Source organism: Pongo abelii, chromosome 13 (assembly GCF_028885655.2).
Source record: "Pongo abelii isolate AG06213 chromosome 13, NHGRI_mPonAbe1-v2.0_pri, whole genome shotgun sequence".
In the NCBI taxonomy this organism is placed as follows: Eukaryota; Metazoa; Chordata; class Mammalia; order Primates; family Hominidae; genus Pongo; species Pongo abelii.
Genome location: NC_071998.2, coordinates 102,691,122 through 102,979,479, shown reverse-complemented (window position 1 = coordinate 102,979,479; position 288,358 = coordinate 102,691,122). Strand labels below are relative to the sequence as shown.

Genomic DNA, 288,358 nt, shown 5'->3' with positions numbered 1-288,358 from the left:
TCAGCTGAGGAAAAGAAATGCAAAAATGTATCATTGTAATGCAATGAGTGTTGATATAGAGGTATGAGAAAAATTGGGAGTTGGGAGTGATTACTTTTATTCCAGAAAGTCTAAAAAGACTTCATGGAAAAGGTCATCTGGGTCCTGAAGAAAGGCTATGACATTGCCAAGAGTGAGGAAAGTGCAGCTGGGCGCCTATAAACCCCAGCATTTTGGGAGGCTGAAGGCGGCAGGTCACTTGAGGCCAGGAGTTCAAGGCCAGGAGTTCAAGATCAGCCTGGCCAACAGGGCAAAAACCCGTCTCTACTAAAAATACAAAAATTAGCTGGGCATAATGGCAGGAGCCTGTAATCCCAGCTACTCGGGAGGCTGAGTCAGGAGAATCGCTTGAACCCAGGAGGCAGAGGTTGCAGTGAGCCGAGATCGCGCCATTGCACTCCAGCCTGGGTGACAGAGCTAGACTCCATCTCAAACAAACAAACAAAACTTGGATGGCCTTGAGAAACAGTTGACCTGGGTTAACTAATAAATTCATTGATCTGTAACTGAAAATCCAGTTATGGGGAGTATGACCTATGAATGACCATCTAAAGCAGAACTCGTTTGAGAAAGGAGACACTATTAACAATCAGGCTAGGAGAAACTGAGGCTGTCACAGAGTCACACCCTATATAAAGCAAACAAGAGTCAGGCACAGTTAAAAAATGGAGTTCTTGCTCTATTTTTCTGAGATAGTCTTGGCTTGCCCCTCCTCTATGTGTCAGTATTTTACTTTACTTTACTTTACTTTACATTTTATTTCATTTTATTTTATTTTTTATTTATTTTTGAGAGAGAGTCTCATTCTGCCTTCCAGGCTGGAGTTCAGTGGCAAGATCTTGGCTCACCGCAACCTCTGCCTCCTGGGTTCAGTGATTCTCATGCTTCAAGCCCCTCGAGTAGCTGGGATTACAGGCGTGTGCCACCACACCCAGCTAATTTTTGTATTTCTAGTAGATACAGGGTTTCACCGTGTTCACCAGGGTGGTCTCAAACTCCTGACCTCAAGTGATCTGCCTGCCTTGGCTTCCCAAAGTGCCAAACTTTGCTTCCCAAAGCAGTTTTGTCTTTAAGCTGACCTCTCTCATGGTTGTAAGACAGCTGCCAACAATGATCAGTACTTCACATCCAGGAAGAGAGAGCAAGTGTTAGTTGTGACCAAACAAAAATCTTAAGCCTTTTTATTTTTCTAATGGTTACCCTTGAATACCATTTGTTAGGCTATGGCAAGGCAGACTAGAATAGTCAAATTAGAATTTATTGAAGCTGGTAATAAGGATAATCCCATCCAAACTGCAAGGTGACTATGTAATGAATGGGGGAGGAATAGAATTGGAAAGATAAACACAATAGCCACCACACTGAGTTTTTCCAAAATAGAAAATTTCTAGAAAGTCTTAAATATGAAAGATTCCCGGTTAGTTCTTCCAGCTTGTTCTTTTTCTAAATAATAGCTTTATTGAGATATAGTCACCGTAACATTCACTCCTTTAAAGCATACAACTCAGTGATTTTTAGTATCTTCACAGAGTTGTGCAACCATCACTACCCAACTTTAGAACATTTTCTCACTGCAAAAAGAAACTCGATACTCATTAGCAGTCATTCCCCATTTCCCCTCCCCCCAGCTCCTGGTAACTACTAATTTAATTTTTTTTCTATATAGATTTGCCAATCTTGACTATTTCATAAAAATAGAATTGATGGGCCGGGCACGGTGGCTCACGCCTGTAATCCCAGCGCTTTGGGAGGCCAAGGCAGGCGAATCACCTGAGGTCGGGAGTTTGAGACCAGCCTGACCAACATAGAGAAACCCCATCTCTACTAAAAATACAAAATTAGCTGGGCGTGCTGGCACATGCCTGTAATCCCAGCTACTCGGGAGGCTGAGGCAGAAGAATTGATTGAACCCAGGAGGTGGAGGTTGCAGTGAGTGGAGATCACGCCATGGCACTCCAGCCTGCGCAACAAGAGTGAAACTCTGTCTCAAAAAAAAAAAAAAAAAAAAGAATTAACATATTATGCAGGCTTTTATGACTACCTTCTTTCACAGCATGATATTTTCAAGGTTTATTCATGTCATAGTACATATCAGTACTTCATTTCTTTTTATAGCCAAATAATATTCCATTTTATGGATATTGTTTCTCCATTCATTAATCAAGTTGGATTTGGGTTGTTTCCATGTTTTGGCTATTATGAATAAAGCTGTTATGAATATTCATATGCAGGTTTTTGTGTAGGCACGTATTTTTTATTTCTCTTGGGTATATACCTAAGAGTGCTGAGTTGTATGGTAACTTTATGTTTAACTTTTGGAGTTACTGCCAGACTCTTCTAAAGTGACTGTACCATTTTACAATCCCACCAGCAATATATGCAAGTTCCCATTTCTTCACATCCTCACCAAAATTTGTCATAACTGTCTTAGTAAGTGTGAAGTGATTTCTCATTGTGGTATTGATTCGTATTTCCTTAATGGCTAATGATGTTGAGCATATTTTAATGTTCTTATTGACCATTTGTGTATATTCTCTGAAGGAATATCTATTAAAATCCCTTCTGATTTTTACAATTGTGGTTTTATCTTTTTATTATTTAGTTGTAAGAGTACTTTATGGGCTGCTCACGGTGGCTCATGCCTGTAATCCCAGCACTCTGGGAAGCCGAGACGGGTGGATTACTTTAGCCCAGGAATTCGAGTCCAGCCTGCCACATGGTAAAACTCCATCTCTACAGAAAATACAAAAATTTGCTGGGTGAGATGGCGCACACCTGGAGTCCCAAGTACTCAAGAGGCTGAGGTTCGAGGATCACTTGAGCCTAGGAAGTCAAAGCTCAAGTGAGCCATGAGTGTGCTATTGCACTCCAGCCTGGATTACGGACAGCACAAGACTCTGTCTCAAACAAAAACAAAAACAAAAAACAAAAAACCCAGAGTGTTTTATGTATTGTAGGTACAAGCTGCTTATCAGGTATATGATTAGCAATTACTGCACCTCATTCTGTGGATTTTCTTTTCCCTTCCTTGATGGTGTCATTTGAAGGACAATTTTTTTTTTTTCTTTAGATGGAGTTTTGCTCTTGTTGCCCAGGCTGGATTGCAGTGGCGGGATCTTGGCTCACCGCAACATCCGCCTCCTGGGTTCAAGTGAGTCTCCTGCCTCAGCCTCCCAAGCAGCTGGGATTACAGGCATGCACCACCACACCCAGCTAATTTTGTATCTTTAGTAGAGACAGGTTTCCTCCATGTTGGTCAGGCTGGTCTCGAACTCGCGACCTCAGGTGATCCGCCCACCTCGGCCTCCCAAAGTAAAGCATACAATTTTGTATTTTGATGGTCCAGTTTATCTATTTTTTGTTTTGTCACTTGTTTTTTGGAATCATGTCAAAAATGCCACTGGCTAACTCAGGTCACAAGGTTTATGCCCATGTTTTCTTCTAAGAATTGTATAGTTTTAGCTCCTGTATTTAAGTCTTTGATCCAGTTTGAGTTAAGTCTTGTATATCATGTAAGATAGGTGTCCATCTTCATTCTTTTGCATGTGAATATCCTGTTGTCCTAGCACCACTTATTGAAAAGATGATTCTTTTGACAATGGTGCTGAGAACATTGAATGATGTCAACATCATTGTCAAAAATTGACTACAGACGTATAGATTTATTTCTGGACTCTCATTCATTCATCTGCATGTCTATCCTTATGCCAGTACCATATGGTCTTGATTATTGTCAATTTGTAGTAACTTTGTAACCTTGAAACTTGGAAGCGTGAGAACTTTGTTCTTTTTCAAGATTGTTTTTGATTTTTCTGTTTTTTTTTTTTTTTTTTTTTTCCTAAGGCAGAGTCTCGCTCTGTTACCCAGGCTGGAGTGCAGTGGTACAATCTCGGCTCACGCAACCTCTGCCTCCCAGGTTCAAGCGATTCTCCTGCCTCAGCCTCCTGAGTAGCTAGAATTACAGGCATGCGCCACCATGCCCAGCTAATTTTTGTATTTTTAGTAGAGACAGGGTTTTTTTTTTTTTTTTTTTTTTTGTAAAGAAAGTTTTATTGGAACAAAAAAAAATCCATGTATTTACATATCATCTATGGCTGCTTTCCTGCTGTAACAGCAGACTTGAGTAGTTGTCACAAAGACCGCGTGATTTACAAAGCATAAATATTTACTATCTGGCCCTTTACAGAAAAATAATTGCTGGTTCCTACCCTAGAACAAGGTTTCTCAAACATTAGCCTGCATCAGAATCACCTGAAGGACTTATTAAACAGATGTAGCTGAGCCCGAGACCCAGAATTCTGATTGGGTAGGTCTGGAGTGGGACTCAAGAATTGCACTTCTAACAAATTCCCAGGTAGATGCCAATGCACTGGTCTAAGGACCACACTTTAAGAACCACTGCCCTACAACAGTGGTTCTCAACTCTGGCTATCTATTAGAATCACCTGGAGAGCTCTAGTGCTGAGCCCTGGGGTATATCAGTAATTGCTGAAAAGCTGGCTGGTCACAGTGGCTCATGCCTGTAATCCCAGCACTTTGGAAGGCCAAGACAGGCGGATCACGAGGTCAGGAGATCGAGACATCCTGACCAACATGGTGAAACCCCGAGAGACAGGGTTTCATCATGTTGGTCAGTCTGGTCTTGAACTCCTGAACTCGTGATCAGTCTGCCTTGGCCTCTCAAAGTGTTGGGATTACAGGCGTGAGCCACCGCGCCCAGCCCATCTGTGTCTCTTGAGTTTCAATATGAATTTCATGGTCAGCTTATTAATTTCTGAAAAAGAAAAGCTGAGATTTTGATAGAGGTTGCATTAAATCTGTAGATCAATTTGGTTGCTATTGCCATCTTTTTTTTTTTGAGACAGAGTCTCACTCTGTCGCCCAGGCTGGAGTGCAGTGGTGCAATCTCAGCTCACTGCAGCCTCTGCCTCCCAGGTTCAAGCAATTCCCCTGCCTCAGTGTCCCAAGTAGCTGGGACTACAGGAACCCACCACCATGCCCAGCTAATTTTTGTATTTTTAATAGAGACAGTGTTTCACAATGTCAGCCAGGCTAGTCTCGAACTCTTGACCTCAAATGATCTGCCCACCTTGGTCTCCCAATGTGCTGGGATTACAGGTGTGAGCCACCATACCCAGCAAGTATTACCATCTTAACAATACTAAGTCTTCTGACCCATGAACATGGGAAGGCTTCCCATATATTTATGTCTTTAATTTCAGTTAGCAATGCTTTCTAGTTTTCAGTGTACAGATCTTGAAGTTCTTTTCTTAAATTTATTTCCAGGTATTTTATTCTCTTTTATGCTGTTGTGGGCTTTTGTTTGTTTTTGTTTTTGAGAGCAGAGTCTCATTCTGTCACCAAGGCTGGAGTGCAGTGGTGTTACCATGACTCACTGCAGCCTCAATTTCCCTGGCTCAAGTGATTCTCCCGCCTTAGCCTGCCAAGTAGCAGGCACTACAGGCATGCACCACCATGTTTGGCTAATTTTTTTTTTATTTTTTGTAGAGATGGGTCTTGCTGTGTTGCCTAGGCTGGTCTTGAACTCCTGGACCCAAGCAATCTCCTCACCTTGGCTTCCCAAAGTAATGGGATTACATGCATGAGCCATTGCACCCGGCCTCTTTGATGCTATTGTAAATTAAATTATCTTCTTAATTTTATCTTTGGATTGTTCATTGCAAATGTATAGAAATACAATTGAATTTTGTATATTGATCTTGTATCCTACAGCCTTGCTGACTTGCTTATTCTAATAGCTTGTGTGTGTGTGTGTGTGTGTGTGTGTGTGTATTCATTAGGATTTTCTGTGTATAAGATCATGTTATCTTTAAATATAAGTAGTTTTACTTCTCTCCTTCCAATCTGGGTGTTTTTATTTATTTTCCTTACCCAACTGCCCCCAGCTAGAACTTCCAGTATAATGTAAATAGAAGTGGTAAGAGTGGACATCATTGACCTGTTCCAGCTTATACAGGGGAAAGCTTTCAATCTTTCACCATTAATTATGTTGTTGGCTATGCGTTTTTCATAGATGCCCTTTATCAGTTTGAGGAAGTTCCCTTATATTCCTCAATTGTTGAGTGTTTTTATCATAAAAGGGTGTTAAATTTTGTCACAAGATTTTTCTATGTCTATTGAGATGATCATACAGTTTCTTATTCTACTAATACAGTGTATTCTATTGCTTGATTTTCAGATGCTAAATCAATCTTGCATTCCTGGAACAAATCCCACCTGGTCATATTGTATAATTCTTTTTATATGTTGCTGGATTCAGTTTGCTAATATTCATTGAAGATTTTTGCACCTACATTTATAAGAGATGTTGGTCTATAGTTTTATTTTCTTGCAATGTCTTCAGTTTTGGTATCAGGGTAATAATAGCTTTATAGAATAGTTGAGAAATGTTCCCTTTTCTTCTAGTTTTTAGAAAGTTTTTGAAGAATTTGTATTAATTCTTCTATTTTTAAATGCTTGGTAGAATTCAATACGGAAGGCATCTGGGCTTGGGCTTTTCTTTTGGGTAAATTTCTTTTTTAACACTATTTCAATGTCTTGACTTATTATAGGTCTATTCAGGTATTCTGTTTCTTCTTGAACCGGTTTCAGTAGTTTGTGTCTTTCTAGGAAGTGATCCATTTCATGGAAGTTATCTAATTTGTGGACAAACAGTTGTCATAGTATCCCCTTGTAATTCCTTTCATTTCCATTTGGTCATAATGTTTCCTCTTTCATTGCTGATTTTAGTTATTTTATTCTTCTCTTTTTTTCTTTTGGTCAGTCTAACTAAATATTTATCTTGTTGATATTTTCAAAGAACAAACTTTTGGTTACATTGATTTTCTGTATTGTTTTTCTCTTTTCTATTTCATTTATTTCTACTTTAATTTTTATTATTTTCCTACTGCTGCTTATGCTGAGCTTAGCTTGCTCTTTTGCTCCAGTTTTTTAAGGTGGAAGTTTAATTTATTAATTTGATATTTTTTCTTCTTTAAAATATAGGTGTTTATAGCTATAAATTTCCTTCTGCACTGATTTAACTATATACCATGAATTTTGGTAAACTGTAGTTTTGTTTCCATCTACTTCAAAGTATGGAAATAGGGCACATGGAAATTCCACAAAGCTCACTGTTTTTACCTAGATGCAACCATTTTCTTTTTCTTTTTTTTCTTTTTCTTTTTCTTTTTCTTTTTTTTTTTTTTTTTGAGATGGAGTCTCACTCTGTTGCCCAAGCTGGAGTGCAGTGGCGCAACCTCGGCTCACTGCAACCTCTGCCTCCCGGGTTCAATCGATTCTCCTGCCTCACCCTCCAGAGTAGCTGGGATTACAAGTGCCCACCACCATGCCCAGCTAATTTTTATATTTTTAGTAGAGATAGGGTTTCACCATATTGGTCAGGCTGGTCTCCAACTCCTGACCTCAGGTGATCCACCCTCCTTGGCCTCCCAAAGTACTGGGATTACAGGTGTGAGCCACTGTGCCCAGCCTCAACCATTTTTCTTGAATAAAAGCTTCTCAGATAGTTGTAGATCTTTTGTTAACTTCCAGAGTTCTGAGAAAAGTTAATTTTGATAATTTTTGCAAAGTGTTCACATTGCTTATATGGAGGAGAGGATTTTCAGAATTTCTTCGTCTGCCATTCATTCTCAAGTGCTGCCTTCCAGCTTTTGTTTGCCATAAAGTGTTTTTATCCTCCCTAGAATTTACTGGCAGTTCTGTTAAACTAGGCATAAGGTGGGGACAAATTGTAGATAAAGAGAGTTGAAAATGGTTAAAATACAAATGGTTCAAAATGATTAGTCATCCATTGATAAGAAATGAGGACAAGCTTTTTCCTTGAGACACCTGAGTTTTTTAAAGTCCTTGGAAGCCATCATCAATTAAGTTTAAAATCTGCTCGGTTTATTTTTACTTTTGTCAGCCCTTTAGTCTCACCATTTCCATGCTGAGGATGAATGGGCCTTTGGAAAGTTATCCTAAGGGTTAAAAATAATGGTGATGATGATTTTCTACTTGTTCGAAGCCACTATGCTAAAGGAAGAGGAACTAGTTCTTATATGACCTAGGATGCTAGTCCTTTGGTACATTAGTGATTTCCACCAAATTTATTCTATATGCAAGAATTAAGCATAATTAATACATTTGTTGAGCAATTTTCCAGTTAGATTACCTATTTCTAGAGCTTTGTTCCAAGGGAGGCAAACGTCTCATTCCTCACAGCTAGAAGCAGGGCCCTGTTGGAACCATCATTAGTCTGAGTATTTACTCCCCAGTAATTTGTTAGCTTTACAATAGGGTAGATCAAATACATAAAAATTCAAATGAACTGTATGACCACTTGACGGGGCAGTACAAGAAGAGGAGGATTACGAATAATTCATAGAGTCAGCAGTTAGAGTTTTTTGGATACCTTAGTGACAGCAGAGCCATATTAATGAAGCATAGGGGAGTTAAATAATTTATCCAAGGTCAAATGGCTAGTAAGTGGACCTAAACCCTTCCTTTTTGGAATCTGGAAAGTGAGAGTAGAAAGGAGAGTCTTATCTCAATAATTTGCCCTACTACTGAGACTGAGACAACTTTGGAATTCACTTTGGCTCCTCAATCCTCATTACCACTGCTCTAGGCCAGAGACTCTCAAACTTTATTGTGTATGTGAATCAGTTGGGAATCTTGTCAAAATGTAGATTCCAATTCAGTGCATCTGGGGTGGAGCCTGATATTCCACATTTTTAATAAGCACCCAGGCAATGCCCATGCTGATGTACAGATCTCACTTTGAGTGCCAAGGCTCTGGCCATCACAGCATCCATATCTGGATTAGCAGCAATATCTCTCCTTTTTTTTTTTTTTTTTTTTGAGATGGAGTCTTGCTCTGTCACCAGGCTGGAGTGCAGTGGTGTGATCTCGGCTCACTGCAACCTCCACCTCCCGGGTTCAAGCGATTCCCCTGCCTCAGCCTCCTGAGTAGCTGGGACTACAGGCGCACACCACCATGCCTGGCTAATTTTTTGTATTTTAGTAGAGATGGGGTTTCACCATTTTGGCCATGATGGTCTTAATCTCCTGACCTCATGATCCACCCGCCTCGGCCTCCTAAAGTGCTGGGATTACAGGCGTGAGCCACCACTCCCAGCCAGCAGCAGTATCTTTCTAAATGTTCTTACTGCCCTCCAGGCAGGTAGCAGAATTTTGCATGAATTTTTCTGTTTGTTTTTTTACTTTCTCAGAGTTGTTACCAGTGCTCCACTTATTCCTACACTAGTACATATTCTTTATCCCTCCATCCTTCATCCCTCCTGTAGCTATGGCACGTTAGCATTCCAAAAAGGCAGAATTTAGGCTGGGTGTGGTGGCTCAGGCCTGTAATCCCAGCACTTTGGGAGGCTGAGGTGGGTGGATCTCTTCAGGTCAGGAGCTCGAGACCAGCCTGGCCAACATGGTGAAATCCTGTCTCTACCAAAAATATAAACATTAGCCAGGCATGATGGCATGTGCCTGTAATCTCAGCTACTTGGGAGGCTGAGGCAGGAGAATTACTTGAAACCGGGAGGCAGCAGTTGCAGTGAGCCTAGATCGTGCCACTGCACTCCAGCCTGGGTGACAAAATGAGACTGTCTCAAAAAAAAAAAAAGAAAGATAGAACTTAATATTTTTATGTTAACTCGAGATATTTTATTGACCACTTAGCCTATGTGGTACAATTGGAAGCAGGCTATGTCCTAACTTAAGACTAACTAAAAAAGGGAAACATTCACTAGCATTTATAAGCTCCTATCTTACAGTGCCTTTCCTAATCTCTTCTCACTTTTATGCCCTTCCATCACCTTGGGCAATTTATCTGGTACATGGGTCTTGATTTACTCTATGATTTATATCATTAACTAGCCTTTGCTAGGTACACACATTTATCAGTAGAACTGATTCCTGTCAGAAGGCTATAAAATGTATATGCAAGAAAGAGGTAGGAAATAACCTAATATTCTAAAGAAGGAATAAAAATAAAGTACTTGCATTGTTCAGCAATTCACAGCTATTCCAAGAGGGACTATTATTAGATCCCTCAGAGAGAATGAATGAGAGGCAGATTCAAAAACTGTATGCATTCCTTTGATTTGCAATTGAACCACATCATGATTAATATTGGTGAAGTTGCTGTTCCACACTGAACCAAATTACCGCCAAGGTTTTAGTAAACATCCTCTTTTGGCTCCTAGTGTTGGAGCACCCAATAGGTAGACTAAACACATTTATTCATTTATTCAACAAACATTTATTGAACACCTATTATGTGATAGGCACTGTTTTGAGGGATGGGGAAATAGTAAATAAGTTTCTGCTTTCTTGGAACTTATATTCTAATGCAGCGGGCAGGTATTAAAAAAATAAATGTATAGGATAGTGTGATAGAGGGGATACAGAGTAAATGTGGCCTGGATGTAGTGGCTCACACCTGTAATCCTAGCCCTTTTGGAGGCCAAGGTGGGAGGATCACTTGAACTCAGGATTTCAAGACCATCCTGGGCAACATGGTGAGACTCTGTCTGTATAAACATTTAAAAAATTAGCTAGACATGGTGGCGTGTGCCTGTTGTCCTGGCTACTTGGAAAGCTGAGGTGGGAGGCTTGCTTAAGCCCAGCAGGTCGAGGCTACAGTGAGCCATAAGCATGCCACTGCACTCCAGCCTGGGAGACAGAGGGAGACCTTGTCTCAAAAAAAAAAAGAGTAAATATGGGTGCTGCAGTGATAAACAGGGCTTCTCTAAATAAATGACATTTGAACAAAGACCTCAGTGAAATAGGGGAGTAAGCGACACAAATATTTATGGAAGGGGCATTCCGTGTAGTGAGAAGTGCCAAGTGCAACGGCCTTGTGGAAGAGCACATTTGGCTTCTTTGAGGAAGAACAGATAAGCCAGTGGGGCTGGGCTGGAGTGAATGAAGGCAAGAAAGGTAGGAAATAAGGTCAGAATAGTGGCCAGGATTTAGATATTATTAAGTTATGAAAGTCCTAGTAAGAATTTTGGATTCTACTTTGAGATATGAAGCCACTGGAACATTTTAAGCACGTTGATGACATGATTTGACTTACATTTAAAAGGATCTCTTGGAAGAGGAAGGCGAGTGGCTCACTTAAGCCCAGGAATTTGAGACCAGCCTGGGCAACGTGACGACAGGGCAGCTTGTAAATATACCTAAAACTCTTGCATTTTTGGAATTTGGAAAGTGAGAGTGGAAAGCGAAGGGGTAGCCTGCCCCTCCACACCTGTGGATGTTTCTCGTCAGGTGGAACGAGAGACTTGAGAAAAGAAAGAGACACAGAGACAAAGTATAGAGAAAGGAAAGTGGGCCCAGGGGATGGGCGCTCAGCATATGGAGGACCCGTGCTGGCATCAGTCTCTGAGTTCCCTCAATATTTATTGATCATTATCTCTACCATCTTGGAGAAGGGGATGTGGCAGGACAATAGGGTAATAGTGGGGAGAGGGTCAGCAGGAAAACATGTGAACAAATGTCTCTGCATTATAAACAAGGCAAAGAAAAAAGTGCTGTGCTTTTGATGTGCATATACGTAAACATCTCAATGCCTTAAAGAGCAGTATTGCCACCAGCATGTCTCACCTCCAGCCTAAGGTGGTTTTCTCCTATCTCAGTAGATGGAATATACAATCGGGTTTTACACCAAGGCATTCCATTGCCCAGGGATGAGCAGGAGACAGATGCCTTCCTCTTACCTCAACTGCAAAGAGGCCTTCCTCTTTTACTAATCCTCCTCAGCACAGACCCTTTATGGGTGTCGGGCTGGGGGACGGTCAGGTCTTTTCCCTTCCCATGAGGCCATGTTTCAGACTATCACATGGGGAGAAACCTTGGACAATACCTGGCTTTCCTAGGCAGAGGTCCCTGTGGCCTTGGCCTTCTGCAGTGTTTTGTGTCCCTGGGTAATTGAGAGTAGGGAGTGGTGATGACTTTTAGCAAGCATGCTGCCTTCAAGCATTTGTTTAACAAAGCACATTCTGCATAGCCCTAAATCCATTGAACCTTGACTTGACACAGCACATGTCTCTGCGAGCACAGGATTGAGGGTAGGGTTACAAATTAACAGCATCTCAAGGCAAAAGAATTTTTCTTAGTACAGAACAAAATGGAGTCTCTTATGTCTACTTCTTTCTACATAGATACAGTAACAGTCTGATCTCTCTTTTCCCCACAGAAAAGAGGGTCTTATTTCAATAATTTGCCCTATCACTGGGATAGCTTTGGAATTCACTTTGGCTCTTCAATCCTCATTACCACTGCTCTAGGCCAGAGACCTACAAACCCTGTCTCTACAAAAAATACAAAAATAAGCTGGGTTTGGTGGCACATGTCTGTAGTCCCAGCTACTCAGGAGGCTGATGTGGGAGGATTGCCTGAGCCTGGGGAGATTGAGGCTGCAGTGAGCTGTGATCACACCACTGTACTCCAGCCTGGGCAACAAAGCAAGTCCCTGTCTCAAAAATAAATAAATAAATAAATAAATAAATAAATGGATCTCTGAAGCTGTTGTGTGGAGGAGTCATGTGGACAAGAGTGGTAGCTGATAATCCAGTTGAGAAACTATGAAAGTAGTCCAGGAAAAAAATAATTGGCGGATCATACTAGGGTGATAGCAATAGAGGTAGAGAGAGTGAGCAGTCAGATTGAGGATGTATTTTCAAGGTGGTGCCAACAGGATTTGCTAATGAATAGAATGTAGAGTATGGAACTAAGAGGACAGTCGTGGATGACTCCCAGAATTGGGGCCTGAGCAATCAGTCCAATTTACTGGGAGGGTGATCACCAGAAAGGAGCAGGTGTAGAGAGGAAATTGAGAGTTTTGTTTGGACATGTTACAAATGAGATACCTATTAGGCATCTGTGGTAGATTAAAGATGGCCATAGAGCTTTGTTTCCCTTCCCTTTGAGAGGTGGTGTCTAATTTCCCTTCTCTTGAATCTGGGTTGATTTAATGACTTGCTTGACCTACAAACAGGGGTAAAAATGACGATCTGGGACACCTAGGGTTAGGCCATGAGAAGCCTTGCTGTTTCTACCCAGGCCTCTTGGAACACTCTGGGTGCCCTGAGCTCCCACATAAGAAATCTTACCTCTCAGCTGGGCGTGGTGGCTCACATCTATAATCCCAGCACTTTGGGAGGCCAAGGCGGGCAGATTACGAGGTCAGGAGTTCGAGATCAGCCTGGCCAACATAGTGAAACCCTGTCTCTAGTAAAAATACAAAAAATTAGCTGGGCATGGTGGCAGGCACCTGTAATCCCAGCTATTCAGGAGGTTGCAGTGAGCCGAGATCTCGTCATTACACTCAAGCCCGGGCGACAGTGCGAGACTCTGTCTCGGAAGGAAAAAAAAGAAAAGAAAAAAAAAAAGAAGTCTTACCTCTCTGAGATCACCATGCTGGAGAGGATCCATAGGTATTTCAGTCAATTGTCCCAGATAAACCCAGCTTTCTAGCCATCACTGCCAGGGTGCCAGATGTGGGAGGGAAGCTGTCCAAGCCTCCCCAGTCATGCTTCCTGTATAGCCTGCAGAACCATGAGCCAATTAAACCTCTTTTCTTTATAAATTACCCAGATTAGGTATTTCTTTATAGCAGTGCAAGAACGGACTGGTACAAAAAGGAAGTCAATTATATTGAAATACCATTCTATCCATAGACCCAAAAGATTAAAAAGCCATCAGCACCAATACAGTGTGGATAAAAAACAGATTGTTAAAGCCGTCAGTGTTGATAAAGAAGAGGTCTCAGGCTGAACGCTAAGGCACTTAAACGCAGCTGTTTAGAAACTAACAAAATGAATTAACGTAGGAAATTGAGATGGAATAAATAACCAGTGCCATGGGAGGAAAACCAGAAGACTTTAGAGTCATGGAAGCCAAGAGAAAAACGGAGTAAAAGGGAAGGACATGACTAATTATATCGAATTTTGGTGAGAGGTGCAATAAAATAAGTCCTGAGAATTATAATTAGACTTGGCAACAAGGAGGCCATTAACGACCTTGAACAAGTGGTTTCACCTTTTGTGGAGTGGATATAGATAACATTTTTGAGTGCTCTGATGGGGAACAGATAAACAAGGAGCTATACAAAAAGGGCATAGAGTCCAGGAAGATTTTTGTTTTCTTTCAAGAAATGAGATACTATATTAGTCTGTTTTCACACTGTTACGAAGATACTACCGAGGCTGGGTAATTTATAAACAAAGGAGGTTTATTTGACTCATAGATCTGCATGGCTGCGGAGGTCTCAGGAAACTTACAATCATGGTGGAAGGGGAAGCAGTCACCTTCTTCACAATTTGGCAGAAGAGAGAGTGCAAAGGGAGAAGAGCCCCTTATAAAATCATCATATCTCGTGAGAACTCACTCACTATCACCGGAACAGCATGGGGGAACCTCCCACGTGATCCAATCACCTTTCTCCCTTGACACATGGGGATTACAGGTTGAGATAAGATTTGAGTTGGGACACAGAGCCAAACCATATCAAATACTAAGCAAGTTTTCTGACTAATGTAAATGATTCAGTACGGAGGAGTGCGGGTGATTATGGAAGGAAAGTACTAAAGTAGAAGTGAATGAATGAGATCCAGTTGACAAATGGCAGAATTGACCTTAATCAATGCTGAGAACTCAAGCAAAATGGGATCACCCAAAACAAGAAAATTTAAACTATTTTATTTTTAATATTTCTTTAAAATCTCAATATAGTCATCCTGAGGGAACATCTAAGATTTACTACACTTCTTTAGATATAATTCATGGCTTGGGATTTTTTTCTTATTTTGAATTGCATTTGGTAAGGACAGAGGAACCTTGCTTCTAATGTTTAGGGCTTCCAAATATCTTAATTAAACTCTGGGTGCTCCCCAAATCTGAGACTAAGGAGTAATACAGGTAATTCAGTATTTATTTCTAGGATAGCGCTCATTGCCTGAACTTTGCTTTCAACGTTTCCAGCAAACTTTTGTTTCATTATGATATTGTGTAAGCAGCAAAGGTAGATGTCCCAAACTGTAAGTGATTATTTAAAATTAAGTTAATTCTCACTAGAGCAAGTCCATCTAGTATATTTGTAGTGACAGGGTATGTTCTGCATAGGGAAAATAGAACAGAAGTCTCCTAAAAGTAAGAGGAGTCACTGTGTCACTCTAAGAGCAGAACAGAATGACACAGTGATCCTCCAGGTCACACATGGTAAACTCTGGTGATGTAGACACTTTGTCCCCGTAGATTTTTTACTTATGACATTTGATTTTCAGTAAAATTGTACAAGAAAGAAATATAAGGTGTATTGTTTGCTAGACACTGACCGGGTTAATGAACAACAGAATTTATATCCCCATCCAAAGAGAGACTATTTGTGTGTGTAGAAGGGTGTTACTTTCCATGTAAGAAAATAATTTCATTGTGTGCTTATACGCAGAATACATGATCTTTAATTCAGTGAAATTATTTTTCTGATTATAGCAGTGATACAACATACAAAGTTTGCATAGCGCTTGAAGTAGGAGTTTTTTACCTCCTTTTTTATTGTTTGAATCTCAGCCTAAATACCACCTCCTCAGACCATCAGTTATCACTCAGTTTTCATTTTCTGGCAAGTATTTATTATGCCTGATTTTTAAAAACATATTAATTTATCTCTTTATTTACTGACTCTCTCAATTCAGAATTGTTGCAGATAGTGCTATCTGGGGCTGGTGGCACAGGCAGTAAAAAGAATTTACCAAGACAGTTGTAGGTAAAGAAAGACAGATCTGTTAGAGAAAATACATCGCAAGAGAGCAATGGGCAAATCAGCAAGAGAGGAGCTGACTGCAAGGAGGCAAAGGCTTGCTGGGGATTTCATAGGATGGTGCTTGTGCTGGAGAGGGCTCCGTGCAGTTCTGATAGCGCCAATGTTGCAGGAGCTAACTTGCATTTCCCTATCAGCCGGGGGTCTGCTGATAGCTGGCACAGGAAGACTGTGAGTTATTTGTGCAGGGAGGGCTATGTGTCCTAGACCATGAACAAAGGCAGACTTATAGCTTATCTGATTTTTCTTTTTGCTTTCCCCTGGTCCTGGCAGCCTGACTCCTTCTCCCTAGTTAGGACTCCACAAGAATGAAAGCTCTACTCCATGGCTGTAGGCACCTCGTCTTTCTTATTTACTGCTGTAGCCTGTCTCAGTCCACCCAGGCTGCTGTAACAAAATACCATGGACTGGGTGGCTTACAAACAACAGAAATTTATTTCTCACAGTTCTAGAGGCTGAGAAGTCTAAAGTCAAACAACTGTAGATTTGGTGGCTGGTGAGACTCCATTCCCTGCTTCATAGAGGGCATTTTGCTGTGTCCTCACATAGTGGAAGGAGTGAATAAGCTCCCTTGAGCCTGTTTTATAAGGGCACTGTGTGTGGGGCGGGGGGAAGAGTTCTATCCTCTCACTCTACAACAACAATCAACACAGACTTCTGTGACCAAATGTGTGGGGGTTCCCCCACCCCAACAGCACACAAGCAATCAATTCTGCAGCAAACATCAGCTGAGTGTCCTCCAAGTCAATTCAATTCTGACCTTATCTAGATGAAGAGAGCCTCAGAAACCACAAGTTCAGGGCTCAGTCCCACAAGACCACCCCCTCCTTCCCACCAGTCCCAAGTCTAGGCCTCCAGAACATCTGACCAACTGGTTTCAATTTGAGGTTTCCACAACCTCCTCTTTGAGTTGATTAAGGGCTCAGAGAAACACTTATGTTTACTGGTTTATTACAAAGGATATATTAAAGGATACAAACAAACAGCCAGATGAAGAGATACATAGAAGTTCTGGAAGGATCCTGAGCCCAGGAGCTTCTGTCTTTGCAGAGTTGAGGTGCACCACCCTCCTGGCATGTGGATGAGTTCTTGTTCACCTTTCTGTAAGCCTCTATGTGTTCAGCTATTGGGAAGCTCTCCAAATCCTATCCTTTTGGGGTTTTATGGAGGCTTCATTATGTAGGCAAGGTTGATTAAATCACTGGCCATTGGTGATCAACTTAACCTTCAGCCCCTCCTTGGAGACTGAGGGATGGGGTGAAAGTCCCAAACCTCTAACCTTGCCTTGGTCTTTCTGGTGACCAGCCTCCATCCTGAAACTGCCTGGGGGCTGCCAGCCATCAGTCAATCATTAGCATAAGAAAAGACATCACTTTGGAGATTTGAAGGATTTTAGGAGTTGTGTGGCAGAAAATGGGTTGAAGACCAAATAGATATTTCACACTATCACAGGCACTAATCCAGTTCATGAGGGCTCCACCCTCATAACCTAATCACCTCCCAAAAGCCCCACCTCAAAAAACCTCACATTGGGGATTAGGTTTGAGCTTATACATTTTGGAGAAACACAAACACTCAGATCATAGCGGCCCCCAAACCTAAAATTATGCCTAACATGACATAAAGATTTATTGACTAAGTAAATAGATGAATTAATGAATGACTATTGAAAAAAATTGGTAAACTTCCCATTTTGTTAAATAAACCTAACATAATCCTCAGACCCAAACCAGAGTTAGCACATACAAAAAGAATACTAGCCAAACCAAACTTATTGATGAAAATAGATATGAAAATTCTAGGTGGGGCATGGTGGCTCATGCCTGTAATCCCAGCACTTTGGGACACTGAGGCAGATGGATCACTTGAGGTCAGGAATTCAAGACCAGCCTGGCCAACATGGCGAAATCCTGTCTCTACTAAGTATACAAAAATTAGCTGGGGGTAGTGGTACGAGCCTGTAATGTCAGCTACTTAGGAGGCTGAGGCACGAGAATTGCTTGAACCCGGGACAGGGAGGTTGCAGTGAGCCGAGATGGCACCACTGCACTCCAGCCTGGGCAACAGAGTGAGGCTGTCTTGAAAGAAAAAAAAAGAAAAGAAAGAAAAAGAAAAAGAAAGATGTGAAAATTCTAAATAAAATGCTAGAATAACAAATACAGCCACAAATTAATGGAATTACTCACCATGACAAAGTAGGGTTTCTTTCAGGGTTTCAATATTTTCCTTTACTTTTATTTCTTTAAAAATTATCACAGTAACACAGGAATATGATTTACAAATTTTTAAAAATGGGACAGAGCACAGAAAATTAAAAGTGTATGTCTTGAGCCCCCTCCCTACCCCCCACTTTTCCTTCTTTTAAAAAAAAATCTTTTATAGATTCTTACTTCTAACCCTAGTTCTACTTTCTATATTTCCTCCATTTTCTCTTCCCTTCCACATCCCAACTTTGGCCAGGTACATTGATACTGAAGTGGCATCCTTGTCTGGGATAAATACCCGCGATTCATTGTCTCACGGCTATAGAAAACTAGGATGCAGACACACCAGAGTAAGGTTAAGAGTGGAAGTTTAATAGGCAAAAGAAAGAGAAAAGCTCTCTCCTGCAGAGATGGGGGGTCCCAAGCAGGTCTTCTGGTCTGCGGTGAAGGGCAGGAGGTTTTATAGATGAGCTTAAGGAGGCGGTGTCTGATTTACATAGGGCACGAAAGATTGGTCAGACCAGGTGTGTCATTTGCATAGTGCGTGAAGAACTGGTCAGGACTAGGTGTGCCATTTGCATAGCGCTTGAAGAAGCTGGCCTCCCCACACTAGTCTTTTATTATGCAGAGGAGTTATCTACCTGGCTGGCACCATGTTGCCTGCTTTTTTACTGTACATGTGGTAACAAAGAAAAGGGAAGATGGAGCCTCCAAGTTGAACATGCCTGGCCCTCAGGTAGCCAGCATTCACCTGTGCAGGCTTCCAGCTTGCTTATCTATGTCTGCAGCTCAATTTTTCAGGCTGCTCTTTATTAGAAAAGAAATGATTTGGGGGCTGCTTTTTGTTAAAAGGGAAATTCTGCTGAGGATTCTGTTGCCCTTACAATCTGCCTAAATAATTTCTATCATCTGTATCAATATTACCAAGGTTAATATCATTTCATCCCCTTAATTTGTCATAAATAATACTGCTGTGATCTGTGGCAGAAGGGAATATTGGTACAATATGAAATTAGAGTGATAGTGGTCAAATAATTTAGGGCTTAAATAACTTTTAGTCTACATTTTAATATAGATCTGAAAGTTCTAGTCAATATTGCAAGATGCAAAATAGAAATAAGAAGTGTAACTCTAAAAAGAGATCAGAGAAATGTATAATTATTTGTAAATAAATGTATTATTTATAAAAATAATAAAATACATATTAGGGTACAAATTATATTCTCATTAGTTTACTCATATTTATTTTATCCAAATTCTCAAATCCAATTTATTTTTATCTTGTATAGACTGAATGTCAATGTCTTTACAAAATTCATATGTTGAAATTGTCACCCCCAGTGTGATGTTATTAGGAGGTAAGGCCTTTGGTGGGTGATTAGGTCTGAGTGCAGAGCCCTCATAAATGAGATTAGTGTCCATATAAAAAGAGACTCCTGAGGGCACCCTCATGTCTGCTGTCTTTTCAAACAGTGAAAAGACAGCCATTTATGATCCAGGAATTGTCCTTCGCAAGACACCAGATCTGCCAGTGCTTTGATTTTGGACTTCCCATCCTCCAGAACTACAAGAAATAAATTTCTGTTATTTATAAGCCATCCAGTCTAAAATATTCTATTATAGCAGCACAAATGTACTAGAACACTGTCTGCTTAATGTTACTAACTGATGGTGTTGAATTGCGATTTCTATTACACCGTTTGTTTCTTGACATTTTGTTTTGTATTCCTAATAGTTTTTATTTACATATTTTGTACAGTTACATAGGACATGAAGTTCTAAAGTCCAAGTTCAATACAAACATAACATATGACTTGATTTTATCATACTGTATAGCAATGTATCTTGGAGATACTTTCACATCATCTAATTCAATTTTTAATCAGTCAGTTACATAGTTTTCTAGTTGCCCACCATCACGTGTATATATCAGATGTTTGCACTCCTTCCCTTTGCCTGGAATGCTCTTCTCTCAGATATTTGCATGGATGACTCACTTCCTTCAGGTTTCTCGTCAGATATCATTTCATTAGAGACATGTTTCCTGACTGCTGAGCACTAACATTAGTGAGCATGCATGCACATGTGTGGACACACATACACTCTCACACACTAGTACTCTTCATTTCCTTTTTCATACATACAAAGATACATATACACAGAGGGGAAGACATCCTTTTATCTAATGAAGTCAAGACAATCAGTTGGTTGGTTAATCAAAAAGTTAGTAAAAGCAACCCCAGGAAATCCTTTAAAATGATACATTTTTGAATGTAACAATTTAATTTTAATTTAAAACCTTTTCTTTGGGTATAAATTTATTGATTAGTTTCATATTCTCTTTCTTACATAAACAATACATAAAATGCATCTTTATGATTTTTTTTTTTTTTTTTTTTTTGAGATAGAGTCTCACTCTGTCGTCCAGGGTAGAGTGCAGTGGCACAATCTAGGCTCACTGCAGCCTCCACCTCCCAGGTTCAAGTGATTCTCCTGTCTCAGCCTCCCAAGTAACTGGGATTATAGGCACCTGCCACCATGCCTGGCTAATTTTTGTATTTTTAGTAGTGACGGGGTTTTGCCATGTTGGCCAGACTGGTCTCGAACTCCCGACCTCAGGTGATCCGCCCATCTCAGCCTCCCAAAATGTTGGGATTACAGGCATGAGCCACCGTACCTGGCCCTAAGCTTTCCATTTAAAGTAACACTCTAATTTTAATAATATTATTTGTGATTTTCCAAGTAGAATGAAGACTTAAACAACCTTAAAGTAATACAGCATAAACTTCTTGATTTTTCAGTTTTCCCCCAAATAATTTGTAGTTGTTTCTTCCACAGCTAATTTCACACACTTTTTGAAAGAACTCACCTTTAGCAAGTCTTTCCAAAACACTTCGTACAAACAATGGTTTCTTTTGCACTCATTTTCATCAGGCTGTGTAACATTTCATTGAATTACTTGAATATCATAATAAACACAGTTGGCATAATGGGCTTAGAATAAACACACTGACTTTTTTTTTTTTTTTTTTTTTGCGACAGGGTCTTACTCTGTCACTCAGGCTGGAGTGTGGTGGCAAGATCACAGCACACTGCAACGTCGACCTCCCAGACTCAGAAGATCCTCCCACCTCAGTCTCCTGAGTAGCTGAGACTATAGGCATGTGCCACCATGTCTGGCTAATTTTTGTATTTTTTGTACAGACAGGGTTTCATCATGTTGCCCTGGCTGGTCTTGAACTCCTGGGCTCAAACAATTACCCATCTTGGCCTCCCAAAGTGGTTGGAATACAGGTGTGAGCCACCACACCTAGCCAACATACTCACCTGGTAGAAGCAGATGTATGGATACCATAGTTATTCATTGTGTGTTTTACAGAGAAAGCGAAGAGTGTTGGTGAATCCTATAAGTTAGTTAAGTGGAGGTTTGATTAAGAAAGCATCTATTTCAAGTAGAGGTATGTGTTTGCGTGTGTGTGTGTTGTACATGCAGAGATGCTTTCTGGTTAGATATTCCAGAAACCGCTAACAATGGTTGCCTCTGAGGATAATGACTGGAGTATGATTTGGGAGGAAGAATTGTTTCTCACTGTAGGCTCCTTTTATACTGTTTGAATTTTTTGCCATGTACATATGTTGCTTTTTTCATTAAAAAATAGTTTTATAAAACATCTGTATTTATACCATTAGGTGACTATTTTTGTTTATTAGACAATTTTTTTAGCCCCTTTCTCTGGTAAGAGATCCCAAATCTCCTGACCCCATCCCAGGTCAGGTCAATCATAGAACCATCTTCTGTGAGGACTGATTGGTGCGGGAAAGAGCATGTGATGAAGGCCAAGTGTGACTAGGCCAATCAGATTCTTATCTGGGGGCTTTTCCTAATTGAAGCATCCTTTTGGTGAAGAAGCTATAGGAGAGAGTTCTGTTTCCACTTAGAATGCAGAAAGCCTCAAGGGAACACAGCTCCCACTATAACAACACAAAAAAGCCAGAAAATCTATAAAATTGTGACCTTTCTTGAGCCTGTCACAGATCTAAGATCATAAGGCAACCAGGCAAACTAAATTCCAAAGAGTGACAAGCTACTCCAAAGAGAGGTGGGACATATAAACTCTTTTTTTTTAAATTAATTTTGTTTTATTTCCATACGTTATTGGGGAACAGGTGGTTTTTGGTTACATGAGTGAGTTCTTTAGTGGTGATTCGTGAGATTTTGGTGCATGCATCACCCGAGCAGTATACACTGCACCCAATTTGTAGGATTTCATCCCTCACTCCCTTCCCACCCTTTCCCCCTGAGTCCCCAACATCCATTGAGGACACATAAACTTTTTCACTTTTGACAGATCATGAGAGAAAGAGGTTACTGCCATAAAAACACGTAGGAAAAAATTAGCTAAAATGTTAACAATTCTTAAAGGCCAAGTGTGATCTAGTGTGCTAATTTGTTGTGGTGGGCTTTTTCGGGGGGGAGTGTTAGTTTTTTTCTTGTTTTTGAGACAGGGTCTTGGCTCTGTCACCTAGGCTGGAGTCAGTGGCACAATCATGGCTCACTGCAGCCTTGACCTCCTGGGCTCAGACAATCCTCCCACCTCAGCCTCTTGAGTAGTGGCACCACAGGTGTGCGCCACCACACATGGCTAATAATTTTTTTGTAGAGACAAGGTCTCACTACATTGTCTAGTCTAGTCTTGAGCTCCTGGGCTAAAGTGATCCCCCCACTTCGCCCTCCCAAAGTGCTGGAATTATAGGCATGAGCCACCATGCCTGGCCTCATGCATGAACTTGGAATGACTAGAAGCCCCAGATACAAGGGAAGTTTGCACTCAGTGCCAAACTCTATTCCATGGCCTCCACTGGGTACTCATAAGAAAGATGAAAACAGGAGAGGATACTCAATGGGAGCCCCACCCTTGGGGGTGTATGCATGAAGAAGGAGAGGTGATCAGCTGCTTGTAGGAAACAGACACAAAAGCCAACCCAATTCCCCAGACCCTTCTCTCAAAGGAAACAAAAGCCTTAAGCCACTGGAGAGGGACAGTAAATCTTTCCACTCTCAGGGTCAGGCAAAATTCCATTCCTTTGGGAGAGGAGTGGAGGCAAAATTGGTTACTTCTGCAGTGGCAGAAGGAACTCTTAACCTCTCTGACAAAGGAAAAGACCTATTGCTGCTGGGGGAAGTATAGAAACAAAAATCCTTTGCCCTTGAGGAAGGAATAGGAAACTTTTTGAGGGCCCAGAATTCTGCACCAAAACCAAGTAGAGGTCACCTGCCCTAAAGGAAGTGTAAGAAACTCTCACGGCCAAGACCAACCACAAATACAGGGCAGAGTTTAACTGACACAGGAAGCTGATGCAGAAATAGGAGGAGAAGGCAGGCATGCTGAGACATCCAAACTTTGAGCACAGGGCCTGCCTAAGACTTAGGCTGAATCAGGATGACAAAGAACCCTCTTGATTCTGTAAGCCTAGTACCAAGTAACAAGCAACAGCAGTCTACTACTTGGAGAGGTATAAGGGCACGGAGAGAGACTCTTTTTGTGGCACAGGCATATAGGAACTCCTGAAAGTTGAGAGAGGAGCAAGAAAATAGAGAGAAATTTTCTAGCACCCTAGGCCCCCCTATAAGCATAAGGTAACAACAGCTAATGCTGGAGGGTATAAAGCCTGTGGTGCACTAAAGGTAAAAACAACAAAATCCAAATCCAGCTCAATTTATAACTAGGTTGACTCAATCCCCCACCGTATTTGCCTGACCATAGAAAGCTATACCTATTTCTGGCCATAAACACTATTAACTCGCACTTTTCTGTTTTTCTATGCACAGTGTCTAACATTCAATAAAAAAATTTGATTATACAGAAATCAAAGCCCAGAGATAAAGTACTCAACAAAACCAGATAGAGACGAGCCAGATGTTGACACTATCAGATAGGGACTTTCAAACAACTATGATTAATGTGTTCAAAGATCTAGTGAAAATGGTAGACAATATGCATGAGCAGATGGTAAATTTCATTAAAAAACTAAATAATATAAAGAGTCAAATGGAAATGCTAAGAAAAAAATGAAAGAAATGAAGAATTCCTTCAACAGTCAGTAGCAGACTGGATACGCCAAAGGAAAGAATGAGAATTGAAGATAAGTCAGTAGAAATTGTCCAAATTGAAACCTTACAGAAAAAAGTGAAAAATACAGAAGAGAGTATTCAAAATATGATATCAAAAGTCTAATATATGTGTAATTAGAGGAACAGAAGGAGAAGAGAGAACAAGGCAGAAGGAATGCTTGAAGAGATTATAGCCAAGAATTTTCTAAAATTAATGAAAAACCATAAGATATAAACCCACAAAAACCAGAAAAATTGCAAGCAGGGTAAAACAAAACAAAACAAAACAAAAACAACAACAAACACAAAAACAAAATCACCCGAATTTGATTGACCCATAGTCAACTGTTTCTGAGAATAAAAGTTTAAAGAGCAAATCTTGAATGCAGCCAGATAAAAAATTGCATTCAGAGTCAAAAATAAGAATTACAACAACAAAAATTATTTATTTAAGTTACTATTATTATTATTATTTTTGAGATGGAGTCTCACTCTGTCACCCAGGCTGGAGTTCAGTGGCGCAATCTCAGCTCACTGCAACTTCTGCCTCCTGGGTTCAGGCAATTCTCCTGCCTCAGCCTCCAGAGTAGCTGGGATTACAGGTGCCTGCCACCACGGCTGGCTAATTTTTGTATTTTTAGTAGATACAGGGTTTCACCATGTTGGTCAGGCTAGTCTCAAACTCCTGACCTCGGGTAATCCACCCACCTTGGCCTCCCAAGGTATGAGCCTTGGGATTACAGCTATGAGCCACCGTGCCCAGACTATTTATTTATTTTTAAAAACATTTTCAGACAGGGTCTCACTCTATCACCCAGGCTGGGGTGCAATGGTGTGATCATGACTCACTGCAGCCTTGACCTCCTGGGCTCAGATGATCCTCCCAATTCAGCCTCCCGAGTAGCTAAGACTACAGGTGCAAGCCATCACACCCAGCTAACTTTTTTTTTTTTTTTTTTTTTTTTTGTAGAGATGGGGTTTTGCCATGTTGCCCAAGTTGGTTTCGAAATCCTGGACTCAAGTGATCCTCCTGCCTTGGCCTCCCAAAGTGCTGGGATTACAGGCATGAACCACTGTGCCCAGCTTTTTATTTTATTTTATTTTATTTTATTTTATTTTATTTTATTTGAGACAGGGTCTTGCTGTTGCTCTGGAGTACAGTGGTGCAATCACAGCTCACTGAACCTTAACCCCCCTGGGCTCAGGTGATTCTCCCAACTCAGCCTCCCCAGTAGCTGGGACCACAGGTGTGTCACCATGCCCAGCTAATTAAAATAAAATTTTTTTGTGTGTGAAGACAGGTCTCCCTAAGAGCCCAGGCTGATCTTGAACTCCTGGACTCAAGCAATTCTCCTGCTTTGGCCTCCAAAAGTGCTGGGATTACAGGTGTAAGCCACTGCAGCTGTCCCCAAAATATTTTTAAATTACTGTTTGAAAAACAAAGTTGTAGGCATCACAATTCTGGATTCAATATTATGTTACAAAACAATAGTAATTAAAACAGCATGCTCTGGCAGAAAAACAGGTACATAAACCAGTGGAACAGAATAGAGAGCCCAGAAATAAATCCAAACATATGGTCAACTGATTTTTGAGAAGGGTAACAAGAGGACATAATGGGGGAAAGGATAGTCTCTTTAATAAATGGTGCTGGGAAAACTGCATTTCCACATACAAAAGAATGAAATCGGACTCTTATTTTACATCATACAAAAAAAAAAAACTCAAAATGGATACAATACCTGCATTTAAGACCTGAAACTATGAAACTCCAAGAAGAGAATATAGGAAAAATCTCCTGGACTTGGCCTTGGCATGATTTTTTTGATGATTCACATCAAAAGTTCAGGCTACAAAAGCAAAAATCAATGACCAGGACTACATCAAATTAAAAAGCTCCTGGATTACAAAGAAAATAATCAACAATATAGCCTATAGATTAAGGACAACTAATTTGTAAGTCATGTATCTGATAACAATTTAGGGTTCAAAAGTTGTAAAGAACTCATACAACTTAATAGCAGAGAAACAAATAACTTGATTTAAAAATTGGCAAAGGACTTGAATAGACATTTCTCCAAAGATGACATAAAAATGGCCAACAGTTACATGAAAAGATGATCAACATTAATAACCATCAGGGAAGTGCAAATCAAACCACTGTGAGATATCACCTCCATACCCATTAGGATGGCTATTACCAAAAAGTGAAAAGACAACTAATGCTGGAAAAAATGGTGTGGAGAAAAGGGAACTCTTGGACCCTCTTGGTAGGAATGTTGATTGGTGCAGCCATTATGAAAACCAGTGTGGCGGTTTCTAAAGAAATTAAAAATAGAACTGCAATATGACCCAACAATCCCTCTTCTGGGCACATACCCAAACGAAATGAAATCACCACCTCATAAAGATATCTGCACTTTCATGTTTATTGCAGTGTTATTTACAATTTTTTAATGGGATATGTTTGGGAGTATATTCCATTAAAAGCCAAGATATGGAAACAACCTAAGTGTTCATTGATGGATGAATGGATAAAGATAATGTTACACACACAGAGAAATATTACTCAGCCTTAAAAAAAGAAGGGGATCCTGCCATTTGCCACATCATGGATGAATCTGGAGGACATTATGCTAAGTGAAATAAACCAGACATGGAAAGAAATATATTGCGTGATCTCACTGATATGTGGAATCTAAAAAAAAGAAAGTCAAATATACAGAGATGGAGAATAAACAGTGGCTACTAGGGTCAGGGAATGGGGAGTGAGGAGAGGAAATGAAGATGTAGTTCAGAGGATTCAAAGTTGCAAATATGTAAGATGAAAAAGTCTAGAGATCTAATGTACAACATAAGGATTATAGGTCATAAAATTGTACTGTATTTGGGATTCCTGTTAAATGAATAAATTTTAACTGCTCTTGCCATAAAAAACAAAAAAAAAGGTAACAATGTGAGATGATGGATATGTTAATTTGCTTCATTATAGTAACCATTTTACTATCTATATGTATTCCATTACATCATATTGTATACCTTAAATACACACAATAAAATCATTTTTTAAAATAGAATAGAAATGAAGAATAATCACAATATCTTTCTCCTTAGAAACTGTGCAAGCCAGAAGACAATAGGGTGGGATCTTTAAGGAAGTGAAATAATAATAAAAAGGCTGGGTGCAGTGGCTCACGCCTGTAATCTCAGCACTTTGGGAGGCCGAGGCAGGTGGATCACCTGAGGTCAGGAGTTCAAGACCAGCCTGGCCAACATGGTGAAACCCCGTCTCTACTAATAATACAAAAATTAGCCGGGCATGGTGGTGCGTGCCTGTAATCCCAGCTACTCAAGAGGCTGAGGCAGGAGGATTGCTTGAACCTGGGAGGTGGAGGTTGCAGTGAGCCAAGATCATGCCATTGCACTCCAGCCTAGGCAACAAGAGCAAAATCTGTCTCCAAAAATAAAAAATAAAAAATAATTTTAAAAAGCTGTGAGCCCAGAATTTTATACTCATCCAAAATATTTTTCAAAAATAAACTAAAGATTTTTTCAGATAAGCAAAATCTGAAATAATTTATTGCCAGAAGTCCTACACATTAAGAATTGCTAATGGAAGTTCTTCAGGCAGGAGTATGATATCAGATGGAAATCTGGAGCTATATAAAGAAATGAATAACGAAAATGAGAAAAAAGACTAAATGAAAGAGACATATATATATGTATTTAACTTTTTTTTTTCTTTTTTGAGATGAGGTCTCACTATATTGCCCAGGCTGGTCTTGAGCAATCCTCTCACCTTGGCCTCCCAAAATACTGGGATTACAGACATAAGCCACTGTGCCCAGTCTAAAAATATTTTTAATACAAGAAGCTAAAAAGCCGTAAGACCACAAGTGCTGTTCAGCTTCACTGGAGAAGCTTGAAAAAATAAAGTCAGTAAAGAGTAAAGGAGTGAGATGAGAGATGGGACAGGAGAGTGTACTAAAAGCATTCAACTGCTTTGTTCCAGGGACCCTTAAGACAAACATCATTCTTTTTTTTTTTTTTTTTTGAGACGGAGTCTTGCTCTGTTGCCAGGCTGGAGTGCAGTGGTGCAATCTCTGCTCACTGCAACCTCTGCCTCCTGGGTTCAAATGATTCTCTTGCCTCAGCCTCCCGAGTAGCTGGGACTACAGGCACTCACCACCACGCCCAGTTAATTTTTGTATTTTTAGTAGAGATGGAGTTTCACCATGTTAGCCAGGATGGTCTCAATCTCTTGACCTCGTGATCCACCCGCCTCGGCCTCCCAAAGTGTTGGGATTACAGGCGTGAGCCACCGCACTCAGCCTCATTATTCTTCTCTTTACCATGGTTTTATTACATGAGCTTACAAATTCTCCTTTTCTGCTTAGGCTAGCATAAGTCATATTTCTGTCACTTTTAACCAAAGATTGTCCAATTTTCCACCTTCTTTCATATACATTTGTAACAAAGTCTGAGACTGGACCCTAAAAGTTTGAATAGTCAATAAAAAGAGACTGAAAAGGAACCAAGCTGAGTTTTACATAGACTCAGAGATGACCCAGATGTTGAAACTATCAGACTCAACCTAAACTGGACATTGATTGCCTAATTATGACATTTTATACAAGATTTAGAGAGTGTTTGATTATAGATATTGTGCGCTGGTGCCTTGTTGGTTCCATAGAACCAGATCACATGCCTAAGGGTTAATTTCTCTGCAAGTAATGTACATCCCACCAACAATTATCTTGGGAAAAAAGATATCTTTTTGAACCAAAAAACAAAACAAAACAAAACAAAAAAATGGAGAACATGGAGGACTTATAAGGGTTTTAGAATAAAGTAGGAGGAAAAAACAACACTTCTTTCTGAGGGCTGAGGGCCAGTTTAGCCTGAACTCTGGGATGTAGAGGTACCAGCCATGATTCCAGAGACAGGGTTTGAACTGACCCTCCTACCATGGAGGCAGTACATGAGGAGCCAAGAATTGGCCTTGTCAGGAAGAAACCCCAGGACAGATTTGGACTTGTATGATGATTATAATCATTATTGTGTGACCCTGCCATGATCCTCAAACCATTAGTCATATCCCATTAAAATTTATACACAGATCTCCTTTGAGCCATGGTAAATCACACAGTTTCCAAAATGTGTTTCCATTTTGGAAGAGTGTCCCTTACCTTGAAGGTCTACTGAGGGTAGCAGGTGTGTAATCTCTAAGAGAGAACCCTGCTGTCAGTGGCTCAGCCAGAATCTAATGAGAGTTGTAGGTAGCAGTCTGCAGGGTGAGAAGTTCAGGGGGTGACTGCATGCAAGATCTTGAAGATCCTGTTCCTGAACACACATGAAGCAATACCCTGGGGAATCCTCAGGAATTAACGAGGAATATACTTCCCTTCACTGAGTGTCCCTGAAGGCAGAAATTAAGACGGAGAAATGGATACAGGTAATTTATTTGGGAGATGATCCCAGGGAGCAAGAGGCAGGCAGAAGGTAGAATGAGACAGAGCAGGTTCCTGTGTATAGCAGAGTAAAATTTGATTTGAAACAATGTTGTTTTTTCTTTCTTTCTTTTCTTTTCTTTTTTTTTTTGAGACAGTCTCGCTGTGTCACTCAGGCTGGATTGTAATGGCGTGATCTGGGCTCACTGCAACCTCTGCCTCATGGGTTCAAGCGATTCTCCTGCCTCAGCTTCCCAAGTAGCTGGGACTACAGACGCATGCCACCATGCCTGGCTAATTTTTGTATTTTTAGTAAAGACGGGGTTTCACCATGTTGGCCAGACTGGTCTCAAATGATCCGCCCGCCACTGCCTCCCAAAGTGCCGAAGGATTACAGGCATGAGCCACCGTGCCTGGCCGGTTTTTTTTTCTTTGTTTTGCTCAGATCATTCTCCCCACTATCCAAGAACAGTAAAAGATTTTTGTATACGCACACACATACACATGAGTTGAATTTTTGCATTTTGAGCCTTCAAGTAGACTTTTGTAAGAGACAATAATCTTGAAAGTCATGGTTTTCAACTTCACAAGCCTGATGCCTAAGAGAAACAAGAATAAACACTGGGCTTTAAAAAAATAAGGGCAAAGTTGGCCGGGCGCGGTGGCTCACGCCTGTAATCCCAGCACTTTGGGAGGCCAAGGTGGGCGGATCACAAGGTCAGGAGATCGAGACCATGGTGGCTAACACGGTGAAACCCCGTCTCTACTAAAAATACAAAAATTAGCCAGGCATGGGAGCCTGTAGTCCCAGCTACTCGGGAGGCTGAGGCAGGAGAATGGCGTGAACCCGGGAGGCGGAGCATGCAGTGAGCCGAGATTGTGCCACTGCACTCCAGCCTTGGCGACGGAGCGAGACTCCGTCTCAAATAAATAAATAAACAAATAAATAAATAAATAAGGGCAAAGTTCAGGGACTCAGAGCACAGAATTTTGCCATAAAACTTTTGGATCGGCCCCCAGGCGCAGTGGCTCACGCCTGTAATCCCAGCACTTTGGGAACCTGAGGCAGGCGGATCTCTTGAGCCCAGGAGCTCCAGACCAGTTTGGGCAACATGGCAAAACCGAAACCTCGTCTCTACAAAAAATACAAAAATTAGTTGGGAGTGGTGGCATGTGCCTATAATCCCAGCTATTTGGGAGGCTGAAGTGGAAGGATCACTTGGGTCCTGGAGGTTGACGTTGCAGTGAGCAGTGACTGTGCCACTGCACTACAGCCTGGGTGATAGAGCGAGATCCTTGTCTGAAAACAAAATTTAAAAACCCCACAATTTTTGGATCAATTTGAGATCAGTGAAGGTTAATATAAGAGCTATTTTTCTACCCAAAGAGAATAAGAATTTGACTAACTAACATAGAAGGAAAAAGGGCACTCAGCTACTACCTGAGTCCCTGGGAAGTTTCCTAAAATGATACCTGCTTGTGATGGGATAAGAGGAGGCTCAGGGAAAGAAACCTGTGACAGTGAGACCCAGGAACCTGGAAGATGCAACCCTCATAAAAAAGCCAAGCGTCCAGTGTGGGATGTAAGAGGCAGTTGAATGGGAGGATGAGCCTGAGGGCATCAGCCTCATCTGAACCCTATCCTCCCCAGTGTACTGGGAAAATTAGGTGAGAGGTCCTGAGTATTCAAGGGTATGGCACCTGGAAGTGTTGAATTTGGGTCATTGTTCTAAAAAGGGCTTGGAGTTAGCATAAGAGACTGCAGAATGAGTGAACGTCCTCATCCAGGGTTATGCTCCCTTCCTAGGGCAACCCATATCCAATGGCTGATCAATATGGGGCTATAAAGACCCAGTCCTCTCACCCCAATTTGAGATGATTCTGATGGGTCATCCCAGTTTCAGATGGGGATATGAAGGCAGCTGAGGCCTCCACTGAGACTATATTATAGTTCAACTTCTTTCTCTATTCCATCCTGCTTCATTCCTCTCATCTTCACAGTGTGACACCAAGAAGACTCCCTAAGAAACCTCCTCCATGCTAGTCTCCATCTGAGTCTGCTTCCTGGGGAACTCAACCTGCAACAGTCTTTCAGCCTGCTTTGGGAATACAAGACTTTGTAAATCAGACTTTGTACATGTAAGAATTTGGACTGCATTCTGAGGGCAATATGGAGTCATTGAAGGGTTTTAAGTAGGATGGGATGAGATCAGCTTTGGGTATTAGATCCTCTGGCTACGGTGCAAAGAATGGATCCAAAAAGACTAGATTGGAGGCAGGAACACCACATGTGTGGCAACTGACTTACACAATCGAAGATGATAATGTCATGAATTTGGAGATGTGACAATGGAGATGGAGATAAGCTGAAAAATTCTAGGAATGTTTAGGAGGTTCAGTCAAAAGAACTAATTGATTATACGTGGGAGTGAAGGAGTAGGAAGAACCAGAGATGATGTCCGGGTTTCTGGATTGAGCAACTAGTGGTGCCATAATTGGCCTCAATTCAAGTAATGGCTCTTCAAAAACTGAAAGAGGACGCTTCCTACTTGCTATAGCATTTAAGCAGCACTGTAAGTCGGTAAGCATCCTAATAGTTTCCTGGATTCTGTATATGGCAACTTTCTCCCACTCCTGATAGGATGTGTAGCCAGGTATCCAACTTCTACTGCCCCAGTTTCACCAGTTTCACCCAGTTCAAAAGTGGGAGAACTGGGCCCAACTATTTAAGCCTCCAAAGCACACATACAATTATTTATGCCCAGAAGAGAAAGCAAATGAGACATATGGGGAGCTCGTGGAGAGGCAATATAGTGTAGAAGTTAAAAGCGTGCACTCTGGAGTTCGACTATCTGAATTCAAATTCTGGTTCTACTAGTTATAATTTGTATCAATTTGGGCAAATTAATTTCTCTGTGTCTCAGTTCCCCTTATCTGCAAAATATGGGTAATGATGGTACCTATCCCAAAGGATTATTGCAAATATCAAATAAATTAATACAAATAAAATTCTTTTCTTTTTTTTTTTGAGACGGAGAGTCTCGCTGTGTCACCCAGGCTGGAGTGCAGTGGTGCAATCTTGGCTCACTGCAACCTCCACCTCCTGAGTTCACATGATTCTCCTGTCTCAGTCTCCCGAGTAGCTGGGATTACAGGCACCTGCCACCACACCTAGCTAATTTTTGTATTTTTAGTAGAAACGGGGTTTCACCATGTTGGCCAGGCTGGTCTCAAACTCCTGACCTCAAGTGATCCACTCACCTCAGCCTCCCAAAGTGCTAAGATTACAGGCATGAGTCACTGTGCCCAGCCCTTTTCTTTTCCTTTTTTTTTTTTTTTTTTTTTGAGACAGGGTCTCACTCTGTCACCCAGCCTGAAGTGCAGTGGCACAATCATAGCTTACAGCAGCCTTGAACTCCTGGGCTCAAGCAATCCTCCTGCTTCAGTCTCCCAAAGAGCTAGGACCTCAGGTGCAGGCTACCATCCCAGGTAATTTTTTAAATTTTTTGTAGAGATGGAGTCTTAGTATGTTACCCAGGCTGGTCTCAAACTCCTTGCCTCAAGTGATCCTCCTGCCTCAGCCTCCCAAAGTGCTGCGACTACAAACATAAGCCACTGTGTCGTGCCAGAAGTAAAATTCTTAAAACCCTGCCTAGCATAGAATAGTCACTCAATAAATGCTATCTATTATTATTTCAGTAGAATGTAAGCTCTATAAAGATAAGAATTTGTCTTTTTTTTCTTGATGAAACCTCAATATCTGGAATAGGGGTTGGTGCTAAATAAGTTATATAATACATACTTGTTGGATGAATAAAACCCTTGAGAAGAGAGTACTAGTTGCCTACCTCAACACAGATTCTTTACTCTTTCCTTAGTAACAGAATCTGGATTTTTGTCTGGGCATCTTACCATCTGGAATTATGTTTTCCAACTTTCCTTGCAGCCAGTTTTGGTCAATGAAATGTGATGTGGTCAAGGAAGTGTTTTGTAGAACTTTCATAAAAACCATGCAAAGAAAACTGCCTTATCTGGAAGTACCCTTATTGCTCTTCTGCCTTTTCTCTTCCTTCTGGCTTGCAACTAAGATGAGATGGGTAAAGCTGCAGCTGCCATCTTGAACCACGAGGTACCTTGAGGTTGGAAACCATGGGCTTAGATGGTGGATAGAAATAGAGTAGCTTAAGTCCCTTCTGTTACCACAGAGCTGCCAAGCCAAGCCAGGAATACTTACTTCTTTATTTCTTTTACTTGAAAGACAAATACATTTCTGTATTTTTGAGCCACTATTGTTTTAGGGCTTTTGATTAAACGCTGCCAAACTAATCCTAACTAATACATTTGCCAATGGATGATTTTAAACTACTAGCAATAAAGCCCTTTATTCAATCTGTGGGTTCCATACAGCAACTCTTCGGAAAAAAAAAAAAAGGGATATTTTTTCCTTTCTTTATTCCATTTTTTTTTTTTTGAGACGATCTCGCTCTGTCGCCAGGCTGGAACGCAGTGGTGTGATCTGTGATCTCGGCTCACTGCAAGCTCCGCTTCCCTGGTTGAAGCAATTCTCCTGCCTCAGCCTCCCAAGTAGCTGGGACCACAGGCATGCGCCACTGCTCCCAGCTAATTTTTGTATTTTTAGCAGAGTCAGGGTTTCACCATGTTGACCAGGATGGTCTCGATCTCTTGACCTCGTGATCCACCTGCCTCTGCCTCCCAAAGTGCTGGGATTACAGGCGTGAGCCACCACACCTGGCCTGTTCCTTATTTTTTTAACTTTTATTTTAGATTCAAGGGGTATATGTGCAGGTTTGTTACCTGGGTATACTGCATGATCCTTGCAGCAATTTTTAACCGTGTTTTAGTGAGAGAAAGATGAGAGATCAGAGATGGAATAGACAAGATAAAGAGATTTCCCATAGCTTTTAAGGATTGCTTCTTTTGTACCATGCATTACAGGAAGACAATGATTATTTATGCAATTAGTCAGGAAAGGTTGCAAAATAGGATTTTGAAAACCAATTAACAGAAGGTACAGTGGTATTTGGTAAAGTATTCCAAGAAGGCCATTTTACGCTTTATGACTGATTATATGACTTTCACAGGGGAGGCACACTTTGTGGGAAGGGAAAACCATATATTGAATACCCATAATGAATTAATTTCTTCCACATCACACCTGAAAGGTGGGTATTATTTGCTATATTTTACAAATAAAGAAATGGTGACTACAGACATTTGACTGACTTTCCCTCATTCATAATGTAAATAAGTACTGGGACAGGATTTGAACCCGTGTCTGTGGGGCCCCGGAGCCCTTGCTTTTCCCCAATACTCCTCATTCCACACAACCACATAAATGCATTCTCCAAGGCCCAAGATCTGTGTTCCTCATCACGTGGCTGAAGACGGTCAGCATACTTATTTCCTCTGGCATAATCTGCCTTTACTTTTCCATTTCCCAGCATTTAGGATACTTGAGGGCCATTGCTTTAAATCCATTTTTATTTTTCACAACTTTGTTTTCAAACCACAGATTATCATTCACAAGGTGACAGTGGTTCCTTAATACTTCCCCCAGCCACTCTGACTGGCTGGAGCCTGTCCTTCCAGTGCCAATAAAATGCAGGTTACTCAAATTGAGATTATGAACAGCTCATTAGCCCAGGGGGAGAGAGTGGATGGTCCATGTGGCCACACCCAGTTCTTCCCCTTCCCGGAGTTTTTCTCAGTTACCGAATATGACCTCTAGCTTGCTCCACCTGCTGTGTTCCCCATCTCAGTGCATGTCCTCCTCTACCATCCCCCCCCCCGCTCCCCCCCCGCCACCCCCGCCAATTGCCTAAGCCGGAATCCTCTGAAACACTCTTAACCCTTCCCTCTCCCTCATCTACCACACACAGGAAATACCAAGTTTCCTTTTATTTACCCTTTATGTGCAAAATTCTCCCACCCCTTATTTTAGGCCCCACTGTCTCTTACTGAGATAAATGCTAATTTTTCTCATCACTTCCAGTCTGTTCTACAACTAGAGTGGTCACTCTAAAATGTAATACTCCCCCTTTTATTTGAACTTGTATTGAGGTATAACTTACACAGAGTAAAGTGTCTAAATCTTAAATATATGGTTTGATGTATTTTTAGATATATACATCAGATCCAGATGTAGAACATTTCTGGCACTGCAGAAAGCTCCCTCATGCCCCCATTTGAGTCATATTCTGTCCTCAAGGTGACTACAAGTCTGAACTCTGTCACTAGAAACTAAAGATCTATGACTTTAAACATTTATGTAAGTGGAATCATACAGTATATTCTTTTGTGTACGATCTTTTCACTCTACATTATGTCTGTAGGCTGGGTGCAGTGGCTTATGCCTGTAATCCCAGCACTTTGGGAGGCCAAAGTGGGCAGATTGCTTGAGTCCAGGAGTTCAAGACCAGCCTGGGCAACATGGTGAAACCCTGTCTCTATAAAAAATATGAAAAGTTAGCTGAGTGTGGTGGCATGTGCCTGTAGTCCCAGCTACTCAGGAGGCTGAGGTGGAGGATCACCTGAGCCTGGGAGGCAGAGGTTTCAGTGAGCCAAGATCACACCCCTGCACTCCAGCGTGGGCAACAGGGCAAGACCTTTTCTCAATAATAATAATAATAATGATAATGATATCTGTAACATTCATCCAGTATGTGGCATGTAGAAGTAGCTCATTTTTAAAAATTGTTATGTAATATTTCATTCTATGAATACATCTCAATTTTTTAATGCTTTTGACCATTGGTGGCTATTTGGGTCACTTCTAGATTTTTAGATATTATGAACAAACCTATCACACACATTTTTGTGTACATCTTTTGGTTGACACAAGCACTTATTCTGCTCAACATAGAACCTTAAAGAAGAATTGCTGCATCATACAGCATTTGTAGGTATTGTATATCAGAATTCCAGTTTACTCTACATCTTCATCAACTCTTTGTGTTGTCAGTCTTCTTAATTTTAACCATTTTGGTGACTTTTAAAATCTTTCAGTGATACCCTACCTGGATAAAGTCCAAACTCCGTAATGTGATATATAGGGCCCTTCAAAATCAAACTTGTGCTTACCTGTCCAGCCTCATATCTAATCACTACCCACCTTGAATTTTAAGCTATAGTCATACGAAAGTACTTATAGATCCTTGAGTATTTTTTGTTTGGTTTTGTTCTGTGGTTTTCTCTTGGCCTTTGCACTTAGAATTCTCTTGTGTCTTATCTTCATTTGGATTAGTCCTTCTCATCCACTGAGTCTCAGCTTAGACACTTTCTAACACTTTCACAACCACCAAGATTCAGTTAAATGCCCTTCAGTGTGCCTTCAGAGTGCTTGCTTACTTCTTCCTTAACTTGCAACACAGTATATTGTAATTGTCCGTTGCCTTGTCAATTTTTCCTGAGGTCAGGGACTATCTTGTCCATTTTTGCATCCCCAGTGCTTAGAACAGTATGGGCACACAATAGGTACTAATCATATGTTTATTTAATGAACAAATAAATAAATGAAATTACTGAGTCTCAGTGGAGTAATTTATTATTATTTTATTTTTAGGAACTAAGTTATCAGGATACTTTGGGATTAATAAGTTAATTTCTAAATTTGCATTCCTTAGGTTGTGCTTTGATGGAAAGGGGAAAACAGAGTATTAAATGCAAATAATGAAAGGCAAGAAACCCAAGGGATAAGCAAAGTAAATTCTCCCAACACTGCTTCCTGTTTTGTCCACATCATGTCCCTCCAGGGAAAACTACTTTATTGCTTAATTTCTGCCTTTTCCTCTTACATATACACTTTGAAGCTTTTTTTTTCTTATAGCTGTAAAGAAACAAAAGAAAATACTACCCCAGAAACCTGTATTCAAAAAGAAACAAAAATGACCATGTGAAATTTGCTTCTGTCCAAACATTTCACCCGAGTGTAGGGGGTGTGTGTGTGTGTGTGTGTGTGTGTGTAGCCACTCATTCATCTTTTTATATGGGGTTGTTGTCTCTTATTTTTTTTATTTTTTATTTCTTTATGAGACAGAGTCTTGCTCTGTCACCCAGGCTAGAGTGCAGTGGTGTGATCTCGGCTCACTGCAACCTCCGCCTCCCGGGTTCAAACAATTTTCTGCCTCAGCCTCCCGAGTAGCTGGGATTACAGGAGCACCCGCCACCACGCCCAGCTAACTTTTTGTAGTTTTAGTAGAGACAGGGTTTCACCATGTTGGACAGGATGGTCTCAATCTCTTGACCTCGTGATCCACCCACATTGGCCTCCCAAAGTGTTGAGATTACAGGCATGAGCCACCAAGCCCAGCCTGTTGTCTCTTATTTTGGTCTGTTTTGGTCCCTTCCTTCATGGGCTTGTGCTCGTGATTCTGAATGTTTGACTCTAACCACAAGTGAAACTTTCTCCTGGTGACTTGAATAAAAGTATGATTTTTACCTGTGGAAAACACTTTTAAAATAAAAAATAATGAATTATTCAATCCATAGAATTAGACCATCTTAACTCTTACTTTAGTAAACAAATCTGAACTGGTAGGAGGAGATAAGGATTTTCCAAAACACACATGCCTCCAATGATTCAGATTCTGCAATTCTCAACTGAATTAGAACATTAGAATAACCTGGGTGCTTTTAAAAAATACTTATGCCAGCCATGTGCGGTGGCTGATGCCTATAATCCCAGCACTTTGGGAGGCCAAGGTGGGCGGATCACCTGAGGTCAGGAGTTCGAGACCAGCCTGGCCAACGTGATGAAAACCCATCACTACTAAAAATACAAAAATTCTCTGGGCATACTGGCATTCCCATGTAGTCCCACCTACTCAGGAGGCTAAGGCAGGAGAATTGCTTTAACCTGACAGCGAAGGATGAAAGTGAGCCGAGATTGAGCCACTGTGCTCCAGCCCGGCTGAAGGAGTGAAACTGTCTCAAAAAACAAAAAACAAACAAAAAACCTGTATGCCAAGACCTACCTTTAGAGTTTCTGATTTGAGCTGGAATGAGTGTTTTCGAGGGTTGCTCAAAGTAAAACGAATATAAGGTATGACCAGAAAGTTTTGGGAATAAAAGTGATTATTGACATGAAGTAAGGATTGAAAAACCAGTAAACAGTTACATGGCATCCTATGAAACTATAAAATCTATTTTGGTTCACATTAAACTATCATTTCCCAATGGGAAATCTTTTTTTTTTTTTTTGAGATGGAGTCTCGCTCTGTCGCCCAGGCTGGAGTACAGTGGTGTGATCTCGGCTCACTGCAACCTCCACCTCCCGGGTTCAAGCGATTCTCCAGCCTCAGCCTCCCGAGTAGCTGGGACTACAAGGGCACACCACCACGCCCGGCTAATTTTTGTATTTTTAGTAGGGACGGGGTTTCACCATCTTGGCCAGGATGATCTCAATCTCTTGACCTCGTGATCCGCCTGCCTTGGCCTCCCAAAGTGCTGGGATTACAGGCGTGAGCCACTGCGCCCGGCCCCAATGGGAAATCTTTAATGTGGGATCAGGTGGAAAGAAGAGACTCACATATACAAGGTAAAATGGCAAACATCTACTCTTACATTGGAACATCTGTTATCAAAGTAAGAAATTTATCTATCTAGCTCAGATATTCAACTTGATATAGGTTTTAATTTCCTGAGTGTGACATATTTGAAATATGTCAAATAACAAAGTTAGATATGGGCCTCAGAGAATTGGACTCCCAAGCATTTGGACGAGTCTGTTGAAGCAATAGTTGGTATCAATCCAACTTATTCTTCCTTCCTCCAACTGCCCCTTTAGATAGAAATGGAATGTCCTGGCAGGATTCTCCGCCTCTCCTCCATGGGGATCATGAAAACCTTCTAAACAGGATTTATATCTACTCTTAACCTGGATCTCAGATACGGCCTCTTTGATCCTTGAGAGCTAGAGATATAATGGCCTCAACCCTCCTAATTCCACGGCTGGCAGGAGTCCAGAGCCCACTGTTAGGTTTCCGGACGGTCCGGGGGGCTCACATCTCAGAGCCTCTTCTGCGTCCTGAGCTTCTGCTTCCTCCGTTCCATTTTCCATGCTGAGCAGGCCAATCGACACATGAAACTCAGCCCCTCCGCTGGCTTCCACACAAATGGCCGCCCATACACATAGTCTTCATTTAAAGAGCAGGGAGTTATTGGAAGAGATTACACCGCACAGGACACATAAAACAAGGTTTAAAAGCCACTTCAGATATTCCTGCTTTAAAATGTCTTTGTGGGTCGGGCGTGGCGGCTCATGTCTGTAATCCCAGCACTTTGGGAGGCCAAGGTGGGCGGATCACTTGAGGTCGGGAGTTGGAGACCAGCCTGGTCAACGTATTGAAACCTCGTCTCTACTAACCTCGGCATGGTGGCGGGTGCCTGTAATCCCAGCTACTCGGGAGGCTGAGGCAGGAGAATGACTTGAACCCGGGAGGCGGAGGTTGCAGTGAGCTGAGATCATGCCACTGCCCTCCAGCCTGGGCAAAAGAGCGAGACTCTGTCTCAGAAAAAACAAACAAACAAACAAACTACAAGAAGGAAACAGAATGTATGTTCTTTTTCTCTCACTGTATGTGGTCCCTTCTTTTTCCTTCTCACACTTTTCTCAAGCAGTATTTGTGGTCCTGAGATCTGGAATCTGGTGTCCTTGGGTTTGGGTAGATTCTGGCTTGATCCTTACTTTCATTAACATTTTGACGTTTATCATGATTTTTTATATTAGCTTTTAAATGATAGCTTTATTGAGATACAATTCACATATAAATTCATCTCTTTAAAGTGTCCAATTCAGTGGTTTTTAGTATATTCATATAGTTGTGCAACCATTTCCACTATCTAATTTTAGAACATGTTCATCACCCAAAGCATTAATTTTTATTTTTAAAAATATTACATTAAATATTTCTCTTGATTACTAATTTCTTTGATAGCTCCTTAAATTCTGTGCCTCACTCATCTCATCCTATTCGTGGTCCTTCTGGGTTCCCCTGGCAGATGAAGTTCAGGTGTTTTCTGCCTTCATTGACTCTACTGGACAAATGGTACTTGTCAGCATAACAGGTAGAGGTAAAAGCATCTGTTGAAGAGGGAAATGGGGCACATATTTGCCTATGGCCTGCTCTGGGTCATACATTTAGTATATATATACTATTTAATTTATATATATAGTAGTCAGTATTGTACTGTTTTTTTTTTTTTTTTTTTGAGATGGAGTCTCGCTCTGTCGCCCAGGCTGAAGTGCAGTGGCGCAATCTCGGCTCACTGCAACCTCCGCCTCCCAGGTTCAAGCGATTCTCCTGTCTCAGCCTCCCGAATAGCTGGGACTACAGGCACGCACCACCATGCCCAGCTAATTTTTGTACTTTTAGTAAAGATGGGGTTTCACCATGTTGGCCAAGATGGTCTCGATCTCATGACCTCGTGATCCACCCACCTCAGCCTCCCAAAGTGCTGGAATTACAGGTGTGAGCCACCACGCCCGGCCCTGTACTGTTTTATAGATTGGAAAGCTGAGACTCTGAGAGGTTAAGCAATTTTTCCAGGGTCATACAGTAAGAGATGGAGCCAAGATTTAAAGAGAGATCTCTTTGATTCTGAATTATGAGTTCTTAGAAAGACAAACATCACATGTTCTCACTCATTTGTGGAATCTAAAAGTCAAAATAATTGAACTCATGGACATAAAAAGTAAAAGGACGGTTACCAGAGGCTGGGAAAGGTAGTACAGGTGAGGTGGGGATGATTAATGGGCACCAAAAAATTTAGGAAAGAATAAATAAGACCTACTATTTGATAGCACAACAAGGTGACTATAATCAATAATAACTTAACTGTATATTTTAAAATAACAGAGTATATTTGGATTGTTTGTATAATTGGATTGTTTGTAACTCAATGGATGAATGCTTAGGGGATGGAAACCCCATTCTTCATTATATGCTTATTTCACATTGCATGCCTGTATCAAAACATCTCATGTACCTTAGAAATACATACACCTACTATGTACCCACAAAAATTAAAAATTAAAAAAATTAAATCAATAAAACATAAATTATGGATTCTTTTTTATTGCTCTACTTTTTAAGCAGTAAGAGGAAAAACCTTGGGATCAAAGAAAAGGGAAAAGGAAATGACAGATTTGTTAAAAGCCTCAGTAAGTTATTTTCTCTAAGTTCTCTAGTTAAATCTGAAGGCCAATGTAAGGAATGAAGGCAAATTGAGGAGGCAAATAGGGTGGAAGATTTCCTATTTCTTTCTTTCTTTTTTTTTTTTTTTTGAGACAGGAGTTTCTCTTGTCACCCAGGTTGGAGTACAATGGCACGATTTCGGCTCACTATAACCTCCGCCTCCTGGGTTCAAGCGATTCTCCTGCCTCAACCTCCTGAGTAGCTGGGATTACAGGTGCCGGCCACCACACCCAGCTAATTTGTTGTATTTTTAGTAGAGATGGGGTTTCACCGTGTTGGTCAGGCTGGTCTTAAACTCCTGACCACAAGTGATCCACCCACCTTGGCTTCCCAAAGTGCTGGGATTACAGGCGTGAGCCACCACGCCTGGCAGATTTCCTATTTCTTAAGCATACAGCTTTATAATTTGAGAAGACCAGAGTCTCTTCTTAAGACACACATTGATGCATTAAAACGTTTTTCTATACCGGTTGATATTTTTAGTCCATTATCTATTATAAAATTATTCTCTTATAAATGTGTATTTCACAGTGCCTAGTAAAGGTCACGATTGCTCATCTTTCAGTTTTCACTGAAACTCAGGTGGCATATTTATGATTTCCCCTATTACCTTGTTTAAAGCTCCCTAGAATTTGAACCACCCTGGTCATCCCCACTTTCAATCAAACTCTCAGATTCTGTTACAGCCACTGTCCTTTCCCCCATTATCCCAAATGAGAACCACTAGCTAGAGCACCTCTGAGGGTCTTTCCAGATCTAACATTCTATAGATCTACAAATTTCTGGGACAGAAGTGAATGAAATATTAATACCACATATAAGCAAAGAGGCCTGTGTGTCACGTGGCTGGGACTCGGCAATGCTGAGAGGATGATGGCACAAAGCCCTGAGGGTGGATACATCCTGGGTGTACCCTTTTCCCCTGGGCTCTCAGAGAGCACATGGAAGGCCATGCCCAGGGCATAGCTGAGGAAGCACTGTGTTGGCACCTCACTGCCTTCTTGTCTTTTAAGCATGACTAATCCATAGGGAGGAGACTAAAGGTCTTCTTTTATTCACAATCAGCTTGCTCTGAACCTGTGCTTAGTATACCTTCCTGGTCTCTGGAGACAATGGAAACAGGATAAGCAGGTCAGACAGAAAAACTGCAAACGGTGACTTGGCTTTCCTTTTTCTGGGTCTCACTCACCGTTACCATGGGGCCTACACCGCACACACATTTGCCAAACAAGCACACTTGCTACAAACATGTATGCATTGATCTACCACTGGACAACACACTAGGGCTCCATCCGCTACTTGAATACTCTGACCTAACACTCTCATGCACACGTGTGCATTCACGTACACACTTTCTCTGTCACACTTTGTTCAAACATAAACATATAACCTGTCCATACACAAATGACTCTTCAAAAACATACCCCATCCATAGATAAGCACAAATTTCCCAAAGCTACCTCCCTCCCTCTCGCTCTCTGTCCCTCTCTCTCTCTCTCTCACACACACATGCTCTGTTCACTTCTGTACACACTCGTACACACACTACAGCCAATCCTCATTCCCACAATACCCTGTTATATACATTTACAGACTTTGTCCCCACCACTTTTATCCATACCTCACATTTAGCTGCCACCAACAGTTTCTTTCATACACAAAAACACAAATGCACTTGTGCTCAGTTCTTTCACATAGACTTATTCCTCTTCTATAAAACTCAAACTTGTCTTACTCAAAACACAGTTTAGAGTAACATAAGATTTCCCCCACGGACATGTAGTCAGTTACCATACTTCCCACCTTCACCCTCATATAAACCCTGACCAATTACACATATATACACTCTGCCTACCATCCTACCCACAACGCACACTTGGTTTCCATCAACCATCTTTATCCTTACTGCACATGCATGGATACACTCATGCATGTGTGCACACACACTTGCACACACACAGTCCGTGACAGCTGCCTCCACTCAGCCTTCACAGGCACACAACATGCTGAGCTATCATAAACTCCCCACCATAGCCCCGTGGACATCACACATCTTGTCCCCTCCCCACGATACCTTTCTATCTCCCTACCCCCACCTCATACACAGCATATGCTGCTCAAATATGCACAATTACTTCACCCCGAATATCTCTCCCTTTCCCTCACATATTACAACATTAAAAGAATGGTGAGGCCGGGCGTGGTGGCTCATGCCTGTAATCCCAGCACTTTGGGAGGCCGAGGTGGGCGGATCTCTTGAGGTCAGGAGTTCCAGACCAGCCTGGCCAACATGGTGCAACCCCGTCTTTACTAAAAGTACAAAAATTAGCTGGGCATGCTGACAGGTCCCTGTAATCCCAGCTACTCGGGAGGCTGAGGCAGGAGAATCACTTGAACCTGGGAGGCGGAGGTTGCAGTGAGCTGAGATCTCGCCACCGTACTCCAGCCTGGGTGACAGAGCGAGACTCTGCCTCAAAAAAAAAAAAAAAAAAAAAAAAAAGAATGGTAAGATATATAAGAATTCCAGGGTTATTGGGGGAATGGTTGTGCTTACCTTCACACCTACAAATAGCTTTTTTTCTCTCATGTTGAAGGACTAACACAGGTTGTTCATTAGCAACTGTGTTTTGAGTAACATAAGATTTCCCCCCATGGACATGTAGTCAGTTACCACACATTTTCAGTGGTTATGCCAGTTCCTTTTGAAAAGGCCAAGGAGAGCCTAGCCACACACAAACACAGAAACATAAATCAAAGATAAACTGAAAAATTAAGGGCTTTTTACTCTCCATTACTAGAAATGACCTCTTTGTCTTTATGCTCTATAAGGCTTGAAACAAAAGGGAGTTGGCACATCATTAACGTGTGCATGCATCTGTTATATGTCCTTGTTCTCAGAAGAGCAGAATTCAATAACAAGTGCAACTTCTAAGCTGAAAAAATAAAAGTGTGTGTGTGGAGAGGGTGCATTAACGTTCTTGATTCTTAGGTTCGGAAGTAGTTTAACAATTAATTCTCACTGCCCCTAGTCCAGAAATTCTGTTTGTGACAGCAGTGCCATAGTGGTGGATATTAGACCTCCTTCTGAACATTGCCAGGGGTAGGAAGGTCTTGACTTCTCGACACCACCACTTTGATCTCTGGAGCTAAGAAAAGTTTCCAGATGTCGAAGTCAAAATGATTTCCCTAAGTGTTCACGCTATTGGCCCTGGTCCTTCCGTCTGGAATAAAATAGAACACTCTGTTCTATCTGTTCCAACAAAAAAACCTATAGGGAATATACTCTTTAATTAACGAATTCAATCACCTAACAGACATTTATTGAATCTACTGTATACCATGCAATACAGTGGCTACTGTAGATATATGGATGAGAAAACCGGTCAACATCTCTATTGCAAAATCCAGTGACAGTTACTTTTCTGGGGTTACTTGGAAATAGAATTATGAAAGAGAACTTGAGTAAATGGGAAGAATTGTTCAGGTAAATTGAGAAAGAGGCATGATTGTTCAATAAACCCAGGATTCGTTAGTAATTTCTGCTCTCTTGTTGAAGTGGGAATTTGAGAGGCGGCAGAAGCTGCAGGAGCAGAGAATTTGACATCAGATGAAACCGAGAGAGTTTTGGTCCCAAGAAAACTGAAGACATGCCAATGGCCTCCAAGGAGGTTAGATAGTAGGCATCTCCTGTATGTTCAGGGCAGCCCATGATCCATGGGTGCCCATGATGACAGGGTCCCAAGGTAAAATGCAGAACATTCAATTAAATTTTTTGTTTTTGAGATGGAATTTTGCTCTTGTTGCCCAAGCTGGAGTGCAATGGCATGATCTCAGCTCACTGCAATCTCCGCCTCCCAGGTTCAAACATTTCTCCTGCCTCAGCCTCCCATGTAGCTGGGATTACAGGCGCCTTCCACCACACCTGGCTAATTTTTTGTATTTTTAGTAGATATGGGGTTTCACCATGTTAGCCAGGCTGGCCTCAAACTCCTGACCTCAGGTAATCCTCCTGCCTCGGTCTCCCAAAGTGCTGGGATTACAGGCGTGAGCCACTGCACCCGGCCGAACATTCAATTAAATTTGAATTTAAGCTAGATAAATAATTTTTTACTATAAGTACATGCCATGCAATATATGGAACATATACTAAAAACGTATCCATTGTTTGTCTAAAATTCAAATGTAACTGTGGGTCCTGCATTTTAATTAGCTAAACCTGGCAAGCTTATATTTTGCTAATAATAAGTAAGCAAGCCAGGGTTCTCCAGTTTGCATAACAAACTGACCTTTTCAATTGGCTAGAAAACAGATATGAAGTAAATGGAGCCAAACTGAAGAAGCCAGAGACCCGGAGATCTGAAATGGGTAGAAAGAACAGAAGGAAAGGGTCAGAAATGGGACTAGCCAGTGATGATGGAGCTAGGGCCAGTGACCTAGGGTCTATTCCTAGCACAGCCAGAATCCTACAGATACTACAGTTTGGTTTTGTTGCCAAACAAAATCCATCCCAGATCATGTGCATTCTTAATTTAACATTTTAGGCAGCTACAAACGAAGTGGAAAGGAGCCAAACGCTATGGACTATCTCTACTGTGCTAATTGCATTTTTGCCTTGGTGCTAGTTCACTTTGGGATTCACCTGTAATCTGAAATTTTATTTTTGCTAACTTTTGGTGTAGCCAACTTGTTTGTTTGCTACCTCATTTTCATAGAAAAACTTCCTTTTGGAAAACTTCAACTGCTCAGAGAAGAAAAGGATGTTTCCTGTACCGAAGACTGGCTACATAATTTGTGGGGCTCAGTGCAAAATGAAAATGCCAGACTCTTTATTCAAGAGTTGTTAAAGCCAGGCACGGGGGCTTGCATCTGTAATCCCAGCTACATAAGAGGCTGAGGCAGGAGGATTGCTTGAGTCCAGGAATTCAAGACCAGCCTGGGCAACATAGTAAGACTCTTTGTCTCTAAAAAAAATATTTAAAAATTGTTAAGAATTTCAAGAAGTTTCAAGAGATCTATTGCACAACATGATGACTATCATTAACAATAGTGTATTGCATACTTGAAAAATGGCCAAGAGAGTAGATTTGTAGTGTCCTCACCACAAAAAAATTATTAGCATGTGAAGTAATGAATATGTTAATTAGCTTGATTTAACCATTCCATAATGTATACATATATGAAAGCATCATTTTGTACATGATAAATATGTATAATTTTTATTTGCCAATTAAAATTACTTTTAACTTTTTAAAAAATTTTATTTATTATAAATAAAAATATGAAATGCTTCATGAATTTGTGTGTCATGCTTGCTCAGGGACAATGCTAATCTTCTCTGTATTGTTCCAATTTTAGTGTGTATGCTGCCAAAGTGAGCACAAAGAAAAGAAAAGAAGAATTTCCAGAAGGAGACATTAAACTGAGTATGGGGTGCTTTTAAGTGCAGGACTCTGTGCAGCAACACGGATTGTACACTCATAAAGCCAACTCTGTCCACACCTCAGTCATGATAGAGAGATAAATCTGTATACTTAGAGAGAGGGACTGTGATGGGAGAAGTTTGGACTCATTTCAGAACTCACAAGGTCAGAAGGACATGGGCAGAGAGGGGAACACAGGTAGGAGGGAGATGAGGTCAACTGAAACTATTGCTATAATTCTGAGATGTAGCAGGTCTCCTTCTTTTTTTTTTGAGAGAGTCTCGCTGTGTCGTCCAAGCAGGAGTGCAGTGACGCAATCTCGGCTCACTGTAACTTCAGCATCCTGGGTTCAAGCAATTCTCCTCCCTCAGCCTGCTGAGTAGCTGGGATTACAGGCATGTGCCACGACACCCAGCTAACTTTTGTATTTTTAGTAGAGACGGGGTTTCACCATGTTGGCCAGCCTGGTCTTGAACTCCTGACCTCAAATGATTCGCCGGCCTTGGCCTCCCAAAGTGCTGGGATTACAGGCGTGAGCCACCACACCTGGGCTTTACATCTGATATAAATTTTGTCTTATTGATTTCATACCAGCATTCCAGCCAATTGAGATCATTTTGGATATAGAGTCTGTAATTTACGATCTTAGCTTTGAGTCACCAGCTGATCTGGTAATTCTGCCACGCATGTCTTCATACACATTTCTGTTAAAACTATCTCACAGGGCAGGGCCAGGGGAGACTGAATCCTCCGCAAGACTTGCATCTGAGTGACGCAAAGACAATAATCCTACCGTTTCAGGTGTGGCTCTGTCAAACATAGGAGTGTGTAAGAAGTCATAAAAGGAGCCTATTTGACAATCCTTGGGAAGTGAATGATCTGAAGAGTTACTTGAAATATTTTTTAGGGAAAATGTTATAAATACAACTATCACCATTAGAAATATTAAACTACCTAGGGAAACACTGGTAGGCATAAGATATAAATTAAGAAAAAAAACAGGGGGCCAAAAAAGAAAAGAATAGGCAAAGAGGAAGGAAGCAGATCAAAAAGAAGGATAGAAAGATAAGAGAGAGACTCTCATTGACATCAGTTCTAAAAGTCCTGTGTCCTTGTTTTAAGATTTATCATTTCCTGTCCCTGAATGTAAAATGAGGCTAATAGCCAGTCTTTGAAGAGCCTTTTTTGTGAGTACAATCATTGGACTTACGGGCCACATCAAATAAAAGTCAGGATTTCCTGAGACTGATCCAAACTAACTTGGAACTCTTTGAGGTTTCGTTTCTTCTTGACACAGATGGTCATGCCCCCCTATCTTATGAAAAATGGAATTAACATTCTTCTGATTTGAATGAAATACTGCCAAGAAATCAGCCGAGAATAATCGAGAAATTATTCCTTGACTATTCCTATTAACAACCATTGCCCTCAGCAAATAATAACTACTAAGAAAGAATTGAATGGATGAAAATTTTCCTTTGAGTTTCCTCTCCTCGTATTTGGTTCTGATTAAATGACATAGAATAAGATTTTATTCTTCTCAGCTTTTTAAGAATTCTACCAAAGAAGAGGGTTAAAAATAAGAGCTAATTTTACTGTACTTAAATGTCATCATCAGCAGGGAGGACGAGGACTCTCCTGTATCCACATTCACACAATTTGCTCAAGTCATGCCACCTGTACAATTTCACCATGTGCTCTCAGTTTTCCATGATGTTACTCATAATATCTCTTCTGCTTGGAATGCCCTTTTCCCCTTGCCTGCTTCCCCTACCTCTACTTGTCTTTTAAAGAATGAGTTCAAGCATCACCTCCATAAAAATATTGCCTGATCATCCAGTGGAGTTAAGAAACATAGATATCCCACCTGGGTTTCTGGATGTAGTAACATTCTCTCTTTCCTCTAAACAGAATATTAAAGGCAGAAACTCAGCTGGGCGCGGTGGCTCACTACTGTAATCCCAGCACTTTGGGAGGCCGAGGTGGGCGGATCACCTGAGGTCAGGAGTTCAAGACCAGCCTGGCCAACTCGTGATCTCTTTTCACCATCAAGAGATGGTGAAACCCCATCTCTACTAAAAATAAAAATAAAGAAATTAGCTAGGCGTGGTGGCAGGCGCCTGTAGTTCCAGCTACTCAGGAGGCTGGGGCAGGAGAATTGCTTGAACCCGGGAGGTGGAGGTTGCAGTGAGCTGAGATCACACCACTGCATTCCAGCCTGGGCGACAGAGTGAGACTCTGTCTCAAAACCAAACCAAACCAAAACAAAAATAAACAAATAAAGGCAGAAACTGATTATAGTTCATTACTATATCATTCATACTTAACATAGCACCTGGCATGTTATGAGTGCTCAGGAAATGTTTTGTGTAAAGAGAAGGAAAAGGAAGAAGAGAAGAGAGGAAAGAAGAAAGGGAAAGAGACAGGAATGGATTATAAAATATTATCCTTTGAAATGGCTTTTATAGTTTAGTGTCTGAAAAAGAGTAGGCAATCTTTAAAAGACTTCTCTAGTCTTATAATTCTCATCTATCTTTTTATTTGCAGGTTTTCATCTACCTGTATAACGACCCATGATTCAAAGAGAAGACAGATGACCATTTGGCAGAGCTGCTTTGCAGTTATTCAATGAATACCATCCTGATAGTTAAATGAAATCTGATGAATGCCATCCTAATGAATGCCGTCCTCATAGTTTAACAAAATCTTCAAGTTTCTGATGAATGTTCAAGTGCGCTTTGCAATGATATTTATAACCAGTGTGTTATCATGAAAAAGAGTGTGCTGATTTTGGTAGTTCAGAACAACATAAGGTAATTTTTAAAATATACGATGAAGAAATTGAGATTGACAAATCAATTATTCATCAGAGGGAATTTGGAATATAATAACCTTCCAAGGAGTAGTTTCAACCAAAGGCCAAAGGCATGCTAGCCAAGAAATCAGCATTTCTTAGCCTCTCCTGCTCCCTGCTCTCATTGTAGCATGCACTATGTTAGAAGGTGGTGCTCAAAAGGGGAGGTGGAAGCATCTTTAGAATAGTTTGCTGTGACTCCCAGAGAAAGAGCAAAGTTATTCTCTAACAAGAGTTTTGGGAACCTTTTTAAAAACATGGCTGCACATTTTCCCTAAATGTTTCTCCAATGGTGTAAAAATATAGGAATTCCTAATGAGGACCCAGGGTGACACTGTCTTTCATTTCCTGTTCAATCATAAGACCAGAGAATTTTTTTCTGGATTCCACACGTGGAGGTTGGGATAAAATTCAGTTGTAACATCTGTGCCTTCAACGTCATGGAAATGCCTTTAAAATAAATGTGTTTATATGCTGAAAACTTAAGGGCCCTTTGGGAAAAACTCCAGGAAATGAAACAGCCAGGGACACTTCCCCATTCCAGTTAATACCTAAGTACATGCCTTTGATGTCTCAGAGAAGGGAAGACAGTGTATGTCCGGGATTAATCTCTCTCCTAAAGATAACATGTGCATTTATAAACTTCCCACCTGACATTTCTGCTGGAATGGCCCATCAAACCCTGTACTTAGAAAAAGTAAAGTCCCAAGACCAGGCACAGTGGCTCACACCTGTAATCCCAGCACTTCGGGAGGCCAAAGCAGGAGGATGGCTTGAGCCCAGGAGTTCGAGACCAGCTTGGGCGACATGGCAAAACCCCACCTATACAAAAAAAAAAAAAAAAAAAAAAAAAGGCCTGGTGTGGTGTCTAATGCCTGCAGTCCCAGGTATTTGGGAGGCTGAGGTGGGAAGATCTCCTGAACCCAGGAGATCGAGGCTGCAGTGAGCTGTGATTGTGCCATCACACTCCAGCCTGAGTGAGAAAGTAAGACCCTGTCTCAAAAAAAAAGTAAAGTCCCAATTCCAAATTCTCATTCCTAAAAATCATTCACCTTTTCTGGCTTTCTTCCTTCTGTCAATGGTGCTCCTGAAGAAATGGTCAAAGAGGGTATTCCCCAGGCCTGGGGAAGGCCCAGTGAGCAGGGGCTCACTTGGGGCAGAAGTTTCTGAGATGCAAGTAGAGACAGAGACACTAATGACACCAGAGAGTTAACTGATGGAATCAGGCCCATGATGAGGTAGACGGGGTAAAATTCAGAGTACAGGTGGCTCTAGTTTTAGATTAGCTTTAGGTAAGAGGATTAGCTTTAGATGAGAGGAAAGAGAAAAAGATATGGACAGATGAAGGTAATTTTGCATAATGGAGTTGAGGAACAGAGACTTAAGGTAATTACTCTTCAATACTTTTTATTTCCTTTGTAAGGTATTAAATGAGGCCATCTTATAAGAAGAGGTAGAATGGGATACAGAGGAACTAGGGAGTTGAAAGAGAATGAAGGAGTTCATTGCTATGGGGGAATAGGAGAGAGAAATGACCAGGGATCTGCTTCATGGAAGGCCCAGCTGTTTTTCCAGTTGGGTTAGATGAAAGTTGAGGGGACAAAAAAACAGACAGTTTTGTCAACACAGTAATTGAGTTAAAGAGCCAAGAATTTAGGTTGGATAGGGGAGAGACACATAGGCTGGAAGAAAATGGAAAAATCAAAGGAAGGTCTTGTTAAGATCAAAGAGTAAGTCTAGAAGCAGAAATGAGTGAGAGGAATGGAAAGTTGAAGAGGATAGGATACTAGAATTTAAGCTTCTGGAGGTGGAGTAATTTGAGGCAATCAATGAGACCCAAGATTCGTCCAACAATGGGGGTGACTAAAGTTACATGGAGGTCACAGGGTTGAGAAGGTCAAGGAGCTGTTGGATGGGTTATGTACATGGACATCGTGGTCACTCATGGTGATTGTGGGACCCCAGGTGGATCAGGGCCAGTACAATGGTAGTAGGTCAAGGAAGAGGGCTGTGGTTTCATGTGGCAGGCTGAAATTCAATAGAAGAAGGGTTTTTACTTGAGGGCATAGAAGCAAGGGTCTGTAGAAGGCATTGGGATGTAAGATGAATGCTCATCTTATTTCTGGTCCTGTGGTAGATGGAGTACAGAAAGGACTGTGGGAGAAATGTCTTCAGGAGAGAAACTGCATCAGTTATGTCAGGAAAAAGAGGCTGAAGATATAGAGGACTTCAAGTATCACAGAATGAATGGTTCAAAAGTGGGAAGCTAGCCAGGTGTGGTGGGTCACACCTGTAATCCCAGCACTTTGGGAGGCTGAGGCTGGCAGATCACCTGAGGTCAGGAGTTCGAGACCTGCCTGGCCAATATGACAAAACCTCATCTCTACTAAAAATACAAAAATTAGCTGGGCATGGGGGTGTGTGCCTGTAATCCCAGCTAGCTACCCAGGAGGCTGAGGCAGGAGAATCGCTGGAACCCAGGAGGTGGAGGCTGCAGTGAGCCGAGGTCACACCACTGAACTACAGCCTCGGTGACAGAGTGAGAGACTCACTCAAAAAAAAAAAAAAAAAAAAAAAGTGGGACGCTGCTCTTAGAAGTGGACAGAGGGTATGTGGACCACTTCCTCTAGGGAACTTTTCCCAACCAATCCCGTCTTTATCTATCGCTTATCCTCTACACTAGTAAAAATTAATGTCTTTACATGCAGAAGGCAAAGGGCATCCCTCAGTATTCAGGTTGCTTGAGTCATTGTAGAATGCAGCCATCCACGCATCCTTCTAGATTCTGATGAGGTTATGAAACTCCCTGACTTCAGACCTTGTGAATACCCTAGCTTTCCTCAGCTGGTCCAGCAAGTTCAAGCTAATCAGGAGTGGGCAGTGATTGCATGCCCTGACTGCTAAGAAGCCTTTGTAATCCTAACACAACCTGATTCTTGCTTATTATTATTATTATTTTTTTTTTTTTTTTGGTTTTTTGGCATGGCAGAATAAACCAAAGCCAGAGGAATCCTTACCAACAGGTTCTGTGCTGTACTGTTTCTGAGCATTCAGGCCTTTGGCAACCAGAAGCAAGTATACTCTTAGGATTTAGATATGAGGTCAAAGTCGGGGCAGCCCTTTGGCCTTTTCCTCCAAGAAATCCTCTCCATCAGGTACCCCAAGTCCTGGCAGAGCCAAGTGATCACGGATACAAGTTTCATATACTGTTCACAGCAGCAGACTGAGCTAAAGGCTGTGATACAGAAGTTCCAGGGGATGGCGGGGTCATGATCATCAAGACAATGATGCAAAGATGGTCAGGAATTCCATCATTCCACCCATTCTGATCTTACTGTTCTCAGGTGGCCCACCTGGCAGGAAGTGGGACGTGGGCTCCCTTATACCATGAAGCAAGAAATTAGGCCAGGCACAGTGGCTCACACCTGTAATCCTAGCATTTTGGGAGGCTGAGGCGGGAGGATCACATGAGCTCAGAGGTTCCAGACCAGCCTGGGCAACAGAGTAAGACTTCATCTCTATTTATTTTTAAAACATTTTTAAAGAAAAATAAATAAATAGGACGGGTGTGGTGGCTCACAGCTGTAATCCCAACACTTTGAGAGGTCAAGGCAGGGTGGATCACCTGAGACCAGAAGTTCGAGACCAGCCTGGTCAACATGGTGAAACACTGTCTCTACTAAAAACACCAAAAATTAGCTAGGCATGGTGGCACATGCCTGTAATCCCAGCTACTCAGGAGGCTGAGGCAGGAGAATCACTTGAACACAGGAGGTGTAGGTTACAGTGAACTGAGACTGTGCCACTGCACTTCAGCCTGGGAGACAGAGTGAGTGAGACTCTACCTTGAAAATAAAAATAAAAAAAAAAAAAAAAAGGAAAAAGAAAAATAGACCTGGCATGGTGGCTCATGCCTATAATCCCAGCATTTTGAAAGGCTGAGGTTGGTGGATCACTTGAGTTCAGGAGTTCAAGACCATCCTGGCCAACATGGTGAAACCCTGTCTCTACTAAAAATACAGAAATTAGCCAGGAATGGTGGCACATACCTGTGGTCCCAGCTACTTGGGGAGGCTGAGGAATGACAATCACTTAAATCAGAGAGGCGGAGGCTGCAGTGAGCTGAGATTGCACCACTGCACTCCAGCCTGAGTGATAGAGCAAGACTGCCTCAAAAAATAAGAAACATAAATAAATAAATGAGATTAATAGGCAGAATGCCACCCTTCATATGGAATAGTCATATCTTTCATCTGCTTCCATCAAGGAGGCCATTGGGTCTCCTTCCAGTTACAATGATGTGTCTCACAATAAGGTTTCTAGGACCAGTAGCTGGGTATATTTCTGAAATTGCTCATTCAAGTTCTAGGTACTGGCTCCTCTCTACCGACCCTATTCTATTGTAGTTAACTGCACCATTCTTGACTTTGTTCTAAGATATGACTACTTAGGTGGAGAAGAGATCATCACCATTATTAATAATTATTTATGAGAACTTATTATGTGCCAGACACTTTATATATATTGAGTCATTTAATCTTCACAACAAATTTATCAGGTTGACCTCATTTTTTTTAGATGAGGAAACTGGAGTTAACTAGTTTACTCAAGGTCACAAAGCTAGTAAACAGCTGAACCACTCTAAGTATGGACTTAACCAATCTATATTATACCCACTCTCCTGTTTTATACAGATAGAGACAGTATATGGTTGTTGCAGCTTGTATATTTCACTAAAAGAAACAGATGGGACAGCATAGTTGGGCTTCAAATCACAAATGAATGGTGGGAGAAAAATCAATTTATCAGAGAGCCTCAGGTTGAAACTTCAGGGAACTTCTCAATGCCATTTGAGCAGACCCGTTGGATGCTAAGCTCTTCCAAGCACACACATAGGACAATTATATCTAATGTAACTGGAGGCACCCAGCACTTGAAAGGGAAAAACATATTTTTGTCATTCTAGTAAGACCTCTCTTCAAATGAAACTCATAATGAAAAAATGTCAGGAGTGAGATTTTTCAAGCCACAAACAGCCAAGTGCATATCTATTTCATGCCTGAGCTTGTGTCATTAGCCAGTCAATCCACTCCTCTAGGGTGCAAACTTATAATACTTTTTACTGACATGGGTGGGTATACACTGGATGAGGGAACAACAGAGGTGGGGAGTGGAGCGGGGGAAAGGAAGTTAACGTGGATCAGCCAGGTCCTGTTTGGTATGGATTTTATATAGAATCTAATTTCCTCCTTACAGCAACTCCATGACATAAGCATTATTATCTCTACCTTACAGATTACGAAACTGGGAATCAGTCACCTAACTAATAAGGGGTGGAACCGGGACTTCAAAACACCTGATGTTTTACTGTAGCATCCTGCATACCCACGTAAAGGTGGGAGGCATGGCAACTTCCACATGGGCTTAAGGAACAAAAGGAGAAGCTCTAGGTGAAGTAAGAACAGTCATATTTAGTATGCCAAGGCTAATTATATCCTTGATCCTCTTGGCATGAACTGCATAGGGAAAGAGGAACAGGGCTCCTGTGCCTTGGTAGCTCAGCCATGAGCTCTCCCAATCACACCTTCCTTCTTATCCTAGATGCAGGGTCCAGGGGGCTACAAGCAGGGCTTGCTGCCAACTTGATTTTGTGCTTCCAACCTCTGGCAGCCAAAAGATATAACCATGACCTCCCAGAACAAGAAAGGCCCAATCCTCTTATCTTACCGATCAAGACAGTGGAGCCCACAGAAATCTAAAGACTTATTCAAGAGCAGGTACAGAGTTAGGATCACAACCACAAGTGGGACCCAGCTCTTTTTTCCAGGCAGGTTTTTTAGGAGACAATGAGGCTGGTCTTGGGAAATCAGCATTTCTATGCCTCATCTCATAAATTCCTAGAGTTTAAGTCTAGTTGGCTCTTTCTGGGGAATGCTCTAGAAGTTTCCCGTATGAAAATGTTAGGATGAAGCGTACACATTGACATTTAGGAGATATGTTTATTTGGGAAATAAAAATCAATACGACTGGCCTGGTGCAGTGGCTTATGCCTGTAATCCCAGCACTTTGGGAGGCTGAGGTGGGCGGATCACCTGAGGTCAGGAGTTTGAGACCAGCCTGACCAACATGATGAAACTCTGTCTGTACTAAAAATACAAAAAATTACCCAGTGTGGTGGCGCATGCCTGTTATCCCAGCTACTTGGGAGGCTGAGGCAGGAGAATCGTTTGAACCCAGGAGGTGGAGGTTGCAGTGACCAGAGGTCACACCACTGCACTCCAGCCTGGGCAACAAAAGTGAAACTGTCTCAAAAAAAAAAAAAAAAATCAATAAGACTAATGTAAAGAGTGATTGGGTAGAAAACAGAAGAACCACTGTGAAGTCTGGATCACAAGTTAGAAATGTGTCAGGACTTTGAAATGTATATCCAGAAAAATCCTGGCCCCAGGCTGTTTCAAAATAGGGAACCTGATGTGGATGGTGATGTCCACCCTGTACCTTGCCCTGTAAAGCTTGGGTCTCTCTGCAGTGGGTTTTGACTCTGATTTGTAAACTTCCTGACCTTCCCACCAGAGAATTATAATCAGAGAACACAGGTCTGCTTCCTAGAACATACAGTACCTCTGTGGAAATAAGAAAAAGGCGCCCTGTGCTCTGGGTCCTTAGCCTCATAGCTCAGCGAGCAGAGCAGGTGCTAGGTTTCTGCCATGACTTACCTTCTCCAGGCATCTCTTTGCATGGCCCAACTTGCACAACCACACAGGGCATCAACCCTTTCTATTCCTCCTTCCAAGAACTCAGAGGAAGCAGTGGAATCTTTCCATCTGTCACACTTATGATTGCCCACAGAATCCCACCAACCAAATCAGGTATGGCTACAGGAGAGGGAGTTACTCAAGCAGATGCAACTCTTATGAGAATTGCTCAGTTTCTCTTTTTTCTGAAACAGAGTCGCACTCTGTCGCCCAGGCTAGAGTGCAGTGGTGCGATCTCGGTTTACTGCAACCTCCGCCTCCTGGGTTCAAGAGATTCTCCTGCTTCAGCCTCCCAAGTAGCTGGGATTACAGGCATGTGCCACCATACCCAGCTAATTTTTTGTATTTTTAGTAGAGATGGAGTTTCACCATGTTGGCCAGGTTGGTCTCGAACTCCTGGCCTCAAGTGATCTGCCCACCTTGGCCTCCCAAAGTGCTGGGATTACAGGCGTGAGCCATCGCGCTTAGCCAAATTGCTCAGTTTCAAATGGAGTTTGTTCCACTTGTTTCTAGGATAGAGTCTGAAAAAACCCCACCTCATCTCCTGATGTTAGCATCTTTCAGACTTTCCTTAATTTAAAGTTGGCATAGGATTCTTGACACCTTCTTATTAGAGGAGTGTCTGGCACACATAGCTCAAAGGATGTCTGGTGAGTGAAGGGAAGATAAGGGGAAGAGGGGAGGAAGAGAGGGAGGGAGGGAAGGAGGGAGGGAGGAGCAGGGATGATGACTCCTCTGTGACAAAGATCAAGTCTATGCAATGAGGTATATGGAACTTCAGCGTCTGCCTTGGGCCAGGCAGCATTCGGACAGCTGATGTGTGGTTAATTGGGCTAAGTGGTTTGTCTATGTGGCAATGATTTTCATATGTCTCTCCCCACAATCCCTGTCTGCAGGTCTGCAATTGTCAGACAATGCTTTAGTGGACGTGCTTGGCACCTGAGAGATACGAACACACCATTTAATAACATGCTTTCCGTGCATGATGCTTGACTAGTGAGCATTTATGGTTCACTGAAAGGTAGGTTCTTCCCAAATACATGTGTTATTCTCAACCACAGCATCCGACAATGAGTGGAGAAAATTCCTAGAGTCAGGGCTACCAAATCCGGTGATGAAGGACAGAATGATCTTCTGAGAGAGTAGAGAGAAGAAACTCTTGAGAGCAAGTGGAGCCATGTCAAGAACAGGGCCAGCCTTCAGGGAAGTTGGCAGTGGCATTACCGACATGCCATTCTGGGGCAATCAGGGTGTTCACTCTTCACAAAGCTTCAGTGCTTTGGGTTGTGCTGTGGGGTGATGCAATGGGTTGCTGTTTATCATTGGCACTCTCATAATTATTATCTGCAATAACACTGCCAACGTCATTAACAATTTGTTGGGTTTTTTCCCTGTAAAATTGTCAACAGGATCTCTGGGCTTAGGCTCCAAAAGGCTGGCTCTTCTTAAAAGTCCTTGCAGAGAGAGCCTGAAAAACTTAATAATATACCAATTCAGCATTTAGAGATTAAAGTAGGTATGTTTTTATAGACCTTTTGAATAAAAAAATAAAATCCATGCCTCAAATGTGAAAGGTACCAAAGTGTACACTGAGATAAGTAAGTCCTCCTCTTACCCTGTCACCTAGCCTTCCAAAAGGTATTCACTCCTTATGGAAAATTGTATCTGAAAGGAAGAGAAGGGTTCTAGCTGAATAATCAGAACCTCAGTCAAAATCTTTGCAAGGCTACGCATCCTTTTCTGGCCAGGCTTCTTTATATTCAGGAAGAAATACTAATAATTGTCGATTGCTGCCCCCGGCAGGAAAGCAGAAATTCAGATATGCCATTCAAGGCACGAAGGACTACAATACCAATGACCTCAATGTTAGTGGATGTGAGAATTTATGGTTGTTAATCGACAATGGTAGAACCAAAATTCCGGTATCAAAGCTAATGCCAAGAAAAGTCACAGAAATCCCACTGAGATATAGCTCCTTTCAAGCCACACACTCAGTGGCTCTGGTTTACATCCCCAGTAATTTGTTCAGGCTGCATGTTTTTTTGTTTGTTTGTTTGTTTTTTTAATAAATCTTTTGACACAGGATCTGGCTCTGTCACCTAGGCTGGAGTGCAGTGGTGAGATCTTGCTCACTGTAAACTCTGCCTCCTGGGCTCAAACTATCCTCTCACCTCAGACTTCCAAGTAGCTGGAACTACAGATGTGCACCACCATGCCTGGCTAATTTTTTGCATTTTTCGTAGAGCCAGGGTTTTGCCATTTTGCCCAGGCTGGTCTTGAACTCTTGAAGTTAAGCAATCCTCCTGCCTCAGCTTCCCAAAGTGTTGGGATTACAGGCATGAGCCTCCGTGTTCGGCCTTAAACTTTCAATTTCTTATTCCATCAGCTTTTGACAGGGCCTCTTGACTCCCACTCTATATAAGAATATTAACTCTTGTACACTATATTAATTCTTGTACTTTCTTCCTCCTTCCATGTGCCATTAATCTCTAATGTCTGCATACTTTCATTTTTACTTTGTCAAGGTGGTAACATATTCATTCTGCCTGCCAAGACATCCGTGGTTTTTCCGAGATGACTCTAAAAGTTGCAAACCAAACAACATTTCCATTAGTATGACCATGTAAATATTGTCCAATGCTGGGCCAGGTAGCATATTAGGACTACATTTTCTTCTTCAATGTCATTATGCCTAGACTATATAAAAGAAATTGTTCCTAACATCAAGGTCAGATGGCATCTATTTCTTACACTATCAGCCAATTAAAATTATGCCACATTTTAGTTTGTTTGCCTTAAATAATATTTGTCTTATATTAATATTGCTAACCCAGCTTTTGCAGTGGTAATATTTAAAGTACCTGTCTCTTTCCATCCATTTATTTCTAACTTTTCTGTGTTTTTTGTTGTTTTTTTGAGACAGAGTTTTGCTCTGTCGCCCAGGCTACAGTGCAGTAGCACGATCTCGGCTCACTGCAACCTCTGCCTCCTGGGTTCAAGCGATTCTCCTGCCTCAGCCTCCTGAGTAGTTGGGATTACAGGCGCCTGCCACCATGCCCAGATAATTTTTGTATTTTTAGTAGAGACAGGGTTTTGCCATGTTGACGAGGCTGGTCTTGAACTCCTGACCTCAGGTGATTCACCCACCTCGGCCTCCAAAAGTGCTGGGATTACAGGCATGAACCACCACACCTGGCCTGGGTAGTTTTGTTTTAGATGTGTATCCCAGACATATAGAGCTAGAATTTTTACAAACTCAATTTGGTAATTTTGTTTTTATATAATAGGGGAATTTAATTTGTTTATATATTTTGTAATTGAAATATTTTAACCTAATTCTACCACTTAATTTGTGTTTTCTGTTTACTATAATTTTTCTTTTCTTTTTTTTTTCCTACTTGATACTTGATAAAATTTCTGGTATTTGTTGTTTTTTCCCCTTAATTAAGTAATTATTATAGTTTTTTTTTTTTTTGAGATGGAGTCTCCCTCTGTTGCCAGGCTGGAGTGCAGTGGCGCCATCTCGGCTCACTGCAACCTCCGCCTCCTGGGTTCAAGTGATCCTCCTGCCTCAGCCTTCCGAGTAGCTGGGACTACAGGTGGGTGCCACTACGCACAGCTAATTTTTTTGTATTTTTAGTAGAGATGGGGTTTCACCATGTTGGCCAGGATGGTCTCAATCTCTCAACCTCGTGATCTGCCCACCTTAGCCTCCCAAAGTGCTGGGATTACAGGCGTGAGCCACCGTGTCCGGCTGATATTTCTATTTTTAAATTAAACTTGTATATACATCATGAATTATACATATTTCTTATTAGTTTATAATAATTCAGTATTTATATTATGCTCTTAACCCAAACACAGGTCTTAGGATGCTTAACAGCCCATTAAATACTAGCTCTGTCTTCTTACTGTAATATAGCTTTAATTCTATTTTTTCTTTTCTTTCTTTTTTCCCCCTAAAATTACTGGGCTTCAATCTATTTGAAAGACACAGAAATTAGTATTTTTAAAACAGGAAATAAACTTACTGACATTTTATTTATTGTTTGTTGTATTCCATGTCTTCTTTCTGTTTGTTTTTTTTTTTCTTGCTAAAGGACATCTTTAATGGTTCTTCTTTTTTTTTTTTTTTTGAGACAGGGTATTGCTTTGTCACCCAGGTTAGAGTGCAGGAGCACAATCACTGCTCATTGCAACTTCTGCCTCCCAGGCACAAGCAATCATCAGCCTCTCAAGTTGCTGGGACTATAGGCCTGTGCCACCACACCTAGCTAATGTTCTAATTTTTTGTTGAGATGGGGTTTTACCATGTTGCCCAAGCTGGTCTTGAACCCGTGGACTCAGGCAATCCTCCCACCTCAGCCTCCCAAAGTGCTGTGATTACAGGCATGAGCCACCATGCCTGGCCTCTTAATGAAGCTCTATGAATGGTGAGTTATTTTGGTTTTTTGCATATCTGGACATATTTTCCCCCCACCCCCATTAATGAATCATAGTATATCTGGGTAAAAAAAATTCTGTGCACGTGGTTATTTCTCATCACTATCATTACTGTTTTCTGACGTCCATTATTGCTGATATTCAATTTGCTGTTGATCTGTCATTACTCTGCAGATAATCATTCATTTGTCTCTGGGAGATTTTAAGATTATATCTTGAATCTTTAAGATTTAATCTTTAAGACATAATCTTAAAATCTCCTTAAAGCTTTGCAGTTTTATTATTATGTACCTTGGTATTTTTATTTATCCTGCTTGGCACTGAAAATGCACATCTAATTTGTTCACTAAGTTCAGTTCCCAGTGCCTGGCACAAAACAGACACCTGATGAATATTTCATAAATAAATTAGTCTTTCTTCCGTTTTTTAGAAATCCTTAGCAATCTCCACTTAAAATGTTGCTTCTCTAAACAACTTCCATTCTCTTTCTCTGGAACTTTTATTAGATAATTGTTGGAGCCTCAAAATCTATTCTCTGTGTCTTTTAATGCTCTATCATGTTTAATCTCATGTTCTCTCTGCATGGCATACTGAGAGTTCCCCAGTGATGTCTTCAATTCCTCATTTTGAACTATGTCCAGTTTAGAGTGTATCCTTAACTATAACACTTTTTTATTCCAATGATAATATAATTCTTAATAACTTCATTGAAATGTAATTTATGGTTTTGTTTTTTTTTTTGAGACAGAATTTCACTCTTGTTGCCCCGGCTGGAGTGCAATGGCGTGATCTCGGCTCACCACAACCTCTGCCTCCTGGGTTCAAGCGATTCTCCTGCTTCAGCCTCCCAAGTAGCTGGGATTACAGGCATATGCGCCACCATGCCCAGCTAATTTTGTATTTTTAGTAGAGACGGGGTTTCTCCATGTTGGTCATGCTGGTCTCGAACTCCCGATCTCAGGTGATCCACCCACCTCGGCCTCCCAAAGTGCTGGGATTACAGGCGTGAGCCACCGTGCCCGGCCAAGATTTAATTTATATACCATAAAATTCACCCATTTAAAGTGTTTAATTTGAATATTTTTAGTAAACTTATAGAGTTGTGGCTCCCTCAACACAATTCAGTTTTAGAACATTTCCAGCACCCCAAAAAGATTATTATTTTTTTGAGATGGAGTCTCACTCTGTTGCCCAGGCTGGAGTGCAGTGGCACGATCTCGGCTCACTGCATCCTCCACCTTCTGGGTTCAAGTTATTCTCCTGCCTCATCCTCTCAAGTAGCTGGAACTAGAGGTGCCCACCACCATGCTCAGCTAATTTTTGTATTTTTAGTAGAGATGGGGTTTCACCATGTTGACCAGGCTGGTCTCAAACTCCTGACCTCAGGTGATCTTCCCGCCTCCGCCTCCCAAATTATTGAGATTACAGGTGTGAGCCCCTGTGCCCGGCCGGTCTTTTGCATCTAGCTACTTTCATTTAGTATAATGTTTCTGAGGTTCATCTATGTTGTATGTATGAGTGGTTCATTCCTTTTTCAAACGGTTGTTATTTTTGATTTCCATATTTTGAATTGGTTCTTTTAGATACCCATCTAAAAGAGTTTCATTTTTTTCCCATTTTGTTTTAGGGAAGTTATATCTTAATTTATATATTTTTTTACATCCTCAACATACTTATGTTTAAGGCTTTGTCATACCATTGTGTAAAGCATTCAGCTGGATTGGATTACTATTCCAATTATTGATTTTATTGGCTATCTTTATTAGCAATATATTTGTTTTGGGATTTTGGTGTATGGGTTTATTTTTAGTGAAAATATATTGTTTTCTTTCTTTCCTTCCCTTCCTTCCTTCCTTCCCTCCCTCCTTTCTTCCTTCCTCTCTTTCTTTCTTTCTTTTTTCTTTCTCCCTTTCTCTTTCTTTCTTCTTTCTCCTTCCTTCCTTGCTTCCTTCCTTCCTTCCTTTCCTCCCTCCCTCCCTACTTTCCCTTCCCTTCCCTTCTCTTCCCTTTTCTTTCCTTCCTTCCTTCCTTCCTTTCTCTCTTTCTTTCTTTCTTTCTCTCTCTTTCTTTTCTTTCTTTCTTTCTCTCTCTCTCTCTTTCCTTCCTTCCTTTCTTTCTTTCTTTCTTTCTTTCTTTCTTTCTTTCTTTCCTGACAGAATCTTACTCTGCCCAGCCTCTTTTTCTGTCTTTCTCAACCCCTCTCCTTACCTTCCCTTGCCCATCATTTTTATTGCTTCTATTCCACAGTCTGGGTCTCTAAATCAGAACACAGTCTAATAGCAGTGAATCAAAGAAGATATTAAGAGCAGGGCAGATCTAGTCATAACCATTGGGTGTTTGACTTATCTCTTGGTTGCAAGGCTATGGCCTTGTAAACCTTAGGCCTACAGCTCACTAGAACTTACAGTCCCAAGCAGCAGTTAGGAGCAGCTCATTTTCATTCTCTCTTCATAATATTGAGGGTGCCCCACCACTGTTCAGGTCTTTGAGCTTGTGCCTGGCTCCAGTCTCCCATCTCCTATGAAGCATTTTCAATCCCTTTTGCCCTACAAAAGCCAAACTACCAGCTACCCAGCTTCAGTCCTTTTCACTGTTTACAGTTTCCATTGCTCTCTGGATTTTGGATATCTTTATCTGGTATTTGAGCCTAACTATATCTTTAGTTTTCTTTTTCTTTTCCTTTTTTGTTATTATAATTATTATTTTTTGACAGAGTCTTATTCTGTCTCCCAGGCTGGAGTGTAGTGGCGTAATCATAGCCCACTGCAGACTCAATCTCCTGGGCTCAAGTGATCCTTCCACTTCAGCCTCCTAAGTAGCTGAGACTACAGGCACATGCCACCATGCCCAGCTAATTGTTTAATTTTTTGTACAGATAGCGTCTTGCTATTTTGTCCAGGTTGGTCTTGAACTCCTGGACTCAAGCAATCCTGTCTCGGCCTCCCAAAATGCTAGGATTATGGGCATGAGCCACTGTGCCCAAGCCTTTGTTTTTGTTTTGTTTTATTTTTTATTAATTTATCTTTTTGAGATGGAGTTTCACTCTTGTCACCCAGGCTGGAGTGCAATGCTGCGATCTCAGCTCACTGCAACCTCCACCTCCTGGGTTCAAGTAACTCTCCTGCCTCAGCATCTCAAGTACCTGGGATTACAGGCACTCACCACCACACCCAGCTATTTTTTTTTGTATTTTTAGTAGAGACGGGGTTTTGCCATATTGGCCAGGCTGGCCTTGATTTCCTGACGTCAGGTGATCTGCCCGACTCTGTGTCCCAAAGCGCTGGGATTATAGGCATGAGCCACTGTGCCTGGCTGTTTTTATTTTTATGATTGCTATGTGTGGGGAGAAAAGTGAGTTGTTAGTGTTATAAACACACTGTACCATCATCATCTGAAAGTTTGTTTGCTTCATATTTGGGTGGTGACTTTTGTTTTTTTGGTTTTTTTTTTGAGATGGAGTTTTGCTCTTGTTACCCATGCTGGAGTGCAGTGGTGCGATCTCAGCTTACTGCAACCTCCACCTCTCCAGTTCAAGCGATTCTCCTGCTCAGCCTCCCGAGTAGCTGGGATTACAGGCATGTGCCACCACACCTGGCTAATCTTTGTATTTTTAGTAGAGGCAGGGTTTCTCCATGTTGGCCAGGCTGGCCTCGAACTCCTGACCTCAGGTGATCCGCCCAACTTGGCCTCCTAAACTGCTGGGATTATAGGCGTGAGCTACCACACCCAGCCCCGTGACTTTCTTCTATATTTCTTAATTCTTTTCCCAGAATTTCTAATGGCTTTTATTCCTTCTCGATTCATCTGCATTTAAATTTTCCTCCAATTTTCTAGACTTTATTTGGAGGAACACATTCTGGAAGATGTCCCAGGGGCATTCAGGATCAGAAATAGGTGAGCAGATCCTTAGGCTCAGCAGAACCTTTGTGGGTCTGTCTTTATATCTGGTTCAGGTGTCATTGGTATGTGCACAGTGGAAAGTGACATGTAAGGCTAGCAAAAGTCTCTCTATGTGGAGTGGTCAAGGTTTTGGATAGCCTGAAGAGGTTAGCTAGGTTCATTTTAGGACAAAGATAAAGTGCCTGGATATGGGTTTCTCTGGCCTGGATTTAATTGGCTGCTCCTGGTTAGAACAGTTCCCCTCTGAATCCCGCATTCCCTTGGGCTGGCTGGGGGATGATTTGTGGGGGGACAGTCATAATGGAGCTCAGATGCAGAACATCTGCTGCATACCTCCTGTACCAGACAGTGCCAGTCTGCTCTAACTGGGGCTAGATAGCCGAAATATTTTAGGGCAGAGATAATGAGGAACAGAGAAATGTTCATACTTTTAGTTCCCTTGTTTGTGAAGTAAAATATCACCTATCTGTCTGCCCACTGCCTACAGGGTAGAGACAAAGAAGCTGGGTCTTCTTGTATCATATGAGGCAAGTTTCTAGGACTGAGTTGCTTCAAGATCATCCCCTGAGGTTTAACCTTCACCTTTCTTGGGCAGTCTTTCAAGTTTTTGTTTTGTTTTGTTTTGTTTTTTTGAGATGGCATCTTGCTCTGTCGCCAGGCTGGAGTACAGTGGTGCGATCTCAGCTAACTGCAACCTCTGCCTTCCGGATTCAAGCAATTCTCCTTGCCTCAGCCTCCCGAGTAGCTGGGACTACAGACGTGCGCCACCATGCCCAGCTAATTTTTGTATTTTTGGTAGAGACAGAGTCTCACCATGTGGGTCAGGATGGTCTTGACCAAGGGATCTGCCTGCCTCAGCCTCCCAAAGTGCTGGGATTACAGGTGTGAGCCACCGCGCCCGGCCGTCTTTCAAGTTATTAACTCTCACTCCCACATGAGGCTATTGTGGAAGTCACTGTTGTCTGGCTCCTCCAGGAGTAAGATATTCCCTAATATCACAGGGATAGAAGTAAAGCTTCCAATGATATGGGGAAGTAGAGAGGGCTTGAAAGGCAAGCTATTTTTCATAGCTTGATGATGCAGCCTGGCAATGCATAATATGTTCTCCTTTATGAGGTGGTCTGGATAGAATTGGAAAGATGAATTATCCATAAGACTAGTAAATCTCAAGATACACTGAATGCTTTCCACAATTTTAAGAAAGTCCTACTGGGTATCATGCAGAAGCCCTGCTTGTGTATGTGGACCAGTAATGAATCTGTGAATCCTCAAACACAGATCTAGAGGTTAAGCCAGTTCTTAGCAATACTACATCCAGGAATATTTATGTTGGTGAACTAGATTTTTAGAGTAGATCAGGAGGATGTCCCAGTAACAATACTCAATGTAATGCCATCATTAGCACTCGAGCTGGGAAGTCAGGTTTTTAGATTCCTCCTAGCTGTGCTGCTTATCAGTAGTGTCTTCTTGAGCAAGTTATTTGCCTTCACTAAACTTCAGTTTGCTTTTCTGCCAAATGCAATTAATAGTAATACTTACCTCAGAGATTTGTTGTGAGGACTAAATGAGATAATCATGTAAAGTACTCAACACAGTGTGAGCATTAAGTATATAATACATGTTTACAATTATTAATAGCTACTAGCTCAGGAGGCCCTTCTTGATCCTTATCGTTAACCACTGGAAGATGTTGGTAGGAGGGTTATCCAAACAGTATAAAGATGTTCTCGGGACCAGGCGCGGGGGCTCACGCCTGTAATCCCAGCACTTCAGGAGGCTGAGGCGGGCTGTATCACGAGGTCAGGAGCTCGGGACCGTCCTGGCTAACACGGTGAAACCCCATCTCTACTAAAAATAGAAAAAATTAGCCAGGCGTGGTGGCGGGCGCCTGTAGTCCCAGCTACTCAGGAGGCTGAGGCAAGAGAATTGCTTGAACCTGGGAGGCAGAGCTTGCAGTGAGCCGAGATCGCGCCACTGCACTCCAGCCTGGGTGACAGAGCGAGACTGTCTCAAAAAAAAAAAAAAAAAGATGTTCTCAAAGGCCTAGGTGCCACATGGGACCTGAAGAGCCATGTTTGTTCATTGTTTTAATTGTAGGTACCCCAAAGATCCAGCTTCATAAATTCCCATGTTCTGGGGTTGGTCTAGAAGTGACCACCAATATGACTATGTGGTTGCATCAGATGGTGAGTGCAAAGAAGATGCAATAATCTTGAACCGAGAACTCCCTGTTCCACACCAAAGTGCCCCATTATTGCCACAGATTTGAGAAACACCTTAGTTTTAGGTTTAGAAAAGTTATATAACAACACAATGGAAATACATTTCACAGTCACATTCATGTGTGCAAAATGGAAATGATTTCCTTATAACTCATTTTAGCTCATGGGTTATTTCACTGATGATGGAAAACCTAACTTTGTAATCGAAAGTAATCTCAGTTACTTGCAGTTTAAACTCAATCTTTTTTGGTTAAATAGTCAAATTAGGATTTTCTCCTTTTACTTCCTTCTCTCCCTTCTTGGGGAGTAACATCTAGGTTCTGAATGATCCAAGTCCTCTTGGGTGGTCTATCATCCTGACTTTGGGAAAGAAGAACATGGTTTATGGGCTTCAGCAAACCACCTAGTTGGCTCTTCTAAGATGAATAATCTGTTTCTTTTGTATTGGTTGCCTATCCCTGCTATAACAGTGCTGAAATGTCTGTGCCCACTTGGCTCATCAGTCCCCAGGACCTCACAAGTCACTCTAAGTCTTCCTCATCCTGACCTCTCCAGGTCCACTGGCCTCACTTTCAGTCATTTTTGTCCTTCTTTAGTTTTTTTAATTAGATTTTTTAAAACTATGGTAAAATATATATAAGAATTTTCATTTCAATCATTTTAAAGTGTACATTTCAGTGGCATTCTTGTTCATCTTTATATTGTTGAGCCACCATCATCACTATCCATCTCCACAATACTTTCATCACCCCAAACTGAAGCTCAGTACCTATTAAAGAATAGCTCTGTATTCTCCCCTCCCTCCAGCCCCTGGTAACCACTATTCTACTTTCTGTCTGTATGAATTTGACCGTTCTAAATATTTCACATAAGTGGAATCCTACAGGATTTGTCCTTTTGCATCTAGCTCATTTCACTTAGCACAATTTTTTTTTTTTTTTGAGGCGTAGTCTCGCTCTGTCACCCAGGCTGGAGTGCAGTGGCGCGATCTTAGCTCACTGCAATCTCTGCTCCCTGGGTTCAAAGCGATTCTCCTGCATCAGCCTCCAGAGTAGCTGAGACTACAGGCACATGCCACCATGCCTGGCTAATTTTTTGTATTTTTAGTAGTGACGGGGTTTCACCATGTTAGCCAAGGATGGTCCTGATCTCCTGACCTTGTGATCCATCTGCCTCAGCCTCCCAAAGTGCTGGGATTACAAGTGTGAGCCACCATGCCTAGCCTCACTTAGCATAATGTTTTATAGGTTCATCCATGTTTAGCATGTTTCAGAATTTCACTCCTTTCAAAGGCTGCATCCATTGTAAGGATACATCACATTTTATTTATCCATTTATCTGTTGATAGGCATTTGGATTGTTCCCAGCTGTTGGCTATTGTGAATAAAGCTGCCGTGAACATGATGTACAAATACCTGAGTCCCTGCTTTCAATTCTTTTGGGTAGATATCTAGAAGTGAAATTGCTGGATCATATGATAACTCTATTTTCATTTTATGAGGAGTCGCCATACTGGGAACTTTTGAAGTTTTTCCTGAAACCACCTTTGCAAAAAGTATAACTGAGAAAATTATTACGGTGAAAAAGATCTGACCTAACCGACTCCATCTTGCTTCTAACCTCCAAGGTGTCCTTGTTCATTCCAGGGTGGAGGCCAAACTAACTTTGAGAGGAATTCAGTTTATAGTTTAACTTTGAAACAAAGAAGATAACAGCCCTTTCCCAAAACAAACTCCCTTTCTGACTAGAGATTAGACTGGTTTTGTAGGACTAATAAATTAGCCACAAGATTAGAAATTATGGTTTAGGAGTCCTGTGGCTGGAGGCTGCAAGATTCTGAACCTCTCAAATTTCTCCTGAGAATAACATCACTATTATAAAACCTAAGATCAGTGTTTGAGATATTTTCCAGACCTTGCACTCAGTGGATCAGCTGGCACCAACTAGATCGATAAATTGGCTAATCTGGTCTTGTGGTCCCTACCCAGGAACCGGCTCAGTGCAAGGGGACAGCTTTGACTCCTTATGATTTCACCTCTGACTCGACCAATCAGCACTCTCCACTTTCCAACCACCTACCCACCAAATTATCCTGAAAAACCCTGGTCTCTGGTTTTCAGGGAGACTGATTTGTTTGAGTAATAATACAACTCTAGTCTCCCATACAGTTGGCTCTGCATGAATTATACTTTTCCTCCATTGAAATTTCTTGATAAGTCAGCTCTGTCTAGGCAGCGGGCCTAGACAGTATTCCTGGATAAGTTGGCTCTGTCTAGGCAGTGGGCAAGGAGAACCCATTGGGCAGTTATGTTCCCACATTGTTCAGAGGTGTGCAGCCCTCTTAGAAGCTGCCCTGAGGCCCGTCTACCTGGACAGCACATTTAGTCATTTCTCCTCCTCAGATCAGGTGCCCTGCTATAGACAGGCTTCACTGCCAAATGTGCCATCATACCAAGCAACACCTGGGGAGCTTGATGATGATTTTCCTGCTCTGAGAGCCCCCCTAATCCTCAGCAGAATAGCTGATGTGTTTCCCCTTCTCCTTCTTAGGACTCAGCTTGAAGTGTGTAAAGGAGAGAAACTACATCCATGAGGCCAAGTTCCTTCATGTGCTCTCCAATTCTTTCTCCTGCCAAGTGGTAGAAATTTTACTTCCTTTTGGCTAGGAAAACTGCTTGTGCATCATCTTATATTCTTCCAGAGTCTGATAATTATGGTCTAAAGTTTATATTTGGACTCTGACTCTTGATTTTCAAAGCCGAGCTTCTGAACTTAAAAATACCTTCTCTTTCAAACAGCCCAACTCTCACAATTTAGAAATCTCTGCTTTCCAGTCTATTGTCTCTGCTATGAATTTCAAGAGTCTACTTTAGAACTCAAAGCCAAGAATTTGACTTTTGGAGGCCAGGCACAGTGGCTCAAGCCTGTAATGCCAGCACTTGTGGAGGCCGAGGCAGGCAGATCGCTTGAGGTCAGGAGTTCAAGACCAGCCTGGCCAACATGGTGAAACCCTGTCTCTACTAAAATACAAAAATTAGCTGGGCGTGGTAGCACATGCCTGTAATCCCAGCTACTCAGGAGACTGAGGCAGGAGAATCACTTGACCCCAGAAGGCAAAGTTTGCAGTGAGCCGAGATGATGCCTCTGCACTCCAACCTGGGCAACAGAGTGAGACTGCCTCTCAAAAAAAAAAAAAAGAATATGACTTTTTGTTCTTGGCTGTATAGGGAATACCTTTAGAAACCATTGCTGCCACCCCACTGACCTGGAGGGGGTAGCTTGATCCAGAAAGCACAACAGGAAAAAAGCTCTCTATGTCTCAAAATGAAACCACTCCCACAGGGTTGACAAGAATTGCATGCCAGGTTCAGGACAGAAATATAGTTATAATTAAGCATTAATCAGGCTGCACTTTGGTCCACTTCCTTGTTGCTAAAAGTCATGCAGCACTAGATGCTGACCATCTGCATCCCCATTGTTCCTACAGATAGGGTCTCTGACATTAGGGTCATAAGACTGTTCAAGACTCATTGGCATCCCCATTGTTCCTACAGATAGGATCTCCGACATTATAATAATAAGGCTTTTGTTTAAGGATTACTTTTGATCTTTCTCAGACCCCGAATTCTAGAGACCAGTTTGAAGACCCCCACAGAAGAACAGGATCAGCGTAAGAATACAGCTTCTTCATCTCCTTGTCCCACGACTTCACCCTGCACTCTTCAACCAATCAATCTCCACTCTTTGGCCCACTCCAAAAGCCTTAAAAAAACTCTAGCCCCAAACTTCTCGGGGAGACAGATTAGTTTCCTTCCATCTCCTCGTTCGGTGGCGCTATGATTAAACCTCTTTCTCGGCAACACACAACCTATTGTCTCAGTGTATTGACTTGCTGTGTACATTGGCAATGAACCTATTATGGTTACAAAAATATTATATAGCTGCTAGCTTGGGTGTAACCCAGATCATGAATATAAACTATGTTATTTATTATTAGTAGGAATATGAGACCAGTCAGCCAGAGAAGGGACTTAAGTAATTTCTTGTAATCACAGTATAGTCTGAGAGTATCAAAGAGCTCAAGGAACTGAGCTCAAATTACAGGATCTTTATGCAGGAGGGAAGGAGATCACAGGCAAATGTCAAGATCCTAGGCAAATACTAGCATTAAGAACTGGTACTTGGCCAGGGCGATGGCTCACTCACGCCTGTAATCTCAACACTTTGGGAGGCCGAGGCAGGTGGATCACTTGAGGTTGGGAATTGACAAGACCAGCCTGGCCAACATGGTGAAACCCGTCTCTACTAAAAATACAAAAATTAGCTGGGTGTGGTGGTGCATGCCTGTAATCCCAGCTACTTGGGAGGCTGAGGTACGAGAATTGCTTGAACCCGGGAGGCAGAGGTTGCAGTGAGCTGAGATTGCACCACTGCGCTCCAGCCTGGGCAACAGAGCAAGACTTTGTCTAAAAAAAAAAAATAGCTGGTACTAGTGGCTGGCTTTAACATGATTGGGCTGGCTGAATTGAAAGAGCCAGGAATAGCATCACACAGCATGGAAGTAAACCATTTTACATTTAAAGTGTTCTAGCACCCCTTCATACAGTATCTAAGCCTGCAAGTCCTCCCCGCAACCCAGAGGCACTGATCCTTTGTACTTTGTACACTGATCCTAAAAGTAATTATTAGTAGGCCACTGTTTAAGAAGGAATTTTCTCAATAGATTTTTACATGTATGTGCATATTTATGTATAAAAGTGTGTTTATTTTTAAATACAATTTGCTTTTGTTTATTTATTTTGCCAAGGAATAACAATAACAAAATCCAGTTTTGAATCCCACAAGTACAACCACAGGAAAGCACCTAAAATTGCTGAAGGTTGACAAAAGCTGATGAACAGGCATTGTAATTTAGGATTCAGGATTCATCAATTCTAGTATTTATCCTTGTCCTTTACTAGCTGTAGCTTTGGCTAGGTCCCATAGTCTTTTTCTGTGCTCATGTTCCTTCCTTCACTTACAAAATGAGGTTAATTACAAGGACCAGCCTCATTCCCAAAGCAGTTTTGTGGTTGTTGACTATTTAATTAGCAAGTCTTTTAGTACTAATAATTAGCAACATAAACTATCTACTCTCTTTATTCATAATGGGTGGAGCTGCAAATATTGTGTATCTGAAGTTTTCCACAAGAGGAAACTATGTAAGGGGTACTTTATTTTTATTTATGCATTTATTTATTTATTTATTTGGAGACAGTCTCTCTCTGTTGCCCGGGATGGAGTGCAGTGGCACCATCTTGGCCCACTGTAATCTCCGCTCCTAGATTCAAGTGATTCTCCTGCCTCAGCCTTTCAAGTAGCTGGGATTACAGGCACACCTGTCACACTCGGGAAATTTTTGAAGTTTTAGTAAAGATGAAGTTTCACCATGTGGGCCGGGCTGGTCTCGCACTCCTGGCCTCAAGTGATCCACCCACCTCAGCCTCCCAAAGTGTTGGGATTACAGGCCTGAGACACCACACCTAGCTGGGGGCACTCTACTTTAATGAGCACCAGTTCACAAGAAATAAACATTTCTGGCTCGGTGTGGTGGCTCATGCCTATAAATCCAGCACTTTGGGAGGCCAAGACAGGCAGATCACTTGAGGCCAGGAGTTCGAGACCAACCTGGCCCACATGGCGAAACTCTGTCTCTACTAAAACTACAAAAATTAGTCAGGCGCGATGGTGGGTGCCTGTAATCCTAGCTACTCTGGAGGCTGAGGCAGGAGAATCCCTTGAACGTGGGTTGTGGAGGTTGCAGTGAGCTGAGATGGCGCCACTGTACTCCAGCCTGGATGACAGAGGGAGACTCCGTCTCAAAAAAAGAGAAATAAACATTTCTGATGAGGTAGTGCAGACATTTAGTACCTTTCCATGAATACCCTTCTGGGGAAAAAATCTGAAATCTCGCGCCCTGAAGGGAAATGCAAATTAATTCCATCACTTTCATGATACTATCTTTGCCATTCTTGCTATATCTTCTTTGGTTTTGATGAATCCTATTGGGCTCTTTCCTCCCACACTTCTCAATGTTTGTAGAAAATAGGTCATAAAAATGAGTTTTTCCCAAGCAGAAAGAGGCACACAATCTTCTCAAAGTCAATGGGCACTAATGTGAATGTTCCACACCATGTGATATTAGAATGATTAACTACTCAATGACCTTCAGACAATGTTCCCCAAACACCCAAGTTTTGTCATCTGAAGGCTTGCAGTGTCCAACACAAGAGGAAACGGATCCTATTGGTGCTTGTGCATACCTGATCTAATCTGTTTCCACAACAACCCTAAGAGTATTTTATATTTGAAGAAACTTAATATTAAAGAAGTTTAAGAAACTTCTTCCTCATGACCACATAGCTAAAAAGTGACAGAACCAGGACTCAGACTTAGGCCTGCATGACTCTAAGCCCAGGTTTTCTTGAGATAATACAGAAAAAGTACTCAAGACAGTCCCTGATTCATAGTAAGTTCCAGGTAAGTATTGGCTATTCTTTATCATAACTTATTTATTTATAATTCTGTCATTATTATTACATTGCAACGTCTGTCAAAAGGGTGGCTCCCTCTTTTTTCTGACGATGATTCCCATGTGCCTGAGACACATCTGGAGACACATTGAAGACAACTTCATTAACAGACCCTGTTCACATAGAAGCTTGAGAGCTGGTATTTGTCTAAGTTGTAAGTAAAGACACGCTTTTTCCCACTTTATTTAAAAGCCAGTTTTCAAAAGTTTTTTGAGAGCACATCTTCTTCCCATCGTTGCTCTACCTCTGACTTTTCTGTTGCTGACATTTTCTTCAAAGGGTGACATCTTATTCAAAGAGTGAGTCTGCTGCATTTCCTTTGGGATTTCTTGAAGTCCCTAGGGGTCACTGGGCCAGCCATCATAGGTTTACCTCTTTCTCTAACTTTGTGAAGACATGATTGCCTTGTGACATGTGTGGCGTGTGCATCTTAGGCATTCAGCACAAATACTGTGAATAAGGCAGATTGTTCTCCTTTTGCTTGGGGGAGATATGAGAATCCACGTGAGTGCCACACAGATAAGATAGAATCAGGTCAAGTTTGTTGATCTACAAGCTAGTCTGCATGAAACTTTATTCAACTTCTAATTAACCTGCTAATACTGTTGCTTTTTTACATGCCAGAAAGGGGGTATGAAGTTTCTTCTCTAAAGAAAAATAGGATATACAGATGTATCTTTTACATTAATGCTGTACCATCTGCAGCCACACTGGTAGCCACTCTTGAGTTTCCTAAAAATTACACCTGTTTTGTTGCAAAGGATAGTCAGCCACTGAAGTTCAAGTATATGTGAAACTAGATGTTTTTTTTTTTGTCTTTTCTTTTTTTTTTTTTTTTTTTTTTTTGAGATGGAGTTTCGCTCTGTTGCCCAGGCTGGAGTGCAGTGACATGATCTCGGCTGACTGCAACCTCCGCCTCCCAGATTCAGGCCTCAGCCTCCTGAGTAGCTGGGACTACAGGCGCGGGCCACCATGCCTGCCTAATTTTTGTATTCTTGGTAGAGACAGGGTTTCGCCATGTTGATCACACTGGTCTTGAATTCCTGACCTCAGGTGATCTGCCCCTCTCTACATCCCAAAGTGCTGGGATTACAGGCGTGAGCCACAGTGCCTGGCTGTGAAACTAGTTTTGATGCTTCATTTTTATGTCAAATTCAGCTCACATTCTAGTGAATAAAGATGAGAAAAAGTAGCTGAGGATGTTGGAGGAGACATTAGGGAACTCTAGGGAAATGAGGAAGGGAAATGAGAAAGTAGATCCAGGGAAAAAAATCTCTCCAGCATCCCTTCTCCTACCACATGGGAAATTCTGAATACGTTCTCACAAAATGTGGCTTATAATTAGAGTGACTGAACTTCCTGACTTGACTGCAACAGCCTCAGTTTTTTCCCATTGCCCTGGCATGATTATTAATTTGCTTTTTTCATTCTCAAAAGTGTAAGATTTAAACAATAAGTTTAAAAAGCCACCTTATTCATAATCTAGTCCTCCAAAGTCTGGCTTCGTGTTAATGTTTATGTAAAAAAAAATCAATGAATCTTTTTAACCATCAAAGATTACATTTTAGCAAATCAAAATTCTGATTTCTGCCTAAACTTTCTCATATACAAGTGAGTATAGAAATGTTGTTGGCACCACTCTAAGAAGGTTCTGACAAGCATTCTCAAATTAGTTGAATTAGAGAAATTAGCTTCAGTAGGATTTTTGAAATCATATATCATTTTATCATATAAAATGCTATTTTCTTAGTTGAAATCCAAAATCAGATTGTGTAAGGGTTATTTAAACTTTCTTCTTCTGCTTCTATTTTTTTTCTTTTGGTCACATGTTCTGCCTTCACAACTCATTGGTAGAGGTAGGATGGTCTGAGTTGAGAATAGTCCTATTATGTAAAACAGATACCTCTGTTTGAATAGAGGAGGCACTGGATAGAAGCCCAACCAGACAGCTGAGCTCAGCAGCAAAAAAGTGGGTAGTAGTATAATCGCCCAGTGGGTTCACCTTGCCCACTGCCTAGACAGAGTCGATTTATCAAGGCAAGGGAATTGCAATAAAGAGTAATTCACACAGATGTGGCTGTGCTGGAGACCAGAGTTTTATTATTACTCAAATCAGTCTCTCTGAGCATGGAATGGGGAGGTCAGAGTTTTTAAAGATAATTTGATAGGTAGTGGCTCAGGAAGTGGCGAGTGCTGATTGGTCAGGTTGGAGATGGAATCACAGGGGATCAAGTGAGGTTTTCTTGCTGTGCTCTGTTCCTGGATGGGATCACAGAACTGGTTGAGCCAGATTGCCAGTCTAGGTGGTATCAGCTGATCCATCAAGTGCAGGGTCTGCAAAATATCTCAAGCACTAATTTCAGGTTTTGCAATAGTGATGTTATCCCTAGAAGCAATAGGGGAGGTTCCCACTCTTGTAGCCAGAGGCTGCATGACCCCTAAACCATAATTTCTAATCTTGTAGCTAATTTGTTAGTCCTACAAAGGCAGACTGGTCCCCAGGCAAGAAGGAGGTCTTTTGGGGAAAGCGCTATTATCAATTTTGTTTCAGAGTCAAACCATGAACTGAATTCCTTCCCAAGGCTAGTTCAGCCTACAGCTAGGAATAAACAAGGATGGCTTAAAGGTTAGAAGCAGGATGGAGTGGATTAGGTGTGACCTCTTTCACTGCCATAATGTCCTCATTTATAATTTTTGCAAAGGAGGTTTCAGTAGTAAGCAGGCTGGTTCAACAATTCTTACAGGACAAGCCTACCCACATGGCATCAGCTTCTTCTTAATGTTAGGTAGTTCTCTCAAGGCAGTTAAATCTTCCAGCATTCAGACTTGAACCATTTAGCAAATAGCCAGGTCAAATTACTTTCAGCTAAGAAGAACCTTGGCATGTATCAGAAAGCATGGGGTGATTATACTGTTAATGCAGTGCCCCTTAAATTTCCTCAATTTTGGATTTAGTGGAAGTCTACAGAGTCATAGGAATTCAGCAGGCCATCTGAAGCCAGTGGAAGCAATATTTTCTGAGTTTTTTCCTAAGCAGGGTTTTTGAGTATTTACTTGGAAATTATTAAAAGGATGAGTCTGCTGCATATCCTTTGGGATATTTTGTATATATTTCCTTTGGGAAGAGCTATACTCTTCTCAACTTCCTCTCATCTCAGCCATCATGATATGTATTGGCAAATCAATGAATTTTTTCATCACATTTTTCAATACATTCCCTAGACTTTCAGATGTCTCTGCCTTGTTACTGCAGATCATTTCCCTTTGCCCAAACTCTCACCTGCTACTCCAGTTAGAAGCAACCCATCATTTGTGTTAAATAAATACAGAAATATTTAATTTATTTAATATCAAATATTAATATTTAGCTGGGACTACAGGCATGCACCACCACACTCAGCTAATTTTTGTATTTTTTGTAGAGATGGGATTTCACCATGTTGCCCAGGCTGGTCTCAAACTCCTGGACTCAAGTGATCCACCCACTTCGGCCTCCCAAAGTGCTGGGATTGTAGGCATAAGCCACTGCACCTGGCAAGGGCATAGTTTTAAGTAATCACACCTTGGTGATCACTAGGTCTGCATATCCAGTGTTTTGAAATCTATTTCTAGCCTGCCTTTTGGATTTGATGACATTTTAAGCCCCTCAAACTTATCCACATTGGCTCTTCACTCTACTGTTGGCTTTTTATGCTTCCTTGATATCCACATTATTGTAAGTCTTTGGTAAGAGGTTCTTCCCATTGGCATAGATCTACAGAATGCTCACTAGCTAGATTATGCCCTCAGCCCTCTCCAAGGACAAGGATTTTATACAATACAACTAGGACTAGAGATTATTAGAGGCCCTCTGCTCATCGTAGAGTTGTCTGTATAGCTAAAGGTTCTATTAGCAGAGATAGGGAGGCAGCTGTACACTTGCAAAGAGATTGAGTTGCTGGCAACTCACACCACTGCTGGAAAAGTTTTTAAATATGGCCCTAAAGGCAGAAACTATAAGAAAGAGAATGAAAAATTTGGCTACGTAAAAATGAAAAACAAAAGATGAAAAAATTATTTCCTCAATTTTCTTACTAGCTAGTGATTTTAAATGAAATATAAAAACTTGTTTGTTAAAGGTGTGTAACACTGGTGTTCTTATGTGGAGAATACAGACCTCAACATAATGTTGCCTAAGATATTTTATCAGAATGGGAGGGTTGTTTTCCTTCTGCGTAAGTGAACAATAAATATTATGTGTGAGAATGAGTCATATCCTCAAATACTTTTATTTTTGGTGACCAATAAATCTCTCATGATTCTCATGAAAGAATCTTAACAGACATTTACTCATACATTTACCACGGTATCGAGATAGGATATACATGGGGAAACAAAACTCGGATGTCATCAGTAGGGTAGTAGAAATAACTTTCAACTGGAGACAGAACTTTCCAGTTGGAGCTTGTGTCATCCTGGAACATTTATGCCCTTGGGCAGGTCACTTAACATCTCTGAGCTTTAGTTTCCTTACTATTAGTAAAGCATAATAATACCTTGGAGAGTTGCTATGAAGATTAGAACCAAATAAACATTTACTGAGCTCCGACTCTTTGCCACATTCTTGACACATGTGAAAGAGTGTTTGTAAAATGCTACAAAAAATGTTACTATCACATAACAAATTCCCTGCTCTAAAGGAGGCCTGAGTAGAAGAAGGACAAAACAGCATACATACAATTAATGATAACAAAATTTGAAAGTGAGAAAAGCTCTACCAGTAAAAAAGAAAAGAACCGATCAGAGAAGATCAGGGAATTTAGCTGGGAAGCTTGAATTGGGCTTTGAAAGATGGGTAAGTGCTTGGACCTAAGGGGATGTGTGAGAAAGATAATGTAGATAGAGGGTATATGCTATGGTTTGAATATTTCTTCATTCCAAAACTGATGGTGAAATTTAATCCCCAGTGTGGCAGTATTGAGAGAAGGGGCCTGTAGGAGGTGATTGGGTCATGAGGGCTCTGCCTTCACGAATGGATTAACCCATTCATGAATTAATGAATTAATGGGTTATTATGGGAGTGGGATTGGTAGCTTTTTAAGAAGAAGAGAGACCTGATCTACCATGCTAATCCCCCTGGCCATGTGATACCCTGTACCACCTGTGGACTTTGCAGAGTTCCCACCAGCAAGAAGACTCTCACCAAATGCGACCCCTTGATTTGGACTTCTCAGCCTCCAAAACTAAAAAATAAGTTCCTTTTCTTATACATAACTCATTTTCAGGTATTTGGTTACAAGCAATATAAAATGGACTAAGACAATACAATATGAGAAGGGGCAAACAGGAGAAATGAAAGCAAAGATAGTATAGGGAAAACAACAGTAATTTAACAATAGCGTGGGGTGGACGAAGGTCAGCAGTAGCTGGAAAAAGCTTGGAACCAAATCACAAAGAGTCCTGAAGGCCACACTAAGGAGTTTAGAATTCATTCCTTAGGAAATAAAGAGTTGTATGAAATGTGCAAACTTCGGCATTAGACTTGGGTTGGCCCCTCACTTCCTACCTATGTAGTTCTGAGCAAGCCACTTGACCTCTTTAAACCTCAGTTTCTTCTTTCATATAATAGAGAGAATAATACTAACCTAAGTACCAAGCTTAGTACCTTGAAAATAGGAGATGCTTGACATATCAAAGTTATTATTGGTTAACTACTGAAGGACTTTAATTAGAGTGGTGAATACAATTTTATTCTACAGCACTATGTAGACTAGATTAGGGGCTGGGAGAACAGCTAGGAGAAAATTACAGTAGTCTAGGAAAGAAGTAGTGGAGTCATAGGGAATACAGAAAAATTAAAAAGTAGAAAGTTCAAAATAAGAGTGTTAGAAAATATTTTAGGATAGAATATAATGAACCACGTTTTAGACACAGAAAAGCCATTATAGGAGAGAAAATGAAGATGTACATGAGAGGAAAACACCTACGAACTAAATTCTGGAGGAGGTGAGTGGGGATGAGATATTGCATCTAAGGGAAATAGTACTCTGCCTTTTTATCTGTTTGTATTATGTGATACAGAATGCATTTTTGTTGGTATAAATAATTTGGGGAATAAGATAAGTCACAGAGATTGAAAGAGAATATCTTAGAAAGAAAAATACTTATTCACAGAAAGAAGAGAGTAAGAAAATGCCAAATGAGGCTAAATAGACATTTTGAGATAAAAAGAGACAACCTCCTGCTCAAGCAGAATGTGAGGTCACCTGCAGGAAATGAGGTAGGTTTCATATATATGACTAGAAGAGTGTGAAGAGTGTGGGACTAGATTAGTCTAGATCAAGATTTCTTAAATTTCCTTTAATCAGTAGTAAATACTATTCTTCTTTTGGAACACATCATTCTTTTCGGGGAGCATGGAGTCAGTTCTGTTCATTGCAGGACATTTAGTAACATTCTTGGCCTCTACCTATTTAGATATCAGGACCCTTTCCCCCAGTTTTTTTTTTTTTTTTTTTTTTTTTTTTGAGACAGAGTCTCGCCTTGTCCCCCAGGCTGGAGGGCAATGGCACCATCTCAGCTCACTGCAACTTCCGCCTCCCGGGTTCAAACGATTCCCCTGCCTCAGCCTCCTTAGTAGCTGAGATTACAGGAGCACGCCACCACGCCCGGCTAATTTTTTATATCTTTAAGTAGAGACGGGGGTTTCACCATGTTGGCCAGGCTGGTCTTGAACTCCTGACCTCGTGATCCGCCCACCTTGGCCTCCCAAAGTGCTGGGATTACAGGCGTGAACCACCACACCTGGCCTTTTTTTTTTTTTTTTTTATCATTTTATTACTGTTTGTTAACAAACATCCCCAGAGACAGGGGACCAGGGGAACGGAGAGGAGGGGAAGTGGGACTCCAGCCCTACTAACCCCTCCCAACCCACCCTTTTCCCCCTTATATATTTATAATCTATATACAAGCTCTGGGGATGAGGGCAACCCAGGTTCCTTGTCCCCTCGGGACCCAAGCTCCTCTGCCCGTCGGGAAGGCTCTTCTCAAGAAGGCCCTGTTGCTCCCAAGGTTTAGGCATCCAGCGGAGGACATCTGGTGGGGAGACCTGCTGGTGAAGGTCGATGCGCTGGGTGCGGAAGACTCTACCACCGTGATAGAGCCTGAAGACCATTACTCAGGGGAGGACCACCGTAGGTGGAAGGCGGGGCCTTGAGACGGGAATTGATGCCAGAGAAGGACCTCCCAGTTGGGAGAGTCTGTGATGACCCAGGACCCCCAAGGTTGCTACTCAGTTTTCAATAATCCTGGAACGGCTTTATTTCCACTGGATGCAGCTCTGCTTGCCCCAAGCTAGGGGGGAAGGGCCTGGCAGGTGAAGGCCGCGTCCGAGTAGCAGGAGCAGGTGGGGGCCGCATAGCCAGGCTGGCTTTCCCCCAGTTTTGACAAACAAAAACATCTTCAGACGTGCCCAAATGTCCTCTTGAGGGACAAACTCACGCACAATTGAGAACCACTGGTCTAGATGTTGTTAGAATACGATAAGGGGCCGTTTAGAAATAAAGAGATAGGGCTGGGCGCGGTGGCTCACGCCTGTAATTCCAGCACTTTGGGAAGCTGAGGCGGGCGGATCACTTGAGGTCAAGAGTTTGAGACCAGCCTGGCCAACATGGTGAAACCCCGACTCTACTAAAAATACAAAATTAGCCAGGCTACCCGGGAGGCTGAGGCAGGAGAATCGCTTGAACCCGGGCGGCGGAGGTTGCAGTGAGCTGAGCTCGCACCACCGCAATCCAGCCTGGGTGACAGAGCAAGATTCTGTCTCTAAATAAATAAATAAATGCATAGACAATGTCTTGTTTGAGACTCTATTTCTCACACCTAGAATATTGCTGGCATATACCAACACACTCTCTCTATAACAAATGAAGGGAAATAATGATTGACAACTGGCATTGAAGGTCTAGCTACAAATACATGCTGTGCTAAATATATGCACAGCATATATTTGTAGTGTAACTAACGAGCCTGATTTCCTGGTTTTGCTATTTTCTTCCAAGAAGATAAAGAGCCCTGGTTTTGCTATTCTCTTCCAAGATGATAGAGCCCAGGCACAGAACAGGTGAAATAATCCAGGAAGCCAGAAAACAAAGAAGGTTAAAGAAGGTGGTCAATAGTATATTAAATGATCAATAGATGGTCAGTTGGTGGTCAATAACATTGCTGTTTCTAGCTATTCTTCTTTCCTGTAAGAGACAACACAAGTTGTCTTTCTCCTGAAGTTGTACATACTGAGCACATAGTAGGTATTCAAAAATCATTTGTTAGTTTACATTCTGAGATACAAGAGTAAGTCTAAATTAAAAATACAAAATTATGAGAATTGTTTTACAAAATCATTTTATTTATGGGAAAGGTGTACCTCTAGCTTTTCATAAAATGACTTTTCTTGCATATGAAATTATTATCATTTTTACTTTTTGAGACAGAGTTTCGCATTGTTGTCCAGGCTGGAACACAGTGGCACAATCTCCGCTCACTGCAACCTCTGCCTTCTGGGTTCAAGCAATTCTCCTGCTTCAACCTCCCGAGCACCTGGGATTACAGGCGCCTGCCACCTGTAATTTTTTTGTATTTTTTGTATTTTTAGTAGAGACAGGATTTCAGTATGTTGGCCAGACTGGTCTTGAACTCCTGACCTTGTGATCGTCCCGCCTCAGCCTCCCAAAGTGCTGGAATTACAGGCATGAGCCACTGTGCCTGGCCATGAAATTATTATTAGTGTAACATCCTTCTTCCCAAGTTTAATCCAATGCCCATCTCCTTCATTTTTAAATACAAGGCATACAAGCAATCAAGGATACCTCAAACAACATTGAGCCTTATTTTGGTGAGAGAAAGAAATAATAGTTTTTCCACATTTTATAAGGATGATGTTTGTTACCCTGGATATTTGAGACATTTCTTATAACTTATTCTAGTTCAAATTTGCAAGTTTAGACCTTTGGATGTTATTTGTTTTGCAAGTTGGTTCATTTTCCATTAAGTACATAGTGGTGCTATGTTGTGGCTTTTGTGGTCCAAACAGCTAGACTTCCCATTGGTGTGGTTAATATGGTGAAATATCTAAATGAGTTATCTAATCAAATTTTTGCATCTCTATGACTTATTTGTCGAAATAATAAAGTATTTTTTTTAAACTTCCATACTCTTATAACATTAATTTTCTTAGGGAATAATATTTATGTAAATGGTTTATTTTCCCTATCACATCGAAAGAGTAGAGTCAATTTGCTGTCCCCAACTAGCATATTTCCTTACACATAATATATGCTTAAAAATAATTGATGGATAAATCAATAAGTAAACAACTACACCTCACAGGGTAGAAGTCAGAAGAGCTGAGTTCTCGATCTGCCTATGTATTTCTGGGCAAATTGCTTAACTTCACTGAACCATATAATGTGCAGGGTTTTAGGGTAAATATTACCCAGGGAGAGGTGAAAGTATAGCGTTAGTACTTCTACTTTTCCCATGGAAATGGTGACCCAATTACCACTCTTTCTTCCGGGTTACAAAGCGAAGTCTATACATGGGTAAAGTTTACAGCAAGAATCTTAGCTTACCTGAATTTTTCAATGTGTGTAAAAGATCCAATAAGCATATGATATGTGAAATGGTTCATAATCAGAAAAATGTTGAAGGGTTGAACATATGGGACAGAGAAAAGTAATAGTATTTACAGAGATGAATACTGCCAAAATGGGCTAGAATAACATTTGTCTTCTTGTATTTGAAAAGAGGTAATGTACATGAATATGAAATGTTAGGTTTCCCTTCTATACTTGCAAAAATTTATTTACATGCTGTTGCCACCATAGCTCTTTTCCAGCAGTAATTATCCAGCTTAATTAGACTGAATATGTTGTATTAAAATGTTTGCTCTCAGTCTATTGGTGCAAAACAGTCCCTTAATGGTGATCAAAAGATAGCATGTGAGGTTACACCTATAAATTAGCAGCCAGAAGACAATAAATTACTTATGCAACACATTTGTGCAATACTTTTCATTCCACATATCCAGATTTTCTGCATGATCTGGTTTGAGCTAATTTGCAATTCTATCTCGAGCTGATTATCTGCTATATTCATACCATGTTCATTTTGCACAGGCATGTATATGTGTGTGTGTAATATTTCACACAAAATTGCTCCTGCAAAAACACTGAAAGCCTACATTTAATAGGAAGTGTAAAAAAATTGATAGTCATTATTTCAAAATGACCTAGTGCCAGATGTTAAGAAGTGAATTAAATTAAATATTCATCACAGTGCTTAATCTGGATAAGGCATTGCGCTACTTACAAAAAGATAATTAAGACATGGTCCATGGCCCACAATCTCAAGAAGATTGAAGTCTGGTGGGGAAGGCAGACATGAACAAAACAATTATAATGCAAAACATGAAAAGTGCCCAAAGTGGGATATTAACAAAAATTGTAGGAATGACAAAAGGTAACCACTGATTCTCACTAAGAGTGTCAGTGGGAGGAGGAAATATTTAAACTAAAATGTATAGAATAAGTAGGATTTCAACATGTGATCAGAGTACAAAATAAATTAGCAGGAACAAAGACTTAAGAGTGGGAGAATCTCTTTCAGAGAATGGCCAATGGTTCAGGATTCCACAATAAATGGGGTTCAGTGGGTATTGTTCCATGCTAAGGATTTCAGATTTTATGCTGTGGTGACAGCTGAAACAATTTGAGCAGGGAAGTGAATACCACTCAAAAACAGTTAGCTGTTTTAGAAATATCATCCTGGAAGCAGTGTTTAGAATCACCTAAAGAGAAGAAAAATAAGAGCAACTCGGACAAGGATTTGTGAGCTTCTTGGAGGCAAAGATTTGTTTTTCCTATTTTTTGCATCATCAGTACCTAGTATTGTGTCTGGCACAACGTATGTTCTCAATAAACATTAAATGTTATTACTATAGCCTTAACAGCACAGTGTGTGAGTACAACAATGAAGTTTGATATTATTACAAGAGATTTCCGTAAATGTGTCGAATTGGTCTGGACAGTAGAGGAATTTTTTTCCTCCTTCCCATCCTCATCTTAGTTTATATTGAAGGGTGTTTTATTTCAACTTGTTTTATTTCCATTTAGGTTCAAAATAACAATGGTGCAAATAATGGTGAATTAAAATTTATAGGGAAAAGCAGTTGTTCTAAGATTCTCATATGCACAATTTTAGAAATAATGATGCAGAAACAGTATCTACTAAGAAAAAAACATGATTTGGATATGATAAAATTATCTGTAAATATAGAAAGAAAACTGTCTTCAGAAATTCACCAAAATGAACAGAAAACATTTACAAAACATGGATGACTCAAGAGCAAATATTCCTTTTAGAGAGTGTATGATCTCATTCAGAGTTTGGGCTCTGAAGTCAGACTGCCTGGGTTTGCAACTCTGTCTCATACTTTCAAGCTCATCTTGGATAAGAGACTTAAGGGGTCAATGCCCCAGGTTTCTCTTCTGTAAAATGGAGTTTGTAATATTTGTAAATTTATCTAGCTTATGAGTTGTTGCAAAGTGTTTAGAATAGTGCTTGGCACATAATGAGTGCTAAAAAAAATTTAGCTTTTTTTCCTTTTCTTTTTTTCTTTCTTTCTTTTTTTTTTTTTTTTTTTGAGACAGAGTCTCACTCTGTCACCCAGGCTGGAGTGCAGTGGCATGATCTCACTCACTGTAACCTCTGCCCCCCAGAGTTCAAGTGATTCTGTTGCCTCAGCCTCCCAAGTAGCTGGGATTATAGGTGCGTGCCACCACACTCGGCTAATTTTTTTTTTTTTTTGAGATGGAGTCTCACTCTGTCGCCCAGGCTGGAGTGCAATGGTGCGATCTTGGCTCACTGTAACTTCTGCCTCCCGGGTTCAAGCGATTCTCCCTGCCTCAGCCTCCTGAGTAGCTGGGATTACAGGCACCCGCCACCACATCTGGCTAATTTTGACAGGGTTTCACCACGTTGGCTAGGTTTGTCTTGAACTTCTGACCTCAGGTGATCCTCCTGCCTCAGCCTCCCAAAGTGTTGGGATTACACACGTGAGCCACGGCGCCCAGCCTGGCAGCTATTTTTAAGTTAGTATTCTGAATGTGGCAGAGATTGCTGTGTATTTCTCAATATATGTTTTTTCTTATATTAATAATAGAATCTCCAAATCGTAACTATGCACATAACTGTTCAGAATGAACACTGCATCTTCCAGCCTTTGCTGCAACTAGACATCTACTAGATCTCAAAATTTTCAAGTATGAAATTGCTAAGGGTTGGTAAGGATATAGAGCAGTACAGACTGTTAAACATTACTGATGGGTGAATCGGTATAATCACTTTGGAAAACAGTTTGGTGTTAGTCAATAAATGTGAAGATATGTATACTCAATAATCCAAAACATTTTCCTAAATCTATATTCCAGAGAAACATATATGTGTACTAGGATACACGTACAAGGATATTGTAGCAGCATTCTTTGTAATATACAAGAATTAGAATAATCCAAAGGTCCATCAACAGTTGAATGGATAAATTGAAGTATGTTTATACAATAGGATACTATTGTATCCTGTTTAATCATGATATATAATTGAAATCATCATATATAATACATCGAATGAAATTGATGAAATTGAATCATCATATACAATAAACATCCACTGAATAGAAGAAGCAAGAACCAAAGTAACACAAACACCAAGATTCAAAAATAGGCAAACTATGTCATTTAGAAATGCATACTTGGGTGAAACACTTTAAAGAAAAGCAAGGCAATGATTACCATAAAGTCAGAATTATAGTAATCTCTGGGTCTAGAGGGAGACTTCCTCTAGGGAGAGTTGTGATTAGAAAGGAAAAGCGGGCTTCTGAAATTCCAATGCTCTGTTTCTTCACTTGAGGGGAGGCTCCATGGACATTTCCTTAAAATAATTTTTATAACTATACATTGTGGTACAGTTTCTATGTAAACATATTTCTTTGTGAACATTATATTTTACAATTTAAGTTACATATATATAAAGAGACATTGTGCCTTTGGCCTTTGTTCCTTTTCAGTCCTTCCTCCATCCTGCTTCCTGAAACAGAAACTGTCACCTGAGACCGTGAAAACAAGGACCACTACACAGAAATAGCATAAAAATGAGCTGGTAGGAAGTTAAAACCCAGAGGACTTAGTGGGGCAGAGCTGCCATATCAGTCCTTAACCTTTGTACCTCTGGACTTCATTTACATGAAAGAGAAATATATTTAATATTATTTTGGAATTTTCTGTTATTTATACAGCTAGGCCTGATTTTAACTAATGCACCTTTACACTAGATTTTCAAAAAGACAACCTACCCAATAGGAAAATCACTTGATCTCATACACACACAAATACACACACACAAACATACAGATGCATACACATATACACACATACACACATACACAGCCACATGCATAATTAGACAATTCACGGAAGAAGAAATCCAAAGGGTTCATAAACATCTAAAACATGTTTAATCTCAGCAGTAGTCAGAGAAACGCAAATTAAAACGAGATAGAATTTTTCATGCATCAGCCTGGCAAAAATTTCTAAAGAGCAATATATTCAGTACTGTTGGGTATTCAGGAAAATGATGATCCCTTTCTGGTACTGTTAATGTAAACTGCTATACATTTTTGGAAGGAAAATTGGCAATATCTATTAAATTTGAAATGCTCTTAGAATTTGAGCCAGCAAGCCAAAACAAATCTATGCCATAGAAAGTATTCAAGAGCATATGTCCAAGAATTCTTACTGCAGCATTATTTGTCAGTTTCCAAAAAATTGGAAACAATCTGTTAATCCATCAGTAGTGGAATGTTTAGATAAATCATGGCATGTAGTTACTATAAAATATTATGCAGCTATTTTTAAAAGTAATAATTTTTATATATAATTAGCCAATCAACATTGTACATGCATATCTGAATAAATTTGTATGAACATACAACAAAATGTGAAAAGAATCAACCCAGATTGTTAATATTGCTTATCTGGGAGTTGGGGTGGGAATGGCGATTACTTTCTCTGTACACATCTTTGGATGGTTTTCCTGTTTATAGTGAGGATAAGCATGTGTTATTTTTGTTTTTTGTTTTTTTGTTGTTGTTGGTTTTTCTGTTTGTTTGTTTCTGATACGGAATCTTGCTCTGTCCCCCAGGCTGGAATGCAGTGGCATGATCTCAGCTCACTACAACCTCCGCTTCCCAGGTTCAAGTGATTCTCCAGCCTCAGCCTCCCAAGTAGCTGGGATTACAGGGGCGTGCCACCACACCCGGCTGATTTTTTTTTTTTTTTTTTTTTGTATTTTTAGTAGAGATGGGGTTTCACCATGTTGACCAGGCTGGTCTCGAACTCCTGACCTCAGGTGATCCACCCGCCTCAGGCTCGCAAAGTGCTGGGATTACAGGCGTGAGCCACCGCACCCGGCCAATTTTTGTAACTTTTACAAAGATATTTAATTTAAAATTGATTTTAATAAAAGGTAGACATCCAAGAACACAGGATGATTAATGCACTTCAATGTTAGGTGAATATCTTTAAAACTGATTATTGTCAAACATTAAAACCATATAACCGAAGCAAACTGCACACACCTGTACAAAATAAAGGAAGTAACTTAAGAAAATAAAGTGACTTATCCACCGACATTTCACAATTAGTATTTGAACAATCAACTCAAAAGACACCCATGTGTTAGTAAAATAAATAAATGCATGTTACTTCTTGCAATCTTCTGGGAAGGAGTTTAATGCCAAGCCGTTTCATGGAAAAGACAGGAGTTAAGAAATATGGAGGAAAGAATAATTATTCCTCATCAGGCAAGTCTGGCGATACTTAAATGTGTGTATGTAAGGGGGTGGCTTTAATTAAGGTATAAAATCCATATGTGCCAATTGAAAAGCAGTATCTTCCTGGCCCTCCTCAAAAGTTCTTCTGCTACCAAGCCATGACCCACACCTAGCCAGACCCCTGAGGCACGTTTGCCTCCTCTCTCTTGCCTTCCTCTTTCCCTGAATCTGTCTGATTGCTAAATCCTCCCGCCCTTACCTCTGGAAGGCTTCTGCCCTCGCCCTCCTGCTAACTCTGCCGCGTTTTGCCCGGCCTCGCTAACAACATGGGAGCCGCCACTCCCAAAGAAGTCCGTACTGCTTTGCCGGGTCGTCCCAACCCTTCACAACCAGCTCTTTCTAGCCTCACGCCGACTTCTCCACCGTCACACTCCGCCCAGTGCTACGAGGGTTCTGCTCACTCCCGAGGACCTCGGCGCTGCCCAGGCTGCAGCCTCGGATCCCCACAAGCCTTACCTCTCTAGGCTGTGCCCACTCGCGGACGGAAGTGCCCGGAGCCCAGGGGGCGGGGCCTGGTCTGGCCAATGGAAGCACAGAGTCCAGGCTCAGCGGTCACGTGTCCAGCGGGCGGGAATTTTACCCCAGGAAGAGATGCAGGAGGCGATTTTTACCTCAGGTAAGAGCCCTGAGAGGCTGGAGGCAGGAGAGAGGGTGATTTTGAGGGCTGAGGGGAGGAAAAGGTCGTATGGGACCAAAGAAGTATGGCAGCTCAGGAATCTCTGGGAAACACATCTGTGAGGCCCGGCCGATGTGGCTCTGTAGAGACAAAACCCCAGACCCACCGTCCACTTAACCTGAGAATAGAAGGTGTGAAGGGCTCAGAGATGCTGGTGGGATTTCAGCCCATTAACTAGAAGTTGTATGGGCTAAACAATAAGGGGAAGTAGGTGCATCTCGCCTTCTCTGCCGTGTTACATTTTTTGTCTGTTTTAAGACAGGGTCTTGCTCTGTGGCCCAGGCTGGCGTGCAGTGGCGTGATCTCGGTTCACTGCAACCTCTGCCTCCCGGGTTGAAGAGATTCTCCTGCCTCAGCCTCCTGAGTAGTTGGGACTACAGGCCTCCTCCACCACGTCCGGCTAATTTTTATATTTTTAATAGAGACGGGGTTTCACCATGTTGGCCCGCCTAGTCTCCAACTCCTGACCTCAAGTGATCCACCCGCCTCAGCCTCCCAAAGTGCTGGGATTACAGGTGTGAGCCACCGCACCTGGCCCAGGATAATTTTTGTATTCTTTGTGGAGACGGGGTTTTGCTATGTTGCCCAGTATGGTCTTGAATTCCTGGCCTCAAGTGATCCGCCCGCCTTGCCTCCCAAAGTGCTAGGATTACAGACCTGAGCCACCGCTTCCGGCGGATCTTATGTGTTTTTTTTTTAAGTGTGGTTTTTATGCGAGGGAGTGAAGAAGGCAGAAAGCTCCTGATGCCTTAGGCTGGTGGGGAGAGGTGGGAAGCCAGCCCGAAGATTCACACTCACCTGTGAGTACTTTTAAATAATCTTGGGGCCTGGCATATGGTGGCTCAGGCCTGTAATCCCAGCGCTTCAGGAGGCTGAGGCGAGAGGATTGCCTGAGCTCAGGAGTTCGAAATCAGCCTGGCCAACATGGCGAAACCCCATCTCTATTAAAAATACAAAACTTAGCCAGGCATGGTGGCACCCGCCTGTAATCCCAGCTACTCGGGAGGCTGAGGCAGGAGAATCGCTCGAACCCGGGAGCTGGAGGTTGCAGTGAGCCAAGATCGCACCATTGCACTCCAGCCTGGGGGACAGCAGAGGGAGACTCTGTCCCCAAAAATTATTTGATTAAGTAATTAAATCATCATCATCATCATCATCATCTTGGGAAAGCTTACTTCCTGGCCTTGTGCCTGACCTCATTATCGTGTGCATTTCCATTTTGGTCCAGTAGTCCAGTAGATGTTAGTTAGGAAGTAGCACAAGAGAAATAAAATCTTTAGAAAAAGGTAAAAAAAAAAAAAAATTCGAGAATTGCTGCAATTCAAAACTTGATAATTTTAAATTACCCTCTCTCTAACAATGATTTTGTTCATTTCCCCCATATCTTTGGTTTTAGAAATAAGAGCAATCTATCGTTTTTGCTTCCACCCACCACTATTAGATGGATTCGATATCTGTATTACAATGAAATAAACTTGATAAACGGGATTCTAAGCATGTATATAACATATGGCATCTTATTAAGTAGTACATATTTAGCATGAATTTCAGTGGTTGACTTCAATACAAAAGTAATTATTTCTTAAGGTAATTGGTGAGAGTGATAAATATGAAACTGATAGAAATACTAGGCTTCACAAGAAAAGAAAAGTTAATATAAATGCTGACAATAAGCTGAATGGGTAAAGTCAGTAAAGTTGAGTTTGTTGTTAACTTTTTGCAATGGCTTTTAGAATGAGACGATCAGTTTTTTCTGAAAGTGCAACACCAAGAAATGGAAATTCTAGAATCAATATTTGCTTGAAAGATCAGTGATAGGCCAGGCACGGTGGCTCACGCCTGTAATCCCAGCACTTTGGGAGGCCGTCTCGACGTCTCCACGGGCAGATCACAAGGTCAGGAGATCGAGACCATCCAGTCTAACACGGTGAAATCCTGTCTCTACTAAATATACAAAAAATTAGCCGGGCTTCTTGGCGGGCACCTGTAGTCCCAACTACTCGGGAGGCTGAGGCAGGAGAATGGCGTGAACCCGCGAGGCGGAACTTGCAGTGAGCTGAGATCTGCCCACTGCACTCCAGCCTGGGGGACAGAGCGAGACTCCGTCTCAAAAAAAAAAAAAAAAAAAAAAAAAAAAAAATCAGTGATACACTGGGTGGAAAAGACATAGAGGTGCAATGATTGGAAATATTCTCAGAGAAGTAACCACCAGTAAAATAATGCCACGTTGGTCTTGTTTAAGAGTGAAAGAGGGTGGCCACACTATATATTCTCCACACCACAGAATCTAACAATATTAAAGACAATTCAGATAACATATTTGTCTCATTTTAATTGGAAAACATATTGTAATATCCAAAAATCCTTCTGAGTCATTAAACAAATAAAATAATTGTGCTCTGGATTGTTTTTGTTTTTGTTTTGAGATAGAGTCTGGCTGTGTTGCCCAGGCTGGAGTGCAGTGGTGTGATCTTGGGTCACTGCAACCTCCACCTCCCAGGCTCAAGCAATTCTCGTGCCTCAGCCTCTCGGGTACCTGGGGCTACAGGTGCACACCACCACGCCCAGCTAATTTTTGTATTTTTAGTAGAGATACAAAAATTTTGTATTTTTGTATTTTACATCATGTTGACCAAGCTGGTCTCAAACTCTTGGCCTCAAGTGATCCACCACCTCAGCCTCTCAAAGTGCTGGGATTACAGGTGTGAGCCAACACGCCTGGCCTGGATTATTTTAAAAGTTTGTTTTTAGTTTTTTACTAAAAGTTTTACACAGAAGTTACTCTGTCCTAGAGTAACTTCAAAACTGTAATTCCTTGAGTTCTCAAGTAAATGAGAACCATCCCGGACTAGTTAAGCATTCTAAATTTTACTTATTGCTTCATTAGATGGATTTGTTGATTTACCAATATGCCATAGTTGCTTTATTCCAAATGAGCTAGCTACTAGAAAATTCTAACTTTAGGCTTCTTATTTTCTAAGTAAGAGAATGGAAACAGTTTCACAAACTGTTTCCCAATTTTCCAAATCCTCCACTGTTTCAGCACAGAGTGCTGCCCTTGGTTACCCAGTTTCAAGACCACTTGAGAAATATGGTTATTCTGGGAACACCACTCCGGCAATCTTGTAAATTTCAGCCTCTTTTGCAACAAAATGATCACATTAAATATATTTCCACCAACCAGCTAACAGCTATATGGTTTAAACAATAAGAAAATATTCAATTTTATATCAATATACATTATTTTCATATTAGATTTAAAATTATAGTAATGTATATTATTTTTACCAATGATTATCATTCAGAGCCTTTTTAAAAATGAGTGAACCAAAGTTTTGTGATTGAGATTTTCTGCACTTGACTTGCTATTTTACCAGTGTTTAATTTTAATTTTTGTATTTCCAGATGTTGAAATTTACACTGCTTTGAAAGAAAGAAGATATGTTTTCAGCATTGAAATATCATGCAATAGACTATTTATATGAGGTAGAGTGTTAGTGGCTTACTGTCTATTTACTGAGAATTATGATGTAAAAAGTGTTAACTACATTCAATATAGGTTGAGTATCCCTTATCTGAAATGCTTAGGATCAAAAGTATTTCAGATTTCTGATTTTTTTTCAGATTTTGGAATATTTTTATGTATATAAAATGAGATATCTTGGGGATAAGACCCAAGTCTAAACACAAAATTTATTTATATTTTATATACACCTTCTCCACATAGATTGAAGGTAATTTTATACAATATTTTAAATAACTCTGTGCATGAAACAAAGTTTGTGTACACTGAACTAACCATCAAAAAGCAAAAGTGCCAGTATCTTCACCACCCACTGGCATTATATTGGCACTCAAAAAGTTTTGGATTTTGGATTTCAAATTTTTGGATTAAGGATGCTCAACTTGTATATGATAATTTTGCAGTAATCCTTAGATTATTAGTCTAATTACTTTTAGATTTATTGAAAATTATTTTCCACATTTAATGTCTTTAAAATGCCACTTTTGGCTGGGCATGGTGGCTCACGCCTGTAATCCCAGCACTTTGGGAGGCCAAGGCAGGCGGATCATGAGGTCAAGAGTTCGAGACCAGCCTGGCCAACATGGTGAAACCCTGTCTCTACTAAAAATACAAAAAAATTAGCTGGGCATGGTGGTGGGCGCCTGTAATCCCAGCTACTTGGGAGGCTGAGGCAGGAGAATCGCTTGAATCCGGGAAGCAGAGGTTGCAGTGAGCCGAGATTGCGCCACTGCACTCCAGTCTGGGCAACAGAGCGAGACTCCGTCTCAAAAAAAAAAAAAAAAGCCACTTTTGGAAGGAAATTATTAAATTAAAATAATCAAACAATTAAAATGAATCCAAAGCTGTCAGGAGAAAAAAATGGAAACGCTTGACAAGTGTGGGGTGATTTTGCTAACAATCTGGAGTGATCTTTCTTGAAATGAGTGGAGAAAAAAGAATCCCAGTTATCTCTATAAAATAATAGTAATAGCATACATTGACCACTTTCTGTGGGACAGATACTTTGCCCTTCTGATGGATTATATTAGAGTGGTGCAAAAGTAATTGCCGTTAATTTGCCATTAGTTAATTAAAAGTAATGGCAAAAGCCGCAGTTACTTTTGCACCATCCTACTATCATTTTATCATCATAAGTACTTCGTGAGGCAGATACTATTATTTTACAGGTTTTACAATTTTATAGGTTAGAAAACTAGTTTCCAGATAAGTTAAATAGCTTTTATAATTGTCAGAGCTAAATTTCAAGCCCAGACACATTGTTAGGAAACTAACTAGAACAATTGTCATGCAACAGTCTGTTGTTCTTATGATCTTAGTTGACAAGTTAAATTTTTTTCTTTGTAACACTGACCCCATCTACCAAGGAAAAAAATTACTCCAGTATAATAAAACTGTGCTACATTTTACAGGAAATAAGAAAGACATGCAGGCATCTTCTGGTTTTATTATTCCCTCATAACTGAGAGAAGCAAATGTGTAGTTAAAAGATATCCATGGTAGGAATCAAAAGTCATCATAACAAAACATATGTATTGGCCACTTGCAAAATTAGTCTGTATTCAAACATCCTGAAACTTTTTTTTGCCCACGGCATTTTGGTTTCTGCTGGTATACAACACTCCGTGATATAATACAAACGCAATACTAATCAATGGCAAATCTTGCAAAAGATGCAGGACTTGGTCAAGTTCATGAAAATGGTGTTGAGGAACCGCTCAAATAACAAGTAAAGATATTATGAAGTTCATGCAAAATTAGATCAGTTGACAGACAAGAGGAAGAGAATGGTTTGAATATCAAAGGAGTCAGAGATGCCTTGGGAAGATCTTCAAACATTTTCTAAAAATATCTTTTTCATGATCAAAGGTGAAGCAATGAGTAGTATCATGCATATCATCATATAATACAGTTTGTGGGAAAATTATGACAAAAAGTAATAATTATAACTATAAATGAAATTTTGTTATGAAACTTTTTATAACTTTCATTTTTTAGATTAAATACTAATCAACCTTTTTTTTTTCCTATTTACTGTGAATCTTTGGTCCTTATTTGATATAAATTACCTTAAGTAATCTTTTTCTCTTTACCACTTATCCTTGGATAATAAGGACTTCTTATTTAATATGTTATAACACCTTCAGCAAACATTAAAAAGTCTTGGGAAATAATGCAAGAAATTATCATTTGTCCAAATACATAGAATAATGAATTATGTGAGAAATTAGAATCACTGGGGAAGGGCTTCATAGAAGAGATATTGTTTAAGATGGGCCTTGAAAGATGAGTTGGATCTCGATAGAGAAGTATAACAGGGCATTTTCAGAGGTACAGCGTAGACCATGGTGTTAACCAGGGAGTGACCACTGAACATTAAGGGAGGTAGTGAAGAGACTAGTCTATTTAGAGAGACTAGAGTAATGGAAGATAAAGTTGGAAAGTAAAGGCAGAGCCAAATTAAAGAGAACACTGACTCATTTACAAACTTATTAACTGTTTTAACATTCCTTTAAAGAAACAGTTCCCTTTATTATATATATTTTTAAAAATTAGAAATGAATTTTTGGTTGTAACAAAGGAAATAATGCAAAGATAAAATGAAAGTTAAGACATCCACATTATACTGTTTAGTGAAAAAAAGCACATTGCTAAGTGCTATGTAAATGATGTCATCCCGTTTTTTGTTAAGTACTTACACATATATTTTAGCTTAACCTAGAAAAAATATGTGTAGGAAAATACATCAAACTACTACTGATATTACAAGGGGCCTTGACTTTCTCAGTTATGTGGTTCTGTGTTATCTGATACAGGCATACCTCAGCAACAGCAAATATCACAATAAAGTCAGTCATATGGATTTTTTGGTTTCCCAGTGCATATAAAATTTATGTTTATACTTGGGAGGCTGAGGCAGGCAGATCACCTGAGATCAGGAGTTCGAGACCAGCCTGGCCAACATGGCAAAACCCTATCTCTACTAAAAGTACAAAAATCAGCCGGGTGTGGTGGTGGGCACTTGTAATCCCAGCTACTCAGGAGGCTGAGGCAGGAGAATAGCTTTTTTTTTTTCATTTTTTTGTTTTTGTTTTTTTGAGACGGAGTCTCATTGTGTCACCCAGGCTGGAGTGCAGTTTGAACGCGGGAGGCTGAGGTTGCAGTGAGCCAAACTCATGCCACTGCACTCCAGCCTGGGTGACAAGAGCGAGACTCCGTCTCAAAAAAAAAAAAGTTATGTTTATACTATACTATAGTCCATTAAGTGCAGTAGCACTATGTCTTAAAAAACCGTGGACATACCTTAATTGAAAAATACTTTATTGCTAAAAAGTGATAATAAATAATTACCTGAGTCTTTAGCGAGTCATAATCTTTTTGCTGGTGGAGGATCTTGCCTTGATGTTGACAGCTGCTGACCGATCAGACTGGTGGCTGTGGCAATTTCTTAAGGCAACAGTGAAGTTTGCTACATTGATTCTTTCAGTCACCAAAGATTTCTCTGTAGCATGCAATGCTGTTTGATAGCATTTTACTCACAGAACTTCTTTGAAAATTAGACTCAATCCTATCAAACTCTGCTGCTGCTTTATCAACTAAGTTTATGGAGTAGTCTGAACCCTTTGTTGTCATTTAAACAATGTTTACATTATCTTCACCAGGAGTAGTTTCCATCTCAAGAAACCCCTTCCTTTGCTCATCCATAAGAAGCAACTCCTCATCTGTTCAGGTTTTATCATGAGATTGCAGTAATTCAACTACAACGTCAGGCTCCATTTTTAATTCAAATTCTTTTGCTATTTCTATCACCTCTATAGTTATGTACTTCTTCCACTTAAGTCTTGAATCCCTGAAAGTCATCCATGCAGGTTGGAATCAACTTCTTTCAAACTTCTGTTCATGTTGATATTTTGACCTCCTCTGATGATCACGAATGTTCTTAATGGCATCCAGAATGGTTCTCCTTTCTCAAAGGTTTTCAATTGACTTTGCCTAGATCTATCAGAGGAATCACCATCTATGGCAGCTATATCCTTACAAAATGTATTTATTTCTATAAGACCTTAAAGTTGAAATGACTCCTTGATCCATAGGCTGCAGAACAGATATTGTGTTAGTAGGTTTGAAAACATTAATCTCCTTGTACATCTCCATCAGAGCTCTTGGGTGGCCAGGTGCATTATCACCAAGCAGTAATATTTTTAAAGTAATCTTTTTTTTTTCCCCCAAAAGTAGGTCTCAACAATAGGCTTAAAATATTCAGTAAACCATGTTGTAAATACATGTACCATCATCCAGGCTTTGTTGTTCCATTTATAGAGCATAGACAGGGTAGATTTAGTATAATTCTTAAGGGCCCTGGGATTTTCAGAATGGTAAATGAGCATTAGCTTCAGCTTAAAATCACCAACTGCATTAGCTTCTAGCAAGAGAGTCAGCTTGTCCTTTGAAGCTTTGAAGACAGACATTGACTTCTTTCTAGCTATGAAAGTCCTTGTTGGCATCTTCTTCTAACAGAAGGCTGTTTTGTCAGAACACACACATTTATCAATTAATTTGCTGTCTTATATGGTGCAATTCATGCCACCCCCAAACAATTACAATGGTAACTAACATCAAAGACCACTGATCACAGATTATCATAACATATAGAATAATAATGGAAAAGTTTCAAATGTTGGGACAGTTACCAAAATGTGACACAGGAAGTGAGCACATGCTTTTGGAAAAATGGCACAGACAGATTTGCTCATCTCGGGGTTGCCACAAAGCTTCAATTTGTAAAAAAAAATCTGCAGAGCACAATAGAATAAAGCACAATAAAGTGAAGTATGCCTGGTTTTTTTGTTTTTTTTGAGACGGAGTCTCACTCTGTCACCCAGGCTGGAGTGCAGTGGCGCGATCTCAGCTCACTGCAACCTCCACCTCCCGGGTTCACGCCATTCTCCTGCTTCAGCCTCCTGAGTAACTGCGACTACAGGCACCCACAACCATGCCCAGATAATTTTTTTGTATTTTTAGTAGAGACAGGGTTTCACCGTGTTAGCCAGATGGTCTCAATCTCCTGACCTCGTGATCCGCCCGCCTCGGCCTCCCAAAGTGCTGGGATTAGGTATGCCTGTTTTTTATAAGGAGCATGTATTACTTTTAAAGAAAAATCATATAAGTTTCAAAGTATAGAGAATTTTAATATATTCTGAATATTGATAAATAGTATATGTTAAAAGATTTTCTAATCTTTCTTTCTTCCACAGAATGTGGTTAGAAAGAAGTTTTACAGAGATGCTTTATTGCTTCGAATCCCTTCATGTTTATATCAAGATGAAAGTTACCATGTAGCAGTTACTGATAATAAATTTAGGAGGCCATGGACAAGAGGTATGTTTGTTTTCATTTCTTAAAAATGTGTTTTAAGAGCCATTTCAGAGTTTAGCACAGCAAATTATTAAGAATATGCAATGCTTTACTAATTAAAAACTCATTGCATCTATTCATGTCAGAATTCCAAGAAGTTAACAACTTAGTATTTTTATTATAGAATTTAGGTAACTAAATAAGGAATTGGAAAGCTTATATTTGCTATGAATAAACCAAATAAAAGATATGTAGATGATGAAGACTTAAAATAGTCTAACATTGTAAACATTTGCTTTATTATAATAGAATTTTTCTTGACTATCTGAGGCCTACTTCAAGTTGTAATGGCACACCGAATACAAAATTATTTTTAAGCATATATGTATAAAATAGTTTTTTGTTTGTATCAAGTCATGGACTAGTAAAGAAGTAGCCTCCTTGGAGGAGTCAAGTCCGTTAACAGCATTTACTTGGTATATATTATGTACCAAATACTGTTATAAGTACTAAGGACACAGTTACTTAAAAGACATAGAAGTAGTCTCTGCTCTCAGTGGGTTTTAGACTGGTAAGGAGGATACAGCAACAAAACCATTAAATATATAAACTAGTATCTGATATTGATAAATGTATAGAGAAGAGACAGTAATGCTAAGTGATATGAAATTGCGGGAGTAGGGAGTGCTATTTCCTGAGATGGTTAGGGAAATGTCTCTCTCAAGAAGAGGACATTTGAGTTGAGACTTGAATGATGAGAAAGCAACAACCATGAAAAATATGGGGGAAAAGCCCTTCAAGCAAATGCAAAGTTCCTGACTCAAGAATGAACTTGATGTGTGTAAGGACCAGAAAATTAAGCTATTGTGACTCGGTAATGAAAAAGGGACTGAGAAGTAGGCAATTTCCGAATAAGGCTTTGTGGGCCATAACAGTGAGTTTGTTTGTTTGTTTATTTTTATTACTGCTGCAATAGACTGAATGTGTCCCCCCAAATTTATATTTGAAGGTGGGGCCTTTGGGAGGTGACTAGAACATGAGGATGGAGTCCTCATGAAAGGGATTAGTACCCTTATAAAAGAGACCCCAAAGAGCTCCCTTGACCTTTCTGCCATGTGAGGCCAGCAAGAAGACAGCCACCCATGAACCAGGAAGTGGGCCCTCACTAGACACTGAATCTTCTGGTGCCTTAATCTTGGACCTCCCAGCCTCCAAAACTATGAGAAATGAATGTTCATTGTTTGAGCCACCCAGTCTATGATATTTTTGTTATAGCAATGTAGACTGACTAAGACAATTGTGGCTATGGGAAGTCACTGGACAATTTTAAGAAAGGGAATGATATAACCTGATTTATGCTGTAGAAAGATAGTTATGATTGTCTGGAGGATAGAAAGGGTGGGGATTTAGGAGTCAAGAGTAGAGACAGAGAAATCTTATCAGGGAGCTATTGTAGTAGCCCAGAATCTAAACTCTGGATAAAATATTACAGTGTCTTGGACAAGGCTTATAGTAATGGAGATGTGAGATGTGCTTAAAATCTAGCTTATTTTACAAATTGTCAACAGTGAGGGGGTTACAAAATAGAAGAATAAAGATTTTCTTCTAGGTTTTTGACCTGAGAAACCAGGTAGATGACAGTGCCATTTCCTAAAATAGGGAAAGGCTTATAGAGAAGCCAATTTGTGGTCAGAGTCAACAGCTCTGCTTCGGCCAGATAATTAGGCATCTAAATGGATCATTAAGAAGGCAATTGGTTACATTAATCTTGAGCACAGCTGCTCAGGACAGTTCTCTGGGTGGCCTTGGCCTCCTTTTCTCACTTGAAGTTCTTAAGAATAACTATAAAATGTGCTGGGAATGCAGCATTCTGAGATAAAGGGGGAGCTGGCCAGAACAGCCTAGGCTCTGTCCAAGTCTTCCCCCACCCACAAAACAGGATGTCCTTCAGTGCTTTAGCCCAGCACGTCCTTTGACCTCAGAACGTCAAACCCAGGTGGACTGCTTTCTGGGGTTCTTCAGCTGCTGTGCAAGTGTGGCACATGAAGACTTCATTTGCGCTGGGCAGCTTTCCTGAGCCTTATGGGACCAGTTCACAATGAATCCTAGGCTTCTGTTGTCCCTTGTTACCTATCTGTAAGTAATAAATCTACTTCATGTAACTTCCTGTGTATGGGTATTCTGTCTCACCATACTCAAACAAGTTGGTAATCAGTACACAGTGAAACTGCTTCTCAAGCTGGAGCTTCAAATTGGAGTTTTTAATATGTAAATTACACATAACCTGTGAAACTAGATGAAGTCACTGAGAACATGAGTATAAATAGATTAGAAGGCCTAGGACAGAGCCCTGGAACACTCTAACAGTTAAAAGTCTGATGTAAAAGGAGTTACCTAAGAAGCAAGATAGGAAAATCAAATGATTCTGGCATAGAATTCTAAAGAAGAAAGTGCTTCAAGAAGGAAGTAGTAGTCCAATGCATTGGGCTCCTGTTAAAAGCTCAAGTTATCTGAGAATAGTGAGTTGACCATTAGCTTGACTAAATGTAAGTCATTGATGACTTTGATAAGAGTGGTTTGCCTGGAATATTGGTTATTAATATGATTGGAATATAATTGGAGTGTGATAGGAATATATTGGAATATGATTGGAGTATGTTGAGAAGATAATTGGACATGGGAAAGTGAGAGAGTGAATTTGAATATTTTGGGGAATTTTGCTATGAAGAAAAATTTTTAAATGATGGACTAACTTATGGGAGAAGTGGAGTAAAGAGTTATTCTGTGTGATTTTTAAAAAACACATGATGAGAGAGACTGTAAAATGTTTGCCAATGGAAACAATTTTGGTAAAAAGAGAATAAGACGATGCAGGAAAGAAAAAGGATAATAGGAGTTAAAGGGGATAGGATCAAGAGCACAGTTAGAGAAGTTAGTATTCAGCAGGAACTAAAATAATTCTTCCCCTGTGTAGATAGGAAGATAGGGTTTGTAGGTATTTATGCCAGTAAATTGGTAGAATTGGTGGTGGAAAATGAGGTAGTTCTCTGTATCAGTTTTCTATGTGAAGGTAAGGTCATACACTGAAAGTGGATAATGGAATGAACACTAGAGATTTGAAGGGGTAATGTGTGAATTAGCTGTCTTGAAGAGCAAGAAAGCCAGTTTTGTTTTTGTTTCTTGTTTTTGTTTTTGTTTTTTTTTAGACATCATCTGTGGTCAAGAAAGCCAGTTTTATTAAGGGGTATACTATTATCATCTGTCAATGTTGGGTAGCCATTTGAAATTTATGGTCATAATTTGGAATGAGTTCCTTTAGCATGGCTGGGTGATTTTTTTTCCAGTAATTTTCAACTGTTTTAGTGTACATACACAGAAAGTGTAGAGTAGGGGTTGTCCTAAGTTAGCACAAGAGAATGAGAGGCAAGAGAATCAAGACTCTTTGAAAGCAATGGTTATGGGACTGGCTATGGAACCTAAAGTGTTCTAAGCAGTTTGCATGCCACGTTACATTTAATCTTTACAACAACATTCTGAAAAAGCTATTCTTCCTAGTTTGCACATAAAAAAAAAAAAAAAACAGAGGTGCAAAAAGGTTAAGATGTTTACCCAAGATCATATAGTTAATAAGTAGCAGTCCGAGGATTAAAATCTAGGCAGAGTGTTTCCAGAACCTGTACTCTTAACCACTAAACTTTTTTTCTTTTTTTATTTTGATATGGAGTCTTACTCTGTCTCCCAGGCTGGAGCGCAATGGTGCTATCTCGGCTCACTGCAAGCTCCGCCTCCCGGGTTCACGCCATTCTCCTGTCTCAGCCTCCCCAGGAGCTGGGACTACAGGTACCCACCACCATGCCCAGATAATTTTTTTGTATCTTTAGTAGAGACGGGGTTTCACCGTGTTAGCCAGAATGGTCTCGATCTCCTGACCTCGTGATCCACCCGCCTCAGCCTCCCAAAGTACCACTAAACTTTTGTATTTTTTTTTCATGTTTTTCAATGAGGCACAGGGGAAGATTTGTTCAAGGTAACAAAACTAGTAAGAAGTAACACTGGTGGTAGGTAGAATACTCAGTTGTATATTCTGACAGTAGTATATGACATGGTCTTTCTCCTTAAGGAACCAAAGGTCTAATTTGAGAGATAAGCTGTGTACACATACAAATTTATTTTATTTATTTATTTATTTATTTATTTATTTATTTATTTATTTACAGAGTCTCACTCTCACCCAGGTGCCCAGGCTGGAGTGCAGTGTCACAATCTCTGCTCACTGCAGCCTCTGTTTCCCAGATTCAAGGTATTCTCCTGCCTCAGCCTTCCAAGTAGTTGGGACTAGAGGCACGCACTACCATGCCCGGCTAATTTTTGTATTTTCAGTAGAGATGGGTTTTGCCATGTTGGCCAGGCTGGTCTCGAACTCCTGGCCTCAAGTGATCCGCCCACCTCAGCCTCTCAAAGAGCTGGGATTACAGGCGTGAGCCACTACGTGCCGTCCACAATTTTAAATATAGGACTGTATATGGTTGAGTACCCAAGTGCTACTGACAATATTATGGCCCTTCAAGGAGAATGTATCAGCTTGAGCTGGAATGGCTAATAGAAGCTTCATGAGGTATAGCATGAGCAGTTGAAAAGGACTATTTGGGATGTTAGTGCTGTATAAGAAAAAGAGAGGCTATAAAATGAGGGTGATATGTTCAGGTGATATTGTTCTAACTGTAGTTGACTGAGGGGCGGGGGTAGGTTGATGATAATGAGGATGACTATTTAAATATTTGGAATCAGGTATCACTTTGAAAAAAATACATTTGTGAACAAATAAAGATAAAATCATAATGTAAAAGGTGAATGTTTGGCTTCCTTGAATTAAGTGTAAAAGAAAATTCCAGACGTTAATGTTAACCATTATCCTTTGTAGTCTCAGCTGTTTCAGTTCCGGGAATGACAGCTACCTCAGTCTTGGACCAATGGAAAGCAAGTTTCTTTGTGGAGGATTTCCTTGAGAAGTATGTATCCTTAATCTCAAATTTCTCTTTTACATCTAGTAGAAGATAAACAGTAAGTTCTCCAGATACCTAAAGAGGGAAAATCTCTTCCTTTATCTCTTCATGGATTTTCTTCTTTTATCTGAAGAAAAGGTCCTAATTTGAACCACAAAGGAGTGGTTAATAAGAGTGACTTATATCTTCTTTTTTAATTAGTAAACTTTCAATTAGTTTATCAATTAGTAAACTTTCTGTAGAAAGTAGCTATAAAAAGTCCTTTATATTAAAATTAGTCTTTTTTTCCCCTATATTATAAATACAGATTTAAGGCTATTTTGTAATATATTTGGTCAAAACATTATTTATTATTTAAGCATTCATCAAATATTCATTATCATCCTATATATTAGATACAAGATATAAAAATGAATAAGACATAGTCTTAACCTTCAAAGAACACAAGAAAACAAGGAATAGAGTTTTATAAAGAAATAATTACAATACAATGTGCAAAGTATAATGACAGAGATAGGCACCCGGAGCATAATATGAGGAGGAACATCTAACCTGTTCTACATTGTAAATGTAGGCATAAAGTAGAGATTTTGGTGCAATTTAATAATTTACTCTGTTGCTTCACTTCATGCACAGAATGCTGATCCAACCTAGGAAAGATTTTGTTATTATTCACATTTTCAAGTTTCTGTAATTTAAATTTTCCTTAGTTGTGCTTAAAAGAAACAAAAAAACATTGAAAGGTGTCTAGACTCTGGATACAGTGAAGCCCAATATACCATCTCTGTCACCTAGGAATTTAAAGTCAGGTTAGGAAAATAATAGATAAACATAGAAAAAATTAACAATGCAAGAATTAAATGGTAATCTAGGATGACCAACATAAAGTCTATTACAAGGGATATAGCCAATTAGAAGTATGTATCATATAAGTAAACTCCTAGCAGTGAGGAAGCAGAAAGGCATAGTGAAAAAAGCTCTGCACTATGAATTAAAATATGTAGCTTTTAAGCCTTGACTGGAAAAGTCAAGTGCTAACTACTTTGCTGGTCATTTTACCTGTGACCCTCATTTTATCAGTATGATGATGATAGATCAGTGCTTCTCAAACTTTACTGTACATATGAATCCCCTGAGGGTCTTATTAAAATGCAGATTCTGGTTCAGTTAGTCTGTTTTGGAGCCTGAGATTCTGCAATTCTAATCTATTTCTAGGTGGTATTGATGCTGCCAGTCCAAAGACCTACCTTGAGTAACAAGATACGAGACGATCTCTAAGACATCTTTTCACCTTATGAGTTAGATTGGTAGAGCTGTGCATTTATAACTAGGAGAGGTCAGCTTCATAGAAGTAGGAATTGAGCTTGGGCTGGGCAATCAAAGAGAAATTAACTTGAGAGAAAGCATTTTGGGCAGAGGAAACAGCATGTCTCCAGGCATAGACACAGGATATGCAATAAGTGTTTAGCAAAGGCAATAATTAGGCTAGTTTGGTGAAAACTAAATTATTGTTTCGTAAGGTGAAAAAAGATCTTAGCGATCATCTCGCATCTTGTTACTCAAAGTAGGCCTTTGGACTGGCAGCATCAATACTACCTAGAAATAGATTGGAAATGCAGAATCTCAGGCTCCAAAACGGACCAACTGAATCAGAATCTACTTTCTGTCTATTGATTTGCCTATTCTGGATATTTCACATAAGTGGAATCATACAATATGTGCTTTTATTGTGATTGGTTTCTTTTACTTAATATAATGTTTTCAGGGTTTATCTGTGTTGTCACATGTATCTGTGCTTTATCTCTGTCTCTCTCTTTTTTTTTTTTTTTGACAGAGTCTCACTCTGTCACCTAGGCTGGAGTGCAGTGGTGCAGTCTCAACTCATGGAAACCTCCGCCTCCTGGGTTCAAGTGATTCTTGTACATCAGCCTCCTGAGTAGCTGGAATTACAGGCATGCACCACCACACCTGGATAATTTTTGTATTTTTAGTAGAGATGGGGTTTCACCATGTTGGCCAGGCTGGTCTCAAACTCCTGGCCTCAAGTGATCCACCCGCCTTGGCCTCCCAAAGTGCTGGAATTACAGGTGTGAGCCACCACTCCCCACCAGTACTTTCTCTCTCTCTCTGTCTCTTTTTTTTTTTTTTTTTTTTGAGACAGAGTCTCTCTCTGTCACCTAGGCTAGAGTGCAGTGGTGTGATCTTGGTTCACTGCAACCTCTACCTCCCAGGTTTAAGTGATTCTCCTGCCTCAGCCTCCTGAGTAGCTGATATTACAGGCACCCACTAACACCCCCAGCTAAATTTTTCGTATTTTTAGTAGAGACGGAGTTTCACCATGTTGGTCAGGATGGTCTCGAACTCCTGACCTCAGGTGATGCACCCACCTCAGCCTCTCAAAAGTACTGGGATTACAGGCGTGAGCCACGGTGCCCAGTCCATTCATAACATTTTTTTACCAGCTGAAATTATGTTATATACTTATTTGTCTATCTTCCTTTTAGCAGATAAGCTTCATGAAGGAAAGAACTTTGTTTTGTTTACCATCCCATTCCCAGTATCTAGAATGGTGTTAACACATTGTAGACACTCAATAAATAGTTTTGTTAAGTTTGCAAATTAATGAATAGGAGTAGATGAACTTACTCAAAAAGAATGATATAGAAGGAAAGCAAAGATAATTTAGAGTAGAAACCTGGGAAAGACCAGTGTCCACAGGTTATGCAAAGGAGGAGGCACCAGTGAAAAGAGAATAAATATATTGGACAGGGAGGTGGATGAGGAGAGCCAGGAAACACTGATCTTCATAGATCTTTTATATCTACAGAAAGAAAATTGACTAGGTAGTCTCAAAACTGTAGTACCAATTATTGTTATAGAATGCTGACCCTGTCAGCAACATTTATTTTAAAAGACAGCACCTATGTAGGCACTAAGTTCAGTATATAACGATCCACATAGGAATCAATGATCTCAATGAATAATATGGACATAGAAGAGTTAAAATATTTTTTCTTCTACCTTGTATTTTCTTAGAGTAAAGGATAAATTCTAAAGCTTTCTCCACCTATGATTTTAAGATATGACACAATTGGTCTTTTCTCCAATTATATTGGAGAGTTATATTGATTTTGGTTCTTTCAGTCTGCACAAGGGAATTATTAGGGCAGAAATATTCCAGGATATTAGGAAAAACGTATATTAGGATATATAACTAAGTGGAAGATCTCTTGTAATGCCAGCCATTACAAGATATCAATCAGGAAACAGGTAAGGGCAAGGTTAAAAGAGCCAAAAAGATGTCCTCAGGACTAGCAACAGCAGGAAGTTGAAACCGCCTTTGCAAAAATTGTAACTGAGGAAATTATGACAGTGAAAGAGATCAAACCTAACTGATTCCATCCTGCCTCTAACCTTTAAGCTGTCCTTGTTCATTCCTGGGTGTAGGCTGAACTAACCTTGGGAAGGAATTTAGTGTATGATTTGACTCTGAAACAAAATTGATAATAGCCCTTTCCTGAAAAGACCCACTTTTTGCCTGGGGACCAGACTGCGTTTGTAGGACTAACAAATTAGCTACAAGATTAGAAATTTTGGTTTAGGGGTCATGCGGCCTCTGGCTGCAAGAGTCTGAACCTCTCCAAATTGCTCCTCGGGATGACATCACTATTGTAAAACCCAAGATCAGGGCTTGAGATATTTTGCAGACCCTGCACTCTATGGATCAGCTGATACCACCTAGCTGGTAATCTGGCTCAACCAGTTCTGCGATCCACCCAGGAGCAGAAGACCCCAAGAAAACCTCACTTCCACCCCCCTATATTTCCATCTCCAACCTGACCAGTCAGCACACCCCACTTCCCAAGCCCTTACCTGCCAAATTATCTTTAAAAACTCTGATCCACAAATGCTCAGGGAGACTGATTTGAGTAATAATAAAAGACCGGTGTTCTGCACAGCCAGCTCTGCATCTCTATCCATTGCAATTCCCCTGTCTTGATAAATCAACTTTGTCTAGGCAGCGGGCAAGGTGAACCCATTGGGCAGTTACAAACTTGTTACCACCCTAAGGTTGAAGGAACAAGGTGCCTGGGCAGTTACCAACCTAGTAAGAACTACAGGAGCAGGGCTGTCTGACAAAAGATGTAACTTTTGGTGGAAGAGTGCAGCCAATTCCAAACTGTGGCCTAACAGAGAAGGATTTGGGAGGAATAATATTCCAACCTGTCTCCCCACCTTTGATCTTCTGCCAGTGCTTTCCATGGCTGAACCCATCTAGAAGCCAGAGGACAAGGAAGCTTTGTTAGTTCATAGAGGTTAGCTTCCCAGGTTACGGAACAGAACATAAAAGGCTGGGTAATTTTATTGAGGAACAGACATTGAATATCCAGCACAAGAGCAGTTTGGCAATGTGTGGCAAAACCTGAAAATCTGTATACTTTTAACTTCATCATTTCTGTTTTTAAGAAATGTATTTCAGATTATTAGTGCATATAGATGTTCTTTGCATTGTTGCTCATAATGGCAAACAATTATAACAAACTTAAATTTCCAACAATAGAGAATTGGTTGAATAAATTATGATTTACTGATACCCTGTTTATCCATTCAAATATTAGGTGAATGTACATTGATTGACATGTAAATGTGTTCATGCTTCATTTTTTTTACAGAAAAGAACAGGTTATAGAATACTGTTGTCATTAGTCCACTATTGTTTAAAGATTTTTTTAATTGAGAAATTTACATACTTTTTATATTTATCTTGAATGATGCGAATATAGATGTTTCTTCTCTGTGTCTGTTGGAATTTGATAATTTTTTTCCACAGTGGACATATATTATCTACTAATAAAAGTGTTTTAAAATAGGACATACATAACATTAGTAATTTTATATTGTCACAGAAAAACAATTACAAGAATGGTGACCCAGATTAATTGTGAATTTGAGGAAGTTGTTCCAAGTTCAAATCCAGACTCCCAAATTGAAGTAGAGGAGGTCAGTTTATACACCCACATGGACTACAATGAAGTCTTTACCCCTGTCAGTTGTTTAGAAAAATGTTCAGCACTTCAAAACCAGAACCAAGGTAAAACATTTATTTTATATTGTTGTAAAACATTTCTTACTGATATACACATATTCTTTTCAGTGAGTTTTTTGTTTGATTTGAATGAAAAATTTTTTATTAAAGATCCACCTGCATAACTCTAAGCTTTGCCACATTAGGGCGTATTTCCTCATTCATATTAATCCTCTTTGTAAGTTGGGTTATTTTTGGAGTTTAATTTGCTGGGCCTCAAAACAACCTGCAGAGATTTGATCATAGTATGCCTTCAACATACTGCTATAATGACATTGGCATCTTTTTAAGATCCCATGATATAGCAATCCAGTGTAATATTAAATTACTATATTATGAAGTGATGATTACATTTTAGTTTTTAAAACATAATAAATATTTTCAATATCATCTAATTTATGTGAAACCAAGGTTCAAAGTGGAGATGGAATAGTTCCAGTATTAAGTTAGGAAATATACTCAGTTTTACAAACATACTCTCAAAAATAATTAAAAGTAGGCCAGACACTTTGGCTTACTACGCCTGTAATCCCAGCACTTCGGGAGGCCAAGGCGGGTAGATCACCTGAGGTCAAGAGTTTGAGACCAGCTTGGCCAACATGGTGAAACCCCATCTCTACTCAAAATACAAAAATTAGCCAGGCATGGTGGCAGGCACCTGTAATCCCTCTACTTGGGAAGCTGAGGCAGGAGAATCACTTGAACCCAGGGGAAAGAGGTTACAGTGAATCGAGATCACGCCACTGCACTCTGGCCTGGGCAAAAGAGCAAGACTGCATCTCAAAAAAAATTTTTTTTCAAGTATATTTTATTCAAATTTGATTCCAAATGTCTCATCTTACTAGAGGATGTTGAATTCTTTCAACCATGTAAAAACTTGCTGAAAATTGCCTTTCTTGTACATATAACAGCCTATTCTTTTTTTAAATTAAGAACTTAGGGTTCTATTATGTGATTATTACTATCATTTAAGAAATGCTATAACTTCAACATGAAAAATAATTTGATTCTTTTACTGTTATTTTTATGTAGATATATAAATTACATATAAAATTTTTAGCATTGGCAAATAGCTGTGTGATGATATATATATAGAGAGAGAGAGAGAGAAATTCCTCTTATAGTTGGAAGAGATAGAGAGATTAGTTGTATTAAGAACTAAAACTTGAGAGCATGATATAGTAGAAAGAGCCTGAATTTGGAGTCAGAAGACTTGAATTTTCGGTCCAAGTCTACTCGTAAAAAGTGGAACATCACTTGAGGCCAGGAGTTTGAGACCAGCCTGGGCAACATAGCGAGACCCTGTCTCCACAAAAAGATTTTTAAAAATTAGCCAGGTGTGGTGGCAGTCCTGTAGTCCTAGCTACTTGTAAGGCTGAAGTGGGAAGATTGCTTGAACCCAGGCATTCAAGGCTGTAGTAAGCCATAATCGTGCCACTGCACTCCAGCTTGGGTGACAGAGTGAGACCCTGTCTGGAGAAAAAGTGGTTTTGAGATTTGGGAAAAAATTTTTATGATTTTTAAATTTTCTTCTATAATTTATTTCTATTATATATTCTTCTATTTTTTAATAATTTTTTTTGTGGGGATAAACTAATATATGTAAGTTTATATAAGTATATTTAAAGAGATGGCTTATAAAAACTAATGGGTTACACAAACATAGTAGTGGCAAACTAGAAGCTGCTGTCGGCTAGAATCAACTATTGACTGAGAGAAAATATGCTTGAATTTCCCAAATGCATACAAATTGTCCATATCCTATATTTCCTCAGGTGTCCTGTGTCACCGGACATCACTTTATAAATTTAGATTTTTAATTGTATTTATTTTCTTTGCAATTATATTGATTGCTGCCAGATTTGTAGATACTTTGGTCTTATTGTGTAAATCAAAAGAAACATAGTATATTTGGGGATTTGTAGATATGCTATGTCTTATAAGAATTATAAATAATTACTAAATTATAATTTCAAAACACATATATCTTTAAAACATAAAACAGTGGCTGGTTTTCTTTTATGGTTATTGGTTTATTGATATTTGCTAATTTTTCTACAATGTTCACATATCATTTGTTAATACATGAAACTCTTGAGCATCCCTCTAGGTATCCTGGGAACATATAAGCAAATATAAATGTAGCTTTTATTTTTATTTTTAAAAATAAAGTTAGGCCAGCCATAGTAGCTCATGCCTGTAATTCCAGCACTTTGGGAGACCAAGGCGGGTGGATCACCTGAGGTCAGGCATTCGAAACCAGCCTGGCCAACATGGTGAAAGCCTGTCTCTACCAAAAATACAAAATTAGCTGGGCATAGTGGCAGGCACCTGTAATCTCAGCTATTTGGGAGGCTGAGGCAGGAGAATCACTTGAACCTGGGAGGCAGAGGTTGCCATGAGCTAAGATCACACCATTGCCCTCCAGCCTAGGCAACAAGAGTGAAACTCCATCTCAAAAAATAATAAATAAAAATAAAATAAATAAAGTTGCATATGCATATAGTTTAGAGAGTCAAATAGTTTGTTAAAGTTTACAATAAAAAGCAGCAATCTGACTTATCATTTTAAAATGGTGGCACAGAAGCAAGCTGGCTTCACTACTCATACAGGAAACCAAAAACAAATATACAGTGCTAAGATTTTCGCTAGCAACGACTCACATCTCAAATATGAGGATGAGACAGATCCTAGGGACACAGAGAAGTGAAAAAACTTCAAGCAGATGGTAGGAGAATCCAACTTCCACATCCATGATGCCCCACCCTGCCCATTCTGCCTGACAACAACCAGATGGAAAATCTTCCCCCAACTAATGGTTTCTATGCTGGAAAAAGTTAGAGTGGAATAGTCAACTAGCTTTCCCTCCATCTTGGATTCCCTGGCAGGAGACTTCTTTCTTTAACCTGTGGAAAGCATCATGACTGCCTGAAAGGAGAGAAAAAGAGGAGAGAAGGGATTACCTTCCCCAGCCCTGGAAACTCTGATCTGTAACTCAGGCAAAGGAGCCAAATCACAGTAGCTAATTTGTGCCACAGGTCCCTTGGGCACGAACCTCTAGCCAGACTTCTGTCACTGTTGGGATAATCATTTTCAGACTCTCCCATTTGGGGCAGACAGTGCCCTGATCATTTGCTAGAGGCAAGGCAAACCTGGGCTTAAGATATCACCTATAGCCAAGAAAAAGGCAATAGTAGTGAAGATTTGCTAAGAAAATATATCCGATAAAAACTAAGACAAGTTGAATAGAGGAAGCTGGAATAAATAACCAATCCTTCAATGCAAAGAAATAGACATATACCCAGAAGAAACAACACTGAACAGGGAAATGTGACCTCTGCAAAAGGACAAAGGAAAAATCCAGTGACTGACCCTAACAAGAGAGTCATTTGTGAGCTCTCTGACCAAAAATTCAAAAGAGCAGTTTCAAGGAAATTCAGTGATCTCTAAAATAATACAGAAAAGCAATTCAGAAATTTGTTGGAGAAATTTAACAAAGAGAATTTGTTAAATTTTTAAAGTTATCTTTAAAAACTCAAACAAATTTTGGAACTGAGAAATACATTTGCTGAGCTGAACAACTAATTAGAGGCTCTCAACATCCAAATGGAACAACCAGAGGGAAGAATCAGTGAGCTCAAAGACCAGCTATTTGAAAATACAGTCAGAGGAGAAAAAAGAAAAAAGAAAGAAAAAGAACAAAGACTGCCTACAAGATATAGAAAATTACCTCAAAAACCAAATCTAAGAATTCTTGATGTTCAAAAGGGAGCTGAGAAAAGGCAGAGGGTAGAAAGAAATAATACAAAATTTTCCAAAGCTTGAGAAAGATATAAATCTCCAGTACGGGAAGGTCTGATAATACCCAAGAGATTCAACCCAAATAAGACTACCCCAAGGTATGTAATAACCAAACTCTCAAAGGTCAAGGACAAAGAGAAGATCTCAAAAGCAGCAAGAGAAAAGAAGTAAATAACATATAAAGGACCTCCAATTATTCTGGTAACAGACTTGCCAATGAAAAACCATATAGACAGGAGGGAGTGGAACAACATATTCAAAGTGCTTAAAGAAAAAAAAAGCCATCTAAGAACATTGTATCCAGCAAAATTACACTTTGAATATGAAGGAGAAATAGTCTTTCCCAAACAACTAAAGTTCAGAGAATTTACCCCCATCAGACCCATCATCTTACAGTAAATGCTAAAGGGGGTTCTTCAATCTGAAAGGAAAAAAAAACAACATTAACATACAAAAAGAAAACTTTTCTTTATTTACCTGCTGGTAAAATTAAGTACGTGAATACTTAATTTTAAGAATTCTCTAGAATACTGAGAATACTGTTACAATAATTGTGGTGTGTAAGCACTCATAACTAGTATGAAGCCCAATCAAAAACAATAGCTATAGCAACCTGTTACAAGACGTAATATAAAAATATGTAAATTGAGACAACTAAGTCAAAATGTGGCATTTTGTGTGTACGTGTGTTTGTCTTTGTTTCTATTCCTTTCTTTGTAATCCAAAATATTATCTCTTTAAAATAACTTTTTATATCTATACAATGTTTTTTGTAACCCTCCTGGTAACCACAGCCCAAAAACCTACAATATATTCACTAAAAATAAAAAACAACAAATTAAAACGTACTACCAGAGAAAATAACCACAAAAGAAGACAGTAGGAAAGAAAGAAAGGAGTCTTAAGACTATCAGAAAATAGGCAACAAAATGGTAGTAGTAAGTCTTTACTTAATAGTAACACTGAATGTAAATGGTCTCAATTTTCAAATAAAAGGCTTAGAATGGCTGAAGGAATTAAAAACGCAAGACCAAACTATATGCTGCCTTCAAGAAACTCTCTTCACTTATAAAGACACACAGACTGAAAGAGAAGCAGTAAAAAATGATATTCCATGCAACTGGAAACCAAAAATAGCAGGAGTAGCTATACTTGTATAAAATAGACTACAAATCTAAGATTGTAAAAAGAGACAAAGATGATCATGAAAGGAGTCAATTAAGCAAGAGGATATAACAATTATAAATATCTATGCACAGAACTCCTAAGTATATAATGCAAACATTAATATATCTAAAAGGGTAGACTGCAATATAATAATAGTCGTGGACTTTAACACCCCACTCTCAGTAATGGACAGATCATCCAGAAGAAAATCAACAAGGAGCATAAACTACACACTAGAATAGTCCTAACTAACATTTACAGAACATTTCACCCATATGATAGCTAACTTCATACTGTGTATTTTGTGCTGCAGAATACATGTTCTTTTCATCAGCACATGGAATATTCTTCAGAATAGACCATATCTTAGGCCACAAAATATATCTGAAAAAATTTTAAAAATAGAAATCATATCAAGTAGCTTTTCTGACCACAATGAAATAAAACTAGAAATCAGTAACAAGAGGAACTTTGGAAAATGCACAAACACATGGAAATTATACAACATGGTCTTAAATGGCCAATGAAAAAGTTAAGAAGGAACTTTTAAAATTTCTTGAAACAAATAAATGAAAATGGAAATAAAACATACCAAAATCTATGGGGTATGGCAAGAGCCCAATACCAAGAGGGAAGTTTATAGCAATAAATGCCTATATCAAAAAAGTAGAAAGACTTCAAATAAAATAACTTAATGTTGCACCTCAAGGCACTAGAAAAGAAAGAACAAGAACAAACCTCAAATTGGTAGAAGGAAAGAAACAATAAAGATCAGAGCAGAAATACATGAAACTGAGACTAAAAAAACCAAAAAACAAAAAAACAGAAGATCAACAAAATGAAAAGTTGGTTTCTTGAAAAGATAAAACCTTTCGCTAGATTAAGTAGGAAGAGCACAAACCCGAATAAATAAAATCAGAAATGAAAAAGGAGACATAATAACTGAGACCTCAGAAATACAAAGAATCATTAGCAAGTATTATGAACAACTATATGCCAACAAATTGGAAAACTTAGAAGAAATGGATACATTCCTGGACACATACAACCTATCAAGATTGAATCACAGGCATGGTGGCTTATGCCTGTGCCCTAGCACTCTGAGAGGCTGAGGTGGGTGGATCACTTGAGGTCAGGAGTTCAAAACCAGCCTGGGCAACATGGTGAAACCTCATCTCTACAAAAAATATTAGCCAATTGTGGTGGCATGTGCTTGTAGTCCCAGCTACCTGAGAGACTGAGGTGGGAGGATTGATTGAGCCTGGGAGGTTAATGCTGCAGTGAGCTGTGATCATGCCACTGCACTTCAGCCTGGGTGACAGAGTGAGACCCTATGTCAAAAAAAGGAAAAAAAGTTTGAACTATGAAGAAATAGAAAACCACAACAAACCAATGATGAGTAATAAGACTGAAGCTACAGTAAAAAGCCTCTCATCAAAGAAAAGCCCAGGACTTGATGACTTCACTGCTGAATTCTACCAAACATTTAAAATAGTAATCCTACTTAAATGCTTCAAAACAATTGAAGAGGAGAGAGTATTTCCAAACACATTCTACAAGGCTAGCATTACCCTGATACCAAAACCAGACAAGGACACAACAACAAAAAAGAAAACTACAGACCAATATCAACAATGAACATAGATACAAAAATCGTCAACAAAATACTAGTAAACTGAATTCAACAACACATTAAAAAGATCATTCACCATGATAAAGTGGGATTCATCCTAGGGATGCAAGGATGGTTCAACATATACAAATCATTAAATGTGACACATCACATTCAAAGAATCAAGAATAAAAACCATATGATTATTTCAATAGGTGCTGAAAAAAGCATTTGATAAAATTCAACGTCTCTTTATGATAAAAACCATCCTCAAAATAGGTATAGAAGGAATATACCTCAAAACAGTAAAGGCCATATATGATAGTTAACTTCATACTGAATGGGAAAAAATTGAAGGTCTTTCTTCTAAGGACTGAAATAAGACAACGATGTCCATTTTCACCACTTTTATTCAACATAAAACGTGAAGTCCTGGCCAGAGCAATTGAGCAAGAGAAAGAAATAAAGGGCATTCAAATTGGAAAGGAAGAAATCAAATTAGCCTTGTTTGTAGATGACATGATGTTATAGCTAGAAAAAACAAAGATTTATGCCATTTACCCATGTAACAAATGTTACCCCTTGAACCTAAAATAATAGTACCCCTTGAACCTAAAATAATAGTTGGAAAGAAAAATTTTAAAAACCCAAAGACTCCACCAAAACATTGAGTTGATAAATGAATTCAGTAAAGTTGCAGAACACAAAATCAACATATGGCTGGGCGCGGTGGCTCACGCCTGTAATCCCAGCACTATGGGAAGCCAAGGTGGGTGGATCACCTGAGGTCAGGGGTTTGAGACCAGCCTGACATGGTGAAACCCTATCTCTACTAAAAATACAAAAAATAGCTGAGTGTGGCTTTGTGCACCTGTAATCCCAGCTACTCAGGAGGCTGGAGGAGAATCGCTTGAACCCTGGAGGCAGAGGTTGTAGTGAGTCAAGATTGCACCACTGCACTCCAGCCTGGGTGACAGAGTAAGACTCCATCTCAAAAAAAAAAAAAAAAAAATTTAACATACAAAAATCAGTAGCATTTATATACACCAACAGTGAACAACCTGAAAAAGAAATCAGGAAATCATTTACAATAGCTACAAAAAATATAAAATACCTAGGAATCATTCTAACCAAAGAAGTGAAATATCTATACAAGAAAAACTATAAAACTCTGATGAAAGAAATTGAGGAGAACACACAAAAAAGGAAAGATATAATATTTCATACTCATGAATTGAAAGAATATTACTAAATTAATATTGCCAAAATAACAATACTATCCAAAGCAATTTACAGATTCAATGCAATCCCTATCAAAATACCAAAGAAGTGAAAGACCTGTAGAAGAAAAACTATAAAACTCTGATGAAAGAAATTGAGGAGGACACACAAAAAAGGAAAGATAAATATTTCATACTCATGGATTGAAAGAATTAATATTTCTAAAATAACAATATCCAAAGCAATTTACAGATTCAATGCAATCCCTATCAAAATACCAATGACATTCTCCACAGAAATAGAAAAATAAAACCCTAAAATTTAAATGGAATCACAAAAGACCCCAAATAGCCAAAGCAATCCTGAGCAAAAAGAAGAAAGCTGGAAGCATCACAATGCCTGATTTCAAAATATACTCCAAAGCCATATTAACCAAAACAGCATGGTACTGGCATAAAAACAGACATATAAACCAACGTAACAGAATAGAGAACCCCACTATAAATCCACTCATTTACAGCTAACTCATCTTTGACAAAGGCACCAAGAACATACAATGAGGAGAAGATAGTCTTCAATAAATGGTGCTGGGAAAACTAGATGGCTGTATGCAGAAGAATGAAACTAGATCCCTATCTCTCACCATGCATAAAAATCAAATAAAAATGGATTAAAGACTTAAATCTAAAACCTGAAACTGTGAAACTACTAGAAGAAAACATTGGGGATATGCTCCAGGACATTGGTCTGAGCTAAGATTTTTTGTATAGGATCTCAAAAGCAGAGGCCACCAAAGCAAAAATAAATGAACAGGTTTACATCAAGCTAAAAAGCTTCTGCACAACAAAAGAAACAATCATAAAGTGAAGAGACAACCCACAGAATGGGAGAAAATATTTGCAAACTATCCATCTGACAACAGATTAATAACCATAATATACAAGGAGCTCAAACAACTGAATAGCAAAAAAAAATCCAATTAAAAATGGGCAAAAGATATGAACAGACACTTCTCAAAAGAAGAAATGGCCAACAGATATATGAAAAAATGCTCAACATCACTGATCATCAGAGAAATGAAAATCAAAACCACAATGAGCGGGCCAGGCGTGGTGGCTCATGTCTGTAATCCCAGCACTTTGGAAGGCCAAGCTGGACAGATCACCTGAAGTCAGGCATTTGAGACCAACCCGGCCAACATGGCAAAACCTTGTCTCTACTAAAAATACAAAAATTAGCCAGGCATGGTGGCAGCCACCTATAATCCCAGCTACTCTGGAGGCTGAGGCAGGAGAATTGCTTGAACCCAGGAGGCAGAGGTTGCAGTGAGCCAAGATTGCACCACTGCACTCCAGCCTGGGCAACAGGAGCGAAACTCCATTTCAAAAAAAAAAAACAAAAAACAAAAAAACACAATGAAATTTCACCCAAGTTAAAATGGCTTGTATCAAAAAGGTAATAACAGATGCCAGCAAGGATGTGGAGAAATGGGAACTCTTTTTTTTTTCTTTTTTTTTAAATTATTATTATATTTTAAGTTTTAGGGTACATGTGCACAATGTGCAGGTTAGTTACATATGTATACATGTGCCATGCTGGTGTGCTGCACCCATTAACTCGTCATTTAGCATTAGGTATATCTCCTAATGCTATCCCTCCCTCTTCCCCCCACCCCACAACAGTCCCCAGAGTGTGATGTTCCCCTTCCTGTGTCCATGTGTTCTCATTGTTCAATTCCCATCTATGAGTGAGAACATGCAGTGTTTGGTTTTTTGTCCTTGTGATAGTTTACTGAGAATGATGATTTCCAATTTCATCCATGTCCCTACAAAGGACATGAACTCATCATTTTTTATGACTGCATAGTATTCCATGGTGTATATATGCCACATTTTCTTAATCCAGTCTATCATTGTTGGACATTTGGGTTGGTTCCAAGTCTTTCCTATTGTGAATAGTGCCGCAATAAACATGACGTGTGCATGTGTCTTTATAGCAGCATGATTTATAGTCCTTTGGGTATATACCCAGTAATGGGATGGCTGGGTCAAATGGTATTTCTAGTTCTAGATCCCTGAGGAATTGCCACACTGACTTCCACAATGGTTGAACTAGTTTACAGTCCCACCAACAGTGTAAAAGTGTTCCTAGAAATGGGAACTCTTGTACACCATTTGTGGAAGGGTAAATTAGAACAGCCACTATGGAGAACAGTATGGAGACTTCTCAGCAAAACTAAAAATAGAACTACTATATGATCCAGCAATTCTACTTCTGGAAAAGAAAGGAAATTATATCAAAAAGACATCTGCACTCCCATGTTTATTGCAGCTCTATTCACAATAGCCAGATATGTAATCAACCTAAGTGCCCAGTAGTGGATGAATAAACAAAATGTGGTATATCTACACAATGGAATATTATTCAGCCACACAAAAGAATGAAATTCTGTCATTTGCAGCAACATGGATGGAACTGGAGGCCTTTATGTTAAGTGAAATAAGCCAAGCACAGAAAGACAAATATTGTATGTTCTCACTCATGTGGGAGCTAAAAAAGTGGATCTCATGAAGTTAGAGAGTAGAATGGTGATTACCAGAGGCAGGGAAGGGTAGCAGGAAAGGGGGATGAGGGAGAAAAAAGAACATAATGTATTTATTACCACTGAACTGTACACTTAAAAATAGTAAAGATGGGCTAGGCACGGTGACTCATGCCTGTAATGCCAGCACTTTGGGAGGCCAAGACAGGCAGATCATGAGACCAGCCTGGCCAACATGGTGAAACCCTGCCTCTAAGCCGGGTGTGGTGGCACGCACTTGTAATCCCAGCTACTTGGGAGGCTGAGGCAGGAGAATTGCTTGAACCTGGGAGGCGGAGGTTACAGTGAGCCGAGATCGCGCCACTGCACTCTAGCCTGTGAGACTCTGTCTAGAGTGAGACTCTGTCTCAAAAAAAAGTAAAGATGGTAAATTTTAATAGGCATATTTTACCTCAAAATATAAAAATACAAAAAGAAAGATGGAAAGAACTTGGGTCCCTGAAAATATTGCCAAGCTTGTTTCGTTTTTGTTTTGTTTTGTTTTTGAGTCGGAGTGTTGCCCTGTCGCCCAGGCTGGAGTGCAATGGCACAATCTCTGCTCACTGCAACCTCTGCCTCCTGGGTTCAAGTGATTCTTGTGCCTCAGCCTCCCGAGTAGCTGGAATTACAGGCACATGCCACCACACCCATTGTATTTTTAGTAGAGACAGGGTTTCCCCATGTTGGCCAAGCTGGTCTTGAGCTCCTGGGCTCAAGTGATCCTTTCACCTTGGCCTCCCAAAGCACTGGGATTACAGGCGTGCGCCACTGTTCCCAGCCAAAACCCAGAGTTTTGAATTAATCTTTGGTATAATTCTGTGTTATCTTCAGCCAAAGGTAATATTTGTATGCTTTTCAGTGTGTTTTTTACTTAGATTTTATAAACCCTTTTCTGTGTCATTTTATATTTTCCACACCATCAATTAAAATGGTTGTATAACACTTTTTTTTTTTTTTTTTTTTTGAGACGGAGTCTTGTTCTGTTGCCCAGGCTGGAGTACAATGGCATGATCTCGGCTCACAGCAACCTCTGCCTCCCGGGTTCAAGAGATTCTCCCGCCTCAGCCTCCCAAGTAGCTAGGATTATAGGCATGCACCACCACGTCCAGCTAATTTTTATATTTTTAGTAGAGACAGAGTTTCGCCATTTTGGCCTGGCTGGTCTCGAACTGCTGACCTTAGGTGATCTGCCCATCTTGGCCTCCTGAAGTGCTGGGATTACAGGCGTGAGCCACCGCGCATGGCCAACACTTTTCTTAAAAGCAGTAATTTTCTGACTTCATCAACCACCCCTTATTTTTTCACTCTCTAGAGGCAACCACTTTTAACTCTTTGAAACAGTTTTAAAAGAAACTATATTCCTTTTGTCATTTGTTTATCTGTATGACATGCTTATACTGCTATTTCCTGAAGTTTTTAGTTTTAGACCTTATATATTGACCTCTCACCATGAAAATAAAGATGTTGCTGTCCTCACTCTTTTATACCCTCACTACCACCTCCCCCCACACTTCCTGTGGTCTACTCTCCCAATGTAGTTATAACTTTGGTTAGATCAGTATTCTGTATTTACAGAATTATGAGTGCATAAATACTCTTTGTAGCTGAAAATAGTATTGTGTTATTCAATAATTTCTTTATTGTACAATAGTCCCCCCTTATCCACAGGGGATACATTGCAAAATACCCAGTGTCTGCATGAAATGACTGATAGTACTAAACCCTATACAGTATATACAATGTCTTGTCTTATACATACATACCAATGATAAATTTTAATTTGTAAATTAAGCACAGTAAGAGATTAACAGCAATAAATAGCTAACAATAAAATTGGAGAATTAAGTAAAACAAAGGTTATTTGAACACAAGAGCTGCAATACAGGGACAATCGTTCTGATAACTGAGACAGCTACTAAGTGACAAATGAATAGGTGGCATATCAGTGTGGAAACAGTGGACAAAAGGATCATTCACATTTCAGTGGGACTGAGCAGGATAGCACTAGGTTTCATCATGCCACTCACAACACCGTGCAATTTAAGGCATAAATTGTCTATTTCTGGAATTTTCCATTCAATATAGTATTTTTGGACTGCAGTTGACTGTGGGTAACTGAAACCTCAGATAAGAGGAGATTACTGTACTCTGTGAAGTTAATGCTTGTTTTCTGTTTTTTTGTTTTGTTTTGTTTTCTATGTATTTAGTACATAGAACTTGATCCTGAAACTCTCCCCTGTTTGTCTAAATCTCCTCTTAATACACTGAAGCATCAAGTGTACCAATAGTTTTATCTTTGGGGATTTTAGTTCTAGAACAAGTCATTATCACCATCATCCCTGAGGATTCTGTTCACTTCTTTCTTGTATTGGGCCTCCTGTTTCTTCAACCTTGTAGCTGCCAGTTTAGTCAGTTTTTTCGTTCCTTTTAGTAGAGTACTTCCACTCATAGCCTCCTGAGAAAAGGAATGTAGGTAGTAAATTTTTTTTAATCTTCCATATCCAAAAAGTCTTAATTCTATCCTCACATTTAATTGACAGTTTGACTAATTATAGATTCCAGATTATATTTTTTTCTCAGAATTTCAAAGGCATTGTTCCATTCGATTCTAGCTTCCAGTATTGCTGTTGAGAAGTCCAATGCCATTCTGATTCCTAAATATTTTTTATAAGATCTTTTCATCCTGAAAATTTTAATGATATTTTTCTTCCAGTGTTGTGAAATTTCACAATGGCGTGTGCCTTGTGGGTCTATTGTTATATATTAGGCTGGATACATGGTGTATCCTTCCATGTAGATACTTACGCACTTCAGTTTTAAGATATTTTCTGGAATTATTTCTTTGATGATAATTTTCTCTTGTTCTCTCTTCCTGAATCTCCTATTGTTCATTTACTGAGGTCTTTAATGTATTTCAAAAAAGTTTAAAATTTTTCTTCATAAAGATTTTGTATATCATTTATTTTTTATGTATTTTTTATTTTCTTCAGAAATAGGTTATGTATCTAAGATTTATCCATAAGTACTCTATTTTAGCTGCCATTACTATTTATATTTCTAAATTAAAGTTTGTTTATTGCTTGTATATAACAAAAGGCAGTTGATTTTTATAGTGTTATCATATTTATCTACCTCTTAAACTCTCATAGTAATTCCAATAACTAATTCTAATATATATAATCATATTGTCTGTGAATGATGGCTGTTTCTTCCTTTGCAATATTTAATCTTTTTTTTGTCTGACTATGCTGACTAAAACCTCTAGAACTTTGTTCAGTAGAAGCATGATGGTTGCTATCTTATTTCTGATGGTAAAGAAAATGCTTCTAACATTTCATGTGTATGTCATTTTCAATGGTGAAATATTAGAAGCATTTCCTTTAGTGGGTTAAGGAGGATTCCTTCTGTTCCTAGTTTGATAACAGCTTTTAATCATGAATGAGGATTGAATTTTATGTTTTTCTACATATGTTAAGATATCTACATCTTAAATATATAGAATGTCCCTTTACTAAAAACTCATAATTCCATAATTCAAAGATAAATTGTTTTACTATTGTGATGATACTATATATGCATGATATTATTTTTAAATATTAACACGATCTTGGGAATATTTTATTTTATGCTTGAGTTTTCTGCAAAAGCATGTCTTTTTCTTTTTCTTTCTTTCTTTTTTTTTTACATTGAGACTGTGTTTCTCAGGCTGGAGTATAGTGGTGCAATCACAGCTCACTGCAGCCTTGAAACCCCCGGGCTCAAGTGATCCTCCTGTCTTAGCCTCCTAAGTAGCTGAGACCATAGTTGTGCCACCATGCCTGACTAATTTTTAATTTTTTTGTAGAGACGAGATCGCCCTATGTTGTCCAGGCTGGTCTCAAACTTCTAGGCTCAAGCAATCCTCCCACCTCAGCCTTCAAAGTGCTGGGATTACAGGTGTGAGCCACCGTGCTAGACAAAAGCATGGCTTTTAATGACTGCAGTTTTTAATCTTATGTACATTTCACACATTTCCAAATTTGAGACCACTAATGTTTTTAATTTCAAATATGTATATAAATATGTATTCTTATTTCCAATTATTTCCTTGGCATGAATTCCTAGAAATTGATCTATTTAGTATAAGTGCTTTTTTAGCTATATGTCCACTAGCATGGTATGAGAATGCCCTGTTTATGCCAGCATTATCATCATTGAATATATTACTGCTGATGTTGTGGTAATACATTTAAACCAATGTGATGGGCAAAAAAATTATATTTTTACTTACATCTTTAAAATTACTGGTGATCTCTGTTGTTGACAAGTTGGGCATAAAAAAGTAAATTAATAGAATTACTGGTCTTTATTGGCCATCTGCATCTTTTTTTTTGTGAAATGATTTTCTCTTTTGTTTATATTTTGACATATATTTTATCTTTATATGTAAAGGTATTAACTCCAAGTATATTTAACTTGAACCTAACCAATTCTGCCAATTGTTTTCTTTTATGGTTTCTTTCATTCCTTTTATACTTAGAAAATTCTTTCTTAATTAGATAAATACTTATTTGTATTTTCTTGAAGGTGCATGAGGTTTGTTTGTTTGTTTTTTGTTTTGAGATGGAGTCTTGCTCTGTGGCCCAGGCTGGAGTGCAGTGGTGTGATCTCAGCTCACTGCAACCTCCACCTCCCAGGTTCAAGTGATTCTCCTGCCTCAGCCTCCTGAGTAGTTGGGATTACAGGCCCCCACCACCAAGCCCGGCTAATTTTTGTATTTTTAGTAGAGAGGGGGTTTCGCCATGTAGGCCAGGCTGGTTTCGAACTTCTGACCTCCAGTGATCTGCCCACTTCAGCCTCCCAAAGTGCTGGGATTACAGGCATGAGCCACCAGGCCCAGCTGAAGGTGCCTAGTTTTATTTTAGATTTTGATGTATGTTTAAAAGTAGGAATAAAAAATCTTTTTCCAAGTGTTTTTGATAATTGCCCCAATATCATTTATGAAATAGTCCTTTCTTTCCCACTGATTAGAAATGCCACTCACATTATATATTAAATCCTTAACCACATTAGAATTCATTTCTGGATTTTCTATTATGATCTTTTTTGCCTATTATTGTGTCAGTGTCATATAATTTTAACTATTTAATGTATAATTATAATATATATTAATAATCTCCTATTTTATTACTTTTTTCTACTCTCATAACTATATTCTTCCAGATTTACTTTGTAATCACTTTTCCAAGTTCTAAAACAGACCTCTTGAAATGGTAATGGGATCCTTTAAAATTTTACCATAGTTAGTCTTTCTAGCTAGGAAAATGTTTTTTATCTTGCCTTTTTTTCAAATTTTAAAAAAAATGATCTTCAATAAAGTTCTATCATTTCCTGCATATACTTTCTGAATATTTTTATGTTCAGTCCTTGATAGTTCACAAATTGGTGTTTTTATGTTTTTTCCATTAATTTTTATGACCAAGTTTTTACATATTAAAAAAAACATTAATTGTATAATTTTTATCAGATGACTTAGTGAACTCTTTTGTTTTCATTTCATTATCTTGAATTTTCTAGGGAGACAAAAGTGTCCTTTGTAAAGAATAAACCTCTCTTTCATATTAGTAGACCTTTTTCTGCTTCTTTTCATAGTTAACTAGCCAAAATTTTGTTTCCTGGTGACAATTTAATATTCCTCTACAATAGAAGAAAACAGTCACCTTATATCTGTGTAGTACATATATTAGCTGTAGTAAAATAAGAACTCCAGGGCATGCTGTATAACGCAAAGAAAGGAAGGAAGTGGCACTCTTGCTATAAACAATCTTGGTAGAATTACAAAGAATATTAGTTGTGGTGTGATGCTGCCCTCAAGTGGTTTCATCAGAAAAGGGTGGATGGAAAACAAGACCATATAACTGACTTCAGATGTCAGCCATTTAGTTCCAGAAATATCCAGAATGAGGCTGTAGATAGGGAAGATGGCTGGAGGATCTGTTTAGAAGCAGAAGGTGGATATAGGATATAAACTAATGCTGTTTGGGTTTTTACTATTAATGTGATTTCATTAATACTTACAGAATGGATTATACCAGTAAACCATATTTAACTGTCTCAGATAAGCCCTCCTTAGACATGGAATTGATTGACTAACTTCCTTTGGTCTGTCATGGGAAGCTTTTGGCCGTGAGATTGTCGGGAACTTAAGTTCAGATAAATATCTCTTAGGAGGCTAGTTCATACCACAAGTTCTCTTAAGGCATATCAAGTTAGCACCAAGCAAAGGGATGTTCCCTTGCTGCCTGCATACTAATTAGGTAGTTGACCATGGGAGACATTACTACCTGAAAACTCCATACTATTCTTTTCTCATACCATTCAGCATCACTTAACCGAAAAGTCAATACCCAGGACAAGAAATCATTGCTCTCCCTTCAGGATGGCTTTCTTTTTTGGGAGCTTGGCTTTTTAGTAGTTCTTCATCTGAGCTTATATTTTTCTCTTTCTACTCAAAAACTTTTTGAAGAATTGGGGGCAAGTTTATGTTCCTTCCTGTGACTTAGAAACTGTTAAATCTGTTAGACAGCTAGCCAAGATTCTAAAGAAACCCAGACAAGGCAGGGTGGAGACCGAGAGGAGAAATTTATTCCAGAAATTAACTGTTAGCAGTAGTGTTTCTTAATACATAAGCTATATCATACTCCTCAAGTAGATTTTTTGCTTAAAACTTTCACTGTAAATAATTTTATAGCAACCATGTGAATAACTTAAGAATAATAGAATCACTCTCATTTGTAGGCACTGTAGACCATCTCCATTCCCTACGTGTCAGAGACTCTGGGGGATGAATTGGAGATATTAAGAGGTAAAATGATGCAGAGAAGACTAAGGTCAGCAGAAGTCAAATACTTCTATTTCTTTAAAATTTTGCTTAGGCTACTCCTGGCTATTTTGAAGTGTAAGTCCATAAGATATTTTCCTCCATTGATTAATCTTTATTGATAAAGTATTAGCCATTACAGCTCTTTTGGGATATTTGGCTATTCCTCGGTGTCCTAGATAATACTAAAATTTATTGTACTTTTGCCTTTGTTCCAGAACTATGCTACATGCTCTATATGCACAGTACAATGAAGAGCTAAAGAGTTTAAAATGTGATTGAAAAACCCAACTGTATCGAATGGCTGATTACATTAACTATCTAGATCCCTTTGGATAACTTTTAGTTTTCTTCTTATTCCTGTATATTTCTTATTTCTTTTCAGATTTATTTATTGATGATAAAGGAATACTTTTTGTAAGTAATAGAAAACACCTACCAACTTTGCCTACTCTCTTGAGTAGACTAAAACTGTTTTTGGTAAAGGATCCTCTTTTAGATTTCAAAGGACAGATCTACACAGAAGCTAATTTTTCCAGGTACTTACTTAATTGACCAATGCTGTAAATATTTTTAAGAGGTGAAAATGTTTTTGTATGATCACAAGCTTAGATGTTATCAACAATGTTTTCTTTTTGTTTTGTTTTGAGATGGAGTCTTGCTCTGTCGCCCAGGCTGGAGTACAATGGCGCAATCTCAGCTCACTGCAACCTCCGCCTCCCGGGCACATGCGATTCTCCTGCTTCAGCCTTGCTGAGACTACAGGCATGCGCCACTGTGCCCAGCTAATTTTTGTATTTTTAGTAGAGATGTGGTTTCACCATGTTGGCCAGACTGGTCTTGAACTCCTGACCTCAGGTGATCCACCCGCCTCGGCCTCCCAAAGTGCTGGGATTACAGGCGTGAGCCACTGCATCCGGCCAATAACTTTCATCATCGTTTTACCTCAACTTTAATTTTAATGATTATGTGTTTTGGTTGGCTACATTTAGTGTGTGACTTGCTTTTAGTAAACACTAATTAATGTATTTTTTTTAAGGGAATGTTTCTCTCTTCAAGAAACTTTGGAAGCTTTTGTGAAGGAAGATTTTTGTATGGATAAAGCGAACTTTTGTCAAGAGAAACTAGAAGATACAATATGTTTAAATGAGGTTGTAATACTGGCTTTCAATAATATTTTAGTAAAAGTAGTGAGGCACATTTTTGTAAAATTTTTGTAATATGCATTGTCTACAATTGTCAGATTAAAAAGATTTTATAATGGAATGAACATGTATCAATTAAGAAGTCAAATTTACTTCTAAATAGTGCCTCTCAGCCTTGGCTGTATGTTGGAATTACCTGAATAGTTAAAAAAAATGTTGAAGCCTCAGTTCTACACAGATATATTCTGATAAATTGGTCTGGTGTGCAGGCGAGTCATAGGGAATTTTAAAATCTCTTCCAATAATTGTAATCAACATACCTGGTATAGGAAATTAAGTAGTCATGTCTAGTTTAAAAATTGACACCTGAACTAGCAATATTGATTTGTGAGTTATACACAAAAAATAGTACTTGAGCTAATGAGAATATTGCAAGAGTAAGAATATAGATGGTCCAAGACTGAATTTTAGTTTTCTGCCAGTGTTTAACAAGGATGATAGCATCTTTTGCATATTAAAGGCCAAACTTCTCAAAGATGCATTTAGTTTCAATAGCACACAAAATGGTTATAATATCAGTATGTAAAGAATTCTAGCTGTTGAGGGTGCAATAACTTTTTGCAGTTGGACAAGCTCAGAAATCTAGGCCCATATTGATTAGATGGGTTCACAAAGCTACTTTAAAAAAACATTTTTTGGCCGGGCGCAGTGGCTCACGCCTGTGATCCCAGCACTTTGGGAGGCCGAGGTAGGCAGATCACGAGGTCAGGAGATCGAGACCATCCTGGCTAACATGGTGAAACTCTGTCTCTACTAAAAATACAAAAAATTAGCCAGGCATAGTGGTGGGCGCCTGTAGTCCCAGCTACTCGGGAGGCCGAGGCAGGAGAATGGCGTGAACCCGGGAGGCGGAGCTTGCAGTGAGCCAAGATTGCACCACTGCACTCCAGCCTGGGCGACAGAGCGAGACTCCATCTCAAAAACAAAAAACAAAAAACATTTTTTTAGGACAACTTAAAATGTTTTATATTTGGGGATTTTAATGGACTTAAAGCACTTAAGGGGTTTCCTTACAATAAAAATTTTAACATGATGGTAAAAATGTTAATTCGCCAATAGGCCCCATTCCTCCAGTGCCTCTTGCCTCCCAGGTTAACCCTGAGAGTTGTGGACTTAGTCTCTCTTGTTGAGGAGTCAAGTTCTGTTGGAATGAAAGAGAAACATACTCCATGGATCACAGTAAATATCTATTCCATTCCATGACCTCATTTCACTTCTCACCATTTATTATCTCTCATCTACTGCAGTGATCGTTTTTAATTTAAAATGTTTACAATTTGGTATTAGCCAAAAAGAAGCTATTTCTGCATCTAGGGATATTGTACACCACTAACGTAATGAGTGACCATAAAATACAATACTCAGAGAGAACATTGCTTATAATAGAACGTATTTTTAGCTGCTACATTTCTGTTTTTTTAAAGTATATATAGCTTTAACAATTTTGAATGTGGATTTAGTTTAAAATTTGGTACATCATTTAAGCAAATTTTGTCCACTTGTGATTTCAAAAATATTTATTTGGAAAGCCTCTCTAAAAACTTTTTTAAACTATGTTTTTTCAGCCGTCAAGTTTTCTTATTGAGTATGAATTCTTAATGCGTCCAAGCCTCAAACCAGAAATTGATATTCCATCACTCTCAGAACTGAAGGAGTTATTAAACCTAGTGCCAGAAATAATAAACTATGCAGATGAAAATGAAAAGCTTTTTGAAAAAGGTGAGAATTAATTGTAAAATGTATTACTTGTAAAAACCACGTAAGAATGTTTGTTACATAGGTTCTTTTTTATTAAAATTTTTCTGAACCTCCAGATTTTGTAAAAATGTTCTGCAAGTTACCTGTTGAAATCTCAGTATTATTTTTGATGAGATTATTTTCTCATTGTCATTTTCTTGTTGTTGTTGTTGTTGTCAAGACAGAATTTCGCTCTTGTTGCCCAGGCTGGAGTGCAATGGCAAGATCTCGGTTCACCACAACCTCCGCCTTCCAGGTTCAAACGATTCTCCCGCCTCGGCCTCCCGAGTAGCTGGGATTACAGGCATGCACCACCACACCTGGCTAATTTTGTATTTTTAGTAGAGATGGGGTTTCTCCATGTTGATCAGGCTGGTCTTGAACTCCTGACCTCAGGTGATCTGCCCGCCTCGGCCTCCCAAAGTGCTGAGATTGTAGGCATGAGCCACCACACCCAGCCATCATTCTCTTTAAATGACTTTCAGGTTTGAAACTTCTCTGAAAATTAACCATTTCAAGATAATTATACAAATAAAACTAAAACACCTATGACTATACAAATTTTTAAAGAGTTTTCTTATAAACAATAAAAACATTATCAACTTCTATACTGACATTAGTTAACTATGGAGAGGCTCACAATAAAGAGCTCAGAGTATGGATTCGTGGAGTCAATGACTAGGAGAGTCATAACTTAGAACTTAGATGGTTTCATCGCATTTAGTCTTAGTAAATATTATTGAGTTATTTTTAATGACAGTATAAGCCCAAATATTTAACTGCCCTCTCATAAATTTCATTTAAAATGATCAAAGATATATAATATCATGGAGGAAAGGAAGGGAGATCTGTGATATCCATTGAGAACAGGGATGCTTGCCATAAACAGACCACAGACTTGAAGGAATCCTTATGGTTAAAACTAAATCAGGGAATTACTGTTCTGCCTACACATCAAAGCAAGGGAATGAAAAGCCAACCTGGGAAAGTAGATCAAATCCATACCAGAACTTGCAAATATAGTAGATCTCAAAATGCAGGGTGGGCCATAGGCTTATTGGCAGGACACAAATCTCAGCTCCGTAAATGCAAATGTAAAGGACAACAAATTACTTTACTGAGTGATTATACTGTTAAACTCCCAGCCTTCACTTGACTCGGCTGCTGTACTAAGTAAAACAGAGTCACCGCCACAGACGACTTCTAACAAGGAAAGTTATACACATTATTGAAAGGTCAGGGGGTAGGCAGTGTCCCAGGTACCTTTGGGTTGTGACAACAATAACAATAAAACTGCTTAGTACAGCAATAAAGTTGCCTGCTACAGGGATATCTCAAGCCATAACATCCTTCCTATTTCCCATGCTCAAAGTGTAAGTAAAACTGTATAGATTTGCCTACTCTGAACATTCAATAAAAATGGAATCATATAATATGTGATCTGTGACTTATTTCACTTAGCATAATATTTTCAAGTTTATTGGCATTATCCAATGTATCAGTACTTCATTCATTTTTATGGCTAAACAATATTCCATTGTATGGCTATAGCACATTTTGTCTATCTGTACATCTGTTGATAGATATTTGGGCTGTCCTTTTAACTTAAAAGTAATCCTGCTATGAACATTCATGTACAAGTTTTTGTCCACACATATGTTTTCATTTCTCTTGGATATATACCTAGGAGTGGAATTGCTATATCAAATGGTAACTCTATGTTTAACTTTTTGAGGAATTGCCAGACTGTTTTCCAAAGTAACTACACTATTTCATTCCCACCAACAATGTGTGAGGGTTCCAATTACCTACATCCTCTCCAAAACTTGTTATTATATAACTTTTTTATCGCCATCCTACTAGGTGTGAAGTGATATCTCATTGTGGTTTTGATTTGCATTTTCCAGATGGATAAGGATGTCAAACATCTTTTCACATATTGTTGGCTATTTGTATATCTTCTTTGGAGAAATGTCTACTCAGATCCTTTGCCCATTTTAGTTGGGTTATTTTTCTTTTTCTTATTGAGTTGTAAGCTTGTGTCATTTGTTTTTGTTTCTCAATTCCTCCTTTTCTGCCTTCTTTGGGATTACTTGAATTTTTTAAGGAAGTGTTTTTGTGACAAAATTGTACATACTTCAGGTGTATAACATATTTTGATATACATATACATTGTGAAATATTTACCATAAAAAAGCTAATTAACTTATCATCATCTCATAGTTACTTTTTTGTATGTGATGAGACTACTTAAGATCTACTTTCTTAGTAAATTTAAAGTGTACAATGCATTATTATTAACTATAGTCACCATACTGTATGTTAGGTCTCTAGAACCTGTTCATCTTATAATAGAAAGTTTATACCCTTTAACCAACTTCTCCTCATTTCCCCTACACCCTAGCCCCTGGTAACCACTCTTCTATTCTCTGTTTCTATAAGTTCGGCTTTTTAGAATCCACATAGAAGTGGTAATATTAGGCAGATTTGTCATTACCTAATTTTCTGAGATTTTTTATCATGAAAGGGTATTGAATCTTGTCAGATGCCTTTTTTGCATCTATTGAGATGATCATATTGTTCTTGTCCCTCGTTCTATTAATATAGTGTATCACGTTTATTGATTTGCATATGTTGAACTATCCTTGCATCTCAGGGGAAAAAATCTCACTTGATCATGGTATATAGTCCTTGTAATATGCTGTCAAATACAATTTACTAGTATTTTGTTGAAGATTTTTAATTTTTTTAGAATTCTTGTTTTTTATTGAATAATCATGGTTTTAAAATTTTTTATCCTTTTGATATGGTATGTTACATTGAGTTTGGGATTTTCAATCAACCTTGCATTACTGCAATAAATCCCACTTTTTTACTAGATTATTAATTTTGTGTCAGTATTCATAAGAAATATTGGTCTGTAGTTTTATTTTCTTGTGATGTCTTTGGTTTTGGTATCAGAATAATATGGGCCTCATAGAATGACTTAAGCATCATTAACTTTACTTCTATTTTTAGGAGTAGCTAAATAATTGATGTTGATTTTTAAAAAATGTTTAGTGGAATTCATCATTGAAGGCAACTGAGCAAGCATATTGCTTTGTGAGTAGTTCTTGATTACCACAGAGTTATATTTTATGACAAAAATACAAAGATATATAGTTAAAAAAAACTAGGTAGATAAATTGTTCCACAGTCACTGAAGCTCTGTTCATGTTTTCTTTCTTTCTTTTTTTATTGTTGAGACAGGGTCTCACTATGTTGCTCAGGCTGGTCTTGAACTCCTGGGCTCAAGTGATCCTCCCACCTTGGCCTCTCAAAGTGCTAGGATTACAGGCATGAGCCACTACACCTGGCCTCTGTTCATTTTTATTCAATTTTTTTCTTATTGTTTTTCAGATTGTGTAATTTCTGTTGCTCTGTCTTCAATTTCACTGACTCTTATGTCACCTCTAATTTTCTGTTAAGCTCATCCAGTGAATTTTTTATTTCAGATATTGTTTTAAATTTGCATTTGTTCTTTTTTATAGTTTCTCTTTCACTGCTGAGAATTTCTATTTGCTCATTCATTACAACCATATTTTTCTTTACATCCTTTAGCATCGTGATTACTATGTTATGTTATTACTGCTTTGAAATCTTTGGATACTAATTTCAAAATCTGAGTCATCTCATGGTTAGTGTCCAGTAACATATTTTTTTGTAGGGAATGAGTCACATGTTCCTGTTTTTTCATTTTACTAACTGTATTTGGATTGTATCCTGACATTGCACCTGATACATTACAGAAACTGTAGTTTGCTATGTTCCTTTGAAGACAGTTGACTTTCTCTGTTTGTTTTAATAGGCTGTTAACTTGGCTGAACTCAAACTATAAACTTTGTCTCTACTATGGTGGGAAAGAGCTGAAATCTTTATATAGCCTTAGCTTATATGCTTTCAATCTGCCCCATACATGTGTAGTTCAGGGATCATCCAGAGATTTATTAAGCAGAGTTTATACATAGAGTTTGGGGCTCCTCCTCTGTTGCTCTCTCCTTTCCTGGATTTCTTCCTTTATCTTCCAGCTGCTGTGGTAACCCTGAACTCTAATTCACTTAGAACTGTCCTCTCATTCTTCAAGATAATAAGACCACAGATTTTTATCCAAGTTCTAGTTGACCCAGCTAGTATGAAATATGTCATCCCTTCAAGTGAAAAGCTGTAAAAGTGGGAAATTCACTCAGTATTAATTCCCTTCCCATTTCTGCATGCTTTAGACTGTAGTACCTTCAGATAGTCATTTTACATATTTTGTTGAGAGTTATAAATGCTATCTACAGGAAGATTTGTCCAATAGGAGCTATTGCTAGAAGTAAAACTCCATTCTGTTTTATATACTAGTTTTTAAATTTTCTTTTTATCTCCTAGGATTCTATTAATATCTCTGAACTGTAGATGAATATTCCTTCCCCTTCTCCTCACTTTATGTATTTTATAGATGGCTACTGTCATTCTATAGGATTTAGAGGGGAGAACTAATATATTTGTTTCCTGCTTTCTTAAAACAAAAGCCAGATAATTTTGAAAGAAATCAATTATAACCTCATTTGAAACATAGGCTAATGTAATAAAAGCTAAGATCTTAGAGATCTCTAAGATCCCCAAGGTCTCAGCTTTAATTAGATTAATCTGTTTGAAAGGGAGAAAGTTTTGGTGAAAAATATGCTAAATTTATTATTTTATAAATAGGAGAACTGAGACGTAGCCTTTTTTAATTGATGGAAAAAATAAAGATTGAAATACATATATTATAAAATTAATGATAATGCATTGATTTAAAATAAGATGTTCTCAGCCCAAAAGCTTCTTAAGCTGATAAGCAACTTCAGCAAAGTCTCAGGATACAAAATCAATGTGCAAAAATTGCTAGCATTCCTATACACCAACAGCAGGCAAGCAGTTTGTATGGAACCAAAAAACAGCCCAAATAGCCAAGACAATCCTAAGCAAAAAGAACAAAGCTGGAGGCATCATGCTACCCAACTTCAAACTATGCTACAAGGCTCCAGTAACCAAAACAGCATGTTACTGGTACAAGAACAGACACATAGACCAATGGAACAGAATAGAGAACTCAAATAAGACCGCACACCTACAACCATCTGATCTTCAACAAACCTGACAAAAACAAGCAATGGGGTAAGGACTCCCTATTTAATAAATGGTGCTGGGGGAGCTGGCAGAGCTACATGCAGAAAACTGAAACTGGACCCCTTTCTTACATCATATACAATAATTAACTCAAGATGGAGTAAAGACTTAAATGTAAAACCCAAAACTATAAAAATCCTAGAAAAAAAATCTAGTCAATACCATTCAGGACATAGGCATGGGCAGAGATTGCATGACAAAAATGCCAAAAGCAATTGCAATAAAAGCAAAGATTGACAAATGGGATCTAATTAAACTAAAGAGCTTCTGCACAGCAAAAGAAACTATCATCAGAGTGAAGAGACAGCCTACAAAATGGGAGAAAATTTTTGCAATCTATCCATTTGACAAAGGTCAAATGAGTCTACAAAGAACTTAAACAAATGTACAAGAAAAAAGCAAACAACCCCCAAAAGTGGGCAAAGGACATGAACAGACATTTCTCAAAAAAAGACATATGGCCAGGTGCAGAGGCTCACACCTGTAATCCCAGCACTTTGGGAGGCCGAGGTGGGCAGATCACTTGAGGTCAGGAGTTTGAGACCAGCCTGGCCAACATGGTGAAACCCCGTCTCTACTAAAAATACAAAAATTAGCCAGGCATGGTGGCAAGTGCCTGTAGTCCCAGTTACTGGGGAGGCTGAGGCAGGAGAATCATTTGAACTTGGGAGGTAGAGGTTGCAGTGAGCTGAGACCACGCCATTGCACTCCATCCAGCCTGGGTGACAGAGCAAGACTCTGTCTCAAAAAAAAAAAAAAAAAACGAAGAAAAAGAAGAACAATACATACATGCAGCCAACAAACATGGAAAAAAAGAAAAAAAAACCTCAACATCCCTGATCATTAGAGAAATGCAAATCAAAGCCACAATGAGATAACATCTCATGCCAGTCAGAATGGCTATTATTAAAAAGTAAAAAAACAATAGATGTTGGTAAGGTTGTGGAGAAAAAGGAATGCTTTTACACTGTTGGTGGGAGTGAAAATTAGTTCAACCATTGTGGAAGACAGTGTGGCGATTCCTCAAAGACTTAGAAGCAGAAATACCATTTGACCCAGCAATCCCATTACTGGGTATATATATACCCAAAGGAATATAAATTATCCTATTATAAAGATAGATGGGCGTGTATGTTCATTGCAGCACTATTCACAATAGCAAAGACATGGAACCAACCTGAATGCCCATCAATGATAGATTGGATAAAGAAAATGTGGTACATATACACCATGGAATACTATACAGCCATAAAAAGGAATGAGATTATGTCCTTTGCAGGTACATGGATGGAGTTGGAAGTCATTGTCCTCAGCAAACTAATGCAGGAACAGAAAGCCAAACACCGCATGTTCTCACTTATAAGTGGGAGCTGAACGATGAGAACACATGGACACATGGTGGAGGGAACAACACACACTAGGGCCTATCGGGGGGGATGTAGGGGGAGGAAGAGCATCAGGAAGAATAGCTAATGGATGCTGGGCTTAATACCTAGGTGATGAGATGATCTGTGCAGCAAACCACCATGGCACATGCTTACCTATGTAACAAACCTGCACATCCTGTACATGTACCCCTGAACTTAAAACCTGATAACATGTATAACTTCTGAACTAACAGAGAAAAAAATAAAAAAACTGAGCAATAGAATTAATTCTATGGAAATAAAGGAGAGCAAAGCAAGCAAAAGGCATTGGAAGCATAAAATAAGATTATAAAAGTATCACCTTTGTTTGAGTAAATATAAATTGGTTAAGCTTCTCTATTAAAAGAGAGATCGATTCTTAGATTAAATTTAAAAAGCAAATATAATGACCATATGTCTGATTCAAAGATCCTACCAACTGCAAGATGTATTATCAACTTAAGAATTTTTAGGGAAGAAAGAAACATTCTAAACGCACATACAGATTATAAGATGCATCATAATTTCAAAAAACAAAATACAAAATCTATGTCTTTCAATAAAGAACCACTGAGTATGTTGTTTTCAAGAGTTGAGCCTTAAGAAAAGAAAGAAAAAAAGCCAAAAGGTAAAAAATAAAGGGATAGTGAAAATGTGTCAGACAGCTGGGGAAGGAAGGCAGGAAGGAAGGCAGGAAAGGAGGGAGGGAGGGAGGGAAAATAAAAGGATAGGCAAAATGTGTCAGACATCTAGGGTGGAGAAGGAAGGAGGGAAGGGAGGGAAGAAAGAAAGCCAAAAGATAAAAAAGGGATAGGCAAAATGTGTCAGACAGCTGGAAACAAAGGAGGGAGGGAGAGAGGAAGGGAGGGAGGAAGGAAGGAAGGAAGGGGGGGAGGGGAGGGAGGGAACGAAGGAAGGAAAGAAGGAAGGAAAAAAGGAAGGAAGGAAGGCAAAAGATAAAAAAGGGATAGGTAAAATGTGTCAGGCAGCTGGAAAGGAAGGAGGAAGTGAGGAAAAAGGAAGAGAGGGAGGGAGGGAAGAAGGGAGATAAAAGAAAGAAAAAAGAAAGCCAAAGTGGCAGTATTAATATAGACAAGTAGAGTTCCAGCTAAGCAAGGCATAGAAAGTCGTCACATATTGATAGAGATGAAACCCTTCAAAGCGACCTCATTCTTTGAAGTTTGTGGCTTATGGATTGCCCACCCTATCTTACCTTCCAGTGATTATGTATATTTTGCCATTTTTATTTTCCTGGGGTAATTCTGATTGACAGTTGAAGGGTAACAAGGAGTGTGCATGGGGGAATAGTTATTTACCTAAGTTAGCATTTTCTTCAGAAGTATAAATCTCTACTTCTCTCTAAAAGGAAAAATTGACATGCAATAAAACAATATAGATACTTTAAAAGGAAAATGCCACTGAACAAGGTTACAGAAAATTAATTTACAAATTAATTGGCAAATGGTACATTTGCTGATAGCAGAGTTTCTTCCTTTTCAGATCTTACTAACAAGCATGGAATTGAGGATATCGGGGATATAAAATTCAGCTCCACACAGATTTTGACCATTCAAAGCCAGAGTGAACCAGAAGAGTGCAGTAAACCAGGTAGAAATTTTGATAAATCATTGAGCTTATTGGGGATTACCTATTTATGATGTAAAAGTACAGTACATTCACATATACAGTGTACTGTGAGTCAGTTTCCATGTTTAAAATTGGATTGTTATAATCCTGTCATTTTTTCTTATTTGCCCCTTTATATTTATTACTATTATTAACTCAGAATTCTACTGGCATCAAAACTGAATAATAGGCCTAGTGCAGTGGTTCATTCCTGTAATCCCAGCACTTTGGGAGGCTGAGGTGGACGGATCACTTAAGGTCAAGAGTTCAAGACCAGCCTGGTCAATATGACGAAACACTATCTCTACTAAAATTACAAAAATTAACCAGGCAGGCATGGTGACACATGGCTGTAATCCCAGATACTCAGGAGGCTGAGGCATGAGAATGGCTTGAACTGGTGAGATGGAGGTTGTAGTGAGCAGAGATTACACCACTGCACTCCAGCCTGGGCAACAGCTAGACTCTGTCTCAAAACAAACAAAAAAAAAACTGAATAACATATAGATGGCAGTTACAAAGATTGTAGAAGAGGAATGGAGGAAATAGGATTAATATTAAAAATAGAAACCTTAAAATATTATAGCTCACTAAATAAAATTTCATATTTTATCTCAATATTAGCAATCTTGCTGACCACTGTCACATTTTTTTAAAATTTGGATTTTTAATCTCCCAAAGCAATGTTATCATTCTCTATGTCATCATTATTGTTAATATTATTATTCTACCAAATTTTGAATCTTAGAATCGTCTTTTGTTCCAGTACAATGCCAAATTGTGTTGCTTAACTATACTGATGGCCCTGATACTTAATATAATTGGATCTTCTGAATTATCTATTTGAAAGTTTACTGCTTTATTTATGAAAGTAATAAAACCACACTTACTAGTTAGCAATACATAAGAATCACTTTTTCAAGCCCGCCCTATAAATATATAATTCTGTGCTAGGCCATCTAGAGTCCAGAGTCATTAAGGTGAATAATTACTCTTTATAATACAGTTTGTTTAACATCACTAATAATTAGTATGGAAATAAAAATAATAAGTTTTTTCTTTCTTTGGAAATAAAAATAATTCTATTGCCTAAGTACTGACAACACAAGCTGTCAGAATCAAAAGCCTTAATACATATAAAGCTCTTGGAATTTATGTTAAACACAGTAAACTCAATAAAGTTTAGCTATCAATGTGATTTTTTAAAAATCACCACGGTTGTAATTGAGACACAATGTTATATATATGTAATTCCTTATATAGACAGACATTTAAGACATTTTATATCTCAACTCAAATTTCTTTTTATTGAAATATTTTTGTTTTAACAGAATGACCAAACATAATAGTTGCTTACAAAATGTTCTAAATTATACTTAATTTTTATTTATTTATTTTTTTAGAGACAAAGGCTTGCTTTGTTGCCCAGGTTGGAGTACAGTGACACATTCACAGCTCATTGCAATCTCAAATTCCTGGGCTCAAGCAATCGTTCCAGCTCAGCTTCCCAGGTAGCTAGGACTACAGGCATGTGCCACCACTGCTGGCTAATTTTGTACTTTTTGTAGAGACTGATCTTGCCATGTTGCCCAGGTCTTAAACTCCTGGACTCAAGTGATTCTCCCACCTCAGCCTCCCAAAGTGGTAGAATTATACGTGTGAGCCACCACGCCTAGCCTACTTAATATTATTCAATGTTTGCATAACTTTAATTTTCATATATTCCAGGAGAGTTAGAAATGCCACTAACTCCTCTATTCCTAACATGCCAACATTCTTCAGTGAATTCATTACGTACAGAACTTCAGACATTTCCATTATCTCCGGTTTGTAAAATGTAAGTAAAGATTATATCTAGAACCCAAGTTGCAATTCAGAACAAGCAGTCTTTATTTAAATCTCTCCATATAAAAGCAATTTCCAAGATACCTCTATGAAAAAATTTAAGAGCTAGTACAGTGTCTGTAATAAGTAACTAAAAGGAATATATAAATATATGTATATATTTGGTTTTGTATGCAAAGAGTATCTTTAGAAGGGCACACAAGAAACAAGTAATATTGGTTGTATCCAGAAAAGAACTAGGTAACCTAGCAATGTGGGTAGGAGATTTTTCACAGTATGGCTTTTATATATTTCAGTATTTTTAATGTGAATATATTATCATTAAAAATAAATAACTTAAAAAGTTTTTAAGATCCTGGCATTGGAATAGTGTGCTTAGGACATTGCCACTGGACACTTACTAATGGCACTGTCTCTACTGGCAATCACTGCCATGAAAGGCAATGTAGCGGTGTATTAGTTTGCTAGGGCTGCCCTAACAAATACCACAGATTAGATGACTTAAACAATAGAAATTTATTCCTTCACAGTTCTGGAGGTGAGAAGTGAAAGAACAAAGTGTCAGCCGGGTTGGTTTCATTCTAAGACCTCCCTCCTTGGCTTATAGATGTCCCTTTGCCTTCATACATTCTTTCCTCTATCATTGTCTATACCCCAATCTCCTGTTCTTATAAGGACACCAGTCATGTTGTATTAATGGCCCTGTTTAACTTAATTACCTCTTTAAAGACCTTGTCTCGAAATACAATCACATTCTGAGGTACTGAGGATTAGGACTTCAATATAAGAATTTTGTGGGGACACAATTCAGCTCATAATAAGTGGTTAGAAGCTCTGAACTAGAGCCAGATTGCCTGGCTCTATCACTTTCTAACTGCAACTTTAATTGTTCTGTGCCTCAGGTTTTTTTAATCTACAATACTGGGATAATAATAGTATCTACCTCATAAGGTCGTTAAGAGGTCTACTAAAAGATTTGTCATAGGTCTGTGGCCAGAAATAGCCAAAGATCACAGAGCAGTGTGGACAATCGTTGATCAATAGATTTGGCTATCAGTTTATTCCCATTAAGAGTGCAAGGGGTCATGTCCTATCTCTAACAGAGGACATCCACTGACCTTGTTCACCTCTTGTCAATGTGGTCTCAGTGTTGGGTGGACCAGACATACAGAACCAAGGCTTGATTCATAAACTTGTTCAATACCCCATCGTTATTGCACAGAATAGTCTGAAATTGTAGAATTGATATTGTAGGGCTAGGTCATTATATTCTAGTTTGAGCCAAAACTGCATAGCTTAATAGCCCAGCATCCTTGCCCTTTGACAGAGTCTGAGATAGCTTTCATTGCTGTCTTAAATCATGCAGCATACATGTAACTTACTGTTTTCTAAGATTGATTAGTCTGCTATCCTGGAATAAAGCCACTCCATTCCTCTGCTTCTTACACCAGTTACAAAATTGGGAACATAACCAGTACAATTAGTCTACTGTAAACCTAGAACTTAATGTGTCCTAAAATAACATATTTTCAGGAAAACGACAGTAAAGTCTACGAGTCTCTAATTATTCCAGGACTGGAAACTGTGGGAACTGTGTGTATTAGGTTTGAGTTCTTGTTATAATTAGCTGATCTCCCAGAGGAGAGTGCTATTTGGATTACTGGGACCAGCTGGAGTCAAGGCTCTATAATTCATCACTGGCTGCTTAGGCTTCTATTAATGGTCTCAGAAAAGTGTCAAAGCATAAGACTGAGGGCCCTAAATATATCTTTATCTTCTGGCTAAGAGTTATTTACATTTCTGGAGTAAATTTGTGCTATACAGAGTTCTATCATGAACTAAGAATTGTCCGTATCAGATATGAGCCCTAAAAAGAGCATAGGACAAGTATGGAAACTACATATACTTTGTTTAAATACTTTTAGTTCTCTTGCTAAGGTACAAGATATTTATTTGCAGGACATATACTGTTTTTGTTAGTGCCCTTTTACTCTTTTATTTAGTCCATACACCCTAATCCATCTGTTATGGCAAACTGGCATTTTTAGAAACAGAAACTAGCAGAAATTAGTATGATCTTTAATTTCAGTTTGATTTTAAAAGTATTTAAACCATAATAAGCTCTTTTTAATCACAAGTTATATGTCTATTGTTATAACTCAAATATCTAATAAGAATTTATGAAACAAATCTTAACTAATGACTTATGATTTGGCAAAGTTAGAAGAAAAAGCTTTCAAATTAGCTAATGGTTTTAGAGCCATTTGAAACAACTGAAAGAAGTTGTCCCCTCACTACTACATTTACCAGCAAGAGATAAATCACTTCCATTTGTTTGGTGACTGTAAAAGCTTAAAAATCCATATTTTAAAAATGAGTTTACAGTAGTCCCCCTTTATACCGGGAGAATAAATTCCAAGACCTTAAATGGATGCCTGAAACTGTGAATGTTATTGAACCCTATATATACTGTTTTTTCTCATATATTCATACCTATGATAAGGTTTAATTTATAAATTAGCCATAGTAAGACATTAACAGCAATAACTATGGTAAAATAGTAAAATAGAACAACCATAACAAATACCATCCTCATTACTCTTGTGCTTTGGAGTCATTATTAAATACAGAAAGGGTTACTTGAACACAGGCACTGTGATTCTGCAACAGCCGATCTGATAACTGAGAATGCTACTAAGTGACTAATGGGCAGGTAGTGAGTATATATAGTGCGGATATGCTGGGCAAAGGGATGATTCACATCCTGGGCGAGATGGTGTAGGATGGCGTGAAATTTCATCACACTGCTCGCAACAGTGCAATTTAAAACTAATGAATAGTTTATGGAATATTCTATTTAATAGTTTGGACTGCAGTTGACCACAGATAAATGAAACCGAGTATAGTGAACTCATGGATAAGGGGGAACTACTGTATATCTCAACTGTAAAACTAAAAACAAGGAGAAAAGGTGTTAAAATTTTTTTAAAAAAAGAAGGAAAAATAATAAAGAATGTTATTGTAGCTTTAACTTATTTTTATGGTCCCAATTATTTTTATTTCAGAGCACAACATTTTGGCTGAAAATAATACCCAGTTAACAACATTTTTAGTGCCTACCACATATAATATTCTATGCTAGATTTTATGGGCTAAAAAAGAAAAGTCTGTATGGCATAAGATTTTATTAACCTACTGACTGCTGACTTGTAATATATTTTTATGAACAATGTATCAGATTCAGACCTGCCTTCAGAAATCTCCATTAAGAGTGAAAATGTGTCTATATTGGACATGGCTTGCTAAATATAACCCCTTCCTTTCACTTTAAAATAGTTGCTTACAGTCTGAGGTGTTGTCAGAGAAACCTTGGTAAGATTCAGGAATTGTCTAGATTCTCAAATTTTCTACCACATGACCAGATTTTTGGATTATGTGGGTAAACTGGATGCCTCAGACATAAAACCTAGCTTTCCACTGACCTAGACTGTCAATTTAACTGGCAATACTTATAATTAGCATGCTCATATATGTTCCATATGAACAGAGAAACAGAATACAATCAGTTCTCACTCAGGGTAGCAGGAAGCTTGGGACACAGATTAAGGGGTTTATGAATTAATAGTCTTTCCCCTACCAAGGCTAGTAGCGTCATAGCTACAGATGAGCTGTAATTTACACTGATTGTCATGCATATTTTCTCCCTTCTCCCCACAGTACCCCTAAACACACATACACAGACACACATCACTCACTCACAAACCCACCAAGATTGAAGGTCTTGAACTAAACTTTAGGACTCTGCCATCTCCAGAGAAGGACTTTTTCATAATTCTGATCCTCAGCCAGTAGAGGATCCAGAATTTCTATATGGAATGGACTTGGGGACAGCAATTTTATAAAAATTTTTGTTGAGGTTGCTATTTGCATGGTAAGCATGGTAATTTTACTTATATTGTATTTTTATTTTTGGTGGCGTATAAGGTTGACGCTAGCATAGTTTATGGAGGGAAGTGCTAAAACTCTCCCAAGTCAGCCCTCTCGGCTCCAGGTTCCACTGTGGGAGGTGGAGGTGGGAGTAATTTATAGTCAAGTAGGAACAATTGAGTTTACAAATTACCAGACTTTCCCAAGGATGGAGGAAGTGAGTACTGTGTTTGATATTTGGTCTGTAGAACTCGACTGCAGTTTACACATTTATAAAGTTAATTTTTCACTTGATTTTAAGTGTAAAAGTACTTTAAAAATACTTTTTAAAAATAAAATTCTGGGCCAGGCGCGGTGGCTCACACCTGTAATCCCAGCACTTTGGGAGGCCGAGGTGGGCGGATCACTTGAGGTCAGGAGCTGGAGACCAGCCTGGCCCACATGGTGAAACCCCACCTCTACTAAAAATACAAAAATTAGTCAGGCGTGATGGCAGATGCCTGTAATGCCAGCTGCTCGGGAGGCTGAGACAGGAGAATCGCTTGAATCTGGGGCGGAGGTTGCAGTGAGCCAAGATAGTGCCATTGTACTCCAGCCTGGGTGACAGAGCGAGACTCTGTCTCAAAAAAATAAAATAAAATAAAATAAAATAAAATTTTATTATACAAAAGACTCAATATTATTAATGTATTAAACTTTAACTCTTTTTTTTCAGTAATTTGCTTACTGCTGAAGAATCAGCTAATAAATACTACATGATGTGGCAATTAGAAAGATGTAGAAGCCCTTTGAACCCATTTTTGCTTACAGGTAAAGATTAATTGCTTTTAAGTGATAAATAGAAAGTATAGATAAAAAGGTATAACCAGTAGAAATGTGGGATATCCTTTTTCTTTGACCATTTCTTAACAGAATATATAACTTCGCCTAAAGCTAAAATACCAAGATATCTTCCATAAGGTTCATTATGCTAGGTGCAGAAGTATATGACAAGATCCGGATCTTGCTGATTTTCTGGGTAATCCCTATACATAGGACAAGGAAAAGAAAAGAAATGAAATGAAATACAAGTAGTACATAAAACAGTCCCATACATGTAATTTGTATTTCCAAGGTTGTGAGTTGTTTGTAAAAAAAATAAAAATAAAAATAAATCACATCTAATGTTAAAAGTTTTAGTTTCCCAAGCTTTCCAAAAAGGACATTCAAAAACATTTTAACAACGGCCGGAAATTAGCCGGGAGTGTCGGAGCGCACCTTTAGTCCCAGCTACTCGGGAGGCTGAGGCCCAAGAACACTTGAACCTGGGAGGCGGAGGTTACAGTGAGCCGAGATGGCGCCATTGCACTCCAGCCTACGCGACGGAGCAAGTCTCTGTCTCAAACAAACGAACAAACAAACAAAACAAAAAAAAATGGCCGGGCACCGTGGCTCACACTTGTAATCCCAGTACTTTGGGAGGCCGACAAGGGCGGATCACTTGAGGCCAGGAGTTCAAGAACAGTCTGGCCAACATGTTGAAACCCCTTCTCTACTAAAAATACAAAAATTAGCTGAGCATGGTGGTGCACGTCTGTAGTCCCAGCTACTCTGGAGGCTGAGGCAGGAGAATCACTTGAACCAGGGAGGTGGAAGTTGCAGGAGCTGAGATCACCGCTGCACTCCAGCCTGAGCAACATGGTGAGACTCCATCTCAAAAATAAATAAATAACATTTTAGCAAAACTTGTTTATAGTTTAACAAAATAATTTTGAGGTGAATATACATTTCACATGTATATTCAAAATTTATCTGAGTAAGTTAAACTCTTGTCTGTGTCTGAACTATTCCATCACGGAAATGGAACTTTGGATAAGGTATTGTTTTAAAAATTTTTTAAATGAATCACTGAGTTGCCTTTGGAGGCCAAAAACAAAGTGAAAACAGGAATCCTGGGAAGCAAGTAAGCACCAAAGCTGGCTTTCACTCCAAGCTTTCTGTTAAACCTTGGAGACTTTGAACTTCTGTTTTGAGGTCGACATGTAGTGTAGAATCAAGAAATATCCTACGTGGAGGGTCTGATAGGGGACCCCTACATAAAACTGGGAATTCAACAAACTACCATCAAAATAAGAGCATACAAAAATAAACCACCATATATAGAAGGGAACTCCGAATAAATTTGCATATTTCTACCTTGGAGCTGGAAGAGAGGAAAAGAAAAAAAAATTTCTCTTAAGTACTTCTAACCAGAAGGCAGCCATCATGCCTGGTTGCAGTCTGAATTCAAACCACCTATATACTTTTAAAAATAGTGGTGATTTAATTTAAAGTGGTTCCAGGTTGACAGTGCTTCCCAAACACATAGAGAAACAAAAGTAAATCCTTTCTAGAGGAAAATAAATTTTTTTCTGGAAGAATATACTTCAACTCATGCTTCAAAGACCTTCCACAAAGTTGAAAGAAACACATGCTAATAGACAAAAATCACAAAATATATTGGCATCATCAGTGAGATACAGCAGAAACATTAGACATCAAAATCAGGTCATATATTGAAATTATCAGTTACATAGTATGATATACTTTTAAAGCAAAAAAAGGGGGAACAAGACATCTTGTATTATTTCTTGCAACTGCATGTGAATCTACAATTATTTCTATCTGAAAAAAAGGAATGGACTGTTGATATACACAACATAGATGATCTCAGAATAATTATGCAGAATGACAGAAACCACAAAAAATTCATATGGCATAATTCCATTTATATAAAATTCTAGAAAATGTAGTTTATAGTGGCAGGAAGCAGAACAGTGGGACAGGGGTTGGGGGATGAGGAAGATTAGAAGGGAGATATAAAGAGGCAGGAGGGATACAAAACTTTGGAGGGAATGGACATGTTCATTACCTTGATTGTGGTAATGGATTCATGAATGTATAAATATATCAAAACTTATGAGACTTTTCACTCAAAATATGTGTAGTTTATTGCATGTCAGTTATACTTTAATAAAACTATTAAAAATTATACCTATCTTATAGAATTATTTAGGGATTAATTAAGAATAATGCATGCAAAGAAAGCACTTAGCACAGTGCCAGATGTTTTTTAGTAGTAATTACTATTATTAATATTAGTATTTTTAAGTTTTAATTTCTTAATATTACTGTCATTATAAAAGCACCATTCCAAAATTAGAGTTTCAAAATTTATAATCCTAATTTCAGGTTGATGTTTATAATGCAGATAATAATATTAGGTAGTTGTGCTACTTCAGTTCCTCCATATGTTATGATTTCTCCCGTTTAGGCTAGAAAGTAATCAGGCAGTAAGCTCTGTACCACAATATCTAAGATGATATAGTCATCATAAAATCTGAACAAATATATTTTCTTGTTTAGGCTTATTATAATGAGTTAGAATTTCTAATTTAATAAAGCTTATATTACTTCAAAATGTTAATCAAACATTTAATAATTGAAAATGGTCAAAATAAGATTTCCTTCTACTAAATATTAGAATAATTTTAACTTTTTGATATTTTCAAAGAGTGAAATAAATCCTTTATGTGACTTCTACTGCTATAATAGCTTGAAATTTTAGAAATATTAGCATCTTGAGACAAAAATACCAGCTATAACTTGAAGTTTCACTTTTTTTCTAATGCATAAAAATGCATTTCATAAAGAAATTCCAGTGTGGTTCTGTTTATTGTGTTTTGTTTCTTTTGCTTTGTAGACTGTTTCTAACTATTTGTTTTTTATTTTTTTTGTAAGTGCCAAGAATTCAAGAGCCCCACAGCCAATATTCAGTTACAGATTTGAAAAAGATATTTTCTGTTAAAGAAGAAAGCCTTGTGATTAATCCACAAAAGGCAGAGTGGTGGAAACAAGCAGGACTAAATCTGAAAATGGTGGAAACATTGGAACATCTGAATACATATTTTTGCCATGATAATTTGTCTTCTAATGACACTAAAATTGAGATATTTTTGCCTACGAAAGTGCTTCAATTAGAATGTAAGTACATAATAGTAAATATTAGTTATGTAAACATTTTCAGAATGTGAAAATGTTAGATTCTGGATTTCCTCTAGGTAATTGGGAAAATCACTAGGCTCTAGCATTCCATATAGGCCCTGGCTCTGCCAGAATTTATGACTTTGGATTTCTCTAGGTCCCATTTTCTTGAAAAAATGATGAAGTTTGACTAGCTAACCCTAAAATCTTGTTATGTCCTAAAATCCAGTAGTCTCAGTTTTTAAATTTCTAGCCATTTTCATTTACAGTGACTTTGTTTCCTTTTATAAATGATTAAATTGCTAGCAGTTTCTGTTCACATCGGCCTAGACACAAACCAGCATTTTGCAGTAACTGTTTTTTGACCTAACAGCTGAACATTAGCATTCAATAATATCACTCTTTAACAATAGAGGATCTTCCTTTGTTACTTAAAAGTTTACTAATTCATTTTTTACTGTACAACTTAAGAAGGCAAAAATGTCTTTTGAGTATCTATGTCTTGAGCTATTTGGGTTGCTATATACGGCATTATATTAATAGTAAATTAAACATATTTAGCATGAATTATATATTTTGTGTGTGGGGGGGGTTTGTTTTTTTTTGTTTGTTTGTATGTTTTGAGACACAGTCTCACTCTGTTGCCCAGGCTGGAGCACAGTGGCATGATCTCGACCCACTGCAACCTCCACCTCCCGGGTTCAAGTGATTCTCCTGCCTCAGCCTCCCAGGTAGCTGGGATTACAGGTGCCCACCACCATGCCCGGCTAATTTTTGTATTTTTAGTAGAGATGGGGTTTCACCATGTTAGCCAGGCTGGTCTCGAACTCCTGACCTCAAGTGATCTGCCCGCCTCAGCCTCCCAAAATGCTGGGATTACAGGCATGAGCCACCGTGCCCAGCCAGATTTGGGAAAGTTTATAGTTTATTATAGGATAATGAACATACTTAGAAATAAATTTTAGAAATTACTATCTATGTTGGGAGATTGGTCTAAGGAGATAAGGAATCTGAATAAGAATTGTTATCAGCAAGGAGTGTTTCAAACACAGAAGACAGAACGATTTTTTTTAATATATACCCAGTAATGGGATTGCTGGGTCGAACGTAGTTCTGTTTTAAGTTCTTTGATAAATCTCCAAACTGTTTCCACAGTGGCTGAACTAATTTACATACCCCACCCAGAGTGTATAAGTATTCTCTTTTCTCCACAGCCTTACCAGCCTCTATTGTTTTTTGACTTTTTAATAGTAGCCATTCTGAATGGTATGAAATGGTACCTCACTGTAGCTTTGATTTGCATTTCTCTGATGATTGGTGATGTTGAGCACTTTTTTCATATGTTGTAAGTCTTGTAAGTCTTCTTTTGAGAAGTGTCTGTTCATGTCTTTTGCCCATTTTTTAATGGGGTTGTTTTTTGCTTGTTCAATTGTTTAAATTCCTTGTAGATTCTGGATATTAAATCTTAGTTGGATGCATAGTTTGTGATTATTTTCTCCCATTCTGTAGACTATCTGTTTACTCTGTTGATAGTTTCTTTTGCTGTGCAGAAGCTCTTTAGTTTCATTAGGTCCCACTCAGCAATTTTTGTTTTTGTTGCGATTGCTTTTGAGGACTTAGTCATAAATTCTTTCCCAAGGCTGATGTCCAGAATGGTGTTTCCTAGGTTTTCCTCTATGATTCTTATAGTTTAAGGTCTCACATGTAAATATTTAATCCATCTTGAGTTAATTTTTATATATGGTGAAAGGTAGGGATCCAGTTTTATTCTTCTGTATATGGCTAGCCAGCTATCCCAGAACCATTTATTGAATAGGGAGTTCTTTCCCCCTTGCTTATTTTTGTTGGCTTTGTTGAAGATCTGATGGCTGTAGGTGTGCGACTTTATTTCTAGGTTCTCTCTTCTGTCCCATTAGTCCTCGTATCTGTTTTTGTACCAGTACCTTGGCATTTTGGTTACCCTAGCTCTATAGTATAGTTGGAATCAGGTAATGTGATGCCTCTGGCTTTATTCTTTTCGCTTAAGATTGCTTTGGCTACTCAGGTTCTTTTTTGGTTTTATATGAACTTTAGAATAGTTTTTCCTAGGTCTGTGGAAAATGATGTTGATAGTTTGATAGGAATAGTGTTGAATCTGTACATTGCTTTGGGCAGTATGGTCATTTTAACTATATTGATTCTTCCAATCCATGAGGATGTAATGTTTTTCCTTTTATTTGTGTCATCTATGATTTCTTTCAGCAGTGTTTTGTAGTTCTCCTTGTAGAGGTCTTTTATCTCATACATGCACTAATATGTTCATCACAGCACTATTCACAATAGCAAAGACATGAAATCAACCTAGGTGCCCATTAACGCGGATTGGATAAAGAAAATGTGGTACCAATGAGATACCATCTCACGCCAGTTAGAATGGCAATCATTAAAACGTCAGGAAACAACAGAAGCTGCAGAGGATGTGGAAAAATAGAAATACTTTTACACTGTTGGTAGGAGTGTAAACTAGTTCAACTGTTGTGGAAGACAGTGTGGCAATTCCTCAAGGATCTAGAACCAAAAATACCATTTGACCCAGCAATCCCATTACTGGGTATATACCCAAAGGATTATAAATCATTCTGCTATAAAGACACATGCACACGTATGTTTATTGCGGCACTATTCACAATAGCAAAGACTTGGAACCAACCCAAATGCCCATCAATGATAGACTGAATAAAGAAAATGTGGTACATATACACCATGGAATACTATGCAGCCATAAAAAAGGATGAGTTTTATGTCCTTTGCAGAGACATGGATGAAGCTGGAAACCATCATTCTCAGCAAACTAACACAGGAACAGAAAATCAAACATCACATATTCTCACTCAAAAGTGAGAGTTGAACAATGAGAACACATGGACACAGGAAGGGAAACATCACACACCAGGGCCTGTTGTGGGGTTGGGGGCTAAGGGAGGGATAGCATTAGGAGAAATACCTAATGTAGATGAAGGGTTGATGGGTGCAGCAAACCACCATAACATGTATATACCTATGTAACAAACCTACACGTTCTGCACATGTATCCCAGAACTTAAAGTATAAAAAAAAAAAAAAAATGTGGTACATACACACCATGGAATAGTACACAACCATAAAAAAGAATGAAATCATGTCCTTTGCAGTGACATGGATGCAGCTGGAGACCATGATCTTAAGTGAATTAACTCAGGAATGGAAAACCAAATAGTGCATGTTCTAGTGGGAGCTAAACATTGGGTATTCATAGACATAAAAATGGCAACAATAGAAACTGGGGGCTACTAGAGGAGGGAAGTGGGGGAAAGGATTGAAAAACTAACTATTGAGTACTATGCTCAGTACCTGGGTGATGGGATCAGTCATAGCCCAAACCTCAGCATCATGCAATATACCCAGGTAACAAACCTGCCCATGTACTCCTAAATCTAAAATAAAAAGTTCAAATTATTTTTTTAATCACAAAAAAACTACAAATAGCAAATACCAAAATATATAACAGATGTATAAGTGCTCCTTGGGATAAATATATGATAGACAATTAACTGTCATCATATCCCTGCCTCTGTTTCCACTTATTTCTATACTGTCCTCCTGTGGCTCACTAGTAATATAACCACAGTGGTAACACACAAATTCCAGGTTCAAAGGTAACCTAAGAAAATCTGCTTTCTTACTTCTTGAATATTCCTTATAAAAAGAACAATAAGCAATGTAAAATAAATTTTTTAGAAAGACAGAAGACAAAGATGTTTGGATGGCTAGGAAAGAGAACAGATAAACAGACGATATCAAGCAAATACACACCAGTCCATCTCAGGCCTAGATGGTACCCACGGTGGAATAAGAATGTTAAATAAGATTAGGTCAGGTTAGTAGACAAAGAAAAGGGAGAAGATTTTATGAGGTCTTCAAATATCCATATAATGTATTAAATCTATAAAACTATGTAAAGTCTTTATTGTGATTTGTAACTAATTTGAGATTAAAATAAAACATATCATTCATATTTGATATTCTTGATATCCAATAAATTATTATGATAATTCTGAAGTTGGAAATGCTGTTGGAAAATGATAGCAATACGTTTGCTTGATGCAAGATTGCCACGAAACTTCAATTTGTAAAAAAATGAATGTTTAACAGTATAATTAAATGTATAGCAGTATAATTCTGAAGTTTAAGTAGCAATAAGTATACCTGGAACCCATGCCAAGTGGTCAGGGTAGGGGTGCTTAAAGAGAGAATAATAAAGGAAAATAATGAGAAAACTGAAATAATAAACAGTTTCTATTCACCTGCTAAACATACCAGATTACCACTAGAGAATATCTGAAAAGTGGCACTCGGATCCTATTCAGCCCACATATTATTGACTCATATGGTGTTTTAATTAGTTAACAACTTTTTTTTTTTTTTTTTGAGACAGAGTCTTGCTCTGTTGCCGGGGCTGGCGTGATCTCAGCTCATTGCAACCTCTACCTCCTGGGTTCATGCAATTCTCCTGTCTCAGCCTCTCGAGTAGCTGCGACTACAGCCACGTGCCACCATGCCTGGCTAATTTTTGTATTTTTAGTAGAGATGGGGTTTCGCCATGTTGGCCAAGCTGGTCTCAAACTGCTGACCTCAGGTGATCCGCCCGCCTTGGCATCCCAAAGTGCTGGGATTACAGGCATGAGCCACCGTGCCCAGCCAGTTACCAACATTTAAAATTTGGCAGATTTCACATATATAATCTGTATTTTGAATTTATTTTTAAAATTCCAAAAACTGGACTCAGATTCTGATATGGCAACAATTGGCTGGAGGCGTTAGCAGCTTACCACATTAGACAGACCATGCACTCTCCAGCTCGCCGTAGTTCCCAGGACTTACAAATTGAGGCCTGTTGTTACTTGACATTTGACACTTTTGTCTTACATTTAGGTATAGGTAAGAGGAAAGTAAAATGTTTCTTATGCCAATACCTCTAATAAAAGCAAAAAAAAATTATAAACTACATTTTGGAAGAAAATAATACAAAGTTCATCTATATGAACAAAGATTGTGATTTAAGCCATAGCCATACATTTTACTAATTTACATTATTTAGTTGGCCCTATAGACATTTGTTTTTTTCCAAATCAATTTTATGAAGTATAATTTACATAAAATAAACTGCACCTGTTTTATTTTTATTGTACTCACAGATATGGTTTATTAAGGGAAAGGACACATATTAGAATGAGCCAAAAAAAGAGATGCTTATGATGGAATGTAGGAAGGCTCCAAATGTGAAGATTTCATTGTCCCCAGGATGCACTACTCTTTTGTCATTGATACATCACAATATACACAAATGTTGCCAATCCAGGAAGACTGCACCTATTTTAACTGTACAGTTTGATGAATTTTGACAAGTATATGCCTGTGAAACTACCACTACAATTAAGATACAGAGTATTTCTATCATAAAAATGTTTCCTTATGCCCCTTTGCAGTAATTCTCCTTCCATCCCACCTCTCCTCCTCACTAACCTACCTCCCTGGTCCTTGACGACCACTGGTATACTTTCTGTCACTATGTATTATATGTTTCCCCTATCCTAGAATTTCACTTATGGAATGAAATAGTATAAGTTCGTTTGTGTCTGCCTTCTTCCACTGAGCATAACATTTCTGAGATTCATTCATGATGTTGTGTATCACTAGTTCATTTATTTTTATTGTTAAGAAATTTTTCATTGTATGGATATACCACAGTTTGTTTATCAATTCCCCTGGGCTTTTCCCCAAGTTTTTTATTATTGTGAATAAAAGTTATAAATATTTGTGTGCAAGTCTTTTTGTGGAAACATGTTATTTCTCTCTTTAAATTTTTTTTATTTTTTAAAAATTAATTAGAGATGGGGTCTCAATCTCTTGGCCTCAAGCAATCCTCCCATCTGGTCCACCCAAAGTGCTGGGATTACAGGTGTGAGCCACCGTGCCAGGCCACACATTATCATTTCTCTTGATTGAATATCTAGGAGTCAAATTGCTGAGTCTTATGTGTATGTTTACTTTTATAAGAAACTACTAAGTTGCTACCCAAAGTAATTTCACCATTGCACATTTTCACCAGCAATGTGTGAGAGATCCAGTTACCCCATATCCTGGCTAACACTTGGTATTGGCAGTGTTTTAAATTTTAATCATTCTAATGGGTGTCTTGTGGTTATTTCATTGTGGTTTTAATTCTATTTCCCTGCTGACTAATGATGTTGGGCATCTTATTACATGTTCATTGGCCATTTGTATATAATTTTTTTAAAAAAAATACAGGCACATCTTATTTTATTGTACTTTATTGTGCTTCACAGATAATTGTGTTTTTTACAAATGGAAGTTTTGTGGCAATCTTGTATCAAGCAATTCTTTTGCAGCCATTTTCCAACAGCATTTCCAACTTTAGAATTATCATCATAATTTATTAGATATCAAAAATATAAAATATGAACGTTTTATTTTAATCTCGTTAGTTATATATCACAGTAAAGACTTTACATAATTTTATAGATTTAATACTTTATATGGATATTTGAAGAACATGTGCTCACTTTGTGTCTCTGTCACATTTTGGTAATTATCACAATATTAAATTTTTTTCTTATTATTATATCTGTTATAGTTATCTGTGGTCAGTTACCTTGATTTTAATTTTTAATTGTTTTGGGGTGCCATAGACCCTGCCCATATAAAAAAGTGAATTGAATTAATAAATGTGTGTGTTCTGACTGCTCCACTAACCAGCTGTTCCGTCATCTCTCTCCCTTTCCTTGGCCCACTCTATGTCTGTCGAGACACCATGATACTAAAATTAGGCCAATTAATAACCATACAGTGGTCTGTAAGTCTTCAAGTGAAAGGAAGAGTTGCACAACTCTCACTTTAAATCAAAGGCTAGAAATGATTAAGTGAGAATGGCATGTTGAGAACCGACCTAGGCCAAAAGCTAGGTCTCTTGCTTTTGGCCAGTTGCCAAGTTGTGAATGCAAAGGAAAAATTCCTGAAGGAAATTAAAAGTGCTACTTTAGTGAACACACAAATGATAAGAAAGTTAAATAGCGTTACTGCTAATATGGAGAGGGTTTGAGTGGTCTAGATAGATCAAACCAGCCACAATATTCCCTTAAGCCAAAGCCCAGTACAATGCAAGGCTCTAACTCCTTTTGATTCTATGAAGGCTGAGAAAGGTAAGGAGCTACAGAAGTTTGAAGCTAACAGAGATTGGTTCATGAAGTTTAAGGAAAAAAGTCATCTCTGTAACATAAAAGTACAAGGTGAAGCAACAAGTGCAAATGTAGAATCTGCAGCAAGTTATCTTGAAGATCTGGCCAAGATTATTGATGAAGATGGCTACACTAAACAACAGATATTCAATGTAGATGAAACAGCGTTCTATTTGAAGACAGTGTTATCTAGGACTTTTATAGCTAGTGGGGAGCAGTCAATGTCTGGCTTCAGAGCTTCAAAGGGCAGGCTGACGCTCCTATTAGGGGCTAATGCAGCTGTTGACTGTTGAAGCCAAAGCTCATTTACCATTCTGAAAATCCTAAGGCCCTTAAGAATTATGATAAATCTACACTTTCTGTGCTCTATAAATGGAACAACAAAGCCAGAATGATAGCACATCTGTTTACAGCATGGCTTACAATATTTTAAGGCCACTGTTGAGACCTACTACTCAGAAAAAAAGATTCCTTTCAAAATATTACTGCTCATTGACAGTTTACCTGGTCATTCAAGAGCTCTGATAGAGATATACAAGAAGATTAATGTTGTTTTCATGTCTGCTAACACGACATCCATTCTGCAGCCCATGGATCAAGGAGTCATTTCTACTTTCTAGTGTTATTATTTAAGAAATACATTTCATAAGGCCAGAGCTGCCATAGATAGTGATTCCTCTGATGGATCTAGTCAAAGTAAATTGAAATACTTTTGAGAAAGGATTCACCATTCTAGATGCCATTAAGAACATTCCTTATTCTTGGGAGGAGGCCAAAATATCAACATTAGCAAGATTGAAAAAAGTTGATTTGAACCTTCATGGATGATTTTGAAGGGTTCAAGACTTTAGTGGTGCAAGTACGTAACTACAGATGTGGTGGAAATAGCAAGAAAACTAGAATTAGAAGTGGAGCCTGAAGGTGTGGTTGAATTGCTGCAATCTCATGTCAAAACTTGAACAAATGAGGAGTTGTTTCTTATGGATGGGCAAAGAAAATGGTTTCTTTTTTTTATTATTATTATACTTTAAGTTTTAGGGTACATGTGCACAATGTGCAGGTTAGTTACATATGTATACATGTGCCATGCTGGTGTGCTGCACCCATTAACTCGCCATTTAGCATTAGGTATATCTCCTAATGCTATCCCTCCCCCCTCCCCCCACCCCACAACAGTCCCCAGAGTGTGATGTTCCCCTTCCTGTGTCCATGTGTTCTCATTGTTCAATTCCCATCTATGAGTGAGAACATGCGGTGTTTGGTTTTTTGTCCTTGCGATAGTTTACTGAGAATGATGATTTCCAATTTCATCCATGTCCCTACAAAGGACATGAACTCATCATTTTTTATGGCTGCATAGTATTCCATGGTGTATATATGCCACATTTTCTTAATCCAGTCTATCATTGATGGACATTTGGGTTGGTTCCAAGTCTTTGCTATTGTGAATAGTGCTGCAATAAACATGACGTGTGCATGTGTCTTTATAGCAGCATGATTTATAGTCCTTTGGGTATATACCCAGTAATGGGATGGCTGGGTCAAATGGTATTTCTAGTTCTAGATCCCTGAGGAATTGCCACACTGACTTCCACAATGGTTGAACTAGTTTACAGTCCCACCAACAGTGTAAAAGTGTTCCTATTTCTCCACATCCTCTCCAGCACCTGTTGTTTCCTGACTTTTTAATGATTGCCATTCTAACTGGTGTGAGATGGTATCTCATTGTGGTTTTGATTTGCATTTCTCTGATGGCCAGTGATGATGGGCATTTTTTCATGTGTCTTTTGGCTGCATAAATGTCTTCTTTTGAGAAGTGTCTGTTCATATCCTTTGCCCACTTTTTGAGGGGGTTGTTTGTTTTTTCTTGTAAATTTGTTTGAGTTCATTGTAGATTCTTGATATTAGTCCTTTGTCAGATGAGTAGGTTGCGAAAATTTTCTCCCATTTTGTAGGTTGCCTGTTCACTCTGATGGTGGTTTCTTTTGCTGTGCAGAAGCTCTTTAGTTTAATTAGATCCCATTTGTCAATTTTGGCTTTTGTTGCCATTGCTTTTGGTGTTTTAGACATGAAGACCTTGCCCATGCCTATGTCCTGAATGGTAATGCCTAGGTTTTCTTCTAGGGTTTTTATGGTTTTAGGTCTAACGTTTAAGTCTTTAATCCATCTTGAATTAATTTTTGTATAAGGCGCAAGGAAGGGATCCAGTTTCAGCTTTCTACATATGGCTAGCCAGTTTTCCCAGCACCATTTATTAAATGGGGAATCCTTTCCCCATTTCTTGTTTTTCTCAAGTTTGTCAAAGATCAGATAGTTGTAGATATGTGGCGTTATTTCTGAGGGCTCTGTTCTGTTCCATTGATCTATATCTCTGTTTTGGTACCAGTAGCATGCTGTTTTGGTTACTGTAGCCTTGTAGTATAGTTTGAAGTCAGGTAGCGTGATGCCTCCAGCTTTGTTCTTTTGGCTTAGGATTGACTTGGCGATGTGGGCTCTTTTTTGGTTCCATATGAACTTTAAAGTAGTTTTTTCCAATTCTGTGAAGAAAGTCATTGGTAGCTTGATAGGGATGGCATTGAATCTATAAATTACCTTGGGCAGTATGGCCATTTTCACAATATTGATTCTTCCTACCCATGAGCATGGAATGTTCTTCCATTTCTTTGTATCCTCTTTTATTTCATTGAGCAGTGGTTTATAGTTCTCCTTGAAGAGGTCCTTCATGTCCCTTGTAAGTTGGATTCCTAAGTATTTTATTCTCTTTGAAGCAATTGTGAATGGGAGTTCACTCATGGTTTGGCTCTCTGTTTGTCTGTTATTGGTGTATAAGAATGCTTGTGATTTTTGTACATTGATTTTGTATCCTGAGACTTTGCTGAAGTTGCTTATCAGCTTAAGGAGATTTTGGGCTGAGACAACGGGGTTTTCTAGATATACAGTCATGTTGTCTGCAAACAGGGACAATTTGATTTCCTCTTTTCCTAATTGAATGCCCTTTATTTCCTTCTCCTGCCTGATTGCCCTGGCCAGAACTTCCAACACTATGTTGAATAGGAGTGGTGAGAGAGGGCATCCCTGTCTTGTGCCAGTTTTCAAAGGGAATGCTTCCAGTTTTTGCCCATTCAGTATGATATTGGCTGTGGGTTTGTCATAGATAGCTCTTATTATTTTGAGATACGTCCCATCAATACCTAATTTATTGAGAGTTTTTAGCATGAAGGGTTGTTGAATTTTGTCAAGGCCTTTTCTGCATCTATTGAGATAATCATGTGGTTTTTGTCTTTGGTTCTGTTTATATGCTGGATTACATTTATTGATTTGCGTATATTGAACCAGCCTTGCATCCCAGGGATGAAGCCCACTTGATCATGGTGGATAAGCTTTTTGATGTGCTGCTGGATTCGGTTTGCCAGTATTTTATTGAGGATTTTTGCATCAATGTTCATCAAGGATATTGGTCTAAAATTCTCTTTTTTGGTTGTGTCTCTGCCCGGCTTTGGTATCAGGATGATGCTGGCCTCATAAAACGAATTAGGGAGGATTCCCTCTTTTTCTATTGATTGGAATAGTTTCAGAAGGAATGGTACCAGTTCCTCCTTGTACCTCTGGTAGAATTCGGCTGTGAATCCATCTGGTCCTGGACTCTTTTTGGTTGGTAAGCTATTGATTATTGCCACAATTTCAGATCCTGTTATTGGTCTATTCAGAGATTCAACTTCTTCCTGGTTTAGTCTTGGGAGAGTGTATGTGTCGAGGAATTTATCCATTTCTTCTAGGTTTTCTAGTTTATTTGCATAGAGGTGTTTGTAGTATTCTCTGATGGTAGTTTGTATTTCTGTGGGATCAGTGGTGATATCCCCTTTATCATTTTTTATTGCATCTATTTGATTCTTCTCTCTTTTTTTCTTTGTTAGTCTTGCTAGCGGTCTATCAATTTTGTTGATCCTTTCAAAAAACCAGCTCCTGGATTCATTAATTTTTTGAAGGGTTTTTTTGGTCTCTATTTCCTTCAGTTCTGCTCTGATTTTAGTTATTTCTTGCCTTCTGCTAGCTTTTGAATGTGTTTGCTCTTGCAATCCTAGTCTCTGATAAAACAGACTTTAAACCAACAAAGATCAAAAGAGACAAAGAAGGCCATTACATAATGGTACAGGGATCAATTCAACAAGAAGAGCTAACTATCCTAAATATATATGCACCCAATACAGGAGCACCCAGATTCATAAAGCAAGTCCTGAGTGACCTACAAAGAGACTTAGACTCCCACACAATAATAATGGGAGACTTTAACACCCCACTGTCAACATTAGACAGATCAATGAGACAGAAAGTTAACAAGGATACCCAGGAATTGAACTCAGCTCTGCACCAAGCAGACCTAATAGACATCTACAGAACTCTCCACCCCAAATCAACAGAATATACATTTTTTTCAACACCATACCACGCCTATTCCAAAATTGACCACATAGTTGGAAGTAAAGCTCTCCTCAGCAAATGTAAAAGAACAGAAATTATAACAAACTGTCTCTCAGACCACAGTGCAATCAAAGTAGAACTCAGGATTAAGAAACTCACTCAAAACTGCTCAACTACATGGAAACTGAACAACCTGCTCCTGAATGACTACTGGGTACATAATGAAATGAAGGCAGAAATAAAGATGTTCTTTGAAACCAACGAGAACAAAGACACAATGTACCAGAATCTCTGGGACACATTCAAAGCAGTGTGTAGAGGGAAATTTATAGCACTAAATGCCCACAAGAGAAAGCAAGAAAGATCCAAAATTGACACCCTAACATCACAATTAAAAGAACTAGAAAATGGTTTCTTGAGATAGAATCTATCCCTGGTGAAGATTCTGTGAACATTGTTGTAATGACAATAAAGGATTTGGAATATTCCATAAACCTAATTGATAAAGTAGTGGCAGGGTCGGAGAGGATTGACTCCAGTTTTTTTTTTTTTGAGACCAAGTCTCACTCTCACCAGGCTGAAGTACAGTAGCACGATCTTGGCTCACTGTACCCTCTGCCTCTCAGGTTCAAGTGATTCTCCTGCCTCAGCCTCCTGAGTAGCTGGGACTACAGGCACGCGCCACCACGCCCAGCTAATTTTTGTATTTTTAGTAGAGACGGGTTTCACCATGTTGGCCAGGATGGTCTCGATCTCTTGACCTCGTGATCCGCCTGCCTCGGCCTTCCCAAAGTGCTGGGATTATAGGCATGAGCCACGCTCCTGGCCTTGACTCCAATTTTGGAAGAAGTTCTACACTGGGTAAATGCTGTCAAACAGCACATGCTACAGAAAAATCGTTTGTGAAAAGAAAAGTCAGTCAGTGTGGCAAACTTCATTGTTGTCTTAGTTTAAGAAATTTCCACAGCCACACCAACCTTTAGCAACCATCACTCTGACAGTCAGCAGCTGTCAACATTGAGACAAGACCCCCTAGCCGGGTACAGTGGCTTACACCTATAATTCCAGCACTTCGGAGGCCAATGTGGGAGGATTACTTGAGCCCAAGCATTCAAGATCAGCCTGGCAACATAACAAAACTTTGTCTCACCTAAAAATAAAAATAAAAATAAAAGCCTGGCATGGTGGTATGCACCTATAGTCTCAGCTGGTGGGAGGATTGCTTGGGCCCAGGAGTTGGAGGTTGCAGTGAACTATGATTGTGGCACTGCATTCCAACCTGGGCTACAGAGGAGGACCATGTCTCAAAAAGAAAAAAGACCCCACCTTTGCAAAAAGTTTATGACTTGGTAAAGGCTCAGATGATCATTAGCATTTTTGGGCAATGAAGTATTTTAAAATTAAAGTATGTACTTGTTTGTTTAGACATAATGCTATTGTACACAATACACTGCAGTATAGCATAAACATAACTTTTATATGTACTGGGAAATCAAAACATTTGCGTGACTCACCTTAACATATTTACTTTATTGTGATGGTCCAGAACTGAACCCACAGTATCTCTGAGGTATTCCTGTAACAGCTTCATCAAGATACATTTCACATACCATACAATTGCCTCATTTAAAGTAAACCATTCCATGGTTTTTAATATAAGCCCTGAGTTGTGCAATCATCACCACAAACCATTTTAGAAAACTTGTACCATCCCCAAAAGAAATCCTGTACCCATTAGTGGTCACTCTCCATTTTACTCAGCTCTGGACCCACTGTTCTCCCTCTATAGATTTGCCTTTTCTGGACATTTTATATAAATGGAATCATACAATATGTGGCCTTTTGTGACACTTCTTTCACTTAGCATGTTTTCAAGATTCATCTATTTTGTAGAATATGCATATCTTATGTGAACTATTGTTCAAGTCTTTTGCCAAATTTTTAATTGGGTTCCTTTTTAAATATAGAGTTATAAGAGTTCTTTATATATTTTGGATACAGTCCTTTGTCAGTTATATGTATTGCAAGTATTTTTTTCCATTGTGGCTTGCCTGGTAGGTAAGTGTTTGACCCATGGAGTAACTGTTACCTCCAAGGGTATGATTCATAAGCCTATCGGCAAAAGGGCTTTACTGGAATGTCTTCTTTGCTTGGTAAACTAGCTCCTATAGTAAGAAAAAGGGTGCTGAATTTTTATTCTTTTTAAAAATTTATTTTATTCAGACCAAAAATTGATTTTCAAAGCAGTAAACAAAGTACTCGTAAAGACCAAATTACATTAATAAGAAACCACAACTAAAAGTTATTCAAATACCTAATAGAACACTCGTTTAGGTGTGGAAGTTACTTGTATGTTTTTTATTTTCTGTTTTCAGCATGTCTAGAACATAAAAGTCATTCTTCACCTATTGCACTTATTGATGAAAAATCTACAAATGCTCATTTATCACTTCCAAAAAAGAGTCCATCTCTGGCAAAAGAAGTACCAGATCTATGTTTTTCTGATGACTATTTCTCTGATAAAAGAGCAGCAAAAGAAGAAAAACCAAAGAATGACCAAGAACCAGTAAACAGAATAATCCAAAAGAAAGAAAATAACAATCACTTTGAACTTGACTGCACAGGACCATCTATTAAATCAACTTCCTCTTCAATAATTAAAAACGCATCCTTTGAAAATGGTAAAAAACAAGAGAATGATTTGGACCTTTTGAGCGACTTTATTATGCTGCGAAATAAATATAAGACTTGCACCTCAAAGACTGAAGTCACAAACAGTGATGAAAAACTTGGTAGGTAATTTAATAATATTTTGCCATAGATATGGTAGGCTCAAGGACTAAGTACATAATTTATTATAGAAGGCAAGGAGATAAAGTTCTTCTAGATAAAATTATGTTATTTTTTGTAGTCAAGGAAAATGTCATTGACTCTTGATACTTCTTGTATACAGATAGATATGGATATATAGGCATGATTTAGATATAGATACATATGTTTCAAAAAGTCTAAAAATGCATTTGAATTTATAACAAAAGCCACTATTTGTAAAACTTGCTTTCTACAACATGGCCTTACAAATTCACAGTATCTCTAACTTGTTGGTCAATTCTGCCATTCTTTTTTCTGTTTTAGCTGTCAGTCCTGTCTCAGTATTTTAAATTATATTTTTATGTGTACTTGAAAGAAAACTTTGTCTACTTAATTGTTTCTTTCTAACATTACCTAACAGTTTCTGTTTGAGTTGTGACTGTCTTATATTCACTGCTTACAGCCACATCAAAGGTAATATAATGTGTCATATCATTTTACTTCTCGTAAAAATGAAAAGGCATTCCAGAATAAGTTTGACATAGGTTGCCCTAATGAAATAAATACAACAATATTTATTTTTTTATTGGCTGCTATTGTTTATTCCTAAAATCCAGTACACATTGATGCAACCTAATGACTAGGGACATTGGAAACTTTCGATATTTATATATTGTTACATTCAGAAACACCAGAAATGTTTTCTAATGATCAATTTGTTTGATAAATCCTATTCTTTCTTTCTTCATAAGGTTAATAATATTATCATAAATACAGGTATCTTTATGCTTTATAAAGCACTTTTACATCTATTGTCATATTTAATCTGTTTAGAAACATTGTCGAGGAATCAAAGTAGGTAGTATTACCACATTTCACAGTTAAAGAATACAAAAATATTTATGTGACTTAGAGACAGTTAGGTCTTACTGTCTCATAGACTATTAATAGACACAAGATCTTCAGTTCTTAATGTCATGAAGGTTATATTTATTTTTCCAAAAGATGTGACAGCCTTTTATAAATCTGCTTAAAGTAATATTACTGGGGCTGGGCATGCTGGCTCACACCTCTAATCCCAGAACTTTGGAAGGCCGAGGCAGGAGGATTGTTTGAGGTCAAGAGTTTGAGATCAGCCTGAGCAACATAATGAGACCCCATCTCTAAAATTAGCCAAGTGTGGTGGCACACACATGTGATCTCAGCTACTCAGGAGGCTGAGGTGGGCAGATGCCTTAGCCCGGGAGTTTGAGGTTATGGTGAGCTGTCATTTTTTAAAAAGTAATATTATTGTGTCAATCAGTGCATTTTTCATGGTAAAAATGCAGAATAATATTTAAAGATTTCAGAATTTTGTGATCTTTTCTATTTCTACATATTCAACTTAAAGTTACTTTTTATGTAATAGTTTGGCCACCTTATAACTTACCTTACCAGATAACAATTCTGTATGTAACTGAGCTTTTTCTAACCAATATTTGGACCATAATTGAAGCATCACTTCTGCATAAAAATAAGCAAAATATAAATAACTATTTTATAAATGTGATACAAAAATAAGAATTTTTCAAAGATTTGTTATTCTCAGATTTGTTCACGTTTTCTGATTCTATTTATATTTGGTGCAAAAAAGGAATCCACCCCAAAATTAACACTGACATCTTCTGGTTGCAATAGTGGTGATAATGGCTTATGATAGGGTATATTATCAACAGAAAGTGAGGGAAAGCAGCAAGAAAGGAGGAAATGTAAAAAAGAATAAAAATAGAAAAGATCACAAAATTCTGAAATCTTTAAATATTATTTTATCTTTTCTTATTTAACAAATTAGCCATTCATTTACTAAACAATTAAAAGAACATTAATGTTATAAGGGAATGCTTCTGTACTCCTGATGTTTCCTCAATTAAGTGTTAAGTTCTTGGTGTCTTTACCTTTTTATACATCTCTCCAGAGGGGATGGAAAGAATGATCTGAATTGTAAAGTCAAAATAATAAATTGGACATAAGCTGTGGGAATGGTTGCCCAGGAAGAACAGGAATTCGCCTTGGTTTTTCTATGTCATGACTCTTTTCTGGGCAGTGCCCCTGACCTCCCCCGCCCTCCCTGGGCCCAATGGGGTATCCTATCCCAGTCCAGCATACCCTAGGACTGGGTGGGTAACTCTGTCTAATTCTGGTGTTTAGTTAGCAAGCTCATTTGACTCTCAAACTAAATTCTATTCCCCAACTTAGCCTTTAATAGATCATACCAATGCACTCCAGCCTGGGTGACAGAGGGAGACCCTGTCTTAATATTTTGGTGTATATTTTACTTTTTGTCTTATTTTACAGTTAATTCAGAGGCAAGAAATACTATAAATTCTTAGACCCCCCCTCAAAAATTTTAATAATTAATATTATTTGATCATATCTATTCTAATTATTTATGGTTAATTGAAAGTATTACTTGAAAATAGCATTTTAATCTAGTTTAGAATATAGTGCATTATTATATTTTTAACCATGTATGTAAAGATGGTAATGTGTTTCTGGAATTATTTTGTAATCATATTACTGATGGATAATACTACTATATGGTTAAAATAACTAGATTTTTATGTGTATCTGTGTTTATGTGTAAATCCTCTATAATACTTAGGAAAGAAGAAATCCTCTGTAATACCTAGGACAGAAAAAAAAACTAACATTTATTAGATAGTTTGTGCCTGGCACTAAATTACATATTAGAGATAAATATGATGCTGTTGCTGACCTTGAGAAGCTCACAGTATAATAAAGTAGGTCAGATATGCAGATAGATCATTTCAATTCAATGTGGCAAGTACCAGTAAAGAAGTCTTCACAGAGTGCTGAAGAAACAAAAGGAGGAGCCCTTTGCTGGCCTGGAAGTAGGGTGGGCAGTTACATATGACTTTTTATAGAAGATGCCTGAGACCTGCAGGGTGCAGCAGTAAGACTAGGCCCAGGTCAGGCATGGTAGCTCGTGCCTGTAATCCCAGCACTTTGGGTAGGCAGATCCCTTGAGCCCAGGAGTTTGAGACCAGCCTGGACAACACAGGGAGACCCTATCTCTACCAAAATAATAATAATAATAAATTTAAAAGATAAATTAGCCCAGGATGGTGGTGCATGCCTGTGCTCCCAGCTACTTGGGAGGCTGAGGTGGGAGGATTGCTTGAGCCCAAGAGGTCAAGGCTGCAGTGAACCCTGATCATACCAATGCATTCCGGCCTGGGTGACAGAGGGAGACCCTGTCTTAAAAAAAAGAAAAGAAAAAGAATTGGCCTGGTTAAAAAAAGATGGAAATAGGGAAGGTTTGGGGCAGAGAAGAGGGTTAGTAGTAGAAGAAAGGGTATGTGGAAAGTCACAGAGAAATTAAGTAGAACGGTACATACCTTCTGTGTCAGAAACTGTACTTGGTGTTTAAAGCAGATATATTTATCTATATTTTACATATGAGGAAACTGAGTCAGAACTGAGCTCAAAATACTGATCTGATACCAAAGTTTTTTCCATTTTTACCATTCATCTTCCTACCTAGCAGTGTTAGGTCCATTGATCTGAATAGTTGTTCACTTTAATACTGATGTGTTTCAATGAAGAAATTTAACAACTGTGATCATATTTTAGAAAAAAAATTAAGGTAAAACAACATTAAGTTTCTCTTGAACAATACAAATTTATATTTTTTATTGGAAGTTCAAGATAAAGAAGCATGTTCTTTGACACTTCCAGAAGAAAGTCCTATTGTTCATATTAATAAAACCCTGGAGGAAATACATCAGGAAAGGGGAACAGATAATGTCATTGAAATTCAAGCATCAGGTATGTTATATGCTTTTAAAATGCATTCAGATTTGCTTAGTTTGAAAGTCCTTTCCTAGATAGCTAGGACATACCTCATTTTCCATGTCATTTTCTTCACTTGTTTCAGATATTTCTTCATTCCACTCCTACTTTCAAGTTATATCCCAACCTGGAATGCCCTGTTCACTACCCCTGCCTCTCCCCATTGCCCTACCCAAGCAACTCAGTGTTATTTCTTCTTTCATTTAAACTGCTGCTGCTTCCCTATATCAATCTGAGAACAACTGTACCTCCTTGGACTCTTCTGCCCAGTCTGGAAAATGAACTGCTAATCATGCTTTCTCTGTTCTCTTACCTGCTATCAGAGTGATGTAAATAAGTTACTATTGATTCCTGTATTGATTTTTTTGTTATGCTATAAAGAAGAGTATTCTTTGACTCCTAAAGAACAGCCTGCTTAAGAACATCAGATTCGTTATTAAAATCAATAAGGAAATATGACCCAGGTTCTCAAGTATCTTTTCATTCTTTTGTTCTCTAGATGATTATGCAAATTTTTAAATATGTTATTCTAGTGATAACTGGAAAAAATTTTTCATTGTTTGGCTTAAGATTGTATGCTAACAGAGGAGAATGGCAAAGAAAAAAATGCAGTTCTCTTTATATGGGTCTTTATATTTGCCATGTCAAGTTAATTATGGAATAAATCCTCTCTAATAAATAATATAGGCCAGGCGCGGTGGCTCACACCTGTAATTCCAGCACTTTGGGAGGCCAAGGTGGGCGGATCATGAGGTCAAGAGATCGAGACCATCCTGGACAATATGATGAAACCCCGTCGCTACTAAAAATACAAAAATTAGCTGGGCGTGGTGGTGCACGCCTATAGTCCCAGCTATTCAGGAGGCTGAGGCAGGAGAATAGCTTGAATCCGGGAGGCGGAGGTTGCAGTGAGCCAAGATGGCGCCACTACACTCCAGCCTAGCAACAGAGCAAGACTCTGTCTCAATGAATAAATAAATAAATAATATAGCCATAAAATTATATAATTCCATGTTTGTTTTTATTAGTTTATTTAGAATAAGTATCTTAAAATAAGTTTTTATACAATCTCGTTATTTTTAACTCAGAAAATAATTCAGATAGTTCAGATTTCCATGAAATAACATTTAATTGGTTCATCAAAAAGAGCATACCATCTTTATTAAAACACTGCCATTAATGCTTTTATTTTTGCAGATAGTCAGTGCCAAGCATTTTGCCTCCTTGAAGCAGCAGCTTCTCCTATCTTAAAAAACCTTGTATCCTGCTGTACTCTCCCTACTGCTAATTGGAAATTTGCCACTGTTATTTTTGACCAAACAAGGTTTCTCTTAAAGGAACAAGAAAAAGTAGTAAGTGATGCTGTTCACCAAGGTGAGTGCAAATAAAAGTCACATTATTTAAAAAGATATGTTTAGAAATTCTTGTATCAAATTAGTAAAAATTGGGTATAGAAGATTCAGAAATTAGTTATAGATGATGGCATGACTGTAATTCAACTTATGATACCCAGCCAAACCAATACTGGAGGATCAGCTAAGTAGAGAAAAAGGTAAGAAATATCACCTGGCATTACTTCTCAGTGAAACTCCTAATTGACATATATTACTTGACAGATTCCTATTCCAGAAACTAAATTAACTTTACTATTGTCAGCATATGAACCACTCAGTCTCCTCCCAAAAAAGGTCAAAAACTAGATTAATTAAAGTCAATCCTAGACTTTTTATTTCTGCCAAGATGGAGTAACAGGGACTAGATTTACCCTCCTACCAGAAATAACAACAAAAAAGACAAAGACAAAATACAGTAAACCAGTTTTTAAGACCCTGGACATCAGGCAATGAAGAACAGTGGTTCCTGAGAGAGAGGAAATGAGTGAAATGAGCCCTACCATCACCCTAGCTAACTGCCTTGAAAGAATTGCCAGGCCATGGTGTAGGGAGAGTTACCTGAGGCAGAGCCTGGTAGACAATTTAAGTTGAGGAAACAGGAGGTAAGAGTCCAGGGAGGCCAAGACAGATAAGAATTCAAAATAGAATGTTAGAGAGCAGAGAGCTTCGCACAGAGAGTATAGAATTGTGCAGAGCCTCTCCCTCGAGTATTCAGCAGATGATTGATCAAAGAATATATGTGAGGTTGCTAGGCACAGTGACTCATGCCTGTAATCCCAGCACTTTGGGAGGCCAAGGCAGATGGATCACCTGAGTTCAGGAGTTCGAGACCAGCCTAGCCAACATGGTGAAACCCCATCTCTACTAAAAATACAATAATTAGCCTGGTGTGGTGGCGGGCACCTGTAATCTTGGCTATTTGGGAGGCTGAGGCAGGAGAATCGCTTGAACCTGGGAGGCAGAGGTTGCAGTGAGCTGAGATCACACCACTGCATTCCAGCCTGGGCGACAGAGTGAGACTCCATCTCAAAACAAAAACAAAAACAAAAACAAACAAAGAATATATGTGAGGAAACTACCTGGAGTTGGAGAAACAAACCATCTGAAAGGACTAGAGGGACTACTATGCTGCATTCACACAGGGCAGGAATAGTGGCTGTTCCCACCAGCTAGACTAGAAAAACTTGTAATTCATAGAGGATTAAGGAGAGTACTCAGAAAAATCTTGCCTCAGTAGTGGGGGATAATTATCCCTAGACTTAGCACTGCTCTGAACCTGCCTAACAAATCACAAAGCAATACCCCAAGGATCAAACTATCTCCAAGGAACTTAGCTGCATCCCATCATAAAGCACAAGAGGATTGATATGAATACAAGAATACCCAACAAGGTAACAGTCACAATGTCTGGCATCCAATAAGATCATGAAGTATACAAAGAGGCAGGAAAGTACAATCCATAATGAGAACAATAAATCAAAACAAACCCAGAATCAACAAAGACATTAGAATGACCAGAAAAGGACACTGACACTTCTTATTACTGTTTTCTGTATGTTTGAAAATCAGAGACATTTAAAAAGACCTAGATCAAACTTCTAGAGACTAAACCGCAATGCATGAGATGAAAAATATAGTGGATGCGATTAATGGCAGATTAAATATTGCAGAAGAAATAATTAGTTAACTTGAAAGCACAGCAATAGAAATAATCACTGCAAAAACTGTAAAGCGTGAAAGAATGAAAAAGAAATAAAAGAAAAGAGCATCAGTAGGCTGTGGAACAACTTAAAGTAGTAGCCTAACATACTGTAATTAGCATTCTCAAAAGAATTCTCCTCTCAAAAGAGAGGAGAAAAGAGAGTAAATGGAAAAAATATTTGAAGAAATAATGACTGAAATCTTTCTAAACTTAATGAAAACTACAAACCCACAGATACAAAAATCTCAATGAATACTTAGTACAAGAGACTCAAAGAAGGTCCACATAATCAAATTGCTCAAAGCCAATAATAAAAAGAGAACTGTAGGAGGAGCCAGAGGAACAAAAAGACATGCCACATGCAGGAAGCAAAGATAAGGGTGACGTGGGATTTTTTGACATAAATAATATAAATGAAAAGACAATGAGTTAACATTTTGAAAATTCTGAAAGCAAAAAAACATCAACCTAGTTTTCTATATTAGACAAAATGAGGACTTCTCTTAGAGTTCTTTCTGTCCACATGGTGGTAATCACTTCTGGGCCTTGGGCTGCTTTAGTCTAAGCCAGTAAATACAAGAAGCGGAAAAAATAGGAAACTCACCACTTGTTTGGTGGCATTTTGAAATCTGATCTCCTTCCCCAGTCCACTTGCTACCATTTACCTTTTAGAGTTTTCAGATAGCTGTTTCATGTATTCTGTTTTGTGTTTATAGTTGTATTCAATGGAAGAGACAGGGTGGAGTATACTTACTCCATCTTACCTGGAATCTACTTAATTTATTTTTAAAGTCTGTTTTCTAAATTCATTAAACTTAGATGTCCTATATATTTTTTTAAAGGTTAACTCTCTTTTACAAATGAAAAAAAAGTTGAATCTAATCTTCTTCCATATAGAGTGCCCAGCCTTTGAGGGGAGCAACATTTTAGTCACCAAAACCTCGAGGTCACAGTAGTATTACTGAGATAGAATACCTGATCTGAGAGGAAGGTGTTAATCCATAGTTTACTACTTGAAATACCTGAGCCACAGAAAGGCATCAAGGTCAACACTTTGGGGAGCTGGCATTCTGGTAATGATTATACTGGATAGAAAAGAACAATTGTCAGCAAACTGGCCTTTATGATAGCAGACAAGACTTACATAAAATAAAAACTCATGTGTTCTGGTTATAGTTTCAGTCCTGTAATTCTCAGGTTTTAAATTAGCTGAATATGGGTTGAGCTTCTAAAGGCTTTGAACATCATTGAGCAGAATGATGATTATTATAAAATATACAGCATAAGTATGTATGAAGTATAATAGAGGACAAAAAAGGGACATGGTTTTGGGTATCCAATTGGAATAATATTGCATTAATCCCGAGCAAGTGAATAGTTGTTATACTTAATATTCTTTCATTGGTCCCAGAATTGAGATAAAACTAAGCCTACAAGTAACGATTAAGTAAACCTAGACTAAAAGAAGTCAGACCATTTCCTACAACTAGTTTCCTAGTATGTACTCCATTTTCCAAGCATTTTTACATTTCCAATTCCCCAAATATGTTTTCTCTACCCTATTCTCATCTCTTGCAGGTCATGATTGACTTGTTCCCATAAGTCCTTCTAGGGGTTGAATATACTACCCATAATTGGCTTTCCTGTTGTCTGTTAATTCCCTACTACACATTTGCCTTGATCTTCATTGAATAGATCATCAATTTGCAAACTTTTTAGCAGAATTCTTTGTTCAAATAAATATTTCATGAGATCCCAATATATGAAAAAGAAAAGTAGAGCTTCTCTGGTTAAATTGGGGCAGGGGGTCTAGAATCCCATCTTCTTGGTCTCACTTTTATATGCAGAAAAATCCAATCTATCATTCAAAAAAGCTCTGGAACTAAATGGAACACAATTAGGCAATTAGCCTGTCCCTGTGAGTTTATCTCTTGTTTGAGTTATACCTTTGAATAAATATTCCTAGGTGTCTACCTCCATTTCAAGCTATTTCTTCATGTTATGATCCTCTACTTTTATCTTAATCAGTTGGCAAGTTATGAATTTATTTTTATTCTTGTTTCATAACTGGGAATCATTGACTCTTTTTCCCAATAGGAGTAGAAATAACTGAATATTCTTTGGAAGCAACAAGGGCATGAATTCTCAGGTTAGCTGAGTTTAAATGACAGCTCTACCATTTACTCACTAACTGACCTTGGACAGTTACTTAACCTCATTAATACTGTTTCCTCATTCATAAAATTTGGATCATAATAAACTTGTCTGGTGGGATTATTGTTATGGATTCAATGAAATAGCCAGCTTATATACAGCCTGGCATATAGTAAGCACTCAATAATGAATGTTAGCTCCCATTATTAGGCAGATTCTGATACATATTCTAAAACTGTAATATATAGTCTATGTTTTAAAATATATTTTTGCTTACTTAGGTACAATTGATGAAAGAGAAATGACTTTCAAGCATGCTGCTGTCTTACATCTTCTGGTAACAATTAGAGATGTCCTTTTAACATGCAGCTTGGACACAGCACTGGGTTGGTGGGGAATATTTTATTTCCTCTTTTCTTCCTATTAAATATTTCATCTGAAATAACTTACTTTTCTGAAAAAGATACACCTTATATGAAATGATGTAGCCTTCGTTTCTATTATATTAAGCATTACATACATTTTGACATAATTCTAATGAAATATATACATTTTATTCTGCTTGTATTCATTAAAAGAAATTGTCCTAAACACTATCATCACCTAGAAAAATAGGTTTAGGATTCTCTAATCTAGCAGATTTGATTGTATAATCATTATCAGGCATGACTTTTTAAATTCAGATTTGACATTTTGCCATAAACATTTTGGGTCCTCGTTGCATGTTTGTGGCTTTGAGTCTTTGCTATGTAAAATATAACTATAAGGAGTAAGATCTTTTGCAATTTCTTTTTTAGTCATGTCTATATTAGTATATGAATTACTTGGGTAATAAAATCAAACTATTTTGAACATATTGGAAATTTCTAAGATTTTGGAATTTTTTATAACCTATCAAAATTAAAATGTCTGTCTTACTACATTACTGCTTTAGGTCCCTTATTGCAAGATTATTTAGACTTTTTTTTTTTTTTTTTTTTGAGACAGAGTTTTGCTTTGTTGCCCAGGTAGGTGTGCAGAGGTGTGATCTCACTGCAACCTGCAACCTCTGCCTCCTGGGTTCATGCCATTCTCCTGCCTCAGCCCCCCAAGAAGCTAGAATTACAGGCACCCGCCACCATGCCTGGCTAATTTTGTATTTTTAGTAGAGACAGGGTTTCACCATGTTGGCCAGGCTGCACTTGAACTCCTGACCTCAGGTGATCCATCTGCCTTGGCCTCCCAAAGGGCTGGGATTACAAGCGTGAGCCACCACACCTGGCCTAGACTTGTTTAATAATGGTATGTTTATGGAATTATGTTTTATAATTTAGAGTTCCCAGAACCTATTTCAAACATAAAGTAAAAACAAATTTCCTCCGATCTAAGACCCAGACATTTTCTCTTATTTATGATCCAGACATAAATATTATTTTTCTAATCCAAAGTTTTGGTAAATATTGAGCAGCAGTGAATCATAAATGTACTCCCTCTAAAGCAGTGGGACCTGAGATATTCTAGATTCTGAAATTCTGTTTTAATATCATGAGTAATAACCAGTTTCACTGTTTGTAGAGCTAGCAATCTATTATAGAAGCTGAGAAGCACAATGAAGTCAGGTGACTAAATAAAAGGGCATGTGACACTACACACTTATGCTTGTTTAGGTACTGTAAAGTAGGGTTCTTAGCCCCTAATCCTTACTTGTCTGAGGATGGAGATAAGACAACCTGGTCCAGTATGAACACTCAAGTGGTTTAATTGAAGAAGGAAAGAACAGCATGTTCTTTTCTAAAGGTTGGGCTTTCTAAAGGTAGCTGTAGTTTAGTAATAATACTTGGTCAAGTGCATAATCTAGCCAAGTACGGTATGCTCAATACTTACTAAAGCCTTGGATTAAATAAATAATATTTATGGGCTGGGTGCCATGGCTCATGCTTGTAATCCCAGCACTTTGGGAGGCTGAGGTGGGTGGATCACCTTAGGTCAGGAGTTCAAAACCAGCCTGGCCAACATGGTGAAACCCTGCCTCTACTAAAAATACAAAAATTAGCCTGGCGTGGTGGTGCACACCTATAGTCCCAGCTACTCAGGAGGCTGAGGCAGAAGGATCACTTGAACCCGCGAGGCGCAGGCTGCAGTGAGCCAAGATTGCGCCATTGCACTCCAGCCTGGGCAAAAAGAGTGAAACTCCGTCTCAAAAAAAAAAAAAAAAAGAAAGAAAGAATATTTATGAAGGTTGGCTTAAACAATATTTATCTTTAAGTAGTGTAGTCTATAATTTACCCTAGTTAAGTGAGACCACTGAGAGCTTTATACTTGGACTGAATTCTTTCTGTTCCTCTAAGAAATGCATTTACTAAATCATACTTTGGCATTACTATTTATCTACCTCAAGGAATACCATAAAAGTAAGATTCTTGCTGGAAAACTAACGTCTTAATCTCCAGGGATCAAGCCATATGAATAATCTAGTTGCTTTGGTCATTTTTAGTAGAGGGCTTTCTCTTTCCTCTATACCTCTTGAAAGCCAAGATCAAGTTAGGTTGTCCTTTCTTTCTCTCCGTATAATGGCAGAGGAAAAAAAATCCATGGAGGTCTGGCTGCCAGAATTCTGTGTTTTCTCCTAGCTTCCAGTTTGCTCCCTCTCCCAAGCTGGCAAGGTAGTGAGTTCTAGGTTCAAATAACAGAGTTTCTCTTCTGGGCTTTAACCCAGAAATAAATTCAGTATTTATTATGGAATGTGATAGGTATTACAACAGAGATATATGGTAGTGGCACGAAGGATGGAGACTATTATCCTTAAGATGAATATGTTTTAAAAAAAATAAGTAGAAGTTTGCCAAGTAGATACAGTATAAAAGACTATTCTAGGCAGAATTAAGAGCCCAGAGGAATGTACCAGTGGAAATGTTGCCAACAGTTCCATGTGGTTAGATTGAAGAGGACAAGGTAGAAGGCAAACAGGAGCTAGGCCTGGAGAAATAAGAAAAAGCCAAATCATGGAGAGCCCTTTAAGCTACACAAAAGAATTTCAGGGATGCTACTGGATTACATTTATTTTTCAAAAGGTTAATTCTCATGGCAATATGGAGAATCAGGAGGAGGTCTGAAGATGAGAAGGCAGAAAGAACATAAGTCAGTCTCTAAGCTGCCCATCAGTCTAGCAATTTTAATATAAAAATAGAATTAATATGCATACATACATAAAACTTGTACATAGACATTAAATTTTTTAAATTTATTATTTCATTTGTTACCCAAATATTCATTAAACACCTGATCTATGTAAGTTACCATGCCAGGTGCTCTGGTGGTAACTCTGGTGAAATTCAGCAGAATCACATGGAGAGCTTTTTAGACATAGAAATCATTAGAACATAATCTAGATGTACTGAATATGAACGTTCAAGGATGAATCTGTGTTTAAAAATGCCCTTAGTGAGCCTGAATTAGGCACTGCTGTTTTAGCAGCCATATGAATTAAATATGTATAAATACCACATGTTCTACCCTGAAAGAGCTTATAGGCTAAGTGATATACATAAATAAGCAGATATCAAGTACAAAAGTTGTACAGATAAAATACCAAGAAAATTCCACTTAAGTAGCACTTCAACAGGACTTCCATGTAAATATAGATCCTGGGATTGAAGAAGAGTGCAATAGCATTCAACAAGCCAGGAGGCAGGATAGGTTATATATTCAGAGAGTGTGTAGCATATATTAATGTATATATGCAGCTTAAAAAGAGATATGTGGTACATATTTTTAAGCTTCACTCAGTTTTAAAGTTTTTATTAGTTTTTATTTGTCAATATCTTTGATCAAAATCAGAAAACAGTTAAAGGAAATTTTAACTGTCTCTGCTTTGACTTATTTTCTTTAAGCCTTTTTCAACACGGAGTTTCTTAAAAAACAAATACTTAGGCAATTTTTTTCTAATTTTGCTTCAATAGGATATTTGTCAAAGGCAAAAGATATCTACAACAGCATTTTAGGCCCCTACTTGGGTGACATTTGGAGACAGCTGGAGATTGTACAGTTTATTAGGGGGAAAAAGCCTGAAACCAACTACAAGATACAAGAATTGCAATGTCAGATACTAAGTTGGATGCAAAGTCAACAGCAAATTAAGGTTAAGTATTGGAATAAAGCAGGTAAAATAATCAGTTGAAGTAAGAATTGGATGTAAGATACGTTTTTGCATTTAACTTTAAAATTATGAAGTAGTCTATACTACTTAATCCCTTTATGGTTTAGTCCTTGAATACAGTAACAGAACAGAATCAGACCCATAGAAAGGATGATTTGCATCATTATTCATGTCTCAAATTTAAAAATACTTTACCAGTGTGGGCAACATAGTGAGACCTTGTCTCTATAAAAAAATTTTTAAATTAGCCAGGCATGGTGGTGTGCACCTGTAGTTCCACTTATTAGGGAGGCTGAGGTGGGAGGATCTCTTGAGCCCAGGAGGGTGAGGCTGCAGTGAGCCATGATTGTTCCACTGCACTCCAGCCTGGGCAAAAGAGCCAGACCCTGTCTCTAAATAAATAAACAAACAAACTTTAATTTTTATTATGCATAGTTTTCCTATGGGTTGGTTCTCCAATTGTCAGAAATTTTGTCTGGTACTTATATAAGTCCATGAACATATACATAATAATAGAACTCAATGATTTATTTTAAAATACCGAGCCAGAATCTCATATGATTCCACCAAAACAAACATTTAGTTTATGCCTTGGAATATATTCACAATTATTTGCCTACCCTACATCAAGCATATAAACGTTGTATTAATGAAGTTTTAACAGAAATTGCTTTTTAAAATCTTATCAAGCAGAAAAGCATTTCAAATAGTTTACACTAAAAATCCAGATATAAACTGTGGCCTTTTTCTGATTTTTCGCTCTGTGCCTCTTATTTCTTAACCGCAACTTTATAGTTTCTTGGGTAATAAGTTTCTTAAGTCATTAAGATAATTTAATCTAAGTGAGAAATTTTAAATTGAAACTGATTTGCTCTCCCACCTCTCCCCCACAAAACTGTAATGGTAAGTAGCAAAATATAGCAGCAGATCACGGGTTTTTTCCAACAAATTTAAACGTGTGAGTTGAATTTAACACTAACAGAGACAACCTATGTGTTGATAGTCACATATGTGAGGATACTTGAAGAATGCTAAGAATGCCCTACCCCAAAATATTTTCTTCACTGATATTTGATCTTACCAGAATATATTCCTTGTGTTTAAGTATTGACATCTTTTACAACAGAAATATTTGCTTTGTAATCTTATTGTCATTAGTTTCATAGGACCAATTGAAGTTTGTTATTTTGTCACTGTATCAAAACTGTGAAAAAGAATAATCATTCACATATATATGAAATTTTTATTTTTGACTAGGTACTGATTATAATAAGAATGGACTCAGATGGTGAAAAACATTTACTCATTAAAATTCTTAACAAAATAGAAGGTAGGCAGTTTTAAATTATGCTTCATTTGATAACAAATGCTTGAACTTATAAAAGTGTATTGATCTAACCAGCTTTTAAAATTAAGACATAATTAATATAGCATGAAATTCACCCTTTGAAAGTGTATAACTCATTGGGATCTAACCAGCTTTTAAATCAGTCTGGACTATAAGTTTTCAGTATAAGCATACTACAAGGTGTTTATATGTATTTGTTATTACTAATAATTGATACCTTTTATTGATTGCCTACTAGTTGCTAAATAATATTAGCTACTTACAATTCTATGAATAGGTTTTATTAACCCAGTTTTACAAATAAAGAAACTAAAGTTCATGCTAAAGGTGATGTAGCATGCCAAATCTCACAGGTAGTTAGGGAGTCAGGATTTGAACCTAGGACTCTCATTTTAGTATCATTCTTCAACTCTCAGTTCTTCAGTTCTCTTGTCTGTTTTCCTCACTTACTACACTTTTCTACCCACTACTGCCCCTTCTGTCAACCCTTTCCACTTTGCGCTGTAGAATCCATTGCTTGTTATGCAAACTCTTCTCATTCTTCATCTCCTTTGTCTTAACTGAAGCCCAACTTTCTCCGCATGATACTACTTCCTCTCATATAAAAGCTGATAATTTTCTCTACATATATATACCTCACAGAGATGAGAAAGCCATTTCTTGCTTTCCATTATCATTTTCAAAACATTATTCCTCCACCTTTGAGGCTGTGCCATATTGCCATACCATTCTCTACCACTCATCATCTACTAACCACCTGGTCATTTCCCAACATCCGTGGACAATTGTGTACCTAGCTCATGGTATTCTTTACACTTCTAGTCCTGTCATTATTCTAGGTGTCTTTAATGTTTCTAATGTGAATGATTCATTCAACACCCTGGTCTTATAGTTTCATTGGCCTCCACAACAAAAATTATATTCATCTTCAGTTCCTTGGCTATTCCATTGAACTTGTGATAATGCAGAACTGTCCTACCTCTGAACTTTAAATTCTGATACATTGCTCTTTGTCTATACCTATAGCTCTTTCATGATCTTCAACATCTTAGAGATCTATAATCCACTAGCTACTTTTTTGTTTCATCTCCTTTTCTTTCCAGACTCAGTGATTTGACCCATCACTTTAATCAGTCTTATGCTTCTATTGTACTTTTCATTTAAACCTCAACCCTGAATCAATCAATTCATTTAACTTCTCTATTCCTACACCTGAGATGCTGAGCACTATTGGAGAGAATCACATAGTCATATAGATTGTTAGTACTACAAACTCATGCCCTCTAAATTTACCTGGGCTCTTAAGACGTCTTAACAATCTTTTTATATATTCTTAGTTCCACTCCTATTTTCCGAATGACTATACCAAAAACCCCTACTGTGTTACCCATCCTTTCATTTTTTGGAAGGGAATTGTGCCTTCTAATTTTCATTAATCATTTAAGTGTCCTCCTCAGTTTCCTTCCCTACCATTGTTGTAGAAAAACCGGGCTCTTGTCACATGACCAGAAAAGATTAGGCTCGCAGACACTTTGAAGGGTGAAGAGCAGAATTTATTGGGTGAAAAAGAAAAAACTCAGCAAAGTGAGAGGGGTTCCTGTTAATAGATCCCCATCTCACAGATTGAATCCCAGGTTACCAAACAGGAAGAGGACAGGACAGGATCCTCCCTCCTGCAAACGGCAGGAACTTCCCAAGGCCTCATCCCGTCTTCCCAGTGCACAGGTGGGCATTATTCAGAAAGAATCAGTCAAGAAAGGCTGGGCTTCATCCAGGACTGGCAGTCTGGTTTTTTAGCCTTCAGGCTGTTTTAGGCTTGAAGGAGGGGTTTTGCTGGGGGACCATTGGCTGCCTCCTGTCTCTATCACCATTTACAGACTTACCTGCCTTTCTCTCTGTTCTTTATCCTTTCCTCTTTTCTCTATAGAAATGAACCTCCCTTTGAAGACCAATCTTTCACTTGTGCTTTGGATACCATCTCCTCCTGCAGTCTCAAGCACTTTTTTCCATCAGTTATTTCCTAGCCCAACCTTTCTCTCTAATGACTCTTTTCCTTAATGTTTAAGCCCTTCACTCTTAAAAATAAAACAAAATACCACTGTCAATCTATGTCACCCTTTGGTTACCATTTCTCTTCCCTCTATAAGCTGCATCTTTTGCCATCTTCATCTCCTAAAATAGTTCTTTACTCTTACCTTACCAAACTATCATGCTGTTTCGTATCTCTATGCCTTTATACCTCCTGTTCCTGCTATAAGAATATTCTTCCCCCTTTGTTAGGAAGCTAACTCCTACATATTTTTAAAAAATTAATTAAAACATTTGTTCAGGAAGGCTTGATTTCAATGCTTTTCCTCTGTGCTCTCAGGCCATTATGTGCATACTTCTAAGGCACCACTTCCCACCCCAGGCTATAAGGGTGTTATCACCCTTAGAAATGATCCTCTTATTTGTTTTCCTCACTAAAATGTCTGCTTTTGGGGGATTCAGATCATACCCTAATTTGTATTCCCAGCACTCAGGAAAATGCCCACAACATAGAAGGCACTCAATAAAAGTTTACTGAACAAATGAATGTGCCAATTAGTGCCTCTCTATATACCTAGTACACACTAAAACTAGTGAAAAGGACTGAACTGAAATATACAAATATAGCAACATAGATCTGCTCATTAGTGCAGGAAGTTAACTAATATTTTAAATTATGGTAATGTGAGAATGGAAAGGTCTCTCAAGCAGAGTCTTATAAGGTGCTATTTCTTGATGAAGTTATCATATATCCAGAGTCCAGATTTGTAAACTTGGATCTTATTATTTCATTCAGTTTTCCAATCCTGGGAAGATGATTTGTATCCACCAAATTCATAAGATCCTTACTAGTACCAAAATGTTAGAGCAACTAGTTAACAGTTATGGGGCTGAGACTACCACAGTTGTCTGTAATCAGGGTAATTGGAAACATTTTTATCAGGGTAATTGGAAACATTTTTTTAAAAAGTCAGGAAAATGCTGAGCAATGTTTGCACTGTAAAAGAAGGGGACTTGGATAACCAAAGGAATGTTTTTGTGAAGAACCTGAGGAAATATGCCTGCTCCACAGAGAAGAATATTTAAACCTACTTAGTGGGACAACTTCTCCTTTGATGTTACTGAAGATACACTGATAGATTTTTTTTTTTAGTTTTAGTTTTTGTGGGAACATAGTAGGTGTATAAATTTATGAGGTACATGACATGTTTTGATACAGGCATGCAATGTGAAATAAGCCCATTTTGGAGAATGGGGCATCCATCCCCTCAAGCATTTATCCTTTGAGTTACAGACAACTCAGTTACACTCTTTATTTTAAAATGTACAATTAAGTTATTACTGACTATAGTCAACCTTATTGACAGATTATTACTCTGTATCACATATCTAGGTTTCATGCTGAATACTCCTGTCTCTTTTGGCATTCAGGATTATGTAATCACTAAGCTTGTTATTTTCATTTCAACAAGGTCTACTGACACAAAAATTTTGAGTCTATAAACTGGAAGATGTTTTTACTCTTTTTCAGAATGGCAATTATCTTCAGTTTCTGGAAGAGAGGCTTTTTTTTTTCTGCCTAGTGTTAGAAAGTAAAAATGTAGTTCTGTTTTCTATGCGTTTGTAAGATCTAGCACTGCACTTACAAAGTAATTAATCTGCTTTGGGATCATAGCTAATACAATCATTTAAGCAGATTAGGTTTGTTTGTTTTTTGTTTTTTGTTTTGTTTTGTTTTTTTGAGTTTCACTCTTGTTGCCCAGGCTGGAGTGCAATGGCGCGATCTCGGCTCACTGCAACCTCCGCCTCCCAGGTTCAAGCCATTCTCCTGCCTTACCCTCCCGAGTAGCTGGAATTACAGGCCTGCGCCACCATGCCCAGCTAATTTTGTATTTTTTTAGTAGAGACAGGGCTTTGCCATGTTGGCCAGGCTGGTCTCGAACTCCTGACCTCAGGTGATCCACCCACTTTGGCCACTCAAAGTGCTGGGATTACAGGCGTGAGCCACTGCACCCGGCCAGATTAGGTTTTAAATAGAAGAATCACCTTATGAATTATAAAACAGAAACAGTACTCACTTCTTATCGCTACCAGAACTATTGTCATGTCAAGTAAAGTTATATGAAATTATTAACCATTACTCTCATTATTATTACATCACACCTTCGTCAACTTTATGGTTGAAAAAATACACTAATAGAGTATATAATTTATTCGAACTAGAATTAGCTATTCTTGAATCAATCATGTCTACCAAAATAAATTGTGTGGATGGGTACAGAATATTTTGAAATTTATTATATTTTGTTTAAACATTAGTAAAGTCAGAAATTTAAAGTATGAGAAGCAAGAGTGAATCTAAGAAACAGTTCCCAATAAGTCTTCTGCTTCTAAATACTCAGTAGAAAGAGAATAAAGGCATTCCTATTACATTGAGATACAGTTTCTTATTTAGTTATCACTTAAATTTTTGGCTAGAGAACAAAGATAATATCCACCCTGATATTTAGCAAAATAAAATTAACTGCACAGGACTGGTGAGTGTTTAATTTGCTTACTTTAAAATTAAGTTTTTGTGGGGTGCGGTGGCTTGTGCCTGTAATCCCAGCACTTTGGGAGGCTGAGGCGGGGGTTCACTTGAGGTCAGGAGTTTAAGACCAGCCTGACCAACATGGTGAAACCCTGTCTCTACTAAAAATACAAAAATTGGCTGGGCGTGGTGGCAGGCACTTGTCATCCCAGCTACTTGGGAGGCTGAGGCAGAATTCTTTCAACCAGGAGGCGGAAGTTGCAGTGAGCCAAGATCCCACCATAGAACTCCAGCCTGGGCGACAGAGCGAGACTCTGTCTCAAAAAATAAATAAATAAATAAAAATAAAAATAAAAATTAACAAAAATAAGTTTTTAATCAATTTTATTATTTTATATAATAAATTTAGAATTTCCATGCTCTATGTATACACACAAGAGAAATATTGGTTATGGTTCAAACTTTCTGATATGCTAAACTTAGAAAAATAATCTAGCAAATTGTATTTTAAGCAGTTTTGTTACTCACAGATTTTTAATTCATTTTTATGGTAGTGAAATATATGACATACCAAAAATATGTATCTGAACAAGACACTGAAAAAAATTATTCTTTTTTCCAACAGGTTTAACACTGACTGTCCTTCATTCAAATGAAAGAAAAGATTTTCTGGAATCTGAAGGTGTTTTAAAGGGGTAAAAATTCATTCCTTCATCTGTGAGGAACAAACGTACCAGTTTCACAGGAAAAGCAAAATCTTCCTAGAAGTTAACTTTAAAAATTTAACAAAATCTGAAATTAAGCAATGCCTCTACCCTCTTCCTGAAAAATGCTTTACATAGGGCACTTTAATTCTGATCATTGTCCTGTGTATTATATGTTATTAGTGTCCAGAAATTTAATTCAATCTTATTTTAATATCCCCAAATAATAATAATAATAATAATAATATTGTTATTATAGTACAGAAGTGCCTATTTAGAGTATATTTGTACCAGTTTCTTTGCTCAGCATTGTTTTTTACATCTTCTTTCTTCAGGGTTCTCCTTCCTGAAGTATGTCCTTTAGAAATTCTTTCAGTGAGGGCCTGCTAATAATAAATCAAGTGTTGAATTGTGTAAAACTCTTTATTTTGCCTCATTTTACATAGAAATTATTTTTTTCAAATATTGGGATCCAAATAATTAAAAAAATGTAAATCAAATAGAAGCCCATAAAAACTGGACATAGGTACTTTTTAACTTCTAGATTGCTCTAGATAGCAGCAATTGAGAATTTTAATTATAGTAGGTGGTATGTTTTATGAGATTTGAAAATGTTATGAGATTTTATGAGAAAAGAAAGCTAAATTTATGATATTTAAGTGTCCATCTTTTTTGTTGTTGTTAAATTGTTTATGAAGCCCATTAAAAAAAAATCCCATTTTAAAGTTGCCAGATAATATCCTATTATGTAATTATCTAAGATTAAGACCTTATATTTGTAAGAAAATAAGACTGATTTTTCACGCTGATTTCTGTTATTGATAGTACTCAGGTAATAAAATCAGGCTGTCTCCCATTTGACGATATGAAATAGGCTACAGGTTTTTATATCCTGGTATAAAAATATATGATCATTAAGAAGAAAAATATAAAGAAATTGACACAATTGAAGAGCAAATCAACAGAAAACGCACCAGTGCCTTTCTAAGATGAGGCATAGATTAGAGAAGGATGGAACAGCCAGAAAACAGTCATCTTTTAATAGTCCAAGCAAATAATGCCACAAGTATAATGCCATTTTCTTGGCTCTCTTTTGTCTTTAGTACAAGTTCCTGTGTAGTTGTACATAATCAATATATTGGAGCAGATTTCCCCTGGAGTAAGTTCTCATTTGTGGTGGAATACAATTATGTGGAAGACTCTTGTTGGACTAAACACTGCAAAGAGTTGAATATTCCTTACACGGCCTTTAAAGTGATTCTTCCAGACACAGTTTTAGAAAGTAAGAATATAAACCAAAATCCTTTTTTTGCTTTATTAGAATGAAAATTTTCTATTTTCTGTTTATGATTTATAGATAAAAATAAGCTGTGACATTAGAAGCCTTGAGTTCAACCTCTAACCCCACCACTATCTGTGTGACCTGGGGTAGTCCTTTAAATGTCTCTTACCTCGTAGTCCTCATTTGTAAAGTAAGCTTTACTAATTATATGTTTTCATTCCCTTATCTAGCTTCTAAATTTTACTTATAATAGCACAATTTTATTACATTTATATCCAATCTTAATCTGATGGCTTTTATGCAATAGTATTTTTTTGATTTTTAGGGGACAATTGTGTAATAGTATGCTAACTGATTCAGAAAATTTTAATGTGTAAAACAAATTATCTACAAATACTTAGAAGAAAGTCTAAACCACTTCATATATCACTTTATTTCTTTGTATTTGTCAGTCATGACTAAGGCTGTGAATTCTCAGATCCATGAATCTGATACATTTTGAGTATAAAATGCACTCAATGTGAGAGTGCATCTCTCTCAGTACTTGCCATCAATTATTTTCTATTCACCTCAAATATGAGTGGGAAGTCTAAATAGATTCTGAGACATTCCAACTCATTTCTAAAAATACGGTCACCATAATGGTTTATTTGGAATTGATCTTGTGTAACTATTCTTTTATAAATTACCTGTGTATATCTTTTGACCATGTATCTATTGAGGTATTTATTCTTTCCTTATTGATCTGTAAAATGTTTTCCTTATGGGTTATTGCACATAATTTAAAATCTTTATGTAAATCAGTATATATTTAATACAGCACATGCCCAATATATACTTAAGTGAATAAAGCAAGTTTCAACATTTCAGGTAGAGAGTGACCCTATTTTTTCTCTCTTTATTGAAGTGAGTGCGCATGTGTGAGTATAAGCAAGAAAATATACTGAAAAAAGTCTGGAAATATATGCAAAACTCTGTTTTTAGTGTATAGTGGTATTAGTAAACTCTATTAACTTATTTCTAGGTAGGATAACATAGTTTTTATTTTCTTCTTCGAGCCTGTCTTTACTCTGTTTCTAATTTTTTACACTGAATATTATTTTTATACTACTACTACTTATCCTCATGTTTAGTAAAAAAAAAGAGAAAGAACTAGGAGATGAGAATAAAAGAGAAATATTTATAAATTTTCTCTTATTTAGGAAGCACCTTCCTGGATAGATTTGGAGGTTTTCTTTTGGAAATTCAGATTCCATATGTGTTTTTTGCATCTGAAGGACTTCTTAATACTCCAGACATACTTCAGCTGCTGGAATCCAAGTAAGTTATTGATTTCACAATTTTAACAAAAGCGTACATTATATATATATATATATATATATATATATATTATATATATGTATGTGTGTGTATATATATGTATGTGTGTGTATATATATATATGTATGTGTGTGTGTATATATATATATATATTTTGATAGGCTACATATTATGCTGTATATGTGTCTCCATGTGTCTGTGATTTAAGCCTGGAATTATATCACAAAAGAATAGTTTTCTTTTATTTATATCAATGTATATATCAATGCAAGTTTTTTATCAATGTGAGTTTTATATCAATGTAAGTTTTCTTTATATCAATGTACACTTCTTTCCCTATACCACATCCTCATAATTATTGAATATTATATTTTTTGGTAATATCAGTTTTATGGACAAAAAAATATTTAATTATTGTTTAAATTCATGTTTTACTTGCATTTCTTTTGTTACCAGCAAATATGAACATTTTATATGCTTTTTTCTGTGAATTATATGTTCATGTCTTTGAGTCATTGATAATATTGAGAATGAGTATTCTTGTTTAGGGAACTTTACTGCCTGGGAAACAGAACTGTGAAGTTCTAAATGAATTCTCAAGGTTTTAAATCTTTAGATCTAAGGTCATACCAACATTAGATGTTATAAAATCATAAAACACTTTATCATAACACACAAGTTGTCACAGGAATGTTGGACCTTGGGCTCCATATCAAGGAAAGATAATTGTATTGTTACCTTAGTTAAAATACAGATGTATGTTCCATGCTTTAATTTTTATATATTAAGGCTGTGGAGCATTCATAGGAAACTATGAGCTTATAAAAGGTAGTTAAGGGCATGATGGTATGTACCTGTAGTACCAGCCACTTAGGAGGCTGAGATGGGAGGTTCGATTGAGCCCAGGAATTCAAGGCTACAGTGAGCCATGATAGCACCACTGCACTCCAGGCTGGGCAACAGAGCTGTCTCTAAAAATAATAACAATATACAGTAAAAAAATAAAAAGTGCTTAAAATGTAAGCCATTTTTAAGGAATAAAAAAAGGAAATTCTGATAAATGCAGAATATTTTAGTCCCATAATTTTTTGATTTCATGAATTATTATTTAAAGAGCTGGAATAAATGGGTCAAAACATTTGTAAAAGTGTTACGTGCAGTAACATTTAGCACAATGCCTAAGGCAACACACATCTCAGCTGATTTGTTTTATATACTGAATAAATCATAACTTTATTCTTCAAATTTTATAAAGTAGAACAAATTGACATGTAAAAGAAAAAGCATAGAAATCCAAATAACTTAACATGCAGGAGGGAACTACAACTTTTCTTAAATAATTTTATTAGCATTTCATTTTTTCACTCAAGAATATTGTATTTTACAGCTATAACATCTCACTAGTAGAGAGAGGCTGCAGTGAGTCATTGAAACTCTTTGGAAGTTCAGAGCGTTATGCAGTGGTGACAATTGATGAACACACTGCTGTAATTTTGCAGGTAAAACTAGGTAGAAAATATATAAACTAAAATAGACTAAAATATATGGCTATGTAATTTGTTATTATCTTTTCTGTAGGAAGCTTAACTGTATTAGTGATTTCTTCTAAATTTTGCAAATGGGCCACAAGTGCTAAAATCATCACTGTGGAAAATGACTATTATCAAACTTCTCTGATGCCTTATAGCTTTTTAACATACTTTAAGAAGATAGGGCAAATAAAGAATATTTAATATTGTATATTAACCTATTTTAAGTATATTTATAGAATAATTATAGTATTGAAAGCTTTAAAAAAGCAATTTCCAGCCACTTTTATTACAAGGAGATAGTGTATTAATTGATGATTGATAATATTGAATTTCCAATCATTAATTGCATTTCCAGTGTAAGTAGGAGTTGTCTCTAAGTAAGCTAGATTTTAGAAAGAGAATTTCTCTTCAAAAATTCATATAGTTTGGAATTTTCTATGTATAAATTCTTGGGTGAATCTCCCTGATATGTTTGCTTGATTGGAGAACCAACTGAAAAGAAATTAATTTATTGAGGTGGGAGTGGGAGCAGAAACCAGGTTTGATGGTATGCAATATAAATATTGCTATATATTAGTGGCTAATATGTGTTTTGATAAGCAAATGTTATAAGAATTATATGATGGAAAAACACAACTCTATTAGAGATTTTTAAGAGATACTGTGTCTTGTATATTTAAAGTTCTTAAACAATATTTTTCTGTTTGGCAAAACTGTTTGTTTGTTTGTTTTTAGAGATAGGGTCTCGCACCATTGCCCAGCCTGGAGTGCAATGACACGATCATAGCTCACTGCAGCCTCGAACTCCTGGGCTCGAGTGATCCTCCTATCTCAGCCTCCCAAGTAGCTGGGACTACAGGCGTGCTCCATCGCACCCAGCTAACTTTTTAATTTTTTGTAGGGACAGTGTTGTGCTATGTTGCCCAGGGTGGTCTTGAACTCTTGGCTTCAAGTGATCCTCTCACTTCAGCCTCCCAAAGTGCTGGGATTACAGGCATGAGCTACCATGCCTGGCTGGCAAAACTGTTGTAATCCAATTATATAACTTATTGTTAGAGGAAGGTCATTTTTTGAATTCCTTAATCTATCAAAAATTACTTATGTTAAAGGAAAAGGAGATTCCATACCATTAGGTAGAGATTCCCAGAAAGTCCATTAACTGCTGCTTTTTCATCTCCTCTGAATAACCATGCAGTGCACATTATCTCATAAGTTTTAAACATATTTTCTGTTGCCTTTAGAGTGACCAGATCCTAGTCCACAAAGGACTTGGATCCACAAAGGACTAGGATCTGATTATTCCGAAGGCAATAGAAAATTCGACTAGCCTATGACGTGCCAAACTAGGGGCACTCCATAGGCTGCTTTCTTCATATCTAGGACCTTGGGAGATTCAGGAGCCTTCCTTGCTGAAGCTGTCATTAGGTGTTTTATGTCTGCTGTAGCTTTTCTCCTACTACTTCCTGCATGATTTTAATTTTTCCATGAAATGGGGGCTCATACCCATGCCTCTTTTCAACTTATTTATATGTCATAGATTCTTGAAATATAACATAATTTCATAATAACTGTTCAACCTAATGAATTTTTTACATTTTCTTTATTTTCTGATAGGATCTAGAAGAATTGAATTGTGAGAAGGCATCAGACAATATCATTATGAGGCTGATGGCATTATCATTACAGTACAGATATTGTTGGATAATTTTATATACCAAAGAAACATTAAATTCAGAGTAGGTAAACATTTCTTCATCCAAAGTTATGTTCGTATTTCTTAAGCCTAAGTCCTCTTATTTGAATGGAAATGGCTATGCAATTTTCTGCGTGCTCATCTAGTTTGCTTTAAGTCAAGGATTTTCAAGCTGGAGGTATGATCACAGGAAAACAAATTTGAATTTTGGAGATGATACGTTTCCCTGGACATTCTATGAAAGCCATCCTCCCCTCCCCCATCTCACTAAGAATTGCTGCTTTAAGTATTTTATTATTTTGTAATTCTGGACTTGTCTGATTTCTGTCGAACTACTGTACTAAATTTTTTGTATACACTTGTTATCAGGTTGGTATAAGTTCGAATATAAGAGTCTAAATACCTTGGTTTTTATTCCTCCTTCTATTAACAAATAACTTCTACCAAGTGATTTAGCCTGGTTTTTCCCTTCTACCAGAACTGAAAAATAATATTTCTGGTCTAAAACCTTCATTTTGAAGAATAATAAAGGGCGTAAAGCATTTTAAGCTTTGAACTTTCTTGTAAAGCATTTTAAGCTTTATCTGGAACTTGGAAGTGTTCTGGATAAATAACTTATTTGGAAATTTTTAAAAGTTGTTTTAGATTACTGTCTACCTGTGGTTCTAGTAGTGCAATTGAGGTACAAGGGAGAATAAAAGGAGATTCAAACTTATTTTTACCCAGATTTTCATGAAAATAATTATCTAATATTCTGAGATAGTTTTATATTCAAGATGTAAAGAGTGAATAAATATTCACAATCATATATTATAAAATATAATGATTTCAGACCTCTAGATATCTCAGATTCATATTTTTAGAGAATTAGAACATTTAGGAAGTATCTTAATCAACTGACCAAATTAGGAAAACTGAAAATACAAAAGAAATTGTTTGAATTACGTTAGTGTTCATGCCATTAATTCTTGTTTGAGTGTCAGGGGTCCCTGAGACCATACTAGGTTTGATAGTTTGCTAGGAGGACTCAGTATATAGCTGTATTCATGGCTATGATTTATTACGGTGCAAGGTTACAATACAAAGCCTATAATGCAAAGTCAGCAAAGGAAAAAAGCTCATGGGGCTAAGTCCAGAGGAAACTAGGAGGAAGCTTCTAAGAGTCCTCTCCTAGTAAAGTCATACAGGATGTGCTTAACTTCCTCAGCAACAAACAGTTATAACACTTGTAAAATTTTCTCTACTAGACCAGCTCATTAGAGACACATTGCCCAGGGTTTTTTTTAAGGGCTGGTCAAGTAGGCACCCTCTGCCTGGCACTTAATCGAAGTTCTAGACTCTAAGAAGAAAAGCAGATGTTCAACAGAAACTACATTGTTTGTCAACAGTTTAGGCACAGTGTTCTTATCAGCTTCTCATATGGAAACAGCTAATCTAAGAAAGAATCCAAAACAGGAAAGAGCCAAGAAATAAAGAGAGCCATTATCTTGATGGTATTGTTTGAGTCCCAGGATCCAACAATGGCTTCCTCTGGACTTCTTCGTAATATAAGCTAGTAATTTCCTCTTTGTTGCTTAGGGTACATAAAGTGGGTAAAGGTAGTAGAAATATCTACCCACCGTTCAGCACTTACATCTGACCTGCTTAGTAACCACAGAAGGAAAAGAAAAAGATGCATTTTCTAACAGTTTAGGGAACTCTGGGAGGATTCCATGTATCCTGGTTCTGGTCATGTGTCCATGTCTGAACCTGTTACTTTGACTAGGGGGATGGAGTATTCTAGTTGGCTAGGATTGGGTCATAAAGCCATCCCTGGAGTCAGGAAAGGGATGAGTTAAGTTCTTCCCACAACCCACACCTCCCCTAACACACATGCATCCCGTAGATTTGACAGTATTATTAAAGAATGGAGACGGAGATGTTTTTTCAAGAGTACAGAGTGGAAAAAAAAAAACCCACAAATTTGCCACACTAGTATTGTCTTAGCTAGGTTATTCTAAAAATATTATGAAATGTGGAAAACAAAATGAATTTTTAATAAATATAATCCGATATCAAATGAATAGAAATATAGTAATATAATTCTTTGTAGGTATCCGCTTACAGAAAAGACACTTCATCACCTAGCACTGATTTATGCAGCTTTGGTTTCATTTGGGTTAAACTCTGAAGAACTGGATGTAAAGGTATTCTTTTCCTATGTGTTTCTTCATAAGTATTTTTTATAAACCAAAATTATACTCAAACTTAAGTGCCCAATGAGAAAAAAGTGTTAAGCAAATGAATTAAAAACTGTTTAAAAGCTAAATAAAGAATAGTTTTCAAATTAATAAACATTTTATCATTATTCTGTTCCAAAAGGCTTTAATTTAATGAATTTAAAATCATGTTTCTTCTCTTTATTACTACTCAGATGTTTTCTAAACATAGCAGGATATGAATAAAAATAAATATCCCTTGATTAAAAATGTTCCTTATGAAAGATGTACTAAGCTTGTATCTGCTGTAAATGGAACTCTTAAGACATATACTAGGGTAATATATTGGTGATCTCTAATCAGTCTCTTTCCTTGGCCCCCTTTTTCAGTGTCCTGCTCTGAAATTTAGACATTTGTCCAAGTTCAGGGCTCAGCACTGTTCCATTATCACATTACATTCTTTTCTTTATGGACTTAGAGATTCCTACAGATTTTGCTTTCATTTCTGAGTATATCTCTTAAATTTTTCCTGACATTTCTTAAGGTCTGCACCTATATTCTAGCAGACTACTGGGAATCTCCACATGAATATCCAACAAGTACCTCAAACTCTACATGTCCAAAACATAGCTTCTCATCCTCCCACAAGCTTAGTTTATGGTATCACTATTCTAATTTAATTAGTAGCTAAGTCTTCTTTTTAACTCTGCAGTATCTCTAGAGTATGTCTCTCCTTCTGCTTCTTCTAGGCCTAAATTCAGGCCTTCGTCACCTCACACTTGGATTTTTAAAGTAGCTTCCTAACTAATATCCCTTTTCTACTCTTTCCCCACTTCAATTCATCACATATAGACACCAATTACATTTCTGAAATACAGCTGTGAATATTTCACTCACTAGACTATAAGCTCCTTAAAAGTAAGGAAACATAGTTATTCATTTTTTTTATTCCTGGAACCTAGCACAATGCCAGGTACATAGTAGTCTCTTGATAAAAATTTGCTGTTGATTTGAATTTCTTGCTCAAAGACTATCCATAGCTTCCCACTTAAGTCAACATAAAGTTCAAACTCAGCTGGATTCAAACTCCTCCACAATGTGGCCCTTAGTGATTCCTTCTTTAACATTATTTTACTCACCATTTACTGAATATGCCTCCATACTGTCACCTCTCAGCCTTTGCACAAACATGTCATTCTGGCCTGCCTTCCCCCAGGAATACTATTCCCCCATTCTCTTACTGCGAGCTGTCAGAGTTCTACCTGTCTTTCACTGCCCAGTTCAAACGCTACCTCCTTTAAGAAACTTGCCCCACATCACGCTACCTGACTTCAAACTATACCACAAGGCTACAGTAACCAAAACAGCATGGTACTGGTACCAAAACAGAGATATAGACCAATGGAACAGAACAGAGCCCTCAGAAATAATACCACACATCTATAACCATCTGATCTTTGACAAACCTGACAAAAACAAGAAATGGGGAAAGGATTCCTTATTTAATAAATGGTGCTGGGAAAACTGGGTAGCCATAGGTAAAAAGCTGAAACTGGATCCCTTCCTTACACCTTATACAAAAATTAATTCAAGATGGATTAAAGACTTAAATATTAGACCTAAAACCATAAAATCCCTAGAAGAAAACCTAGGCAATACCATTCAGGACATAGGCATGGGCAACGACTTCATGAATAAAACACCAAAAGCAATGGCAACAAAAGCCAAAATTGACAAATGGGATCTAATTAAACTAAAGAACTTCTGCACAGCAAAAGAAACCTACCATCGGAGTGAACAGGCAACCTACAGAATGGGAGAACATTTTTACAATCTACCCATCTGACAAAGGGCTAATATCCAGAATCTACAAAGAACTTAAACAAATTTACAAGAAAAAATCAAACAACCCCATCAAAAAGTGGGCAACAGATATGAACAGACACTTCTCAAAAGAAGACATTTATGCAGGCAACAGACACATGAAAAAATGCTCATCATCACTGGCCATCAGATAAACGCAAATCAAAACCACAATGAGATACCACCTCACACCAGTTAGAATGGCGATCATTAAAAAGTCAGGAAACAACAGATGCTGGAGAGTATGTGGAGAAATAGGAACACTTTTACACTGTTGGTGGGACTGTAAACTAGTTCAACCATTGTGGAAGACAGTGTGGCGATTCCTCAAGGATCTAGAACTAGAAATACCATTTGACCCAGCCATCCCATTACTGGGTATATACCCAAAGGATTATAAATCATGCTGCTATAAAGACATATGCACACATATGTTTATTGCTGCACTATTCACAATAGCAAAGACTTGGCACCAACTCAAATGTCCATCAATGATAGACTAGATTAAGAAAATGTAGCACATATACATCATGGAGTACTATGCAGCCATAAAAAAGGATGAGTCCATGTCCTTTGTAGGGACATGGATGAAGCTGGAAACCATCATTTTGAGCAAACTGTCACAAGGACAGAAAACCAAACACCGCATGTTCTCACTCATAGGTGGGAATTGAACAATGAGAACACTTGGACACAGGATGGGGAACATCAGACACTGGGGCCTGTCGTGGGGTGGCGAGAGGAGGGAGGGATAGCATTAGGAGATATACCTAATGTAAATGACGAGTTAATGGGGGCAGCACTCCAACATGGCACATGTATACATATATAACAAACCTGCACATTGTGCACATGTACTCTAGAACTTAAAAGTATAATTAAAAAAAAAAAAAGAAAAGAAACTTGCTCCAATCCTACTCTCTCAGGATGCATCATCTCTCCTCCCATTCTCCTGCTAACACTTCATATCTTTATTATGGTATGGGGATATTTATTCATATATCCTCCACCCTGAAGGGTAAGAGTGAGGTTCTTTTTATTTGTAAAACCTAGCAGCTAGCATAGTGCTTTGCACAAAGCAAAAACATTCAATAAATGTCTACTAAGTGGAATTCAAAGTACCACTTGCTAAGAAAATCAACAAATGATCTGTTTGAACTGGAATTCCAGATAATTTTGTTTCTGTGCTGCATACTAAACAAAAATAAAATTCTTAGAAAAGTTACCTAAAGTGAATGACAAATGTAAATTTGTCTCTAGTGAGGTCTTACCACTTATTTAGCTTCTTCTCTTCCCAGCTCAGGGTAAACCATTACAGGCAAAATATGCTTTAGAAAGTTTTTTCCTCTATGCATGGGGCATATGATACCAGTGAGTGATACTATATTCAAATACAGCAACATGGCCCAGGGAGGGCATGATCCAAAGAAGGCATTTGGGAATGAAATAGGAGTACTCCCTAGGAACAATCCATTCCAGACAAGTCTGTTTCCACCTGGATCAAACTATTCTAAAAGCTTTTCAGGTTTTACATAATAATCTAAAAAGTAGGTCATTTTATCAATGGACATAGAGAGGCAACTATGGTCAATTTGCTCTTACTCTATTATCAGTATGTCCTCAGTACTGATAAGCCTCCTGTTTTCCTGACTTGATGACATTGTTGTATTAAAGGAGGCTCCCTGGACTCATATTATTTTAGAACGTATTGTTGCTTTACCTTACTTTATTTAGTAGCATGGCTTTTGATCTCTTAGAGCACATCAGAACCATTAGCACCTTTTTATTTTCAGGCATCTGAAGAACCTGAAAATCAAGGAAGCATTAGGAAGTTTAAGAACATTTTCTTAAATTAAAAGAAAATACTGCTAGTAGTGTTATGCTAGGTGTTATTCCAATTTTTTAAAAGTTCTGTAATTTTCTTATGAACCATCTTTGCAGGAAAATGCATAAATACACACATGCAAAATTTTGCAAACAAATTAAGGAGGTTCCTGAATTCCCAAATCTAGCCATGAGCCCCAGAATTCCTGCCCTAATAAATTCATTGTCATTACTGCCATCATAAAATTATGGCTTTTAACCCTTTTCCCATTTGCCCTGAGAATCCTCACCAGCCAGGCTTGTTGCTGCAGTGTTTACCCCGAGAAAACTTTGCCATGAAATATCTCATTTTTATTATTGTTTTTGCATCGCTGTAGCATATCAACTTTGGAAACAAAAGACATCTTTCTATTTATAGCATTCTATTTTTAGTAGTGGTATTTCCATTACAAAATATAGTAATTCTCAATCCCTGAAAATGTCAAATCCTAGAAAACACAGTATTCCTACTCGTGATGTTAACATCATTCTCAAACAGTTGTTGGCTGAAGAGTCCATTGATGAATCTGATTTTTCTGAAATAGAAAATTCTGATGATTCAGATGATTCTGATGTTAGTTCTGTTTAGAAATAACTCCAAGCACAGTTTTTATATTTTATTTTCACATCAAAAATCAGTCAGATTTGCTTCAGCCTCAAAGAGCGTGTTTATGTAAAATTAAATGAGTGCTGCACTTTTTTTTTCTAAATGGGAAAAGGGTTAAAATAAAGTTTATATTTAAATGAAAGTGTCATATCTTCTCAAAACACCCAAAACTAGCAATAAAGTACATTTGGAATTGAACAATGTATTTCTGTGTATTCTCCCTATATAATGTAATTTAAAGAAAATTCTTTAAAATGCATATACTCCCCAGGTGTGTACTAACCGTTTTGTATTTGTATTCTTATAAAAGAAAAAAAGTCATAATTATTTTGTGAGATTTCTACGGTTTACTAAATTTCCACTGTAGTACAGGATATTTATATTTCCAGGATATGATTATTTGGGGCAGTATTTCTCTGTTCACATTAAACTGCTAACTCATGAACTATCTTTCCTTCAATCAAATTTAAAAGATGAAGAAGAAAAGAAAGAAATGAAAGCAGAAGAAGAAGGTTGACATTTCAGAAGAGAGAAGGGCATGGAGGAAAACATGTCAGACAGGAAACAGAGGATATTATGAAATTATTTTTTCTTTACTTTTTTTTCTTACTGTACTAATGGGAAAAAATTATTTTTTAGAATTAAATTTAATATACACAAACACCACATTTTTGGCAGGGGTATCTTAGAATCAGTAAGCCAATATTAGATGAGAAATTCCCAAAATGCTGGGAATGACGACTACTCTAAATCAAAACCTTATTTTTTCTTTTTTGAATACAACATCAACTTCATTTATAAGTATCCTTATTTTTTAACTTTGTCTTTGAAAAATCTTGTACTATATTTTTAAAATTCTTATTTTAATTGGCAGCTATTAAGTTTAACCTTTGGAAACAGCAAAATAGTAATATTACTAATGATATTCAAATTGCTGCTTTTTCTAATATAGTTGAAATATAACACTATATTTTAATGACTCTATTAATAAATGCCAAATGAAATGAAAATGATTTAGTTCCAAAAATTAAAAATACAAGTATATCACATTTAAATAAGGAAGGAAAATTGGTTATCTTCATAAATAAAATGTCCTGGATATAGATAAACCAATAGTTTCTATCTAAAATCGTGTTAAAGATTAGAATCTGCTATTGTTTAATTTTATCTTCTAATTACAAACTTTTTAAAAAATATTATATTTTGCTTCCTAGTATTTCCTATAATCTAACATAAAAAATATTTTTTAGCTTATAATTGCCCCAGGAGTAGAAGCAACTGCCTTGATAATTCGACAAATTGCTGACCACAATTTAATGACCTCAAAGAGAGATCCTCATGAATGGTTGGATAAATCCTGGCTTAAAGTTTCACCATCGGAGGTATATTTTCTAAATGTATAAAATAGATATTTGCAAAGCAAATATAAAAACCTGTATTTGAATTTACTTTCTGGTAATATTTTTCCCCCAAATGTCTCAAATTGAGTGGTAGGTGCAATGACAAAAGTTTTAATCTGCTGCAACGAGTAGAATAAAATAGATCACTTTCGAAAGACTACCGACTATTTCTTAAACTCTTTTCTAGGAAGAAATGTACTTACTTGTAGAATAAAATGGCTTACTTTCAAAAGACTACTGACTGATTATTTCTTAAACTCTTTTCTAGGAAGAAATGTACTTACTTGATTTTCCATGTATTAACCCATTGGTGGCTCAGCTCATGCTAAATAAAGGACCTTCACTGCATTGGATATTATTAGCAACTCTGTGTCAACTTCAGGAACTCCTACCTGAAGTCCCAGAAAAAGTGTTAAAGGTTAGTTATTTGAGATCTGTATTATGATATGAATTTATTTCCTTTCGATTTGAGTATCTATTTTTACAATAGGATTTTTAAAATGAAGGTATCCAAGTTTAATTGTTTTGGACTTCAAATAGCAAAGAAATAATTTACTTGAACTAAATTTCTTATAGACTTTTAATTAGCTATCAATTATACATGTTATTTTATTTTATATTTTATTTATTTATTTATTTTTGAGATGGAGTTTCACTCTTCTTGCCCAGGCTGGAGTGCAATGGTGCAATCTCAGCTCACTGCAACCTCCACCTCCCAAGTTCAAGAGATTTTCCTGCCTCAGCCTCCCAAGTAGCTGGGATTATAGGTATACACCACCATGCCTGACTAATTTTGAATTTTTTTTTTTTTTTTAGTAGAGACGGGGTTTTACCACGTTGGTCAGTCTGGTCTCGAACTCCTGACCTCAGGTGATACACCCACCTCATCCTCCCAAAGATTACAGTATTTTTTCTTTTTTTGAGATGGAGTCTCCCTCTGTCACCCAGGCTGGAGTGCAGTGGCTTGATCTCGGCTCACTGCAGTCTCCTGCTCCTAGGTTCAAGCAATTCTCGTGCCTCAGCCTCCCGAGCAGCTAGGACTGCAGGTGTGCACCACCACACCTGGCTAAGTTTTATATTTTTAGTAGAGACAGGGTCTCACCCTGTTGGCCAGGCTGGTCTCAAACTCCTGACCTCAAGTGATCTAACTGCCTTGGCCTCCCAAAGTGCTAGGATTACAGGCATGAGCCATAAACCCCAGCCTATATTATACATTCTAAAGCTATTTTATACAGATAAATTCAATAGAGTCAGCTTTAAATCATTTTGGAATATTATTGTGCTCATAGAAAATTCAATTATATACCTTATTCACATGTATTTACATTACCTCTTCCAAACAGTCCTAACATACCCTTAATTCTAGCTGTAAAGATAACTTTAGCCTTACTGGTAATATTTTAAAATTCTTATCAAGGAAATAGTATTCATGTATGAATTGTATAACTAAAAATTCTATTGTATTTGCTGTGAGCCTAAAATTGTTCTGAAGAATAGACTATTAAAAATTCTATTACAAGTGATTAGAAAATATGTATGAATTACAATGAGTTTTTCTTTTAATAGAGCCTAATGATTTCATGTTCTTAATACCTGGATCAATGTAATATCTATGAATAGACTACCCATTTATATTTTGCCTTCTTTCCATATAGATAAGCATCATTATTTATATTTACTAAACTGACGTTTGCATTATATTAATTCATTTCTTAGCATTTTTGTAGCATCACTTCCCTATTCAAGATTAGTTCTTCTTCCATAACAAAATCACCGCAAATTTCATCACCTCAGGAAAATAGGAATCAGATTAGTACCTTGTCTTCTCAGAGTTCAGCTTCTGATTTAGACTCTGTCATTCAAGAACATAATGAATATTATCAGTATTTAGGATTAGGAGAGACAGTGCAGGAAGACAAAACCACCACTTCGAATGACAACTCTTCCATTATGGAACTAAAAGAAATCTCAAGTTTTTTACCACCTGTGACTTCATACAATCAGATCAGCTACTGGAAAGACTCCAGCTGTAAACCTAATATAGGGCAGAATACTCCTTTTCTAATTAATATAGAATCAAGGAGACCGGCTTATAACTCCTTTCTAAACCACAGTGATTCAGAGTCAGATGTCTTTTCTTTGGGTCTAACACAAATGAACTGTGAAACTATAAAATCACCAATTGACACTCAGAAGAGAGTGTCAGTTGTCCCCCGTTTTATAAATTCTCAGAAAAGGAGAACACATGAAGCAAAAGGTTTCATAAATAAAGAAGTATCAGACCCTATCTTTTCACTAGAGGGCACTCAATCTCCTCTTCATTGGAACTTTAAGAAAAATATATGGGAACAAGAGAATCACCCGTTCAACTTACAATATGGTGCAGAGCAGACTACATGTAACAAATTGTACTCTCAGAAAGGTAATTTATTCACTGATCAGCAAAAATGTCTATCAGATGAGTCTGAAGGCCTCACATGTGAAAGTTCAAATGATGAGACTTTCTGGAGAGAATTACCATCTGTCCCCAGTTTGGATTTATTTCATGCTTCTGATTCTAATGCAAATCAAAAAGAATTCAACAGCTTTTATTTCTACCAAAGAGCTGGAAAAAGTTTAGGACAGAAAAGGCACCCTGAATCTTCATTTAACTCAGGAGACAAGGAATCATTAACAGGTAACACTATCCAATAGTTGATAAAACTACTCTCAAATTTAATTTTAAAAGATAAAACCATCTCCAAATTTAACATTTTTTTTTGTTTTCATTACTACATTTAAAAAACTTCTCTAATAACTGTTGGGTAAAAGAGAAAATCTAAACTCTAAAATAAATGCAAAGAAAATATATTGTGTTAAATTATTATAGCCTTAAGTGAACTAAGTATTCAACTTAAGAAGTTAAAAATAAAAGCAGTGCAACTCTAAGTAAAGCAAGAGGCTAAAATCAACAAAGATTAAACAGAGGAATCAGTGAATTAGAAAATTAAACTCTTTGTGGAGCAGGTATATTTAATTGACTAACATTTATTAAAAGAGCCTAATTAGGTGCCAGTCTCTATTCTAAGTCCTTTATTGGATTATTTACTTTAATTCTAACAATTCTATTAAATAGGCACTATTATTAGCTCCATTCTGGTGGATGTTTTTGAGTTGTCTGAACATTTAAGCATATCAAATTTTTAAAAGAACAATTTAATTTTCTTGTTTCTAGTGATTCTAGCTTTTCTTTCAGTATCATTTCTTACTGCATTGGCCCAAGCATCTAAAACAAAATATTAAGTTCTAACAGCCGTACAAAGGTGGCCTTCCCCAGGATAGGAGAAAAAGGGGAGGGCAGGGGGAAGCTTAAGTTTCAAACTTCTCTTTTTCATAGGTTTTTTTGTGAGGCCTGAGAGGGGCCAAGAAAATCTTTTATTCTTTGTTTTGTTTTAAAAAGGCCTCCCAAATTGTATAAGCTACAGGACTTGTAATGCTTGGATTTGCTCTTATTTAATACTTACAACTTGTTTTGTTCCTCCCTTTAATGGGAAGTATTCTGTGTCTAGTTTTGTAAAAACTTCTGTGAAAAATAGATGCTGAATTTATTCAAACTCATTTTAGTACATATTGGGAAAAATCAAATGTGTTTTCTCTATTGACCTATTCATGTCAAAGATTTTATTTACAGGTTTACTAATATTAAATTATCTATGCCATTTCTGTGATAAACATAACTGGTTTTTGAGGGGTGATTCTTTTTTTTAATTTTTATATTTTTGTTTTATTTAATATTTCATGCTACCTTGTCTAAGAGATTTTTTTTTTTAAGACAGGGTCTCCCTCTGTGGCCCAGGCTAGAGTGCAGCGGCATGATTGGTTCACTGCCACCCCCACCTTTCGGGCTCAACCCATCCTCCCATCTTAGCCTCCCAAGTAGCTGGGATTACAGGCATGCACCACCATGCCTGGCTAATTCGTTTCTATTTTTAGTAGAGACAGGGTTTTGTTATGTTGTCTAGGCTGGTCTCGAACTCCTGGGCTCAAGTAATCTACCTGCCTTTGCCTCCCAATGTGCTGGGATTACAGGAGTGAGCTACCTGGCCTGGCCTAAGGGATTCTTTTATTATGGTGTTAAATATGGTAGCTAATATTTATTTATGATTTTCATGTCTACATTCATGATATTAGATTGTGTTCTTTATTTGTGCCTTATCACATTTGGACATAAAGGTTATGCTAACTTCATAAACTGGATGAAAATTTAATACTTTTCTACTCTGAAACAAAATACGCATGTGAATTACTGTATGTTCTTGAACACAGGGCACTCCAATATATAACCTCCCATTTTCCAATGAGAAGACCCAGAAGTCATTTTTAAATAAATTCTAACATTAAATGTTAGAAAAAGCTTAAAGCTTTTAGGTATGTGAGTAGAATATTCAAACATCTACCTACATTTTAATTCATTAATTTAGTTATGTATTTTTAAATCACATACTCTATAAAATAATGTCAGTTTAGAAATATTAATTTCTTCCAATTTCCAAGTTATTTCCATGAAATAATTTTATTCAAACAGTTCACATGACTCTTTGATACTAGTATCTACATTCAATATGGCAAATTTTATTTAACTGGTTTTCTATAATACATCATTACCTCCAAATACATTGTTTAAGATAAAACACTTTTTGAATTAATATTGGCACAGCCCTGGAAAATTTATCCAAAGCCATTAGCATAACCCATAACCTCAAGATAATTTTCCATTTGTCCCGAAGTGTATATATGGGATCTCTACGATATAATTACTTACTACATTGCTTTATTTTTATTTTTTGGCATGTCTGTTTAACAAAATACATTGCTTTTTAAAATTATTATTATTATTATTATTATTATTATTATTAACAGAGTCTTCCTCTGTCGCCCAGGCTGAATCATCCCTCCTCCACCTCTTGAGTAGCTGGGACGAAAGGCACGCACCACCATACCCAGCTAATTTTTGTATTTTTTGTAGAGGCAAGGTCTTGCCATGTTGCCCAGTCTGGTCTCAAACTCTTGGGCTCAAGCAATCCACCTGCCTCAGCCTTCCAAAGTGCTGGGATTACAGGTGTGAACTACTGCACCCCAACTGCCTTTTAAACTTTTAAATAATGGTACCCTAACTCTTGCAATTATGAGATTATATCCCCAGGGATAATTATTAAAACTGTTTTATAATTTTTAGTTTTCCATTTTACTGATTTCATAATCAGCCTCTGTAAGTATCCAAATCTAGGATTTTTCACGTTAATGTATCATATATAAAAAAAGCCATATAAGGTGAGTTCTTACGTGATCACCACCTATCATTCATCAGGGCTTAGAATAAATTTCACATTACAGCTATGGGTCAAGGATCAAGCTCATGAGGGAAAACTTAAAAGCAAGAGTATTGAAAATGGCATATTAAAGACTCTAGAATGGAAGCTGAATATGAGCTACTAATACCATTTTTAAATATGGTATTTTAATTTTTATTTTTTTCTTATTGATCTATTATAAATTTTTTCTTTGAGCCAAGAGTGGGGTTTTTCTTATGTTGTTGGTTTTTTTGAACTTTTTTATTTCTGACAACTGCATTGTTATCAGTTTATTATTTACTTCTTCCATTTATTAATGATGATTCTTTATCCGACTTGGCAAGGATGTAGTGAATTTTGCTCATAATGTCCAAAATGCTGGTAATCTCTTCAAAACTGTTTTCATCTGTGAATGTACTTGGGACACTTTGTATTGGTTAACTGGAAATTTGTGTGTGCTTTATAATTGCACATGCGGATACTAATATAGGGATAACTATATATGGATATCCATATATAAATAATATATATCCATATATAGTATCCATATATAAATAATATATGGATATCCATATATAGTTATTTATTATTTATATTATTTATATTATTTATGGATATCCATATATAAATAATATATGGATAATAAATTGGAGTTATTAAATAGGTGCAAAATATACATTTATTTCATGGGAAAGCTTCCTGGCAGCTATAGAAAAAGAAATTTAAGCATTTTTAGAAATTTTAGAATTGGCTGTGAGAGATTGATATCCAGAAAAAAACACTGTTTCTATCACACTGGTAGCTTGAAATCAGCCATGGTGGGTGTCTTCATACCACAAAAATTGGCAGATGCTGCAAATCAGGCCTTTCCTTGTTTCGAGAGCTGGTTGTTAAACATTTACCAGAATGCTACTGGTAGTCCAGGCTCTCCCACAGCTTTACAGTGAAGAACCAAGGTCCTGTCATCATTAATATTCCCTGTATTTCATCTAATTGTTTACTTAAGGATTCTTTAGCTCCTTAATTGGAGTTAAAGATTTGTTTTCCAGACATGCCTTTAAAGACATGAATTTACAGATAGACTCCTAAACACATAACCTCTCCCTGAAAAGAAATATGTCCCTAGTGAAAATGATATCCCCCAAAAGGGCATATGTTCATGAAAAGAAAATTAGCCCAAGTGAAAAAAAGCCACAGTCAGGAATAGGAAGGGCAAACCGGAAAAAAAAAAAAAAAGAAGAAAAACCTGACAGAATTGTACACACTCTCACCACAAAGATGGGTACAAGGTACACGGAGACCAGGCAATATGTCTTTGTTTTAGGTTCAAAGTCTGTCAAAACGAGCCTCTAACTTATATCCTAATTAATGAGGACTTATTGGAAACTTTCAGGAATTACGAAGCCCTGCCTGAGTTGCTTCCCAAACCATTTTGGATTGTTTTTACTTAAAAATGTTAGAATTAGAAGAGACCTTAGAGATTACGTATTATAACTTTTCATTTCACAGAAGAGAAAATTGAAACCCAGGGAGATTTAACTACTTGTACAAGGCATGAGCATAAAAATATATTCATTTATCACTAATTTTTAATACCAGGCCATTAGGTACAGAGGCATTTATGTTAAAAACATACTTTTTAATAGTTATTATTTTATCCCAGTTTGGAAATTTTGACACTTTGTAGGTAGATGATGAAGACACAAAATCCATTTGAATAGTGAGGAAAACATACCTATACTTCAGCCGGGCATGGTGGCTCATGCCTGTAATCCCAGCACTTTGGGAGACCAAGGCAGGTGGATCACCTCAGGTCAGGAGTTTGAGACTAGCCTGCCCAACATGGCAAAACCCCGTCTCTACTAAAAATACAAAAAATTAGCCGGGTGTGGTGGCAGGTGCCTGTAATCCCAGCTACTCAGGAGGCTGAGGCAGGAGAATCGCTTGAACCCAGGAGGCAGACGTTGCAATGAGCCGAGATTGTGCCACTACACTCCAGCCTGGGCGACAAGGGCAAAACTTCACCTCAAAAAACAAAAAAAAAAAAAAGGAAAAGAAAAAACCTATACTTTACTATTATAAGCAATAAAATGGTTTTCCTTTTTCTCCTTTTAACAGGTTTTATGTACTCACAACTACCACAATTCAAAAAACGACGTCTAGCATATGAAAAAGTCCCTGGTAGAGTTGATGGGCAGACTCGGCTGAAGTTTTTTTGAAGGAGGAGAAGAGCAATGTTACATGCCATATTCCACTGTTTTTGATGCTAACCCACTAGCACAATTATTTAGATTTGCTCATACACTAAAGAAAACACAATTGTTCATATATGTCTCAGTATTTCTGTATTAAATATTCATAATATGTATTCTGCCCTATGGTTTGCATCTTTGTAAGTTAAATATTCTAATTTATCAATTAGCAGAATAATTATCATAAGATCCAAAATGTCTTCCAGACACCCCTACACACAAGCCATTTAAATGAGTCTCCATCACAGTCTGACCCTTTGAGTCAGGAAGTGAAGATCATCACAGTTAACCCTCCCACATCAAGAAAGTTAAAACCTAGGACAAAATTGAAGTTAGAAAACTTCCAACCTAAAGTATTGTTTTCTGTAAACACAATTTAAGAACAAATGACTAAGAGGAAATATTTGCAACCTAGATAATAGGAAAAAAAGTTTACATTTCTCATATATAAAGAATTCCTACAAATTGATAGAAAGAAGACAACCTGATAGAAGAATGGGCAAAATATATGAATAGATATTTCCTCAGAAAAAAACAAAAATTGTCAATAAACATTTGAAACACAATGAAGCTTCATTATTTATTAGACAAATGCCAATTAAAACAATGTTACTGTTTTTTCACCTATCAGTTGCCAACATTTTTGAAAATTCATACTATCCAATTTCTACATATTGAAGAAAAGAACACTTTCCTATATTGTTTGTACAGCTTCTTTAGCACAGTTTGTGTAAACCCACTAAGATGAAAAATGCTCTTATCTTTTGACTCAACAACCACATTTCCAGGAATCTGTCTTAAAGAAATATCCAATTACACAATGAAATGCTATATAATTTGTAATAGTTAAAAAATTATAGACAATAAAAATGCTAGCAGTAGGGGAATAGATCAACAATTTAGACTATAGAATATCATGAAACCATTAGAAGAAAGTAAGTCTGTGTGCTCTGACAAGGCAGGATGCCCATAACATAAAGTAAAAAAAAAAAAAAGGGGGAAAACAATATATAAAATACTATATGTTGCACAACTCCATTTCTGTTTTTTAAAAATAGACCTTTGAAAATTCAAAAATTTTCCAAAATGATCACCATATCAGGGAACAATGTGGGCATAAGATGATTTTCACATTCTGATATGCAATTTTGTTCACAATAAACACTAGGTGAACTAAAAAATGACACCCAACTGAAATAAGCTGCATAGGAATACACAAAACACACATACACACCACACTTCACAGGGTCATTGAGCCACACAATGTAGCTAATGCCACATTCGGTGTCTCAACTTTTGGCTAGATAGCCCACCTGCTACCACCTCACAGTAACTCGCCAGTTGCAACTTGGCTAAGCAGCTTCCTACCTTCCCCTTTCTTTAATTGTTCTCCACTTTCCTCTCAGGTCTCTGCCATTTTTCTCTATTTATTCTCTCACTCTTTTTCTATCTCTCTTTTGTTCTTTTCCTTGAGCAGAAAGGGTACCCGCCATGGTCGCTAGGCAGGGCTGGCCAGTGGGACAGTGGGGCCTACAGGCTCAAGAGCAAACTTTGAGTATTTTTCGAGGTAAGGAGCCGTATGTATTATAGTATTTGTGTATTCCTTAATCATTTAACAAGTTTAAAACTGTACTATCATTTTCATTAGGTTTCTGTCTTTTTTACTGTCACTGGCAAAATTTTTTAATATTAAGCCCCAACTCCATTTTCCCATAGGCCCTGTGGTGGTTATTGTGTGATTTTATATAGCTTGGTGATTTTTAGGAATGCCTGTGTCATATTATAGCAGCACTACTGAATACATATTCTTCTTAGCAGTTGCTTAATATAATCTGCCATGATATATTTCATCATTCTCTCACTAATGAACATTTAGATTGACTCCAACTTTGGCATGAAAAATATATGGACAGACACATTCTCAAACTTTCAACAGTGGGAGATAGAGTAATAAATACAAAGGTTGTCATTCTTTATACATTTGGATATATTTTGAAGGTACAGCTGAGAAATCAGGGATAGCACCAAGGTTTGTGGCCTAAGAAGAATGATGTTGTCATTTATTGCAATGGGGAAGATTATGAGAAAGGTATAATTTACAGAGCTTGGGAGCTCAATTTTTGGGCAAGTTAAATTTGAAATACCTACTAGACTTCCAAGTAGAGATACTAAATAGGTATTTGTATTATGTAAGTCTCAAGTTCAATAGAAAATATAAATCTGGGAAGTATAAATTTGGGAGTCATCAGAGGATAGATGATGTTTAAAGCTATAAAAATGGATAAGATTACCAAAGTAGTGAATATAGACAGAAAATAGAAAAATTTCAACCACCAAGCCATGGGACAACATTAGACAGGAATAGAGGAAAATGGAAAGGAGATTGAGAAGAAGGGATCAGTGATGTAGGAGAAAAACCAGGAGATTTCCTGAAAGCCAGATGAAGAAGATGTTTCCAGAAGGAGACAGTAATCAGTTGTGTCAACTGCTATTGACAAATCAAGTTAGAGGAGGAAAGAGAACCATTGGATTTACCATTGTGGAGCTCTCTGGTGATCTTGATAGGAGCAGTGTTCGGAGCAATGGTGGAGGCAAAAGCCTGATTATCATAGATTCCAGAAAGCACAGGAAAGGAAAACAGGAGATGGGGAGTTTAGAGAACTCTTTCTGAAACTTTGGCTGTATAGATGAGAGATGGGGTATTTGGCTAGAGGAAGAAGTCAAGACAGGGTAGTTTTAACATAGAAAAATCTCACAGTGTTTGTAAATGGATGGGAAAATTCCAGTAGAGGAGCAAATGCTAATGGAGACAGAGAGAGATTTGCTGGACACAAGTCCCTGGGAAGGTGAAAAGAGATGGGATATAGTGCAGAAAAGGAGGGAGTGGTCTTGACTAGGTCCATAGAGAGTTGATCCACAGACATAAGAAGGACCATTGAGATTATGGGCAGAGATACAGGCAGATGTCGTGGGAGATTATGGCCATTCTCCTCTGATTGCTTCCATTTTTTTCCTCTTTTGTTTTCTTTGATCAGAAAAGCAGAACCACTGAGAGTTATAGAATAAAGAGTTTATTATAAGGATTAGGCCTTCTACAAATGTGGGAACTGGTTTAAAAGTTATGTAAGACAGTTGTCTTTGCATCTGGTGTTGGGCATGAAGTCACTTCACGTCAGCCAAGCTCATTGTCAGGAGAGTTGGAAGCAAAATGGGGAAGATAAACTGGAACTTGCCAGGACAAACTAGAGTCACTTTCAACCTCAGTGATATGAAAGCGAGGAAGCTGAAAGTGAAGAAGGAGAAGGTATTGGAGATTTGAGAAGAAATAAATCATGAAACAGTCATCTAGGAGAGTGAGAGAGTGAAGGGAATGGGGAACTATAGGGTATGTTTGCCAGAAAATATAAAGATCCTCTTAAATTAGTGATCATGACTCTAAAGTGAGAGAATTAAGTAGGTCACAAATGGAGGAGGGGTGCCCAGTAGAAAGGAGGAAAACAAAGACAGAGAATTGCATTTAAAGGGCTGCAGTGCAGGTGCGGTGGCTCACGCCTGTAATCCCAGCACTTTGGGAGGCCGAGGGGGGCGGATCACGAGGTCAGGAGATCGAGACCATCCTGGCTAACACGGTGAAACCCTGTCTCTACTAAAAATACAAAAAATTAGCCAGGCGTGGTGGCGGACGCCTGTAGTCCCAGCTACTCGGGAGGCTGAGGCAGGAGAATGGCGTGAACCGGGGGAGGCGGAGCTTGCAGTGAGCCGAGATCCCGCCACTGCACTACAGCCTGGACGGCAGAGTGAGACTCCATCTCAAACAAACAAACAAACAAACAAAAAAGGGCTGTGGCTTAGTCAAGACTGTGTAAGGAAGCAAAAGTGAGAGTGGGGCAAGGGAGTTGACAAAGTATGCAAGGCAGTGACCATAATAATGATAATGTTATAATGTTAACATTGTAAATGGGACACAAAGTACATTTTATCATAAATTGAGCTGTGCATATAACCCCTATATAGAGCTTTCTCTAAACCGTGTTCAAAACTCTGAGGCTAAACCTGAAGTCCACATGGGGTCTCCCTTCCTTCCTCCCCTCAACAATGGCCTTCCCTTTGACATTTAAATGTACTTAAGCTTCTGAAGGAAGCTTTTCTAGACTTCATATCCTCTCCAACTACTCCTGCTCTGTTCTCTTTCACAGCTGAACTTCCCAAGATGATATATATCAGAAGTCTTTAGACTGAGGTACACCTACCGTTAGGGCATATTACAAAGACATTTCAAGGAGTGAGTACATAGGCACCAACAGTTTTAAAAGAGTAAATTTCCAGTGCTTCAATTTCCACAGGTACTCTTTCCCAAGCCAGAGAGCGCACCTGAGACCTACACATCACAATGGTTCTTTTTTTCTATCCTCCACTTTTACAATTGTCCTTCCACTTTGTGAAATAAATATATATCTGTCACCCATCCTGAATCTTACTAAGCCGAGACCTAAGATCTAAATACTACCAGAGCAATAAATAAAGGAATAATTTGAAATATTGGGATCAGCAAAATCTCCTTTAAACCACCATAACATCCCATTCATCTCACTAAGAGATGCATTTCCGTTACATTTACTTTTTAAAATTTAAATAAATTTTCTTTTTCTTTTCTTTCTTTTTTTTTTTGAGATAGAGTTTTGCTCTGTCACCCAGGCTGGAGTACAGTGGCGTGATCTCGGCTCACTGCAAACTCCGCCTCCTGGGTTCAAGCAATTCTCGTGTCACAGCCTCCCAAGTAGCTGGGACTACAGGCGCAAGCCACCATGCCCGGCTGATTTTTTGTATTTTTAGTAGAGACAGGGTTCCACCATATTGGTCAGGCTGGTCTCGAACTCCTGACCTCAGGTGATCCAACTGCCTCGGCCTCCCAAAGTGCTGGGATTACAGGCGTGAGCCACCGTGCCCAGCCAAAATTTAAATAATCTCTCAATTTTAGAATAGATTAACAGAAAAGTTATAAAAATAGTATAAAGAGTTCCCAAATATAAAACACCAAATTTCTCCTATTATTAATATCTTACATTATTATTACTATGGTACATTGGTCACAACTAATGAACCAATATTGATACATTATTATTAACTAAACACCATCCTTTATTCAGAACTCATTAGTTTTTCTTTAATGTCCTATTTATGTTATAGGATCTCATGTAGGATATATCCTTATATAGGATATATATACCCTCATGTAGGATATATCATTAGATTTAGTCATCATATCTCCTTGAGCTCCTCTTAGCTGTGACAGTTTCTCAAACTTGCCTTTTTTTTTTATGACCTTGAAGTTTTAAGGAATACTGGTCAGGTATTTTATAGAATATTGCTCAATTTGGATTTGTCTGATGTTTTCCTCGTGATTAGACTTGGGTTACGTGCTTTGAGGAGGAAAACTACATAACGAGTTAAAGTTTCATTCTCAATACATCATATCAAAGGTACATATTATCAACATGACTTATCACTGATTATGTTAAATTTCATCACCTAGATAAGGTACCATTTGCCAGGTTTCCCATTAAAAAGTTACTCCCTACCCTTTTCCATATTGTACTTTTTGGAAATAAGTTGCTAAGTGTAGTCCACACTTAAGGGGTAGGGATTTATGTTCCACCTCCTTGAGGAAAGAGTATCTACATAAATTATTTGGAAGCTTTCTATACAGGAGATTTATCTCTTCTCCCCCAATTTATTTACTTATTCAATTATTTATTTATATAGTACTTACTCATAGATATTTATGTATACTAAGGGCTTGCTATGGTTTGAACATGATCCCCAATAGGCAAGTGTTAAGAACTTAATTCCCAATGCAACGGTTTTGAGAGGAAGGATCTTTAAGAGCTTATTAGGCTCTGCCCTCATGAATGGATTAAAGGTATTATTGCAGGAGTTAGTTAGTACCATAGGAGTGAGTTCCTGATAAAAAGGATGAATTGAGCCCCCTTTCTCTATTGCCCTATTGCACTCTCTTGCCCTTCTGTCTCTTCCATGGGATGACACAGCAAGAGGGTCCTTGCCAGATGCTCGTGCCATGCTTTCGGACTTCCCAGCCTCCAGAACAGTGAGCCAAATAAATTTCTCTTCATTATAAATTACCTAGTCTGTAGTATTCTGTTATACCACATAAAATGGACTAAGACAGGTTTATAATCCAATATGACATTTTAAAAGTATTATTAGCCAGGAGTGGTGGCTCATGTCTTTAATCCCAGAACTTTGGGAGGGCGAGGAAGGTGAATCACTTATGGTCAGGGGTTCCAGACCAGCCTGGCCAACATGGTAAAACTGTATCTCTATTAAAAATACAAAAATTAGCCGGGTGTGGTGGCATACCCCTGTAATCCCAGCTACTTGGGAGGCTGAGACATGACAATCTCTTGAACCCAGGAGGCAGAGGTTGTAGTGAGCCAAGATCATGCCATTGAACTCCAGCCTGGGCAACAGAGTGAGACTCTGCCTCAAAAAAAACAAATATATATATATATATATATATAGTTCAAATTATTCCAGGTTTAGCCACTGGGAGCTCTTTCAGTTTGCTCCTATGTTCCTTAGATAAATCCCCACCATTTTGGTTTTTGACCACTTCTTTACTTTCTCACATTACAAGATATCAAGACTCATCTAGTATATTCATTGCCCCAGCTCTAGGATCAGTCATTTCTCCAAGGAGCTCTAGTACCCTTTATTGGAGAATGGTATTAGCAACCAAAATCTGGGCACTGGATATGCTCATTGCTACTGGAGTGTCCTTGCTCCAAGGCCCTCTAAGCAAACAGAGCTAGAAATAGATGTGTTATAGTTATCTCTGTATATACATATATCTACAAGTTTATCTATCCATCAGTATCTATATTAAGATAAACATGAGTTCAGCCGGGCGCAGTGGCTCACACCTGTAATCCCAGCACTTTCAGAGGCCAAGGCGGGTGGGTCACGAAGTCAGGAGATCAAGTCCATCCTGGCCAACATAGTGAAACTCCGTCTCTATTAAAATACAAAAAAATTAGCTGGGCGTGATGGCATGTGCCTGTAATGCCAGCTACTTAGGAGGCTGAGGCAGAAGAACCGCTTGAACCAGGGAGTTGGAGGTTGCAGTGAGCTGAGATCGCGCCATAGCACTCCAGCCTGGTGACAGAGCGAGGCTCCATCTAAAAAAAAAAAAAAAAAAAGAAAAAAGAAAAGAAAGAAAAAAGAAAGATAAACATGAGTTCATTCTTATGTTTGTATTCTAATCCAGTACCACATGGTTCATTATAGCTTCCCTGCTTGCTTATCTGTAAACCCACACCCTACTCCAACAGGGAGACACTTAACTCCCACCATCCTCTATCCATTTACTTTTTTGTTCAATCCCAATATACATCTATGGTAGGTTCAGATTTGTTAACCCATACCCCATGAGAAACAACTTCACCAACTAGTGTACAATGCTTATGAACAATCCATTTGTCTTCAGTTCCAGTCATTTCCAAAGTCAGCCCCTCCTTTCTCTACCTTCTTAGTTAAGTAATGTCATGCATTTGTAATATGTATTTTCTTTTTATATTTAATTATCAAAATTTGTAATATATTTATGTGGTTTTGAATATTTGTACTTAAATTAATTGAATTAGTAATTAAGAAAAATGATTTAACTTAGTCTTAAGGTCACAAGAATATTTTTTAATTATTTCAATTTATATCCTATTACAGAGAAGTATGATAGGTTGATCATAAAAGGCTTTCAAGCATAAACATTACATTAGGATTTGCATCAATCTGGGTTCAACCAAGAGAGAAACTGCATGGTAATTTAAATAGGGGAAATTTAATATAAAAAAATTTTAAGCTGTGAATGAGAACTCTAAGGGTACCCTAAAGTTGAGGGAGAGCCCAAAAGAAAGACAAACCTGGTCACCTATTTGAAGACCTCTTTGAAGAAGGTGTGGTTGTAGCCCACTGGACAACAAAGAAATTTTATTTTATTTGGGGCCAGAATTGGTCCATAATTGCTGGGAAAACAAGAACAACCCTTTGGGGCATTGGCAAGCCAAGGCTGGTAGGCAGGATAAGGCCTGGAGCACACAATGTTCATGACAGGAGGGCTGTGGAGAAAAAACCTTTTGCACACAGGAGAGCCAGAATTGATGGAGGTGGGGGACATGGAGAGAGTTGCGGCACCACTGTGGGCATTGCTGAAACCAGGAGATAAACAGATTGCCCTCTATCAAAACCTAACACACTTCTATGTATAGCTTGGGCTTAGAAAGCTCTGGGCTTTGGTGCAGAGCAGAGGTCAGTTGGCTGGCTTACTAAATGGCCATCACTGCAGGGCCCCGGCAAGTACGCATGAGGCACTGAGGAGAGGATATGAGGAGCAGCAGCCTGGGCTAAGACTCAGAGCCACATTGTCTGAGGCTCCCAGCTATAGCACTACTGCCTTCATGAAGAGCTAGAAAAAGCTGCACTTTGCCTAGCATTGGCGAAAACCATATGAGACCCAGGAAGACATACCCATTCCTTCCTCCTGGAATATCTCTCTAACACCTCCTATGAACAAATCAGCATTATGCCAATTGGCAAAGAAAAGATATTTAAAGGATCCCGATCCATTTTCACAAAAACAATGAAGTATGACTTTGGAGATGAGAGGCAATAAAAGGGTAATTGAGACAGGATTAAATTTTGTGGAGAAATTAAATTGGAAGTATGATTTTAGAGAAGAAAAAAGAATCATGTAAAATTTCTGACTAAAGGAGAGTATGGTTTGTATATTATTTAAATGGATGATGGTAGGTTTCAAATGATGATGGTATTTGTATTCCATTGAATATATTTAAAAGAAGAATGAAATAATTTCATGTTAAAATGCTAGAATTTTAATAAAATTATATAAGTTATAAACTTATGATGATATATATAAACTTATGATGATATATATTATATATATTTAAACTTATGATAAACATTTAGATGCCAACTGTAAAATGGAGGTACACAGGGTTGACATTATTTCATTTAGGTTGCATATAAGCAAAAATGTTTGAAGACCACAAGTATAATCCACCTTTATTTCCTGACTTCTGAAATTATCACCCTATCACCACCATAATTAACCTCTACCTTCTTAGATCCAAAGGACATTCAGACATCACCTTAATTGACCTCTCTTCAGCATTTGATACTATTAATCACTTCTTCCTTTTTGAAACAAGCTTAACTTGACTTAACACCGCCTGTCCTACTTTCCTCTTTCTACTACACTTTCACCGTCATGCATGCTTACTACAGGAATACATTCTCAGAAATGCATCATTAGGCGATTTCATCATTGTGTGGACATGATAGAGCGTAATTCACAAACCTAGGTGGGGTAGCCCACTACACACCTAAGCTATATGGTATAACTTATTGCTTGTAGGCTACAAACCTGTACAGTACATTACTGCACTGAATATTGTAGGCAATTGAAACACAATGGTAAGTATTTGTGTGTCTAAACATAAAAGGATACAGTAAACATACAGTATAAAATACTGCATACAGTGTAAGAATACAGCACAAAATACAACATCCGCATAGGGTTCTAATGGGAATTGCTGGCCCTTCAATTCATTGCTGGTGATAGTGATGCTCACCTCTGAGGTCTTTTGAGGGGATTTACTCCAAGTCCCCTAAGCCCAGCCCAAGTCTGTAGGCCTCACCAAACATCAGCTGTCTCTTCCAATTGTGGATGGGCATAAGATATTCCTTCCCTTGCCACTGAGACTCAGAAGATAACTGGGGAAAAATACCAGAATGTCCCATTTCCTTGCCTCTCACAATAGGAGACTCCTTATCTACCCCCAATAATTAGGCCTGCCCTAAAACGAGGGATCCAACAATTTTAATAAGTAGAGTAGCCTGGGTTGAGGGGGGTGAAGAGTGCAAACTATAGTAATCCAAAATGAGGGCTGAGAAAAAAATGGCATGTATTGAGGCAATTATTGGACTTATTCCTAATTCAAACATAATACCCATAAAGAAAGGGATCAACGTGGGGGTCCATTTTGGATCCATGATCTATATTAAATGGCAAAAAAAGAGAAAGTGTATTTGCAGAATTACCTGGTAATACTAAGGGACCTGCAAAATGAGAAGGTTAAAAAAAAATGTGCATTACATCCTGTAACAATCTAGAATTAAAGGAGCTGTGAGGGGAAGCTTATGCTACTTCTATGGGATGGAATACCACTGTTACGGGATTCCAAACCATCCTGTTGATAGAAGGTATTTTGGAACTGTTTGATTTTATAGGCAAATACCATCCCTCAATCAGTTAGGGTAAACTTAACATGATATATGGAATTGTTTTGTTTCCACAGAGGATTTATGGTGATATTCCAGTCACAATCTTTTTTAAAAAATCTTATTTAGAAATGCTGAGACTAGCTTTTTCTAGGTAAATAACTAGATAAATAAAAATTAAAGGAACTTTTAACAAATATCTGTTTGATACAGGACAATAATCCAAACAAATTTTGAACAAAAAGCTTTAGACAGCAATTTTTGGAAGGGGCAGAAAGAATGCAGTACACCTTACTGAAGAATAGTAGTCATGGCCAGATGTGGTGGCTCATGCCTGTAATCCCAGCACTTTGGAAGGCTGAGGCATGCAGATCACTTGAGGTCAGGAGTTCGAGACCAGCCTGGCCAACATGGTGAAACCTCATCTCTACTAAAAATAAAAAAGTTAGCCAAGAGTAGTGGTGCACACCTGTAATCCCAGCTACTCAGGAGGCTGAGGCAGAAGGATCATTTGGACCTGCGAGGTGGAGGTTGGGGTGAGGCGAGATCATGCCACTGCATTCCAGCCTGGGTGACAGAGTAAGACTCCATCTCAAAAAAATAATAATGGTAGTCATTATCAGTCCCACTTGCTTCTCATCAAAGAGAAAAACCATCTCTATGGCAGTTTCTGCGCATCTCAGCTCCCATGTGAAGATTTTTGCAATGATTTCTCAGAACATCTTAAACTGACCACCATCTATCTACACCCAAAGTGTCAATGTAACCAATCCACCATTCTTGTCTGCCCCTGCAACTAAATAGAAACATCTTAACTTAGTAATCAAAAAGCTAAATAAGGGATTCTGGTGTGATGACTTGAGCCTATTTAGTTTTAGCATAACTATGAAGAAAAATGAATTTAATATGAAGCAGTAGGAAATTAAAAACTAAGCCGTTTGATTTAGATGACAGTTGACTATCATCTGTGAAGCTGTAAATATCAACTATGTTGAACATGGGGAATATGGGGATATAAGACATGGTATATGGCCACGATGTCAACTCAACTTAGCTAAGCTGAAGCTACCACTTCTTTAATGTTATACGGTTGACCCTTGAACAACAAGGATTTGAACTACCAGGTCCACTCACAGGTGGATTTATTTCAGTAACATGTGAATAGAAAATACAGTATTTTGGCCAGGCGGGCTGGCTCACACTTGTAATCCCAGCACTTTGGGAGGCTGAGGCAGGCAGATCACCTGAGGTCAGGAGTTCAAGACCAGCCTGGCCAACATTGTGAAACCCTGTCTCTACTAAAAAATACAAAAATTAGCTGGGCATCATGGTGTGCACCTGTAATCCCAGCTACTCAAGAGGCTGAGGCAGGAGAATCGCTTGAACCCAGGAGGTGGAGCTTGCAGTGAGCCAAGATTGTGCCATTGCACTCCATCCTGGGCAACAAAGAGCAAAACTCTGTCAAAAAAAAAAAAAAAAAAGAAAGGAAGGAAGGAAGGGAGGAAGGAAGGAAGAAAATACAGTATTTGCAGGTTGCAAAACCTACTTATAGAGAGGGCCAACTTTTCATATACACAGGTTCTGCAGGGCCAGACTTGGTATGAGTGGATTTTTGTAAACTGGAGTGGGGTGGAGGGGCGCATCCTAAAACCAATCCCCCACATATATTAAGGGAAGACTGTACTTACTATATCATAGATATCTTTCTAGGTTGTATTTGTTACAGTAATACTAGGTGCTGTAACAGAAAAGCCCTGAAACCTCAGTGGCTTAACATTTGAGAAATTTATTTATTGATCATTTGAGATCACTTGCTTAGGGCAAGGAGAGTACTCCACTTTGCAGAGTCGCAGAGAGAGCCTGTCATCTTCAACATACGGTTGCCAGCCCACCCAGGGTATTTACTTCCAAACAGACAGCAAACAAGGGAAAAGCAAAAACATTCCACTGCCCAGAGGCACATGGCCACATCTAACTAGAAAAGAGGCTGCAAATTGTAATCTATCTAGCAGGGTGCCCAGAAGGAAAAAACAAATGGGATTTGGTGAAGAGCTAGAAAGTCTCTTCTCTACCGCACTCCACCATTCTGGTCCCCAAATAGCCATTTCATTCATCCTCTCACATGCAGAACACAATGAGTCCCACCTCAAAAGAGGAAAACCAAAGCTAGTCACTGCAGGCAGCTCAAAGACCAGGATTATGAGGTAATGCTCATTTTTCCCCATCGGGGCTAGATATGGCTCCTCAAAGTCTAGTGACCTAGGAACTTTTTGGTTATCTATTGTCATTTCCCCCACTCTCACATACCAATATTAAAAACACAATAGCAGAGCAGAGACTCAATGAACTTCGCTGTAGAAGGGGAAAGAATGAGAGACACACAGAAGTCAGCGGTCAGCATTCTGAAATCCAGCCATGCAGATGTGAAGGACCTCCTCTGGTAGGTCGTCATTTCACTCTCTGGAAGAAACCCTTATCCATGGTTTTCCATCCTCACCCCATCCTCAGCTCCTCCCTCTGGAAGTCCTCCCTTATCCATTATTCTCCTTGGACCCCTTAAGAGAGTGTCTTCCTTAGGGACTACAAAGCTTTCTCCACTTACGTTCTGAAATGTAAGTTTAAGGGCCTCAAGTTAAGTTTATTCGACTTCAACAGTTTTAGTGCCGTTTTCTCAAATCCCCTCAAAAATTTGATGGGTTCTGATCTATTTGTTTCCAGTGAGTTTCATGTACCAGTAACTACATCCAATGTTCTTGTATAGACATAATCCTCATCCTTAATTCTGTATTTATTTATTTTTCCTTCCTTGTACCATGCCTCTCCAAACCTGAATGACAGTTAAGTTGAAGCCATGAGGGTTAATCTGATCTCAGACTCCTCAATCTTGTTTCCTTCTGATTGGGATTTACAGAGATTTTGCCAAATTCCTCTCCCAAAGGGTTGTAGCACATTACACCCTAATAAGGTATAAAACTGCCCAGTCTCCTTCATCCTCACCAGCAATGGTACACAGCACAGTGGTTTAGGGTGTGGACTCTAGAGCTAGACTGCTCGACATTGGATACTAGTTCTATCATCCATTAACTGTTGGATTACGGACGATGTTCAACTCACCTGCGCCTCACTTTCCACATTTGTGCAAAGCAAATAAAGAAGATATTCTTATCCAAATGTAAAAAATAATTATGGGTGATGAAACTGAGACCCAGAGAATTTGATTTGTTCAAGGTCACACCAATAAGGAGTGAATGACCTAATACATATAAATACTTAGAACATGGCATGTAAGTTCTTAATGAATATGCACTTTTATTTTTTGTTTTCTAATTTGAGGGATTGAAAAATGATACACCTCATTATCACTGTCTTTACATTTCCCCTGCTTACTAGTGGAGTTATGTGCCCTTTTGTTTGGATTCTCTCCTCTGTGAATTGCTTCTTCATACCCTTTACTCATTTTTTTCTCATTATGCAATCAGAATATTCTGTATATTAGGGATATTAGCCCATTATCTCTCCTATACATGGCAGGTGTTTTCTCTGTAGTGCAGTTGTGCGATCTTGGCTCACTGCAACCTCTGCCTCCCAGGTTCAAACGATTCTCCTGCCTCAGCCTCCCGAGTAGCTGGGATTACAAGTGCACAACACCATACCTGGCTCTGTTTTGTTTTTGTTTGTTGGTTGTTTTTTTTTTTTTTTTTTTGCTCTGTAATGATTTTTACAAGAGTTTTTTTTTTTTTTAATTAAAAAAAAATAGAGACATGGTCTCACTATGTTGCCTAGGCTGGGATTATAGGCATAAGCCACCATGACCATCCCCTCCTCATGTTTTACACACACACACACACACACACACACACACACAATGATTAATGATTAATTAAGCAGAAATTTTATTTAGTAAGATTGACATTTTAATGAAATTGTCTTTTTTTGTTGGGTTTTTTTTTTTTTTTTTTTTTTGGTTTTTTCGAGACAGATTCTCACTTTGTTGCCCAGGCTGGAGTGCAGTTGCGTGAATACAGCTCACTGCAGCCTCAACCTCCTGGGCTCATTCGATTTTCCTGTCTCAGCCCCCCAAGTAGCTGGGACTACAGGTGCATACCACCACATCCAGCTAATTTTTGCACCTTTGTTGAGATGGGGTTTCGCCATCTTGCCCAGGCTGGTCTCAAACTCCTGATCTCAAGCAATTCACCCATCTCGGCCCCACAAAGTGCTAAGATTACAGGTGTGAGCCACAGCACCTGGCCAAAATTGTCTTAATATCCTAGAATTGCCATGTCCCTCCATTTATTTACACTCCATTTTATAACATCAATAAAATCTTTTTTATGGCCCTTGCACTTTTGTTAAGTTTATTCCCAAGTATTTTTATAGTTATATCATTAAAGTAGAAAGGGAATATAATTTCCATTTCCATTTTAAGCTAGCTATTGTCAGTATAGAAAACGTTATTTTTCTGTCTTTTTTATCCAGCTAGCCTCCCAAATTCTATTATAAATTCAAGTATTTCTTATACGACAATCTCACGAGTTTTCAAGGTGTACAATTATATAACCCATAAATACAGATAATTCTTCTAAAATGTTTACCTCATTTCATTTTTTCAGCTTACTGCATTAGCTAAGACTTCCAAAGCAATGCTGAATAATAGTGGTGATAAAAGGTATTCTTGTGTTGTTCCTGATATCCTGAATGTGTCAGCCTTTCACCATGTAGTATGATACTGGCTGTTGGTTTTGAAAAATTGTCTTTATCATCTTAGTAATTTCTTTCTACTCTCATTTCACGAATCCACTTAGTTTTTATTCAGAACAGCTTTTTTTTTTTTTTTGAGACAGGGTCTCTCACTGTGTTGCCAGGCTGGAGTGCAGTGGCGTGATCTCGGCTCACTGCAACCTCCGCCTCCCAGGTTCAAGCGATTCTCCTGCCCCAGACTCCTGAGTAGCTGGGACTACAGGGGCGTGCCACCACGCCCAGCTAATTTTTGAATTTTAATAGAAACGGGTTTCACCATGTTGGCCAGGATGGTCTCAATCTCCTGACCTCGTGATCTGCCTGCCTTGGCCTCCCAAAGTGCTGGGATTACAGGCGTAAGCCACTGTACCCAGCCCAGAACAGCTATTGAATTTTATCAGATGACTTTTTGGCATAGGTTCCCTTCTTTAAGTGATTCAAGTAATGAATTACATTGATAGATTTCCTTATGTTAAAGTAGTTTTATCCGGCTGTATTTTCTCTAACTACTGAATTTTATCAGTTTATATCTAGGACATTTGCACTATATTCATCTGTAAGTGAGATGCTTATAGTTTCATTGTGCTATCTTATCAAACATTTGCTGAAAGGGGAAAGTGGAATCAAAAAAGAATTTTGTTTTTCAATGAGGATTTATTCAGGACATAGGCATGGGCAAGGACTTCATGTCTAAAACACCAAAAGCAATGGCAACAGAAGCCAAAATTGACAAATGGGATCTAATTAAACTAAAGAGCTTCTGCACAGCAAAAGAAACCACCATCAGAGTGAACAGGCAACCTACAAAATGGGAGAAAATTTTCGCAACCTACTCATCTGACAAAGGACTAATATCAAGAATCTACAATGAACTCAAACAAATTTACAAGAAAAAAACAACCCCATCAAAAAGTGGGCGAAGGATATGAACAGACACTTCTCAAAAGAAGACATTTATGCAGCCAAAAAACACACGAAAAAATGCTCACCATCACTGGCCATCAGAGAAACGCAAATCAAAACCACAATGAGATACCATCTCACACCAGTTAGAATGGCGATCATTAAAAAGTCAGGAAACAACAGGTTCTGGAGAGGATGTGGAGAAATAGGAACACTTTTACACTGTTGGTGGGACTGTAAACTAGTTCAACCCTTGTGGAAGTCAGTGTGGCGATTCCTCAAGGATCTAGAACTAGAAATACCATTTGACCCAGCCATCCCATTACTGGGTATATACCCAAAGGACTATAAATCATGCTGCTATAAAGACACATGCACACGTCATGTTTATTGCGGCACTATTCACAATAGCAAAGACTTGGAACCAACCCAAATGTCCAACAATGATAGACTGGATTAAGAAAATGTGGCACATATACACCATGGAATACTATGCAGCCATAAAAAATGATGAGTTCATGTCCTTTGTAGGGACATGGATGAAATTGGAAATCATCATTCTCAGTAAACTATCGCAAGAACAAAAAACCAAACACCACATATTCTCACTCATAGATGGGAATTGAACAATGAGAACACATGGACACAGGAAGGGGAACATCACAGTCTGGGGACTGTTGTGGGGTGGGGGGAGGGGGGAGGGATAGCATTAAGAGATATACCTAATGCTAAATGACGAGTTAATGGGTGCAGCACACCAGCATGGCACATGTATACATATGTAACTAACCTGCAGATTGTGCACATGTACCCTAAAACTTAAAGTATAATAATAATAATAAATAAAATAAAATAAAATAATAAATAAAAAATGCTATTGTTGTTAAGACAGAATGGAACATGCTAAATTGTAATAGAAAGGGTCCACTGGAAGCCAGGCGCAGTGGCTTACGCCTATAATCCCGGAACTTTGGGAGGCTGAGGTGGGTGGATGGCTTGAGCTCAGGAGTTCAAGACCAGCCTGGCAACATGGCGAAATCCCATCTCTACAAAAAATACAAACATTAGTCGGGTGTGATAGTTCACGCCTGTAGTCCCAACTACTTGGGGGGCAGAGGTGGGAAGAACACTTGAACCTAGGAGATTGAGGCTGCAGTGAGCCGAGATAGCGCCACTGCACTCCAGCCTGGGTGACAAAGTGAGACCCTGTCTCAAAAAAAGAAAAGGAAAGAAAAGAGAAGAGAAAAGAAAAGAAAAGAAAAGAAAGCGTCCAGCAGAGAACTTGAAGATGAAGGAGAAAGGATCACTGGTAGTGTGCAATTTCAGAGAAGGTGAAACAGATCCAGAGAACAAATAGGTTATAAAAGGGATGCCTGAATTATGACTGAATGGAAGGGATTCCAATCACCAGATCTAGAAGTTTAGTAGCTAAAAGTTAAGGGAGTTCCCATCTAATGACTTCTATTTTCTCTATTGTAACACTACTTACACTCACAGATATTTTTGTTTATTTATGAGTTTATATATAGCTATTTCAGAGAACAAATGTTGCCATTAATAGAGATATTTTCTTCATGTTATACAGTTATCTATTTTTCAGGACATTTGCAAAATTCTACAAAGACTTAAAAACAACAATTTCACTCTCTCATTTCCAGCACTCAATCTCACAGGCAAACAGAAATCCATGAGTTCTTAATACAAAATCAGACACAAAATACTGCTGTCATAGAAAAATGATTAATTAAGCAGAAATTTTATTTCCAAGCTCTTCAAAGACTGTTACAAACACGAATAATGTATCCTTCTAAAAAAGTGTCCCAAATTAAATCAAAGGCACATCATCAAAGTGAAACACTTGTGAAGTTAAGAATTCTTTTAGGTTGTAATATTTTCATGTTAGTTTTTAATCATTTACAATGTTCTGTGGGTCACATTTTAAATATTTTTAAGCATATGAAATTCTGTATTTCTTTAAGTACAGCCACAACTACAAAGTAGAGGAACGTAAGAATACAAAGATCAAATCTGCTTCATTTATATACATGATGGGGCAGCCTAATGCACATCATAACATTAACTTTTCCAAAGAAGTTTGCTAAGAATCTGCTCCCATAATTAGTGTTAAAAATAAAACAATCTTCCCATTTAGAAAAATCAAGACATCAGTTGATTAATAAAGCCTATTCTTCCTCCCAGCAATTTGTACTTTCTGGTCTTCATTTAGGAATTGTAAATTCATGAGAAAAGAACATATTTTTTATGGCATAAATGTCTTCCAGGAACAACAGTTTATAAGTATTCAGTTGTTTAAATAAACAAAACTGTTTTCCTTCCTAAAATGTAAACATCCAGTAAATGAAACATACATGATATTCCAGGTATAGAAATCTTAGTAACTCACTTGTGAAAGAGGTGCATTTTGGTATGTTTGGTGGTAAGGTTTTTGTTTATCTTATGTATAAAAGTACTTGCACAAAAAAACAAGCTATTACTATTTAAAACTCTATTCCTTCACCCAGTTTCCTCACTCAAGTAGAAACTCATGAATATCTGTGATTTTGGCTATAGGACCAGGCCACAGGAAAGGGCTGAAATATCTCTAAAAGTTAGGGAAAAGTGTTTTCTTGAGACTTGAAGGCAGTCATTCATCACTTTGTGCTTGAAGGCATTCCTCAGTGAACTTCTCTCCTACTGGAAAAAGAGTTTGTTTGGTTTTCACTTTAGTAAGATTTATTTATAAAATTAACTAGTCATCATTTCATAGGGTACTTTAGTATTCACGAAATAGCAACAGGTGAGCCAGGCGCGGTGGCTCATGACTGTAATCCCAACACTTTGGGAGGCCAAGCTGGGCAGATCACCTGATATCAGGAGTTCAAGACCAGCCTGACCAACATGGAGAAACCCTGTCTCTACTAAAAATACAAAAAAATTAGCCGGGCACGGTGGCAGGCACCTATAATCCCAGCTACTACGGAGGCTAAGGCAGGAGAATCGCTTGAACCTGGGAGGCAGAGGTTGTGGTGAGCTGAGATCGCACCACTGTGCTGCAGCCTGGACAACAAGAGCGAAACTCTGTCTCAAACAAACAAACAAACAAACAAATGAAAGTAACAGGTGAATACAAAAGACATCTAAACCACACCACTGAATGAGCAGCACCCATGAAAGTGCTTTGTAAGGCTGGGCGCAGTGGCTCATGACTGTAATCCCAGCACTTTGGGAGGCCGAGGCAGGCAGGTCACCTGAGGTCAGGAGTTTGAGAACAGCCTGAGCAATATGGTGAAATCTCATCTCTGCTAAACATACAAAAATTAGCCAGGCATGGTGCTGCACACCTGCCGTCCCACCTACTCGGGAGGCTGAGGCAGGAGAATTGCTTGAACCCGGGAGGTGGAAGTTGCAGTGAGCCAAGATCGTGCCACTGCACTCCAGCATGGGTGACAGAGCGAGACTCCATCTCAATTTAAAAAAGGGAAGGAAGGAAAGAAGGAGGGAAGAGGAGGGAAGAGGAGGGGAGGGGAGGGGAGGGGAGTGGAGGGGAGGGGAGGGGAGGGGAGGGAAGAAGGAAGCTTTGTAAAAAGAAAAATGCTATGCCAACATAAGACTATTATCTTAACACCATAAATATGAACATTTTCCATTAAAAAGTACAATAAGATTTGATAGGTTGCTTCCTTCTTTTAAATGTGAACAATTTCCTTTTGCTACTTGTGAAGACGGACCTGAGATAATTACTTACTGTATAAATACCCCTTAGAATACATCATTTGAAATATGTTGGTCCCAAAAGACTCTAATAATTCATGCCCTTGTCCTCTTAAAAAAACATTGTGTCACACCTGTAATCCCAGCACTTTGGGAGGCCAAGGCAGGCAGATCACGAGGTCAGGAGTTTGAGACCAGCCAGTTCAAGACCAGCCTAGCCAACATGGTGAAACCCCATTTCTACTAAAAGTACAAAAAAATTTGACGAGCCTGGTGGCATGCGCCTGTAATTTCAGCTACTCAGGTGGCTGAGGCAGGAGAATTGCTTGAACCCAGGAGACAGAGGATGCAGTGAGCCAAGGTCGCACCACCGCACTCCAGCCTGGGCGACAGAGCAAGATGTCTCGGGGGTGAGGGGGGAAACACATTGTGAAAATGACCCCAATACAAAGCATTCGAACCAAAGAAATTTCTAATACGCTACCAGAGAGGTGTTTTCATTTATCAATTTTTAAAGCTCTTTTAACCCCACTCACACTTTTTCCCAGTAGCTACATTTCTTTCTCCATTAAAACAGAGACATATTCTGAAAACCATTAGGAAAGAAATTACAGCAGGTGGCAGGAACACATCTCCCACTCTGGGGAGTCCTTAGTCCCAAGAGTAGCAAGTCAGTTGATAGCACTAAGTAGCAAATCCCAACCCTAGGATGCTATAAGGACAGAGAGGGTGGGCTTAAGGTCAAGAAATTACTGGCCAGGTGTGGTGGCTCACGCCTGTAATCCCAGCACTTTAGGAGGCCGAGGCGGGTGGATCACCTGAGGTCAGGAGTTCGAGACCAGCCTGACCAATATGGTGAAACCCCATCTCTACTAAAAATACAAACATTAGCCGGGCGTGGTGGCATGCACCTGTAGTCCCAGCTACTCAGGAGACTGAGACAAGAGAATTGCTTGAACCTGGGAGATGGAGGTTGCAGTGAGCCAAGATCACGCCACTGTACTCCAGCCTGGGTGACAGAGTGAGACTGTCTCAAAAAAAAGAAAAGAAAAAGAAAGAAAGAAATTACTACCAGCCAACTCAAAGAGCTCAAGTACAGAAGGATGTTGGCATCTCATGACTTAGTGCCAAAGAAACTTCAGACTGTCCTAATTAGATGTATTCTACAGGCAAGGTAACTATGCACTAGAATCACCCTTCAGGGAAAGTTGTACATTTTGCTAGCTGTTATTTTAATTTCCCCAAGAATAGGAGACATTCAAAACTCAGTTGCTCAAGTCCTTTGGGAAGCCCTGTGATAATGCTACGGGCCCAAGACATCATGGTGTATCATTACTCACGAGTCTTCAGAGTAAAGCACAGGATCTGGGCTCCCGGAAGGGGTTACTTCCAGCTGGAACACCCACCAGCAGGGCATCCTTGCAGGCATTCTGCATACAGTACTGTTGAAGCTCTGCAGCTGCCTGAGAGACCTGAAACAAAGCGACAGCAACATGGCACACTGCTCACAGCCAAGCCATCCGGCAGTCAAGGATATTCTGAAAATGATCATTCAACTTGGTAAATATCAACTTTTTGTGACCTCCAAAAGTCTCTTTCTGCTGAAAGTTCTAATAATTGAACTACAAAGAGAAAAGGTTACAATTTCCATGAACTTCAATTTAGATATTTTTTGGTTTAGTTGCTTATTCAACAAAGGCAAGAAAAAGCTGTATCTTTGATCCATTTAGAAATCTAGTTTTGAGACTGAATGGGTAAAGAAATAGCTCATTCTAGCATTCCCTTTACAAATTTTCACTTATATAAAACATGCATCGATATATCCAAGTTTGCCAAATGAGCAAATTGTCTTAATGTTTACAAGTCTGAAGCCTTATTCAGTCTGCTCCAAACAAGTGATAAAATTCTTCCGCCTTGCTTTTGAGGCGGTATAGCTTATTGTTTAGGAGTATAGCCTCTGGAACCAGACTGCGTGGACTCAAATTCAGCTCTGCCACTACCTATATAACCTTGGGCAAGTTACTCAACATCTCAGTAGCTGTTTCCTCATCTGAGAAATTATTAGAAATAGTAACCCACCTCTCTGGGTTGCTGTAACAATTAAGTGAGTTCACACACATAAAACCATTAGAATAGCGCTAACATATAGCAATACATTTGTGGTAGACTGCAAACGTGATCACAATAGTTTGCAGCTCCTTCCACCAAGAGGTAGAGTCTATTGACGCACCCCTTGAATCTGGGCTGACTGTGGCCGGGCGCAGTGGCTCACACCTGTAATCCCAGCACTTTGGGAGCCCGAGCGGGGGCGGATCACGAGGTCAGGAGTTCGACACCAGCCTGACCAACATGGTGAAACCCTGTCTCTACTAAAAAAAAAACAAAAAACAAAAAAAAAACAAAAATTAACCGGGTGTGGTGGCGTGCACCTGTAATCCCAGCTACTCAGGAGGCTGAGGCAGGAGAATCGCTTGAACCCAGGAGTCAGAGGTTTCAGTGAGCCGAGATCACATCATTGCACTCCAGGCTGGGTGACAAGAGCAAAACTCCGTCTCAAAAAAACAAAAAAAGAAAAGAATCTGGGCTGACTTTGACCAGTAGAATGTGGTAGAAATAAAGGGCAAGTTCCAAGCTAGTCCTCAAGAGTCTCTGCACCTACCTCTCTTGGTGCAGGTGGAACTGTAAGACAACCATCTGAAGGAGCCCAAGATAGCCTCCTGGAGGTCTTGTAGAGAAGAACCGGTAAGCTACAACCAGCACCTGCCTATCAACCCGCAGACACGTGAGTGAGGGCCATTCTCAATCACCCAGACACCAGCCAACACCAGTTAACATTCTATCTGACTGCAGATGTATGGGAGAGCCCAGAAGATCCGCAGAACTGTACACCTGAACCTAGCTCAAATTGTCCATCTAAGAACTGTGAGTATAAATGTTTGAAGCCACTTAATTTTGGGGTGGTTTGTCAGGCAGCAAAAACTAACTGATACAATATCATTATCCCTTTTCTTATCTTCCATTGGATGCATATTTCTACTTGGAGGTTTTCCTCATTGTACTTTTTTTTTTTTTTGCATTAAAAGGTGTTTTGAATAAAATTCACCCATATTGTACAAAAATGGTTCCAATTGCTGTTCAGGTATTACTACTAGTTTGTGTTAATTTTCCAAGCCTCCAAATAACTGGAAAATTAACTGTTTATGTCACAATTGCTACCAAGTTTCTGGACAGCTCTAGGAATTTAGGTTGCATTAATGTAATGACAGTTTACTCTGTATTATATGAATATAAAACCATAATATAATATTACCAGGCTAATGCTAAAGTTTGCTTTTTCTCTCAATAGAAGCTCTGACATTTTCATGTGAATTATAATTGGAATTAATGGTTATATATACCAGTTATTAATTCAAAAGAAATCGAGAATCAATTATGCTCAGGCTTACTATCTTTGCATTGGGGTAGCAGGTAAACTCCACACATGGTAGGTGGAAGGACACTGTCTCCAGGACCCCTGGAGAAATGAGACTAACTGAACTCTAGTCTCAAGAACACGGTCAAAAAGTTAAGGTAAGGGGATATGCAGAGAAAATAAGAAAAGAGTAAACGTGATCAGCATCTCTCTAACACTAGCAAGGGAGAGAGGCTCTGGGCTGGGAGACTATAAGCCCAAATACTTGCAAACTGTCCCCTGCCACTGGAGGTGGGAGAACCTCCACCCAGGTTACCTGACTTTCCTTGGTTTGAGCCCATGTTTACCCAGCAACTTCTGTGAGGCTCCTCTAAAGGAGGAGTTCTTGGAAGGATACCAAGCATTCCTATAGCTGGGAAGGGATGTCCTCTATTATATGCTAGAAAATTGGTGTCTTGGTTTATTTTTCAGATAGCAAGTCTGTCAAAGAGAAGACACCTCTGGCTATGCTAAGCATATCCAACACTGAATGAGGATGTGAGGTAGACCAGACCCTGGAATGTTGTGACTCTCTAAGGTATTGTCTGAGAGAAGCCCTGCCAAGTACCCCAGATCATACTTCTATGAGCACGCCTCTTAAATAGGCTTATTATCCTATTAGTAAATAAGCTTACTGTGAGCTTGGGCAATTCACCTGACTTATATGGCTCTCAGTTTCATCATCATTTTTAAAACGCAGACAAGCATATCTTTCCGGCCAGGTGCCGTGGCTCACGCCTGTAATCCCAGCACTTTGGGAGCTTGAGGCGGGAGGATCACCTGAGGTCAGGAGATCGAGACCAGCCTGGCCAATATGGTGAAACTCCATCTCTACTAAAAATACAAAAAAAAAAAAAAAAAAAAAAAATTAGCGGATGTGGTGGCAGGTGCCTGTAATTCCAGCTACTCGGGAGGCTGAGGCAGGAGAATTGCTTGAACCTGGGAGGCAGAGGTTGCAGTGAGCTGAGATCATGCCATTGCACTCCAACCTGGGCAACAAGAGTGAAACTCCATCTCAAAAAAAAAGAACATCTTTCCTCTTTCTTAGCTACTTGGTGGGTAGGCAGGCATCTGACTGGCTCACAGTTTTCCTTTCCACCTCATGTCCCCACATTGTCTTTGTGAATTTCCAACAACCTCGTTTCAGTTCCCTGACTTCCTCCCCTCAAACAGCCTTCTCAATGCAAACAGATATAGTTACAACACCTGTAACTGCTCCACTTCTGAAATTTTACACCCCAGTATCCTACTCTCTGATCACAATCTCTCCTTCCCATCCAGGGTGCTGCCTCCTTTATTCTTCCTTTGTTCTGCTCTGACCTCACCAAGATCACCAGGCATCACCTCCTCCCCTCTGTCTCACCTATCACCAGGAGGCTGGCTGCATTCCTTCTCTATCCATCTAGGCTCAGCCTCTTTCTGGCCAGACCTTCACACACCTTGCCCTCCGGCCCCACCTCCACCTTTCTGGCATACCTCCCCTGCTAACTCACTCCTCTTTCAACTACCGTTCACCTTCAGCACTCACATTCCAGGATGGTCAAAGATTGCTGCAGGAAAAGAAAATCACAAATATGACCAGCAGTCTCCCTTCTCACAGCAGCGGGGTCTTCAGTCACAGCGCATCTACGTGCCTGCTCAAGGGCCACTCCCTTAGTCCCCTTTCCTCTGCCTTAGAAGAAAACATGGCCTCCTATTTCACAAAGAAAAGTGTCACCATACAAATTTAGCCCATATCTAGAAACTTAACTTTACATACACCCTTACCTTCTTTCTTCCTGTCTCAGAAGCTGTGCCACCAATCCCCCGCTCCCCGTAGCCCTGTCTCCTCTACTAGCAATTGGCTTCCATTTGTTTCTTCCCTGGAACCTAAAAATATAATTTGTTCCTTCCTCTCAACCCTAAAACATGGCTTTTCATTTCCTAAGTTAAAAAAAAACGTTATTTCCTCTTTAAAACTAGATTTCTTTAAAAAGAAAAAAGTCTGCCTACCCTATGACAGTCCAGATTCTGCTTTTACTAACACATAAGCCACCAGACCTCTGCATTCCACAGCTCTCTCCCTTTACCCTGTTTATAATCTTCACTCCACTTAGTACGTGAAACGATGCTATGTATCCGTTAAGTTGCTGTTTACCTTCCCCTCCAGAGCCACCCTATTCCCTGTAGCGGTGCCAGGCACACAGCAAAGGCGCCACTGAGGCACAGGGACTACCATGGGTGTGTTCCTTCTTACAGACCTTCGGCAAATAATGCTGCACTCGTTGCTAAACACAGCTCTACAACAGATGCCTTTTAGCCAACTGACTAAACGCTGGACATGTTGACTGAGCCCCCAGTTTTTGGAAATCCCTACTTCCTTGCTCGGAAACCTTGCTGTCTCTTACTTTCTCTTCTCTCGGCCAACGGCCATCGGTGTGGCTGGTCCCCGGGGTCCCAGGCTCTGAGCTCTGCTCTTCATAGAAGAGGCTTTTTCGCCCCCATGCACTTGAATGACCTCTTTCAGCCCTGGGCGCTGAGCTTCAGGCCATGAGGACAAATACCTACGGATGGCTCCCCGGACTCCCCAGGTCCGCAACCGAACTCATCATTTCCCCAAACCCGCTCCCCCTCCTCTCTATCTCGGCGGGTGGCAGCGCCGTCCACCCAGTCACGACGACAGAAACCCGAGCATCCTGGCTCTCCTCCCTCTCGCTCTCATCCTACCAATCCATCACCAATTCGCGGCCCTGCGGTGGCCTCCCCAGCCCTGGGTCTACCCTCCCGGCCCGCGCGTCGCCAGCATCCTGTGCGCCCTCCGAGGAACTGACCACGGCCGCCTCCTGCAGTGGGTACACCCCCAGGGACCGGGTCCGACCACGACCGCGGGGCCCCCCAGGCGCGGCCTCCTCCCGTCAGGCCCGGGCCCCCGGCTTGCCCGGCGCGCTCCCTCACCGCGGACCCCGCCGCCCCCCGCGCCCCGCCGAGGCCTCGCCGCCGCCACCGAGTCCCCCGCTGGCGCCCGGTCCGGGCCGCCGGCCTCCTCTTCTCACGCCCGGCGGGCGGAAGGACCGGAGCGTGGGTACCCGGGGCCCGCACCTTGATCCTCTCCACGCCAGCCTCCAACTTGAGCTGCTCCACCAAGCGCTGCAGGGCGCTCGCGCTGGCCCCGGAGGACATGGCGGCTGCGCCGGGCTCCGAGGGCTGCTGGGCCCGGCCGGGCGGGGAGGAGCCGCCAGCCCCGAGCGCGGGTGCCGCCCCGGGGCGGGGAAGCAGCTGCGCCCGCCCCGCCGCCCCAGCCCACCCGGCGCGGAGCCACTTGCCAGAGACAGCGGGGACCCCAGCGAGCTGGCAGTGCTCTCCCGCTCCTCAGCGACTGAAACCTGGGTGGCACCTGCAGCTGGGCCTGGAACCGAGGCGGGGACCCGGAGAGCGGGGCGTCCTCCAGCGAAGCTGGCGCCCCTAGGATGAGCAGGAATCGCGAGGGCGTGGGACGCGAGGATGGAGTGGGCGGCAGCAAACACGCACCCCTGAAAAATGAGAACTGGAACCAAGGTGTGACATGAGTTGGAGAGATAAGGAGCCTTGCCAGACAGTATCCCCGGGGAACCGAGGACAGTTCATAGGATTTTCATAGGACAGTTCATGAGGCAGCAACAGGTTTCTAAATGACCCTGTTACTGTTTCATGGAGATCCTACCAGTTGATTTGGTGGAGTGAGTATGGTAAATTGGATAAAATCCCAGACCCTGACATCTTTGTGAAACATACAGAATAAAGTTAAATTCAGCGTTTCTCACTCTCATCTCACCATTTAACTGTCATCATTGTTTCTATTCTGCTTTTTTTTTTTTTTTTTTTTTGAGACAGGGTCTTGCTCTGTCACCCGGGGTGGAGTGCAGTGGCGTGATCACAGCTCCTTGTAGCCTCCACCTCCTGGGCTCAGGTGATCCTCCTGCCTCAGCCTCCTGAGTAGCTGGGACTACAGACACACACCACCACGCCCGGCTAATTTTTGTATTTTTAGTAGAGACGGGGTTTCACGATGTTGGCCAGGCTGGTGTTGAACTCCTGGGCTCAGGTGATCCTCCCACCTCAGCCTCCCAAAGTGCTGGCATTATAGGCCTACTGCATTTTTTTAATAAGTGTTTTACAAAACTGGGATCATTACTATATTTAAAATTTTTGTGTTGCTTTTTTCCATGTATCATTAATACGTCATTATTCTTGTACATCATTGTATTTGTCAGAACTCACTTAAACTGAACATTGCAAAAGGTAATATATTGGCTTGTGTAACTGAAAAGTCCAGGGACTTTAAACTAGTGAATTCAATTACCCAAATAATAATTTTGGGGCTCTCATCCTCCTTGTTTTGACTCTGCTTTTTCTGAGATTAGCCTCATTTTCCTTGGTGGTAGATAGACTTCTCTAGTGGTATGAAGGAAGGCACCACACTTTCACTGTCCCCATCTAGCAAACCCAGGAAAAATAGTACCTCTTTTCTTTCTAATCGTTCCAGCAAAAATCCTCATAATGAACCTCACTGGCTGGTAATAAGTCATGGGCCCACCCCTGGCCCAATTACTATTCGAAGGCAAGGATGTGTGGCATTGATGTGCTCAGATTAGCTGTGCCTGGGCCAAAGGGAGACTTGCACATTTGAAAGCCCTCTCTAGTGGCCAATTTCCTCACCACAAAGAAATTAATATATATCTTAGTAAAGAGATGAAAGTACATGTTGGGAACATTCAACAATCAATTCTTAGATTGATGAATAGGACAAAATAGAATGATTTCATATTTAAAAGATATGGCAAAGAACTCAGTACAAAGATATACATACTGGATTAGGAAAGGCTCATCATAGATCCTGAGAGCTGGACTTTGGAGATACACGTCTTGCAGATGGCTCAGAAGGAAGAACATTCCAGTATGGAGGACAGCTGGAGGTGATGCACACATGTAGAGTGAATAAATTTAAAAATACAGGAGGCTCTAGTGACTAATGGCAGATACAAAGTTGCTAGGGCCAGAAGTCATAGAAAACCTCACATACACACAAAAGTTTATGGTAAACAGTGGGATAGCCACAGGGTAAGACATTTTGGGAATATTAATCTGAGATGAATGTGCAAAATGAACTGAAGTTGAGAAGATAAATGGCTGATGGTGGGGGAGTAGCTGCAATGAGGCCCTGGGTAGGACTGTTAGAGTAGGAATGAGGGGGAACAAATTTAGAAGACGAAATCAGTGGTACTTCATGGTGGTTATGAAATGCAAAGAAAAGAGGACAAAGGGTTCTGTAGCAGAGAGTGGGCCAGAACTAATGCCAAAACAGAAATTAGGAAACAAGACTTGGCTTGAGATGAGTAAAAAATAATGTGGGGTTTGGTTTAGGAGTAACTAAGTGACTTCCATGGCACTGCTACATGCCTTTAGGCTGTTGAAAACGTTTAGTAGCCAAGATGTTAATGTGAGATGTCTCCACAGCAGTGGCAGCTGAAATAATGAGATTACCTCAAAATCATTAGAAATGAAGGCTTTGGAGTTGCCCTCAATGAAAGGACACACGTCAGCCATGTCACACTGTGTGTATCAGCCACGAGGTAGCAGGAAAAGTCTAGGAGTGTGCTGTGTCTGCCGCCTTCATGCCGTACACACCCACTGCCCCGCCCACCTCAGTGTTACTTTGCGCCATTCAAGAGGAGTGGTCTATGATCCATGGATAAGCAGGCCGGGTGCCACTTGTACTTGAGGAAGGCTGACCATCTGTGTGATGCTCCAGACTTTCCCCAAAAGACTTCTCATCCATTATTTTTGCATCATGGAACTTCAAAGTTGCAGGGAACCATCAGATAGTGCGGCGCGTCTACAATTTCAGAGATGAGGAAACAGACCCGCTAAGGAAAGTGAAGTGACTTGCCCAGTATCACAGAAAGTGGGAGCAGGGAAGAGAATTTCATTTTAGTTTTCAAGAGAATTCAGGCCGGACGCGGTGGCTCACACCTGTAATCCCAGCACTTTGGGAGGCCGAGGCGGGCGGGTCACTTGAGGTCAGGAGTTCAAGACCAGTCTGGCCAACATGGTGAAACCCTGTCTCTACGGGGTTTCTACCACGCCCGGCTAATTTAAAATACAAAAATTAGCCGGGCGTGCTGGCGCATGCCTGTAGTCCCAGCTACCTGGGAGGCTGAGGCACAAGTATCGCTTGAACCCGGGAGGTGGAGGTTGCAGTGAGACCACGCCACTGCACTCCTACCTGGGCGACAGACCAAGACTCCGTCTCAAACAAACAAAAAAAGAACTCGAGGTTTAACCTAGAGGACCAGAGGCCTTTCCCACATGTGCTGTGATTTCCAGGGCTCTGAAAGGTGAGGGATGGAGACAGAGTATCCTTCTTTCCTTCTCACTACAGCTAAAATGCATGGGTAACCAGTATAATATCTTTAAAATTTTGTTACACATTTTTTTCCCTGGTTAAGCACAAACTTATCTCATTTCCAAGAAACTTTCTAGAAATGTCATTAACCTTGTAATGACAAATGTTTCATTTGTTTCCCTGTTAGGATCCACAGTTCTTCACTCCTCCGACTTGTATTTTATCACCTTTCTACTAACAGTGGATTATTCTTCCAGGGAAGGGGTTTGTGAGTCAATCTTCTCCATAAAAATAATGACATAATGGGAAGATATTTCTGCCAATGTTATATCAAAATGACAATAATATATACCATCTATAGTTTGCAAAATGATTAAGAGTAGGAAAACACATTAACAACTATATTTAATGTGACACAGTATCATGTACAATAAAAATTATTTTACTTCTTTTTGCCTATTACATTATTTTTAGAACCTAGAAATAATGAATCAGGAGCTGAAAGAATCACCAGCAGGTTTGTAGATTCAGAATGGCTTTTCTGGAGAGATTTTCACAGGTACTTTTGAGACTTTGGGAGATGGTAGAACTTAGGGCTATTAGATGTCTTTTTGAGCAACCATTCTAAGCATATCTGTTTGCTACATTGAAAATGTCCCTTCACTAAATTAGGCCTTAGACTAGCAAGTTGCTGATCATTCTGTCATCTCTGAAAGTTTTTCTTTCTTTCCTGAGTCGTCATCTTGGCTGCTCTACTTTGCACACTGGTGGCAACAGGGCAGGCAGCTGCTTTTTAAAATACACAATTCCAACCCTAAGGAGCATCACCCCTTCACTCTAGCACTGTGCCTTGCACAAGGTAAGGGATTAAAATATGTATTAAAAGAATAAACAGTGGATTTGTAATCATCACAAAACACTCTCCTGTTACCATGCTTTTTTTTTTTTTTTAACAAATGGGACTCTTTGTTATTCCCTCTGAAGGCAAAATAACTCACATTTCCTGATCACTTAATACATGCCAGGCATTTTACCCTTGTTATCTTCGAAGAACTCTCTGAAATAGTATCTTTACACGAAAGAAAACAAGGCTCACAGGTTAAAGTAACCTGCCCAGTCAACTTTGGTCTATCTAGTTATAAAGCCAGAGTCATTCCACTATGTCTTGCTTCTTGAGGTTATAAAGGAGAGACTGTCACATCAGAGAAGTTTCTCCATCCCCGAATGAAACCAGGAAGGAGGAATCTGTGACACTGATCTGAGACCTCATGATCCATTCCATACACAATTGTCGAGGATATCCTAAATCCTTTAAGAATTAAGAAGCTAAGGCCAGGCCCTGTAGCTCATGCCTATAATCCCAGCACTTTGAAAGGAGGATCCCTTGAGCTCAGGAGTTCGAGATCAGCTTAAGCAACATAGTAAGACCCCCGACTAAAAAAAAATCAATCAATCAATCAAAAAATTAGCCAACCATAGTGGCATGAGCCCTGTGGTCCCAGCTACTCAGGAGGCTGAGGTGGGAGGATCATGTGAGCCCAGGAGGTCAAGGCTGCAGTGAGCCATGATCAAGCCACTGTACTTGGCCTGGGCAAGAGATGCTGTCTCCAAAAAAAAAGCTGAAATATGTACAACTATCATATATCAATTAAAAAAGAATTAAGAGGCTAAAGTTTACAGCTAATTATGTAGGTTTCTACTGAAATAATTTATGAAGTAAACTTAATTTTGTTATTAGGTTCTAGATTTGGCCTTTGCCAATATTTAAATGTTAACCACATCACATTTTATAAATATTTAATTATAATTCATCCATACACAACTGGTTTGTATCAATACCAACATTTATCTATTTGCTTCAAATGTATAATTCTCAGTCAAAAGAGACCAGGTTTGGTTTAATGTTTTAAAGTAGCTAGATTCCATTTATACTATCTAATAAAAGCCACTTCTAATTTCCACATTATTTTCAGTTTGTGGCCAGCAGTCTGGTTCACACTAGCTGAGTGATACCCTAGCAATTGGCCTCCACTCAAGAAAGATATCTCCAAGGTTTGGGTATTAAAAGTTTACTACTGGCTGGGTGCAGTGGCTCACGCCTGTAATCCCAACACTTGAGGAGGCCGAGATGGGTGGATCACGAGGTCAGGAGATCGAGACCATCCTGGCCAACATGGTGAAACCCTGTCTCTACTAAAAATACAAAAAATCAGCCGGGCGTGGTGGCAGGCGCCTGTAGTCCCAGCTACTTGGGAGGCTGAAGCAGGAGAATCATTTGAACCCAGGAGGCAGAGGTTGCAATGAGCCGAGATCCTGCCACTGCACTCCAGCCTGGCGACAGTGAGACTCCGTCTAAAAAAAAAAGTTTACTACTGGGCCAGGTGCGGTTGCTCATGCCTGTAATTCCAGCACTTTGGGGGGCTAAGGTGGGCAGATCACCTGAGGTCAGGAGTTCGAGACCAGCCTGGCCAACATGGTGAAATCCTGTCTCTACTAAAAATACAAGAAGCAGCCAGGCATGGTGGCAGGCACCTGTAATCCCAACTACTTGGGAGGCTGAGGCAGGAGAATCACCTGAACCCAGGAGGCAGAGGTTGCAGTGAGCCAAGATTGTGCCACTGCACTCCAGCCACGTGACAGAGTGAGATTCCGTCTCAATTAAAAAAAAAAAAAAAAAGTTTACTACTAGGCCAGGCGCGGTGGCTCACGCCTGTAATCCCAGCACTTTGGAAGGCTGAGGCGGGAGGATCACCTGAGGTCAGGAGTTCAAGACTAGCCTGGCCAACACGGTGAAACCCTGTCTCTACTAAAAATACAAAAAATTAGCCAGCCATGGTGGGCACCTGTAATCCCAACTACTTGGGAGGCTGAGGCAGGGAATCACTTGAAACCGAGAGGCAGAGGTTGCAGTGAGCCGAGATTGGACCATTGTACTCCAGCCTGGGTGGCAAAGCGAGACACCATCTCAAAAAAAAAAACCAAAAAAACAAAAACCCCTCAAAGTAATGAATTATGATTTTCTAAACATAAATAGTACTAGTTAATTCTCTAAACTGAACCACTCTTTCATGTAACATTTAAAAAATCCTGTATCTCAATGGTTCTATTTAAGAGTAGACCTAATATATGTTATGAAACTGTAACCTATGATTTGTAGAACTTAGAATTCATAAATAAGGCAATGAAGAGTTAGTCATGGAATCTGTTATAAGAATATCTGTTATGCATATAACCTGAAGGGTAATTTTAGCAGACCTCAACTATGTAACACAATGACGAATAGATAGCATTGAACAGCTATGCTCTATAAACCCTTGAATACCAACCAAAAAGGCAATGGGAATAGCCCTAAAATGAAGTTCGAGAAAAATTTTCTAACTAGTGGAGTTGTGGGGTTCTCTACCCAGGATTTTTCTCCAGATGTTTCTAAAATGGAGAGGCTTTTGGGTTTTTGGTGAGGGATGGGCAGGGCACAGATAATAAGGATACCCAGAAGACTTGACTGACACTTGTGACAACTAACGGCTCTTCCTTCACCCTAGGATTTTGAAGCATAAGGTCCGTCTGTTGAGGGAAGGGGAGAAGAATCAGTTCTTCTGTTAAGGAGGGCCCATTCATCTAAACTCACGCAATGACCATGATTCCAAAAGACTGACCAAACATCGCCAAGTGGGCAGGCTACTGAGGACAATTTCAGAAACATTTCTAGAAAGACAGGAAGAAATACAGTAATCTAGCACATATGCAAAAGAATATCAAAAGATGAACTGTTTTCATCAGCCAACCTTTATGAATGCTAACATGTCCAGTCCTCTTACACTTTATCGCTAGGTTAATAGAGGCATTCAAAAATTTTGAGTCGAGTACTGACATTTCTTTTTGGTCCTCATAATATATGCCACGTACTTATGTTTTTAGATGGTAAATACCATTGTGTGTTAACTATATGAGAATACATTCACCAGGACAGGGATTGCTGACTCTACCGGCAACCACAGCATCTTTGAAAGGCATTTTGTCTATAGCTAAGAGGTGGGCATTTGAAGTCTAAAACACAGCTACCTATAATTCAGCTCTGTACCTTCTCCACACTCTTCCAACAGAATGGATGCATAAAACACTTTCATCTAAAGTTTACAAAAATATAAATAATTTTAGAGCTGCAAAAGGGCCCTAGTGATAATCTGGTCAGACTCTTCCCCAAGTTTATAATTGAGCCAACTGAAGTCCTCGAAGATTAACTACTTTGCCTCAGGTCTTTGTCTACGTTAGCAAGAGCCTTCCCGCTTTGTCTCACATTGACTGGGGCTAAGCTCTCAAAACAACTAGCTTACTTTAGCTAGAAACAGACTCTGCATATCAACTATGCTATACTACTGTTTAAAAATTATATAAAAGCAATTTTAATTTTTCACTTAAAATGTCATACCAACAAACTTGTGATATATTGTAACCATTTTATTAATATGAAGCAATGGGATAAATCCTTTAACAGGGGTACTGATTTACTACCGTGAATATGTACCGACACTTTGGTGCAGTATCATGCCTGATTCAGTCAAATAATGAGTTATTTACTTGCATTGCCACACATGAAAAACACTTACATTTCATTGGTTGATAGAAGAGCACACAGCCATGTACCTCGTTTCTGGTTTAAATGCATAGAAATGTTCTCATGTACAATGGATTTTTCACCACTCAAGGACTTCATAATAGATGAACAACTTTTCAATACACTATTTCTGCCTTGCTATTTTTTTTTTTTTTTAAGTGAAGAGAGAGGGGAAAAAACCAATACTGTGGTACAAAAGACCTTTTTACAAGGTCCTTTCTGGAGAAATGTTGAGAATACAGTTATAGTCCTATAATGAGACTATAATCAAGATCATCCTACAAGGACGTGAGGGTAGACTCACTCTCCTGGAGAGTTTCTGATCTTATTAAGACTATTATATTTGACTGGCTTTAAAAACAAAGAATATTATAATGAATGGTGGGGGGGTATTCTAGCAGAAGACTTTCCTAGAGAGGTTATTCTGAACGTATTTCAATCCTATAATGACTGTAATGAAAACGACATGTTAGGTCATTCTACTGAAGAAGTTTGTGTCCAGAAAAACACTCATGATAATATAATTAAACGCTGTTTTTGGTGTTTTGTGAAAATACAGAGGCCATGAAAGCAGAAAAATGTAGCACTATTACAAAGAGTAAGGAAACATTCTCGAAGAATAAACACATAACACATAAAATTTTTAAATGGTATCTAATAAATTTTCATGTCAAATCTTTTAACTAAACATATAAAAATTTTAAATGGCAACTAATAAATCTTCATGTGAAATCTTTTAACAAAATCCACAAATAGATTATAAAAATTGAACAATCATAAATGTCTAATGTATAAAGTTTTAAGGGAAGGTTTAAATTTCGACATTATTCTGTTTAATCAAATACTTGAGGAAATTTAGTTACTGCTGAGCAGCAGTCAATTGATACGTTTCTAAAATAATTCAGTTATGAAAATAATATCACAATTAAGGTTTGGCGTAGTAGCATTCCATCAATCTTCAGTCATCCACAAATGTTAACCGCCCAGGCCCTTCATTCTTCATCCATCTCCTGTATCTCTTCCATCTGGGGTCATTTGCCAACTTTTTCTTTAATTCTTCCTCTTGTTCTTGCTTGTAGACCTGTAAGTATAAATAACTAGATGACTTCACAATCCAAAGAGAAACATTTGCCATTAGCTTTATGGCATATTTACATTTTTCAAATATAAAGTTAGGTTAAAAGTTTCCAGTGAATGTATTGATAACCATTCACCTAAAAATACTAAACAATTAAGCATTTTATTTATTTATTTATTTATTTATTTGCAATTAACCATTTTAACATTCAGTGTTAAACATGAAAGAACAACCTGTATAAGAACTAGTAATTTTGGGGCCGGGCATGGTGGCTCATGCCTGTAATCCCAGCACAATGGGAGGCCGAGGCGGGTGGATCACCTGAGGTCAGGAGTTCAAAACCAGCCTGACCAACATGGTGAAACCCCCGTCTCTACTGAAAAAAAATAGAAAAAATTAGCCAGGCGTAGTGGCACATGCCTATAATCCCAGCTACTTGGGAGGCTGAGGCAGGAGAACTGCTTGAACCTGGGAGGCGGAGGTTGCAGAGAGCTGAGATCATGCCATTGCACTCCAGCCTGGGCAACAAGAGTGAAACTCCATCTCAAATTAAAAAAAAGAGAACTAGTAATTTTTTTTTTTTTTTTTTTTTTTTTTTTTTGAGACAGGGTCTCTCTTGGTTGCCTAGGCTGGAGTGCAGTGGTGCGATCTCAGCTCACTGCAATCTCTGCCTCCTGGGTTCAAGCAATTCTCCTGTCTCAGCATCCCTAGCTGGGACTACAGGAGCATGCCACCACGCCTGGCTAATTTTTTTGTATTTTTTTTTTTTAGGAGAGATGGGGTCTCACCATGTTGGCCAGGCTGGTCTCGAACTCCTGGCCTCAAGTGATCCACCTACCTCGGCCTCCCAAAGTGTCGGGATTACAGGTGTGAGCCACTGCGCCCTGCCTAGAACTAGTAATTTTTTGTCACTGATTTCTGTAACCTAGGAATACATTCCTTTCCTCAATGAAAATTGACTGAGTTTAAAGGGCTTAACATTTCCTCTCTACAACTAATGTCTAATATTAAATAATCAAAACTTTATTTTTTTAATATAGTCCTTTGTAAATTTAACTGATGACTTTCAGATTTGGTGATCTTAACCAAGGAACAAAATGACCTTACATACATGTTTATCTCCAAACTGAACTTACATCTACTTTCATCTAAAGATAATTATGAATTTTTCATTTTTTTAAAATTAAAGTTTCCAAGGAAGGTTAAATAAACCACAGAGTTAAAACTTGTGAGAACAGAGAACATCTGCATTTCTGCAACTTTTTTTTTTTTTTTTTTTGAGATGGGGTCTCACTCTGTCACCCAGGCTGGAATACAGTGGCACAATCTTGGCTCACTGTAACCTCCGAGTATCTAGGACCACAGGTACCACCACGCCCAGTTAATTTTTTGTATTTTTTTGGTAGAGACAGGGTTTCGCCATGCTGCCCAGGCTGGTCTCAAACTCCTGAGCTCAAGCAATCTGCCTGCCTGGGCCTCCCAAAGTGCTGGGATTACAGGCATGAGCCACCGCACCCAGCCTGCAATTCTGTAACTTTTAATGCATGTCAACTAAAGCAAAATGAACAACCTGTCTTAGCCAGTTTCATAGCCACATCAAATTTTGGAAAGAAATTATTTTACTTCCAAATATTAGGAAGTAAAGACTAAGACAACTTCATAGGATAACATATAATTCACTCCACAATAGCACCCTAAGAAAGACACAGTTTTGCAGATTGAGCTGCTTTACCTTCTTAAAAAAGAGAACTTTTAAACTTTTAACCTACTTAAAAGAACAAGCTTTTCAAATAGTTTAGGAGCTAACTGGTATGCTGTAGCTAAATAACTTTTTTTTTTTTTTTTTTTTTTTTTGAGATAGAGTCTCACTCTGTTGCCCAGGCCAGAGTGCAGTGGTACAATCTTGGCTCACTGCAACCTCTGCCTCCCTGGCTCAACTGATTCTCCTGCCTCAGCCTCCCAAGTAGCTAGGATTACATGCATGCACCACCATACCCAGCTAATTTTTTTGTATTTTGAGACAGGGTTTCACTATGTTGGCCAGGCTGCTCTTGAACTCCTGACCTCAAGTGATCCGCCTGCCTCGGCCTCCCAAAGTGCTGGGATTACAAGCGTGAGCCACCACACCCAGCCCTAAATAACATTTTTATTTTATTTATGAACAGGTATACTTGGTAAAACATCGGGCAATTCACAGTAAGTTAATTTACATAAATATAATTCAGACCAAAATTTTAATTTCAGTGAAATCTATTTAGGACATCACATACAAAATGAAATGACTATGAAACTAAAAAAACTAATGTATCCAGATTTCTTAAGCAGGATTTGGCTGGGTGCAGTGGCTGATGCCTGTAATCCCAGCACTCTAGGAGGCCAAGGTGGGCAGATTGCTTGAGCTCAGGAGTTTGAGACCATCCTAGACAACATGGCAAAACCCCAAAACTATATGATAAAAATAAGAAAAAAACCAAAAAGGTTTCACTGTGCTCTATTCTTATACTCAACATAATAGCCAATTAATTTTATCCTGAATCTAAAACAGTATCATTATGATAATGAGACTGCTAATCCTTTTAACATGATGGCTAGGTAGCTGATCACCTCAAAGTAATTTTTGTAGGTGGCAACTGTAGCATGAAGCATTTATTAAAATGCCTGAAAGTTTAGAGGCATTACAGTAATTCAATTTAATTTAAAAGCAAAGCAAAAGTAACTTTCTATAGATGTCAGTTATTACTCAGAAGATCTTGTGCACAATTATTTTGAAATGAAGTCATCTCAACAAAATTTCCACCTCTTACTCTCTGTTTTGTTTTTTTTTTTAGTCTCTGTGGCTAGGTTTACAGGATTAGAAGAAAACCTGGGGAGGGTCAAATTTTAGTGCAGTTACCCAAAAGTTGTTGTAACACCCTTGCAAACATGCATATATCATTCCAATGCAGTTTAACATTCTTAAAACGTTTTCAGAATTTGTCAATTAAAGTATTTTAAGTTCATCCTCTAAAAAGAGAAATTACAGGTTAAAAACCCACCATCTCACTACCAAATAGAGTCCTACTTTCAATAAAAGTAAGATCTTTACTAATTGTTTAACTCTAGGATTTCAGAAATGTGAGCACACTTCTGTGATCCCTCATTATAATACACCTGATTTCAACTTGGGTCAGGTGGATGACACTTAAATCACAGCAGGGTGACTACTCACCTCATAATTCTCCTTGATCCAGAGCTCTCGTTTAAGAAAAGTTTCTTTCTGATGTTCTTCTAGACTATCAAATTGAGACTTTGACATCTTCATAGATTTACGTATAATGTATAATCTCTCTTCCTCTCCATATTCTTTGCCTTTGATGTTAAAATTATAGATCCACCGGCAATACCAAACTATGTATGAGCATAGATGAAAAGGAGCTAAGATAATTTGAAACAGGAGAAGATCACAGATTTGGGGTTTCTGATAGCCCCCCTTTATATCTATTTTACTTTTTATAATGTTCTTTATGATGTTCTCCTCCTCGTCACGAATTTCTTCTTTGGACTTTTTGTTTTTGCCTTTTTCTTTGGCTTTTTTGAGCAGTCCCTGCTGCTTGGCAATCTCTGTAGCTTGGATACGGTACTTGGGCACTGTGGCTAGGTAGCTGATTGCCTTATTGTAGCTATTCCACCAGCTGAAAAACTAGAATAATTAACAGAGAACAATGAGTCATTTTCATTACCCAAATTCATCTAAATTAAAGGAATGATAGAGTCTCAGTGAATACCATCTCCCAAGAAACCATTACAATTAAAAATAGAGATCTCAAAGATCTTACTTTGTAAGTAAAATATACAACTGAAGGAAGCCCATGAGTACACAGGATCTGAAGGCTGGGTAAGTAAGGTAAACTCTGAGCTGAGCCAAAAATCACTGATGCAGTCAGGAGATACCCAAGATCAAAGGCTAATCAATGTATCATACCACACCTGTGGTTCGTATCTTTACCATTTGGCTCTTCCCTAAATCACTTTAAAAAAAATTTTTTTTTTTTTTTAAACAGCAACCTACTTACTAGAGAAAGAGTTAAATGGCAAAATCTAGCTGGTGAGGAATTTGTTTTAAAAAACTCATAGGGTATAGACTCGGGCAACTATATTCATTCCCATCTCTTTCCCTAAGCCATCTGCATGTATCACAGTGGCACTCATCCTATTCTGATGAGAGATTCAAATATGGTTGAACTCTACCTATTTGGACAGGAAAACGTTAACTTACTTCATAAATACATTCAACCATAAAGCGTTTGTCAGAAAATACCCTGCTCCTCACATAGTACCTCCATAAATTTCAGCTCCTGTTTAACTGAATGAATATAGCAGACATACAAATAATACCCTGCAATAGTAGCAATCTATTACTATTTATTAAAAAGTTACTACAGTATTATATTGTTTAAAACAAAAAAGTAAAATTATCCCTGCTCTCCCCTTTGAAAGGGTAAATCATTCTACAAATGCTGACACATTTTAAATACACCACCTTAGTTTCCAATATAGTTTTTATTCATAAAAATTGAATGTCGGCCAAGTGCAGGGGCTCATGCCTGTAATCCCAGCACTTTGAGAGGCTGCGGTGAGTGGATTGCTTGAGCCCAGGAGCTCAAGACCAGCCTGGACAACATGGCAAAACCATGTCTCTACCAAAAAAAAAAAAAATTAGCCAGGTGTGCTGGCACATGCCGGTAGTCCCAGCTATTCAGGAGGCTGAGGTGGGAGGATCACCTGAGCCCAAGAAGTCGAGGCTACAGTGAGCCATGATCACTCCACTGCACTCCAGTCTGGGTGACAGAGTGAGACTCCATCTCTAAAAAAAAATAACACTGAATATCATGTCGTTTCTGGGAATGAAACTGGAGAAGTAATTTTCAAACAAGCAGATTGCTTCATTCTAGTCATTTGACTTGTTCATTTCCTCTAAAGGAGCATGTGATATGCATGGCCAGTTTAATAACAGGGAAAACTTATTTCAGGCAAAAGTTAAATTTTTGTGACACTTTATAACATAAAAAGTTCCTGGCTGGGCGCACTGGCTCACGCCTGTAATTCCAGCACTTTGGGAGGCTGAGGCAGGAGGATCACGAGGTCAGGAGTTCGAGACCATCCTGGCCAACATGGTGAAACCCCATCTCTACTAAAATAATAAAAAGCTAGCCGGGTGTGGTGGTGCGTGCCTGTAGTCCCAGCTACTCAGGAGGCTGAGGCAGGGGAATCGCTTGAACCCAGGAGGCGGAGGTTGCAGTGAGCCAAGATCGCGCCACTGTACTCCAGCCTGGCAACAGAGCAAGACTCTGTCTCAAAACAAAAACAGAAACAAAAAGTTCCTATGCCTCTTTTAATCTATTTCAGTGGTTTTCAACCTGAGCAGAAGCACCCTTAAAGGGGCACACACAAATGCATGGGACATTTCTGGTTGTTACAATAACAATGGCAAGCACTATTGGCATTTGGTGACTGGAGCCAGGACTTGTTAGGCCACATTAAAGAATTCAGATTTCTCCCAAGTTTAATGAGAAGTCACTGAAAAGTCCTACAAAGGTAAATGATATGAATTAGCTGACGTTCACTCTGACTATTATGTAGAAAATACTCCAGAGGGAGCAATGAAAAAGGCTCTGGATTTTTGAGGGGTTGTTTTGTAGTAACAATGACATTCTTCAACAATTTCTTAGATTTGCCACTGAAAAAGATTCCAATACTTCCAATGAATAAAACAGATCTCAATGAGAAGCAAAATTTTACAAGAAGATACTCGCAGTTAGGTTTTAATGACTAGCACTAGGCAATGTGCACTCAATGCACATAAATATAGATAAAAATATCCACTGATACATACCTGAAACACCGAAATAGCACACACGCTGACCAAAATCACGACTCTAACATCCACCTTAGGGGCCAAGCGCCTGCTATAGTAGTGGTAGTAATGGCTGTAGTACTCTTCTGGATGATCCAGCATGTAATCATAATCTTTTCGTGTTTCTTCATCCTGTAAAATGACAAGATATCCAAATTCATAGGACAGTCCATTAAATGGCCTTAGTTTATAATCTGTTAAATCACATATAGAATTGTATAATTATGTAAGATTAATCTGAGTAAAAATACCAAAATTGTCAAAATCAAAAACTTTCCCATTACTCTTCAAAGCCATGTAAATTTCCAGAACTTCAATATTAGATATAAAAGCATAATAAAAATATTTCTCTAAGTTCTTGAGTATTGTTAGTCCTCCTGGAAAAATAAAAACACTTTAATAACAATTAACCATTCAGCCTTTTTAGCTAATGCTTGGTGCTAATAAAAGCCTGTTCACAACTACTCTTAACCGCTGATTTTTTTAAAAAATGCTTATTTCTTGTATATATTCACAATCACGTCGTCCCAGCCTTGTATAGATAGTTTTCTGCTAAAAGCAATGATTAGGACAGCAAAAAGTAGGTGAAGCCAGCCTGTGCCTACAAAACTGAATTATGCCCATCCCAAAGAAACACTGAGACACCCATGCAGCCCAATGGTCAAAGTCTAGCTTTGTGACCTTAGATAAAATATTTAGCCTCTCTGAGCCGCCTCCTTCTTCATTTACAAAGAGAGCTAACAATCTCTGCTGTACGATTTTTACATGGTTGTTGTGAATATCAAATAATAAACATTATACAAAAACATGTAGTACTTCATCATTATAATATGTTGTCCTGCCCATATATGTTACAAATATGTCCAGCCCATACATGTTACAATGAGGTAACATACAGATAACAGGTTAACATATAGATCTTTCTTACCAATACAAACTCCTTGAAAGAATTACAGCATTCCAAAATGCTGCTCTGTATGTTCACAGATAAAACATTTAAAAAAAAGTATTCTCTGATTCTAATCAATTTCTAACAGGGATAAATGCCAATGTTGTACTGAGTTATGAAGGTTGCAGAGTTATTAAACCAGGTCACTATTTGCTCTTTATCTCACAGGAAACCTATTATATTTTCCAACTTGCCCCATTTAAAAAAAAAAAATTAACGATAAAAACTATTATAAAATCAAAACAAATTCTTTAATCTCTATACATGAGTATAATAAAAACCATTACAAAAACAAAAGTCTGTTTTTCCAGGTGTGGTGATTCATGCCTGTAATCCCGGCACTTTGGGAGGCCAAGGCGGGAGGATTGCTTGAGTCCAGGAGTTTAAGATCAGCCTGGGCAGCATAGTGAGACCTCATCTTTACAAAAACTAAAAAAAATTCTATTTGTGCAGGGCATGGTGGCATGTGCCTGTAGTCCCAGCTTCCCAGGATGTTCCCCAGGTGGGAAATCACTTATGTGATCATGCCATCACACTCCAGTCTGGGCAAGAGAGCAAGAACCTGTCTCCAAAAAAAAAAAGTCTTTTTTTATCTTAGAGGAATGAATTATTCAACATTTATCAAGTTGTAGACTCCTAGCTAAAGGCATTTCAAAATCTAAACTTAGTGCCTTGCTACTGCAGACAGATTCTCTGGGGTCTGTTCAGGACCACTTTCTGAGTCCTCCAACATGTAGTTTTTTAGATTTAAAGTAAGAAATTTGCTAATGACAAAATCTTCCTTGTATCCATTAAAATCACTATGTATTTTCTATCAAGAATTTTGGGCCAGGCACAGGTGCTCACGCCTGTAATCCCGGCACTTTGGGAGGCCAAGGCAGGCAGGTAACTTGAGGTCAGGAGTTTGAGACCAGCCTGGCCAACATGGCAAAATCCCATTTCTACTGAAAATACAAAAATTAGCCAGTAGTGGTGGCTTGCGCTTGTAATCCCAGCTACTCGGGAGGCTGAAGCAAGAGAATCGCTTGACCCTGGGAGGCGGAGGTTGCAGTGAGCCCAGACTGTACCACTGCACTCCAGCCTGGGCGAGAGAGCGAAACTCTGTCTCCAAAAAAAAAAAAAAAATTTTCAATTTGTGTGAGATCATTCTCAGTAAGTTCTCCTATATTCATTATATTCAAAAAATTTCTTACCTCTCACCAGTATATGAAACGATGTAAACTAGTAGCTAGCTTAATTAGATATGAATATATTTATATGGAGGGCCACTATGAAAACTGTCAGTTACACAAGGAGGTGTGAGCTCAAGCTAGTATTATTTTCAGATTCACTCCTTGTATGTTCTCTTCAGTCAAAAAGGATTTTCTTGTGGCAGCTGCTATATGCTTCAACTGTCAATCCGTGACTCCTCCTTTAAGTCATCATCCTATTTCAGAGCTTCTAACCTAGAAAGGGTAAACCTGTATAAGTGTCACACAGACAGCCCTGAAGACTAAAGCCTGTGTCTCTTCATGTGTCTCCTTTTGAGTACCTCAAGAAATCATCTGAGAATTTTCCCATTCTCCCTCTGCTTTGTGGGCTAATTTTATAGAAATGCCCTGTTTTGGAGCCTTGAATCCTTGACTTTAACTAGGCGTCCCAATCATGACAGATGCCTTTTGAAATGTATTTCTTCAAGTGCAATTCTTCTTGCTACAACTAGATTACATGTAGCTTTTAAACGAAATGCCACGCGGAGAGCAGACTCCTATGAGCCTCATTGTCTCTGCGCAGCCCTTTGCCCCGGCTGTCTGCACTCCTCCTGGTTGAAGTATATGGAGTAAGGTCTTGGAGTGTCGTTGAAATCTGGTAAGTGGACATCATGTGTCCAATGACTATCTTCTCTCTTTGTTCTCTTATCTCTGTTCTACAGAACATAGATATCATCCCTCTTCAAACATTTCACTCAGATCTTTCACCAGGGTCACCATTTTCTCACTGGTTTCTAGATTATTGACTTTACCAAGTCCTGAACTCCTTTAACACAATGGTTAACTAATGCTTCGACACAAGCAACTCCAAAATTTATACCTTGTGTCTGGCCTCTCTACTGCAAGCAGAGCCTGTGGAATCTGTTCAAGGTCCCCTAATGGAATCCTCAAACTACCAAATTCCTGCAAGACATCTCAGGGTCAAGTCTGACTTCTCTTTGGATGGTTTTCTTTTCTTTAGGGTCACCACAAATTTATGACCCTGTTTTGGCCATGATTAGACTAAAAAGTTGGCCACTTCCTTGTTACAGCATTTATTCAATTTATTGTATCTCCATTCTAGGGCTTAAAGCTTTCTCTCCAAAATGAAGAAAATGATCAGTTTTCATGCATACTGATGATGATCAGTGAGGCATGCATACACTTTAGAATCAAGGGCAGCACAAATTGGTAAAACTTAGGAGTTCTCAACAGCCTAAGTCAAAATTCTGCTCTTTAGTAACCTACAAAGTTTAGAATCAACCTAGTAAGAACAAGAGGATACCAAGAATATTAGCAAACAAAAGACATAATAAGAAGGACCATCTTTCTTTCTGGGACTCAAGTAGAAAGCTAAGGTACATTCTTATTTTTTTCGTACTCATCTTGAACTAAGGCAGCCGCACAATTTTTTTTTTTTTTTTTTTAATCTCCAATGCTTTCCCATGGCCAAAGATAAAATTTTCTTTGCATGCCACCAGGCCTTCACAACTGGTCCAAACTTACCTACCTAGCAACATCCCTTATCACTTTCCCCTCTTTTACCCATAGCAAACATTCAGACAGCAATTTCTGGAATTTGGTGTGTTATTCCAACACAACGTTCCTTTTCATACCTACATCTTCAAGCATATATTTCTCTCTAATTTGAACCTCATGAGTCCTATTAATCCTTTAGAATGTAAACATTACTGCCCCAGACAGTTAGATCGTTCTTATTACACTTGGTACCTATTTATTATAGCACTTATCACATTGTAATCATCAGTTTTTTCTTTTCTTAGAATGAGAATTTCTGGAAAGTAGGTAGGGTAACTCCAAGGCCTAGTACAGTGCCTGGCATTCAGTAAACATTATTTCAAAAATGAGTGAACTTTTGTGAAGGTTTTTCCTTGCAATATGCATCTCTCCACTACATAGGTCTCCATCTCACCAGCAAGGCTGGATGGGTGGCGATGTCATAAAAACTTCAGTTTGGCAGAAGTGACTGCTTGAATTCATAGTTTATGAAAATATGCTACTGTGGCTAACATAGCTTAAACCTTAAAACAGTTTAATATCTTACCTTTCAATAAGGTAGTACTTTTTCTTTCAGCAATTTTGTGGATCTTAAGGTCCCAGGGTCTGGAGATTCCAACTTCTTTCCAAAACCAAAACTTTTATACTTGTTTCTTCCTCCTGTCTGTCCTGAGCCTTGACAAGCAGGGCAATAAGCTCCTTGCTTCTAATCTCTACAGGAATAACTGTAGTGCTTCTGCTGGTGTCCATTCCACTCCCAATCCTCTTGGGCATATGCAGGAGGACTGGAACATAACCACCAATATCTAGATCAAAAGTGAACAAGAGGAAACCCACAAGCAAAGAAAGCACTGAATCCTTCCTTCTCTTAAAGGGTCATCCCCCCTCCCCAGAGGCAAAAATATATTATGTTCCTGTCCTTGAAGGAAATCACGAATTGTTTGATCTCAGTACATAAATTGCAATAATTTGATATTGCAGCTAGTTTTGCATTTAAAACTTTCTATTACACAGAGTATAAAAACCATTTTTGGGGTGGTGAAGGTCAGGAATCAATGATATATGAAAATGTATTACTGTATTCACTCAGTATATATTAATCTTATTTTTTTTTAAATCCATACACACACACCCATACACACACATGCACAAATGATCCTTCAAAAAAAAAAAAAAACAACCTCTGGTCTAAATTTTTTTTCCAGGCCATTATATCCTATAAAAGAGGGAGAAAATTAACTGCTACCCATTTCATTTTTTTTCTTGTTTCCTGCCCACTAGTCACTAGTGCAACTTATCTTCTTCTCTATCTTCTCTTCTCATTCTGCACATAGTCTCAAAAACTTCCATGATTTGGAATATTACCTACATACTAATAACGCTTGTAACTGTTTTTCTTGCCTCCTCCTATTCTCAACTATGTCCTGAACATTTTCTAAATGCAACATAAATATCTCAAACTCAACATGCTCAAAAACCAATCTATCCCTCTGTGTATCAGTTAATACTATCAGCATCTACTTGGTCACTTGAGCTTTTAAAAACCTTAGTTGTTTTCATTTCAAAAATGATGATGCAGGGCATTAGGCCTTGTATTGAGCAAAAAAAGAGAATAAAAACACAAGACAAGGCCGTGGCCTCAAGAACCTCCATCTAGAAGAAGAATCTAGCAAGCAAGAAAAAGCACAACTGAGTGTGCTGAGGAACAAGGGGCTGACTGTCTAAAAACACTAGCAATGGGATTCACAGCAGAAGCGAAATGGGGGCTAGATCTCGGAAACAAGTAAGGTATAATGAAACTTGTTCCAGGCAAAGGAAATAGCAAGTGTTAAGGGTATAAAGTATCAAAAAATACCACGGATTCAGGGAAGCTTGAGCATTGGGGAAATTTAGGAAGAGAGGAGTAGTAAACACAGCTAGGAAGGCAAGTTTGGATAAGAACTGTTGAGGGTCTTGTATGCTGCACCAAAGAGTTAGGATGTTATCATCTGTGCTATTCAAAAACAAAAGTGTTTCCAAGTATGAGAATAATAGCATTGTATAGAAGTATATATTTCTGAAAGACAATTCTGGCAGTATTGCAAAAAGTGGAATGAGGGAGAAACAGATTTTAGCAGCTAAGAAAAAGAATAGGACTTGGTAAGTAAAGGGGTACACAAGAATCAAAGGAGATGTTGAACATGATACCAAAGTTTTTAATTAGAGTTACTACGTAGACAATGTTACTCACTAAGATAATGAATACAGGAAAAAACCAGGAAGTTTGGAGAAGATGCAAGGAAAAATTGTGGAAGATTTTGAACTAGGAAGAAAAAAAATTACTAGATATCCTTTCAATTTCTGGAGCCTCAAGGATTACCTATTCCTGCAGAGGAGTGCACCTTTGTCTTTGACTAACCTATTTTAACTCTAGAGACAGAAGTAACTTGTAGAAAACTGGAAATAATGCAAATGACTCCTATTCACAGAAAGACAAATTATGTCCATGGAATGCAACACATTATTGCCTGGTAGGTATTTTCCAGTTTTATAGGCATTTTAGCATTCCCTATCTGATTAAAAATGTTGGCACTTTTTCTCTTTCAACTAGTTTTAGTATCTTACTGGTTCCCTCATTGATTAATATGTTAAATAAAATCTATGACACATGTTCATTCTGTATTTGTGAGAGTCATAATTATATCTTCTTTTGAAGTTTATGCTTTCACAAAGATAAGATTGATTTCAGACATGTTTAATTGCGAGTACCTGTGCTACAGAGGAGAGGCAGCTGAAAATATGAGCCTGGAGAACATGCAGGTTTTAGAGCTGTCAGCTTAAAAGCAGTGGCTTAGGTCAAGGATACAGTTGAGTTTCATCGGAAGAGCTTAGAAAATAAAAAAGAAAAGAGTACACAAAAGAGAACTCAACCGAATAGCAATGCTTAAGGGGTAGGTAGTAGAAAAGACGATAAAGACTGAAAAGAAATGGCGAGGACAGGAGAAACAGACAAAGATTACATCAAGGAAGTCAGGGAAGAACACCTTAAAGAACAAAATGGTCAACACTATCACATGACACAAAGTTCCAGGAGGAAGAAATGAAGAGCAGTCAATCTAATCAGATCTGGCGAGTAGAGCGTCACTGTTCACCTTAACAAGAACAGTTCCAACACATGTGCTGCTGCACACGCCCGTCTATGACAGCTTGAATGAAACGGAGATGAGAAAGTAAAGACAGTGAACAGCAAATAAAGGAAAAATGTAAGTATAGTTTTAAAAGAAGTAAAATGAAGCGAAAGGAATGGGAAATGAACCAAGTAGATTTTCAAGTTGCCAAAGAGGAATGACAGAAGAAGATTCAGAAGAATGACAGAAGAGGGATTCCAGAAGAAGACAGTGTAAGTAAAATGAGTTCAGTCAAGAATACCTTTTTGCCCTCCCCAAACCATTCTCAAAATTGCTCCCGGAGTTTTCTTCCTAAAACAAACATAAGATTGTGTCATTTCTCCACTTTAAAACTTCTGGTAACTATTCAATACATAAAGTTCCGATTCCTGAACACAACTTGAGTGGTCCTTCATCATCTGATCCCAAACTATGTTCCAGTATCCTGCAACATTCCCCCTCCGATGGCACCTCGCAGGCTCCCAACCTAGAAATAGCAGATCCCCTAAAGTCCATGAAAAACTGTAAGGGTCTTTGCGCTCTTGTGAATATCTCAAAATGTTCCATTTACCTACGATAAATCTGTACAAGCTAAATTAAAATGTCTAGTACTCAGTTTCTGGCTAGTATTATATCAAGTCAGTAGTTTTCAGGTTGATTAAGAACTCTGATTAGTTGTTGATTACATCATGTCAGCCAGTCATGGCACCAGGATCAAACACAGCTAGTATATAATCACCCTTGGCCATAAGTAGGGAGTGACTGCTGAAATTAAGGAACCAGTAAAAACTAACATTTACAGGTTCACAGCAGAAATAGTAAATGTGGTACATACGCTACTACATCCTTTTTCTGGGGCCATGGGAACCATTACTATCAAATATGTTACTCTTTCCCACTAAACCCAGAAAAGGTCTCAAAACTCTTAAAAGGTAAGAGTTTTGTTCCAGGTAATCATGACCAATCAGGGTTGGCATATGAAATGAAAACTATATGCCATTTGTGGACTATAAGTTAACTTAATTTGGTTGTTTATCAGCATCACACCTATAATAGAAATTTATATAATTTTAGGGTTCGGTGCATGTGCCAGTAATCGCAGCTATTTGGGAGACTGAGGCAGGAGGACTGCTTGAGCATAGGATTTCAAGACCAGCCTGGGCAACACAGTGAGACCCTGTCTCAAAAAAGAAAGCAATTTATATAATTTTTAAATATTTTTATGATTATTCAATTACTATGAATGACTGATTAAATACAATCTGGGTAATGCTGAAAAAGAATAGTAATTCATGCAGTTCATTTTTTCCCCAAAACAGAGTCCCGGAGACAAATACGCTAAAACTGATCCTTGGTGGAGAAAATGCTCATTACTATAATACCTCATGAAACTACATCTCATTCCTGGAACAAGCCTTGCACACTCATGACTCTATGTTTCTGTTGATCAAGTTTCCCCTCTACCAGAAATGTCCTTTCACCATCAACCTTGGTGACTTTGTTCCTGATCAACTCAAAGGGTACATTCTTCTCTAATCCAAGAAGACATAATCACTTTCTCTCAGCACAGCAATATAATCTGCACAGACTTGTATTATATAACTTAAATAATAACTGAACAATAAGTATCTGTCTCCCTTGTTATTAAAAACTTTAAGTCAGAAACTGTGTCTTTTCCTTTGTTATGGTCTCCTCCAAGCGCCTATGTCAGTCTCAGTTAAAGAAGGGGTTGAGTAAGAGAATATAAGGAATGAACAATAAACAGAAACGTAACAGGGCAGGGAGTTCAGAATCGTTTTTTGCTAAATTCTTCCTAAGTGCTAAAGCCCTGCCACATCAGACTGGTAAAAGGAAACTGAAGTGTTGTTGTAATGCTTCCCTTCCAAGACAAGTCTGGAGTAGAATGCTCTCTCTACACATCCTTTCAACTTATCAAATAGCCTTCACCTTCATGCCAGAAATACTCCCAAGACCTTTTCTAGGCTCTTTTCTTGTGATCCTGCAAAATGCCATCAAATTCTACGCTTTTGCATTTTTTTACCAATCATAGTTTTTCTAAGTGCATCCTTTCAAGTTGTTCTCTCATCTGCTTATTTCTATGCCATTTCTCATATTTCATGTATTATCCAATTTTTATCTACATTCAAAAATTATCATTCTCACTTAAAAACCCTCAGAACATTAAAAGTAGAAGTGCAATTTTTCTCTCATGCAGGAATTTTTCACTCAGAACCGTCCAATTTACTTATCTATACCACTCTTTAAAACTGCAATTAATTTGAGTGAAATGGCAAAGGGCGTTGCACATACCAATGTCAAAATGCCAGAAATCCACTTTCCATTTCCATTCTATCTGAATGTCTCCAGATAAGAGTTTTTATAACATTAATGCTCTGATGTGCCAGACACTGTGCTAGGTGCTATGGATATATGCACAAAAAATGAGGAGCATGGTTTAGTAGGAAAGAGAGACCTACTCAGTACTTACAATGCAGTGTGATAAGTGCTATAGCCACTTTAAAAACATGTAAGTGGGACCAGATTATTCTATCTCATGAGATCCAGTGTTGACACAGAGGGTAAGTGTCCATTTGTTTAACTTCCAAAGTCCATAAACTCCCTAAATCCCCAAAAGTCAAACACACTAAATACTACTGCATGGTCTTAGTTTATAAAGCAGTGTGTGAAATCATAATGGTTTGAAGTTTTGCTGAGATCTGGAACTGTAATTTATTTGGGAATCTGAACTAAGCATGACTTGGTGAAAGCATGAGGCCAATGCCTTTGCCTTCCATTATTACCCACACTTCTTTTTTTTGGTTTTCCTCCATTTCTCCATGCACAGGTAAAATCTTTTTGCTAAAATAGTGATGACCAAATGTCATATCTTCTTGTCTTACCAACTGTATTTAAGTCATGTTAGTGTACTTATTTTTTAACAACCACCATCTAAAAAAAAAACAAAACCCCCTCAAAAGGGCATTTATTTGACCAAAACCACCTCAGAATCATAAATCCACTGATGTTTTACATAATTACAGTTTCCATTTTGGTGATGTATTTATTATCAACATTCAGAGATAGGCTTCTGCATCCCGTTTTTATTCCAGAGCCACTGGAACTCAATTTCTCCCACTATCCTATCTGATCTGCTCTTAGCAAACGCCACCTGGACCTTTTACCCTTCACAAACCCTTTTTACAGCCAGAGGATGCAATCCAAACAAAACAGCCATTACATCTCCATTGCCTCAAAGGATAATACGGAAGGCTGAAGCCCTCCAAATTGGATGACCTCAGTTCATTAAAACCTTGCATTACCCAGAAAACATATTCTTTGGCAACTTCCTCACAATTCTCCGTTATGACAGAAATTAAAGCAGACCACCCTGTAATAATTGCTGCCACACACGGCAAGTCAAAGTCCTTATCCTTATTCCAAAAGAGAGCATCTTCAATGAGGTAAATAGTTCTTGGAGGTGCTCCACTTGGAAGATGAATACATGTTCATCTCTATAAATTTAAAATGCAAGTTTTCAAAGAGTTCTGCTGGGTCTGATTTTCCAGGGTCCAAAATATCTCCAGACATCCCTTTTGTCTCACAGATAATTTCCACAGTAAGACAGTGAGCATTCTGGGGGAGCTACAGAACACTCCCCTCATTCCCTCCTCCATCAGTACAACTCCACTTTTACTCCTCTGTTCCAAGATATTTGTAGCTATCAGAAACCCATCAGAGTCAAGAGTACAAGTGTTACCTACTCCAGACATACTGGTCTTTAACTGCCTAAACATTCCTTGATCTTGAGTGGATCACTTATTTTATCTAGCTTTTCATTAGCTGACAATGAGTGGTAAACTTTAGGGGTAGAAACTTTTAGAGGCAACCATACAGATTCATCAGAACAGTCCCGGGGTGGGGGGACTGATCAGTCTCTCCTGGTGGCCCTCCCAGCAGGAATCTCTACCGTCTCTATCTCTACCCTCTAATCGTGGCACTTGTTTTCAAAGTTCTTACCAACATGCTCACCATTCTCACGCCAAACCTACTCATCTCCACTCCTACAAAGCCCAGCAGAAGGCAACAGCTGGCAGTGTTTCTGCTGCCCTCTCTTCTGGAAGTTCTCCATCTTCCAGAAGATGGGTGGACACAGAGGGTAAGCGTCCACTTGTTTAACTTCCAAAGTCCATAAACTCCCTAAATACCCAAAAGTCGAACACACTAAATACTATTGCTGGTCTTAGTTTATAAAGCAGTGTGTGAAATCATAATGGGATAACTAACACACAATCCAAATATCACTATCTTTAACCTAATTATCTATATCATCCTAAAAACTACTGCATTCCTGATGCCCAACCTAAATTCAAGCACCACAACCCTATTACTATCTTGCGCCTGAAACAAATTAACATGATTAACATCCCTAATCCTATCAATTTTACTATCCCTAGTAAATCCCATTATGATTTCTCACACTGGTCCGGGGCTCCCTTATGCACCAGCAGGGCTTCTGGCTGACTACAAAGAACAGAGGTTGGAGCTTCATATGCTGAAGTGCCTTGGATGGAGAGTTCTTTCCTATTTTTTCTGGAGTCTTTTTTCCATCACTCCTTACATAATCGGCAACAAAGCCCTTTGGGGCCTCAGCACTTTCCCAGTTCCCCAGGCATCCCTCAGTTAACTGCCAATAAAAATTACAATCTCACTAACGCTAGTGAGAATTTAATGAACTAGGTAAATTTTACCTAGTTCAATTTACCTAGTTTACCTAGTTCAGGGCCCGCCCCTCCACCACTCATTTTATGACTCCAAATTATCCAAACTGCTCTGGAAGGCATGAATAAAGTTGTTAGCTCCTTGACTATTTTCAGCTCTGGAAAAACAATCTGGAAAAACAATCCAAGGTTAAATTATATCCACTCAAAGTACAACCATTAAAAGCAGGCTACCTGGCAACATGGAAAATTTTGCCTCGGGAAAAAAAAAGGCTAGAAAGAAATACTTTACAACTACAATCGCTGACGCATTAGTATGATAGGGCCCTTCAAGCAGTAATACCACGATCAAGTACGATTTATACTTCATGATGTCCTAGATGGTTTGATTTTTTGCAGTAGTAGAAGAAAACAGCACCGGGCTAAATCTCTCATCCCCACAAGACTCAATAAAACCTGTCAAATGAAATACAAATACATATTCACAAAATATTTCCTACTAGAAATTCTCAGAGTTTTGTACCCAAGTCATTAAGCACCTGTTTATGGGTCCTATGGAAAGGGGGGAGGTTCGCACACTTATCATTTAATCCCCATAATAACCCTGAGAGGAGGTATCATGGCCTTAATTTTGCATATGAAGAAACAGCTATTCCAACATAATAAGTCACTATCCAACGTCATACAGGGGTGTCACAGCAAAGAGTCACATCCAGCCTTTTGACTGGCTGTTCATTGTTCTTCTCAGTGTTTTCTTAGTTCCTTAAACCCAAACTAAGCGTCACCATTAACGTATTTCCAGAAACCAAATTTCTGTCATATCAAACTGATGCGATCACAGTTGTCACTTGATATTCGAGACTTTCCCTGTTGTGGGCTACCCCAGATCCTACTAATAATGATCACCCTGCTTTTCGAATGTGAAATGCACGTTATTAAAATATTTTCACGAAATCGTAAGATGCCCAAAGTTTTGCATAACAATGTCACAAAAAGGAAGAGGGCAAGGAGGCTAGCTGTGCCCCCCGAGGCACCGGGGGGCCGACTCGGCTCTTTCACAGGGCCACGTGGGAAACGTGAGTATCTTAAAGGTCGCGGTGTGGCTGTGCTCAGTTTCAGGGTCACAGAGGCCCACGCTCCGCGGACCGGGGTCGGAAGGCGCCGTGGGCTTCCCGCGGCCGGTCTTCGAAGCCCCTCCGCGCCCGCAGGCCTCACCTTGAGTGTCTCGTAGGCGGTTGCCACCAGCAGGAAAGCCTCCTCGGCGCTCTGCGGCGTCCGCCCGGGGCCCTCGTCGCCGGGCTGGGGCCGGTAGCGGTCGGGGTGGTAGCGCCGGGCCAGCTGGCGGTAGGCCCGCGCGATCTCCGCCTTGCCCGCCGAGCGGCTCACGCCCAGCACCTCGTAGCAGTCCCTTGTGCCGCAGTAGAGCCCCTCCACCAGGGCCCCCGCAGGCCGCACCAGCAGCAGCGCCGGCAGCAAGGGCGCCAGCAGCACCCACCAGCGCCGGCCGGCAGCCCCGGCTCCCCGGCCGGGAGAGAGCAGCGGCGCCCCCATCCCCAGCCTCGCTGGCGGCTCTGCCACCCCAGCGATTCTGCAGCACTGCGCCGCGCGCCCGGCTCGGCCGGCCTGGCCCCAGATCCACGTCAGCAGCCGGCGCCTCCGCGCAGGCGCACAGGGCGCAGCTACAGCAACTACTTCCTTCGCAACCCGTTGGTAGGGAGAAGGACGCCTCAGCCACCAGGCTGCTTCCGGTGTGTCACTGAATACCTTCCCAGTCCCGGCAGCTGAAGGATTTGTGTTTGGTCGGACCTGGGGGATGCCTCTGTCCCGGGCGCACTTAGGGGGGTGTGCGGAGCGCTTTACCTTCCACAGTGCCCGGCACACGTATCCTTTTCGACATCATCACTTGACCTGCTGCAATATGTAACCTGCCTGGCTCTCTCGCATCCCGTTATCAGCGTCAAGAAGATTTGCACGTAGGCCTTTAAAGCCAGCCGCCAGCCCCGGACGCCTTCCTCTCACTAACCCCATGCAGCCTTTCCAAACGGAAGATGAACTTAGCAATTCTAGGCGCTGCCTGTGTACTAGGTAGGGACCCTGAAAGTTCATAGCCATCTAGTTCAGTTTTTCTCAGCCTCCACACTATTGACATTTTAGACCAGATAATTCTTTCCCTTGGAGGGGCTGCCCTTTGCATTGTAAGATGTTTAGCAGCATCCCTGGCCTCTCCACACTAAATGCCAGTAGTGCCACCAACCCCAGTCATGACAATAAAAAATCTCTGTACGCGGGTCTGTGCGTCCACCTTGGGCTATGCGTTCCCGGGACAACCTGCTGGGCTGTGTCTATTTCTCATCTCAGCCCACTCCCAGGCAGCCGAGCGCCGGGGAAGCTGAGCTCGTTCTGCTTAGTGCAGTTCTACTCTCCCCGTGGCCTCCCGAATCCTGAGGGAGGATGCTGCCGGTTGTTTATGCCCGGAGGGGTTTGCCCCACCTGCGGCCTCGCTGCGGAGCACTCTGTATCTGATTCTTTTTTTTAAACAAATCAAACTTCAACATTTCATTTTTGTATCTCTTCTCAGACTCTGCATTATGTGATTGAATATTTCATTATGAAGACAAAAAAAAAACTCTCTAGATATTGCCAATCTAGAGAGGTCTGCCGGGGGTAGGGTTGCCAGAAAAAAATACAGGATGCTCAGTTACAGTTGTTGTTTTTGTCTTTGTTTTCTTTTGACACAGGGTCTCTCTTTGTCGCCTAGGCTGGAGTGCAGTGGCGCGATCATGGCTCACTGCAGCCTCAACTTTCCGGGCTCAAGTGATTCTCCCGCCTCAGCCTCCCAAGTAGCTGGGACTACAGGCACCCACCCCCATGCCTGGCTAATTTTTATTATTATTATTTTTTATAGAGACAGGGTATGGTTTTGTTGCCCAGACTGGTCCCAAAATCCTGAGATCAAGCGATCCTTCCAAAATGCTAGGATTACAGGAATGAGCCACTGTGCCTGGCCTACATTTGAATTTCAGATAATAATTTTTTAGTATAAATATGTCCAAAATATTGCATGGGACTATATGGCAACATGAAAAACTTTGCCTCAAAAAATCTGTTTCTATCATTCATCTGGTAAATGTTTATTGAGTCTCTACTCTGAGCCGGGCACTGTTACTCAGGCACTGGGGATACAGTGGTGAGCAAAGTAAACAAGAAGCTCAACTTCAGAGAGCATATATTCTGATGGAGGATGACAGTCAGTAACAAATAAACTTTCAGATATAATCAACTTTTAATAAAGTTAAATAGAATACTGCTATATAGCATTATATACTTATAATACATAATGCATATACATTATAATTTTGTATTTCTCATTGAATATATATAATATCATTACACATATATCTCTTTCATTACATATATAATATATATAATCTCATTACATATATAATATAAATGTGTCTGTTTTTCACCTCAGCCCACCAAATATTGCATGGGACTATATAGCAACATATACAGTTATATATGTAATGAAAGAGATACATATATATATAAAATGAGATACAAAAATTATATATATAATAAGATAACATAATTTTGTGTATCATATATGCTTATTTACATTTGTATCTCATTATATGTATGTTTATGCTTATATATGCATTATATATATGCTTATATAATGAGAGAGATAAAATTAATGCAAACACATGGGAGGGTCTCTTAACCTGAAATTATTAGGATCGGGGTCAATTACGAGCATCAGTTCCAGTAGGAGTTGACAGCTAAACTGACTTTGGAGGACAAATAGAGAATGGCTTGAAGGATGTGAGTTAGAGAGGAGTTTGGGGACAAGGAAGTGTGAAATAAGTACCAAGAAGAGAAACGAGCCATGGGCAAGAAAAAAATAATAATAAAGCTTTTCAAAAAATGAAAGACAGCCTATATGACTAGGAGTAGAGGTAAGGAGTGCAGGAGATGAAACTGGAGAAAGCCAAGTTGCGAAGGGTCATTTTATCCCATGTCGAAGAAGTTGTTCCTTATCTTAAGAGCAATGGAAAGGCCAATATGGGGTCTTTGAGCAAAAAGTGACACCTTCGGATTGACATTTCAGAACCATTACTCTGCCTGGGAAAATGAGTTGGGATGTATCAGGAAGACCATTAGGAGACAGTTATAAGAGTCCAAGTAGCCTGTAATCCCAGCACTTTGGGAGGCCGAAGTGGGTGGATCACCTGAGGTCAGGAGTTCGAGACCAGCCTGGCCAACATGGTGAAACCCCGTCTCTACTAAAAATACAAAAATTAGCTAGGCATGGTGGCAGGTGCCTGTAATCCCAGCTACTCAGGAGGCTGAGGCTGGGAGAATTGCTTGAACCCAGGAGGTGGAGGTTGCAGTGAGCTGAGATCACACCATTGCACTCCAGCCTGAGTGACAGAGCAAGACTCTGTCTCAAAGGAAAAAAAAAAAAAAAGTCCAAGTAACAGATGCTACAGGTCTATTTCTAGGTAGTGGCTCTGGGAAAGGAAAAGAAAAAGAAATAGAAAAAAGTTAAAATATATTTATGCAGCAAAATGGACACTATTTAGTCATTGGCTCTGGAAGAGTGAAGGAGATGAGTGAGTCATGATAATGCCCAGGTTTCCAGTTTGGGCAACCAGGTACCACTCCGGAAATAGGGAACACAGAAGTAAAGTAGACTTATGGAGTAGGAGGGTGCATTTGCTTGAAGCATGTTGTGTTGTAGATGCCAACCACCTCCACAATGGATCATGCCGTTTCTAAATTTGAAACCTTTAAGGATTCTCATTGACCCTTGCCTCCCGTGAGGCCTTTCAGATATGCAGGTTACCCAGTCCATTTCCTCCACGCAAGCTCCTCTTATAGATGCTCACTGCTACTTGTTCAGGGCTCTTCTTCCCAAATTGAAGAAGTTCCCACGCTGCCTTCAGATAGAGGAAATTTCCCACATTGCAAATTTGGCCATGTAACTTTTACTCAACTTTCCCCTCAGATTAGAGTTCAAACCCCTGAGTGCTATGGTTTGAATGGATGTGCCTGCTGGGGTTACAGGCATGAGCCACCGCGCCCGGCCTCTACAAGAAATTTTAAAGTTTACTGGGTGCACTGGCTTGCACCTGTAGTCCCAACTGCTTGGAAGGCCAAGGTGGGAGGATTGCTTAATCCTGGAAGTTTGAAGCTGCAGAGATATGATTAGGCCACTGCACTCCAGCTTGGGTGACAAAGTGAGACCTGGTCTCAAAACAACTCCCAGCACTTTGGGAGGCCAAGGCAGGCAGATCACTTGAGGTCAGGAGTTCGAGACCAGCCTGGCCAACATGGCGAAACCCAGTCTCCACTAAAAATACAAAAGTTAGCTGGGTGTGGTGGTGGGCACCTGTAATCCCAGCTACCCGAGAGGCTGAGGTGGGAGAATCACTTGAACCCAAGAGGTGGAGGTTGCAGTGAGCTGAGTTTGCACCAGGGAACTCCAGCCTCGGCAACAGAGCAAAACACTGTCTCAAACAACAACAACAACGAGTTCTATTTCAGCCATAGGAAAGAAAAAAAATAAATGTGTTCAGAGGGTAGATCTCAAGTGTTGTGACCACAATAAAATAAAATTAAGAAGATCGAATGAGGCTAGCTGAAGCTCACTTCAAAGCAGAGAGAACTTTGGTCCCCTGATGTGGCAGTTATTAATTTATTGCCTCTGAGCTTTGAACCCATCCTTCCTTGCCCCAGGGAATGATGCAAAGTCCATTCTCCTTTGCCAGCTGGCTGGATGTTAAACTCTGCCAGTAGAGGGTACTTGAAGGACACTACAAACCTGGAAAAAGAAAGGGATATTTTCTTCTCAAAGCAAACGGATGTGCAGGTTTCCCTGTTCAGCACCAGTTTATTTGCTGCCACGTTGGGGATGGCTCTTGTTGTGGGTTGAATTATGTCCCCCCAAAAATATATGTTCAAGTCCTAAATCCTGGTGCCTGTGAATGTGACCTTATTTGGAAATAGGGTCTTTGTAAATGTAATTAGTGAAGTCACTCTGGCTTAGGGTGGACCCTAATCCAATGACCGTGTCTTCTTTTTTTTTTTTTTTTAGACCAAGACCAACAAGTCTTGCTGTGTTGCCCAGGCCAGAGTGCAGTGGTGCAATCTCTGCTCAGTGCAACCTCCACCTCCTGGGTTCAAGTGATCATTCTGCCTCAGCCTCCTGACTAATTGGGATTACAGGCATGCACCACCACACCAGCTAATGTTTGTATTTTCAGTGGAGACGGGGTTTTACCATGTTGGCCAGGCTGGTCTCAAACTCCTGACCTCAGTTGATTTGCCTGCCTCGGCCTCCCAAAGTGCTGGGTTTACAGGCATGAGCCACCGCCCGGCCTCATGTCATCAAAAGAAGAGATAACAGAGGCACAAGAGAAGATGACCACAGAAGACAGAGGCAGAGGCTGGGGTTGTGCTACCACAAACCGGAGAATGCCAAGGATTGCTGGCAACCACCAGGAGCCTGGGGACAGGCATGGAACCCCTCCTCCCTCAGAGGCCCCAGAAGGATCCAACCCTGCTAATACCTTGATTTTAGACTTCTCACCCCTAGAACTGTGAGAAAATAAATTTCTAGCTGCTTTAAGCCACCTAGTGTGTGGTACTTTGTTTGTTACAACAGCCCTAGGACACTAATGCAGCTTGAGTCAGTTACTTTGTCACCAGGTTGGTGGCAGCTGTTAACTCTCAACGGAGGCCAGTTTCTTCCCCACAAAAGCAGGCAACATGCTCCTAGGGCAACCACACTCTCCCCTCAGAGCAAAGGAAGTAGTAAATGCATGCTTGACAGGTACTGGATATCCTTTAAAATGTACATTTTAAAATGGTTAAAACAGTATATTCTATGTTATGTGTATTTTATCACAATTTTAAAAAATCCCCGATCAGGGAAGAGCTTTCTCTGAGTTTCTAAGTTCCATATTTGTTTACTTTTCCCTCCACTTTAGGAGTAATTAGCTGCTCTCTGCATTCTTTCTTTCTTTATTTTTTTCAAGATGATGTTTTGCTCTTGTCACCCAGGCTGGAGTGCAATGGCACGATCTTGGCTCACTGCAACCTCCGCCTCCCGGTTCAAGCGATTCTCCTGCCTCAGCCTGCCGAGTTACTGGGATTATAGGCGCCTGCCACCACACCTGGCTAATATTTGTATTTTTAGTAGAGATGGGGTTTCACCATGTTGGCCAGGCTGGTCTCAAACTCCTGACCTCAGGTGATCCGCCCGTCTCAGCCTCCCAAAAGTACTAGGATTACAGGTGTGAGCCACCGCGCCTGGCCTCATTATTTATTTTTTTTAAAATTATATATTGTGAATTAATATAACATCACATTTACCATTTTAACTATTTCAAAGCATACAATTCAGTAGCATTAAGTACATTCACAGTGTTGTACAACCACCACCACTGTCTAGTTCCAGAAATTTTCATCACTCCAAATGGAAATCCTGTATCTACTAAGCATGCAGTTACTGCATCTTTTGCTCTGTACTCCTTAAGTTTCTCTTTTCTCCCTTTTAGTAGCTAACCATGGCCAGCACCATAAAGGAGCATACCCAACCTGAAGGAAGATAAGGCAGACTACAGGGGAGCCAGAAAGAATCACAAAAGGCCTCGTCCAGGCCAAGATCAGATGTCAGACTAATCGTGGAAGGACACATCCTTGACAGAATTATCCTACTCAAAAAAATGAACACCATGCTTGAAAAGTGCTGCCTGAACCAGATCTCACTTCATCTCTCCCACTATAGGAAACCCTATGAACCAGAATCTGAAATAAAATATTGACATACTCATCATATGGACAGGAAATTGGAAAATTTGGATGAAATGCAAAAGTTCCTAAAAAATATAAAATATCAAAATTCGTGCTTGTATTAATATTAAAGAAACTTAAAAGCCATTCAGGACTGTCTCTCCTGAAACAAAACAAAACAAAACAAAACAAGTTGCTATAGAAAATAGAAGATTTTCAAAATCAACCCATTCATTTTATTATTGGCTATTGTCGTATTGATTCCAAAATCAGATAAGGGCAATACAAGAAAATAACAGCTATTTGAATCCAACAACAATGTCTTTAAAAAGTCCTACATCTTGATCCAGTAAGAATCTTTGCAGGAATGTAAAGATGTTTTACAATCGGAAAATTTATCAATGGATTCATAATTAATAAATTAAGAGAAAAAAAACACATGTTCCCACAGGTGATACAGAAAAAATGTTTTATAATGTTTAACGACTATGATTTTTAAAATTACAAAGTAGGAATACTGGACACTTTTCTTACCTTGAAAAGTTTATATATAAAAAATCTACAGCAAAGTTAGACTTACAGCGAACTATACTTTTAAGATCAGGAAAAAGACAAGCCATTGGAATATCCTTGTTGCTGTTTAATATGATACTGGAGGTTCTTGTCTGCATTATGAGGAAAAGAAAAAAGTGTAAGGATTATAAAGGCAGACAGAAAACTGCTGATATTTACAAATAATATGAGTATCTAGAAAAACTAACAGAATCAACAATCAAGCTATTAGAATTAGAGTTTAGCAAGATTAACACACAAATTCAACCCAGAAAAGTTAATAGCATTGATCTCTATTGGCAATAACCAACTATAAAATGGAATATATTTTGTCCACTACTATGTATTCAGCATCCAGTATATAGTAGGTGCTTAATAAACATTTGTTGAATGTCTAAGTGAATGTGGCTTATGATGGATGAACTTGCTGTTTATGGTTCTTCCTGGACTACTTACTACATGAATCTCCACCTTTGCAATCTGAGGGAAGTCAGGGTTTAGTCTGGATGTACCTATAACGGCAGCTGCAGGGCTATATCGTTTATAATGTTCTCCCCACGATATCTTCCCACAGAGCAAAACTATCTTCTTTCTGGCTTTCTTTCCCAAGGCTGAATAGAAGAATCAGGGGCCTTATCATTCATTAGTTCATTTCATACTACAACCCAGGCAAACGCTGAGGTTTGAGGGTTCTTTACTGTCTCTGGTCCAATTGCTTAGATGGACATGTTCAATCAATCAGAACAATCTTCTGGGGAGGTTGTTTTGACCAGTATAATTATTTGAGTAATAACATCTTAAGCCAAAAAAAAATCCCTGTTACCTGAAATCTAGCTTTTGATATTTCTTTAGCCCAAAGGTCAAGATTAGATGATCACCGATGGATTTCGAGATGTAGCCTCTACGTTCCATTCCTTAATTACCTATCTGCACCTTGAATTTCTTTTTTAAAAAAATTTTTGGGCCAGGTGCTTGGAATCCCAACACTTTGGGAGGCCAAGCTGGGTGGATTGCTTGAGCCCGGGAGTTTGAGACCACCCTAGGAAACATGGCAAAACTCTGTCTCTACAAAAAATACAAAAATTAGCCGGGTATAATGGAGTGCACCTGCAGTCCTAGCTACTCAGAAGGCCAAGGTGGGAGGATCGCTTGAGCCCGGGAGGTTGAGGCTTCAGGGAGCCATGATTGCACCACTGCACTCCAGCCTGGGGAACAGAGTGAGACCCTGTCTCAAAAAAAAAAAAAAAAAAAATTCTTTTTGTGGAGACAGGATCTTGCTATGTTGCCCCAGCTGGTCTCAAACTCCTGGCCTCAAGCAATCCTCCCACCCCAGCATCCCAAAGTGCTGGGATTACAGGTGTGAGCCACCACACCCAGCCTTGAATTTCTTCATAAGGTATGTAAAAGGAGAACTAAGAAGCATAGCAAACAGTAATGTCTTCACAGATAACTTTTAGCTAAATTACTTCAGTGAATCAGTGGACTTGTGGGTTAGCAACAGGTTATGATTAGCAACTTGATCACAACTATATTTAAGATTCTTGTAATTGGGATTGGTCTGTACAGCATTCTAAGTTTTGATAAACAGCTTTGGAAATTTATATGGAAGACAATTCCATTTTCTTGTATCAACATGGACTTGTGACTTCCATAAACTTAATTTTCATTGTTTCCTTTGATGATAACTTGTCAAGGACAGAGTACCCATACTTATTCCAAAATAGAAGTCTTGATGAATAGGCACATTTGCAAATTGTAGGGAATTCACGCACATCACAGAAGTCTCAAAATTAAAATCCTTCTGATATGGTTTGGCTGTGTCCCCAGCCAAATCTCATCTTGAATTGTAGTTCCCATAATCCCCAAGTGTCATGGGAGGGACCCAGGGGGAGGGACCTGGTGGGAGGTAATTGAATCATGGGGGCTGTTAGCCCCATGCTGTTCTAATGATAGTGAGTGAGTTCTCACAAGATCTGATGGTTTTACAAGGGGCTTTTTCCCCTTTGTTCGGCACTTCTTTCTCCTGTCGCCATGTGAAGAAGGATGTGTTCGCTTCCCTTTCAGCCATGATTGTAAGTTTCCTGAGGCCTCCCCAGCCATGTGGAACTGTGAGTCAATTAAACCTCTCTCCTTTATAAACTACCCAGCCCCGGGTATGTCCTTATAACAGCATGAGAACAGACTAATACACATTCCTTTCAAAGTGGAGAAAGAAATGCTTCAATGCATTTAATGCATATACATTTAAAAAATAATATTACAGTTTAAAAAGCTAATTCAAAACTAGCATTGTCCTTGAACTTCCTCTGTTGACATTTACAAATCTGTCCTTCTCACTGCAAATGGACTGCCAGTGTAGCAACCCACTAGTGTGAGTCACGGTTCATGGCATTGGAATGCCACCAATTTCATTGCCAACCCCATCTTTAATTTTGTCAGGCTTGTATGATTATAGTTTCTCTTCTGCCTTCTTGGTGTATGTCTATATTTTTGTTGTTGTTGAGAGTTACTATCTGAGCCGGGTGTGGTGGCACATGCTTGTAATCCCAGCATTTTGGGAGGCCAAGGCAGGTGGATAGCTTGAGCCTGTCCGGGAGTTCGAGACTAGCCTGGGCAACATGGCAGAACCCTGCCTCTACAAAAAATTTAAAAATAAAATTAATTAATTAATTAAGGTAATTAATATCTGTTTCTTCCTTACCTCTCCTAAAATCTGTGCACTTGAAGAATGGCAAGGAGTCAGAGGATGGGTGGATTCTGCCTGTATTCACTCCCTTTTTTTGTTTTCCACATCCACTGCCCTTTACTGTTCAGCCCACTCAGTCACTTTTGTGGAGAAACTCATTTTACACTTCTCCCATTCCGCTGGCATTCTTATTTGGGGCAAGCAGAAAACTCACACGGCTCACACAAACCACTCATAGTGGGTTTAATACTGGACCTGCTAGTTCATCAGGGATACAAAGCAGCCGTTTACTTGCTGACCATCAGAGAGCCACAGAAAAATGCTGAGGAGAGATTTTGGAGAGGATTCACCCTGGATCTGTATCTCCCCAACTGGTTCCAGTGCACCCATCAGAGACCATACCAGTTCTAAAATTGTCCACCAGAGGATGCTACCCACTCCTGCACAGCCTGTTGGAGATGTCTAAAAGCTAAATTCCCCAGTTTATAATGGTTTAAATTTTCCCTAGCTTTCCTCAGAATTCATGAATGAAGCACCTTTTTAAAACCAAGAACCCAAGAAGGGAAAATAAATCTGTGTGATTGGTTGCATAGACAAACGGGGAAAACTAAAAAAAGCTCCAATACCCATTCCTCTGGCATACTTCCTATAAGGATGGAAGTGAAAGGGATTATTATTTTTTTTGAGACAGGGTCTCCCTCTATTGTCCAGGCTGAAGTGCAGAGGCAGGATCATGGCTTACTGCAGCCTCAACCTCCCAGGCTCAAGCAACCCTCCCACCTCAGCCTCCTGAGTAGCTGGAACTACGGGTTCATGTCATCATCTCTGGCTAATTTTTGTATGTTTTTGTAGAGCTAGGGTCTCATTATCTTACCCAGGCTGGTCTCAAACCCCTGGGCTCACGTGATCCTCAAAGGGGACTTTTGAGCAAGCTAAACCTATTTTTTAAAACCTGGCAGTTGCTTCTGTCAGGGAGGAAAAACATTTGCAGACGAAGATCTCCAGTGTACACCTATTCGCTTTTTGTCTAAATAATCTGTGAAGTTGGGTAAACAGGCATTTCAGAAATATTCTCTGTGATAAAGTTTTATATAGGAAGCTCAAGGAGATATCCATCTGCTAATTAGCATAATCCCCAGGCAGATCTGCCTGGCTCAGAGTTCCAGCTTCGCACCACTGTGTCCCACTGAAGCAAAATGAAGCACAAACTAGAAGAATAAAGATGTGAGATGTGAATACTCAACAAAATTGTTGATGCAGAGAAGGCTTTTTAAATTAAGAAATGAGCCAGGCGTGGTGGCTCACACCTGTAATCCCAGCACTTTGGGAGGCTGAGGCAGGCGGATCGCCTGAGCTCAGGAGTTTGACACCAGCCTGGGCAACACGGTGAAACCCTGTCTTTACTAAAAATACAAAAAATTAGCCAGGTGTGGTGGCGAGCGCCTGTAGTCCCAGCTACTTGGGAGGCTGAGGCAGGAGAATCACTTGAACCCGGGAGGTAGAGCTTGCAGTGAGCCGAGATCGTGCCACTGCACTCCAGCCTGGGCAACAGAACGAGACTCCATCTCAAAAAAAAAAAAAAAAAAAAGATGGAGATTTTTCATGAAGTTGATTACATGAAATTTAAGGGTATGCATTAAAACTCATAATATTCAAGAAAAAAATGACAAATTTGGGAATAGATATAGTAAATTTGACAAAGAATTAGTATATTTTACATAGATATTTATATACATTATTTTAAAAATTAAAAGGTATAATTAAAATCATTTTAGGCCAGGCACAGTGAGTCATGCCTATAATCCCAGCACTTTGGGAGGCCGAAGTGGGCAGATCACTTGAGGTCAGGAGTTCCAGACCAGCCTGGCCAACATGGTGAAACCCCATCTCTACTAAAAATACAAAAATTAGCTGGGCATGGTGGCGGGCACCTGTAATCCCAGCTAGTAGGGAGGTTGAGGCAGGAGAATCGCTTGAACCCGGGAGGCAGAGGTTGCAGTAAGCCGAGATCATGCCACTGCACTCCAACCTGGGTGACAGAGCAAGACTCTTTAAAACAAAACAAAACATAAAAAAGTCATTTTAAATAGTAATGGTCTTGAATGGACATTCTCAGAAAAGGAAATCAAACCAGTCAGGATAAATGGGAAGACTTAATTTGATGAGTAATCATAGGAATGCAAACAATAACCGCAAATTATCATTTGCCTGACAAAATTAGCAATGATTCTAAAACTTGCAATAGCCAATTTTAGCAAGACCGGTCAAAGAGGACAGCTCACACTTTTCTCAGGGCTGCATAAATTCCTAATTGAGACAACTTTTTGTAAAGCAATTTGGTGATTGTAATACCCAGACTAGAAGAGCCCAGGTGTTGTTTCAACTCCCAGAAAGTATTTATATCATTTGACTCAATACTTTTCTGTCTTAAGGAAAGAATTCAAAATATGCAAAAGGATGGATGCACAAAGATGTTTATTCTGGCACTATATATGTGTTACCAGGCCACACCAATCTAGAGTTGCAAATGAGGTCAACATAATAACAATAAAAGCATTCTATGGCTGGGTACAGTGGCTCACACCTGTAATCCCAGCACTTTGGGAGGCCGAGGCAGGTGGATCACCTGAGGTCAGAAGTTTGAGACCAGTCTGGCCAACATGATGAAACCTGTCTCTACTAAAAATACAAAAATTAGCCAGGCATGGTGGCTCATGCCTGTAATCCCAGCTACTTGGGAGGCTGAGGCTGGAGAATTGTTTGAACGATTGAACTGCAATGAGGCAGAGGTTGCAGTGGGCCAATATTGTGCCACTGTACTCCAGCCTAGACAACTGAGTGAGACTCAGTCTCAAAAAAAAAAAAAAAGCATCCTTCTAACTGTCCCCATCTGCTCCATGAGGCCTCCAGCTGCCAGTAAAGCTTTGTGTTCTGTCACTAGGTTGTCTTGGGTACCCAGCATCTGCTCCTCTATACTCTGGTATGTTTTCTGTGGCTGCATTTACCAAGAAACTTAGTGATGCCACCCATACCCCTATTGGGATCACTGTTGCTGCTACTACCACAAGCACTGATGCTACTGCATACATGGCCAGCACTCAATGGTGGATCACTTGAGCCCAGAAATTCAAGAACAGCCTGAGCAACATGACCAAAATTCATCTCTACAAAATGCAAAAAAATAAGCTGGGTGTGGTGGCATATACCTGTAACCTCAGCTACTCAGAGGCTGAAGTGAGAGGATCAATTGAGCCAGGAGGTTGAGGTTGCAGTGAGCCAAAATCACCCCACTGCACTCCAGCCAGGGTGACAGAGCAAAACTCTATCTCAAAACAACAACAACTGTGTGTGTGTGCAATCTTCTCTGACCATGGCTTCTCAGGTTTTGTATAATTTAGTTCATCAGTATATAAACTGTATAAGGTCTCTTGCCAGACAGGAAAAGTTATCTAACTATGAACCTAGACTTTCCTATTTGAAGGCTATGCAAATAAAATAAAATTGTGTTGATGGCTTAATCTTTTTTTTGTTTGTTTGTTTGTTTTTTGAAAAAGAGTCTCGCTCTGTCACCAGACTGGAGTGCAGTGGCACGATCTCAGCTCACCGCAACCTCCACCTCCCAGGTTCAAGCGATTCTTCTGCCTCAGCCTCCCGAGTAGCTGGGACTACAAGTGCACGCCACCATGCCCAGCTAATTTTTGTATTTTTAGTAGAGACAGGGTTTCACCATGTTGGCCAGGATTGTCTCAATCTCTTGACCTCGTGATCCACCCACCTCAGCCTCCCAAAATGCTGGGATTACAGGTATGAGCCACCGCCCCCAGCTGCCTTAATCATTTTAAACACAATGATGAAATCTTGATTTTCTACAGAATAGAAAGAGAAAGGTTAGTCTTCCTGAAACATGTGAATAGAACATTCCAGAACATACTCTGTTGAATGTACAAGATTAACTAAGTTTTGAAGGTATTTTGTACTAAAAAAGAAGACATATTGATAACAATTCCATATCTAACTTTCCCATTTGCTTTTCTCTTGGCACAAAGGTATTGTTTCTATTTTTTTCTTACCTTTTGCTTTCTAAATGGAAAATCCATCTGATTCAATCCAAACCTACAAATGCCTCTTTCTCTCTGAAACTCAACAACAACAAAAAAAACAAAACTAAAGTTGAAAAACATCATCCAAGGAGCACAAGAGAATTGTAACTCACATTGTGCAATTTTACCATTGTCCTCATATTCAGGATCAAGAATACAAATTGATGGAGAAAAGGTAGTGTCTCACTGGATTAATTCATTGTTGGATGGGGAAGGTGGGAAGCTCAGCTCATGCTTCCACAGCAGATTCTACCCTGACAAAATCTTACTCCAAAATTGGCATTATTTAAGCACACAAGTGTTACAGCTTCTGGCGCTCATTTCATACAGTCTCACCCCAAACACTTCATGATCTGACTCTCATTCTCCTTGACTTTCTATTCCAGAACATCACCTGGCACATTTAACCTGTAGTTCAGGTTCTTCCACCCCTGAGATAGCTCTGCAAAAATCCTAGTTTTAGTATCCGGCTATTTGCAGCCCAGGCTGCATTGCTCTGTTCAATTTGTCCTAGGTCCTCAGCTTCTTTCTTTTTCTAGGGACTCTTTTTTTTTTCTTTTAGAATTCTAGGTTGGAGGATGCAGGAGTATAAACTATCTTCCATGTATTCTCTTGCCCCAGTGTTTTCTGAAAGCAATTTTCCTTAGGGAAGTGCCTGATAAATTCAAGATAGTTACTGTTAGCTTTCTGCCAGAAATACTCATCTTTCAACCTTCTCTTGGCCCACAGCTCTGGTTCTGTGACTACGTCTGTCTCTACCATGTTCCTCTATTGTGAGAGGAAATTCCTGGGCCCAAACCTCTGTCAGCTTGCATTACTTCCATTCTTGGCATCATTCTACTAGCAGGTTAGATGTCACAGTGGATATCACAGCTAGGTTGTGTCAGGTTTACAGCCCACCCTCAGTGCCCACCTCCCTGTGTGTCTATGTATATCAGGTGTCCTCCTGAGATGAGAACGACCCACAAGGAAGTGTTAATCTGCAGCTGTGCTTCAGGGACGAATGGTCAAAGAACCAATTACCTCCTCATTTGCAATTGGCTATATTCTTTTTCTTTTGCCCTGCCTTGAATATATTTCTTGAATATAGACCAGTTAGAAGAGCTGCCAAGCTTTAACATATTTAATCCTAACTTCTGTGCAGACACCATACAACATTAGAAATTCTGGTGGAAAATTTCCAGGACGAAATTTCTCTTAATGACTTCACTATTGCTAGAGGTTTTACTGATGTACAGAAGAGTTAACATAGCAAGCCTGATTGTGACGTTGGCCTTGGGCTGGTGTCCGGGAACTTGGATTTGAAGCGTGTCCCCACCATTCCCTAACTGACAAAGGTGGCCCATTCTGCCTGAACTGTACAAACAGTGTGGTTTATGCTGAACACCTGCCTTCCTTCGGGGGGTCTGGAATTTTGGTACATGCTAGGCAGAGGGTGCCTTATGTGACTAGACCCTAGTAAAACTTTGGATGTTGAGACTCTAATGGGTTTCCCTCTGATAAGCAGAAACATTGAATGCTTATTGCTGGGGAAATATATTTTCATTGCTAAAGGAAGAGTGCACTGTGCGATTCCTCGTGGAGGGAGGGGGCAGTAGGATGCCTGCCCATGGATTTCCCCAGGCTCCACCTGAGTCTTTCTCGCTCCTCATTACATTGCCATAATAAACCTTAGCCATGAATACAACTATATTCTGGGTCCTGTGAGCCCTTCCAGTGACTCTCCAAACATAAGGGTCTCCTTGGGTACCCTCCACATGAGTAATTAGATTGATGAATCCCAATGTCTCCGATAGGGTCGAAGTCACTGGTGCCATCTCCCATCCATGTAACAAAGCTACTCAGTATGTCACAGAGAGTTTAATGAAGCCACTTGTTTAAGTTCTTACTTTTTTCTTTGTTGGTGTCCCCCTGAGCTGGAACTTGGGCATGAGCCCAAGAGTCTGGGCTGAAGTAAGATACAAGTAACCAACACTGAGCTAAGCACTCACTTTTCCCCTTGATCTTGAACCACTTACTGTCTTTGTGCATCTTAACTCTCTTCCATACAAAGCATTCCTTTCCTACAAAATTTCTCTGCCTCTCATATAAATATTTTTAAATTATTGGCCGGGTGCGGTGTCTCACGCCTGTAATCCCAGCACTTTGGGAGGCCGAGGGGGGTGGATCACGAGGTCAGGAGATGGAGACCATCCTGGCTAATATGGTGAAACCCCATCTCTACTAAAAATACAAAAAATTAGCCGGGCGAGGTGGCAGGCACCTGTAGTCCCAGCTACTCAAGAGGCTGAGGCAGGAGAATGGCATGAATCCAGCAGGCGGAGCTTGCAGTGAGCAAAGATCGTGCCACTGCACTCCAGCCTGGGCAACAGAGTAAGACTCCGTCTCAAAAAACAAAAAACAAAAAACAAAAAAACGCAATTATTATTGTTAGGCTGGGTGCAGTGGCTCACACCTGTAATCCCAGCCCTTTGGGAGGCAGAGGCAGGTGGATCACTTTGAGCTCAGGAGTTCAAGACCAGCCTGGGCAACATGGCAAGACCACATCTCTACTAAAAATACAAAAATTAGCTGAGCTTGGTGGTGCGCACCTGTGGTCCCAGCTACTCAGGAGGCTGAGGCTGGAGAATTATTTGAACCTGGGAGGCAGAGGTTGCAGTGAGCTGAGATCATGCCACTGTACACCAGCCTGGGTGACAGAGTGAGGCCCTGTTTCAAAAAAAAAAAAAAATTATATATATATACATATATACAATTATTATTATTTTAGAGACAGAGTCTTACTCTGTCACCTGGGCTGAGGTACAGTGGTGTGATCATAGCTTTCTGCAGCCTCCAACTCCTGGGTTCAAGCAATCCTCCTGCTTCAGCCTCCTGAGTACCTGTGACTACAGGCATGCACCACCATGCCCCACTCATTTTTTGTAAGTTTAGTAGAGATTGGGTCTCATTATATTGCCCAGGCTTGTTTTCAGATTATTTTGAATGAAAAAATTAGGACACCACTGAGAGTTGCTAAAAAGTTCCTCCTAAGCGCCACTCATCCATCTGGTTATAAATCCAGGTAAGTAATCCAAATCAGCAGGTCCTACTCACCCTTACCCTTCCCAAATAATTCACAAAACAAGGTAATAAGACCTCAATTGTCCCTCTCCCTCTCCCTCGTCTCCCTCTGTTGCTGAAGCTGGACTGTACTGCCCTGATCTTGGCTGGCTGCAACCTCCCTGCCTGGGGCTCCTGTGACTCTCCTGCCTCGGCCTGCCGAGTGCCTGGGATTGCAGGCGCGCGCCGCCACGCCTGAATGGTTTTTGTGTTTTTGGTGGAGACGGGGTTTCGCCATGTTGACCGGGCTGGTCTCCAGCTCCTGGCCTCGAGTGATCTGCCTGCCTCGGCCTCCCGAGGTGCTGGGATTGCAGACGGAGTCTCGCTCACTCAATGCTCAATGGTGCTCAGGCTGGAGTGCAGTGGCGTGATCTCGGCTCGCTACAACCTCCACCTACCAGCCTCCTGCCTTGGCCTCCTAAAGTGCTAAGATTACAGCCTCTGCCCTGCCGCCACCCCGTCTAGGAAGTGAGGAGCGGCTCTGCCTGGCCGCCCATCGTCTGGGATGTGAGGAGCCCCTCTGCCCGGCCACCCCATCTGGGAAGTGAGGAGCGCCTCTGCCCGGCCGCCCCGTCTGGGAAGTGAGGAGCGCCTCTGCCCAGTCGCCCAACGTCTGGGAAGTGAGGAGCGCCTCTGCCCGGCCGCCCCGTCTGGGAGGTGAGGAGCGCCTCTGCCCGGCCGCCCCGTCTGGGAAGTGAGGAGCGCCTCTGCCCAGTCGCCCAACGTCTGGGAAGTGAGGAGTGCCTCTGCCCGGCCGCCCCATCTGGGAAGTGAGGAGCGCCTCTGCCCTGCCGCCACCCCGTCTGGGAGGAAGTGAGGAGCACCTCTGCCCGGCTGCCCCGTCTGGGAGATGAGGAGCACCTCTGCCCGGCCACCCCATCTGGGAGGTGAGGAGCGCCTCTGCCTGGCCGCCACCCCATCTGGGAGGAAGTGAGGAGCGCCTCTGCCCGGCTGCCCCATCTGGGAAGTGAGGAGCGCCTCTGCCCGGCCGCCACCCCGTATGAGAAGTGAGGAGCCCCTCTGCCCGGCCGCCCCGTCTGGGAAGTGAGGAGCGCCTCTGCCCGGCCGCCACCCCGTCTGGGAGGAAGTGAGGAGCGCCTCTGCCCGGCTGCCCCATCTGGGAAGTGAGGAGCGTCTCTGCCCGGCCGCCCCGTCTGGGAGGTGAGGAGCGCCTCTGCCTGGCTGCCCCGTCTGGGAAGTGAAGAGCGCCTCTGCCCGGCTGCCCCGTCTGGGAGGTGAGGAGTGCCTCTGCCCGGCTGCCACCCCGTCTGGGAGGAGGTGAGGAGCACCTCTGCCCGGCTGCCCCGTCTGGGAGATGAGGAGCACCTCTGCCCGGCCGCCCCGTCTGGGAGATGAGGAGCACCTCTGCCCAGCCGCCCCGTCTGGGAGGTGAGGAGCGCCTCTGCCCGACCGCCACCCCGTATGGGATGTGAGGAGCGCCTCTGCCCGGCTGCCCCGTCTGGGAAGTGAGGAGCGCCTCTGCCCGGCTGTCCCGTCTGGGAGGTGAGGAGCGCCTCTACCCGGCCACCACCCCATCTGGGAGGAAGTGAGGAGCACCTCTGCCTGGCCGCCCCTTCTGGGAAGTGAGGAGGACCTCTGCCCGGCCGCCCCGTCGGGGAGAAGAGGAGCACCTCTGCCCGGCTGCCCCGTCTGGGAGATGAGGAGCACCTCTGCCCGGCCGCCCCATCTGGGAGGTGAGGAGCACCTCTGCCTGGCCGCCACCCCATCTGGGAGGAAGTGAGGAGCGCCTCTGCCCGGCTGCCCCATCTGGGAAGTGAGGAGCGCATCTGCCCGGCCGCCACCCCATATGGGAAGTGAGGAGCGCCTCTGCCTGGCCACCCCGTCTGGGAGGTGAGGAGCGCCTCTGCCCGGCCGCCCAGTCTGGGAAGTGAGGAGCACCTCTGCCTGGCCGCCCCGTCTGGGAGGTGAGGAGCGCCTCTGCCCGGCCGCCACCCCATATAGGAAGTGAGGAGCGCCTCTGCCCCGCCGCCCTGTCTGGGAGGTGTACCCAACAGCTCTGAAGGGATAGCGACCATCGGGAGCAGGCCATGAGGACGATGGTGGTTTTGTTGAAAAGAAGGGGCGGAAGTGTGGGGAATGGAAGGAGAGATCAGATTGTTGCTGTGTCTGTGTAGAAAGAGGTGGGCATAGGAGACTCCATTTTGTTCTGACTAGGAGAAATTCTTCTGCCTTGGGATGCTGTTGATCTATGGCCTTTCCCCCAGCCCCGTGCTATCTGAAACATGTGCTGTATCAGCTCAGGGTTAAATGGATTAAGGGCGGTGCAAGATGTGCTTTGTTAAACAGATGCTTGAAGGCAGCATGCTCTTTAAGAGTCATCACCACTCCCTAATCTCAAGTACCCAGGGGCACAAACACTGCAGAAGGCCGCAGGGTCCTCTGCCTAGGAAAACCAGAGACCTTTGTTCATGTGTTTATCTCCTGACCTTCTCTCCACTATTACCCTATGACCCTCTCATATCCCCCTCTCCGAGAAATGCCCAAGAATCATCAATAAATACTTCATAAATAAAAAATAAAATAAAATAAAATAAAGGAAAAAAAAAAAAAGACCTCAATTAAGGAGTGACGCCTGTTTCACAGTTCAGCATGACCAACAGCTGATATCTAAACAATGCCCCCAACCTGGCAAGTAAAACCCAAACATAACCCAAAGCCATCTGTGGGTGGCTCCTCTGCCCTTCAGAGGTCTGATTAAATTGGAACAAATCCAAGTTCTATGTTCTATGATAGTCCAAAGTTCTCCCACAATGCCTGTGAGCTCCCTGGGCTTGCCTCCTCCTGCGTCCTGCTAGCTATTTTTAAATGTGAGCTCTATTTTGTTCCAAGATCATTAGGATATTTAGCCCCTTCACCAATTTCCACAAGAAAATTAATTCATTCCAATATTCAGAGGTTTTTTTTTTTTTATTTCTTAGCCAGTGATTAAGGAATCCATTATGTAACCCAGAGCCATTCTCTCTACTCTTTTCTTAATTTTTCCTTCTAAAATGGGGAGTTCCATTTTCTTAATTTTTCCTTCTAAATTGGGGAGTTCCAAATTCTTTTTTTTTTTTTTCCCTCTCTCTCTTAGGCAAAGCAGTTCATGTCCTTCCTGGAAGTTTTAGTATCTGCCAATACTGATGCCCAGTTTGCATTTTAAAAGCTCCTTCTAGCTGCTAGATGGTGAAAAGACTGAAAGGAGGCAAGGGGATAGGCAAAGGGACCAGTATCAGGTTATTTTAGGAGATGATAGTGGCTTGAACCAGGTAGTGGCAAGGCTGATAAAGACAAGTGCATGAATAGGAATATTTTGGAGGAGATGCTGCAGTACTTGCTTATAGATTGGATTGTAGGTGGGTGTTAAGAGAGAAGAATCCCGGATAACTTGCCCGTCTCTGGATTTGGCACTGGAGGTCCCAATTAGTAATGGGGAAGGCTAGGGAGAAGTACGTCTGAGTGGTGTATAGCTAAGGCTTGGTTCAGTTGCCTGTAACAAAATGTCTGCTATACATAGTAGCTTAAACAAGTAATGGCGGCCGGGCGCGGTGGCTCACGCCTGTATCCCCAGCACTTTAGGAAGCCGAGGCGGGCAGATCACGAGGTCAGGAAATCGAGACCATCCTGGCTACCACGGTGAAACCCTGTATCTACTAAAAATACAAAAAATTAGCCAGGTGTGGTGGCACGTGCCTGTAGACTCAGCTACTCGGGAGGCCGAGGCAGGAGAATCGCTTGAATCCAGGAGGCAGAGCTTGCAGTGAACCTAGATTGCACCACCGCACTCCAGCCTGGGCGACAGAGTGAGACTCCATCTCAAAAACAAAACAAAACAAAAAAACAAGTAGGGCGTCATTTTTTTCCTGTAACATCCCAGAACTAATGTTGGGATCCCATGATGTTGTTTCCCAGGGTCCTTCTAACCTTCCGCTTTTTCACTCTCAGCTTGTGGACCTCATGAACATGAGGTGGTCGCCCTACTTCCGTGCATGTTCCATGCAAAAAAATAAAGAGAGGGTTGGTTCTGCCCACTTTTAAAAAGCTTTCCTGGAGGCCCTATCCAGTAACTTCTGCTCATACCTCTGGGCAGAATTGTCATATGATCACTTCTAACAATAAAAGAGCTTGGCTAGCAATTTTTTAGCTGGACATGTTACTATTCTAAACAACGTTGGGATACTTGCTAGCAAAGAACCAAGAGAGAATGCAGCTAGAAGCATCTGTTGCAGGTAGAAATCAGTTCAGTTTAGAACACGTTAAGTTTAAGATGCCATGGGGAAAATGTCCAGGTGACTTTTTTTCTTTCTCTTTTTTTTTTTTTTTTTTTTTTAATTATTGAGACAGAGTCTCCCTCTGCTCTATCACGCAGACTGGAGTGCAGTGGCATGATCTCAGTTCACTGCAGCCTCGACCACTTGGGCTCAAGCGATCCTCTCACCTCAGCCTCCCGAGTAGCTGGGACTACAGGCATACATCACCATACCCGGCTAATTTTTGTATTTTTTATAGAGAGGAGGTTTTGCCATGTTGCCCAGGCTTGACACAGGAGGCTCTTCAGCCCATTAATTGATGAAGCTTGGAAGACATCCTGGGCAGGAGATATAAGTTTGGGAGTGTTCAGTCTGCTGATGGCCTGTGTCTTTTTACTTGTGGTGGAAAGTATTCTAGTTGATTCAGAAGAGGTTAGTTATGCAGGAGAAAAGAAATAATCCAGGTAGCCTGGGAAGGTTAGGAGAAATGCATCCCAAGTACATTAACCTTTGGTAGGAGGAGAGAAGCTGCCTCCATTGTCACAGAAAGAAAAGTGAAGATGGGCCCGGTGTGGTGGCACATGCCTGTAGTCCCAGCTAATCGGGAGGGTGAGGCAGGAGAAAGGCTTGAACCTGGGAGGCGGAGGTTGCAGTGAGCTGAGATTGTGCCACTGCACTCCAGCCTGCGCAACCCAGTGAGACCCTGTCTCAAAAAAAGAAAGAGAGAGAGAGAAAGAGACAGACAGAAAGAAAGAAGGAAGGAAGGAAGGAAAGAAAGAAAGAAAGAAAGAAAGAAAGAAAGAAAGAAAGAAAGAAAGAAAGGGAAAGAAAGAAAGATGCATATGCAGAAAAGTTTGTAGTCTTGACCATAAAAAGACAAAGTCTCTGGTCTAATCTGTTTTAATCTCTCAGTGAAGCGTCAGGTAAGAATAGTTGAGGGGTGAGACTTGAGAACCGTGTGAAAGGATAAAATTGACATCAAGTTTTGTGAGTAAGCAAATTTCCTGGAGAATCTCTGGGATTACTGGGCAGTGTCTTGTGTGCCTTTGTGTTGTTTGTGATTATTAGGAAAACCAGTCAGTCAAGTTAAGTAATTTTCGCCAACAATGTTCAGGGGCTCATGGGAAGGCGTGGAGAAGTCAGTGATTGCTTTTATTCGGGGTTGGGGAGGAAGAAAAAAGCAAGGAAGCTGAAAGCATTTGCCAGGGAGTGATTATAACAAAGCACTTTGGAATCTTTTTTTTTTTTTTTTTTTTGAGACAAGGTCTCTCTGTCACCCACGCTGGAGTGCAGTGGTGTGATTATAGCTCACTGCAGCGTCAACTTCCTCAGGCCCAGGTTATCCTCCCACTTCAGTCTCCCAATTAGCTGGGACCACAGGCATACACCACCATACCTGGCTAATTAAAAAAAAAAAAAATTTCGTAGAGCTGGGGTTTTACCACATTGCCTATGCTGGTCTCAGACTCCTGGCCTTAGGCCATCCACCACCTCAACCTCCCAAAGTACTTGGATTACAGGTATGAACCACTGCGCCCAGCTGGAATCCTATCTGAACTAAATTGAACTGAAATTTATGCCCACTCTGATAATAGGAGTACAAAGCTAGAAAACCAGAACCAAGGAAAAAAGAGAACAGAAATAAAATACCCATAAACTGTTTAAGTTGAGCTTTATGCTGTGTCAACTCAGCCAACTCATGATTCCTGGTTCCGTTCCTGGCAGGAATCTTTTCACAAGGCCTGGCAAGTGTGGTGAACAAATTAGCAAACACCAGCACTGCATTTTAGCGCCAGCCAGAACAAGCATGCCCAGAAGTGTCCAGGCAGAGCTCTCAGCCTCAGCTTTGGGGACCCAACCAGGAAACGTTTCTTCTTCCCAGCCTTCCAGAAAGATCAAAGACTACAGACCACTCACTTCCTGACTCCCGTTTTCCTGCCAAAAGCTTCTAGCTGGGCAGGTAGTACTCTGGCAGGGAAATGGTTGGTTGTTGTCAAACCTCAGCCCCATACAAAGAGAATCTGGGGAAGCCAACATGGGCTTGGCGGGGTACATGTGGAATGAGATTGTCTGATGTCTGTGTGGAGGCAAGGAGATGGCAAGATGGGAGTGTGTGGTGCAGACAAGTCAGTGTCGGGGAGATGATAACCTGGAATGAGATCATGAGATAGCAAGCACAGCCCTCCACATACATTGTGTGGTCTCAGAATGCCAGGCAGGAGTTGGGGCTGGGAGACACTTCTGAGATGATGGAGTACAGTCCCAGGACCTCAGTGATGTGTGTAGAGTGGCGCATTAGGGAATACAAGACCATTTCGATTACACATAGGTACACACACATTCACCCTCACACCTAGATCACCACTAACAACCCAGATCCCTGGCTTCCCTGCTGCTAGGGTCTAAATGTTTGTGTTCCCACAAAATTCATATATTGAAATTCTAGCCCCAAGATAATGGTGTTAGTAGGTGGGGCATTTGGGAGGTGATTAAGTCATGAGGGTGAAGCCTGAATGAGCGGAATTAGTGCCTTTATAAAAGAGGCCCCAGGCCAGGTGCACTGGCTCATGCCTGTAATCCCAGCACTTTGGGAGGCCAAGGTGGGTGGATCACATGAGGTCAGGAGTCCCAGACCAGCCTGGCCAACATGGCAGAAACCCATCTCTACTGAAAATACAAAAATTAGGCCGGGCACAGTGGTTCACGCTTGTAATCCCAGCACTGTGGGAGGCCGAGGCAGGTAGATCACCTGAGGTCAGAGTTTGAGACCAGCCTGGCCAACATGGTGAAACCCCACCTCTACTGAAAATACAAAAATTAGCTGGGTGTGGTGGTACATGCCTGTAATCCCAGCTACTTAGGAGGCTGAGGCAGGAGAATCACTTGAACCTGGGAGGCGGAGGTTGCAGTGAGCCGAGATCGTGCCACTGCCCTCCAGCCTGGATGACAAAGTGAGACTGTGTCTCAAAAAACAAAACAAAACAAAACAAAAATTAGTCAGGGGTGGTAGTGAGTGCCTGTAATCCTAGCTACTCATGACGCTGAGGCAGGAGAATCACTTGAGCCTGGGAGGCAAAGGTTGCAGTGAGCTGAGATGGTGAGATGGCACCACTGCACTCCAGCCTGGGTAACAGAGTGAGACTCTGTCTCAAAAAAAAAAAAAAAAAGGGGGGGGGGGGCTCTAACAAGATCCCTCACCAGTTCCACCATGCAAGGTCACAGAAGACACCTATGAGGAAGTGGGCCCTCACCAGACACCAAATTTCCCAGCACCTTGATCTCGGACTTCCCACCCTCCACAAGTATGAGAAGTAAATGTTTGTTGTTTACAAGCCACCGAGTTGATGGTATTTTGTTATCAGCTTACTTAGCTTACACAAACTAAGACACCTTCATAGAAAGCATTAATATAGTGCTTCCCAAACAGTAATGTGCTAAATCACACCTGGGTCTTGTTTAACATGTAGATTCTAAATCAATAGGTCAGAAGTGTGACCTGAGGTTCTGCACTTCTAATAAGCTCTCAGCTGATGCTGATGCTACTGGTCCAGGGACCACCTTTAAGGAGCAAGGCTGTAATCTCTTAAGAGTCATTCATTCTGGCCAGGCGCGGTGGCTTACTCCTGTAATCCCAGCACTTTGGGAGGCTGAGGCGGGTGGATCACAAGGTCAAGAGATCGAAACCATCCTGGCCAACATGGTGAAACCCCGTCTCTACTAAAAATACAAAAAAAAATTAGCTGGACATGGTGGCATGCGCCTGTAATCCCAGCTACTCGGGAGGCTGAGGCAGGAGAATCACTTGAACCTGGGAGGCAGAGGTTGCAGTGAGCCGAGATCACGCCATTGCACTCCAGCCTGGGTGACAAAGCGAGACTCCATCTCAAAAAAAAGAAAAAAATAGTGTGTCGGGGGCGCATAGCAACATATTCAAGCTATGTACAAGGCATTTGAGGTCAGGACATGGAAAAATACTGAGGCACTGTGTGTATGTTATTTGTGCATGAGAATGAAACGCCTTGACCTTGAAAACAGGACAGGGAGTGGAGTGCGTGGTGTGATAAGGAACGCTGAAAACAGCCTCCTGAGAATACGGTTTGAGCGCTCTTACAAGGCCACGGGTGTCTCATGACCTGACCTCAAAAAAGACATCTAGTGGATGTTTGTGGTTTAACAAGCCCTTTCAATAAATACTTGGTGGATGGGTGCTGGGGCTGACTCTCTTAGAAGAGCTGCCCCCTGCCCTACTCAGCTGGAATTGTCTGAGAACTCATTCTTGGCATTCACTACAAGCTATTAAGCTCTGCATAGTGATGATTTTGATTATAATTTTCTGTCTCATTGAAGTAAGGACAATAATTAATTCAGGTTTTCAGAATGCAATCCTGTCTTTCTGTGGATTCAGCAAGCCACAGACTTGGGACCCAGGACATTGCCTCACCAGTGACGGTGGATCTCATCATATCTGTTGTTGTAATTGGTCCTGATAGCTTCCACCAGCTTAGCCAAAGCGCCTTTGTCTTCCTAGTTCACCTATGTGAAGGCGACAGTGGTGCAGGTCTTCCTGTGGACTAGACGGCCCAGTCTTGCCTTCCCCTTGATAATGCATTAAGGGACCCCCATTTTACGACACAGGGCAGGCAAGAAGACAACCAGCTCAATGGGATCCGCGTCGTGTGCATTCACCACCAGCTGAGCTTTCTTGTTCTCCACCAAGGTGGTGACGGTGTTAACTCCTGCTCGAAGGACAGGTGGTCTTTTACTGGGGACGTCCCCTTTGCCAGCAGCTTTCTTCTCAGCCCGGGCCAACAGGCTGTGCTTCTTCCCCTGCTTTGTCTCTGGTCTGTACTTGTGGGCCAGCCTAAGCAGCTGAGTAACTGTTTGGCGGTCCATGGCCTGGGTGAACTGGTTAATTGCAGGAGGTACTTTCAGCCGCTTGTAGAGGATGGCTCTCTGCTGCTGCAACCTGAGCTAGCAGGGCCATTTCACAAAGCGGGTGAGGTCTCTTTTGGGCTAGATGTCCTGTCCAATGCCAAAATTCTTAGGCCTTTTCTCAAACACGGGATTCACCACTTTCTTGGCTTCCTACTTCATGACAGCAGGGGCCGGAGCCACCTTCTTCCCCTTGGCTTTCTTTCCTTTCGGCATCTTGGACAGTGGGAGGAGAGAGACTACTCCAGGATTTTTAAAGCCTTGGGTTGGGCTGTGCTGTCTGATGGCTAACAGCTGTCTAAGGGCTGTCTAATGGCTGCCTGGCCCCCTCCCCTGTACAGGAAGTCCTGAGGTAGCGTTTTAACTACTTTTGGCTGCCAAATTGTGCTTCTTTAAATATGACTGCATGTTTTTGTACTTTATAATTGTCAAGAACAGTGAAGGGACTGAGATTTTTGCCTTCTCTTGAAAGCCAACAAGTTAGCCTGCCTCAGTTTCATGGATGCTGACAGAAGACACACGACTTCTGGATCAGAGGCAAAGGACTTTATCACTTATGGCACAGCAAACAGCATGATGTCCATGTTCATGTTGGTTTCCCCTGAGCCCTCAACCTGTGGGATCTGCCTCCAGGTAGACAGTGTTGAAATTGATTTGGAGAACACCCAGCTGGTGTTCACTGCAGAATTAATTGCTCCCTTGGTGGTGGGAAGAAATCCCCACACGTTTGGTCACAGAAGTCTTCTTATGTGTTAATGATTGCTGTTGTAGTGGTGTGAGAGCAGAGGAAAAACATGGTTTGAGAGGTTTTCTGGAACACCCCATCACAAGATTATAGCTCTCCTTAGAACTGCTCTGTAGATAACATCTTGAACATTGTGAAATGTCAGGTTTTCCATTTGAGATATTCTTTCAGGTCCTGCACACGAGTGAAACTACAGACGCCAGCTGGTCTGAAGGACCCCACAAGAAGCTGACTCACCAAAGAATGTGGCATCCACATCCTGATGATTTCATCCCCTTTATCCCAACCAATCAATGACCCCAATTTTCTAGCCCCTCCCCTCCACAATCCCCTTAAAAGCCCCAGCCCAGAACTCCTTGGCAAGACAGATTTGAGGGTCTCCTTCCGTTTCCTCGCTTGGCCACCCTAAGGTCATTAAACTCTTTCTTTGCTGCAAACCCTGCTGTCTTTGTGTGTTGATCTGTTACTGGACAGCAAGCATAAGAACCTGTTGGTCCAGTAACACATTTTTGGCAGATCTAGCAGTATACTGGGTGTTAACCCTAGTTTTTCTTTTTGTTTGCATTTCAGGATGGAAAAACTCCTTTATATGATGGGGAGATGTGATGTACATACTTACAATGGTGACAGGGCAAGATGTCATTTTACTTCCATATGTCCTTTTTTTTTTTTGGTGGAGGTGGAGGGATCCTTTTCCAATTTTCATTAATGTACACCATTTGTCTAGAACTTTTTAAACGCATTTTCTCTTTCAAAATCAATGTACTTTCATCCCTTTTTTGTTTATAATAAATACATAAACAAATCAGACTGAGCAGTCTCCCAGCAGGAAACAGATGTTGTACCCACCCAAAGGGCAGCGTGCAAGGAACAGGGAAACCAGTGAAGGCTGAGAAGCTTCCCCTTGGGCCTGAAGGAATCAGGGGAGGGAGGCATGCCCAGGGGTTGCCTGAAAGAGCTGTGGCTTTTGCTAGAGGGACATAGTCAACCTGCAGTAACCTACAGGGAGAATCAACAAGCATCAGACCTCCACCAAAACCAAGCAGAAGCTTGAGGGCAGGGGTCCAGTTTATGCTGAGCAGGCTGGAGAGTGGCCCTGGGGGGCAAATGGAGAAAATTGAATACAATCAGTTGCTCTTTCTCTCCTTGAAAGTTTTCCAATCACAGAGCAATTTGGTCCCTATATTGTTAGATCTAAGTTCTAAATTTCTCTTCAAAGAATCAATATGTCAGTACATTCAATTCTTTGCCTTCTACTTTTAAACTTAACTTCCTTGTGAAGCAGCCTTTTTCGATTTCCTACTCCACCCTGACTCATTCCGATTACCTGCTCTACCCTAACTCATTCTGATTACCTGCTCACTCTCCACCCTGACTCATTCCGATTTCCTGCTCCGCCATAACCATTTTTCCCTGCCAAACCACTCACCCCGTCACTCTCTTTAAATTGGCCAATCGGAATTAGTTTAGCCTGTGTGGTCTAACCCTAGCCAACAGGGGAAGGACACAGCAGCAGGGGCCACATGGGTCAGGGATATGCACCCCTTCCCCTCCCTTGTCCAGGCGTGCACTCACCATTGCTCCATCTGTAAGGGTGCACCCTTCTATAGAAGTCACTTGCCTTGCTGAGAATTAAAAAGAAAATTTTATATTAGAGTGCTATTTTTTTGTGGCACCAAAACTTTATTTATAACAATATCAATAATAATATACCCTAATTTGTCTAGCACTTTGAAGACAGAAATTGTTTTCATATACATTATGTCACAAGTACATTACATTGTCTTCATATACATTATGTCACAAGTCAAGCTTATGGACACATATGTACTACTCTGTGATAAAATGAAGCAACAAACTGAGAAAAAACATGTTTTACCCAAAGGTACATAGCTGTCAAAGGACAAACCAGCATTTAAATCCAGTTTTTCTGCTCTGCCCACCACATATACAAATACTTGTTGGTCTTTCTGCAAGGTATTTAATGAGAAAAGTAAACATTGGCCAGGCGTGGTGTCTCACGCCTATAATCCCAAAACTCTGGGAGGCTGAGGCAAGCGGATCACCTGAGGTAAGGAGTTCCAGACCAGTCTGGCCAACATGGCGGAACCCTGTCTCTACTAAAAATACAAAAATTAGCTGGGCATAGTGGCTCATGCCTGTAATCCCAGCTACTCGGGAGGCTGAAGCACGAGAATCACTTGAACCTGGGAAGTGGAAGTTGCAGTGAGCCGAGATTGTGCCACTGCACTCCAGCCTGGGTTACAGAGTGAGAAAGTCTCAAAAAAAAAAAAAAAAGAAAAAAGAAAAGAAAACATCATTTGCATATACTCACAACTTAAGCAAATTAATAAGGCTGTGGGGGGTCGGGGGGTAGTTAAAAAAAAAATCTTTGGCCAGGTGCGGTGGCTCATGCCTGTCATCCCAGCACTTTGGAAAGCCAAGGCTGGTGGATCACCTGAGGTCAGGAGTTCGAGACCAGTGTGACCAACAGGGCAAAACCCCATCTCAACGAAAAATATAAAAAAATAGATGGGCGTGGCGGCGCGTGCCTATAATTCCAGTTACTTGGGAGGCTGAGGCAGGAGAATCATTTGAACCCAGGAGATGGAGGTTGCAGTGAGCCGAGATCACACCATTGCACTCCAGCCTGGGCGACATGAGCAAAACTCCATCTCAAAAAAAAAAAAAAAAAGCAAAAAAACTTTGATTAATCTTATTCCTGATTCATTCCCTAATTCTTCTTTTTCCTTTTTTTTTTTTTTTTTTAGACAGTCTCACTTTGTCAGCCATGCTGGAAGGTGGTGGCACAATCATAGCACACTGCAGCCACAATCTCCCAAGCTCCAGGTGAGCCTCCCACCTCAACCTCTCAAGTAGCTGGAACTACAGGCATGCCCCACCACACCCAAGTAATTTTTAAAATTTTTTGGTAGAGATGAGTTTCTCGCTATGTTGCCCACGCTGGTCTTGAACTCCTGAGTTCAAGCAATCCTCTCACCTTGGCCCCCTAAAGTGCTGGGATGACAGGAGTGACCCACTGCACCCGGCCACCATTCCCTAATTCTTTCCTAGAAAATTGCCAAGTCAGAGGCTGCTTCAGAGAGATTCTGCCTGAAGTGGATTAGAACCACAGGGAGGCTCTCAATTTAAATTTACCCTCCTCTCATCCCACAAATGCCTGGACACAGAAACACTGCACCTAGTTATATTTTTAAAATTTATTTTAATTAACAAGTACAAATTACATATATGTATGGAGTACAACATGATGTTTTGATATCTGTGTACATTGTGGGCTGGCTACATCTAGCTTCTTAACATTCTATTACCACTGATGAGGTTAAAATATGCTAGTCTAGTGCACAGACTAGTTAAGCTAAATGCACTTGAAAGATGGCAGGTGCAAGAAGATAGCTCTGATCTTCATGCTATTTCTTTTTTTTTTTTTTTTTGAGATGGAATCTTGCTGTGTTGCCCAGACTGGAGTGCAGTGGCACGATCTTGGCTCACTGCAAGCTCCGCCTCCCGGGTTCACACCATTCTCCTGCTTCAGCCTCCTGAGTTGCTGGGACTACAGGTGCCCGCCACCACACCTGGCTGATTTGTGTGTGTGTGTGTGTGTGTGTGTATTTTTAGTAGAGTTGGGGTTTCACCGTGTTAGCCAGGATGGTCTCCATCTCCTGACCTCGTGATCTGCCCGCTTCAGCCTCCCAAAATGCTGGGATTACAGGTGTGAGTCACCGCGCTCGGCCTACTACAATACTTTTAAAATGTAAAAACCATTATTACCTTGCAGGCTGTACAAAAATAGGCAGTAGGCTGGATTTGGCCAGTTTGCCAACTCCTGATCTAATCTTTAGTTCATATTCAAATTTTACCCGTTGTTTCAACCATGATCTTTATAATTATCTGCGTCCCTCCCCAGCCATGTAATTCAGGTTCATCTCGTTATCATATCTCTTTAACAGTTCCTCAACCTTTCTTTGACCAGCCATGTAATTCAGGTTCATCTCGTTATCATATCTCTTTAACAGTTCCTCAACCTTTCTTTGACTCTATGGCCCTGACACTTTTGAAGCTTACAAACTAGCTGTTTTGTAGAAGGTCCCCCAATTTGAGTTTGTCTGCTGTTTCCTCGTGGCTAAATCCAGATTACATATTTCAGTCAGTAAACCACAGAACCGATGTTGTGACCTTCGCAAGGCGTAACATGAGAAAGCACAGATAATATCTGTTGGTCTCATTGATGATATTGACTTTGATCTCTTATCTGTCAGTTTTTTCCACCGTAAAGTTACCTTTTTCCCCTTTAATAAACAATCTGTGAAGAGATATGTTCAGAATATGTAAACACTCTGTTCCTTATTAAACTTTCACCTTCTTTTAGCTTTCATGGTTCTTGCCTGAGTCAATTATTAGTAAATGGTTTCAAAACTGTGGCATTCTACTGTCAGGAATTTTTTTTTTTTTTTTTTCCTTGAGACAGGGTCTCTCTCACTCTGACCCAGGCTGGAGGGCAGTGATGCGATCTCAGCTCACTGCAACCTCCGCCTATCAGGCTCAAGCGATTCTCGTGCCTTAGCCTCCATAGTAGCTGGGACTATAGGTGTGTGCCACCATGCCAGGCTAACTTTTGTGTTTATAGAAGAGATGGGGTTTCGTCATGTTGGCCAGGGTGGTCTTGGACTCCTGGCCTAAAGTGATCCACCCACCTTGGCCTCCCAAAGTCCTGGGATTGCAGGCGTGAGCCGCTGAGCCCAGCCCTCCTTTTCTTACTTCTGTGTTTATGAACTCTTGGTAACTTACTTTAGGGGTGATAAAATATGTTCATGCATTAACATATTTTCTGTTACTTATTGATTGATTGATTTTTATCTTAAACTATTAAGGGTTAACCATTAACATGTTAATTGCTATCGTTAATTGTAGGGTGCTACAATAATAAAATGCTAATTTTATTGCCAGTTTTTATGTGCAGATTGTCTTAGATTTGGCCAATGGAAGCTCCTTTAAGGTGGTTTCTGTGTTCCTTTTGACACATCCCCTACTCTTTTGTGTTTCCATCATATTTTGCACACTTTCTTACTGACTGATGC

The 288,358-nt window shown here is 39.5% G+C and overlaps 3 protein-coding genes, 1 non-coding gene and 1 pseudogene across 7 annotated transcripts; 1 reads left to right on the top strand and 4 right to left on the bottom strand.

Annotated features, from left to right (window-relative positions):
• Positions 1 to 47,136: 47,136 nt before the first annotated feature.
• LOC112135096 (U6 spliceosomal RNA) lies at positions 47,137 to 47,243 on the bottom strand. Its single transcript, XR_002916394.1, has one exon. It is a non-coding gene; the product is annotated as a U6 spliceosomal RNA (small nuclear RNA).
• A 42,174-nt stretch (positions 47,244 to 89,417) lies between these two features.
• Positions 89,418 to 202,585, top strand: SHOC1 (shortage in chiasmata 1). 2 transcript variants are annotated; one of them, XM_054520443.2, is made up of 28 exons: positions 89,418 to 89,569; positions 93,035 to 93,115; positions 98,408 to 98,531; positions 103,429 to 103,516; positions 108,418 to 108,602; positions 126,223 to 126,376; positions 126,877 to 126,988; positions 128,608 to 128,761; positions 136,879 to 136,986; positions 138,733 to 138,841; positions 143,492 to 143,586; positions 146,536 to 146,778; positions 160,847 to 161,263; positions 164,985 to 165,110; positions 166,332 to 166,508; positions 170,666 to 170,770; positions 174,323 to 174,501; positions 175,777 to 175,849; positions 181,051 to 181,120; positions 182,233 to 182,411; positions 183,614 to 183,731; positions 185,119 to 185,230; positions 186,878 to 186,999; positions 189,049 to 189,142; positions 194,738 to 194,869; positions 195,156 to 195,305; positions 196,604 to 197,564; positions 202,336 to 202,585. In XM_054520443.2, exons 2-28 carry the CDS (start codon positions 93,071 to 93,073, stop codon positions 202,434 to 202,436), a joined length of 4,533 nt encoding a protein of 1,510 aa, XP_054376418.1. In that variant the 5' UTR covers positions 89,418 to 89,569; positions 93,035 to 93,070; the 3' UTR covers positions 202,437 to 202,585. The 2 variants fall into 2 exon arrangements, with proteins under 2 accessions (XP_054376418.1, XP_054376419.1); XM_054520444.2 differs by lacking the exons at positions 89,418 to 89,569; positions 93,035 to 93,115; positions 98,408 to 98,531; positions 103,429 to 103,516; positions 108,418 to 108,602 and adding exons at positions 124,915 to 124,968; positions 125,756 to 125,915.
• Positions 202,586 to 207,772: 5,187 nt separating this feature from the next.
• GNG10 (G protein subunit gamma 10) lies at positions 207,773 to 228,834 on the bottom strand. Of its 3 annotated transcripts, none has more exons than XM_054520445.2 (3): positions 228,667 to 228,808; positions 223,478 to 223,609; positions 207,773 to 209,665 (listed from the first exon to the last, which is right to left on the bottom strand). In XM_054520445.2, exons 1-2 carry the CDS (start codon positions 228,745 to 228,747, stop codon positions 223,484 to 223,486), a joined length of 207 nt encoding a protein of 68 aa, XP_054376420.2. In that variant the 5' UTR covers positions 228,748 to 228,808; the 3' UTR covers positions 207,773 to 209,665; positions 223,478 to 223,483. The 3 variants fall into 3 exon arrangements, with proteins under 3 accessions (XP_054376420.2, XP_024107860.3, XP_024107861.3); XM_024252092.3 differs by lacking the exon at positions 207,773 to 209,665 and adding an exon at positions 220,167 to 221,120 and having other exon boundaries at positions 228,667 to 228,834; XM_024252093.3 differs by lacking the exon at positions 207,773 to 209,665 and adding an exon at positions 220,167 to 221,117 and having other exon boundaries at positions 228,667 to 228,815.
• A 7,552-nt stretch (positions 228,835 to 236,386) lies between these two features.
• DNAJC25 (DnaJ heat shock protein family (Hsp40) member C25) lies at positions 236,387 to 256,702 on the bottom strand. The gene is given in 4 exon segments (NM_001204972.2): positions 236,387 to 237,645; positions 240,851 to 241,321; positions 243,515 to 243,667; positions 256,311 to 256,702. Coding segments are annotated over 4 exon segments (1,083 nt in total). The 5' UTR covers positions 256,647 to 256,702; the 3' UTR covers positions 236,387 to 237,522.
• Positions 256,703 to 282,030: 25,328 nt separating this feature from the next.
• On the bottom strand, positions 282,031 to 282,730 carry LOC100462253 (large ribosomal subunit protein eL8-like; annotated as a pseudogene).
• Between the last annotated feature and the right edge of the window lie 5,628 nt (positions 282,731 to 288,358).

Coding starts and splice junctions, on each gene's coding strand:
- GNG10 (XM_024252092.3), bottom strand. CDS start 228,747: ATGTCCTCCGGGGCCAGCGCGAGCGCCCTGCAGCGCTTGGTGGAGCAG. Junction 223,610..228,666: donor CTGGCGTGGAGAGGATCAAG/GTGCGGGCCCCG, acceptor GCTTTGTTTCAG/GTCTCTCAGGCAGCTGCAGA.
- SHOC1 (XM_054520443.2), top strand. CDS start 93,071: ATGTTTTCAGCATTGAAATATCATGCAATAGACTATTTATATGAG. Junction 170,771..174,322: donor CAGCTTGGACACAGCACTGG/GTTGGTGGGGAA, acceptor TTGCTTCAATAG/GATATTTGTCAAAGGCAAAA. Junction 197,565..202,335: donor AGACAAGGAATCATTAACAG/GTAACACTATCC, acceptor TCCTTTTAACAG/GTTTTATGTACTCACAACTA.